Source organism: Perissodus microlepis, chromosome 5 (assembly GCF_051167445.1).
Source record: "Perissodus microlepis isolate ML-2025 ecotype Zambia chromosome 5, ASM5116744v1, whole genome shotgun sequence".
Lineage (NCBI taxonomy): Eukaryota > Metazoa > Chordata > Actinopteri > Cichliformes > Cichlidae > Perissodus > Perissodus microlepis.
Genome location: NC_140465.1, coordinates 28857112 through 29087745, shown reverse-complemented (window position 1 = coordinate 29087745; position 230634 = coordinate 28857112). Strand labels below are relative to the sequence as shown.

Below are 230634 nucleotides of genomic sequence, written 5' to 3'. Positions count from 1 at the left end.
CCACTGAAAGCCCTAATAAGCGTACCCGGCACCCGCCACGAGGAAGATCTGCAATATCAACCATCCGATCAGCAGGTCAGATGGGATTTGTATTCTGAGCCTTGTCTGATGAATGAATCATTTCCTCTCATCTGTCTCTCAAAACACACTGTGTCTAAAGGCTGGATTGTGGAGCACATCAAATACAGACATGGATGTGAAGGGAGGGGAAAACACAGGCACAGGGCTGCCGTGAATATATGAGAAAAGTCTTCAGGGAGAAACATGTGGAGGGAAAGAAAAATGTATTTACATCGGATGTCTTCAGAGATATTTTCTTGGAGTTGTTGCAAGTCTACAGGCATTATTTCAAGTAAAATGGCAATTTAACTTCATAACTTCATTTCCTCTCCCTCTGTGTCCTTTTCTGTCTCTCTTTAAAGCTCATTTATCTTAATTAGTGTCTTAAAGCAATTATTCTTTGCAAGCTGAGTGATTGTATTTTTGCCTGTCACAGTAGCTTCTTGTTAGTGTTTGGCTGTATTTCAAGCAGGATTTGTTGTATTGCTCAGTGGGACATATTATTAGACAAGCCCCTCTCCGCTATATCCCAGATCTTCAGGATATAGAGATTGTTTAGACGCTGTTTTTTTTCCTGAAGAGAAATCCACACAACTATTTATTTCCATTGCATTTTATGAACATTTCACATAAATTCTACTTTCTTTAAAGAAATACCACAACATTTTTGAAAATATATTTTTTAGAAGAACTAGATGAGAGGAATGATCCAAGGCGAGCCTTTGTATATATTCATGTCAGGATTTGCAGGTTAAGGACCCAAATTCAGGGGTCAAAACACAGGCAGAAATAACAAAAAGAAAACCTTTTATCCACCCAGGCAACAGAAACTCAAAAGGCATCAGAGGAACATGGAACAATGAAGGCTAGAAACACAGATGCTCAGACAAAGTATAATAATACCTCTTGCAATCTCTTGATCACAAGAGTTAATCAAGGGATTGCAAACACGCGGGAGTGTAAGGAGGCATGCCTGAAAATAATCCAGACAATAACTTAGCAAATTTTTTTTTTTTTAAGAACAAGAGTGAGAGCACAAAATAAAGCAGGCATTAACTAAAACAGAGACGAGCGAAATTAACAAGGTACAAGGGGACTTGAATGATCCTCTGAAAGATTTCTAAAGTAAAAAGGCAAAACCTGAACTAACATAATTAAAATAAATGAACAGAAGACTCCTAATAATATGAGTTTCCCAAAAATTCTTGAAATATAGCAAAACTTGCAGGCGTAACAGTTGGTTCACTTATCTCAGCACAAAGTCTCGAAGTGATTTGAGATTTCTACCATGGCTATGTTCGAATTCATAAAATCTTTGCAGTTTTGTAAGGATTAAACCAAGCAACAACCACCAGGACTGAAAAATTAAACCCAGGCAAGTGTCGAAGACTGCAGTTTCAGGAATAGCCAAAGATGAGTCAGTTCTACTATAAAAAAGGCGGTATGTGAAGGTGATTTTCTTTTTTCTTTTCTTTTGTAAAACTCAGCTGCTTAAACTGCATTTTTAGAGGCAGAGCTGCTTTGTATTAGGTTCGGGATGTCAAGTAGACCACAAACTTCCTGTTAGTGTCACCTCAGCTATCTGAATAACTGATCTGTATCTGCTGAGTATGTTTAAAGGTCTTAATGCAGTTTTCTAACAAAAGGCAGAAGACGTTTGTGCACAAGTCTGGATGGGTGACATTTCAGTTCACATTTGCATGTTGGTTTGGCACTAAATAACAAGTATCTCTGTCTATGTATTTTGCTAACTACAGGGAGTGCAGAATTATTAGGCAAGTTGTATTTTTGAAGAATAATTTTATTATTGAACAACAACCATGTTCTCAATGAACCCAAAAAACTCATTAATATCAAAGCTGAATGTTTTTGGAAGTAGTTTTTAGTTTGTTTTTAGTTTTAGCTATTTTAGGGGGATATCTGTGTGTGCAGGTGACTATTACTGTGCATAATTATTAGGCAACTTAACAAAAAACAAATATATACCCATTTCAATTATGTATTTTTACCAGTGAAACCAATATAACATCTCCACATTCACAAATATACATTTCTGACATTCAAAAACAAAACAAAAACAAATCAGCGACCAATATAGCCACTTTTCTTTGCAAGGACACTCAAAAGCCTGCCATCCATGGATTCAGTCAGTGTTTTGATCTGTTCACCATCAACATTGCGTGCAGCAGCAACCACAGCCTCCCAGACACTGTTCAGAGAGGTGTACTGTTTTCCCTCCTCGTAAATCTCACATTTGATGATGGACCACAGGTTCTCAATGGGGTTCAGATCAGGTGAACAAGGAGGCCATGTCATTAGTTTTTCTTCTTTTATACCCTTCCTTGCCAGCCACGCTGTGGAGTACTTGGACGCGTGTGATGGAGCATTGTCCTGCATGAAAATCATGTTTTTCTTGAAGGATGCAGACTTCTTCCTGTACCACTGCTTGAAGAAGGTGTCTTCCAGAAACTGGCAGTAGGACTGGGAGTTGAGCTTGACTCCATCCTCAACCCGAAAAGGCCCCACAAGCTCATCTTTGATGATACCAGCCCAAACCAGTACTCCACCTCCACCTTGCTGGCGTCTGAGTCGGACTGGAGCTCTCTGCCCTTTACCAATCCAGCCACGGGCCCATCCATCTGGCCCATCAAGACTCACTCTCATTTCATCAGTCCATAAAACCTTAGAAAAATCAGTCTTGAGATATTTCTTGGCCCAGTCTTGACGTTTCAGCTTGTGTGTCTTGTTCAGTGGTGGTCGTCTTTCAGCCTTTCTTACCTTGGCCATGTCTCTGAGTATTGCACACCTTGTGCTTTTGGGCACTCCAGTGATGTTGCAGCTCTGAAATATGGCCAAACTGGTGGCAAGTGGCATCTTGGCAGCTGCACGCTTGACTTTTGTCAGTTCATGGGCAGTTATTTTGCGCCTTGGTTTTTCCACATGCTTCTTGCGACCCTGTTGACTATTTTGAATGAAACGCTTGATTGTTCGATGATCACGCTTCAGAAGCTTTGCAATTTTGAGACTGCTGCATCCCTCTGCAAGATATCTCACTATTTTTGACTTTTCCGAGCCCGTCAAGTCCTTCTTTTGACCCATTTTGCCAAAGGAAAGGACGTTGCCTAATAATTATGCACACCTGATATAGGGTGTTGATGTCATTAGACCACACCCCTTCTCATTACAGAGATGCACATCACCTAATATGCTTAATTGGTAGTAGGCTTTCGAGCCTATACAGCTTGGAGTAAGACAACATGCATGAAGAGGATGAAGTGGACAAAATACTCATTTGCCTAATAATTCTGCACTCCCTGTATGCTTGCTAGCATATAACTTCGCACTCCACCCACTTGTCTAAATATGGTCACTACTCAAACAAAAAAAACAGTCAATGAGGTCACAGTGCCGCTTAAAATCTATTGATTAAGATACAAGATGGAAATTGTGCTTTAAAGGTGCTTCTCAGCAAATTTTGGCAAACTTTAACCTTCTGAACTGAGCCAGAGTAGCCATTTTCAGTCACTGCTCTAATCAAAGTGGCTTCTTGTCATAACTTCATATGTATGGGCTCAAAATGTGGTCATAAATATTTTGTACTTGTAAATCGGTTTTGTACTTGTAAAAAAGATTTGTATGTGTAAAAAAAATTTGTGCGTGCGTAAAAAAGATTTGTATGTGTAAAAAAAATTTGTGTGTGCGTAAAAAAGATTTGTATGTGTAAAAAAGATTTGTGCGTGCGTAAAAAAGATTTGTATGTGTAAAAAAGATTTGTGCGTGTGTAAAAAAGATTTGTGTGTGGACTTAGCCAAAAAAAAACCCTGCAAGTTACAAGTACGAATTTTGACCCTATTTTTCTTCCTTTAAGCTGATTGGTCAATGTCATGTCAATCACAAATTAAACAATCCAATCAGAGAACAAATGGGTTTGGCTGTCGGAGGGGCACTTTTTTGAACTGCAGGTCCTTGAAGGGCAATCTCTATATAAATATCCGATAGCAGTTAGGTCCCCTTACTTTCAGCAGCTGTTTAAAGGATAAAGTTGTGGTATGTCAGTGGTTAGAAATATCATTATTACTTTAGGATTAGTTTAACACAAAGTCAGGGCTGACCCGGGACCATTGCTGTGAGTCACAGTGCGCAGCATAAAAGTCCATTCACATCGGACGCTAATGCTAATTGCTAACTAAAAGCAAAGGATCCAGAATTTGTTGTGCTGGCTGCTGGGCTCTGTGGGTTTTTGCAGCAGCTCTACCTGTACTAGATGCACCTACTCCTTGTCGTTTTTATCTCTGACTTTATGTCCTCTACAAGAGTTTCTGGGTTTTTTTGCTAGTTCTTCAAATGTTCAATAAAAACATGTATGCTAATTCATAACGAAGAAAGCTTTGTAATGAAGACTGTCATTTCCAAAACACATTTTTTTTACACATACAAATCTTTTTTACACACACACAAATCTTTTTTACACACACACAAATCTTTTTTACGCACGCACAAATCTTTTTTACACACACAAATCTTTTTTACACATACAAATCTTTTTTACACACACACAAATTCTTTTTACACATACAAATCCTGATTTACAAGTACAAAACTGATTTACAAGTACAAAATATTTATGACCACATTTTGAGCCCATACATATGTACCACAAAAACTATGATGGCTAAATTAGGCAGTGATTTCAAGCCCACTGGGATGGCATAAAAGGTGAATGTGAAGTGGCAGGAATGAAATTAGCATTTCCAAATCCGAGGCCATTCTCAGCCAGTGAGGGATGACAAAATTAAGGACTTTAAATATCTCATTCTCATCTGTCTTGGTCTTATTCACAAGTCAGTGGCGAATGGAGTGTAAGATTGACAGATGGATTGTTGAAGCGTTAGCAATAATGTAGACGCTGTATGGGTCTGTTGTGCAGAGAGAGGGGTGAGTGTGAAAGCAGGGCTGTCAGCTTACCAGTCGATTTATGTTCCTACCCTCACCTATGGTCACAAGCTTTGGGTAACAACTGAAAGAATAAGATTATGGATACAAACAGTAGAAATGAGGTTCCTCCAAAGGCTGCCTGAACTCTTCCTTAGAGATAGTTGAGACGGTCAGTCAGAGTAGAGCTGCTACTTCATATCGAAAAGAGCAAATTGAGAGGGTTGCAGGATGTTCTACTAGAAAGAGGCCCCAGGGCAGACCCATGACACACTGGAGAAATTATAACTCTTGACTGGCTTGGATGAGCTGAAGGAGGCGGCAGGAGAGAGGGAGATCTGGGCCCTTTTGCCTAGACTGAGGCCCAGATTGGCTTCAGAAAATGGTTGGATGGAGGGATTTATTTTTAATTCTGATTTTTCATTTAGTTGTACAGCTTCCACAACTGTGACAAAAGAATTTCTCTTAGAGGATTATTAAAGTCATTCTAATTCTTATTCATACTTGAGCAGCAATTCGAATGCAGCAGTGAGGTTTGAAAAAATTGAGAGTTGGACACAGTTATGGTTTTGGTCTTTTCATGGGATTTATTTAAAAAAATGGGGGACAGCACTAGATTTATCCTTTAAAGCAAATTTGATATGCCTGGTTTGAAATAGCAGGTACATCGCAGTGACTCATCAGCATATAAACACATGCTGCAGTTCTACAATTAACATAGGATTACATGCCTTAATCACAGGATTTCGAGCTTTGACTAGCCCTAAACGATGATCAACTTCTGATGCTGCTTTTCTCCCACAATAGCTTCTACGATTCGACTAATCCCTCGTTTTCTCTGCTAAGTTGTGCCAACATATTATCAAAGGTTAAGCCACATTGCAGACACATGAAGCCTGTAGAATTTAAATTGTATTTGAGGTTGTGTGGGGGAGCTAACGAGAAGTGAGAGATTACCACAGTTAATGGCCATGATCGGGTCAACTGGAAGGTAGCTTGGCTGAGTTAAGCCATGATGTTTGCCAGTGAAAGACAGAGGATGAGGTTAAACCAGCACCAGAAGCTCCTACATGTCTCTGTGACAAGCAGACATGCTTTGGGTCATACACGGTGGTAATTCCCAGAAAGGTCACACAAAATGACACCTACCAGCAATAAGCCTGGCCCTGCTTTCTCCTCAGAGCTGTAATCTGTCTGATTCGTCTCTCTAGCACTGCTTGTGTCATCGCTCACACTGCTTTCATCCTCACTAATGCCACCTCTGACAACAAGAGGGCAAGAAGGGCAAGCTCTGTCACATTCCTCAGACGTAATGTTTCTCCAGCTGTATCGTATCCGACTCGGAGGCAGAATCTCACGCTGTGTGTAACGCCAGGGAAATCGATGAGAATGGATTTCACAGCGAACGTGTGTAACTTTCTATTATTTTCTTTTATTACCTGAGGAGGAACAGTATGTCAAGGATTTATTATGGCGTTAGCATTACAATGCTAAAGCAATTTAGTCAAGTCCAGCAGTAAATTGGCTTGTCACATAAGATAGCGTCGCCAAAATGAACGAAAAATGCCAGGGAGCACATTAAATTATGAATGATGGGACTTATATTAACATTTAAATGAGATGGTCATGGTCCAGTGGGATCACAAGTTTTGCGTGTTTATGGTGTGGAATGATGTATTGCGAGGAAATCAGAAATGAATTTCAGTGTGGTATTACATCCCTATGGTTGTTCTTTACACAGCAGCGGTTTCCTTCTAAATCGTATCGTGATGAAACTGATGTGATCACTAATCATCATGATAGGCCCATTAACAACTGCTGGAGTGCAGTATATAAACAAGAGGAAAGCAGCAGCAGATAGACTTCTGTTTTTCATCTCTGTGTTCTCCATACACATACACATACGCTGCTTGTATGAGAAATGCTGTCATTGTGTGTGTGTGTGAGAGAGAGAGAGAGAGAGAGAGAGTATTTCGCTAAAATCAGAGCTCCCAATTTTTCCTTCTGCAGCTCCACCAGGCTATAAGCAATCACAGCAAACACGTCCAAAGGGGACAGGGAAGGAAAATGAAAGCAGCACATACAGGCAATGACCTTTGCAGACTCCTAGCATGATAAATGTCAAAGGTTTTCTGTTTTTAATTTGTCAGAGTTTCCAAAGGAGCCTGACCTATGCCTACTTTCAGCCACGTTGTTCCCATCACAGCAGGCGCTGAAGCGGCACCTCAAAACCTATTACTGCCCGCCTTTGCTGAGGCTGGCACTGTCAAAGCTGCAAATTAGCCCATTTGCAACCTTTCATAATGCACTGTAGCAAGGAACAGCATGTTTTTCTCAGGGAGGGCTAATGCTGAACAATGTAATGTACTGCAAATGTGACATATTGCAGACAGACCACAGAATATACATTTAGATTTGTCAGGTGTCACTTTTGTGCTGTTCTGCAATCCATTATGCTTTCTTAGCAGGTTTTGACCTTTTTACGTTTCACTGTTGATACAGAAAAACAGCTTTGGTGTTCATAAATGTACACACATCTATAAATTCCATCATCAATAAGAATTTAAAGCTGATATCTGACAACTCTTTCACAGCATCCTTAAATCAATAAGAATACGCTATTGTTTATATCCAGTCAAAACAAGTTTCTGCTGGAATGTCTTTGCCTTGATCTCACTTCTGGGAAACAAAAAAATACTAAAATTATTTCTGTTATTTTCCTGCTGCTTGTCTTCTTTTCAAAGTGTGATTCCATTATTTTGAAAGAGTAATTGTGCAGCAACAAAGCAACAAGAGATTCAGAGGTCAAAACTAAGGACACACTGGCAGATAAACTCAGGAGGATATAACTTTTGTACAACAGACCGGGCAGAAATCCAGGAGACTCATATGTTTGAATCAATAGCTGTCGTCTCCGTGCTGTACTCCACTAATATGTTTTTGTGAAAATGGGAACCTGGTGAAAAAATTTTTTTTCCTTGATGATGTGACTTGTGCATTATCTGGCCATATTGCTGGAACAATAACATAATTATACAGAGCCCCTACGGCTCGCGATGGGAAATGTTTTCTTAACTACTTCTGCGATGCTGCACAATATGGTTTGCATTTCCCCTACCCATATGCACAGTTGGCAGGTTGTTACAGTCCAGTTTTAATACACTGCGAGTTTGCGGAAATGCTTTTGAAATACTACAGAAAATAGAGATGATCCAGTGATGCAATTATTGCATGAGCTGCCCAGCCCAGCCGCTGTGGTTGAAGCTGTAAACGTGGTTACTGCTCAGATAACCGCTGCCTCTGTGCCCGTTTCAAACAACCTCAACATCAGCTGGTGAGAGAGCTGGGTAAACCAGCCCCTAGAGTTATATTCCAAACTGCAGTGGTACAGATTGGAGCTTTTAGTAGTCACAGCTGATGGTGCACCAAACTCGCACCATGGTTTTGTCCATTATTGCATTTCGGTTTGTTGAAGCCACATGGCAGCTTTATAGAATTTAGATATATTTTATGAGTAGCAAACCAGATCAACAATTAATGATGGGGTGAAAACCGACCTTGTTTAAAATCTGTAAATTTTTCACAGATATAACAATAGTCTGGAAAATTGTCTTTGGAATATAGTAAGTGGTCACTGCAAAACATTTCATAACATTTCCTTACTGAAAAAATGTTTAGCAGGTTTTATGTCAAGAATTCAAGTTCAAAACAAAGAAGTTTTGAGCTTGATGGAGGCACAAAAAAGGCCTTAATATTCCTCTGCTCAGAATTACATTTGAGCCATTAAATCCATTCATCCTAGAGTCATGCCCCTAGCATGGGTGAAATACTTAATCTCTAAGAGATTGAACTACTATGAATGCACAGTATGTTAACGATGAAATGCTTCAAAGTACTGATATTTGTTAATAGACTACAATTTAGTTTAACAGAAGAAAAAAAAAAATATATAAAATATATATACAAGTAAATTGTTATTCAAAGATTAATTACTAAGATCTGTATTTAATATATGATTGTATTTATTTTTTGAAGAACAGAGCTCTACAGCTAAGAGACGTGATGACTGATTTTTGAAGTGGAAGCAGAGCCAAGGAGTCGTTCCCCTCAAAGCTTTCTTTGTTCCTGTCTTGCAGTGCGTGATCAATGAATGGCTAGTGATCGTTAAAAGACCTACTGGTCGATTCCGCATTAGACTCCATCTTCCTTATTAATGGACTTTTCTGTTTCTGCCTCCGCCTACCCTATTTCTAAAAAGCAGGATTGTATTTTCACATGAAAGCGTTGGTGAGTGGTGATCTCGCTTTATGTGAATGCCGCTCAGATGTCGGCTTTAGCTGCCAGATGGAGTTTCAAAGGTGTTGGAAAACAACAACACGAAGCCACGTTGCATTTCTGATCATGTATTATGAAGGCCTGATCAGTGCAGTGCAGCTTAGCAGTTGGGTTCAGAGTGTAAAAACATCTATGGAGTTTTAGTCCAGCATCACCAAATGATAAAAAAGATGAAACCATGAAAACTCACCTTCTGTCTAAAGTAGCAGATCTCGTCAGCATGCAACAAGGCTGCAGTATGCTGACCTTCATCGTGCAACCTGAACTCCTCTCCCCTTCTGAGGCTTGATGTGCTGCTGGCTTGGACATTTTCCAAGGTCAGGTGGAGGGCCTTGGTCCTGTAGGGAGGTGATGAGGTGATGTTTCCAATGCCCTCTACTGTTAATGAGTGCATCTAGAGGGAACGCAGGAGGGTATAGCTAAGGTGGAGAAGTTCAAGTAAAAGAGCCTCGTGTGTGCGTGACTATTTGTGTGCAAGTTGAGAGGTTGATGGTAGAAGGGACGTAGAGCATATGAGTACATAGAGGGAACCATAACTTTAAATGATAGAGATAAAAATCAATAATTTATAGTTTTATTATTTTACGTTATTGCCAAGGTAATGTTTTTAAAATCCTCTAAAAAATTTAGCATCATGGAAAATTGAGTTTTTCAAACATATATTGCCTTGGTGAAGATTAAGACTCGTTGCTTATGACCATCCATCACAAACTGTGCTAATCTACAGTGACATCTTATTTTCTTTAAAGGGTGTTTTGCATGTTGTTTATAGGGGTGTGAAGTGCCATGTGTGGCATGGGAGGAGCAGTTTGTTGTCACTAGTGTATCTTTTTGCTGGTTTATTGTTTCTGGTTGATGTCTTTACTTATATAAAAAATAAAATATATATATTTTGTTGGGAAAAAAGCAAACATATTCATAACAGATTATGTTTATTAGGAACAGCGCTGCTTTCCAGAATGGAGAAACCACTCCTGACTAGCACTGCCCATCAACTATGTTCCAGGACACAAATTTAGAAATTAACATCAGAATAGTTTTCAAATACAAGGATGAACACAGCTGTGCAGTTGGGAGAAAAAAGCTGGCAGTTCTTTAAAAGCTAATCTGGCACTGCTGCTGTGCCATTGATTGTCTGGCTTACTGTGGCGCTCCTCCAGACAAATGAGTCAATACATTATTCAGTGCATTGAGACTCCTACAAAACCTGTGACACTGGAAAAAACTAGTGTCCTCAGCTGCCTATTTTCCTCGAGTATCGTTACAATCATGAATGGAGCCACTGATTTGCACTTCAAATTGCCTCTTTTCTGTGTGTGTTTGTGTGTTTTAAATGATGCGGGCTTCAGTGATAAGTAATCTTATGTTATGCTGCATAAATACAGTCCAATAAATGATTCAACACTGCTGGTTAGGAGGCAGGTATTATATGGTGACAGCACATATAAAGACATAAATATAATAATCATCATGAGACACATTGTTTTTGCTTTTGTAGTGAAATTGCTCAAACAGCTCTTAGACCCTCCAGTCTCCTTATTATATGTAAGCGCCTTGTGTTTTTATTGTTTTTGGGCTTTGTGGTCTTCTTTGCCTGGACAATTTTGTTACTCAACTGTTTCTGAAGTGTGATGTGAAAGTGCTGGAAGAATTGTTTCCGTGCAAGCATTTCACCATTTGTTTTGTTGAGATACACCAATTAGGATAATATAAGGCGAGTCGTGACTAGAGCTGTGCTGATATGATGCCTGTCAAAATATGTGGATTTTTTTTTCAGGTTCCTTAGACCTGTTCTGTAAATGTATCGCTGCTTCACGCTACCGATCATCACTATGAACACGTACCTTTTATGCAGAACCAAGGACACTTAAAGCGAGGCTGGAGTACCAAACATTTAATGTGGGCAAAGCGTGCACAGTTGGTATAAACAACAGCAGTTCTGCATGTTTATGTAAAGCTGGATCACATGGTGCTTTTATTAAGATTTGTTTATCCAGGTAACAGCAAATTATAAAGTAGCCGGCTGGTTTCTGGGTTGAGATGCAAAATGTAATGAATCTGCCATCCAGTGTGTTGTGTATTCTCCTACGTACTGCTGGGAAATATAGCAATATAACATAGAGCATCATGGTTGCATGAAGCTCTACACTGGCATTGTTCAAGCTGCCCCTTTATTTCAAATACTTTAAAAAAATCAACAGGTGGCGCCCTCTCCTTCCCCTGGGGGTACACTGTTTGTCCTTATACCAAACAGCAGCTCAAAATTCAGAACTCATGGCAAATGTTCTGAACACAAAACACAAAATTAAGCTGGCTGAACTTTTTGGGGGATTTAGGGTCTCAACGGGGCAACCACAACAGAACCAGCAAGTCTGCCTTTAATTTGTGAGGTTGTTCACATCAGCAGACCATGGAAAGCAGACTTATTGTAGTCTCTGGGCTACAGTGTGCTCCTGCGATACTGTGATACTCTCAACTCATATAAACTCTGATATGGCTGTGTGAGTGTTCCACTCGTGTCTTTTGTAATTACTCTGACAGCAGCTGCATGATACACAGAGGATTCATCAGATCTATTATTCAGCTTTAAGTGGGTGGAGTGACACCACTTATTCTGAAAAAGCTCAAGGAAGCTAAATTTTTTCATAATATGTTGCAGGAATACTCCTTATTATCACATACCAGTAACTCCCCACTCAATGGGCAATTTGTCATCCCATATACTGTATGTATGTATGTATATCAAAGGACCATGAGATGCATTCGAGTACTATGTAAAAACATATAAAGTGTACAGAAATATGACTGCCTGAGATTTTGTACGGTTACATTCAGTATGATGCCAAAGATGCATGATGTTCTTGTCATTTTCCTCAAATGTGATTTTCCTCTTCCACTACGTGTGCAAAGGGGGCTAGTGGAGAGATGAGATACGTGTGGCTGTTATGTCAGCACATGCCCCACATTGTGCAACTTTACAAGGTCTGTTGCTCTAAGGCACCGATAGCAATCTAAGGCTGTTTAAAAGAGCAGTCGTAAATGTCTCGTACAGCTTTGAATTTAGAGTTGAGTTAGAACATCCTCCTTCTTTTAGGGCCTTTGTGAAATCTACTCAGATGAACAAACATATTGAAAGATGGATTGAGGCTTACTGCATAAAACTAGCGACGTGAAATAAACAACAATATTCAACCAGAATGAGTCATAGAATTCAGACTGCGGAAATGAGTGACTCTACGGTGGCCCTCTGCAGGAACCTCGCAGCAACAGTAGCAACTACAGAACAGCGCTACAATTTGAGTAATAGCTCAACAAAACCCCCTGAAGGGAGAATTAAGGAGGTGGGCATGATGTGCACAAGCTAAGTACCTCAACATACTGTTACTGCTGAGATGTCGTTCTCTGCAGGCTTGCTCCATCTTGTCTGCATTCCACAGCAAACTCAGGGTAGTGGCTTGTGGAAAATTCCACCTTTCTGGCATTTAGTGGGAAAGATGAGAAAGATAAGGGCAAAATCCTAACGTCTACTACAGTGTAACATTTGAAAGGAACACTTTACCATCTAAGGAAAGCATCCCTTTTGTCACTGCTAACCCAGCTGTTCAGTACTACCGGCTAATTAGCTTATAAAACCACAAAGAGTGGAAATAAAGGCGAAAGTTAGTCTCTTGTCTAGCGGTAAGAAAATCAGCAAGTCAGCACCCTGAATTAACACATTATTTCTCATTTGTATAATATAAATCAAAACTGAAGTGTATGCTGTATTCATCCAAGAAATACAGCATATAATCCCTTTAAAACCACAACATGTGGTTTTCACACTTTGGATTGGATTGGCACAGATTAAATAAGCAAGATATAACACGTTCACGTGTAACAGAATATTTACCCACCATTAATTACCACAGAGATATAGTTTTAAAGTCTAATTTAACTCTGGGAAAAAAGCAAATAAGAAGAATGTTTTCTTCCAAAATATTAGTAACTTGATTCATATTGTACATCCATCAATTCAAATTTTAAAAAGAGACACACAGTACTCAACTGCATCTTCATTGCATGGGCACTAGTGATAATGGTAGCAATAGCATTAGCTGTCTTCAGCGTGGAAAAATGGAATAATGATCAATATTGGATCCGTTTTTGTGTGCTTTAAAAATACTATGGCAGATTGTAAAGCTCTAAAAGGATTATGGTTACATCAAAGTTATCCATAACACCATATGGACTGGACAGGCAACCAGCTTTGACAGGGGACATTTGACTCTCATTTATCTTAATAAAATACATTTAAAAAATGAGGAGAGAGTTCATTAATGTTGTCATTTACATGCACAGTTGAGGTCACACACAGGATCTGTGTCTCATTCTTTTTTTTAAGCTGGTAAAATGAACAGAGTTTAAAACCAGTGACTGATTTGGCAGGTCTGACACCTTCTCGGTTAAAAGCTTTGGTTGTACAGGCAGTGTATTTGGGGTCATTCTTATGTTGTTGGGTGAAGGTAAGCAATGAGATTGGTGGAGCTACTTTGTACATACAGTGGTTTAAAAAATGCGCACACTCTGGATTCTATTCTGCTGCTGCTTAGATCTATTGCAATGTCATAAAAGGCAAGAAAGCCTGTTCCTGAAATGTTCATACATGCAAGCCATGATATGACCACCCCTATGTTTATGATTGCGAGTTGTTATCTTGCTACACAATGAATTTGAGGCCATTATACATGCCACACGTAAATACATAAGTCTAATTATGCAAAGTGCCTCAGGTTTTTCACAATACTAAACAATTCAAAGTCAACATTTAAGCCAACTAATTTTTATATGCCTTATTAGGCTATATTTAAGATGTTTTTGGTTAGTTCGTGGTGTATGTATCTGATGTCAGTTTTTCAAGTTGCGTAAGATCCTGCATGTCACAGGGTTTTCCTTTATTTTTTGTTTATTTGTGTGTTTGTTTTTTAATTAAGTAGACTTGTCTATGTTACATTAGCTTCAATATTCAGGCATTTTAATCAAAATAACAAAATAGTGTATTTAGCAAGTAGTTTGCAGATACAGATATACTATTTTCCTGGAGTTTCATTCAACTTTCAAGCCCCCAGTTTTGAACCCCTACTGTGTTAGCTGCTTTTTAACCACAGTCATTTAAAGAGATTAAAATCTGGGCGCTGGGCTTATGCTTTCACACAGCATTCAGCATGAATCAGTGTGCCTCAGGGACACGGGATTGGCTCATCAAAGGATAAATCTTTGCAAACTGACATGCCAATGAAGCCTGTTCCTGCCTGATATACATTTATTTCTCTCTCTTACTTTAAAAAGATATCTTGATCTCCGTGAGACTACCTGTATGAAGATAAAACAAAAACTAATTCACCCATGAGTAATAAATTATGAGCCACATACGTATTGAGAGAATTCTTACATAGCCTACGCTGGAACTTCAGTTCATGTCAGAACAGGTTTCAGCTTTCATTTCAGCCAATCCAGCGGCTCTATCTTTCTGGAGAAAGATTATTAATATTCTGTTATTGTTCAGAAGCTGAAATAAAAACACTCTATTACACTATATTTCTCCTTTTCCTTATGGTAAGAGACACTGTTAGATAAGGAGCAAGGCATCCTAAATGTTTATTTCATGTATCAGTACAGTGGTGCATTTTTTACCTGAGCATGGTGGAGTTGCAGCAGGCTACTGCCCCCAGGCTTGTGAACCAAACCCCACCCAATCTTCCATACTGGACTGAACCTGAAGCTTTACTCTGTGGAGGTTGCACGTTCCCCATGTGCCTGTTTCCTGACATGCTCAAAGGGCATACACATATGGGTAACTGGTGACTCTGAACTGGCCTTAGGCGTTGAAGTGGGGTGTTTGAAATGCATATAATAAAGTGCTGTATGAATGTCTCTGTGAATGGTGAGCGGTTAGTATGGGCTCTACATAAATACCCTTCAAATTCTATTTACCGTGTCATAGATTATACTTTAAGTACTGTGGTATTCTAGTAGTTTCATTTATTATGCCAATTTGGTCAGTCATACAGATTCAGCTCTTGTCTTCACATTGTTTATTTTGAGCAGACAACTGAATACTAAATTAAAAGAGACTTGGTCTACTATTTCTTTTAACTCTACTCAGACTTGCATGAATATTATTAATGCCAGCAGAGAGAGAGTATTGATTAGCACAGTCCAGAAACAGAATAACAGTCCACCCGATACTGTCCAAACCAACAAGCCTTTATTTCTTTTTTGCTTTATTTTATTTTTACACCGCTCTTTTGTGCAGCTCAAACACAAAAGTATAGCATTTTAATTAGTGAGCTTTAAAGGTGCTATTTGCTGTCTTTGGTTAGAATGAGCCAGCTCGGTGTTTCTCCATATATCCTGCTCATGCCTGTAGTTAGTGCCGAAACACCAGAATGACATCAATCTGCTTATCCAACCCTCAAAAAATAAATAAAAAAATAAGCCTAATTTCCTTTCGCAAACTATTCCCTCACTAACATGTTTCTGTTAGAGTGTCAATAAAATCAGAACTGCCAGAACTTTATGTTTTTGTTTATATTAACCTTGTATTTCATATTTCAGTCTCTGCAACAAAAAGGGGAGTTAAAGAGTATAAAATGAAAACGTTTTGCTGTGTTTGCTGAGACTGAACAGGGCTAACTTTTACCTCAGCTGTCTAAATGTTCTTCTTTTGAGTTCCTTGCTTAGGTGCAATGCAGCATTCCAGACAAGTCGAAACATGACGGTGTGTGCGCTCTGTCTCAAAGAATCAGTTAAACTGGCTGGATGCAAGGAAATGGGTCACACACATCTAGCTCTGTAACTTAAGATTGAAAAAAAAAATTAATAAAGATTGTGTTAAACTCGGGTCACCTCCTGTCAGCTATTCTGAGGTAAGGTACAATTCAGCGATTCGAACCCAGATGAACCCCAGATGAACACTGCACTGAATTAAAGCTACTTCCGAGATGGCTTTTTTGTTTTTTTTAAACCATCAGCCCTGCATTAAAAAAAATACCAAATGAGTTTACGTAAAAGTACAGTTTTCTGTGGCATTCTCCATCAGTAGCTTCACTCAGATTCTCTAAACAAGACAGCTGAAAAAATGTCCTTTTGAAGGAAAGGCAAAGACAACATCAGCAAGCTTGAAAAGAGCTTATTACGTCTGTCATTTCTTCAAAATTTAGGTTTTTTAAGCATAACTTTTTAAGGATTATTTTATTACTGATACTTTTTCATTAGAGTAATAAGCCCCAGTTGCTATATTCGGAGAAAGATTTTCATGGGATTACCAACTAAGATGTATTTTAATCCACAAAATAACATTTAAGGTTACAGGATTTAATAAAGAGGTTGGCAGGTTGATGGTGCTCTCAAATGAACTTCATTTATGATCATCATTATCAAACTATTGATATTAGGAGGTTGTTATACATTTGTGCTTTTTGCCACTTTTTGCACATAGTGGTTTCTATGATTAACATTTGGATGTTTGTGTAATTCATAAACGTTTCTGTGGGGGAGGGGACAGTTCTGGTTTAACATTTAGTTCCTGGGTAAAAGAAAAGGAAAAAAAAAGAAGAAGCTGTTTTTGGGGTGTGGACTTGCTTCAAGGCAGAAAAGGGGGAGGTTTAACCCTCTTGCTGCTTTTCCATTGGTGGACACAGGGACAAATATGCCTGTACCTGGTGCAGGTAAACAGACTGAAATCAGGCACAGCAGAAGAGGATCACCTGGCGTGACTTAATGCAACACTTCGGTTTCATTTAAATCCACCACCCCGGAAAACTTGACAGCTTTTTCGTTTGTGGCTTTGCACAGGTTTGTGTCGTATACCTTGCCTAACTACACACAAGGAAAGAGAAGAGTTAGCATTTGTAGATTTTTTAAATTCTTTTTTTTTTTTTTTGGGGGGGGGGGTAAATATCAATTAGTTGTGCCTTGTTGTGTTTTCTAGGTGGCAAGTGCATTGCCTTGTCATACAGGTGAAATGAGACTTCAGACTGAAAAGTGTGCATAGACAGGCAGGTTTTTTTGTAAAGTGAATAATTAAGTGTTAGGAGTAAATGCTTGAGCTGAAGGCTGTGAGATGCTGTAATAGATGGTTACAATTGTGTGGGTTTGGACTGTACGTGTTAATCAGCACCCTGCATTCATCAAGCTGAAAAGACTGCAAAAGGATGGAAAACATCGAAAACAGGTCCTTACTTGTGCAGGGAGAGGCCTCGCCTGGCACGCCCTTCACACAACCTGTACAGAAGGAAACTTGAGCATACACTCCAATGGAACCTGTCTTTCATGTATTTGTTCTCTTTAATTAATCAACCTCTTCTTCCCTGACAGAAACAGAAAGAATGACATCACTGAAATCGGTGTCAACGTTCCCAGTGATTCACCACCTGAAGGGAGGCTTCAGCGTGCTCACTTCACTTGTGAAACCATCCATGTATTCTATCCTTCATTCCACCGGAGTCTGTGTAAAGTGCTAATCAGATTTCAGTGGTTTGAAGAGTAAGACACATGGAATTTTTCATCCTCAGAGAAGCTTAAGTCATATAATCACATTATCAAGGGTTTTAATGGTTGCAACTTTTACAATAAATTTTAACAGGGCTTTGTTTTTTAGATAAAAGATATGGCCTTTAATGCCCTTTGAAGGCAATGTGATGGTGAAAGCAACAGTTCTGCACAAGCACTGAAAGAGGACTTGTCCTCCTCATTCATACCTGCAATGCGACAGTAGTTGAATACCGCTGCACTGATTGCACTTTAGAGTTATTGCAGGATCACAGAGTGCTGGCAGCCCCACTTTATGTCTTTTTGACTGTCACTCACAGAGGTTGCTGTGTCCTCACCCTGTGTGTCTCTCTCTCTCTCTTTACACTTACTTCTCCGAGACATAGTAATTACATAATGACTCCTAAACTCCCACTTTCACAGCAAGCTCATCTGAGCTTTTGCCAAGATGTATTTTTGTGTCCTTAAAGTCTTATAACTGTACCCAAGAAGCCTAGACATACAATATAACATGTGCACGGAACGGAGTAACTCATTGTTGATTAATGAACATCGCTTTTTTCCCTCCAAAGAATATAGTTTTTTCCATAAGGTTTTAAACAATTCTCTGTGGGACAATTAGCCTGGCTCATTAGCACAGGACACTTCCCAGATTACATTCAAAGCCTTAATTATAGCTAAATAGGCAGCTACATTGAGCCCATGTCAACCAACTATAATTCTTCCTCCCAATTAATATAGAGGGAATATAAACTAACAAAAGAACATAGTGCCAGATCAGCAGAGATCTGTACAGACTTGTACTCAGTAACAGGGTTGTTCTGATTGATAGTGACATAATAAATAAGGAACTATTAGGTATTTGAATTAAAACACATCTGAAAGGTCTTTTTAACAAAGAAAAGGGCATCATGTTGTGAATTAATAACTACCAAAGCCATTACATGGGAAAAAAGACAGTGCAATTCCCAAATTTTAAGCAAAATCAGGAAACTGTGGAAAATAGTGTACTCAGTATATTTCAAAGACAGAATAACCCATGCATGACCCAGAGTTTCAAAAATTCTGTCTGAGGTTAATCTCAGCCCAGTGATCAACTGATCCCAGCAGGCCTCACATGCTAGAAAGATTTTTGATTTTCTCCACAGCAGACTTCTCATGTGCTACACACCCCAGCCTGCTGTTCACCTTCCTGTTTGATGCAATTATAACCAGAGGGCTTAGTGCTGCATATAGCGAGCCAAAGAATAAACGCAGGTCAGAGATCAGTGAGGAACTCATGGTTTTCTTCACAGTGAGGGTGTACACCCAAAGCCCATTATCTGCCCCATAGAAGACAACATACAAGGTCACAAGTGCCACCACAGCTTTGGCAGCTCGTTGTTCAGCTCCACTATTTCCAGCACCACCGCCACCACTACTGCGGAGTCCCTTCACCTTCTGGCTGTGCTTGTAAAGGAATACCAGGATAATCAGACTTGCGAGTGTCATGAGGGCCATGGGCACAACATCCCTGCCAACCTGGATTGCCCCGTTGGCATCTCTGGACAGCTTTGAAGGAAAGTTCAAATAGCAGAATTGTATATTAATGCCATTGTCTATCGGGCTAGTTTCATTCTTGGTACTGAAAGAAAACAGTATGGCTGCTGTCGTCATGCAGGCATTGAGAACCCAAAGGAAGAGGAACACAAAGGCCAAATAGTGACCTAACAAGGCACGAACAGAAGCCCAGCTTGATCCTGGAGGGGCAATGCTCAAGCACTGATAGGTACTCAGCAGGAAAGTGAGCCAGATTGAGAGGCCACGTGTTGCTCTATAGATAAAGATCACTGATTTACAGCCTGTGTCTCCAAAGATGTCGGCCAGACGGAAGGAGGCCAGGGTCTCCGTCAAAGCACGTACAACCACCACCAGCAGGTTGACACAGGCCAGGTGCAGGACAATAGCATCAGCTGCTAAAAGTCGCTTCTCCTGGTACAGCAAGAGGAGGAATGCCACAATTACAGTGGCATTACCTGGAATTCCCACAATGGTCAGGGAGAGAAAGAGCATCCCACGGACAAACACTTCTGATGCCATTCCTACAGGAAGTTGAAAATCAATAAAATCACATTATCAATATGTTATTTGTCATGCACTTCTAAATGTCAAATGGTGCCTAGCATTTAAATGGTTTCAGGAAAAAATCGTTTCGAAGGTTAAACTCCTACCTGAGAACCGTCGAAGCTAAAGAGGTCTAAAGTGGACCTTGTGCCTGTCACGCTGTGATCCTTCTCTCCTGATGTAGTCAGGGTGTTTGTGTTCTTATACTGGCAGACAGGTAAGATCTGTTTTGCATGGTCCATTGACTTCTCTTCCCTCAGCCTCCAATTACTTGAGATCAATTCAGATGACTGCTTCTGTACCTGTATTGGGTTTCAGACAGGATAACACAGTGGAAGCTGTGTGTGTCCTCGTACAAAGAGCTTACCAGTGGATGAGAGATAAGACATTAATGAAAGCACAATATCTATCAGTCCCATGTTTATTGTCAAAAAAGAGAGATTACAATCATTCCTCCATGTCACTGTTTCACTGAGTGGAGAGAATTAAATCAATTTTCTAATTATTGAACCTATATGCAGATCTCTGTGTAAAACCCTCAACAATACTTTTGCATTTTTCATATCTTCAATCTTTTTTTTAAAGCCACTGCAAATCAGAAACCCTCCCTGTGTTGGTTAGACGCATATCAACACCACAGTGTCCTCCAGTGGAGGAAGAGGAAACAAAGGAAAAATTCAAAGGACATTCGACTCACTCTTCACGGTAGATCACCTGCAATTTTCATTTGGAGTGTGATCCGATTTATGATTTATGATTGTGTAATTCATCCACAGCAATAAAAATTCTCAATAGAATTTAACCTAAACTGTGAGGATGCTGTAAGGACAATATGATTTAACATCGAGGAACTGCTAGAGAACATTAAGCTTAATTCCTGTAAGAACACACAAGACACGTCCTACTTTGAAAATTATAGAGTACTTTAAATAGTGTGGCCACATTCAGGAAACCCTGATTAAATATTTATTCATGAATATAATGTATGTGTTGGCACTAATGGTGGTTTGATACATTTTCTCCTTGAAAATTCTTGTTCTGTTTTGTTAATTGAAATACTTTTTCTCTGTCATTGAAAACCAACTGGGTAAAACTGAAAATGCAAATGCACAAAATATTTAGATTTGTTAATTACAGTTTAATTTTTTCATATTTCTTGTTTTCCAGGATTTTCATCTAGTCTAGTATGTTTCCCTCTATATTTATATGTTCACGTTTTTAATGAGTCTGGATATGTATCATTTAGTGCGGATGTTCTGTGTTAGTCCAGCTTTTATGAAAATAGGAATTAAATTAAAAGCCAGTCATGTTATGTTTTTGATTGAACATTACATGAAAATCAGCTGTGTTTATGTATAGAAAAAAATCAAATGTGAGCTCCCGAAGAATTTAGAGTGAATGAGTTTTAGATGATGAAGACAAATGAAATGTAAAATGCTGGGAGGTCAGCTGTCCCCATCTCCTTGTGAGGCTGTTAAGTCAAAATCTTCTGAAAGTGCATTTTTCTTTCTATTGGAAAGATTAAAAGGTGCAGTGAGAAATACAATGAATAACCCCTCTGCCAGTTCAGAGATTTTGCCTTCATCAGCACACACAAAGGAACAAAAGAGTGTAAAGTGATATTTCTCTTAACTAAACTGAGCTGAACATCTAAGAATGGACCTGATTTTTTAAAAATGCATTAACATAAACCGCAATGGGTTTTATCAATTTCACATGACGATACGCGAGGCTCTGCAAGGGTCTGTTTGTGTCCTAGTAACATAAATTTCATCATTACAGGGTATGCATGATATTTGCATGCTCCAATTCTGTGGGCTTTTCTAGAAGCCACTACACAACTGTGCACTTGAGCTGAAAGCATTTTTTACACATATAGAATATGTATGTATAGCATGGATAATAATAAATCTCTGCTGTCTGCAGCTTCAAGGGAATATAATATTATATAACAAGAATAGTTTTTTGACACACACACTCATATTCACCTGTTGTTCTGACAAACAACAAAATTATAATAGGAGAATAGGAGCAATGCTAAAAACAGATTACATCAGCGAGAACATATCTCCTGTCAAGAGAAAAAAAAGAAATCTTTAACTCGCAATGAAGCATACTGTTGCAATCCCCTGAGAAGGACATGCTTGAACTTGCCATTTTAATTAGCTCTCAGAACATTTAAACATGTTACAAAAACACACAGGGAAGCAAATAACACATCTAGTGATTATCTATTCCAAGTCTCAAACAACACTATTTTAGCACAAAAATAAACTTGTGCAGCTGACCAGGTTAAAGTCCTTATAAAGACACATTTGCCATTTACAGGTTAGCTGGTTAGAAAACGGGAATACTTATAACAAATTTCCGTTGTCGGTGCTAAGTATTAAAACATAAATGAATAATGTCTAGTTGTCCCTGTGCCCCCAATTAGTGCAGACATGCATTGTTATATGGCTAATTGTTTTGCTTCTCTGTGTCTTTAACATGCTCCCAGGACATGATGGAGAAAAGGACCGCACGCTGAAGCACCAGCTGTGCGTGTAAAGGCCTCTTGATGGCTCATTCAAAGCATCATCAGGCTGCTTTTGCGTAAACAGTAACCACTCACGGCTGTCTCCACATGGTCAATCAACCGTATTTTTTAAAACTCTGCAGGGAAATAGCTTTATGATATTTCAAAGTGCAGGAAAATAACACTTAAGAATTTACATAAGGAACTGATTTTCCCAGACTGCAACCAACAACTAAAATCTCTTGACCTTCTCTTGAATCTTTGAAAGAAAGCAAATTTCCACGTTTCAAAGTTGTGTCCGTTGAAATGACTCTTCGGCATTCTTAACATTATTTCAAAGTAACCTTATAATTTCCTAAGGGATTAATAAAGTCTTCTAACTCTGATTAATATGATCATAAGTTAAAACTCAGATTGAGCTAGAAAATAATCCTCATACAAAATTCTGCCATCACTACTATTATTATGTTTTTGGGCAGTATTTTTAAAAAGAATATTTTTACCCCATTACATTGAGAACATGTTAATCATGGATCTGTTATAAGCCATGTAGTGGTCAATATAGCAAGCCAAAAAAAGTGTATCAACATCCATGGGGACGCTGTCTCCTTTGTGGGTCTTGTCCTCTGAGACCATGAGTCATATTTAGTTTGTTGCACTAATATCTTGGCCGATCCTTAGGGGCATCTAGGATTATATATTGAACTTACAAAGGCCCTTCAACATTTAAAGCACTAAATACTTTACTTTTTCTCTGCAACTTCAGGTGAGCATCATTTTCACTACAGGTGACACAATTGGTGTTATCTGGTTTTATCAAAACTCATGTAGCCATCTTGAAAGATTAAGGTTATGTGTATAGTATTTATAACAGTTTTGGTTTTCTGCTTTGTTAATCACGACAGCTGCAGGTCTTGGTGGCATGGATCTGTGTGTGACCATCAAAGGTGTCTCCTTCCTCTTGCAAACAGGTATGGGCATTTTAGGAAACACTGTGGTACTTTTGGCGTACACCCATATCGTTTGCACTGGATCGAAGCTCCTTCCTGTGGACATGATCCTGTGCCACCTGGCCTTTACCAACCTGTTGCTGCTGCTGACCCGCTGTGTCCCCCAGACAATGACGGTGTTCGGGCTGAAGGCCCTATTGAATGATCCGGGCTGTAAGGTGGTGATCTATGCTTACCGCATTGGCCGGGCTTTGTCAGTCTGCATCACCTGCATGCTAAGTGTGTTTCAGGCAGTGACCATCACCCCTACTGGGCCTTGCTTGTCCAGGCTGAAGCCTTCACTTCCATCCCTGGTTATTCCCACCTTTGCAGGGCTGTGGCTCTTCAATATGGCCATATGCATAGCAGCTCCATTATTCTCCATGGCTCCACGAAATGGCACTGTCCCTGCCTTTACCCTAAACCTGGGCTTCTGCCATGTGGACTTCAGAGACAACTTGTCCTATGTGATTAACGGGGTGGCTGTCTCTGGGAGGGATTTTGCATTTGTTGCCCTGATGGTGGGCTCCAGCTGTTACATCCTGCTGCTGCTCCACCGCCACAGCCACCAAGTGAAAGGGATTCGTCGCTCTCAGGGTGGAGGGGCAGAGACCAGAGCAGCCAAAACAGTGCTAACCCTGGTAGTTCTCTATGTGGTCTTCTTTGGGATTGATAATGTGATCTGGATCTACATGCTGACGGTGGCAAAAGTGTCACCGGTGGTGGCTGATATGAGGGTGTTTTTCTCTTCATGCTATGCCTCTCTCAGCCCCTACTTTATCATTTCCTCAAACAAAAAGGTCAAAGCAAAGATCGTGTGCACAGCTGAGCATGAGCAGCCATCAGCGGACACTGAAGATTCGAATGACAAATGACTCTGTCTCTATCTTAACAGCCTGCTGACTCACCTGCTAGACAGCAGAGTTGTTCTATCAGACCCTATCATTTTCAGGATACTCTTATTTAGCTATTATTTAAACAGTAGAACTAGAGAGTAGTGTTGTACAGCTGTATGTATTCTTAATATTTTCATCTGAATTCTAATTAAATGTTAATTACAATCATATGTACCTGTAATATAGTTTGTGCTAATTGAGAGAGAACATTCTCTTAAGTCATATATGCCAGAAATCCCCTCTTCCTCCTCGCCTCCTTATCCTCATCATTGGATTGATACAAAAGAAATTAAAAGTTGAGCTAGAAGCATTTTTACACAGAAAAATTCTTTCAGGAATTTTCAATGAGTCTACTCCCTAAAACCAGGAATACTGGGATTTACAACATGTCTTGGAAAAATTTTTTTAAAAGGTTTCTTGTAGAGCTTAGATGATTAAGAAGTTAAATAAATATGTAAAAATAATTCAGAGGGACCTTTTTTGCATTAAAGTACGGTTATGGTATTATATAAGGGACAAGCTTAAACGTGAGCGTGATTGATACTACCGTTCCTACAGCAGCTGCGCTGTCAGTGGCCGAAATGTTATGGAGACATTGGGTATTCTGTTTCCACGGATTAGCCTTTCAGGTAGCATTTGCCCTCTGAAGATGTATGCGTTTCATCACTGAAGTACGTATACTGACATATATGTAGCATATTTTTTGTCTATAATTTTAGTTCATGCTTATTACTTAATGTTGACAATTGCATACGTCTTTGAAAGGAGTTTCTCTTTTGAATAACCTGAAATTTTCACCTGATAGACAAACCTCAGGGAATACTTTGATCCAACTTAAGAAAAACAACAAACCCAGGAAAAGGGAAGCGGAAGAATGGGCTAAAAAGTGTAAAATAGCTTAAATAAACAAGTAGACATATGTGTGAAAGCAGAAGAGCTGTTAAAATGTAGTATTTTCAGAAATTATCCGCGTCGAAGCTTACCGGAAGAGGTAAAGTAAGCTGTAATCGGCGCTAGTAGTTAGCTCAGTTGCACAAAAAGACTCTGCAGCGTGCAGCGACCCGAAACTGATGACAAGAAAGTGTTAACGAGCAGTTTGTAATGATCAGAAAGGGTTTCTTCCAGTTTGTGCCAAACTTACCGTGCTGTTTAATTCCAGGTAAAAATAATTTCAGATAATTACTTTGGCTCTTTTAGCTAACCCTTAGCGCACCTGTGTATACACAGGTGCTTGTTTCACACCAAAGCGAGTTCATTTTATCTCTGCTTTCCCTTGCGGGCCTCTCGTTTAAGTTCTGCTTTTTCCAAGCTTCAGCATTGTGTCCGTGCACCATATCTGATTAGGGAACACATCTGGATTTCTCCACACTCCTCCTCTCTTTACCGTGAAATGACCTGATCCGAGTTGACCGGTTCCCCTGTCTAATAACAATGGCAACAATAGCCTGGTACCAAGAAAAGGTAAGCGCAACACATCCAGTACAGTTAGTGTCATTTAGGAAAGTCTTAAAAACTCATCACTTGTTACAAACCTATACTATATACTTTACTAGTAAAGTCTAGTAATATAACGTAAGATATGTAATGAGCCTTGTTTGTGGTTGTTTACTTACTTGTTTACTACTTTGTACATTAAAAACTCTGCTAAACCATAGACATCTACCAAATTACTGTTACTATTAATCTGATTTATTTTGAAGTGGCTGTTATTACAATTGTAATAATTTAATTCATAGTCATTCAATCTTGAATCCATATGCTCTGATTTACATCCTTATATCTCACAATTTATTAAATCATTTCCTTTACCTCTTTGTTCCCTTGCTCCTTACAGAAATTGATTTAAATAAAAACATCTCTAGCTTAAGACTTTCTTTTATAATAGAGCAAAAGTGTGGTTATATCACACAAGCTTTCCATAGATTTAACTGGACATGGTTTTGTTTGATCATTTAGTTGTTATTATCACCTTTTGTGTTTTCTTTGAAGGAAGATAATTAGAAGAATTATATTTTGTTACAGATCGGGGCATATGATCAACAAATCTGGGAGAAATCTCTTGAGAAAGCCGATCTAAATGTAAGATACTCATTTTTCTCTTTAATGGAATAAATGTTTGTGTATTTTTAGTGCATTTGACCTCTAAGTTGAGTAAGAAGCCCTTTCTATTTATATAGGGTTTGGACAGCAAACCAAAGAAGACGGGGCACATCAAGCCAGACCTTATTGATGTTGATTTAGTAAGAGGTGAGTGTGAATAAGGAGCATTACCGGTAATTGTTTTGAAATGTGTTTGAGACATTTCTCCAGGTTTCTTGTCAATTCATGCACAAAGCAGATAAACTATGAATTGTATATATGTATGTGCAGTGCTTTATTTGCCTCTGTTTAATCTCTTCTTTACTTCAACCTTGCTCCATCACTTAAAGTAAATGTAGTTTTAACAGACCACCCCTTTCATCCCATCAGGATCTACATTTAGCAAAGCCAAACCAGAGAGTCCATGGACAGCGCTGACTCGAAAGGGTCTGGTCAGAGTGCTGCTGTTCCCGTTCTTCTTCCAGTGGTGGATCCAGGTGACCTCCATGTCCATCTCCTCATGTATCCTCATGCTCTACATTATGCAAGGTTAGCTCACCACCACTTCTCATCTTGCAACTATAGCCTTAAAACAAGACTGACCTCAACTCAAACATCAGTGTAGATATTCAACCTAGACCAGGTTCCATGCATCAGAACAGTTTTTAATTTACTGGATAAATAACTTTGTATCTGCTTAGAGAAGAGTTTCAGTGAAGAATAGAAAACTCTTCTTTAACAGCATAAGTCAGCATTCATGTGCTGGAAGAGCTAACCAAACCGAATGACTGAATGCGTCTTTGTGTTTATTTCTTTAATCAAAATACACAGAATCAGAAAAAACGTTAATAATTTCCCAAGGGCAAATTGCTTTATGTCAATGACTGAAATATGTGTTAGTTGCAGATCTATGCAAGAATAGACTATTTTGTTATATTTTATAACTTTTTAATATTATTTGATTTAGTTTAGTTAGTTACTGATCTCACTGTCTTGGAACAACCGTGACCAACTGTGGGATTCAAGTATTCCGATTCTGCTTCTAATACTGATAATAGAAACACAAGAAAGCTCTGGTTTAAATGTTGTGGAGCCTTACCGTCACACAGCAGCTGCCACACATAAAAACTCTTCAGTTGTGTCATTTGGATTGTCGCCCCCTTGGCCAACAGTTCAAAATCTGGGCTGCAGAAATGCACTAACCACCGCCAAAAAAGCAGCATGCCCTCTCTCACAACCACTCACTGATTAATTCCAGTCCACCTTAACTCCCTGAAAGCAATTGGTGGAAACAGCAGGAGTACTTTCCTGTGACCGTGTCTTCAAATTGTTGCCTGCAAGCACCCAGACACATGCACACTCCTTTCCAAATAAGGTTGATTTTTGTTGGTTTTGTTTAGGTTGTTTGATTACGTATATTTAATTGAAGAAAGTACACAGGTCTCGATATGCTCTGTTTGTGGTTCATGAAGTTAGATCTATTGCTGCAGGCTCAATTCGCCAGCTATTCAACACAGCTTACATTCATTTATATGCAACACTAAACTTGTTACCCATCACACCTGAGGAGCACAGAAGAGACCTCATTAGTAAGCATGAATTCTGTTATAATGTCTCCCCTAAGAGACTGTTTTGTTTGCTGTTGCAAAATGTTTTGCTCCCCTCAGTGGCAGCGGTGCTGCTGTACTTCGAGGTCCCTAGGGCGACTGCCAGCGAGGTGTTTGGACCCATGTGTCTGATGCTGCTGCTGGGTACGGTGCACTGCCAGATTGTGTCGACTGAGTCCAGCCGGTGGCCCTCAGGCAGTCCAGCTGCCAGCAACACCACCAGCCCCACGCGCAGAAGGAGGTAGTTTCCTCATTGTTAGGCGCTGCACGCATTTAGTGGTTAGACTAACACAGAAAAACACTCACACTCCTTGTGGCTCATGCATAAAGTTCCATGTTAAACATGCAGATAGACCTGAAACACTACTCCTAAACATGCACCTGTACCATGAAGTCAAGTCCCTCAGAGGTTGTCACGTGCCTTATCATTGTTAACTTATTTAATGTTACATAACTATTATGAACAACATCTCCATATAAAAAACTGTAATGTTCAGTATGACTTCTCATGACACTGATCGTTTGCTACATTTTCTTTAATTTGCTTTTGAGAGAGTTACTGTATTAACTGAATATCTGCTTTTCTTCGTATTTCATGTACAATATGTGATGTGGCTCTCACATCCCAGGTTATGCTGTACATGAAAACAGATCTCACATGAAAATCCCTTTGTTGTGCATGTTAAATATAAGCTAATTATAATGTCATTATTTAATATACTAATATAAATAATAAAAATGTCAAAAGACGGTAATTAACATCATTTACCTTTGACTTGTCTTTTGACTTTCTCTCCTTTAGGCCAAGAAAGAACAGAGGGATGAAGAAATCTGAAGAAAAGAACAACAGTGGGGAGGCGGAGCTGCTGGGCTGCTGGCAGTTTGAAGAAAACCAGCATTTATACAGAAAAGAGGAGAGAATGGTACAATTTCTCATCTCTACTCAATCTTTAGAGTCAAAAAATGTCAGTCAGATGTGGTGGATAGGTTATGGATGGATGGATGGATGTATAAGTGCCAAACTAGTCTGAAATTTCCCTTAAAAAGTATTTTTAATTGCTGTGTCTAAATGACTGAACTGTAAATATGGTCTGCTTGCTTGATATAGATTTACCATCCTGTTAATGCTTTTAGGTGTAAGTCTACCTCCTCTGGCCTTGTGCTGTTGTAAGAATTTATTCATATAAATAATACATGCATATTAGTAGTCAGTGTTTGTAAAATTCACGTGCATGCTTTAAAAAATTAAATATATATATATATTTGTGATGATGTTTTACAGAACAAAGGAAAGTCAGGATTTAGGGATTCTGATGAGCTCTCCAGTGAGGAAGAGGAAGGAATACAACCGCTGGAAGTAACGCAAATACCATTTCACAATGAAAGAAACCCCACTACAGCTCCTGCATCAATATCGTCTATTCGGAAAAGAAACCAAAAGTCTGACCCCGTAATTATACCGAGGCCTCAGGTAAACTTCACTGTATACCATCAAAGTTGCTTAATGGATTTTTAATGTACAGCAAGCTTCTGGGGAATTTAAGAAGCACATACATTAATAAAGCCTGATGTGGAAGATGCAAATTACAATTCTAGGCTTTGCTTCAGAGATGGCAGTGAATTAGCAGTTTATTTAATAGTAATTTGTCTAGTTTTGTTTTAGAGATTTGATGTGAAGTAACTTCAATGTCGCATACAGAACACTGCCTCTGGTTTAATTTGCTCAGGACGGGAGTGAAGCCTTTATCAAGGTGAAGCCCCGTGAGGTGGAGCGTCTCAGGCCGAGTGTGGGCTCTCGTCCTGCCTCCGACACCGATGACACAATGTGGGAGGAGCTTCTCCAAGGCCCTCCCTCCACAGGGAGCAGTGACAGTGACGATAGTGGGAGGTGCAACGCCAGCATGAGCCTCCCACAAAACGACACTCTGACCAGCGATGACGAGGATGAAAGCCTACAACAAGCAATCACTGGAGTAAATGCAAACACATCTTAAATACTACACATTATTCTGGACATTGTGACTAAATATGTTGTTTTATAAAATTATGAGCAGTCTCAAAAGTCTTGGAAGTTTTGACATGTGGTTAAGCTTCAACTTCAAAGGCCTGTTGCCGATTAGATTACACACTAAACATGCATGAATTGTGAACAGGATGTTGTCTGTGGTGTTTCCTTTCAGAGCCAGCTGTCTTGGCTGCAGGCGTGTCACCCATCCAAGGATCGTGTCAGTGCCATCATTTGGGAGCAGGGCGAGTGTAAGAAAGCAGAAATGTCAGTACTGGAGATCAGTGGGATCATCCTCACACGGGTACACACTTTCCTCTTTATATTATTAACAGCCAGTCCAGCATAATGCATATTTGAAAACAAACAATTTCCTAATAATTACAGTTACGGTCAGATCTTTAGTGGCGAAATACCACCTTGAAATAATTTCAAATTCTATCGATAGAGCAAAAAATAAAGTGCCAGGCAAAAATTAAGAGCCAAATTTTACCTCATTACTGAGCCAGAATTTGTTATTCTGACTCTTTTGAACATCTAGCTGTCAAATGTGGCAAACTGACAAACACAGATAATGGAAGAAATATTCAAAGTCTGAGGTAAATGTGTAAAATATGTTGTCAAGAGAGTCCAAGAAAGACTGTAGCTTTCATTGCATAAAAATATTCCAGCACATGTCTCTGGTCTTAAACACCTCCCTTCTTGTGTTTGTTATTACCAGGTGAAGTTAGTAGAGCAGGGAATGGGCTATCTCGTTCTTGGCGGGCTCATCACTGTCACTCTGGCACTGCTGCCCTTTGCCTTCCGCTTGGCTCAGCGTCTGGACATGTCGGGCCTCAGCTCCCTGCCTCCGTCAGAGCTGATAGAAATAGCAGTGGGGCCGTTAAATACACAAGCTCATGCCTTTTTCTTCATCACAACAGTGCAAAGAATCTGCCTCACGGGGCTGTTCTTCTTCATGATGTGCGTGGCTGAGAGAACATACAAACAGGTGAATGGTGATTCAGGAAATGCACATCACAAAAATGTACTGTCCCAGGTTCTCAAAATGTGAAAGATTTTTAGGTTTTTGGTTGTTTGTTTGTTTGTTTTTTACTGTTGACTGGACAAATTGTTTATGCTTAATGTGCTCTTAATTGTTTGAGCCATTCTGTCTCTCTGCTACCTTGTCATCATTTATATATATAAGTTGTGTTTTTACTAGAAGATGTTTTCAGTGCTGCATCCTAAATGTGATCAGTTTTAGCTCTGCTGCAGTGCATCACAGTATTTTTTTATGTCTGCCCAACAGAGACTTTTATTTGCTAAGTTCTTCAGCCACCTAACTTCAGCTCGCAAAGCCAAGAAATCTGAGATTCCCCATTTCAGGCTGAAGAAAGTTCAGAATATAAAGATGTGGTTGTCGCTTCGATCTTTTCTCCGGGTTTGTATTTTCCTGCCAAAACACTCCCAATCTCAATGTATTTCGACATTTTGCTCGGTGTAGACTTGTCTTTTTAACCATGCGTCATTGATTTGTTTGTGCTTCGCAGAGACGAGGACCGCAGCGCTCCGTTGACGTCATTGTCTCCACTATTTTTCTTTTAGCACTTTCCATTTCATTCATCATTTGTGCTCAGGTCAGTCGTATGGGAGACCATTGATTTGATAATTTTGTGCAAATATTGCGAGTCTAGCACGGAGATCAAATAGCAAGGAGACTGCCTCAAAACATGCAACCATTTAATCATATTACCCTACTAAAGATAAGCCATGAAGCTAAGATGGAAAGTAGTTTATATGCTCTGTTAGGTGCAAAGAAATCCAATTTTCACAACAAAGCAGGGGTCAATAAATGTAAGCAGTGTTGCTTTCTTTTTTCAGCTTCTGCAAAGCCACAAGACATTCCTAGAGTCTCTAATGAACTGGGAGCTCATGGTGTGGTGCGCCTCTCTCGTCCTCTTTCTGTTAAGGCTCGCCACGCTGGGTTCAGAGACCAACTCCAAGTACAGTAACTCTTCTGTGCTGCTCACTGAGCAGGTAAAGCTCCCCCCCAGGCTGGAAAAGACACAAGATTCCAGGCTATTTCTCTGGCTGATTAGTCCATTGATTTAATGTAGGTTTAAATACATTATTTGGCCTTCACTGTAACATTAACGCGGTGTAAAACTGTTTTTGTTTCCAGATCAATTTGTATCTCAGGATGGAGAAAAAGCCCAATAAGAAAGAAGAACTCAGTATTGTGAATAATGTTTTGAAGCTAGCTACAAAACTAATGAAGGTAAGCCCAAATTTTCACTGAAACTAAATGCAGTTCCCAGTGAAGGTTGTTATCCAGTGCGTGTAGAGAATGCAATTATAATATTATAACTTTGCAGTGAGCTGGGGATTTTTCTTTCTTTTTCTTTTTTCTTTCCTCAGTCCCTGTCATGTCTCTGTTGGTACTCTCTAACATCCATCAGCTTAATCACTCTTTCTTCCTCACTACTGATCTCCTTGGGACAGCCCTAATAACTTTGTGCTGAAGGATATGCTATAAATTTGATTGTATTGCAATATGTAATTGTTATATTTCTCATGAAGGCCAAGTGGAGTCCCCTTTGTCAGTGGTTTTTCATCCTTAATAAATTCTGGCTTTGATCATTTTTAGCCTCAGGGTATGGGTACCCATGTCATAAATCTTAGATAACATTTTCTTCCTCCTTACATCTTCTAGGAGCTCGATACTCCTTTCAGACTGCTGGGTCTCACAGTGAACCCTCTGATCTATAACATCACCAAAGTTGTCATTCTCTCTGCTGTGTCTGCCGTAGTCAGTGACCTGCTTGGCTTCAACATCAGAGTGAGTAAAGTTATAATGAAAAATGTTGAAATTTTCCTAAAAAGACAGGAAAAATAGATTTAAGATGCACATCCTTAATCACTCTGGGCTCCATGTTTTGTTTTGTTTTTATCTCTCAAGAAAAAAAATAAACTTTATCAGTGCAACTTGATTGTTGTTGCTCATATAAGCCTCAACTACTCTAATTTGAACCATTTAAATAGTGTCTGTGTTTAAAATTGAATATAATGACTACAACTATAAATATTTGCTATAATAAATCACCAGAGGAGCAACTAAAAGTACAGGCTGTACATTTAGTTCTAGTACAGCTGCATGTTGCCCTCTAGCTGTTGGAGCTGTTAGTAGCCTACAGAGTTGACCTGGAAACCTTGCTTTGGTTGAAGCCATCTGGCAGACAAGCTGGAAATGTGCATTATGAGATTTCAAAATATTTAGCATGTGAATGATAAGAGGAAAAACATGAAATAAAGCTGCACAGTGACAAACTCCCATGAGTAGCTTAACCACATGAGAAATATATATTTATTTGGTTGCTTGAAGACAGCAGTATTAACAAATCTTTACTACACTTAATACTTACTTGATTAGTATGTAGCTAGAGCATATGATGTGCAAAAACTACTGTAAATTCCTGTTTATATGTGAATTACGCAATTGAGAAACCTTATGTTAATGTGTTCTATTTACAACTGTAGAAAAGTGTGACATTGTCTTTATGCAATGCAATTCCAAGCTAAACAAAGCTATTATCCTCACGTGTCTGGCTCTATTCTTAATGCAGAAACATGATACATACAGAGTATATACATAAATACATACAGAGTAAATAGGGCTTCTTTGAAAACAGAATAAAAGGTTTCTGGCACAATAAGAGTCTAAAGAGGCCGAAGCTCTAGCAACACTTGTAGTAAAGTCAACAACTTTTAACAACTATTACTTGACCAACTCGTTTCAGTCTGTGGCCTTCATCAGGGTCATGAAGAATTGTATACTGCATACAGCACTTTAAATAACATATGTGTTAGCATGAGTCCAGTATACTTACCCACCATTCCACTTAATTTTGTGATTACGTAGAAAAAGAATGTTACAAAAATTTAAACAGCCAGTCATCTACATAGAGTATATGTATCCACCAATGAGGCAGCAGCAAGGGCGGGCTGGGGTAAATATGGAGTTTCCCAAAGTATTGAACTGATAGTTTAACCAGCATGTGAAGAGTCTACTTCAGTTTTGCTAGCTATAGATTATAATCATTGCTGAGGTCAGGCCTGTGCCCACCAATAACAACACTAAACATCCTACACACACCCTCATTTCCTGCCACAATTTTTACAATTCCTTGTATACATGGTTAAATGAGCTGGTGCAAAATACAAGCACTCATTTAAGGGAACACATCACTCCAGTCCTGGCAGGATGACACTGGCGTCTCTTTCATTCAGATTTATTGATTGCTTTTAAAATACTACATGGTTTGGCTCGACTTTAAATTTCACAAGTCTTAACTCCTTATTTTGCATGTGCTGGCTACTGGTTCCACAGTCCATGATTGAGGCAATTGGAGACTGTGATTTTAAATGTCTTTTAAATGCTTTCTCTTCACATCTGTTTTTAAATGGATTATTTTGCACAGTAAGATGACTAACCTTTTCTTTTTAATTGTTTTGTTTCGTCTCTGCTTAATTTCCAGCTGTGGAAAATCAAGCCTTAAAGGTGAAAACTACAAACCACTAACAGTCAGACACTGGAGACTGCGGACATCTTCTCATCGCCGAAAAGTGTGCAAACCTACTGACACTAAACTCTGTTATCGGTGCCTTCCAACTGAGCTTCATCAGTCCTTCACAAGCCTGAGATGCTCTGAAAGTCTCTCACACGCCACAGCGCTGGCTGCTCAGCTGACCTGGCATCACATTTTCCATCAGCGTTGCCACAAACTCAGTGCCTCACCTCTGACTTCTGAATGTTCTCTAAATGGTTAAAAATAGCAGCAAGCTGAGGTCTGAGCTCTTTCCAGGCTCCTGTGACAGATTTACACGTGTTTCTTGTACATATATGTGGGCATGTGAATGATCAGATAATGTGTAAAGGTTGCTTAGTCTTATTCACTGTTATTTCTTTTAAATATAGTAAAAGTAAGTGTGCCAGTAAATCAAAATAGATGGCCAGATGTGTAATTTTTTTTCCCCATAGGACTGAACTTTTATTTCAACCTTTTGTATTATTTAAGGGAACACTGTGATTCTGGGTTGGTTTTATTTATTTGGGGGTTTTAGCAATTGTTATGTTAAACCATTGTCTTTTGACCACTATCTGCATTTTATAATGAGGTCTGTAATGCTGAATAAAATAACTATGCAAAGAAGCTAGTTGTGCTTATTGTAAAAAAAAAAAAAAATAAATCTTCGCTTTATGGTGAAAAAATAAAAGGATTTTCACCCTTCAGTCTTTGTGTAGCGCTTTTTCTTTTCTTGCTCTTGCGCCTGATCCTCTGCAGGGCCCTTGTGGTTAGGGGGTGTGTGCTTTGGCGTAGGCTGACGTGGATCTATTCTTGACGTTACGGTAGAGGAACGTCGACACGCACCTCCAGCTTGGAACGATACCAGCCGGCTGAGGAGGCACTTCAGCACCAAGGACAGGCCGACCAGACTGGCTCCTCCAACCGAACCGGCGGACGCAAACTCTGTGTCCGGTAGATCACGAGATCCCCGGTCCTGCGGTGCATGACTGCGTCTTTCAGAGGCGGTCCCGAATAGCAGGTCTCTTCGTATTTACCTCCTTACCAGGTAAAACACTGACTCTTGTATGTTCGTCTTGTGTGGATTGTGGTATAAATTATGTTAGAGTGAACTCGGTCACCCCAGCGAGTGAGAGAGGAAACCACCGCATGCTTCGCTCATGTGCGGCTTTGTAAATATAGTGCTTTTAAGCCTAGTATTTTTTCCTGTGCACAGATGATGTGGCAGTACTTCTCGTCTTCATTCACAGCTCCCCTGCTGCTTGCTCTGCAGTCGATGTTGCCGGGGATACATTAAGCCATAATACATCGATAGGAAAACCTTGCATACAAAGCTCTGGTTCTCTTCTGTCTGAGGCTAATCCTTCGCATGCATGTTGCAGACCAACTTGGACTATGTCCCTCTGAGGGAGAGAGAGAGCTGATCTGAATTGCGCTTAAAGAAGATTCCAATATGTCAAGCACTCAGAGAGACAATGGCTCTGCAAACTCCACAGAAGCCAAGAAAACAGATCCCAGAGTCAACGAGAAAAAATGCTGTAAGTAAACGCCAATTAGATTTTAGTAGGTTTTAATTCATGCATCGCTGGTTATAGAGTGTGCAGGTGCACTTGTAATATAAAACCTTGTTTTGTTGCTCTGACCAAATCACAATCACCTCAGTGAGAGGAAAGCTGCTTCATTTAGTCTCCAACCTACCAGGGAATGAATTTCTCTGGATTGGCAAAAAAAGGAAAAAGAATATAAATCATGACCAGTGATAAAAATACTTTGAAACCTTCAGTGGTTTCTGGTATTCTTGAGAAAATTACTTCTCTCTCCCAGGATGTTTCTCCTTCTGATTTCTTCAGATGACACCTCTGAACCCACTCCATAGATATTTGTGTCCAAAGAGACTTTTTATTTTTTGTGTATACACATGACCTAGTTATATAAGACTGGCTGTTCACGAGTGTGTGCAGCACTGGCATGCCTGTTTAAAATATGTTTTTCTCTATTGTAATGCTGGTTATGAGTCAGATATGATTTGCATTTAACTTTGACTTTCAGTACTTTGCATCTCTTTCCTGCACAGCATGGGCTTCTTACATGACAAACTCTCCAACGGTGATCGTGATGATCGGATTGCCCGCTAGAGGAAAGACCTACATCTCCAAGAAACTCACACGTTACCTCAATTGGATAGGAGTCCCAACCAAAGGTAGAACATAACATTTCTTTCTCATTATGTTTCAGTTAATGCCATTTGCAAATTGAAAAAATTTCATAGTGTGTTTTATTGAACTTTCATATGCTTTCAATCCTTCTTTGTATTTCTTTTTACTTCTTTGTAGAAGTTAAACCAGGATAGTTAATTAGTTAATGTTGGAAAGCAACTCTAAAGATCATGAAAAACAGCATCAGTGTTATCTCTTCTCCAGCACTTAGGCATGCATTATATATGTCACAAAAACGAGTAGCAGTGACATTAGAAAGACAGCAAAATGTTTAAATGCAAAAGCTGAATTTTTAAACCTCCCCCCACTGACATTGTGCGTGCATAATAAATATTTAAATGTAACTATTCTAAAATGATCCCACAAAGAGAAGCTAAATTTAGCCACTTAAATTCTTGTGGTTTTAGTTGTTCACTAGAACAAAAGTATATCCAAGTGTATCCAAAATGAGTGGCGACAGCACAGCCAGGGCAGATTTATAACATCCTTTGTTAATTTTTCAGTGTTTAACTTGGGCGTATACCGCAGAGAGGCTGTCAGAGCTTATAAGTCCTATGATTTCTTCCGCCACGACAATGAAGAAGCCATGAAAATAAGGAAGTAAGATTCACTTTTACACATGTGCCCACAATACGTTTTTATAATGTACATTGCATTTTATCTAGCACTAAGAAAACTGTCATATCTTCACTGGCTGTGTCACATTTCTTGCATTCAACCTTAGTCGGTTTCATAGTTTGCAGATTTCCCTGCTGCATCAGTGACTAAGCTGTTTTTTTTTGGCCAGCAGTCAGTATTCAGCCACAGTCAGCCTAAACTGATATACACATACACACAAGCAGCAAAGTGTGCCCTACAAATGGTTGTGATTAGTGACTGTAAATCAGTGTTTCAACAGAAAGATTAACAAAGAACAAAACAAAATGCCTCTTTTCCTCCTGGTCTAATCTGGTAGTAGTGGTTGAAATGGGCTGTGTTATGCATGGCTATCATGAAAATGTGACAGGCTCTTGACAGCATCCTAGTGCTGACTTTGACCCAGATATTAAACAAGCTGCCGCTGTCACTCTGAAGCTGACACAAGCCCTCTGTGGACCTGCATGGATATCCAGCCTGGGTCAAACATAAGCTGCACTTATTTCTTATTTCTTATTGTTCAGCTGCGTGGTGTATTGGCAACTTTAGAAATAAAGTTTTAAAATACTGATTTGTACTTGAACTAATAATTGTGTCCTTCAGACTTCTCCTTTTGTATAAAGAGTTATCCATTGGCAGTAATCACAGGTTTGCACACCTTTTGTATTCAAGCTGTTAATTAATCTGGAGAAATTTCACCCCATGCTTCCTGAATTTCCTCCCACGAGTTAGATAAATGTTTGCACTGCACAATCAACCTGTTCCCACAACAGCTCAAAAGAGTTAAGATCCTTTGACTGTTCTGGCCACTCTATTACACGCAGATTGCCAGCTCACTGCTTCTTCTAGGAATAGCTTTTCCATAGTTTGGAGCTCTGGGTCATTGTCCTGCTGTAAAAAAGAAGCTCACTCCAATCAAGTAGCAATCAGAAGAATTGCTTTTATTGTTTAAGATGCCTGTCTGCCAATAGAAAGTCTCCCATTGTAGCAACCAAAGCACCTCAAAACCTTTGCACTGTTCAATTAAGGAAATGTGAGTAATTTTTTCTGTCAACCCTCTGCGTTCCCTCTGGGAATAGCCTGTTTTTTAATCAAACAAAGAAACCTCTCCGAAATTTCTGTTTTTGGTGCCATTTTTTTTTTTTGCCATTCATCCATCAGTTTCTTAACTGCTTATCCAATTCTGTGCTGGATACCAGTCTGTCACTTTGCTAATACGGAAAGACAGACAACCGTTCAGGCTCACATCCGAACATAAAATCAATCTACAATCACAGAGTAACCTAAGATGTATGTCTTTGGACTGTGGGAGGAAGTTGGAGCACCCTGAGGAAAGGCCAGTTTAATTTTTTGGATTTCAACACAGGACCTTCTTGCTGTGAGGCAAAGGATTCAGATATGTTAATTAGAAAACTTTTTTCTGCTGATAATTTAGCCTTAACCAGTGAACCTTATCAATATGTGCTGTTTAAATACTACATTAAAATGTTATCCTCCTGATTCATGCTAATTGTAATTTGCAATATAATTTCATGTTATTTTACCTATTGTTATTATTAATATTAGTATTATTATTTAGATTATTATTATAATTATATATATATATTGCAGTATAGTGTTTAAAGCTACCACCAGCAGTCCCTTAGCTTCAACTCTTAATGTGACAAGACTAGAAGCTCTGGCTAAATGACAAACATTTTGATTTAACACTCAACAAGAACACCAACAAATGTATTTTTAAAATCATTTATGGTAATCAATGCTGTTTTGTTTTGTGCCTTCCAACATTCCTCCCACCAAATAGATAAAATCCACCTCCAAATTGTATTGTTTGAGGAAAGACACATTGCAGCTGATTTTTTTTTTGTCAGCCTTCAAGCAGAACAAATTAAACTCTATATGCCTGCATTTTATTGGAGGAGAAATCTACCACTGTGTACCTCATAACTCTTGCACATGATGCAATGATAATTGAACTGGGTCAGTGACTAAACCCTTCTGCCAACAGATGGGAAACATTTTTTTGTGATTTTAAAAATGTGTGTTTTTCATGTCTTGTAATTGTTGGGGTTTTTCAGGTTACCATTATATTTGATGCACAGAAGAAAGCTGTAATCCAAAACTTGGGGGGGGCTACAAAGAATCTTTTTTATGAAATCTACAATGTATTACTGTAACATTTTCAGATTTCTGACACTGACACTAGAATGTAAGCTTTGATGATGGTGGATTTCAGTAAATCTGGTTTTTATAGTTGGCTGCTGCTATGTTTGCTTTCTCTGCTGCAGGCAGTGTGCTCTGGTAGCGCTGCAAGATGTGAAGGCGTACTTGACAGAGGAGGGAGGTCAGATCGCAGTGAGTCTCTCAGTCTTTATGTGCATGCTTCTCTGTCGACATGGCGTGTCGATGTTGGCTCGTTTCCTTTAAATACCCAGAACAGAAACACATCTGGCATTAGGATAGTCTTAATCCTACGCTGTCCTACAAACATTTCACAGAGAGGAAATAAATATTGTCTTTGTTTTTGCCCTTTTTTTTTTCAGGTTTTTGATGCAACAAACACAACAAGAGAACGACGAGACCTTATTCAAGATTTTGTGAAGGAGAATGCTTTTAAGGTGAAATTATTTGCTATTTTTACACATTTATATCCCAGTGGGGACTTTTAAAATGTATTGTGCAGATTGGAGTTATTACCTGAAGCCATGGAAAAGTCTTTACATTTATCACATTTATTTTGCTGAACAGCGCGATGGCCATGGGGGGAAATTACCAAACAGCATTATTGAACCGACCTTTATTTCCCAAGATCCTGTTGAATCACCATCTTTAATTAATCCTTGTGGGTTTCTGTTCAGTATACGTGCTATCAATCAGAGGTTACATGAGCTCAATTTAAACATTAACGGAAAAGAGTTTTAATGCACAACCCCAATTTTGAAAAAGTCAAAGTTAAATTAAAAACTGAATTGCAAAACATATCAAGCATTTAAACATTTATTATTTCACAGAAAATATGAGCTCATTTTGAATTTGATGGGAGCAACACATTTATAAAAAAGTAAGAAACAGCTAGAAGAGTAAAAGAAAAGAGGCTAATGAACTGCAAAAAAACAATATCTACAAATTGTGTAAAATTTTCAGAATAATTTTAATAAAATCACCTTTCAAACATTTAGCATATTTATTATTAGATGTCAAAAATTCACAAAATTTAAACTGTGAGGCTTTCAAACTTCACAGGGTGCTGTTAACTGAATAGATAACATTTGGGAAAATAAAGCTATCCAGGATCGCTCTCCCTCTCCCTCTCTTCTCTGTAGATTTGAAGCTACCAGTTCTACCAGTCTGTGTTTAAGACTGGAAAAAGTCAAGCTCAGTGAGCTAAATTTGCCTTTCTGCATCTGCAAAGCTCACTAATTCATAACCTATGTGTCGTGTTTTTTGTTGATGCTAATTACCCTGTATTTGTGTAAGTTCTTGTCTAGCTTCATGGCAAAGTAAAATTTGTTGTTATAAAAAAACTGATTGTCAGTTTCAGGAATGTTTAGCGTACGTTGACTCTGAGTTTCCATCTTTCTGACAGGTGTTCTTTGTGGAGTCGGTGTGTGATGACCCCGAAGTCATTGCTGCTAATATCCTGGTATGATCTCACCTAAATGAATTTAACCTTTGACTGTGACTTTGTCTGGGTCAAACTCCATTACCTATTAATATTCACACCATCTGCAGCGTTATGTAAGAACTGAACTGGATACTAATATTGTTTGAATGTGTTAACCATAATAGGAAGTGAAGGTTTCGAGTCCAGACTACCCTGAGAGACACAGAGAGAGAGTTATGGATGACTTCCTGAAGCGGATTGAGTGCTACAAGGTCACTTACCAACCTTTAGATCCTGATGACTATGACAAGTATGAACTGCTTTTCATTATTTTAATCTTTACCATTTATTGTTCCTCCAAAGTATTCTTATTAATCCAAACAGTAAAGTTGTTATATTGAATTAGACCTTGTAAATTAGTAAATAAACACTAGATGGCGACAGTAAATCACTGGCGTGTTGCATTGGCATTTGCAGGGACCTTTCTTTTATCAAGGTTATAAACGTGGGCCAGCGTTTTCTGGTGAACCGGGTGCAGGACTACATCCAGAGCAAGATCGTCTACTACCTCATGAACATCCATGTGCACTCTCACTCCATCTACCTGTGTCGACACGGAGAAAGCAAACACAATGTTGAAGGACGCATCGGAGGAGATTCTGAACTTTCCCCTCGTGGGAAACAGGTAGGATTTTTGCACGTTCACTCTGTTAATGCTCATTTAATGAACTGTCGAGCCAGTTTCTGAAGAGAAGATAGCTACTGGGATAAGATGTTCTTAAACTGCAATATCATGCACTCCAGAGTTGCGACCTTTATTGGATTTAATCCTCTCCATTTCCTATTTTCTTCACTCTCACTGGTGAATATCTGTCTAATAAAGCAAGAAATGCCCTTAATGAGGGATAAATCTAAGCCTCTCCCTTTCTCTCACCTCCCAGTTCGCCCACGCTCTGCGTGGTTTCATTGATGAACACAAGCTGTCGGATTTGAAGGTGTGGACGAGCCAACTGAGAAGGACGATCCAGACAGCGGAAGAGCTTGGCGTGCCTTATGAACAGTGGAAAATCCTCAATGAGATTGATGCTGTCAGTACCCTCCACAGCTATAGCAATTTTTACAGCTAGACCTCTGGTTTGTAATAATAGAAACTTTATGCTGTTATTTCCAAGACACTTATAAAATATGTTTGCATAGAGGTAAGAGCCAAAGACAAACGAAATTTTCAGCCCTTTTGATCACATTTAATGCCAAAGCAGCATCCGGAGGAGAATAAAAAGGGTTATAACGCTTTGAAAAGATCTAGGTCACATGAAATAAGTCATTATTTATTCACAGTATGAAATCAAAGGATTAAATGATGACTGTTTTCTGAGGATGAAATCGGTCTCCATTTTTCACTAACCTTCAAGATCACCTTATGTTTCCTGGGCTTTATTATATTTGAAACTGGCTTAGCTCTTTGGAGACATTTATATATTTTATCAAGGGAAATTATCCAGTTATGTTTTTTTAGATTTCAAATTGTGCTGAAACATTTCTTTTCATCTTGGGCTGTGACGTGAGGATAAATGATTTGTTTTCCTTTTCCAGGGTGTTTGTGAGGAGATGACCTACGAGATGATCCAGGAGACATTCCCAGAGGAGTTTGCATTGAGGGATCAAGACAAATATCATTATCGCTACCCAGGAGGAGAGGTAACCTGAACTACTACTCACAATAAAGCGTCTGATCAGCAGCCACAGCGGCAGTAGTTTTATTCTGCTTTGTTATTCAGCTTTCTTTCTCTACCAGTGTTGTTCAAGCTGTGAAGGTTAATTTCCTTTCAAGTGTTAGCAATTGAGCCCAGAATGATCTTTTGTTGCTCATTAGTCCTACCAAGATCTGGTTCAGCGCTTGGAGCCGGTTATTATGGAATTAGAGAGACAAGGCAATGTGCTGGTCATCTGCCATCAGGCTGTGATGCGCTGTCTCCTGGCTTACTTCCTGGACAAGGGTGCAGGTGAGATAAAAACAAACATACACACATGCTACAGACAACATAAGCAGACAATGATGAATGCTGTTTATTTCATTTCACAGAGGATCTTCCATACATGAAATGTCCACTGCACACAATTCTCAAGCTCACCCCTGTTGCATACGGTAAGTCTTTACCTGATGATCGTTACACTGTAACAACATAAGGCAACGTGAGAAGATAATGTAAATGTATTGTTTTTTATCTTGTAGGTTGCAAAGTGGAAATGTTTTATCTGAATGTGGAGGCAGTAAACACGCACCGAGACCGGCCTCTTGTAAGTTGCTCTGAAATGAGCGGAAAAGAAAATCACATAGCTGCACAAGTAGGCGAACATCACTGTTCCATTGAATGTTTAAAGTTGATCATTTGTAAAATATGCATATTGTTTACTCGCACTAAATTGGTCACTGAATCTCAGCATATAATTTTAAGATGCGCTGTTGTTTGTTGTGTCTGTTCATTTGGCACAATCACACCTTACCCCCTGTATATATTAGGCTTTGCTTCCTTGCCTCCTTTCCTTATATCCTTGTCTTGTAACCACTTTTACCTTTAGCCTTAATTCCTCAGCTTGGCTTGCTCTATGAGCCTGTGAATGTTAAGTGATATTTTACCTTGAAGGAAGACATTGCTGAGCATGCTTATTTTGCTTGGATGATCTAATCTTTGTCATTACTCTACTGTCTGTCCTCATATTAAGATTATGAATTTTCTGTGAAGGCAGTTTTATCTGACTTGTTTAGGTCCAGTGTTGTCATGGTTTTGGTTGAAGCAGGTGGGGTTTTTTGTCCTGTGCAATCAGGGCTGTGCTTTTGCTGTTGACTGATGTTTTGTGGGTGGAAGCAGTTCCTTACCTTTTGCTTTGGATCAGTTTGGCAAGTGCAGCAATTTTTTAATTAATTTTTTGGGCTGTTCCTCGTCAGGTGCCCCCTGGTGTTGTTTTCTTAAAGACCTTTTTTGTTTAATACCTGCGGTATCTCATTTTCTACCAGGGTAAAATCCCGAAGGACTCTACTCTCATACATCGCCGGAATAGTTACACTCCCCTGTCCAGTCATGACCAGGTCAAGCGGCCCAGGCTCTACAGCGCAGGCAACCAGCCCTGGCTACCGCTTGCCCCCACCCCATCCGCTTTGATGCCAGAGGAACGGCAAAGCCAAGTTAGTGAGATAGTTAAAGGATCCCCCTCTAAATCACACCGTGTTTCCGTAATTGGTCCCGCCACAGTTGTAATCATGTGTTTGGCATTTTCTCACCTCAGTTTTGGATCCTCTTGATAATTTTGGTGTCTGTGTTGCAATCAGCATACATGACATCCACCCCCACCATCTATCTTTTCCTCTCAGGGCATGTTTTGGGTCTTGAATGGATTGCTCCTTTCTTCAAATGTTGTTTCTGTCATATGTTTGTGCTGCATGATGTCTGCCTCACCGCCAGGCTGTTGACAGCTTGAATATGCAGAACAGCATGTCTACTCTTTACTAAGGAAAGCTCCTTGTGGAGTTAAGAAAAAGACACACAAACATCAGAAAGACAGACGCACATCCTAATCATCTCATAACTGAAAAAAACCCAAAGTGATGATTCAGTTTGATTAAAACCCCAAAATAATCTGTGAAATGTCAGCTTTCTGCAAAAAAATATAATTTATTCCCCCAAATACATTAACCACTTCAGTTTGAAAATGTTAACATTTTAAAATGCATATTCATATTTGTATGTGTTGTGTACTTGTTGGCCTTGCGTTGTGGGTGTAGTGCTTCAGTCCCTCTCCACATTTCTATCTGTCTTTCTCTCTCTCCCTTCCTTCTCGTGTTCCAACCCTGTCTTTACAGACTCGGATAGGAGGCAGGTGTCTGTAAGTATTTTTGGAAACTTGTTGTCAACCTTTGATTGCCGTATTTCAACTCATTTCATTGTAACCCATATCAGTATATGTTGCCGCAGTGGTCTATTCTTTGTGGTTATCAGTCTTTGGGTTCTCTAATTTTCCATTACCTTTGCACAGTGAAAGTTGATATCAGCTTTGTTTCATCACAGCGACCTTATCAGAAACACTTTGTCATAAACTGATTCTTTGGTATTTTAATAGATGCAGTCAATTTTATTAAAACTAATGATAGACGACTATTCAACATGTATTTATATCATGAAAATCCAGTGGTGTTTGTTGAGTATATAAGATTATATTTTAGAAACGCACTATATAATTAAACCTTAATTAGATATTCATAACATACTAATGGAGCTGTCTCGAAACACAACTTCTGGACTATGTCGCTGTTAGTGGCTTGTTAGTTGAGAATGTGCTGCTGCAGAAAACTGACTTGTGAATGTCACTGAGGGTTTTTTTTCTTTTCGTTTCTTGAAGGAGTCCCTGTGCGAAGGAAGCGACTTTGACAGCTCAGAAGAAACTAGTGGCTGTGTCCGCTTCTGAGTGAAGATCACATCTTCTTTCCTCTTTTACTCTTGCCACAGTGTGGACAACTTCTGAATCCAGTCACGAGTCAATCGAGTGTTTCTTTTGAAAAGCGGGCCGCTTCTGCATGAGGTAACATAGTTCTAGTTATCTCAAGGTCTCCGTCTCGTCTCTGCATGCCGAGGCTTTGAACAGGAAGCCTTATCATTGGTGTCATAAATACTTCTGCATGTGCACATAAAGAAACCAGTAAACGCACACAACATACTATATCGCAGGAATGACAAAAAACTCAATATAAATGCTGCAATGCCTTACTAAACTTTAGATATACTGATAGAATTAGATCATTCATATGTCACTGAATGTAATAGGAACAAGTTATCCATTGGAATGATGGAAATCAATTTACACAGTTAGATTTAGAAAAAATAGATTCTGTTATATTTTGTATGCATATCAAACACTAATATGCTATAAATAAACAATCTATAGTTGGGAATCTTGTCAAATTTGTTCCTAAGCCATAATTTATGTCTTAATTTGACAGAATGTGCTAGTTATGGTCTCTAGAAAATAAAAGTAGTTTATTTAGATCTGCCTGTTCTGAAAGCAGTGAAAATACACTAAATTGCTGGATTTACCAGCACTATATACCAGCAGTAGGTACCTTATCTGTTAAGCAGGTGTTATCAATCACATTTAACACTACAACCTAAATGTTTCTTTGTTTTTTTTTCATCATGCCAATATATTCTGTTGAAGGATTTTATGTAGTAAAACTAAACAGCCAAACTTTAAGCTGACTCCCTATTTGTGTTCATGTCATTATACCGGCTGTGAATGTGTTTTATTTGTTTTATGCAAATGTATTTTGTTCCTCCAGCAAAATTTTATAGATTTTATATGATAGATCAAAGTTTTAGTTTATGACTCTGTAATGTTTGTTGTTAAATTGTTGTCCTGCTCAAAGCTGCCTACTGTGCCTTTTAAGCAGACATTAAAAGTACATTTTGAAGTGGCTTGCATTTTGCTTTTTTTATTGATGCTTTGAAAAAGGGAAAGAATTAAACATTAAACTTTACAGCTTATGTCGTCTTTCAGGAGACGTTATTCAAGTTTCTCCCAAGATGTGTCTTATGTTTTTTTATGATCATGTTTAATATAAATTATTTAAACATATTAGGCCTAAGATGCATCCAGGATATCAATTGCGAAGGCTGATTTTAGCCTCACAGTACAATCTTTTTTTTTTCTTTTTTTTTTTTGTGTATATACTTTAGCTACCCTGGTTTCTAAATTCTTATATCTAATATCTACAGTACTGTACAAAAGTCCTGAGCTGCCCCAGAGTTTATTTTTATTTTGTAATAAACTCTGGGGCGACTCAGATTTGTGTTTAAAGTGGTCTTGAGCAGTCATTCTCCAGGTTTTCTGAGGGTCCTTCAAAGCTTTTCTTTGGACACTGGCTGATTTTTTACTCCTTTTCAGTCCAGTCTTCTTTTTTTTTTTTTAACCTAGCCATTTTTTGTCAACCTTTTTTTCTTATATATTATTATATAATTTATACATGAAAAAAGAAACATAAATCAAGGGATGAACCACTGTTGTGTGTACACATATTAGGTTTATCAAAGAAAACATGTATGTTTAGGCACTTTGTTAGTAGCAGCGTGTCATAAAAACATAATTTGTTCTCATTTCTTTAGCTGAAGTTACAAAAGTTGCTAGTTTCACACGCACAAAGCAGTATTTTTGCACCAACAAGCTGAATCCCAGAATGCAATTAGCTAAAAAAGTTGCATATCTCAGCACTGTTTGCGATGCAATTTGAGAAAACTGGACAAGTAGAGGAGAAAAGAAGAAGTGGCAGGCTCACAAAAATATAGAATAGAATGCCTTTATTGTCACTATACAGTTGTACAATGAGATACAGAGCATCTCCTACTCAGTGTAAACATGCTGGGGGGGGTACAGTTCTGCAGCGCTATGTACATATGGACAGTATTAACATAGGGAAAAACATATATATATATATATATATAAAATGTACAATATACAAGCCGTAAGTAATATGTAATAAATAGTGTTATGTATATACAGTTGAGTTATTGCACATGGAATTGGTATAAATAGTGTTATGTATATACAGTTGAGTTATTGCACATAGAATTGGTATAAATAGTGTTATGTATATACAGTTGAGTTGTTGCACATAGAATTGGTATTGCACAGTGGTGGTCCATAGAGGAAGTGGGAAGTGGGGGGGCTGTGTTATCTGTGCATGTGTGAGTTCAGGGTGGTTATCGCTTTGGGGAAGAAACTGTTTTTTAGTCTGTGGGTATCTGGAGTAAATGAACAGTACCTGAAAGATAGGTCATTAAGAAATTGGAGGTGGGTGTCCAGCAATGGTTTGACACAGGACCTGAGAGGTCTATCTGTCCCTTCACTTGATGCATCTACTGTTCGCTGAAGCCTCATCAGAAATGGTCTCAGTGGTAGCTGTCAAGATACCAACATGAAAAAAGGGTGAGGTATGTGAAATTACACTAAAACCAGCATCCATAGAAGAGCTTTAGAATGTCCTTTAACGGTCTTGGAGAACTATTCCTGCAGACAACTTGAAGTAATTACATTAAATCTGCCTAAATTCAAACTGTGTTGAAGAATAAAGGTGCTCATACCAAATATTCACTTTCAAGCTCGTTAGAATTGTACAAACCATAATATACAACACTAAAAACCTTGTGTTATATACTCTATTTCTATATATGTTTGCACATATCGATATATGACTACACAATTTTTCCTAGCAAATGATAAAGAAATGTGGAGTGGCTCAGTACACTTGTGGATTAGGATAAAATAACTACAGCCTTTAAGACTTAATCCAAGAAGATCGGCGGTTCAAAATCTAATCTGAGTCAAACTGTAAGAAGCTACACTGCGCAGTCATAGGCTGCACTGGTTTTAAAATCAAATGATTGTTGATTAAATGTCAATACAGAAAAGGAGCTTAATGACAAAATGTGTTTTCGAAATAACCGTCTTCTCTAGCGTACGCCAGGCAGACGCACGTAAACCGTGCCACTAGTGCGTGATCGCGTCATTTACACGTGCTTTGACGTGCTATACGTCCCACTGTGGCGAGCAGGGAGTGAAGTAAGACGGTAAGACAGCAAAATAATTTGTCTCGCTGTCGTATCATTTTGTACTCCTTGTCGTCGTTAGACTTGTCACCGGAAAGCAACAGATTTTCTAAATGGTTAAGCTAAATTCCTGGAAAAACGGTTCAATTAAGACCAATTTAACGCGCAGATTAGCATGCTAACGTTAGCAGACAGTACACGGTACGGTTAGCTAGCAGAAATGAATTGAACTCCTTTCATACAGTCTCAGAGTAATTATCGCTGACAACCCGACTGTTTTTGATGGATAATAAGAGGCGGATTTCTTACATTTTCAAAAACTGGACTCTCTTTATGTTTTGGGGGTTTTTTTTACCCTGCGTTTGTGTTGCTGTTGAGTGATGTGTTAACTGCCAGAACAAAGACACCAAAACAAAGCAATGTCGCTGTCAGGTGTTTTTACTCTGTTCATCAGCACTTCAGTTGTTATGCGTGGCCCGTTTAGTTGGCAGCATTATGATGTAACTACGAGCACAATGTAGGTTATCCAGTCCTAAAGTCTTATCTGTAGCATTGCCCAACAAATATATTACGTTTTCAACTTAATATAGCTTACAGCTGCAGTATCAATCAAAACACGTCCCTTCCTCATTAGCCATTAAATTGGCGAACAACATGAGTGCAGGATTTCGATGTTAAAATCAGTTAAAGAGCCAACATTGACACACTTGTAGCCCCATCGGGGAAATGGCTTCGAAGTCACAGATTCAGATTGGGGAAAACTACTTATCCCACAGTGAGCATTTGAGTTTGGAATTTCCCACTCGTAATAAATGGACGCTTTTGATAGTTTGAGGGTATATTTGCAGCAGCTGGACCTCACATGGCACCTACCTACTTTTTGTTTTTTTGTTGGCAGTAAGCTTCACTACCTTGTAGTTTGTGTCAGTCACCCTGTTAGTGAGACACTCCAACAAACGGTCCTGCTTTCTGAAGAGGACTGTTTATGTCCCCCAGTTAAATTTGTATGTTTAAAAATGCTAAATGGACTGGTTCTTATAACACTTTTCTACTCTATACAACATGCCTCATTCACACAAGCACTTATTTCTGTCCCTAAGTGGTTTCTAACTAAATTAATACTCTGATGGATGAAACTGAGAGGAACTTGGGGGTCAGTATCTTGCCCAAGAATACTTTAACATGCAGGCTGGACTAGCCAAGGATTCGAACCACCAACCTTGCAATTGGTGGATGACCTGCTCTACATCCTGAGCTTGCTCCCTGGTTACTCGGGCGAGAAGCAGGGTACACCCTGGACTAGGGCTGTTCGATATAACGATATATATCGGATGACGATATAAAAAAGTCTATCGTTTCATTTTACGCTATCGTTTGTTTCATGGTGTCGCAAAATAAACTGTTTACGGCAATATTTTTTCATCGCTTTGATGGTCACTGTAGTGGCTATATTAATTTCTTAAAGTTCTCTCTTTCTCTTATATTTTATATAACCACACTACAGACGGACAAGCGCCTGTTTTTATGCGTTGTGGTTAGCAACAACGACGGTAACACCATCGCGTGTCCGCTTGTTTATGTTCCACATAAACCTTTCACAATCAAGATCCTGTTGAGACTTTTCAAAATAAACTGAATCACGTGAAAGAGCAGATTATTTACGGATGAGAAGTAAAAAAGAGCCGCTAGGTGCTAAAAAATAAACCTTAGACTCAAACATTAGAACAGGCTTTTCCCCGCAGCACGCCGTGTAATAAATACTCACAAAGAAAACGGCGGCCGTTACAACTTATGTCTAAAAATATATAGTTTCATGCATCTGTTAAAACACTGGACTCCAGCTACATGACGCACAGCTGGAAACACTTCCCGCAAGTCGAGTTGCCCGAGATTCACAGAATTTACAGAAAATGTTACATTTTTGTGATTTATATCGTTATCGGACGATAGAATTCTTATATCGGGATATGAGATTTTGGTCATATCGCACAGCCCTACCCTGGACAGGATGCCAGAATTCGCAGGTTTAACACTGTATGCAGCAGTCTAGCACTCCAACATGTTAGAAATGGTCTTCATCTGTAACATACATGTGGAATATATCTAACGCTCTCTACACAACCATTGTGGATTAACAAAGTTCTTACCTGGTACTTGCAGTGTCACTAATGTGATATCACGTTTTTTGCAGGCAGGATGTTGCGGCTTCGCTGTAAGACCAAAAATGGGAGCCACTTGATGCATGGCTTGACTCATCAGTCCTGCGTGCAGGAGCTGAAGCGCAAGGTGGAGGAGCTGACTGGTATCCCCTGTGATGTGCAGAAAATAATGGTCGGATACCCACCCTCCAGCCTTGATCTTCGGAACGGAGAGGCTCACCTCAAGGACTACCCTATCAAATCAGGTATGCTGGCAGGCATCCACCATGTTCAGAAAACATGGACCAAATTAAAAACTTTTAATTACATGCTCTAGTGCAGAGGTGTCAAACTCATTTTACATCACGGCCCACTTTGATCGTAAGCAGGCCAGACCAGTGAAACTGCTCCTTTCTGTCAATGTAAAGAAGTTACATATTTAAAGGTTTTTCTTGTTGAAATTTCTTTGGAAGTGCGATTTCGGGTGAATGTGGGGATCCATGCTCTGCATTTCTTTTTGCAGAATCAGTTTACCTGCTGTTTTAGCTGTTCAGTGGTTGTTGAGTTGTATGTTACTTTTCCTATGAATAGCCATAAGGGAGGTTTTTGATCAGTAGAAAAAGCTGTAAAATTTATGGAAATACAGTTAAATGGCCTGCATTTGTATAGCGCTTTTCTAGTCCATAGGACCCCAAAGCGCTTTACACTACATTCACCCATTCACACACACATTCACACACTGGCGATAGCAAGCTACATTGTAGCCACAGCTGCCCTGGGGCGCACTGACAGAGGCGAGGCTGCCGGACACCACCACCAGTAGGCAAACATGGGGTTAGTATCTTGCCCAAGGATATTTGGCATGCAGCCAGGAGGCAGCCTGGGATCGAACCACCGACCTTCTGATTAGTGGCTGACCTGCTCTGCCACCTGAGCTACAGCCACCCCAGTAAAAGTCCAAAATGTATGCTTATGCTTGTTTGTGGTGAGCAGCAGATCAAACATATTAACAATTATAAATGGCTTCAAGCGCACATTCAGGCCTGTGAGGCTTTATATAGAGTTTATTTTATGTAATATTCATCACTGTACTGTAAATTTAGTCTTTTTCAAGGAAGCAATTTTTCCTAAAAGCCTTATTTTTATGCATTTGCTACTACTAGGGAGAAAACACACAAGCTTTAAGCCCTGGGCAAGTTTGAAACTTTTTGTCCTCCACAGTGGAAAATGACTGAAAATAAAAACGGGTATCACTTTAGGCTTCCCCGAATCTTATAAATTCTGCACTCAGCTTTGAAGTCTCCAATATCATTGAAATGTACCTCTACGCTACACTTGCTGTCTTTGGAAGGTTTGCCCCCCTTCCTTATTTCACACAATGGTATGATCCCAGTCTGTCTTTGCATGTGATTGGCCGCATGGTGTGCCCATCAAAATAGTCCCACCCCTGCCTGCATGGATTCTCAGCAGGGTTGAAGATTCAACTCCCACATACCAAGGGGACTTTTAATAATTGACATATGAAATTATCTCACGGGCCGGATATAATTGTATTGTATGGAGGCTGCACATTTGGCACCCCGGGTATATACAAGAATTTATATACCTGTGAGGACAGGTTAAAATTTAAGTATGATTTTAGAATAAGCAGTCTTTATAACTTCAACTTTTAATTGCTTTTTTAATAAAAGGAATGTTTTGGGATGTGGTCAGAAATATTAGAAGCAGAACTTTTTGAGTTACTGAGTCTTTGATTTATTTGCATGCAATAGACATTTTAGGGACATCTGTGCAAAATAATCAGGTACCATTCAGACAGATATACATAAGGCAATGTGTTTTCTTCTTCCTTTTCTAAACCAAAGTCTGACTGGGATGAAAAGTGTTGTCATTGGTGTGTCGTCCTCTACAGGAGACACACTCATCGTTGAGGAGGAAAAAAACAAGCCAAAGCCTCAGGATCGTCCCGCTGTAACGAAAGGACCTAACCTCGAAGGTTCACCTATGCTGGCACGCCGAGTGGTCCCAGCTGATAACTCCTGCCTCTTCACCAGTGTTTATTATGTGGTGGAAGGCGGCGTATACGACCCCGCCTGTGCCCCTGAAATGAGAGGTCTCATTGCCCAGATAGTCTCGAGTGACCCCACAGCTTACTCTGAAGCGGTGCTGGGGAAAACCAATGAGGAGTACTGCACCTGGATAAGACGTGATGACACTTGGGGAGGAGCCATCGAGGTATCCATCATGTCTAAGTTCTACCAGTGTGAGATCTGCGTAGTGGATACTCAGACAGTGCGAGTAGACAGATTTGGGGAGGATGCTGGCTACCACAAACGCGTGTTGCTGATCTATGATGGCATCCACTACGACCCGCTGCAGAAAGAGATCCCCGGATCCGACACCCCGCCCCAGACTATCTTCTCGACTACAGACGACGTAATCCTGGCCCAGGCCCTCGAGCTGGCAGACGAGGCTCGCCGCAAGCGCCAGTTCACAGACGTTAACCGCTTTGCCTTGCGCTGCATGGTGTGTCAGACAGGCTTGGTGGGACAAAAGGAAGCTCGTGAGCATGCCAAGGAGACAGGCCACGCTAATTTTGGTGAAGTGTGAAAGTCTTGCTGTCTTTTTCCTCTCTCACAAATACAACAACCACCAACCCCCATGCCCTGCGTCTGGCAACTCTGTGGGTCTGTCTGCTTTTGTGATCCTCTACCTCACATTATCTGGCAACATCTTTGGAGATTCTGCAGGTACTGTGTTCCACCTCTTACCTGTTCAGTATTACTTTTTAACTACTGTCAGTTCTTACAGTCAGAAATGCTACTGCAGTGCTCCAGTGTTAGAAACCATAATATTCAGATCTCTTTAAACTGGGTCAGGATGCAAAAAATTCTTAGGAGTTGTTTCGATCTGTTAAGATTACTCATGGACAAGTTCATAAACCAAACAGTTTAGGATGTGTTATCGATGCAGCAAATTGGCAGAACTTAACCTTGACGAAACAAAGATGTGCGAACAAAGAATTTTAAAACGGTCACTAAGAATTATTTGCACAGTTATGTGATCACATTCACTTTTGTCTTAAACACAGCACAGCAAGCTTGACTGTTATTTATCATGTTGGTTATGTAGCATGTTTTTCTTATTACTTTGGGGGCAGATGTAAGTAATTCTTCCACTAATTTCCTTAAATTTAAACATCTGAACTGTTCAATATAGACGGCCTGAGTTAGTGCTAAGCAGGATTCTTCTAAAGGATTACTTGATGAAAAATCAATCAGACACACCTAACCTCCTCAGTATCCATTGTTTTTGTTTGTTTGTTTGTTTGTTTGTTTGTTTGTTTGGTTTGTACAATAACTTTAGCATAATTATGGATCATTCATATTGTCAATATTTTCTGAGTTGCATGCTCTGAATCTGCACTGGGGTGACTCAAAATTTGGCCATTTGCTTAATCCAGAAGGATATGACGACTAAAAGAAGATCCAGGTATCAAAATGTAGGTAAAAAAATTTGAGCTTTCATAGGCCACAGCTTGTTCTGATTAAAAACAAACAAATAACTCATTGCAGACACCAATGCATCTCTCTGTTACTCTGCGTCCATCGTAGACATTAAATGCAATGATTTGTCCCTTGATTATTAAGCTCAAAGTTACACTGTTTTGTTTTGTTTTTTGTTTTTTTTGGGGGGGGGGTGAATTTGAGCTGTGGTCGACAAGATCAATGGTGGTATGAATTTTGAATACAGTATCATACTGCAAAATTGGCCTTTATTTTGTTGGGGGGGTCTTTTGGGGGGGGGTTGCAACATTGATTGTGAGTGGGATTGACTAAATAAGGCAAAAAAAAGTTATGGTGCTGTAAACAAAACGCGTTACAAAATCTGTAGCTCATTTTTCTATATTTGTGCCGCAGGTTTTGATGATTGTTTTTCTTGTCTTTGTTTTTTTTGTAGTGCACAAGTTTGAAATGCTGTAAGAACTGTTTTTTGTTGTTTAAATTAGACTGCATACTTTGAAAAACCATTCAAGCATTATATTTGTAACAAATCAAGGTAAGGCATACAGTATTTTAAGATCTTTTTTTTTTTTTAAAGGCTGCTCATAATGTCCTTTGCTAATCAACATCAAATATTTCCATCTTACATTTATAGCTCTGGGTGGATGTATTACAAGTAAAGGTACATTTAGTTTACTGTGTTTTGTATGTTTTATAAAAACTGCCACTCCTGTTTCACTGTATGAATTATTTTCTTCCCCCACAACAGGAGTCTGTTCTCACATTTTAAGCTAATCATCCATTATCTCTTTGCTAATTTCTTTGACATACACTGGCTATAAGGATGAAGAAAGCACTTGTATTTAACTTAAAGTCAAAGATTTGAGATTGATAACTGTGGTTAGTTCTCATTGTGGCAAAACATGGTGTTTGACGGGTCTTTGATTGCAGAATTGTTGCCAACAGCTTCACAGTGGAGCCTTGACTGGACTTTGACTTTGGTTCAGATTCGGATGGTGACGGTAATCAATTAAAGAAAGCAAAAAAAAACCAAAACTTTTTTTGTATGATTTTTTTTTTCCCCCTTTTTATCCCACCTCATCATCTACCTTAGGTATTTTAAACGCTGGTAAAAACTGAATAATCAACTTGATAAAACCATGAAATGGCTTTGTTGCATTTTGTATTTGCCATGTTCTCATGATTAATAATAACAGTGAATGTTGCACACAAAGCACTACAGAATAAACTGGATTTACTTGATTGTTTTGTTTTTTTCAGTGTTGTCAATTAAAAAAATATAGCAAATAGGATGTGTAAAAGTTGTTTTGTGTTAACTATACTGGGTTTACTCATGGCTAAATGAGTTAAAATTCTGCAGTGCTTGAAGAACAACAAGGTAAAACAAACTAACAAAGAGTTAAATAGTTTTCAGTTTCCCTTGTGAGAAAAGTCAAGCTGAGACGATACTTTGTTGCTGCCATGCTTTAATGGGTTTTAAATAAATCTTTATGCTATTTTCCTTTAAATGGTTTGATGCAGGGGGACAAAGAAGCAGTGTGAAATTTAAAGGTTAGAATCTTTTTGTACATAAATACAAATGGGAAGTAACATAGATAATGCTAATTAATAATTATTGTGATATTACTGTGACAACTCTATTATCTTATGACTTTATCTAGTGCATTGCTACTAAAAATAAATCCCAACTGGCAAATTTACCCTAGTCCTGTGCCATCATTGTCGGATTACACTACCCGCATGTTATTTTAGGGAACATCTACCCTTTCATAATAGGATTTAGGATTAATTTACTTACCGTTTGACCAACAGTAGCAGCTACCTCTGCTACAAAACACAAAGCTCACACACAGCCTAGGAATTAGTTTTTGTGTTTTTCTTTTAAATAATGTGATATTTTAATGTTTCATAAAACACTACAAACCTCTTTAACCCTACAAATATTTCATATACAACACCCCATTTACAGCTTTGCAGTTTCTTATTTTGGTTTATGTGAGTTTCAAGACTCGCATAAAGGATGCAATTCATGCCCGTTTCAGGAATCAGAAATGTACTGGTTCAGTGTAGCACTTTTTTCCCCCCTGAAACAACAGCTACCAAAAAAAGAAGGGGAAAAAAAATCACTCCACTTACGGAAGGTAACACCAGCTATAATCCTAACTTCAGTTTGCAGTGAGATTTTGGCTGTGTCCCACATCTGAGCTTTTTTTTAGCAAATAAGGTAACTAATGTGCGTTAGCACTTGCATAAATAGACTTTTTTTATTTGTTAAACTAATTGGCAACAGTTTTTGATTACACTTAAATTGTTCACTCCCCAGTTTCTACATGCTCAATTTGCAACTTTTTCTTAATTAGGAAGTGAACTGAATGAATTGGGCTCGGAAGTATTTGCGTATTTGGTTTGACAGATTTTAACCTGGTTGTGTCTCGTCCAGGATCGAACCGTGGGTTTTAACCAGGAAGCCCCTTTAGGATGCCTTTAATGTGGTATAGCCTCTGAGCTAAACGCTGTGGCGACCCTTTGTAAAGCTTGAAGGCGGTGTACTGCTGCATGAACAAGTAATGATTAACTGCATCACTTAATTACTTAAAATCACGTAGTCCCCCCCCCCCCGACACACACCCACCAAAATCACTCGTGCAGTATCAGTGAAATGTAACTTTCTAGCTATGCATCGTCTGCGCTGTTTGAATCAGCACTGTAGTAAACGGCACCTGTTCTCTTTTCAAATAAATACATTAATAATAATTAATGAGAAGAACGACAATAGTAATAACAATAATAAAGTTAACTGAAAAAATATGTGAAGCGCTATCTTTTTAGTCAACACTTTTTAGAGGATATTTCCTAAATGCTCACCCAAAGCCTGACGCCCAAAAAATAAAAACATAAAGAATACTTTAATACATATATACATGGAGGAAGAGCATTAAATGTTTGAATTACTTCCAGTAACGAGCCGTCCTGGCAGCATACGTCTGACAGACAGAGACAGCAATGGTTTACATTTGTTTGTTTAAAAAAAATGAAAACGAGGACTCGCGGGGCTTAAGGAGGATGTGGCTTCTGATTGGCTAGAAGCTTAAGGGACAAAGTCCCTCTTCCAGGTGTCTCTGAGTTGCGCGCTCACCTTGTCTTCAGTTGCACGCGGAGCAGGATATGAGAGACGACCGTGCACGGACAGGTACGCCTATATTTACTTAAAAACTAAAGCTCTGTTGTAAATAGGGTAAGGAACAGTTAGCATATTTTTCATTTATTGGATGCTATTTAAATAATTTAGTGCTCTTGGCAGTTATTTTATGTTTTGTTTGTCAAGTCTTAGACTTAAACTTAACCAGTATTTAAACACTTTTCGATGAAGGGGTTTTATGGCGGTTTGGGGCTAATAATGTTAGTTACAAAAGACAGACTTGGATTCAGTAAGTAATGTGAAGCAAGTGGGTTGAAGCCTGGGTACAGTGGAGAAAATGATAATAACCCCTATTTACACAACATCCTGCACAGAATTCATCGAAGGTAATAAAAACTTAGCCAGATGCTCTTTTACAGCCACAATGAAAACAACAGTAACGCTGTGATTGCACCACATTTTCCAAAGAATCTGACACAGCAGTTTATTGCTTTGACTTGTGCATCATAGTCTTGTGATAGCTAAACTCGCCCAGTTTTTGTTTTTGCCTACTGTGTTGATAGGATAGGTGTAACTCACTTAAAGAGATAACACTTTGTTAAATGTTCTTCGGGTTCATATCTATCTACAGTCTGATTTGTTTTGTTTTTTTCAGAGTTAGGGTTATAGCAGAGTGACTGGGACCTAATAAGCAGATAAAAACGACAAATGTGAAAAAGTTTTTCAAGCTGGTCAAAAATCACAATAAACGTTAACACTGAGCTTACATTGTTCAGATTCATATCCTGACCTGGGACTTTGCGTACTGATCTGGCCATAGGGATTTTTACAATTTTAAAGGGATGGCATGGCATGGCAAAGCACGAACAGTGGACAGGAGCGCTTTTGTGCCTCCACTGCCCTATTTGGCAGACCTTGCGTCTCAGGTGTTGACACTTATCCAAAAGTGAATTTCTTTTCACCAGGTCCAAACAGGACTTCCTTTATTCTCAAATTGCAGCTACGCTACAATACCCATATAAACGAAACATTGAACAAAATTTCCAAATACAAAGCTGAAACTGCTTTTTTAAAACAGGTGTCATATAGCCTTCAGGAGACTGATTGCTTCTGCTTTCCACTCCCTCTGAAATTGATCCGGTAAAGAGAGATTAGGAGTGGCATGCAGGTTGTAATCCAAGTCACATGTAGTAAGAGGACTAGTTAGATATCTGCTAGAAGCTCACCGAGCTATGATAACCTGCATTTGTCAATTTCAGTGCTTACAATAAAGCTGTGCCCTTGCTGTTCTTTAGCTGCATGATCAGGTATGAAGTCCACAGTTATGCAGGTCATAATTGGATATTATAAAGTTTATATACATTTTCTGTGCGCAATGTTATGTATCAGTTTTGACTCAAATACCTAACATCACACAACTCAACCATAGTGTACACACAGGATTACAGTTATACTGTTATAAGACCAATATCATTCAAATAACTACAGACTAACTACAGACTGAGCACATAGAAATTACATGAAACATGGTCCGACCCAATGGTCAATGCCGTGCTATTTGCGTATAAAATGGCTTGACTTCTATATATTTCCTGATTTTATTTGTTTTGCAGGAAAAAAAAGTTTTAGCTGTACCTATGATTGTCATTAGCATTGATGTATCATTATCACAGCGTCGAATATGACCTATTTTTCTTTCTATTTAACAATTTGGTTGGTTTTTTATGAATTATAAAACAAAAGATATCGAAAAACATCCTTACTCATTTGTCAAATGATACCTTTATACGCTGTTAAGAAATTCCCACAAAAGGTTAAAACTAGGTAACACAAATGCATTTATGGGGTAAAACCTTGTAAGGGAGATACTTATGAAGGACAGTGTTTTCTATGGTGCTGTTGAAAATGGTCTACAGGGCCATAAAGAATTAATAGCAGGGAAAAAATGTGGAGAATAATTAATTTATCCCTTTTTTTTAAAAAGAAATCTTTTACTTTGCTAAGAACAGTTTTAATAGTAATTTTACTCTGTATTTCAGATTGAAACAACAGGGTGTGTCACTAACTGTGGATAAGTAGGGCACTAAGATGCCCATAAGTGATACCTGGCCAGGTGACACCGGAATGGAGACAATGAATGGCATGGAGAGTGCTGGCAGCTGTGACAGTGTGGTCAGTGTTAATTCTGGCTTCGTAAGTAACCAAGTTTACCCTCTTCAATCTAAGAATATGCACACTAGTAATAGCACAAAACATATACGAAACAACTTGAAGTAGTGAGGCAAAACAATACTTGTAACAGAGCTGTAACATAAAAGTTAAAAGTTTATTTCTTTTCTTAGAGAGGATTTCTATCTCTCATTGTGGATTTCTTTTCTAAATGAAAGCCCTGTTTTAATGCGTTTCAGAGTGATGATAGTCTGGAGCACTTGTCTGCTGAGGAGAGGGCCTGTCTCATGTTTTTGGAGGAGACTATTGAGTCTTTGGATACTGAGGAGGACAGTGGAGTCTCCAATGACGAGCCTGAACAACTGCCCAGCTCCAGCAACCTTGCTACTAAAGTGGCTAATCTGTCAGCTTCCATGAACAAAAGCAACCTTGATGGTGAGTTAATCTCTGGGAACAGATGCAGAATTAGTGACACATTATTTAGTGAAATGCTCTAGGTAGGTGTACAGAATTTCTAGTGATAAATGTGTACTTGTTTGACTTCCAGATTCACAGACATCAACCAATCACCAGAAACCAATCAACAAAAATTTTGATGCCAGGCCCATGCACAGCTACCTGGTTCCCACCCCTCTTCTTGTTGCAAGCAGTACTTCCTGTTCTGTACTCGGTACTAAACCAGGCACTCCTGCAGTCAAAACCGCCTCCTCTAAGCCTCAGTTTACATCTAAAAACAACAAACCAGGATACAAAGACAACCAGAAAGCAGTTGTTCGCCCAACATCTTCAGAGGCTAATGTTATACCTCCTTCCACAAAACCCTCCGTGAGGACAGCTGAGGGTCCTTTACCTAGAGGACCTCTCTCCTACGACGCACTTGTACATTTGCGGAGGAGTGCCTCCACAAAGAAGACCCCTTTATGCCCAACAGTTGATCATACTATAGACTCAGAAAAACGCCATTCTGCCCCGGTGGAAGGCCCGACACTTGGAAATCTCCAAAGATCAGACAAATCCCAGTCAGAGGTTCCCAAGTGTAAGAAAGGTCCTCCAGTTGTTCCCCCAAAACCCAAAAAGTTTCCCACCAACATATCTGCAAAAACTCAAAATGAAGAATCTATAATATCAGATTCTTCATACAGTGTCAAGAATGCAGCTGATCCCCAGGTGGTGAGAGTGGAAGCTTTGCAGAAGCTGGGCCTCCTGAAAGGCCAAGAGGCAGAAAATGATAAAGTAACCCCACTGCCTACACCCAAACCTAACTCCTCCTTGGGTGTAACAGCTGACAAGTTTACAAGAGGTCCAGCTAATAGTAATCCATCAAGGAGCCAATCATTTTGTAATGCTCAAGTGCCAAAAGAGTCCAATAACAGGCCTCTGCAGACCAGTGCCAATTTGCATCAGTACACCAAACATGACCAGCGGCCTGGGTCTGCATCACATCCTGCTCAATCCAAGGGGAAGAGGACGGCTAATCTGGAGCAGTCTGCCACCCTGGACAACTGTAGAAGTAGTGGAAACACCTCTGAACCGCAAAGCATCAAATCAGCCAAACCAGTGACAACCACCAGGACCACCACAACAGCTCCCCCAGTACCCCAGAAAACCTCAAACTCAGTAGGCTACACCGTGATGGTGGTGCCTGGGATGGGAGGTGATCGAAAAGAGGCTCTCAAAAAGCTTGGACTGCTAAAAGACTGAAAGAGCAGATGCCTGCTGGCATAAATGCAATGCTCAGAAAGAAGCACAAGCACACGATCAGCTTAAAGAGAGTTAAAGCGTTAAGTGGAAATCTGGCACACGGCACTTTGTCAAATAAAAGCAGGAGAGGAAGCGTTTAAAGGGCCATACACTTATGTTCTGCACTTAAAAGATACAACACAGTCATCTAAAGACATTTTTTATTAAAAATACAATTAAAAATGCACTCAAAAGTAACAGAAACTGCACCTTAAATATTCTAAATCCAGAGCATCAGTGTATGAAAATAGTATCTTAATGTATTGCAAACCTAACAAAATTCTGTTATATAAAATTTAAACCCTATTGGCTATTGGCACAGGTACTAAATCAAAGACACAGATAAGGGTGTGCCAGAACTGATATCTTACTCATTGTTTTATAAATCACAAATGTGCCTGCATGTTGATTTTTCTTAGAGCAAATCCTCAAAGCACCAGATCAGTTCATGCAGTCTTTTAATATTCTGACATTTTGTTTTCAAGTTTTGGGGGATAATTTTCAATACTTATGTCCAACACAAGATCTCATGCACCAGTCGTTCTTCAGTTTCTTTCTACTACTGTTTTTTTTTTTTACTGTGTACAGTAGATTAAAGAGTGTTACACAAACTTCATTGGGTAACACTGAAAATATGAAACGAAAAACAACCATTTAATTATTTGTGTCTATTCCACCATTGATATAAATGTCACTGAAAATAAAGTTTTTATCTAATATACTGTATTTTAAGCCATCGTTTTTTTCCTTATTGGAAGTCGGGCCGTGTTAGCAGCACTCCAGACTACATTGCAGATCGAGGTCACAGAGTGCTAGGGCAGGTTGCGTGCAAACATCACCAATGAGCTTCAAACCTCCTCCATGAGTTTCCTTTGCCAAGTACCTCCTGTATGTGTGTGTTTTACACTCACATTATGCATCTTCTCAGTGCTACGTTCCTTTGCTCACGGCAAGCCATTTGGTACTGATGGAGATCGCCAGCACTGGTCGTCATAGATACGCACTACCATTATGCACTATCAGTTATAGTGGCCCCGTACTTTTGTCCATATAGTGTATATAATTTCTCCAGTGAGCTCTGCGTCTTCCACAGGGTTTCTTCCCAGTTGGATATGTCCAGAAAACCTCCAAAACAAGGGGTCCAGGAGGCATCTTAATGTCTGAATGATCTCAACTGGCTCACCTCACTCCCTCAACCTGTATCTAAGGCTGAGCATAACTAACCTTCATGGGAAAAGTCATTTTGGCCACTTGCATTCATTTACTAATTCTTTCTCCTCTTTAAATAATAAAATCTTAATATTTGCAGATAAACATTCCAGATTACACCAGTCCATTTGGCTCTGTTCAAAAAGCAAAAACAACCAACACTATACATGAGGTTGGTTTGGAGTGTTAACCCTACTGTTACTCTTCATTCACATCAGTGATGGCAGAGTCTTGCCCAAGGACATTTCAGCACATGGGAATCCAAGCTGTGGTTGTCTATATTCAGCCTGAATGTCTTGATTAATAAGCGAACCCACAGTCCCCCGAGGCAAAGCTTTATGACTGTATCCCTGCAGTCTTTACCTCTCTCCTGTTACAGAAAGGCTATCAGCCATACTGCTCATCTTACACGCCACTCAGATGATGGAAAAGCCTGCTCAGCCGTTCGTCCATAATCCTATTATCTCTAGCTCCACCTCTGTGCAAACTTAGTAGCCCAGCACTTCCCTGTCTCTATTTTCTTGTAACACTCACATGTCACACTTCTAATTTCTCCTGATGGATTATTTGAACGGCATGATATCTGTTATGCAACGGTCCTGAAGAGCCAAGATTAGCTCGTGGTTAATTATTGCAGAAGGATATTAGAGTTGTGTTATCGCTCAGTAAAGCAGCAGGTCTGCCAAAAGGTATCGGTGTCTATGTCTATTGTGTCGCCGCAAGAAATGATGTCAGACTCTGAAACGGACACAGTTGTCTGCTAGTCGAGCAACATTAAGCAACAGACAAAGAAATCAGGCCAGTGTCAAAATGGGAAATAAGATAGTCACAGCTGCAGGAAGGATCAAGTTAAACAGCATTTTTTTCTGCATGTCCTGCAACCTTAAGAGGACTGACATCATAATAAACTTTTCAATATTTAATTCTTATGATTAAAAACTGCGACAACAACCTTCTGTCTCACATATGTTATTTGCATTTAGCTAAAGAATCTCCTAATTAACATCACACCAAAACCCGCACTGGTGACCACAGATGATGTGTAATATGAGATAACCATATCCTAGCATACTGCTGCCTTGACAACAGCTTTCCTGACCCATTTGTGACAGCAGAGTACTACAGTTTGACATGCAGGCTGATATTATTTTATATATTATTATTTACTACTGTTTATAATACACTGGAGTCAAGTTTTAATGGCTTTTTTGTAAAGTAATTGAAATTAAGCAAATGAGACATCAGTTAATTTGATGTCATCTGTTCTTGACAAGTATTTTAAATGCTGGGTAAAAAAAAAAGGAAATCAGCAACATTACAATGCAAATATTTTAATATTAAAGAACCTAACTCAAACAAACATTAAATTATGTCTTGTGCAAAAAAGAAAAGAAAAATCGAGGAAGCATCATACAGTAGGTAGCAATGAGTTAAAAATTAACATTAATAATATAATTAAAAACTCATGACGCAAATGGACTTGTAACATCGGCAATAAATGGGTCCTGTGTAAATCTAGATAGCAGCCGTCATAAAAACATACACTGATTCACAGTCAGATATACATATACAACACTTATTTTTTGATGAGTCATCAAAAGTGTCATTGTAGAAAACTGCAAATATGTTGGTCACAGTCCGTTTAAGTCGCCTCATTATGGATGTGAGATTTGCTTTTTTTGCGCTTCACTTTACCGTTGGACACTGGGACATCCAGCGACTCCAGACGGAAGGGGCGAGGCAGGATGGCGTCTGAGCTCACAGACAGATTCATGTTAGAGCCGCTCACGGAGAGGTGGCCTGCCACATTAACTAGCGGAGGAGAGGGGACGGCAGCAGGAGAAAAGACAGACAACAGTAAAAACTAAGCAAAAGTAAGAAAGTGAAAAAGAAGAAAAATCTAACTAATCTAAAATTAAATGGTCTCAATAAGTAAAAATATAAAATATACAAAAAAGGTAAAAAAGAAGCCAAAACTTAAAATGCTCAGAGAGATAACCCAATGAAAAGGCTTCCCAAATGCAATACAAAGGTTTACTGTAACAGTATTAAGTGTAGTATGTGATTATTTTTTGTTCCTGCCAGTCAGGATCTAATGAAAAGCAGAAACACAAGATCACAGCATACAAATTTGTTGCTAAATAAAAATGAAATAGCATTCAACAGCAGAGCTAATTCACTAATTTAACTGGTAATATGTACTAATTAGAAGTCCGCAGTTTCTTTTCTCACCGTGGGCTTTTGCGGTGTCACTTCCGAGGAGCTGGCTCGCCCTCTTTGACTTGAAGTAGCTGCTGGCAATATTCTCACTGTCACTTCTGTCCAGCATTTGCTTGTACCTGTCCTCCTCCACCTGCTAAAACAGAAATGACCTCTAATCCTGCTAGAATGTGTGTATGTCAAGTAAAAGCCTATGCATGAAATGCAAACACACCATAAATGCCTCTCCAGCATCAGAACCTGAGCCTCTGCGAGCTGAAGCTTTTGGAGTCACTGCTAAGAAAAAGAATGTGATTAATAAACATTTAAGAAAAGTAATTTGCAAAACAAACAAGATTTACTTGTCAAAAAAAAAAAAAGCTTTCTTTTTTTCTTTTTTTTTTTACATATTATACCCCACCTGAAGGCAGTGTTGTTTTCTGCACCATCACATCTGGCAGTCTCCAGGTGGCGCTGTCCTCGTCCCAGACAGCATCCTTCTTCAAGCGGTCCAGGTTGCTGTAGTTGCAGTCACGCCGCACCAGAGGCACCATACGCTCCAGCAGGCTGTGCAGGAGCTGCCCTTCCTTCTCCAGCCTGCGTATAGTCGCCAGGTAGTCATTCCTCTCCACCTCAAACTCTGCCTGCAGGTCACGGATCTCCAGTTTGGCTGCTTTCAGCTGTTGCAGCAGTGACGAAGCATGTTATTCATGAGAAAACTAGCTAAAACCCACTTGTTAAAAACGTGTCATATGTAGGGTTTGACATTCAAAGAGAGAACCGTTTTAACACACCAAATTAGTAAATCCCTGAAGAGATAACCTAATTTTTCAGGTTAAAAAAGTTAATAAATTACCCAATTTAAATTTAGTCAAAGTCACCTAATACATCTCCAGACCGCTGCTGTTATTTTGGTATCACTATTTTGGAAGTTCATTGTACTTGTGCCTCTACAATGAGTGTTGGATCTTACCCAGTGTTTCCAAACAGGGAGTATAATACTTTAACTTGATTTTGGAGAATTGTACAACGTCGTAGGAAAGATGGTGAGCAAAGACTGGGTTTTTGTGGCCGAAAAACTGTTGCCTTTTCAATGTGTGGTGATGCTGTTGTTAAGGCTCTTTCCACTGGACGTTCTCCCACAGATGCCCCAGGATGTTAACGCACAAGTCTGCATTTATAGTCTGAAAGTGTGGTATGAATTCACAATGTACAATCCCACTCTGGTGAAATTGCGCTGTTGTCAAAATTTGACTTTTAAGGAGTAAAATTTGTCAAGAGCAGGGGTGCATGAAAAGGAGATCTTAGGGAGGAGAAATTGATTCCTGTGGGTGGATAACCCAAACTTTCTGATCGCTCCTTGAAATTTACAGAAAACCCTTAACACATATGCTTTCTCCCAACAGAAAGATTGCATTTTGTATCTGCTGTCAGCTCCTTCGAACTGCTTCCACTCACCTTGCCCTGAACTTTGACTAGCATGTGGTTTTTGGCATGGACTTCTTCCTGGATAGAGTTGTAGACATTCAGCAGCACATTTTCGCTCTCCTCGCTGTTCTCTGACAGAGCATGGACAAGCTGAGCTTTTCTCTGGTCAGCAAGTTTTTTTCTCTGCCGCTGTCTTTGTTGCAGCTCTTTGTTCCTGGCCTGCTCCCCTCCTACCACCTCCTGTTCCAGCTGCTGCAGTCTGAGGAAAGATTGAACACCAAGGACACCGCATAGATGCGTGCTTAGTATAATTCTTGCTATATTATTCTAGTGTAACCATCAATGTATGATATGTTAAACATAACTGTTCTGCTATTACCGGATTATGGTAATAACACAGAAGAATGCAATGATGTAAAAGAATGCAAGGGTAAGCACATACAGAAAAATATACAGCTGGAATCTGATTATCCACTCCATTTGTAGCCAAAAGCATAAGTATGACACATTCATCATGGAGTGTGATAAGAAGATTGTAGATACCATCATAACAATATGTTCAGTATCCTGTGAACAGTGTTGAAAATGCTCACAACCCAGACCCATAAGGAGTAGAAATTAGATGAATTGGCTGATTAAGACATATCATATATAATAATAAAATCATAGCTATGAATCTGAGGAAGTGTTCATGTTAAGGAAAGTTTCCATGATTAGAACAGAAGCCTACAAACCTTTCCAGGACGTGTTTCTGGTCTAGAGGCCCCGGTGCAGTTGCATCAGAAGACTCCAAGAGTCCAGCTCTATCTGGATCTTTTTCGGAAAGCTTGCTCGCCAACATGAGGGAATACAATTCAACATTTTGCCTACATAAGATTGCCTTGTTACCTTGTTTCAGGATACGAATATGATTTGAAGAGGAGTGATCTTTATGGAAAGTGGGGCTGGACACTACCTTAGTCTGGGAGGTTTCCTCAACTGTACTGTGGCACATGGGATCAGTGCTCATGCAGAGTTCTTCCAAACCAACCTGGGATATACAGCTGGCGCCCACTAATGTAGAGAAGCGGCACAATACAAAGAAGCATACATGGGGAGAATCCAACAGCGGAAAAGTTTTGTTCTGTTGTTGGTACATGATGTTCTGTTACCATTCTTGGGGACAGAGCTCCCCCTGCTGACTTGGGCCTTCTCCAGACTGGACAGCTTTGATTCATAGGAGGAACGCAGAGCAGCGATGTCCTCCTGCAGCTTCGCCTTGGATTCCTGCTCTGCATTGTATTCAGCCTGCAACTTGGCCAGCCTCTCCTCGTACTCCTGCAGAGACAGCAGAACACAGATCATAAATCACAGGGTCTTTATACAATGCATGCTTAAAGTTGAAGTGATAAATTGTTGTGTGGGATTGGTCCATGTTTGCCTCTTTAATCTTTTCCTTCCTTTCTTCAGTGGGGGTGGACTGTGGCCTTGAGGGCACAGCAGGGGATGACTCAGAAAACTGACCAGCCAGCAGAGCTGCATTTCAAATAAAAGTGTTTTTTTTATAGCACTGGTAATTAAAGAAAGACAACATGCAAGAAAATAAAATATTTCTCTGCATCTAAAAGAGGCTATGTGTAGATTTAGGAATATTAAGCTAAAAAAGCATGCTGTTTTTCTATAAAAATTTACTTGAAAGGTCAGCAGTGCTCAGCTGGCCTGTGAGGAGCGCCCGCAGCTTCTTGATTTCCTCCTGATACTCTCGGAGCAGAGCATCCTTGGGGTCCTCGTTGATGCGAGGCCTGTTCTGGATGCTCTTGGCCCGGTTTGCATATCGCAGTGTACTTAGGCTTTCCTCATAATTGTTGTCTGCGGGCGAAAGACAGGCGATCATCAGGGTGCGGGTGTTTCCTCCCAAAGAGTCCTGCAGCAGCCTGGTCAGCTTGGAGTCTCTGTAGGGGATGTATCTGGAGCGTCCATCTACCAGGGCGGAGATGACGTTTCCCAGGGCCGAGAGGGAAAGATTGATCTTTGTGGCTTCGCGGAGTCGCTCGCCGGTAGCACCAGTTTTAGACTGACGCTCACTTCCTGCCAGGTCCACAAGGTTGAGTTTTCCTGCCCGTAGATGGTCCTGGTCAGATGAATCTGAGAATTTGAGTTGACACAGGAAACACAAGCAACATTCAACACTGTTACAAAGCCTTATTATTTACCTTTATTAACCTGGTATGTTTTATTCAATGGTTTGAAAACTACATGCAAGCACAGGCAGAATATGCAAACTATTAACAAGGAGATTCATATACTATCAAATTTAAAGATATAGCGCCACAGAACAAAAATAACTGATGGTAAAGTGCTGATGACATTAGGAGATATAAGAGGATCACATTCAAAAGAAGAATATCAGCACAGACTGAACAGATATAGTGAAGGCAAAGATATTATAAGTTCACCAGTGCTGCAGATCTCCAGGTGGATGGTGAAGATTGAGTGGGAGCGTGAGGAGTCTTTGTTCATCAGCGTGTAGCCCACTGCCCGGTTCCTCCAGCCTTTCTCTATGATTCTTTCACACTCTCCCACACTGTGCACAGTGTGCATGGAAAGGTCCCGTACATATACCCCACGCTCTGGGTGCTCTTTCAGCTAGGCATTCATCAGCCACACAAAGCACACACATACGCACAAATCAGCTAGTCTGTCACCCTGTTACAACACCTTGACCTTTAAGGAATCAACTGTGCGTTTAAATCACCATGGCAACAGGTACAGTACTGTGCAGAAAACAGCACACTCACCTTGCTGTACTAACCAAAGAACAATAATCCATTTGGCTTCTTCTGATACAGTGTAGCCTGTTTAGTTTATCTAAAAAGCAGGGACTCACCTCCAATCTCTGCTTGGCATCGCTTCCCAAAAGATCTCGGATTTCTTCATTGTAAATCTCCAAGTAGGAGGCCCTCACCAGGAATTTCGTATTTTCTGCACACTAGCTTGCACACACGAGATAAAACATAATTATTCTATCAGTGCTGAGACAAGCCTAGACAAAAACTAAGAGCATAATATTACGTATGCATGTTGCAAGCTACAAGATCACTGTGGTCAACAGACATACCTGAATGCTCTCAAAGATGTGTTCAAAGGCCCGTGGGATGACACCCTTCTGGGTTGCAGGTTCAGACACCCCTTGCATGGTGAAAGACTTTCCACTTCCAGTTTGTCCATAGGCAAAAATTGTCCCATTGTATCCCTCAGTCACACCCTGTAAAAGTGACATTTTTTATTTATTTTTTACCATGAGGCTGTGATAAACTTTGAGGTGACCAAAGGGTATTCACAATGACGTCTGCATTCATTAGGAATTAGATATAGGCTACTGATGTTGGGCTGAAGGTGTCCAGTGACAAGCGTGCTTCTTTTATAGAGCCCAGCTCTGCAGGCTGGTAATAAAATCAAGCTTACCTCAACCAAAGGATAAGCAATCTCGTTGTACATCTGCTCAGTTGGTTGATCAATATAGTAGGTCCCATCAAAGGTGAACTGTTTAGGTGGCTCATCCACTGCACCTGGCTTTTCTATGAAGCACTGGCAGCGCTGCAGGTCCATGGACAGCACCATCTTACAGCTGAGCGCCTTCTCCCTGTCATTCAGGGGCCTGCACCTGACCACCACCTTCACCGACTCTGACCCCATGTCTCAATAATCACTACCGAGCAGCTGGCAGGTATAAGAGATAAAACTAATGTAAAATACAAAGCCGCTCCGGTCTCCTTCGCAAACACTCAACGTTTACTTACCTCGATGGCTAACCTCACCTTAATAACAGGATGACAGCAGCAGTTGACTAACGGCCCACATCTCCAGTGAGGTTCAGTAAGAAGCGATCAGCAGAAATATCTCCAGGTACAGTGTGGACGGATCTCGTCAGGTATCGCTTCAGGTCCTGTCCCATTCTATTCCTCTCCCCGAGGCGTTTGAGGTTGCTTAGCAACCATAAGTAACCATTGAGGAATGTAACAGGCCCAGACCCGCGGCCATTTCAGTGAGGACGGAGTGAGGTCAAAGGGCGAAAAACAGTCTACTTTATGCTTCATGTGTTACTGTCAAGAAACTAAAAGTGAAAACATATTTTAAATAAAGCAAACTGAGACGTTTAAAGAGAAAAAGACTACGGATGCACGTTATGTTCGGTTGTTATTTAATGTTTTGCTAATAATCACAATCTTCTGTTGTGAAGCTAATGTAGGGGGTGCAGGTAGATGGTGTGCAAGCTATGAACAAATCAACTATAGTCAAGACGACACAACATTTTAACCACAATCCCAGAGAATGATTGAAATCATTTTGTACCATTTATACTCGACCAATGAAAACTCTGAACAGAAATTTAGTCATATTAACAGATACGACATTATCAGCTAAACAAACTGCATACAAAAATATGAGTAAAAAGGAGTAAAAGTTTTATATTTCAGTAACATTGTTACTAGACAAGGAAACAAGAAGAAAAAGTGTGGCTTTGCCATCAGGTGTCGTAATCAGTGATTAATTCCCCTTTACAGATTCAGGTTCTTAGTTTCATGTCTAAAAAAAAAAAGAAAAGGGAAAACCTCCTCTATTGTTTTATAGGCACAAATAAAAAAATATATTTTTTAAAAGCTTATGTTGAAATAAAAATGATAAAAATCAGAAACCACAAAATACCTTTAACACACAAGCACCCTCTTAAGAAGTGGATACTGTTCACATTAAGTGCCAACACTATTAAACAGTGACTTTGTTTTACAGTTAAACCTTCCCGCACCAAAACACAGATAAAAGATAAATGTGCAAAAGAAATGATCAGTGTCGCTTATTTTGTGCCCTCTGAGGTTGGCAGTCCACATGTTCCAGTGTCCAGGGTTTACACCCATTCGTTTCTGTGGGTACTTTTAATTTTGGCTTCCTTTGGGCTGAAGCTTTACAGGCTGCTGTTTGCTGACGTTTTCCTCCCACTCATAGCAGTGGTTCACCCGAGCATAGCTCAGCAGACATGGCAGCTCGTCCTCAGTCTCTGTGTAGTGCTCAATCAGCTCAGCCATGGAATTGAATTCAGTCTTGCATTTCTACATTTATAAAAATAAATAAATTAAAAAGGACACCAGTTACACATGATTATAAATCAACTATGACATTTCTAATCAAATACAAACAATTATTATGGTTTTCGAGAATAATATTGTCAATTAAGGTGGTTGCCAAGTGGAAACCTCCAGTGCAGTTCCCCAAAAAGCCACTTGAGGGCTCTAGTTAAAAACACAGACTGTATAAAATTTGGAAGTCACCCACTATAAAGTCCTGATGTACAGGATAGCCTCAAGCTTAATGTTTTTGACCATAACATTTTAACACCACACGGAAACAAACACCCCTTGCTCTCCACCGCACTCCTAATATCAACATTTCATAAAAAGTAAAAAAAATAATAATCCATGTTTCAGTAAATGTGAACTGAACCTACCAACTGAGCCCCAAATCTTCTTACTGACATCAGAGTGAAAGAGCTGAGGGCAATTTTATCCACAGACCTCAATTTAATTGGAAGTCTCCGCAACCAGAGCTGCCGCCCTCTGCTGGCCATTATAGGGAATGCGTATTTAAAGCACTTCCACGTTAAATCAGATATTTCAATATTCCCCCCACGACCCCCTTCCTTTTCTATCATTTATGAAAAATAGAACAGCTTGTGAAAATAAAGTAACCAGTGAAAGAGATCAGATTTAATCATAATCTGGTTTTCACATCATGTATATGAGCCAACAAAAGAATTACCTCCAGCACGAATTTCCCTTTACGGGTGTTTTCAATAAGGTGGGTGATCGGGCCAGAGGAGAAGCGAATGATTAGAGAGCCACATTTAGGGGTTTTTGGATGTTGGCACAAAAGGTAGGATCCCAGAACATCATCTGCAAGCAGTGAATAGCTGCTCTCACTGCAATATCAAGAAGGAAAATCACAGATGTAGTAACAGGAAAGTGACACTTATGAATGTAAAGATGTATTTGATGTGCGATATACTAACGTTGCGATACCAGCCCAACACCACACTGCCTGAGCTAGTGCCTCTTCTGTTTCAGACAAGCTTGGAGCCTGGGATCGCCTCGCTGGCAACTTGTCTAGATCCTTTTCTGGTTTTGATATGATAAGAAAAATAATGTAAAGTTAGATTTTATAAAGGTGGAATATTGCATCACCATGTGACGGGGAAGAAGCATCCCAGATGATCTCAACTCAGTGGACGCTATGCAGTGATGATGATGAAATAACCCCTCAAAAACAAAGAAACATATTCAACTTTAAAAAGGAACATTAGTAACAGAAATAAAATGTAAGCGCTGTAGAAATGCACAATTACCCATATGAGATGAAATCACTTCATCATGCAGACTAAAATTTAAAAAAAACAAACAAACAAACAAACAAACAAACAAACAAACAAACAAAAAAAACCCTGACACCACAGCAGTGACTGCCCTTCACCAAATACTGATGAAGTCGCTTTACCTAATCAATTCTTTGAACCTCGTTAGCGCTCTGTGAACACTCGGCCCACCTTGAGTTACACTCAGTTGATCCTGAATGGTGCGCTGTTTGCGTGGCGTGAAAGTGAAGGAGCGGTAAGCACCAGAGCGCAGCACTTTGGTGCGTATGACTTTCTTGCGCATCAGGGAGGGAGAGGAGATGGGAAAGACCTCATCTTGGCTGCTTTGTTGGTCATCTGAAGACTTTGGAGTTTTCTGTAGAGAAAACATCACATAGTTTGTACAGATAATTTAAATTTTGAGGCATACATTTTGAAACTGCAGTGCTGTGCAAAAACTTGGGTGCGGTAATTTTTGAAGACATGGGAAAAAATACATTGAAATACAATATATAAAAAGGCAAAACCATTGCAACATTTACTAACAAACTAATATTTAAATTAGTCCATGAGATTTTGGGTGAAGTTAAAAAAAGAAAAAAAGAATAGCCAAACCTTAGTGCCAGGTAATAATCCACCAAAAGGAGCTCTTCTGAATGAAACCAGGGCGCTGACACTAAGAGGAAAGCCGTGATTGAGCAGTGAAGGCTTGCGATGAGGCAGTGAGCCAGCAGAGTCTATCTGGGCCTCTTCTGGATGCTTCTCCAAGTACGACAGCTGGAAGCAGCGGCACAGCAGCAGGTTCAGGAACTGGGCCTAAAGGAGGAAGGGTGCATACAGAAAACCTAGCAGTTAAACTGAAACGGTGTTATTCTGTGTCATATTGCAGTAATTCATCAAGTAAATTATTAACAGTACAACGGCACTGATAAAAGCTTAGCGCTTCAACACCACAGCTGACAACGTTTAGTCAAGCACAGGCATCTCGCAGAGATGAGGCAACTGCACTGTCATAGTATTGCCGACCTCTCCATGTTGGAATAAGTCTCGCTGCTAACTACAATGCGGTGAGACTGGCTCAAAACAATTGAATGCTACCAGATCCACCAGTAGAGGCACCTATTATTGTGTCACACAGGAAGCATGGCTTCAAGGGTGACTTCTGAAGATACAACAGTCGGTTGGGATCAGATCTGAGTTTAGCACAGAAAGGAATTTGTTATCATAAGATCAATAAGCACATTTCCATACATATCACTCTCTAGTCCAAACCTGTGTGACACTGGAGGGTTTTATTTGGAGTTACCATGGCAAACTGTTCAGTACTGACGACATTTATTGGATTTAATTTCCTCTAATGTGTCAAAAGCTTCTGATAACAACAGAAATGTTAGCTTTATATTATATCGGCATTACTTCCCTACTCTGGGCTGCTCTAAAATAGTTTGCCTATCAAGATAACGAGAACGGAAATATGGAGACTCAGTTTCAGTGACACCATTAACGCAAACCTCTAATGTCAACTTTAAAAGGTTGTTCTCATTCTCACGTCATTTAAACACATGACCATTTTAATCCTTTTAAAGCATCGCTGTCAAAACCCCGCAACTATTTCAGGCACTGACCAAAACTATGCAAACATATAGCTTGGAAACTTTCTATGATAACAGACTTGAAAAACAGAGAATAGAAAGAAGACAAAGTAAACTGCTAAGTGCGACACAAGTAAAAAAAAAATAAAAATAAAAATCACAATGCTGCTAACTCTTTTTAGATCGCTTGATGGAAGTTCTGTTTTAACCACTTGCACGTGTGCCTTTGCTGTGCTCCACTGAGATAAAACAATGCTCCTTCAAGTTGACTTCTGTTTCAGGGAAGAGGGTGAAGTCCCAGCGAGCCAAATCTGGCAAGTAGAGCAAAAACGTGTGTGTTGGTCTGGCCTCAAACCTCCGGTCAGTGCACCATGAGTGGACACACAATGTCAAATTTTCTTCCTCTGTCTGGAGAAGTTACATATTATGCATTTTGAAAAAAGAAAGAAAAAAAAAAAAAAAACACAAACTCTTGCATTGTCTGTGAAGGTTCTCAGTCATCCAGGTCATCGTAGTCAAAGGAGCTTGTCAGCAAAGAGACACAGAAAAGAAGATCAGACACCAGCGAGGGAGGATAAGAAGGACAGACGCAACAACATTGTCATCCCCTATGTAGCCGGTGTATCAGAAAAACTCAGGAGAGTTTTCTCCAAGCATGACATCCCGGGGCATTTCAGACCCAGCAACACGCTCAGACAAAAACTGGTTCACCCGAAAGACAAAACTCCAAAACACGGACTTAACAATGTGGTGTATGCTGTGCAGTGCAGCGAGGAATGCCCAGACCTCTACATTGGAGAGACCAAACAGCCACTTCACAAGCGCATGGCACAACACAGAAGAGCCACCTCCACAGGACAAGACTCAGCAGTCCATCTGCATCTTAAGGATAAAGGACACTCTTTAGAGGATGCCAATGTCCACATTTTGGACAGAGAGGACAGATGGTTTGAAAGAGGAGTGAAAGAAGCCATCTATGTCCACTGTGAGCGACCATCTTTGAACATAGGCGGTGGTTTACGACACAAACTCTCTGCCAGTTATAATCCAGTTTTGAGTTCCCTCCCCAGACGCCTTAACGCCCACTCACATCCTGGGCCATCTGACCTCAGGAATTCGCATGATAAGGTGGGGCCAGGTTTCACAATGAACTCACCCGAAACTCTGGCTGATTGGGACCCACACCCAGTTTCACACCTTGGCTCAGGCGATTAGAGGATCATCAGGGGGTCCTTTTGTCCCTCTGTGGTGGGATAGGTTTATATCTGGGACTCTCCACCATTTGACCTTAGAAGTGAAGAAGCTTCTCGGATGAGAGGTGAAACGTCTTCAAGTAACTTAAAGAAGTCCAGACGCTTTTCTTTGCAAGCTCCTTTGAAAACTCTTGCATTGTTTGATTTCTGGGTCGCAGCCCATCATCACCTCTGGTAATGATTCGGCATATAATAGTTTGAAATGTCTGGTAAGCAACATGGTGATATCACAAAACACACATGTTCAAGCAGTCAGGACAGGCCTTCCACCAAGTGCAAGTAGTGCCAGAAGCAGCCCATAGGTGCACAAAGAGATAACCTTGAATGGGGTTGCAGCTAAAGTATAATCAGTCATTGTTTCTGCTTTTTGTGAGCAGAGTTAGAACACCTTTAATCACACACTTTAAAATATACTGGCTTGACAGAAGGACTTTCTGTCCAGCATGGGAAAGCGGCAGGGTTGTTATTTGTGAGTAAACAGAAAGCCTTAAATACATATTTACTGTGAGCTCTAACTATAACAGAACAATGGAGAATCCTTACTGCTCTGGCGTGCCTTGCTTTAAAGACATGGCAGTAGAGCTGGGTGTCTGGGCAGCCTGGGTTATGCGCGACAAAGGCAAACTGTGAATCGACGGGTCGGGCCGTGGAAAGAGAGATTCTGCGCAGAGCGTGGGCCATCAGGAGGATCTGCACACAGGGACAGGTCGCGAGCAATAAGGCACGAAAAGGAGAGCGACGTAAACAGGTCAAAACAAATTAACTGTCATTTTCTCTACTTACCGTTTCATCCTCATTATACATTTTCACACCTTTAATGGAAAACTTTAGGGACACTGGCCGTCTTGTCTTGCATGCCTAAATGAATACAGGACTGCATTAGGTACAGTCGTTATCATCACATTCGTAGGTTTAGATAGAAAGATAAAGACTCACTTTAAGGGACTTCAACTGTGTGTGCAGCTGCTTAATCTGGTCATCCAAACAGTTGTCATCCACAGGAAATGAGCCTACATACTTCACCAGTGAAGACAGGAGGTTAAGCAAACACTCACACAGACACACAAATGCAAAGTCATATTTCCAGACATACCTCTGCTGATCGTGTCACTGTACTATCTTCTCTGACCGGTGCCTCACCCATCGTGCCCTGTGGAAATACGAGATTTCAACACTTGAAGTCCCGAGAATTTAGGACTTCAAGCAGCAGAGTGAAGGAGATTTAAAAACAAGTTGAAAACATATGGACTAAAGTTAATGTGCGTTTATCTATCCTCTTGACACTCAGAGAAACATGAAAGATGAGTCGGTATTAAACATAAGCGTAGCAGTCGCAAGAGCCTTATTTTGAAGACGCTTCTTTGGGCGCATTAACGTCGCAGATAAACCTGCTGCTACGAGAGGCTCGATTGTTTTGTTGGGATTATCTGCCCCGAAAGAAACCCAGAAAGACACAAACGCGTGAAAAGACAAAACTTTTGAAGGGTTTCCGCCCTGTGGAGTCCAGCAGCAGCGGCAGGCAACACCGGGGCGTCTCCACCTGAGCGAACAGGTCACAACAACACCTTCATATCACAGAAACTCACCCTGAGAGTCGCAACTAAACCCTCCTCATCCACCTCCTCACCCTCGGACCGCTCCGCGTCTTCTTGGCACGCCGACCAAACGCACACCGAGGCCCCCCCACCGTCACACTTTTACCTGCAGCCGTTACCCCCAGGTGTGCAGCGGTATTCCGAGGCGGAGTTTAGCTGAAGAAAGGCGGAGAAAGAGGAGGAGGAAAAGAAAGAAAAGAGGGTGTACGTGAAAACTAAATCGACCAAAACACGGAACTTACGGAATGGCTCAATGAATCACATCACCCTCCCCCTGAAGCGGTTTCTGTCCACTCCGCCTGACATTCCCACACAGCGCGCAAGAATTCAAGCTCACGCAGCAAAACCACAAATAACAGCATGTGTCACTATATTAATTTATAGTTAAAAGCTGTGCACTGAAAGTCCACTGGGTAAAACCTGCGAGAAATAACTGGAGGCGTTACCAAGATGGCAGTCTGCATGGGAAAACTTGTGTCTAGATGAACTTTGGGTCTAAAAGTTAAATGTAGACTATTTTAAGCCCCACCACCACCACACACACACTTCCTCCCGATAGTACTCGTTTTTTACTTCAGAAACGATATTTGGGGTCATAACACTGTAATTTGTACGCCGTGACATTTTATTATTTTGCAGATTTTATCACATGTATCTGCACTTATGCTATGTTGTGTTATTAGATACAGATATAAAAATACAAAAAGTTAAGGTGCAGCAACATTACAACGATACACAATGAGTCAGTGTGATTCAGTAGTATTTTAAAACCTTTATAATGACACGTGGGAATATAAATGTTGCTGAAGTAAACGCTCAGAATACTTGTTTCCCCACTTTTCATCTATAGTTTATACCTCTGGTTATACATGTTAAAAGCTGACATACACCCATCGTGGGCCCGGTAACTTTTAATGTGGTTACTTTTAGTAGTTTCTCCTTAAAAAGGAGGATTTCTTTGACAGGATAATTGGACTGACCAACACTCAGAGCAATGGGAAAGCAATAACTCAGTGAAGATCTAAGAAGGAGAATTGTAAATTTATAGGATTTAGGAAGCTCTCTTGGAGCAAATTTGAAGCAACCGCAGATTACAAGATCATCAGTTCAAACTGCTGTACATGTGTATAAGTTATTTGGATGCATTGTCACACTGCCAAGGTCTGGAAGAAGACCCAAACTGTCCCCCTCAGATGAGAGGAAATTGGTTAGGATGTTGAGCAACAACCTGTAGCCACCAAGGCTCAAGCATGCCATGAAGTCAAAACTCCTGGAACCCCAGCATCACAGACAGAGAGTGTTGACCTAGAAAGAAGCCCCTGCTCCAAATTCAACAACGTGAAGCTTGACTTTAATTTACAGCTGCCCACATAGAAAAGCAAATGCCCTGTGGAGAAAAGTTTTGCATACATGCAAGAGGGGTATATGATGTAGCATTTCTTTATTAAAGATCTAAAAATAACTGGGAATTAAAGTAAGTGGAAAATATTTCAGTCTTGAAGATTTTTGCTTGATGTGTGCTAGCAATGGCCTGGTGTAATTACTTTAATTAAATGTACTGCATATGCTCTCTGAGCCCATCCCCACAGCTATGCTAACCATTTACATTTTTTTTAATGACAAAGACAATCAGGAGGAAAACCTGCTGAATTTTACAAGAAAGGACAGAGGGGGCTGTATCTGCTATAAAGACTAAGATCTTTTGGAGTTCAGATGGAGCTCCTGAAAACCTCTTCTGGTGGCAATCCGCCATCTTTTAAGTTGCGGTCTGCTGGGGCACCAGCATCTCTGCTGAGGACAGAAGCAGGCCGATTCAGATGTCCAGCTCCGTTCTGGGATGACCTCTTGACCCAGTGGAGGAGGTGAGTGACAGGATAATGGCAGCTAAACTGTCAGTCCTGTTGAAGAACACCTCCCACCCCGTGCAGCACACTCTGACAGCACTAATCATCAGCCCTTCAGTGACAGGCCACTGCATCCTTGAAGATGAGACATCAGAGCCCTTTCCTTTAAGCTGCTGTCAGACTCTACAAACAGGAGACCACATGCACACGCTGGGGACTGAAATCAAAGTGCAACACTGCTGCTATGCATCTAAAGATGGGAAAATATATCATATATACATAAATGTAAATTACATTTCTTCTACCGTATATAGAATATTGTTTTTCTGTTGCTGTAAAACATTAGTTATAAGTTTCATCTGTTTATTCTGAATTGTCTACCTTCCTGCTGTAATAATTAGATTTTCATCATCAATGGGACAAAGGCACTCTATGAGATGTGACATTTTCATTGCCCACTAAATAAAAATAAATAAATACTGCAACAGTCTACAAATATAGCCATTTTATTAATGACTTGGAAAAAAGCTTAACAACACAAGGGATACATGCATGCAGGGAAGTTATTATCCTATTATCCTCCTTTTTCCACAACACACATTTCTTACAGTTTGGTACTGAATACAGATGTGAAGCGATAAAATCAATTTGTGTATATGCTTGTTTACACCCACACACACACCCACACACACACACCTCAAAAAGACATTTTCCCCTCAGTGTGACTTGAATACTAACAGTATTTTATCCTCAACTTGGCACCTGCAGGTTTAATCTTTTTTTTCCCAGGGGGGCTATATCTGTTTAAATAACCAAATATAAATTATTGTTAATAATAATAATAATTAAGAAGGAAACTACATAAATGAGGAACACAGATTACAGTTCAGATTTGTATGCATTAGTTGCATGACCACATTTTGATTTAATCCCGGGACAAAACGCAGAAATTTCAAATTTCTGTCTTTTATAAAGTACTAACAACATTAGTAACTCTTTTGAACTTTTAAACCCACTTTTCAACATAAAACTGACGCCGTTTTCACCCTTCTAGAACACTGATCTTTGATTTGAGATTAGGAATGTGTGCTGCCAGCAACTACAGAGTACACGAGGAACATGTGTAAACAAAAACAAACCAAAAAACAAAAATCGAAAAAGAAAAACATAACAAAACCGAAGACGCTACGTGGCTCTAGTTTTAAAGTATGCTTGATGTTCCTACAGTCTCCCAAGACGGCAGCCTCGCCGATAACACTAACGGAGCTTTTCTACACACTGTGATTAAAAAATAAAATTCAGAAACTCTCAAAGTTCAATTAACTGGTAGGATAAGGTTCTTATTCTACAATCGAAATAAAAAAACAAAACCCTACTGCCCCATAAAGAGGGAGAAAACAATGATATAAAGAGAGAGAAAGCACTGAAACTAAAGCGGCAGACTGCTGGATATTCAGCCCAGTTTGTAGAAGACGCTCCTGGGTTCAGTATTTCCCTCTCTTAGACTTGCGAGCAGACTGCTTGCTGCTCTTGGCCCCCTTTTTCACTGCGGGCTCTGCAGGGGACGACTCTGCGGGTCGTTTGGATCCACTTCTGGCCGCCTGCTTTTTAGCTGCAGGCGCCTCAGGAGGCGACTCTTCGGCCTTGGAGCGCTTGGACCCGCTCCTTGTCGTCTCCTTCGTGGCTGTAGGCTCCTTGGGGGACGACTCCTTGGACACAGGTCGCTTGCCCCCCCTTTTGTTTAGCTTTTTAACAGCTGGTGTCTTGGGCTTTTTTGCAGGGGCGCCTCTCTTGACAGGTGTGGCTTTAGATGGCGATTCGGATTCCTTCTTAGGGGCTGGTTGTTTTTTTCCCGAGCTCTTGGACGAAGATGCTGCTTTCTTGGCTGGAGACTTCTTTGCGAGCGAACGTCCTCTGCCTTTAGCTTTTGACTGACTAGCGCTCGAAGATTTCTTGGTTGGAGGAGGACGACGAGCCTTTGGTGGAGGCCTCTTCAGAGGTTTCCTAAGAGTCGTTTTAACAAAAAGCAGTTGTTAAAAATAAATAAAAAAATCATTCTCCACTTGAATTGTTAATCATTGTGGGATGGATGGCTGCCATTACAAAAGAGTGGACTGATATATGGAGTAGGACCCATCTTTAAACGTTTAACTACAAGCATGTAATTAGGAGTCGAGCTGCAACAGGTATATGCACCTCTTACGGGCCGGGGCTTCATCCTCAGACTCTTCCTCTTCTTCTGATTCTTCCTCGTCTTCGTCTGAAGATTCAACTGTTCGCCTTCGCTTGGTCGGAGGTGCAGCATCTTTCTTTGGAATTTCTTTGAACTTGTCTGGGTACAGGATGGTGGGACTAAGGAGGGGACAAGGAAAAAAGGATCAGACATCAAGAAAAGAAAGAACAAAGAATTCCAGAAGCTGCACAGACAAAGCTCCTTTATTTATTTTTCTTTCTGTCTGATAAAGTATTAAAGGGTTGGGGATTTCCAGATGCAAGTGAAATACCTCGGGTAGAAAGGGAACGACAGCTGGTAGGTCCCGTTGAAGCCGTGACCAGTAATCTGCTCCATCCATCCGAGTACTTTACACTTTGTCAGGGTCCTCCGAAGATTGGCCACTAAAGAGAAGAGAGAAAAAAAAAAAGTTCTGTTAGTGACGCCATTGTTGATGCAAAAAAAGGTTTTAACTGAAACTTGTGCTATGTGTGTTTGAGCTGCTGGCTAGTTTTTTAATTAAAAAAAAAGAAAAAAGAAATTATAGTCCTAATCAGCTGCAGATATCAGATAGTCGTGCAGATCCTCCATCATCCTGAACAGCAGCTGGTGACGGTAGTCCTTGATATGCTTTGCAGATGGTGATGAACTCAGCTCAGTTCTCCACCGCCTGCAGGTTCTGAATGGGTCTCAGATAATATGGAAGAAAACATGAACTACCGTTTGCAGCTGCAGTTCATGGTGAAGGAGTTTAAGTCCACAAAACAGAGAGACCGCAGAATGACACTGAGAACCTCAACAGCAGCGACCCGTCAGTCTGCTGTTAATGAAACATGGCTAGGAGCAAATTTTTCAAAATAAGAGTGAGGGGATAGTTTACTAGCAAAAAACCAAAATCATTGCAGAAGGCTGAAGGGCTCAGTCATAAGAACCAGGTTTAAAGGGTTCACCTGCTGCATTTGTTGTGATTTGTTTAAAGAGAAAGCGAGTGTTGTGTCTAGTTGTAGTTTCAGATGGTGCAGCATGTGTAGATAAGGCACCCTTACTATGACCATGTAGTGCAATCGGCCTCAGGAATCCTGTTGAGCCACGTAGGATTACCTAACTTACCTAACTGGTACTCCTTTCTGTCCTTGTTGGCGTCTAAAAGGTATCGCCGTAGAGTTGTGGTGCTGCAGGTTTTCGGTTCATTCATGGCTGTGATAGCAGCTGTGATGGCGTCCTCCAAAGTGCCACCCTTGAGCAGGACCTTGTTGCCGGTACGCTTCAGCTGGTGGGTAGAAGCACTTTAGGAAACAAAGTCTGCAGCTCTCTCACGTACAAAGAAACAACCTGTCGTTTACCTCTATGCAAAAGTATAAAAGAACAATGAAGCCCGAGCTGGCACACTGACTGGCTCTGTGGTCCTGTCCTGTTTGTGACGTGGAAACAAAGCGGGTCCTGAAATGTTTAGGTGTTAGTAACTGGTGGCAACTGCTACATGACTATCTGAGATGGGTCCGACTTTAAAAAAAAAAAAAAAAAAGACATTATCTAGAACTGCTCTGCTATTTCATTTTCTGTTAACAGATGTCATTTTTTTGTCCAAGGAGGCCTTTTCTTAACCAAAAATTAAATGTTTGTTCCCCATTAAAAACAAACAAACAAATGCATCCCTCTTTTTTGAGCAAAACAAAGTGTTAAGAATGCTTACCTGGAAAGTCCCCCTTGCTCCTTTCCCAGTTATTTGCTCCAGTTGCCCTTTCTCAACAGCCCTCACCAGGGCGGACTTCAAGACTTCTGGCCTGAGGAGTAAATCATCTTCAGCTTACAGCTTTTAAACACAATACAGTTAAAGCAGTACTGGTACGTCAGGTCGAGGTGAAATTTATCAAGGGATGTTTAACTAAATATTATTTGGATGGGTCAGTTGGAGGCGCAGTCGAAAGATTGCAGCGGTCCCAGATCAGATGTACACACTGGAACTCTTTCCCATGTTGCTGTCTGTGTTTATTGTGCTATGGTGTGTTGATATCTGTGCATTCCTGTATTATCCTTCTGTGTTACACATTTCAATGTTTTTTTTTTCCTTGCTACCTAGCCTGACCTGTCTCTCCAATGTGATGTTTGTGTATTGTATGTACAGTCGGCAAGGTCTGTCATCTCGGTTGTGGGCAAAAGACCTGCAACTGACAAATAAAGGCTACCTCATCATCTCTCTCATTTGAAATTGTAATCATAATTTTGATGAGAGAAAATCCAAATAAAATAAAGATGTATGCTGTACAATCATTCCACCCTGGAAAAACAGTTTAAATATTTAAAAGCCCAAAATTACCATGACATTCCTGCCCATGATGAGTGTATGGCAACTTCTGACCACAATGGCACAACCATCTTTTATATACAGTCTATGCCTACGTCCCATTTTATATACGAATTAAACGAGTCAATGATAAAGAGCACCTTGCATCTTGAAACAACATCAGACAGAGAAGAATTATATGCTGCACCTGTTTTCGATGTTAAAGCTGGGAAAGTGCTGCTCCAGGTACTTCTTGATCAGGTTGTAGGAGGCCTCTTTGGGCTCACAGAGCCGAGTGATGATGAGAGGAAGAGCGTCTCCTAGAGACTCCTGCTTCTGAGCAGCTTTCTAAAACAACATCCATTTACAGACATGACAATTATAACCAAACATATCCCAGTCTCGGGGAAAAATGTCGAAAAGGAAAATGCTGACACTACACGTTAGGCCCATATCAAACACTTTACCTTAATTTAAAAAAAAAAAAAAAAGTTTAAATCTCCTGCAAGTGCGTCTCCTTGTGGACATCTAGACCACTTCCTTTGCAGTCACCAATTTCAAAATTGTACCCTGGAGGTCTCTGATGATTTGTATGTGCAAAATGACAATTTTCACTCTGCATTTCAGCAGAAGACCTTCTCCACATCTCAAGGTGACAAATCAGCTAACGCTCACACTTCATAGACATCCAGTCGCAAGTTACAGACCAAGAATTTGACCTTCTCAGAGTGTCAATCTGCTCTGGCTTTGTTGGGAGAATCCCTTCAACATTAATTGTGGCATATACAAGTGATGGAAGCTGATGATTAAAAACACTGGATCCCCCCCCCCCCCCTCGTTCTCTTACAGGGAGAATAAGAAAAATATGCATCAAAAATGAGGAAGTTGTCAGATCAGGGCTTCTAACAAGCATTTGTGATGCAGAAGAGTACCAGGAGATGATCGTTGGGTGTAGTCACCTTTGTTTTACCTACCAGCTGTAGTGCATATGAACTGGGCTTAGAGCAAATCTCACAACTGAAATGATTTATAGCATTCATATACATGCTACATCCAGATGCTTGGCTCGACTTTAGGACTTCAAACACGGGGAAACTGCTAACACTCAACCCTAAGAAATTCCCAACACCTATAAAGTATTAAGACTGAGAACTTGCAAGTTGTTGTGACGTACCTTAGACAGGGGAGTCTGCTTCCCAATGGCGAAAGTCCCTGAAAGACCTTTCCCCTTCAACTACGTGAGAGAGACAGATAAAGCACAAGTAAGCAGACTTAAAACCACAAATCCTTGAGAAAAACAGAGCACTTCTGACAGTTTCTTGGCTTCTTCACCTGTTTGATGGTTCCCTTCTCCAAATGTTTCTTCATGGACTTCTTGATGAGGAACTTCTTCCTGTCAAGCTCCATCCCTGGGTATTTTTTCACGATATATTTCATGACAGACTGGTATGAAACTCCAGACCTGTCATTGCAAGACTACAAAGGACACGGACAACAAATAAATAAATAATCGAGAGAGCGGCTGTGTGCCCGAGAGATTCATTTTACAGTGTTTGCACACACCGTGATGGCTTCAATGAGGATGTTATCCACTTTGTTCTGAGTGCCAGCAAAGTTGGTAACAGGGACCTTTTTGCTCGCAGTGACGCTAGCCCACGCCGGAATCGTCCGTTTCACCTTCTTGACTTTAGACTTCTCGTACTTGTAGCCATCCTTCAACCTGTTGCCAGAAGCAGCAAGACACAATTTCAGTCATGACGGTTGATTCTTTAAAAGCGATATTTCACTGTGATCGTTACCACCCTTATCTTTATCACATCCTCACCTTAGTAGGAGAACATAGCAGTGTGTTGCGCACTGTCCAGCCGCGCAGTCCTTGCATTTGTCACTTTGTCCGTTTGTCACCGACGGGAAAGACAAAATGAAATTTGAGAACATCTGTCTTAATGACCACCATGGTAATTTGACCCTCACTGAATTGCAGTGCTAATGATCAATGTGCAAAAAAAAAAAGAAAAAAAAAAAAGGTGAAGGTCTGTTTTGGCAAGGTCTGGGAGAAGAAGAGGAGGAGGCCAAAATTCTATGTTACGAAAGCTAAAGTTTATAGGGGGAGAAAAACAAAAACAAAAGAGTCCATAAAGGCTTGCGACCAGCCCAAAAACTGTGATCATCAGAGCTAAACTAAAGGGCTAGATTTTATTAGTGGGCAAAAATGTGAGTATATATCACTGATCACTTGGACTGGGGCGTTAGAAAATCCTCACACTGTTACGATGCCACTGTCCTCTCCTCCTGGACTCCTCCAAGACTGCGCACATCTGTCTGATGGCTATGATGCAGGGAATGAATGTGGATGTGACAACTCACATCTTTTAGAAATGCAACACTGCACGAGAGGAGCAGTCTGCAGTTATCCAGCAGAGGTAAGGATAATATAAACAGATAAAAGTGCTATCAAAGTGAAATATCGCACTGTTCACGCTTGCAGACTATCTTATGGTGAAACTCACTCTTTCTTCTCTTTCCCTTCTCCTCCCTTTTCCGCTGCAGCACCGTCGGCCTTTTCCCCGTTCTCTGCGGGCGCCGTCTTGCCCGCAGCGCTGCCCTCGTCGCCATCGGCTGCTGCGGCTGATGACGCGGCCTGCTCCTTTTCGGTAGCGGGCGACTCCTCCGAGGAGGCTTCAGGTTCTGAGAAAGCATTAAAAATAAAACCTTAAAAACACTATACCACCTTTATTTTTCTTCATAGTGTAAAGCTGATATTATTAAACTTTCATAAAAGTATGACTCGAGGTCTTTAAAGTTTTTAATGAAAAAATAAAACTGGAAGGGAAAATACTGCATTACATAAAATGCAACATTAGTGTATTTTTTTAAAATAAAAATAAATAAATAAAAATAAACAGGAACATAAACAACATTAAAGCATAATGAGGCTTTAGTGCAAATGTGTGATAAATCTGCAGGATTATGAGTCAAGTGACACAATTAAGATGATATATTTTGAATTACTTATGAGACAAAACTAATACTAAAACATTTTAAATAAAACACTAATCATTAAACAATCAAATCTATATGAAACTGTAACTATATAATATAAATGTGAATGTATAACTGCTATAAAGTATACAAGAAACCTAAAGTACTCTATTTTCCTAATAAATACTGCTGGGAAAAAAACTGGAGATGAGTTTTGTTCGTTGTGTGTTGAGAGAATGAATGATTGGTTGAAGTTGAACACTGCGACAGATGTGGCTGATGGCTGGCAGGGGGGCGGGGCCAGGGTTTGACAGGGTGCAGGTGAAGGACTACCTCACCCTTACCTTTCTCTGCTGCAGCGGAGGTGGTCTTCTCCTGGGTCGGAGTCGCTGCTGCTCGGCGAATCGGCATCACAGGAGATTTACCTGAAGAACCAGAAAAGATCATGAGCACAACCATTGTTTGGCTTTGTGAGTGAAATTTTTGATATGCAAAATTTAATCACTTAGCAAAAAAAACCCCAACTACATAAACAGTACTGTACCTGTGGATCAATGTCAGTAGCTGATATTTACCTGACAAATAGCTGTTTTTGTTTTTTAAGTTCTTTGAAGTTCGCATTTTATAAATTTGTGCATCCGTAGATTTTTTTTACAAGTAAATTATTAGGATTCAAGATGTGTTATTAACGGTATTAAAGGTGTATGTTTGAGTAGTTATATCACCAATTTCAGGCAATATCTTCATGTCCGTCAGGTAAACAAAACATGCTAAACTTAAATCTTCAGTATGAGTTCTGAGGAGTAAAAGATACAATAAAGATTTATAAATTTCACACTGCACATGTACAATTATTACAGCTCATAAATATCTGTTAATACTAGTTAGAAATTGAATAGGACTGTTGGTTTAACTGGCTTCACTGGTTTGAGGCCCATTTTGTGTATGCACAGGGTTAAAACTGCCGCTGGTGCCAAACCCCCTTCATTCATTGAGGCCTTTTATCCCCCAACTGAAGAAAAGGTGCTGTTTGCATTACGGAAAACGTTGAGCACCTACAAAACGGCGCAAAGCTTGCCCCGCTGATGGGTCAGTCTCTGCCAACAGATTTCCATCACGTCCACGGGAGCCAGAGGACGAGGTGCCAGGATTTTTCAGCAGTTTTCGCCATTTTGTCCGTCGGTTTATACACACAATAATGGCGTCTCACAAGGCAGATGAAATCCATTCCAGCTGCACAAAGTGAAAACCCCCGGCTGCTTCCCGAACCGTATCCGTGCAACTGCATGTTTAGCAAACAATTTATCAGCACGCGAGCCAAACTTACCTTTAACACGTCGGGGAAAACGGAAACACTTCGGGCTAAATTTCTGCACGATCCTTTATTTCGATTCCTCTGTTTACGAGCCCCGCCCCGTTAGGACTGCAACGTGCTGCGTCACGACGCACAGCGAAGGATTCCCACCGTCGAGGCTGACCCACCTCCACCTCTATCCCCCTTCTCCACCCACACAAAAAGCAAGAAGAAAAAAACCACACCAAAACAAAAGAAAAAATCTCAAAAGAACAAGATGAAACTACTTGATACAACCGTAGAAATAATAATAATAAAAACTACAAAAAAACCTAAAATAAATAAATAATTTAAAAAAATTATAATCAAAACCCCCAAAACGAAACAAAAATATCACGTTAAAAAAGGCTTTGTAATAGATTTCTATCTAATTCCCTTAAAAGAAATAAACAACACAAAAAAAGAAACTGTCTAAAACAAATACAAAAAATAAAAAAGGAAAGAATTTAACAAAAATAAACTACCAGCTTGTTAAGAAACACAAAACAAACAATTATAATCATTATAGTTTGAAAAGACAAAAGGCATAAACATCATTATGTCACTGTGGATTTGAGTTTTTATAATTTCTTAATTATTATTAAGTCAGAATGCTGTTTTTCCTGCTTTTTTGTGAATTTTCTTTGACATATCCTAATAAAAACTTCATGAAAGATGTTGCTTATTTCACAGCTGAGATATCCTGGAATTCAAGAGCAGTTTTGGCCACACTGGTAAATCCTGAAAAGTGAAATCAGAGAAAGTGTTGCTCACATGTGTGATGGGATAATGCCTGGATGGACAAAGCTATAATTTGTGGGATCTGTAGTTTTTGAAGGGAACAATGAAAATGGTTATCTTGATTAAAGCTCCAAGTTTACTCTCCATTAAAGTGGCAGACATCCAACTTTAATCAGAACAGTATTTGGATTTTGACGAGCCAGACAGATTAAAGAAACCCTTCAGGGGGAACAGCTAAAAACAAACACGTTCTATTACAGCTAATGGTTTCATGATGCTGCATTACAATGTGCTGCTGCTGTAAAATCCGCAGATCGTTTTCTTAATTGCTTGTTTTCTCTATATCAGTCAGTTTTACAACGCCCTGGGGTTTCTTTAAATTGTTTTGTCAAATAAGCTGAACATTTTCTAATTTAAGCTGCACCATTTTGCAAGAAAAAAAAAAGACAAACCTCAAGTGATAAACCATTCCCCAGAATAGCAGCCAATAAACTGTCATTGACGGATACAAAGAAAAATGGCTGTAATTCCTCCACAGTTAACGCAATACTTTTGTTAAACCCCTCACTTCAATCCCGTCTTAATTGTTTAAAATCCAGTACCGGTGCTCAACAACCTATGAAACCTGTAACAGTGACAAGAGAATCGACCTCATCGGTGAACGTGTGTCAGAGTCATTCATGCTAGGAGTGTCGCCTGCTGCTGTAAATCTAACCCAAGCCCTAAAAGCTCATGTGATGATGGGTGCGTGACGTAACAGACGTTAAATATGAACGTACGAATTTTTACATCGAATACGAGCATGTGAAGAAGCGCTGCAATGATTTCAACTTCCCGGTGGCTCCAGGCGATTCCAGCTCCTCCCTTCTGGATTTAAAACTGCTTTTCTTCAAACACTGGCTCAGTTTATTAGACACACACATATACACAGGCGTTAAAGAAATAATCTGGCAACCCACCTTTCCCCCCAAAAAGAAGAGACGAAAACACGAGAATAAGCACTTTTTTAAATACCTTTTTTTGTCTTTAATGTATTTACAAGCTTTAATCTGCTCTGTAGGTCTGAAGTGTTACAAGCATGTCATGTTCAGCGACTCTGGCCATTTGCTTTTTGAAGTTGCTCATTCCATCTGAATGAATCTGGTTTGTTCTACGTTTGTGTGACAGTTCGGACTTGCATCGCTTCTTGAATGCATACCTCTACCTCTCATGAGGTGTATGTACATATCAATGCAGAGCAAGCCAGGGCTCAAGGAGACACTTCTTGGTTATTACAAGATATCCTTTGACCTTGGACAATGTTAATAGTTCCTGTGCATTCAACTCCTCTTTTTTTTTTTTTTTTTTTAATCTTTGCTTCCCCTTCATCCCAAAATAATTTTGTTTTACTCTGTTTTAAACCAAACAGTGTGGAATCCGGGGAGGCTGTTTATTTCACAATTATTATTTTGTTATTATAATTAATTATATTGTTATTTCTGCCGTCTTGTTCTCATTGTGAGCATCTGCAAATGTTAAATAACTTTCATATTTGCAGTCCTTAAAAAAATAATAAATTAAAGAGTCCAGAACCTATGTATCTTTTAAGTCTCTTCTTAAAAAGTAACAAAAGAAAAGTAAATTAAAATTTAAAAAAAAAATATTTTCTATGTATAATACAGGTATTTAGTGCTTCCACCGTTGGGATCCAAACTCAAAATGGCGGCATGTTTCAGAACCGTACCGCAGAAAAAAATTCCAGCCGTAAACATGTCGTCCTGCCCACGCAGCCATTTTGAAAGTTTGTTCTGCTGCGAGGATACAGTTCTACTAGGTCGCGTCCCCGGGTGTCTCCCTCGTCAATTATCTTCAGACTCCTCCTCTGCCTCGCGCAGCCAGGTGAAGAAGGCCGTGACGGACTTCAGGGCCACGCCTTTGCCCTGCTCCTCGGCCGGGTCTTTGCTCGACTCCCACTTGTAGAAAGCGTCCTCCGAGATGACGTCCTCATCATACAGGCAGTCAAAGAACATCCTTAGGAGGTCTAGAAGACAGACGAAGAGATCAAATATTCAACTGTCACCTTGTTTGACAAGTTCTTTTCGAAATTAGGTTAAAGTTGAACCCTGTTCCTTTTCATTCTAAAGGAACTCGAAAATAAATTTAAAACCAGCCAAAAAGAAACAAGACTGATTGAAAAGTTACATTTACGCAGTGAAGCCTTCAGGCAGGCAGGCAACTTAAACTGGCTGTAGCTCAGGTGGTAGAGCAGGCCATCTACTGATCGGAAGGTTGGTAGTTCGATTCCTGGCTTCCCCTAGTCTGCATGCCAAATATCCTTGGGCAAGATACTAACCCCAAATTGCTCTCCGATGCATCCATCGGAGTATGAATGTGTGTGAATGTTAGCTATAAAACACTTAAAAAGATGTGCTTGTGCGAATGGGTGAATGCACAAGTTGTGTAAAGCGCTTTGAGTGCTCAGATGAGTAGAAAAGCGCTATATAAGAACCAGTCCATTTACCATTTGAACTACACACACACCTAGTTGAGGCTGTAGCCAATAAGTCTGTGAAGGTTCTCAGTCATCCAGGTCATCGTAGTCAAAGGAGCTTGCAAAGAAAAGCGTCTGGACTTCTTTAAGTTACTTGAAGACGTTTCACCTCTCATCCGAGAAGCTTCTTCAGTTCTAAGGTCAAATGGTGGAGAGTCCCAGATATAAACCTAGTGGGAGTATCCCCCCACAGAGGGACAAAAGGACCCCCTGATGATCCTCTAATCGCCTGAGCCAAGGTGTGAAACTGGGTGTGGGTCCCAATCAGAGTTTCGGGTGTGTTCATTGTGAAACCTGGCCCCACCTTATCATGCGAATTCCTGAGGTCAGATGGCCCAGGATGTGAGTGGGCGTTAAGGCGTCTGGGAAGGGATCTGAAAACTGGATTATAGATGGCAGAGAGTTGGTGTCGTAAACCCCCGCCTCTGTTCAAAGATGGTCGCTCACAGTGGACATAGATGGCTTCTTTCACTCCTCTTTCAAACCATCTGTCCTCTCTGTCCAAAATGTGGACATTGGCATCCTCTAAAGAGTGACCTTTATCCTCCAAAACACAGACTTAACAATGTGGTGTATGCTGTACAGTGCAGCGAGGAATGCCCAGACCTCTACATTGGAGAGACCAAACAGCCACTTCACAAGCGCATGGCACAACACAGAAGAGCCACCTCCACAGGACAAGACTCAGCAGTCCATCTGCATCTTAAGGATAAAGGTCACTCTTTAGAGGATGCCAGTGTCCACATTTTGGACAGAGAGGACAGATGGTTTGAAAGAGGAGTGAAAGAAGCCATCTATGTCCACTGTGAGCGACCATCTTTGAACAGAGGCGGGGGTTTACGACACAAACTCTCTGCCATCTATAATCCAGTTTTCAGATCCCTTCCCAGACGCCTTAACGCCCACTCACATCCTGGGCCATCTGACCTCAGGGATTCGCATGATAGGGTGGGGCCAGGTTTCACAATGAACACACCCGAAACTCTGGCTGATTGGGACCCACACCCAGTTTCACACCTTGGCTCAGGCGATTAGAGGATCATCAGGGGGTCCTTTTGTCCCTCTGTGGGGGGATACTCCCACTAGGTTTATATCTGGGACTCTCCACCATTTGACCTTAGAACTGAAGAAGCTTCTCGGATGAGAGGTGAAACGTCTTCAAGTAACTTAAAGAAGTCCAGACGCTTTTCTTTGCAAGCTCCTTTGACTGTAGCCAATAAGCTTGTCCGCCTTTGTGACCTAAAGAATAGGCGTATTTTGCTTAATTTAATTCGTTTTTTAGTCGTCAAGACTTGAAACCAGCAAATGAGCACAGAAATTAATCAGGAAACCGTTTACTGAGGTCACAAATACAGTCAGCTGAAGACCATTTTTACCCCATACACCTCTATATAATCCTGCCTTTTTGCAGCTAGAGAAGTTGCCCCCTGCTGGTCATTACAATGAATGCTTGTTAAGGCAATACCAACTTCACCACAGTTCCATTTTTCATGCTGTTTCAGACTTAATCAGAGTCTTATCTTCTGTCACTGCTGTTTAGGGTGTATGGAATGGTACAAGACCGTAGGCTTGCAGATAAAAATATAAAACAAGGTAGATGGAAATATTTTTTTAATGACCGTAGTAGAGTGCTACTGAAGTCTAGTGTTTTGTCTGTGAGTGTTTGTGCACCTGTGCATGTAGTTTACGAATGCAGCTTTATATGCTTTAGCTGACAAATTGACACTCTAACCTCTTGTCTAAATACAGTCACTACTAGTTTTCATAGATTTAACATAGAAGCAGCAAAAAATTGTGACCATCTTTTATATACAGTCTATTGCAAACCCTACCTAACCCATGTTGACATAACTGCAAGATATATTTCCTTGAAACACATTATATTCTTATACCTTGAGAACTAAACTGCAGTGAAGTTCTCATCAAGTTTATTTATGCAAATCCTCCACAGAGAAACACTGAGACTTTTAGTTCAATCATTCTTTAACTTGGAAACAAACACTAACTATTAAGAATTTACTTCTAAGAACTCTGTGGTGAGATCAAGTTCTTTAAATGAATAAAAAAAAAAAAATGTCTTAATCATTACATGTACAGCCGCTTGTAGCCAGTATTTGAGCTCTAATCAGCAATAACAAAAGAAAGGCGCTAGTAAGGAAAGCTAAGAGCAGCAGGTTTTATTAGTTTTATAAACTATGATGCAGAACTTACTTGGAGGCTGATCGAGGGCAACGATCAGCGCCTGAAGTGCATAAAGTGCTTGCAGCTGTCGCTCAGTGTCTGAGTTAAGGTACTTGAGTAATACAGGCAATCTCCTCTGGATCATGGCTGTGTCCACTCGACAATTGGTGTTATCATCTGTACAGCAAAGCAGGAGGCAGAGTGAGTGCATGCTGAGCCGGCCCGCTCGCAATTTGGCAGAGTGTAAATATTGCAATCAGCGGTGGGATTTAAGCAGAACAGAGAAGTGTCTTCTCCAGGTGGTGGAGTGGCTTACCTTTCACTGCTGCCTTACACACAGCTGTCATCAGAGCCCTCAGGAAGGGAGACGAGCTCATCTGTGTTTCATCTAGATTTGCCTGGGAAACGGAGCAGAACTAGCTGTCATTGTCACATGACTCGACTTAGCAGGTAAAAAATACACTGCAACCTCACATAACTTTGCAGCAGGACATGTTTTAACTATGTTTTCCCCTTCAAACCATGTTTGGATTGCGTCCTCTACTCAAACACTCAACTTCAACCACACCAGGATTATATTACACTTTGTATCAACACGTCACTTAACACCTACTTGTCCGCGAATGATCTGATACTCTGTTCTACTGTTCACCATATTTGCACAGTGTTTGAGTTATTTTCTGACATTTTTAGTAGTGAGTGTAGCTGTACAATGGTAAGTGGCAAATGGGTTGCATTTATGTGGTGCTTTTATCCAGAGAGCTTTGTAATTTCATACACACTGTTTGCTCAAAGCCAGGAGGCATGCTGCTGGTCTGACCATCATGAGTAACTGGGGTCAAGGAATCAAACCACAAACTCTGGTATTGGTGGACTTCTGAGCCCCAGCTGTCCACTTCTGTAGAGTCAGGTACTATAAGAGCAGGCTAAATTAAAACAGTTGGCATGGCTTCTGGTTCTATCGTCATTCGAGCTGGCTACCTCAAGCTTGGTCTCCTCAGACATCTTTAACACGTTGTCCTATTCATGTATTAACATAACAGGATAAAGATGAAAACAGGAAAAGTAAGAAAAAAAAATACAACTGAACAACAATGATGAAGCACCACGAGGTGCAGCGCTCAACATAAGAGAACAGAACAGAAAGACAGTGGAAGGCAGAAAAGTCACAAAAACGTTCAGTCCTTATATTTATGTCTCTTTTTAATTGCACCAAAGGCACTGAAAAAAGGCACATTTTCAGAATCCTATATCTAAAAACTTAAAGCGAAGGAAGAATAAAAAATGCAAACACCAAGTCTGTTCTCATTCCATACTTTTAATTTTAAAAAAAAAAAAAAAAGCAACACAGCAAACGACGGCCTGCCGCTCCTCCCTGCTTTTAGCCACTCGGTCACACAGTTTGTGTGATGTTTGAGCTCCTGAGTAACGTCGCTTGTCATACCTCCACCCAGTCAAAAATCTGCTCATCACTGGCCATATCCTCCAGGAGGAGTCTCTCCAGATGCTGGCTCATCTCCTCAGGAGACAAGATCCTTTCGGGCAGAGCTGCCTCAGGATTGGAGCTGTCTGACTGAAGAAACTGGAGTTTCTGTTGATGTGAAAATGACAGGAGAGGACAAGAAATGAAAAGGTGATGAAAAGGGGGGAAAAAAAGGTTTTCCTGTTGTCTGTTTACATAGTTTTCTATATCATTCCTAGGTAACACCTGATGACATCATGCAGATCTCGAAAAACAGCAACACATGAACGATGAGGAAGAAGTGTGTAATCAGACAATGAAAAAAGCTAAATTTTTGGACCCTAATGTTAACTTCTATCTGACCTAGTGACCAATGAAAGAAATAAAAATGTTGTCAAGTCTGAGCCTGACACTAACCAACCTGTTGTAAGATGAAGGCCTGGACATCCTCTCCCTCTGGAAGAATGTCGGTCCAGTTGAGGCCAGATTCCCTCCATAAAGAACCTACAGTCCTATGGCTCTGTGGAAACACAACAAGACAAAAGTTAAACCTCTCCCCTCACACACATCTTCTTGCATTTTCAACATTTTGAAGGCGAGGATAAGGAGCATAGATACTTACACCGATATATTATTCATTAGTCCCTAATCTTCATTGATTAAATGTTACTGAGGTCATTAGAACAGATTAAAAAAACAACAACAAAAAAGGTAAAAATAATCATAAAAAACAACAATATAACATCTAAGCATTGCTTACCATGTGTTTGCATAGTAAGTGCAGTATTTCAGATATAAGGATCCCAGCTCTTCCCACAGGAAGCAAGGGTTTGCTTAATTCACTGCAAACAGAGACGAAAGAAATTGAAGTATACATTTTTTTCCCCCTGTCACACACAGCTTTGTTTACAGCAAATGTGCAATCAGACCAATTATTTAAACACATGTGCAGATGTAACCCTCATGTTTTTTTTATGTCTGATGGAAGGTAATCTGAGACTAAAGTGTAGATAAATTGGTAGCAGAGGTGAATTTATTTGTGAATAAATGCAGCAAATCTTTCATTATTTTCAGTTATTTGTACCTAAAGAGCTCTTTCATAGAGAAGCCCCCCTCCTTCAACACAGGGCTGAGCAGCTCAGCCAGGTACAGCCAGATGTGAGGAATGTCGATGGCCATGTCGTCTGCTTGCTCCAGCGTGTCTGCAAACCTGAGAAAACAAAGACAAAGAGAAGACCAAGCAGTGATTAGATGCCATTTTTTCCCCAACTTGGGGGGGGGGGGGGGGGGGGTCCTCTTATTCTTAAGCCAAGTGGGCAATACAGTGGTAGAAACCCTGAAGATGACGATGAAGATGCCAGCCTTCTTCTTCAAAAGGTTTGAAAATATCAATTACTTCTGAAGTTGCTAGATCAGACTGGTGGAAAAGCACAACCCCCCCTAAAAAAAAGCACAGTGCTTCAAACTTTATTTCCAATTTAATAAACACACCTGGACAATGTTAAAAATACTGCAATGTGCTTTTTAAAGAATATACTTTCACTTTAATGTGTATTTCCATTGCAAGATTGGTCCAAAATTTCAGTGCCAAATAAATCAAATAATAAAAAATGGTTAAGAAGAAAGTAAATAGAAGAGTTCTAGTGATCGATTGATTATTGGCCACTAAGCAAGTGAACTGACCCTTTGTAGAACTGGGCCTTGGGCACGGTTCCCTGCTGCACCAGCTGGAAGAAGAGCTGGCCCATGTGGTCCCGTGTGATCTGACTGCGCTCTAGGGTCGACTCCACCCCAACGCGCACAAAGATGTGAAGCTGGGAGCCCAAGTCAAGCTCGTCCACACACTGGATAGCCTCCTGCAGAAAATGAAGATATATGGTCAAAACTGACTCAGCTGGAAATTATTGAAAAATTTAAATACTGAAATTTTCCATTCTAGCAATTATAAATCATAAAAATATCAAACACGGTTCATTATCTTACCCTGCTGGTGGATTTAAACTCAAACAAATCTTGGTTAAAGCTTACAACATATCTTAAAGTGGTATGAAAAATACAAAACGCATGCTTGCCTTAAAGAAAATAAATTATTTAATCATGAATGAATCTTCTGGAAAAAATCACTGTTAATATTCATGTAAAGCAGAAGCTTGCTGATGCGTATTAGAAGTTGTGCACCGTAAACTTCACCTACTGCTCGTGAATGTCATACCTTGTAATCGTTTATGTGTAGAAATTCGTCAATAATAGACTTGGACTTCCTCTCGATCTCCTCCTCAGACAGGGCTGGTCTGTCTGGGGTCTGGACCACTGGCTCAGGTTTCACTGTAAACATATAAACACAAGTCCCAACTTTGCCTTTTGGTGGAAAGAACCGATGGCTGCTCTAAAAAGTAAGTTCAACACACCCCACAAATCTTCTTCTTATCTGGATTGAGTTACATAAACACTGGCAATCAGGATAAACAGTCACACGAAGGTGGTTGGCAAATAGACAATTATACCCAGGGATTTCTAACCCTAAGCACCATATAGCAGTATAGTGTTAAAAAGTGCAGAATGAATATCTGTGTGTGCTTATAGTGTTTGAAGTTTTCATTCGAATTGAAAAAGTGCTTTATAAATAAAATCTATTTAAAGCCAGGAAGGAAAGCTGGCTGTGCAAGTTAATAGACTCATTAGTACTGACTGATCATTAAACCACAGGAAAATCTGACTACATTAGCCTACAACACCGTAAAGCACATCAAGAGGTGTTAGATGACCTTAGAAATATTGAAGTAAATAATTCAAACTGGTAAGTAGGTTTACTACTTTTATATAAAGTCAACAAGCGAGGTGTATATGGTAATACAACCCTAAAAATGTAAACAGGTTTCTTTTAATACAAAACTACAAATTTTCTATAAAATGCACCAAATCAGGTGTTCCCGAGAATTTAAATGTCCTACCGATGCTCATTTAAAAAAGGCAGAGACCTCAGACTCTCTCACTATCTGAGTACCAATGTCCAGGAATGATAGGTATTTGATTGATGGTGCTTTTTTTACATGAAATGTACCCTGGTAAGAAGTGGGCTACCTTGTTAACACCAAAAACTCAAGGGCGTCGCTTGTTTTCACCTGAAAACTGAATGAAATATGTAAACTGCAGAGACTGAGCAGTGTTCTCACCAGGCTCCCTGACTCTACTGCGCTCCATCTCCGTTTTGTCCTCAGTGACACTTGGTCTCCGGGGCTCGGCTCCCTCTCGCTCACGGTCTCTTCGCGGCTCCTCTGGGTTCGGACTTTCCAGCAGCTCTTTAGAACTTCCTCCCCTGATGAACGGTCCGGGCCGTGCTGATGGCGCTGCAGAGATTAGTGGCTTGTCACTGCGCTCTCTGCCTGTACTGGCACGACTTTTGTGAAGGGGGGAGAAAGAAAAATAAAAGTCAAACAGGATGTTGCTCAATAAAAGGATATTCAAGAAATCACCAGACAATCAGGAGGAACAAATAAGAGCTGGAGTTGTTTTGTACCTTCCCAGAGTTCTCCTGGAGTCATAGTCTGGGTTCTGGGGAGGTGTAGTGGAGGGCTGAGGTGAGAGTGTCGGCTGCAGTGCAGAGTAACGGTTCAGGCCAGTTGTCCGTGACAGGTCTGTAACAGGAAGAAGAAAAATGAGGAGTGATCACAGATCATTAGATTTGGTGTTATTAAATCTCAGTTCTTTGTATTCCCTACAGCAAAGAAAGACACGGCTCAAAGTGGTCTAACTTACAAAATGATCTTTTATTTTACATATTCTGGAATATGGAGACACGAACACACAAGCTCAGGTCTGAAGCACAAACAGGAAGCCTAGTTATTCATATAGACGTCACACAAACTTTAAGTTTCGATCAAACACTCTGCTTAGTTACACTTTCTGCCTGCAGTTACCATGCTCTGCAAAAACATGCAGTTTCCTGTCAGCCTGCGACCTAGTCTCAAAGCTGACCCTCTCTTATACATAATACAATATAATCAACAAAATAAGCATTAAAATATATATTTAAATCCCAACAGTGTCAAATCAGCCAGAGTGCTGCTTCGACTCAGTCACTATGCAGCATAATCTGTCCATAGCAGCTTTAAAAGTCCAGCAAACCCCCAAACTTATGAATGCCACAATCCACTTCGGCCCTGAAAAGCTTCTGTCACCCACCTATACTTATCATTTTATGGTTTTCATCTGCAGGTCCCACTCTTGTAAACTCCAGAGAGCCCGAGAGTTACTGCTCCATTACTCAGCAACTAATGAGCAGACCATTAACTTTAACTACCCAACAACCAAAAGAAATAAAACAGCAGTGGATCAAAAGCTATTCAGATACATAAAGGATATGACAAAATGTAAAATCAAAGCTTTCTTTTATTAGCTTTGAATACTTTTGATTGCAAGTAATTCATAAAAAAACATTTATGGTTATTTGAAAGACCTTTCCAGGTCAAACAGCAACACCTTCCCAATTTACCAGGGGAAAAAAGCAACACATTGGGAATCACAACTACACAGTTTTTCCTGCATACAGAAATGTTTGGCACTCCCCAAAGAGGTTTTATACAAAGAGGATAATACTGTCACTAAATCTAAACTAAACTAAAACTAGGCATTGCTACAGATGGTTACTGAGACATCTGTGTGAAAGTGAACTGATCATGCTGATGCACACTGTCACCCACCAAAGGCCTTGGAACTCACAAGCTGAACTTTTTTTAAATATAAATCTCAATTTATGGAGAGAAGTGTTTATTAAGCCTGCAAAGCAATGCTGCTCCAAAGGTTGAATTATTTTGAACTAAAAGTGCTGCGAGTGCATTGCACTGGGGGAGTTTTTGCCCTGAGGACTTTGAGCGCTGTCAACGCCGAGCTTCACAGGATTTGTATAGAAAATTGATGCTTCCTGTGGAGACGGAGCCTAACAGCCACAGGTCAGAGCGTGGAGAGTGTGGAAGAAAGCAGTCTTTGTTTTCAAAAATTTCACACAGTACCTGCTCTTCATGCATCCTGATGCTTTAACTGTGACACATCTGAGCCAGCTACAGCTACAATCTCACCATCAGACCTGATTTTCGACATTTTGGGGGGGCCAGTCACAAGGCACTGAAGATGTATTTCTTATAATTTCTAATGTTATTCCATCGAGTCTCACTGACAGCCATTTATTGTATTTGAAAGATGTTTGTAAATTGCCAAAATTGACTTAGTGACAATAAGTCAGCAGCTGAAAGCTGAGCGATGCTCCAAACTTTGCCATTTTGGTGTTTTAGTACAACTAATGAGCCTTTGAGACTCGAGATGAAAAGACTGTTATGACGACCACAGTTTGTACAGTGTGCTCGGTTCTGTTTTTCCAAGTTTTGCTAATGATGTCATAGCTTGTTGTGGCATCTTACCTGAGTCGCTGGCTTTGGCTCCTCCGCTGCTGCCCTTCACCCACGTGACTTGAGCCCGTGGGCCGAGCTGGATCTTCTCATCCATCTGAGGCTGCGGGAACACGATAATTCAGAAAAAAAGCTTCAGAATCTCTGCTTTTAAGCTGGAGAGGAGCAGTATTTTAAAAGTAAGGACAAGGAAGACTGACAGCTATAAGGCCAAAGGAAAAATGTAACGTGAGTGTAAGCATCAAGTTAAATGCGGCTGGAAATGACGATAGCACCTAAAATGCTGCCTCTATACCAGACAGCTTCTGGGATATTTGGTTCTCTCTTATCGACTAACAGTTAAAACTGCCAGAGTGCTTCCAGCAGAGGGCGCTCCAAAAATGAACTAATTTCTTTTACCCAGCAATAGTTATAGTTCCATCAGGATGTCAGTATATGCATAACTGAGCATGTAGAGTTATGTAGATGGGAACAGGGGACATTGATGTACTCGGCCCAGTTATGATTATCCTTAAGAGTCATCTTGAGTCTGCGTAAACAGTTATCTTCTGTGTACAAAAAAACACCAGCCAGCTGAAAAGGGGCTTTAACATGAAATGAAAAAAACAAACACATGTTGAATGGAAAACAAACTTGTCACAACATGAAAACCATCCCACAATTTGTTTATATTACAATGCAGAATTGAGAAAGTTCAGCCAAGTCTGAGAATCTGAGAGAACAAAGCAGCCGCACATTACCCACACACCATCAGACCCATTACACAACATGCTGCAACAAAACCCTGTCGCCGTCTGTGACAGGTTTCTAATTAGAGCCCATTTCTGATACCTCCACAATCACTGGTGCCTCCTGAATTGACGGATTCACTAACTCACAGGTTTTCAAACCTTTTCTAGCATGCCCTTTTTTTGAGGCCAATTTTTTTAAACCCATACCCTGCAATTTTGTTTAATAACTATTAACAAGAATCCAAATTTAATTTTAGTGAGAAACAAAAAGTCTGTACAACAATCTCGTCTATTCTGCCCTCCAAAATTACATTATTTTATCTTAGTTTTCCCACGGTGCTCCAAGCTCCTCAGTCTGAGAACAAGTGATTTTGCTAACTGTGAGGAGAAGAACTAATCAACATAATGATGCTTTTTCTTAAAAAAAAACCAAAAACTGTTTAGACAGTCTGCTATTTTTAGATCTCGCTCTGGAAGTTCTGACCACTTGTTCTGGGTGCTCAAACCTGTGCCGAGAGCAAACATCAATTCTGTTTCAAACTGACCCCAATTTCATGTGAGGGACAGTCATCACTGGTGCTGGCCGCTACACCTCCAGTTATGATTGAACAGTTTTCATTTGATGAGTTCAGGCCAAAGTCATGGTCTCAGGTGAGGAGTGAGACCTGGTGCATGTTCATTTTTAAGAAAAAAAAAAAGAAACATTCATCGTGTTGTTCACTTTGAATTTGTCCCTCGGGGTGAGACTGTCAGCCAGGAGTTCTAGTGTAATGTCCTGAGTGATCTGAGGGGGAGTATTCACAGGAAACAATATGAACTCGATTGTCATTGTATCGACTAAAAGTGCAAAGAAAATGGATGGATTTCATGCCCACATCAACAAAATCTTTGCTCACCGGCCAGAGGTGCCTTCCTGCAACACTGCCCACATGCCGAATATGTAAATTCAGTTGAAAGATCATTGTTTTGACATCACAGAGTTTACTAGTCACATAGTGAATTTTGCTGTGTGGGGGGGTAAGAAAACAAACCCCACTATTTATACGTAAAACCACCAAGGACTCTATTTCAACGCCACTAGAAATACTTAAATGAATAAAAAAAACAAACAGCAATGGCGGGATGCTGGGATGCTGGTCAGGTGACAGACAGATTTTGGAGCATGTGGAAAACCAGGTGGATTGCTGGCTGTGCAGAGCAATAGCTGAACTGAACAGAGAGTCCAGAGTGCAGAGCACTAATCTGAGAAAATAAAAAGTGAAATTGAGAGCAGAGCAGCCAAATTGAATATGTTTCTGTTGTGAGAAATAGAAGAGCTTCGGACTGAGGCCGTGCAATGTGCACAGAGGAGGAGGCTGATCTGTTCACTTTAAGTGAGCAAAACTCATTTTAACTTTCCAATTAGTTTCTTCTTCTTCTACCATAATTAAATATACACATACACACACACACACACACACACACATACATATATATATATATATATATATATATATATACACATATATATATATATATATATATATATATATATATATATATATATATATATATATATATATATATGATATTAGTTTTGTCATTGTACTTGTTAATACAATAATAAAATATTTAAAAATCTTTTTGTGTCAGCAGAGTTTGGAATTTGAGTATCCTGACAATCCTACAGGTTTTTCCACAGCTGCTCTGATTACTTGTTGCATGTTCAATAAAGACAGAAAGGTTTTGTGTTATTAGTTTAAGTTTTGTCTGTAATTCTGACTAAGGTGAAAATCAGACCACGCTATAAGTTTCTCTTTTTCACCTTTTTTTGAGAGCCATCTGAGCAAATAAACTATTGTAGGTAAAAAAAGCAGCAGCCTGGAGTTTCAAATGAAACAGCAAGTTGAAGGCAGTTTCTCTGTAGGGGTTTCTCTTCCAGTAGAAAAAGGGCACTTACAGCATATTGAACATTTTTAAGATTTATTAAAGGTTCTTCTTGTCTTTCCAGCTGGTGGCGCTCTAACTAATAGCTGAAGCTCATCTCAGGCTACGACCAGCATGGGCAGCATGTCTCACCTTGGAGATCTTTGGGATCTTGTTGGGGTCGATGGTCCTGCTGTTCTTCGTCATAGGCACAGTGTTCCAGGTCTCTTCTCTCTGCCCACGCTGATCTCTTTGATCTCGTGGATCTAAGGGGCATAAAGCAGGAAAAATATAGTTCCGTGGGAATTCAGCGACAATTCTGAACATTTTTCATCATTTCAGACACGCATTAAACACATGATGAAATATTATAGGTCAGCTGACAGATGGGAGGGGGTAGGGGGGCTTCCTTTCTGCTGCTGGGCACAATAGCATCTCTGCGGGCTATAGGAACAGGAAGTCTGCCTGTATACTTGCAGGCTTCCTGAGTCACTGTAGCTGTGCCGATATGACTCTAAGCCTTAAAGAGGATTTAGACTGCAGGCCTGACCTGACCGCCTCTTGCTGTCCTTGGAGAGGAGCTGCTGGTGCACTTTTCTCTGCTCTTCCTGCTCTTCAATCTTAGCCTCTTTGTGGATCTGCTCAATTGTTTTCGGGCCCTGGTCAGCTCTCCTGGAAACCCAGTTGTGCTGGAAAAGAGAGAAAAAAACACCAGATTCATAAAATACACCGAACAGTGTCAGTCAGATATAAACCAACTGAAACAACAGCCAGAGCAAATTACCGTATTTCCCTTGTTTTATCATGACACACAGATCAGATCACATATGAGAAGCTGTCAGTCACAAAAGAAAATCACTAATAATTTAATGAGTGACCACACCTGACAGAAAATGTGTTAACAAGGTTTTCAACTTGCGACAGCCCATCATTTGTTATTAATATCTATGTGTGCGTCTATGACGCTGAGCATGAAGGTTTTTGTTTTTAAACAAAGTACGTTCTTGCTCATTTCAATTTCAAATTTGACAGGAACGTAGCACAGCAGGGATTTGAATTTTTCCTCCTTTGCGTATGAGATGCTGACGCTGATTCAAACAACTTGTGTCAGGCTAGAGTTAAGGAGCAATCTCAGCTTAATCAATGCAGATGCATCTACAGGAAAAACACAATATCAACCTTAACAGCGACACCACAGATGAGGTTTGATATATGTATAAAGCTGAACTGACAATTCTGTCTCATTTTCATTAGGCTTTTAAACTCAGGCTACAACAGCTAAACACAAACACAAAAACCCATAAAAGCCAGTGTATAAATGGGAGCATGGATATGTGTGTACTGCAAATGACTGAGTGAGAACAGTTAAAATCTTTGTGTGGAGACAGCTGACTGTTCTCAAACTGGACTTTCATGTTAGCATAGATGGTTTTGGTGTCATGCATACAGATGAATGAAGCACCCGTCACTGAGATGCTGGTTGGGTCCAGAGACAGCAGCAAATAACAAGGGGAAAAATAAACCGCATACCCAAGCTCCACAGGTGGATTTATTACTTGTGAACCTCTTCTTATTTTTACTATGAAGGTGTTTTCCAATCAACAACTTCCAATTTCTAAACTAGACATGTTTATAGGTTTTTGACGTCTATATAATTAAACATCTCAATCTGATCAGTTTATAAAATAAAAGCAGTCGATGCACGCAGCTTCTGTACAAGTGTTAAGGATATATTTTTTAAAAAAATGTGTTGCACCTTGTTAGCAAGTCAGTATCACTGGGAATGGTTTATACCCCACTTCCTGTTAACTGATTTGGTAACTGACACTCACACCAGACTTCACATAAATTTCTTCAGAGGTTATTGCAAACAGTGATAAAATAATAACTGGGCATAGTGGCATAGTAAGTGGTGCTATATCTACAAAATTGAATGGAATATACACAGTAGTATTTATGGTAGCGTCTAATGTTTTTGTGCACTGCAGTGAATAAACATCAATGCTTATTTAGAAGACAACAAACACCAGCAGCTTTTTACTAAAGCTTCTCTTCTAGATTTCCCACAGCTTAAGACAACCTAGATTTAAGACTTATTACAACTTTTTTTTTTTTTTGCCACATTCGGAATTAAATTTAAAACAAACTTAATAACCAAGACTGAAGGAAAAACAAAAGCACATCAACTCCTCAGGGTTAGAGATGAAACTTGTTAGCTTTTTCGATATATTTGAGGTATTTTGTTAAAGAATTTTGTAGTAAAATTTCCCCATCTTGATTTTGCTGTTAGCCAACAATACATTTAACCTGAGCTAACTGGCCACCATATTTTAAGACTGAGATTTTAAATTGAAATAATGCAAATGCAGACAGAATGGACATTAGCTGGATTTGAATCTGCCAGTTCCAAAGTCTATGTGATATTTGATTGTGCAAATGTGTGAATAGCTCGTGTAATCTGATGCATTTATTGCCACTGAACATGTGACATGTGCACTGCATCTTACACTCTCTATACAGACTGCTTGCTCACCTGTAGTGGGAACATATTTGAAGCTGACTATTTTCTGCTGTGTGCAATATGTGAGTAAAATATCCTGACCGGATTTTTCTAAAGTTTTCATCAGTTCATTCGTAAAAACAGAAGTGTACAGCTAAAAAGTGATCAGCACATACAAGCTTAAACAAGGTCAGGTATTTAAATACTCCAGGGTCATGTTTGTTTGAGGTTTGTTACTGTTTACTGTGTATTTTACCAGAAGGTGTAAAGATTCAATGGTGGAATAGATATCATTTGAGCAATATTAGATCAAAACACTGATATCCCGCATGTTTCAGAGAAACATGTCGGAAAAATCAATGAAATAAACCTCCGTGGGGGGAAATGCATTATTAGTTCATCTAAACATGGGCTGGGTTCTCCACTGAAAACAATTATCAGAAATGCACACACTCACCAATCTCAGGTCTATAACGTCCTGTAGCATGAACCGTATCCGAGACGAAGTCTTCCTCTCCTTGACGATTTTCTCCATCTGATTGAAATATTGATCCATCCGGGGCTGATGAAAGAGACAGACAAGGTTCATTTGAGATACGAAGGTTAAATTTTCAATTTCTTTAATGGACAGCAGGTCTGAGTGATTCACATTATTTCATTCTACTGACTGATTGTTCAGTTTATTACGTGGAGCGGGACCTGCCTGACCAACCAACATTAAATGGGAACATTTTGGGACGCAGCAGAACAAAAACTCTAATAACCCAAGATGAATGGACTCAATTCGATGTAATAGCTCGCCATTGAACAGAAATGTTCTGAAAATAATGAGATTAAACAAGATAAAACTCATCTAAAAAGGGAACAATGGCTGATTTATGATCAAATTCTTTAGGATTTTATGGCTCTCAACATATTCCGGAAGCAAACAAAGCAGATTTAAGTGGTTACGCTGAGTTCATAAAATTTTTGTAAGGGTGCAGTCTTTGCACCAATTGGTTAGCTCTTTGGTAACTTTTTGGGGAATTTCTGCTTCTATCTACAGTAATAGCCCTGTAGTGCAGAGCTGATAGAAAAGAGGGGAGGAAGAGCGAAGGAGCATCCACAGCAAAGGGTGACAGGTTGGACTCAAACCCGGGCTGCTGCATTTAAGCTTTATGGCATATGCTCACTGCTCAACCAGTAGGCTGAAGCGGCACTGTGGGGCTGGTTATTGACAGCAGGAGGAAAACACTACATGTTAAAAAAAGACAAACAAAGACCCAAATATCACAACTGTGGACTCTGCTGTCATCAGTAGGTTTGTCTAACTAAGCCAATGTTCATATTTACTGAACTTTTGCTACAAATCAACTGAAACCATGTCAAAGAAAACCAAGCAGCAACTTCTGGAGCTGAAACATGAAGCCAAGGCTAAAGTGCCAAAAACAAAAATTCCTCTGTGTTGTTCACTGCTGACAACCCATGTTAAAATACCCAACTTCATAGTACTAAAAACATGTTAACAACCTAGCATAAATTGGTTGAGGCCTCTATAAAGACTTTCCCCCCTATATAACAACTTTACAGATGTTGATGTTTTAAATTAGGGATGTTAAACTCGTTTTACATTTGGGCCACATACAGCCCAGCTTGAGCTTATGTGTGCCAGACCAGTGAAACTCCCCTTTCTGTTAGTGTAAAGTTTAATTACACATTTAATCCTTGACATATCGCAACATAAGAAAAACAAGTGTGATTTCAACAGTACATCTCAGTTTTTCTTCGTGATAAAGAAATGCTGCTGCAGTAGTAAATGAAAGTCTTTAGGCTTAAATATGGAAATATGGAAAATTAGAGAAAAACTTCTGGTAAGTCATTGCAGAGACTGTTCTGTAATTACAAAACAGGAACTTTTTGTTAATTCAAAGAAATGGACAAAATGGCAAAACCAAAAAATAATCATGCAATCATCCTATTTTGATGGAATCAGGCAGAAGTTTAAGACTCATTGTTTGGGCTTCAGTTTTGTTGAGCAAAATCTTCTAATTTTAAAATCACAGCTCAGCTTTTATTAAGCTGAAACACAAGCTGTCTGTGCTCGAATGTTCCACCAGCTTCCTTGATTACCTCCTCAGGCTTTGTGAACATATCAGAACAGGCATATTTCAAATACGCTTAACCTAATAATAGTTTTGCAATGGCACAGGCATCCAGCCACAGCTTCACCAGCTCCAGCATCTGTTGTTGTAATTTCAGTTTAACATAGCGAAGTTTAAATGATTTAATACACTGCAAACACCAGTTTTATTTGTCTGTTTGTGACTCATAAAAAACACACAACCCCCTCCCCTGCAGTGAACAATCTTTTTGGTTAAAGAGTAGGTATGATGTCAGTCTGTTGAGATTTTCCTTGGTTGACTACAGTCCTAGATGTGTTCCCTGCTGGTCAGAGGACTTGTCTTTTGTAGGGTGACTGGTACATGACAAGGATCAAACCACACATCACAGTGCAGCAGAGAGCAGTATGGCCTTTAGGTCAGTTATGTCTCTCCAAGCATCTAAGGACTCTTTCTGTGACCAGCTGAGAGTCACTGATATCTACAGGAGAGCCAGTCAGACAGAACAAAGCAGAGCATCGACTGCAGAGACACTGTGGGGATATCCCCGTTTCCTCATAACCTATATAAACAGCTTCTCTGTTGCCTCTGGAACTGAATGTAGCCAAACTGTTGAAGGATCAAATCCCAACAGAACTTCTTTTTTTATGTCTCTCGAATTTGTGCTGCTGTAAACCAGAATCACCTCATCTCACCTCACCTCATCAGATTCACTTAACTGCTGCACAGCCAACGCTTACCTTGGTGGATATTAGCACAGGGATAATGATGTCAAAGTGCCATGCCTGTGTCATAAATATAAATTGATTCACCTTTGACTCTATCCATCCAAATATTGTCTGAACTCGTTCACTTTCATTTCCGAGTCTGGCTTTAAGTTTTTAACACAGCCTCAGATAAAAGGTTTGTTCAAGGTCTCGCTGCAATGTCAAATCACCTCTGAATATGTAATGAACAAGACTGCGTGTAGCACATTACACCAACAGCCTTCAGGTTTGTGCTAGTATGTACGAATCAGTGTAAATGTAACATTACTGTAAGTGTCAATCACATCTACCTTCACCGATTCACTTTCTTGCCCTGAGTCTGATACAACACGCAGCATAAATTCTGTACCAATTATCAGCAGAGGCTTATCTGATCTTGGCATAAATACTGGAAAACAGGAGACAGTTAACTGATTACGTCTATAAGTTAAATGTGCATACCACTATCTCTAAGCTAACTATTAATAAACTTGTATAACACCAAACTAAAATGCTTTGGGTTCAATGCTTGTCTCCAGGAACCCCCCCCCCCCCCCAAAAAAAAAAAAAACCCAAACCAAAAACAGTCTTGTCCTGCAGGTTTTAGATGTGTCCTTGATCCAACACAGCTGATTTAAATGGCTAAATTCATGTCTTGTCTAAAACCTGCAGGACACTGGCTCTCGAGGACTAATGTTCCCTACCCCTGGTCTAGTCTATATGACCATAAAACCACATTTTTACACCTTGGATGTAAATTTCTCTGCGAAACTTACACCGACAAGGTCAGACATTGTCAATTTGCAGATCCTGAGGTGTTTTATGCTAATTGTTTATCAATATTTGAGTGCAATTTCTCCCGTTTCAAGACTTAGCTTTTCATCTGAAGCCTCAGCAGGTAACTAAATACTTCCCCAAACACTGAAGACACTTAAACTTCACTATTAAACATAATAGTTAAACTATTAACTAAAACTATATATTAACAACTTAATAAAAGAACCTTCTCCGCCAGCTCACCTTTGCCTTTTCAAAGTCAAGGTCCTTGCCAATGGTGGTGAGTAGCCTGCACAGGCACTCCAAGGACTCCTCATCGTGGTTCTTGAGCAGCTTGACCACACAGTCATGCATAATGGCCTCTGTCAACATCTTGAGCTTGAAAAGCTCGCCGATGAACTTGATGTTGCCGATTGAACGCCGCCGGGCCTTGTCCTTTGCTTCCTCAAGCTCCTCCTGAAGCCGCTCACGCTCAGTCACCTAAAGAAAACAAGGAAACATCAAAGTTTAAAAATCTTATCTTGCCAGGAATGGAATATAGTCCAAATAAAATCCAAAGTAATACTTCTGAAGTCACAGATGACATACCGATGCAGCAGAGTCCAGCTCTTTCTGTTTCCTCTCAAACACCACATCGTCCACCTTGTCTTTCTCAAACTCCTTCTGGCAGCGATTTAGCAGCAGCTTGCGAAAGTTCACTGTGGTGTTGGGTTTGTCTGTCATCTGCACTCTGAGCTGTACGTGAACAAAGTTTGTAGTAAAGAGAAATTAGAGAAAAGACAACATCCCTAAGAATCTTTTAAGACCAAAACAACTGAAGTAGTTTTCATGTTATACTAAAGAAAAAAAAATTATACAAAAGCACACCAAAGCACACCCTTTTAGATGTAAAAAGTCATTTTAAACCCATTTTTATTTATATGCAATATTTACAATAATAACAATATAATAGCATAGTATAATAGTAACTTAGAATGAATATACCTACGGTATAATTTAAAGCATAACACAACCACAGCTCTGCGTCTTAATCGAGACAGCGATTGGCTTACCGTGGCGAGGCAGCGGCACATGTTTCCATAAGCCACGGAGAAGCTGGGCTCATCGATGGCCTTCTCGAAGACCAGGTCGATGACGCCTTTGAGTCTCTCCTCTGTGTCGATGGTCAGGTCTGTTACCTGCTTCATCAACTGGTTGAACTTCTGAGGCGTCAGCTTGTTCAAGATGCTCCGTACTTTCCTGAAGAGCTCCTGTAGGGAAGCCATCACGCAATCATAAATAGAACTTAATAACTCAGCTTATCAATCAGACACTGTATATTGAGTGAGTTCATTTAGTGGTAGGTTTAATTATTTAGGCGGCTAATTTTTGCTGTATTATTTTATGTGTTATTTTGTGTGTTTTGCTGGCTGTGTATGGTATATTTGGCCCTGCCTGTGTTTTCTGAATCTCTGGATCCTCTGCGAGGCTCTCTCTCTTCATGCCAGGCTTCCAGGCATTCTCTGCTTTTTTTAGCTGAACATCATCATTCACCACCACGTTCATGATGATCTTCCTGGGTGGAGGCCGTCGTTGCCCAATGCTCATTATCTGTGAATATAATGAAAGAAATCAAGAGAGAGTTAACATTGCTAATGACATGACTTAATTACATAAAAAATAATAAAAATAATAGGAAATAGGAAAAACAATAGGACACAAACAACACGACTACCAGGAGGCACTCATAGAAGTATAAATTATTCCAGCTCTGTTTAAATAGACTGCAGTGTGTCGGTGGCTACAAACCACCCAAGTATTTTCCGTGACTCTCTTTAGCATTTTTTTATTCATTTGATTGTGATTGACTTGCCAGTGGAAGTTCCTCCCATTGTTATTTTGAAAGTTCAAATGCACCTGACCAGCTAGCCCTACCACTTCCTGTCTCATGTTTTCCGTGCTGGCTAGCTTCTTGGCCAGGTTGCTATTGTGGCGATCCTCTGGATCATTCAGCTGCTTTTCCAGAGAGGATCTTATCCTGCAATCGGATGGACTCAAACACAACTAGTGACAGTTAATAGAAGACCCGCAGCAGGTGGAGAGCTGGTTCCTGCCAATTATATCTCAAGATAGTGAAGTTGGAGTGTATCGAGGAATGGGAGACTCATGGGAGACTCATGGGAGACTCATGGGAGAGGCATCTGATTATAATGCATACTGCACTGAATCCCCACAGTAGCGGCTGAGGTTTTGTTTGCATATATACTTGTGTGTTGGCATGTTAAGCTTATATTCCGCCATTGTCATGTATTAACTTGCTAAATCAAATTATAGTCTATTACACTTTGTTTCAGAGGTATTACCATTGTACTAATCAATAAATAGATATATCAATAAATCAATAAATAACACTGATTTAACACCGTACTATAATTACTAAATTTAATTACTATAATTTAAGAATGATTAATTTATCACAAAGTAATGGAGAAATAAAATATTTGCAACTAAGAAAATAAAAAACATTGTCAAATATATTATATAGATTCTAAAATATTGTATTCTTTTAACTTCTCAACATCCAGCTAACTGACAAACCACTCAATTAGGTTACATTTTAGCCACATGCTCAACATCCATAGTTTACTTGAAGATGTTAACCTTTCATATCGAGTCTCATATATTGATCTTGTAGTTATAGGTTTTCCGTTTTAAGATTTCCATTGTGGATACAAAACCCTGCCCTTAAGCAAATCTCTCATGGTGCAGTGAACGTTAACACAGAATGCAGACAAACGTGGGTGCAACCCAAACCTGTAAGAAACACTGTATTAACCCTATGGATTATTAATAGGGGCACACTTGATTAGGTTAATTCAGTCTTGACAAGTGTACAACTAACTGTGTTACACTGTACACTGGAGTAGAAGCAGTGTGAGTGGGATTTTATGAATGACTGTGGCAGCTTGTGCGAGTACATGTGTGACTCACCGCAGAGCTTCGTCCCCCAGACATCTGTCTCCCAAAATCTGCGAAAGCAGGTGTGAAATCAGGTCCTCTGGAAATCACCCTGGAATCCACCGCTCGAGACGGCAGCTTGTTTTGGTTCATCTGCATGAAACATAACATACAGAATATGTCATCAAACGCACACATAGACACACATAAACACACAAGGTAACCCTAACAGCAGGGGGAGCAGTGATACCCTGGTAATCTGGTAATATTGGCAACAGGGCAAGATGAGCCTAATAAGCGTGTGTGAGTGTGTTTGTGTGTGTGGAAGGATGAATTTCTAACCCGGTAGTCACTTTTAAAGGTGGCCTCTAATAAATGACAGTCATACTACATTATCAGTCTATGGTTTATATGTTCTTCTAGCACTGGTAATAAATTATGCTCAGCTTGTTCTGCGGGCCGCACAGTAAGAAAAGTCAGAACCAGATGTGGAAGGGGAGGACAGAAGAAAGGAACGCAGGAGAGAGCGAGATAGTTGTGGGGGAGGAGAGAAGAACAAATCCAGCTCTTTGTCTTTCAGCTGTCCTTGACTTCCTCTTGACTCTTTTCCAGTGAGATTTCACTTTCTCCCACAGAGAAAATGAGACTTTGGGATTGTACCAATCAACTGTTCGCCGGCCTGGTTGTTCTTTTTTGAGAGATGGGGGAGGGGCATGTGCTCTTGACACTGCCAAGTGTGACATAATAGCAATGTGATTTTAATCAAAACAGCATTTCTGCAGGCCATATGCTCCACCCATACATATGTGTGGATCGGAGCAACAAACCGAATTTGCATCTTTGATCCAACGCAGAAACTCACAAACTAAAACAACGTCTATTGTCGCCTGTTGACATGTGGTTAAAAAAATCCTTTTCATCCATTTCACAAAAAAAGGTTGATTTGAAACTAATGCTACAATTAATGATTGTTTTCAGCACCATTATTTTTTAAAGGCTGAAGGCTTTTAAAAACAATGGCATTATGAATAATGCCCAGAGCCTGCTGTGATTTCTGTGTTTTAGGTTTGTTCTTTTTTCCTCGACCAACAGTCTAAAACCCAAATGACAATAAATGCGCAATGCTTTGAACTTCACGTTTGAGAAGCTGAAACCACAAGTATTTTTCAGATCAATGAGATAGAGTTGACTGTTTGGAATTAGTCTACATCATGGAGAACATTTGTTAATACCTTCAGATCAGGGGTCAGCAGCACACCTCTTCCAGCCCCTGCTGTGAGTGCAACTGTGCTTATTTTCAAATACATGCTGCTGGAGACCATCAAGACTCGTCATTCACTGGTGTAAGCTATTTAAACTCCAGTCTTTTGGATTTTGCTGCAGTCATTTGGTCACTTTGAAGGGAGCAGAACCACATCATACTGCATTTATTTCCTTCGTACGGTTTAGGAGAGTTGCAGATCACCCAAAAGTCCATCGATAGCGAAAGGGACAGCTCTTGCTTCGAGCACTGCCAAAGCGAGATCTAAATTTAATACACCTCATGACCACCATGGGCCTCCAGCTACCACACTACAGCCTGCTTTAGGAGGAGAGAAGACCATCCACTCATTTTCTTAGCTCCTCATCCAAGCAGGGGGATATGACCTGGATAAGTTACCTGTCCATCACAGCGTTAACACAGACAACCACAAGCTAACATACGCACTTAATGCCAGTTTAGAAACACCAATCGACCAAGTATATTTATGGACTGTGTGGGAAGAAAAACCAACACAGGGACTTCATGCAGGCACAAATGCCACACAGCAATGCCCCAACCAACAAGGAGGCTCAAACCAAGAGCCTTCTTACTGTGAGGTGACAATACTAATAATTGCACCATCAAAGTCCTCCAACTAAAATGAGACACTGCTTTTGTTTTGTTTGCTTCTTACTGTTCTGAGGCCTGAAGACTCGCTGAGCACCTTTATAACGCACACATCAATATCCCCTCCTCAGACAAAGATGCCCAAAACCTATTATTTTTTTTGTCACTAAATGATTTAAGTGATAAGAGAGTGGTGATATGGGATTTTAGCTAAATGTCAGCTGAAGTCTGGTAACAAGAAGTCTGGCTCTGGGAATAAATAACAATAATGGAAAAAATAAAGGAGGGGTTAGCCCAAGATAACAGAGAAGGGCCTGTCAAGGCCACATATCTGCAAAAATAAAAAATAAATAATAATAAATAAAAACCTGACAACATTTTCAACAATCTATTTATCTACACAGATGTCAGGCTATTTAAAGCTTTATGAATTCTGCAAGACTGCTGGGATATCTGTAGCTTACCTTGTCCAGCACCACATCGCTGATCGGTGGGAGCCCTTCAGGCTTCTGTATGCAGGCAGGCATGAACTGGAAGCCCAACAGAAACTCTCTGTTATACTGACGTTTCCCACTGGGTTCAGACAGGTCTGGACAGCCAAGCAGGATTGAAGAGGAAAGTAAAGGGGGGAAAAAAAGGATAAACAGATATGAGAAACAGACAGAAGTGCTGAGCTTTTCATTTAGAGGCAGCTCTAAATATAGAAATATAAAGACAAATATTTTTATTTGTAAATGCAGAACTCCATCCTTTGCTCCCTGGATTTCAGTTTTGCCTTGGGTCATTTGAAAACACAGTTCACACAGACTGAGGTCCTTCTCACCTTCCATGTCTGGAGGAGCTCCGGTGGAGTTCTCCTTGTCTCCAGGGGTGGCTCCGCTGTCGCTGCTCTCCGTCTCCGAGGTGTGGCCTGCTCCGTTCCTGATTGGCTCCAACTCTGCTTCACCATTTTCCTCTGGAGCAGTGGGCTTTCCATCAGCTTCTGGACTGCTACCAGAAGCAGGAGCAGGGGTAGAGGTGAAGGCTGATGGTAGGGGTGCTGGGCTGCTGCTCAGAGGAGCTGACTGCACAGCCTGGTCTCCAGCAGGCTGATCTACTGGCTTAGACTCATCCTATGAGGAGGCAAGATTCCATTAAGGTCCGAGCGTGTTCAAAGGGTTAGGGTTACATTTAAACATATATTTTTAAGGTGTAATTATAACGTACTTGCAGGACACACTTGTACATGAAAGCTTAGCTTTGAAATGGGTATTCACTGATTAAATTAAGGTCTACCTGTTTATTTTCAGGATAGACCAGTATATTAAATCTGTTGAGAGAAGCCACTGTTCTGCAGCTCTCTCTGAAATTATTTTACAGGTTTTAACTGCCCCCACCCCCCCAAAAAAATACACATTTACTGTAAAATAAACATCTGGAAGTCCCTTACATATTACACACTAAAACGATAGTTCATAAAAAAAGAAAATGTAAAAACTGAAGCACAACATGCTGCTTTTAACAGACTGCAACAAATGGTGACAGAGTTCAAAGACATCCTGCTGGTATCATTTATTCCCCTTTACCCTGTCCCCACAGTCATTTAACTAGAATTTGAATAGCCCAGTGCTTTTAGCAGTCCTCATCGTGGAGACTCAAACGCCATCTATGCACATAAACAGCACAACAGGAAACACTGAACTTCCTCTGAGTAATACAGCAGAACAATTAAAATACAAATACAGTCTACCATCAACTCAACTATAATGCTTGTATTATAATATAAATTCCCATTGGTTATTATATAAGGATGTAACCTTTTTACTCTTGGCTGATGTATGGGAAAAGCTTGTTTAGTAAACAACCCGCTGTATTCTTCACCTTTCTTTTGGCTAGTTATGCAGTCTTAGGGAATAACAGCACATTTCACCCAGACAATATATCTCATTTCACTAGTGTGATTGCTGCATGCAGAACCCAAACAACATTAAGCGGTTCAGCTGAACTTGGCCAAGGTATGCATGCAGTGTGACTGCTATTCATGAGAATGGGACTCATATGCTTTAACAGCTACCTTCATCAAAGTTTACAAATCTAGAACAAGGTGTGTCACCAATTCTAAAAATTGTCTAAAATCAACCTCACCGTGCTCTTAAAAAACCTTGACCATGAAAGAAAAGGAGCAAGGGTGCCAGACAAAAGTTTAGATGTAGAAACAAACTGAAGCGTACTCAGACAGCTTAGTGCAGTGTGAGCACAGCCCAGCAGGTGGCATGGGAAGGGAAAACAATAATGCTAGGACATGGTACAAGACAGCTACACACAGGGTATAACCTTCATCAGAGACCTAAAAAAATTCAAATCAAACAATGCCAAAGGTGTGGAGATATTTTCTGAAACACCACTCTGAAACACCACAAAATTTTTAGTCAGTGTAAAGGGTTTCCTCTTTTTTTTTTTTCCTCTTTTACTCTTTGTGTTTGTCTCCTAGTGTGCTTTGTGTATACTATACTAATGTATCTGTTACTAAACCTTCTATTTCTACTTCTGGCTTCCAGCACTGAGATGAGCTGAGAACAGAAACAGATAATGAACTTTTTTAGGCTTACTTATTATCTACACTCCTAAGGTTTTATGTTTAAAACCTCTCTGTGTGACTTTTTGTTTTTTTGCATAAAACGGCTCATAAAACCTGTTCAGCATAGACTAAAAATAAGCTATTTAAAGCCCTTTATTTGTTGGCCAGTATTTGGTGGTGTTAGAACTCTGCCACAGCAACAAGCCTGTGCAAAACCATAAAAGAAAGGAAACGAGAGTGGAACGGAGATGGTTTTACATGCAGTGGACTGGCTGAGCAGTGGAGATGATGGATAACTCCTTGCTGACGATAACAACACCCCAAAGTCATTTATGTCTGCTTCCCTAACCACACATGTGGAAACATTTTCCACTTGAACTATTGCCCAAATTGTGCCTTTCCTCCTCTTTCCCTCTCACATTCCTGTAACACTTTGCAGGACTACTCCAAAATGAATTAAGACACGATAAAAACTATTTCGGAGAAAAAAAAATATGTCACAGTATCTCAAAAAATTATTGATTGTTTATTCGTCCACAGACTATAAGCCACTTCTCTCCAGAGGCTAATAAAAAATAATCTACAATTTGATGTCAAGCTCAATACCTAGGTTTTCTTTCCTCTCTTCATCCTAAATTATGAGTTAAGAGGCCAACTTCTTACCTCATCCACATTTTGAGGTGCATCTCCAGTAGAGGTCCCTTCATTTGGTTTTCTCCGGGTCTTTGGTATTGCAGAAGCAGTCTGATTAACTACAGGGAAACAGAAACGCAGGAACTTAAGATCACTTGCAGCCAGTCAGTAAACAAGCAAGTCATGAGGGATTTAAAAGGTAAATTTGATTTAGTAAGAATGATGGCAAGAAAAGCATCTTTTTACTCAAATTACAAACCCATTATGTTTTATCAAACTATCAATCAATGCTCCATTTCAGACAGTTTTTACTACTGTCTCTATGATTTCAAAGAGAGGAGCTGTCCTTAATATGGCTCTAACCTTTAGTTTGAACATTTTGACAACCAGAAGAAAACTGCGTTAAAGGGAGACGGGCTAAATTTGCTTATTTCAGCTAAAGGTCTGCATCCAGATCCACTTAAAACAAACAAAATTCATAGAGAGAAATGAAAATAAAAAGTCGACATTCAGTGGGCGCAATGCCGAGACGGTGTGACACGAACATGACCCTCAGTTTATTCAGCCACTCAAAATGAATGAAGATTTCATAAAAAGCCCGTGTTCGCTACCAAACAAGTAGAAACAAGAAAGTGTAAAAAATATTTCCTCTAATTTCCATGACTTGACTTCCTTTCCTTTTCCTGTGTTATGTTTTGTTTGATTGTGGACTACTGAGGATCAGCTATTGTAGCACAGTGTTTGAAAAGAGATTATCTGCAAAAACGTGCCTTATGGATGTGCCCAACAGGACCACTTAATTCAGCTATTTATGTATAACATCATAAAATAGTAATGGACTCATAAAACAGCCACTCATTGGCTTGTCACTGCCACTTAGTTTATAGCACGCTTTTAAAATGCCACATGCAATCAAGAACTTAAACGGACTCAGTACCCGTAATAGGACTCTTCCTGGTGAGTGCTTGTTGCTGGGACTCTGTTTTGCTGTCAGTAACACCAACATGTGCCTCTGCCCCTCCTCTAGAGATGAGGTCTTTAGTGTCTAAGGACTTGCTCAGCTCATCAGCCTCCGCTGTGGCCTGCACTAGAGGCGGAAGGCCAGGAGGGAGCATAACTGGCAGAGTTGGGACGGGGCTTGAGGTCAGGGTGACTGGCACCACAGCCACAGGTGCCATAGGGGAGAGCGTAGCAGCAATGGGCACCTCTGGCCTCACATCAGAGGGCAACGTTTGAGAGGAGGAGAGCTCTCTGTAAGCAGGAGCAGATGCCTGGGGCTGGAGAGAAGGCTCATGAGCTTGAGTGTCCAGCTCAGTCCCAGAGTCTGCAAGGCCGTTCAAAGCCTTGGGAGCCAGCGATGGAGAGGCAGCTAAAGTTCGTGGGGCATCTAAAAGAGGCTTGTCCGTGTCGGGCATCTGAGGTGGTGCCGAAGAGGGCTTGCTCTCCCCAGCAGAGGAGGAGGCGCTGTGAGAAGATGCTGAAGTAGTGGACTCCCTGGCTGAGGGACGTTCACTAGTGTTGGCGACTGCAACTGGGAGAGTGACGGGGCGTGCCAGAGAAGCAGGGAAGGGAAGTTCGGGCTCGGGAGCAGGAGAGGGATCAGATGCAGGAGTGTTGGCCTCCAGTCTCTCCAAGGGAGCGTCAGGCTGCACAAGCCCAGGTGAGGAAGACTTCTGGGCAACTGGCTCCAATTTTGGCAAGTCATCTAAGAGGAGGAAGGAAAATGATTTCAGAATGCAGTTAGCAAAGCTCAAGGTTTTTCCAATCAGAATCATGTATAAACATGCCTTTGTGTTAAAACATTACCAAATAAATAAATTAAAAAACAAGCCAGAGAGACCATAGTTCAACCATTTACACAAGATATTGTTAACAGAGAAATTCCCGTGAAAGCTTGTCAAATCTTACAGGTATTTACAGGAAGAGCAGGAGGCACTGTTGAGTCAATACTCATTTGAATGTGAAATGAAAGTGAAAGCACTCAATGTGCAATGCCTCAAAGTGATCTTTAAAATATCTGAAAATCACCAAAAGAAATACAGCTAGAGGGAAACACTGGTTGCTGTTATGCATGAAACAGTAAAATCATTGATTCATCAATTACATTACTTTAGTATTTTTTGAGCACCTAATGGCATGTTTTTACCATATGTACATACCTATAGTTACATATGCATGCATGTATTATGTCGTGTAATAGGATTGGGCCCCTATGTGTTGGGGAGTTTTAGATGACTTTTAAGGACAAAAGAAGCGTTTGGGGCAGACCTGGCCCTGGTTTGGTGTCTGAAGCCACAGCTGTCAACGGCTGCTGTGGCTGCTGGGGCTGTTGAGACTGTTGGGACTGCGGTGGTTGTGGTGACTCCAACGTGTAGCTTCCAGGATGGGTTTGCTGTTGCGGAGGAGGCTGAGGCTGCGACTGCTGCTGCTGCTGCTCCGGAGTCTGGCTGCTGCTCGGCTGCTGCGATTTGAGGTAGAAAATGTGAGGATAATGAGGGTGCGGCCATAAAAACTAGCAACACAGAAAACCAGAAAGAGAGGCACAAAGATGCAGGCAAGCACGCACACAAACAAATAAACAAGCCCAAATGCAGAATTAAGCAAAAATAAGGAGTCCAACGAGGTAGAATAAGAGGAGAGATGAAAGACAAGACAGGAGAAACAGAAAGACGGAGAATGAGGGATGCGAGAGGAATGGCAGGAGGAGAGGAGAAGATCAGGACGATGCGGAATTAAAGCACAGCGAAAAGGGGGTAGATGCATTAAAAATGAAATTGGGAGGGGGCACAAAAAGACAGAGAAAAAGAGGAAAGACACTGTTAACATCCACAGAAGGACACAGGGAGGAAGAAGTCCTAACATCCCTCTCAGAATTCAGAATCCAGGGAATCTGTCTCATTTGGGCTTTTCTTTTTACCAAAAATGTGTCAATAGAATTAGAACACTAGATTTTCCATATAAAACAAGGGCTACTTTTCGTTTTTTATAAAGCTGCAGTATGAGTAGTCGGCGATGGAAAGATCAGGAATGAGTACCAACACATTTCCATATTTATCTAAGCACGATGCCAAACAAATTCAATTTTTTATTTTGTTTGTTTGTGCAAGAATAGATTGAACAGAGTTAGTAGAATCTGCAACCTGAGTGGATTCTGAGGAAGGAGTAGGAGTATAAAGAAATTACATATGCAATCTACTGTAAAAGGTAGTGAATGAACAGAAACAGTGAAAGGAAGAAAAGCAGGTGTAAGATTAACAAGAGCTGTTAAACAAGATTACAACAAACTTACTTATTGCTATGAGACTATCACATGCAGAGTGATATTTACAAGTTATGAACCTCCTCCATATCTACACATACTGTATGTGGCATTTAATAATAATCTAACTTGGTTATTATCTTTATGTGAGCTTTTGAACTTTTATGCTCCCAGAAACAGGCTAAGAAACCAAGGGAATGAACATAATGAATGTGCAAAGATTTACTTTTAAATATTGGCCCTGATTAAAATACAACAGGCATGTAACATTCTAGGCTGAAAGCCCTCATTAATTTCTTATGATAGGGCAAGATGGCTGAATAAACTGATCCTGTCTGACACACACAGTGGCAGAGAGGAGATTAGAGCAGAGAGCTCACACTGCAACCAAGCAATATGAAACCTTCCACCTCTCTAAATACTTCTACGTAACTACTGCAGGTGAGAGGTGAGTGAGGGTATTCCAGAGTAAGCCATACCTGTGGTGGGGTTGGTGTAGAGGAGGGGGGGCCGACAGGAGGCGTTGAATTCCTGCTCCCTGAACCCCCTGCCATGATCTCCTCTGTGATATCCTTGCCACCCTGATTGGGGTCACGGATACGGATCTGGGAGGACAATGGCACAAAAGAAGAAGAAAAAAATCAGACCTTACTAAAGCACTCAAGTCTTACAGCAATCCAGCATCAGCAGTAGATGATGTATTTTATCAGCTAAGAAAGGAAGGAATCAGACTTGGAGGGAATCTCACACTCAAATTGGCTGTAAATGATGATATAATGACCAGCTTTTAATTCAACAAATACACGTATGTTGTACACGCTAGAAAAATTGTTATATCTGTAATATCTGGTACTTTTCAACATAATTCTCGCTGGACAAGTCAACCATCAAAAGTTGGGTGGACTTGTGTAGACTGAACACAAACACACCCAAGACGAGGGAAACTAAGGCTACGTTCACACTGCAGGTCTTAATGCTCAATTCCGATTTTTTGATCAAATACGATTTTTTGTCTGCTTGTTCACACTACAAATAAAATGTGACAGCAAACGCGCTCGAGTGTGAACCCTCAAAGCGGCCCGCATGCGCAAAAGAAGACGTCACACAATGTGCTCTGTTTAGACCCAGACCAAACAGTATTGTTTGACTGATGGTCTTAACATAAAGACTTGTTTTGGACTTTACGTTTCCCAATTTTGCTTTAAGTTATAAAGTTATTTTGTTATTTACATATGGCCTAATAATTATCCTTATTGCTGTTTTAGAGGAGCGGTGCTTCAAAGGATAGTTGCAGATTACTGTCAGAATCTGCAGATTATACAGTACAAATAAAATGTTCACGTTTCTCCAACGTTGTCTTCCCAACAGTTTCACTAACATCTACACGGGATGGCCAGGAAGCGTTCGCGATGTCTTATTGGGTGTTTCTCCGGCGCTGATAATTGGCATCTGTTTTGTGTCAGTGACGCAAAAGACGGATTTAATGCGACATGACCGTTCAAACAGCAGTCGCTTTCTGAAACATCAGATGTGTATCCGATTCAGTAACACATATGAAAGTGACCAAGATCGGATTTGAAAATATCGGATTTGTGCTGTTCACACTGTCGTACCATGATCGGGTATGGGTTGCATAGGGTCAAAAAAGTCGGATTTGATGCGCTTTCGCCTGCAGTGTGAACGTAGCCTAAGAAACAGTGAGGAGTTCCTTTCCAACTTTCCACCATGAAGAGAAAACACACCTTCTTTACATATAGGAATGAATGAATTACCTTAATTACCTTAAATTAAAACGCAATTAAGTAGGAACAGTAGACCAAAAGGACACAACTACTTGCTTAGGGATAGAAGTGTTTCCTTAATAAAAATAAATAAATAAATACCCAGGACCAGTGTGGAGTCAACCCTGAATCAGCGGGTTACCACTAAGTGGATTTTCAGGTAAATACGGAAAAAAACAGTCTTAGCTTCCTGAAAATCCAAGTCATATGGTATTTACAGTGCCACGAGAAAGTATCCAGCCTCTTTCAGATTCCTTACTCTTTTGCAAATGATGATTTAATTGATTAAGAGGAAAAAAGGTATGCAAATCTACCATTAGTTTTTCATGTAGGGCCAGGTAGGTTTGGACAGTTTTTCCCCTTAATGAATGAAATTATCATTTAAAAACAGCAACTTTCCAGCATGAAAAGGCACAAATTAAAAAGTCCCTTTAATGTGTGACTTCTTTTGTGTGGCTTCCTCTTGTTTTGTGTATATTCCTCTTGTTTTTATTTGTTCCTGTTGTCTTACTATTTGTATTTCCTGCACAGTTTGTGTGAGTCCCCACAATTTCACTGTACATGTAAAATGACATTAAAAGGCTATTTGATTCTATTCTATGAAGAGGAAGTATTTACTCTAGTTATCTTTGTCTAATATTAAAACTTGCTTGATGATCTGAAACCTTTAAGTGTGACATGTGCAAAAAACTAAGAAATCAGAAAGGGGGCAAATACTATTTCACAGCACTCTATCCTCGGGGTGCCTCCCTTCCGCTACTTTACAGGATACAACGCGAGCTAATGTCATAGCTAGGGGCCAGCCAACGTCAACAAATGACCAGTTTCCAGCCCCAGAGACAAAAAATGAAGCATATCCAGCTGACAAAGAGACAAATAAATGCCACTGTAAGCATACCTAAAGGAAACAGTGCTTAGTCAAACTACAGCCTTGTCACCAGAGTGTTTTGGCCAACGCCCACCTATACAAAAGTGCGCAACAGGATGCTGATTCCAGTTTACTTAAAAGTTATAGGTGTCATTACTAACAAAGGTTTTGTAAAAGTTATACAAAATATCTTTAATATTTAAGTAAAGGATGCCCACTGAATGATGTCAGATTATTGAAGTAGTCTGTCATCTCTTTATTTGTGATAGGCAATGTATCTTTCTGCAGATGAATCAAAATCTTCTTCAAAGGCTTTGAACGAAAATCATGCAGGTGAATAAAAAAAAAGAAAAACAATTTCAGCCTTGGCTGGAATAATTTTCACTGTGAAATCGTTGAAATTCTTATTTTTATGTTGTGTGAACTGACTTAGAGGTGAAATTTGTCCCAAAAAAAAGAAAAAGAAATAAGTATTGTGTCAACTTTTCCCTTTAAAAAATTACAGAATTATTAGGATACTCACTGTTTTCTTCTCACGCTTGGTTGGTGGAGGTTGCTGTGGTGTAGGCACTATGATAGGGGGTGACGGGGGGTAAACAGACTGTCCTGGGAAGTAGGGTGGACCAGCTGTGGGAACGGGAGCAGGGACAGAGGGTGAGACAGGTGGGTGGTACCTGAGGGGATCTGAATGAATTTGCAAGAAAAGACAAACAAGAACAGAAGAAAGGACATCTTAGTTAAACCTTACAGTCACAGCACTGTAGGCACACAAGAGAGTTAGTGAGTGTTTGTGCTACTCTGTCATTAACTGAGATTTTATGGGTACGGGACTACCACTGCATGTGTATGTGTTGCATTAGTGACTCACGATATGGGGCTGGGTACTCCCCTGGACCTGGCCCAGGATAGAAGGTGCCAGACCCTGGGGGCTGTACAGAATACTGTTGAGGAGGTCCCACGTAGGGTGTACTGGGGCGGTACTGTATAGAGGACAAAAGAGAGAGACAACCAATGAAAACAAGACATGTACTGACCAGTTTAGTCTTTTATTTTTTGGGTCCTTTTTCTTTTTTTTCTTTTTTTTTAGCATTTGTGGGAGTTTTTATGGGTTTTAATGGTCCTTTTGATGATCCTTTGAATAATCCACTGAATTCTGTCTAGACCAGTTTATTATGATCTTTTAGGAATCTTTAAGGGTTGTTCAGAGGACACGCAAAATATTTGTGCATAACACAAAGGGCAATGCTGCTGCTGGTGCGCAAACTTTATACATCTAATGTGGAGCTATGAGTATAGCTGATACTCTGCTAAAGACATAAAGACCTAGCATGTGGTTTTACTCTTAGATGCTAGTGGAATAATTCTGCATGAATTAAACTGCACAGTTCATAAATAATTCTCATTTATGTTACACCAGAGCGTGTAGTAATCCCCTTGTTCATTCTCTGTCTGAAATAAACTATTTTCCCTCCCTTTCGGATTACTTTTGGCCCACTTCTTTTCTGATTGGCTGCCATTTGCAAACAGAAGATTTCAACAGCAGGTGGGAGGGGCTTCTCTATTTTAAGCCAGAACTTTTTGGAACAGTTTGAAGCTTGGGCTTTTGGCTCTCATACCTGAAAATTTGCATTCACCGAACTTGTTATTTGAAACTTTGGGTACTTTTTATATAAGCACCCACTACTGTTGTAGTATAACCATCCATTGAGTTTTACACTTCTGACTCTGTGTCATGGGGGCAGCAGTCTAACCAGAAATGCCTTCAGGTGGATACAAAGGCATTCCCAAACTAGCTGACAAATACATTCTATCTCGTGTGCTCTCGGTCAGCTCAAAGATCTTCTCCTGCATGGATGTGCCAGAAAAACGCCCTGAAAACAACTTAAGCAGCTGCTTTCAATGCAAAGGAGTAACTGCCCTACTCTGTGGAAGAGACCACATACACTTGAGAGGAGGTCACTTCTATTCGAGAGATCTCTTTCTTAACCACTACAGACTAGCACAGCTCAATTTCTTGGTACATCACAGTGTAAATATATATGACAGAAAATAACAAAAAGCACACTAGGGCCACTTAAAGCAATTGTTAATGTAATCAAAAACTTTAATCTTAAATATGACCATTCGTTTTTATTGCTGGGTGCTGTCTAAAATGTTTTCCTGACACTTTAAGTTTGAATAATTAAATATACAGCCACCATATAACTGGATGAGGTTGGCACAAAGAATGGAAACAGCAGAAAAACAACTAGCCTAGCTGTTTCCAAAGGTAAAAACATTTTAACACCACCTCTGAAGTGCTCTAATTTACATATTATATATCATTTGAATTCTTATCGGAGCTTCAAATTAAAATAACACAGAAAAGTTGATTTTAATACTCTTGGTGGAAACTTTCCGATACATGTTTTTGCTGAAAAGTAAAAATAAATGTAAGGCCCAATCAGAGTTGAAGAATGGTATTGATAAATAGATAGAGCAACTATTTTAGTAGTCTTAATTGTACCTATAACGGTGACTTCTTTACCTGTGGGATGTAGTACTGTGCAGCCTGGGGGGAAGGGAAAGGCATGGGTGCCATGGTCATCATTATTGGTTGATTAGTGGGGTAGACGGCTGCCGTGGGAGCTTGTGAGCCAGGCCGTATCGAGGGCGTGTTTGTCGGGATGGTGGGCCTTGCAGGCTGCATTTGAGTCCTCTGAAAAAACTGAAGATAACAAGGCAGAAAAAAATAGAGAGAGAAACAGCAGAAGACATTGAATACTACCCCAGATACAAAGTCTCATTTCAGCAGGCTGTCATGCTTTTTCTAAACTACAAGCAAGTAGACTTTTAGACCTTTACTCCAGATTTGGTTTTTATCAGCAGCTTAAAAAAGGCCAATGACCACAACTTTCCCTGAAAGCAATGCTGCAGACAGTTCAGACTGTTTCATTAGACCTACTCTGAAAGTCAAAAACACTTTTATGTCACTTTTCCTCCAAAAATAACCAATAATCTCTTCCTTGAATTATTTACTAAACATCTCTCTGAAGTTTGGATTATATATTTTAGCTGGCAAGAAATGTGATGAATCAGATGAATATTTACGTAGTGGCACCAGTCTGAATTTAGCTCACTTTACACACTCAAGTCCTTAATGTTTCATCCTGCCACAAACATCTAACCAGCAGCCTTAAAAGCACGATTAAGTCATTCAAACAGAGATGACATTTGAGTAAAAAAAATGCCCACAGCACAGAACTGCAATCATCCGACTCGGTCAAACTTCATGTGTACATTGCTGTCGTGATCCCGGGGCAGCTTCACAATGTTTCTATTGTTAAAGTGTCCGACATGGTCACGATTGAGGTGGTGGATCATTTAGTTTAGGATTGTATTTCCAAGACCAGATCAGAATTGAGTCAAGAGACTGCTGTCATATCTTTCTCATTACAAAATTTTGTTCTAGCAAAACAGAGTGAAAAAAGTAATCAAGGCACAGATGCATTAAAAGAAATAAAGATTGTTTTCTCTGTGCTTTATTTCAGTTCTGTTGTGTATGCTACTGTCTTTACACCACTTCCATTCATGAATGTAACACAATCAGGGTTAAAATATAATTTTATCACAATTCTAGTGATTTTCCTGTTTGGGAATGATGGAACCTCTTTAAATCCATCAAGCAGCCATGATGTTTCTCCTGTCAATAATATATCCTGTTGCCATTTGCTACCAAGATGAATAGGATAGATTAAACTATTTACTATAAACACTGGTGTGTTAATACATTGTTTTGAGTCAAACTTCCGGATATTTTATCTGTCCCTTGTTGCCTTTTTTAATCACAGTTTTATTTGGGATTTATACACAGATGGAGATTTTCTGTGGTATGAATATTAGTAAGATCACGGTATAGCTGGGTAAGCAACCTGGAGGCGAGAGATAAAACTGTTCCTCTTTTGACTGCTCATATTACAGGTTTCCACAGTATATCATCTGCCTCCATCCCACCCCAAACCTTGCATCCTTTTCTATCTCATCAACCCACTACATCCAAAAACCTCTGTGGACTTGGTGGCAGCGCCACCATCTCCAAACCATACATCATAGCAGGTCTCAATACTGTCGTGTAAAACTTCACTTTCACTCTTGCTGCTATCCTCCTGCCAGAAATCACAAGACCGGAGATAGACCTGGTTATGGTTTCCTGGAGAAGGCCCTAAAAACTTTAAGGGAAAGCAAAAGTTTAAGTTTCCAGTTTTTTTTACCTGGAATGTACAACTAGAAAAAAGTAAAAGCTCAGACTTTTAAGAGCCCTTAACTATGGTTTTTGTTTTGGCCAATCTCGCAGCTGTACAGAATGTGCGACACAGGCCACTGACCTGCTCGTCATGCAGAAATATGGCCTTTTCTGGTATGTCAAAGAGAACAGAAAAACAAAACAAAAACATACAATACTCACAGTCACTCCAGCTACAGTGGCTTTTCAAATACATGTCACAATCACTTAAAAGTTAAACATCAGAGAGGGTCTGTATTTGATTAGCCCAATGAATTTAATATGCTGAAGCTTTGTGTGCCGGGCCTGAAGAAAGACCACCACCAACAGCTGTGACCGACTTCCAAATAAGCTGGACTCAAGCTGGGAATACCCAACCACAGTCACAGAGTGCCTCAGTGAAGAACAGAATGGAGAGCAGAATAAACAATACTGTAAAACAGTCTAAAAATATCCAGGAGGGAAATCACCTTTAACATAATAAATCAACTTCAATGGCTTTATTGTAAATAGCTCTGTGAAAATCTGGGAAATTACCGGAAAAGTCATTATCAGTCTCTGCTGGCAAAGCAAGAGAACGAGACAGAGACAAAAAAATTCAGAACATTATTAACACAAAGGAGCTTTGTCACTTAAAAACAGGCTTAAAACAATCACTAAAACAACTCCCCCAACAAGACTGAAACTATATATACATAAATTAGTCACCTATATAACATAAAACATATTTCCAAGGCAGCAAACACATTTCTTTTCACAAAGGACATAAAATTATCTAAAAGAACAAATACTTGGGAGGGAATATACAGTTTCTCTCTAATTGTGCATGCTGTTCATTTAACTGTGCAAGGTGATAAAGGATGAGTAATGAATGGGGAGAAAACTAAAAAATTATAAACTGAAAATTCCACTAATGATCCTACACGGGATAAAAGACAGGACATAGGGGAAAAATGATGATGAAAGTCCACTGTACTAAGAGTACACTGCAGTGAAGATGAAGGGGTGTATAGGGTAAAAAGTCAGGAGGGATGGGATTATTTGAGCATGATCCTCATCATGCCATGCAGGTCTGCAGAGACTTTAGACAAAGAGGTAAATTACCTGGATGGGCCTGAATCCTCCCTTGGGTATTGAAAGCAGGAAAAAAGAGAAAAGCCAATAGGAGACCATACTGGTGAGATTTAAGCGGCCACACACATCAACAGAAAACTGTCCCATTACTTCTATCTAAATGACACAGTACCTGGTTCGGAATCGCTTTGGCAATATATATAACTAATATATATAAAATAATCTCAGAAAATGTGATGGGTAATAATTGGGCAGTAGAGCAGGAAAGACTCAAAAGTCACAGTCAAAATGTCAGATCGATATTTCACGATATTTTCACTTGATATTTCACTTCCTCCTCAGCAAGAGGAGGGAGTGTTACGGGCTGCATGAACGATGAGTTTCAGACACATGTCTATATTATGGAGCAGATGGGCTTCATTTCAGTCCCCTGACCTTCATATGTTACTAGAATTGCCACCAGAGTTTAGGTGAAACCCAGGCAACAACCTCCTGGGATGAAATACGAAAACAAAGAAAAACTACCAAAAACAGCAGGCTTCACCTCAGCTAAATCAAATCACTAATCACATATATACATGTTAAACAATGACAACGATAATTATAACAGTTCTGGTGTTAATTATAGATGCAAAACAACACGTTTCACAGTTAAAAAATGTACTCATCCTTGCAGATGATTTGCCTCGCAGTGGTTTGGTCCATTTCCTACCATTCCTTAATTCATTTAGTTTGCAAAGAAATAAACATAAAGCACATGATGTGTATAACAATGTTATTTTCTTCTAGCCATTAATAATTTTTTTTTTTTTTGCATTTCATTAACTTCATGGTTTAATTTTTTTACTTCAATGCAGCTACCACATTGTTAAGTAGCAGCCACTCGAATTAGTCCCCTAATACGTATTTTTGACCAGTTTGTTTGGCATTTATTTCCAATATGGGTTGTATCAGTAATTGTGCTATTTAGCACTAATTAGCAGGTATCTGTGTCTGGAGAATGCATTCGTACATTCAATAGATTCACCTTGCTAACAAAGTCCTTCTAATAATAGCGTTTCTCGCCACTGCTGTCCCTCTGGAGAATTCTCCTACAGACTTTACTTCAGGAGTACTGCGTCTCTCTCTTAACAGAACTACTTTACTGTGATACTTCTATTTCTAACATATTGCTAAAACCAACTCCTCAAACTCAAAAGAAAATGCTGAAAGTGAGTATCTTTATACCATTTAGGGTCACTGGGTTATTTAAACTTACCTAACTTTAGTTTTTAGTCTATGACAAAATATTTGAGTTAACTGAAAAAACTGAAACATTTTTTCAAACTTAGAAAACGAACTAAATTAAAAATATAGAGGAAATGTCCTTAATTTTCATCTTTTGGATTTGGTTTGGTCAAATTTATCAACACAACGAGCCTGAGGAGACTTTGGTGCATGTTTAATGAGATTTAAGATATCTGCATGACAGTGAGTCAACTGCTTTCAAAAAGTGCTGTCATTATGTCGTATTATCTTTTCTGATTTTCCTAAATCTTGTCCCTGACAAAAAACCCCTGTATGATGATTTTAAAAAATATAACTAAAACTAATGAATTTTAAATGAAATCATACTAATAAAAACTAAGCTGAAATGATCAAATTAAATCTGGAGTGTAAGAGAAGCCACGCAGGCTCAGGGAGAACATAAAAACTCAAAAGTCCACACAGAAAGCTCCCAGGAGCCAGTGGATTTAAACTCAGGACCTTCTTGCTATGAGATCAACATGCTTCACAGCTCAAATCTAATAAATAAATAATACAAATAAAACCTTTGATTAGTGAATATAAAATACAGTAGCTCTGGGGTTGCAAATAGGACAAAGTCACACTTAAAATTCAGGTTTACAGAGTCATTTACAGTGAGAAACTCAAGCAAACAAATGTTTATTTTAGTGGTAACTAATCTCCAATAACTCTGCTCTTTTGGTTCTCACACATACAGACAGAAGTTGTGCTGAAAATCATAACAGCAAGTAAAAATCATGCTTACTTGTAGACAGACTTATCTTCTGACCAAATAAATGTTTGGATCTCTATGCTCACTTTACAGTGCATTGAGTGTGTTTCACTAAAACAATAGCTGTTTTCTCTGTTGGTATAAAAGGCCACTGTTTGTCTCTTTCTTCTTTCCGATTCCACTTCCGTGGTGGCACAAGAAATTTCAGCACCAATTTGTGACAGCCAGAGCATGCACTTGTTTATGTGTGCGTGCGTCTGTGTTTGTGCCAGTAAACACGCCGGTTCCACTTTGATACCATCCTATTAATAGACTATATGAAATTTGTCTACACTGAAGCAACCAGAAGGTGAGGATGTTACACAGCAAGTGACAGGGGGCACATCGTGTGGACCAGTGGGTGTGAATAACACATCAACCTCATAAACGGGCAGCTGCATGAATCATAGTGGTGTGAATCAACAAACACAAAGATAACAGCAGGCCACATGGATTGAATGTCAGGACCCAGATATGTCTAAGACTCTTAGCATCCACAAGGTAATACACAAACACCATCATAAATCCCAAACTGCAAGACATGAACACATCAACATGCCCTCCTATTGACTTTGGTTTCCACAGTGTCTACAGTCTAACAGGATCCACAGTGTTATTTACACAGGTATCAGCTATCACCACAGGAAGATGAGGCCAATCCACACACAATTTTTCTAGGCTCTTTTCTTGACTGCAGCCTACCTGACCACTACCTAGTCTTTAAAACAGCACCTTCTTTAACACTGAAAAAGAAGTTAAAAAAGCAATATCTTGGTATTTATAGTGGGAACGAATTCCAAAAATATGACAGATTTAGCCATATGAGCATGTAATGTTCCCATTTCTGTTTTTAGGAAATATATTCTATCCAAGAGCTTAGGTGGCATATCATAATTGTCCTGTTTGCATTAACAAAACTGGAGAAATGCCTTAAAACTAAGGCAAAGATTATCACAATAATTCTCTACTATGAAATTAGTAATTTGGTGTCAGATTGATGTCTGCTCCAAAGAAGAGCAAGAATTGACATGCACCTCGGATTACCTGTTTGATTAACAAATTGATTTTAAAAAGTAGGCCCATTCAATTTCGCTAATAAAACTAAAAGTCGTACAACTGCTGTTTAAGGGCACTTGAGTGGAAGAGTGAATACTTTAAACATAATGTGTACTGAATCCAAACTATAAGAACTAAAAAAAATTGTCTCCCATTCAATTAGAAATAAAATAATGGATACTGAAAGTGTCAAATGAAATGATTCAAAAGAGACACTTGGCTGCAGTCACACGGGCCCACACCCAATCATCTGGCCACCACAGGTCACTATGGAAAAATGTATATTTCCTGACCAATTGCTGAATGGTTGCTGGTGAAACTGGTTACAAAGAGGTATATAGTGCTGTACTGAAACCCCCCTTGCGGATGCTTTGGTTGCTGGCAGACTGCTGCAGCTGAGCATGGTTTACGTGGAAGACCCTGACTTGTCTGCAAAGACTCGCCTACTACAGTAAAGCGTAAAACTGAGAACATTTGCTTTCAAAGTCAAAGCTGAGCTTTCTGGAATGTTTTGACTCAGAACTTTTACCTTGAAGACCAACATTCTCCGTTTCCAGTTTTACTACCACTTATTGTTGCTTGGTTATCTAAGGAGCTTGGAAAGAAAGCAACTAGACTTTGTTAAGTTTCTTGAAGACGTTTCACCTCTCACCCCAGAAGCTTCTTCAGTTCTAAAAACAAATGGTGGAGAGTCCCAGGTATTTAAACCCTAGTGGGAGTTGTCCCTTAAGAGGGTCATTGACCTAGTATTGATCATTATCAGCAGAGGTTTCAGGTGAAACCACTGTCAGACCTTCCCTCACCCTGTCACGTGACTTATTGTGATCACCTGATGCAAGACATGAGTGGGCGTTAAGGCAAAACTGCATTGTAGGTGGCAGACAGTTGGTGTGGTAAGCCACCTCCTCTGTTCAAGGATGGTTTTTCACAGTAGACGGCTTCTTTCACTCCTCTTTCAACCAATCAGCCTTCGCTGTCTCTATTCTATTCAGTTCTCTTCTAAAATTTGAACATTAGGATTTCTCGAAAAAGTGACCTTTATCCTTTAGATGCGGATGTACAGCTGAGTCTTTTCCTATCGAGATGGCTCTTCCATGTTGTGCCATGGGTTTATAGAGTGGCTGTTTGGTTTCCCCAAGTAAGCCAAGAAGGATAACAGCAGCTCTATGATAAAATTGTATGAACCAACAAAACATCTCCATCAAAGTTATGAAAAAAGGAAAATGTAGAACTTATAAACCAAACCTTGCCAACGTGGTTATATATGGCTGCTAACAGCGCTCTCACACTGGCATTTATTGATGATTTCACTGCTGATGGAAGCAACCAGATGAACGCAGAGGTATACAAAAGCAGTCTGTGTTCTCAGACACAAAGCGTCTGATGACGACTATATGCCCGAGACTTCAAGCAGTCGTTGACTGAAAAGCATTTGCCGCAAACCGTTAAGTATGAGAATTTTGTCTGACTTGATGAGTTTCACTCTGATTACTTTTAAACAACTAAACTTTAATAACTGATTTAAAAGGTCTTCATCTACCACACAGTCCTTTCTGTACTGATATCAACCTAAACTGTAAATTTGAATGCAGTGTCCAATATTTCTATTTTAAATTGAAGGTGCTAAAACAAAGTGGCTAAACACAATTCCTAATTTAAAGCATAAGGTAAAACAAAAATTAATATACAGACAGAATCGTTTTCAAAACTGTCAATATAATGAATAACAGTGGTTGGTCTGTACTCTGCTGTAGACTGTGTGTTTCAGAAAATATGAAACTGAATAAACTAACCAAGTTATATAATTTAAAAAGCATTAAATGTCAATGTTTCTTGCAAAATCTTGTGCAAAACATCCTACTTTTTCCACTTAGAACCCAAAGGCATCGATAAATTAAAAGCTGACAAAGGCTAAATAACAGTTACTGGAAGGAACTAATTTCACCCTCAACATAAAAAAAAACATGAATAGTTCAAAAAAAGAATCAGGAAACAGCTCGGTGCACCTGACTGGATATCTTGATTAACTAGCAGCACGGAAACATCCCATGACAATTAAACCCTCTTTAACTGTTTCCAAGATTCTTGAAGGCTTTTAAATCTGAGACTATTTTTCTCCTAAGGAACAGCAGACGCCCCACAAACAGGCCATTGCCAACAGGGCCCAGCAAACTGCTTTGATGATGATGATGCAAGAGAGGGAGCAGGAGGGGCGTACAGCAGGGGTAAATTACCTGATGGTGGGTTGGTCGAGGGCCCGTAGCAAACTGGTGGGGGAGGGAGGAGAGGTCCAGCAAGGAGATTGAAGCAGTGATGGCAAAGCAGGGAGAAGAGAGAGCATAAGAGAGACACAGATACAGTATAAGATGAGCAATGGAAGCCGACGCTTGGAAGTACAACACAAAACCACAGAGCTACAAAGCTTTAGAGACACATGGCACATGATGCAACACTAGTTCTCAGTCACAGCATGCATTTGCAAATAATAGCTTGCAATTTTTACTTGTAACTACAACATTGAATATAACAGATTTTAAGGCCAGCGAAGACACTGTGAGTAAATGTCAAATGCAGAAAAAATAAATTTGATCGTATAAGGCATACTGCAGTGAAATAAAGTGTCTTAAGTGGCAGAATTTAAAACAAGGCTTACTGGACACTGACTTATTTCCTGTTAGCTATGCTCTTCTGATACAGAAAGACTTACAAAGTTAATGAGACAATATTATACTGAAATATTTTCTTCTAGGCTTTTTGTGGTAAGATTTTTTTTTTAAAGATCATTCCCGCTTTAAAGGTTTTCTTTCAACTACACTGAACATTTCAGGCATTTAAATTTTCAGGCAAAGAGAAGTAACACCACCAGGAAAACAAAAAAAACCCTGCTTGGTAGTTAATATCAAGCTTAAAGTGGACCTATGATGGTTTTCTGTTTTTTTCCCCCAATTCAAAAAAAGTTGGAACGATTTCTAGAATATAAAGAAAAATTGCAGTTACTTGCAAATAGAGATTGCAATCTAGAAGTTCAGTTCCTTGGAATTGTTCATCTGCCTGCCTAACGATCCTGGTTATCTGTTCTACTGGTGTCTGATGCATTTGCATTACGACGTCATGTACCCGCTCCATATTTTGGTTTGGAAAGTATCCAAGGTGGCATCAAGAGAAGCGCTCCAAAAAAAAAAAAAAGAAAAGAAAAGAAAAAGGGACGCGAGGGCCAGTTGCAACACAAGCAGAGCTTTGATCACAACAAAGGGGGAAATACCTCCAACATGCTCAAACATTTGACCACAAAGCTAAATTCATATCATGTCCCATTCCTACTTGAAAACCACATACACCTGTATTTTATTTACAATACAGAAAACATATCAAACGTTTAAGGTGGGAAAATTTAATTTTTAACAAGCAAATTTTAGCTTATTTTGAATTTGATGGCAGCAACACGTCTCAAAAATGTTGGGAATTGTTTTTACAAACACCTGTAAACGTCTGGAAACTGAGGAAAGTAGTTGCTAGAGTTTTGACAGGACAATGTCACCCTACTCTACAGAGTCTAGCTGCTCAACAGTTCTGGGTCTTCTTTGTCTTATTTTTTCATTTCATGATGCTCCAAATGTTTTCAGTTATTTAAAGGTCTAGACTGCATGGAGGGCAGTTCAGCAATCAGAGTCTTCTACTACAAAGCCTTGAGCACTGTCTTGCTGAAAAATGCAAGGGCTTTGCTGAAAAAGACATCATCTAGATGACAGCAGATATTTCGCTGATGCCTTTCCAAATGTGCGAGCTTCAAATTCTATAGGCACTAATGCATTCCCAAATCATCTGAGATGTAGACTTTAAAACTGAGTGCTGATAACAAGCCAGATGGTCCTTCTCTTTAATCTGATGGATGTAGCGTCAATGTTTTCCAAAAAAAAAGATTCAAATTTTGATTTCTGATTGCAAACAGTTTTCCGCTTTAGCTCTAGCGGTTTCTTTTATAATACCACTTGCTTTTTTAGCCAAGTTATTTGAAATGTGTTGCTGCTAAAATTTGTCATCAAACTCTAAAATCTCAGTTTAAACATTTGATATGATTTCTATTTTCTTTTGTAAATCAAATATGGGTGTTGAGATTTGCAAATCATTGTGCTCTGTAAGAATATATACACAAACTCCAATTCCAAAAAAGTTGGAATTTATTTACATTTAAAAACAGTGTTGGATGTTCACATTAAACATGTCATAGTTGTTAATGAGGTAAGCATATCCATAAGTAATCCCTATGAGAGAAAAACAGAACCCATATGCTTTTTAAATCTTCTGTCTGTGAGACGCAGCCAATCAGATGAAATTTAGCTTAAAAGGCGGTTGACCTTAAAGCGAAAGGAGGTGAAATCATTCATTTCAGTCAGAACTATGGGACCCAGTATAAGTCAAGTAATCGTTTTTATGCAAAGCCATTGTAGGAAAGTCAAAGAATAAAATAAACGGAACTAGAAATGAGCGCAACAGGTCCACTTTAAGCTTCCCTTAGAAAGTGCGTAAAGCTTAGATAAAGAATTGCCACTTTGGTGTAATTTACATTCCTTTATTCTGCACAAGAATTGTATTGAAAAGCCTGAATTTAACATGATGACACACCTGACAGCACCTGAACAGCTCTTACTTTCCAGCTACTCGCTAAGTGCAACATCTGAATTCTGATTATTCAAAACATGATAAAAAAAATACTGATCCCAGGACTGATCTGAATCATATTTCCGGTAGCTAAAAGTTAATTTCCTACTATTTCTCACTGTCAGTAACTGTATAAAGTACTAAATGCAGATGAAAGGCGGAAAAAAATACACCAAAAGGGACACATTTCCAATATGTTACCACCAACAACAAGCCCATAAACAGCCTCTATGGAGACAATGAGGGAGACCTTATTAAATAAATATAGCCTGTATCAAGGTACCTCAGTGCCACAATCAAGCTAAGATCAATCAACTTACGTGGATTTTCTTCGTAAAGCTATCAAACAGAGTTCCACTAAAACACAAAACTGTTTGGGTTCTTGGAGGCAGGTGTGCTGTAAATCCAGCACCAGAGTGGCACTCACCGGGCGACTCTGTGGCTGTGCATTCATTGGCTGCGTCTGGGGAGAGTACACTAAAGGTGCGGAGCCAGCATTTTGCCCAGGGTTGTATGGAGACTGTAAAAAGAAGAAATAGAAACAGAAAAAAAGAAGGCTTAATGTATACTGAGCAAAAAAATGTGCAGCAATCAGTCCCTAGTCATTTAAGAGAAAGTGCACTGCAAAGGACCTAAACTATAGACAACACACTAAAACACAGCACTAAATAATTTTGGGTGTAGCTGGGAGAAAGTGTTTTCAATCAGGGTTTATGTACTGTGCAAAGATAATTGGTACCCCCAAGGACTGCAAATCCTGTGTTCCTTTATTTTTCATCTAGTGTGCAGTGGAGCTAAGCAGAGGTGGGTTTAAGCAGATCTGCGTACTCTTCTTCATTGTGCTGCTGGTGCGATGGTGATAATTTAAGTTTGTGTTGGCTGACAAAACTATTTATAGAAAGGCTGGTGAGTGACTAGAGCTGCTTTAGGGTGAGGCTGTGGGCCATTAGTTTATCACGGTAAAAAGGAAGAACTGGATTCTTTGCAAGCATTGTCACATTCTTCCAGAGAAGCTCAGTCACAGAGTCAACATGCTTTAAAGTGAAAGCAGCAAGGCAGCAGCAGTGTCACTGTCTGATGTTGTTTATGTCTTTGTGATTAATAGACTGACCTTTCACAAAGTTACCTGTATACATCTAGGTGTTTTTCAAAATGAAAAGAGGAAGCACCTGGATGCAGTACCTAACTAAAAAGCGACAAGCGTGTGAATCTTCTCATAATGCTCAACTCTGATTTATTTCTGCTTTGCCCTTGTAAATTCTGTCATAGCCTCACCCAATCTCCATCAAACGGGTTAGGATTTTACTGTAGTTACAGGCAGAGAGGAAAACGTCCTTGCTGGATTTCTACCCAATATTTATTCCATGCCTAAACCCAACCATCTCAAATATAAAATCACTCACAGTATGTCTACTGTGATCATGGCATATATGGATTCATATACACATGCATATCTCGATTTAAAGGGGATCTATTTGCTTTTTGTTTTCCTTCCTGTCATACAAATAGAGTACTGACCAAAGTGTCAAACGATGCGATCCACATAAGGTATGCCCTTAATCTGGCCTCACCCACCAGCTTTTTAAACCTTTTGTTTGTGTTGGGCAGCCAATTAGAATACAGTTTGCTTCAAGGGGATGGAGCTAAAACTGCTTTCAAACAAAAGGTGAATTGAGGAGCTGAACTAAGGTTCGCCATAAGATAAATCCTGTCAAATAATGCATCTACTCTACAGATGGAGCTGGAAATTAGGACAATACATCCACTTTAACAAGCTCCCAACCCCAATCAAATACTTTATAGAACTGCTTTTTATACTGCTTACTTGACCAGTGGGACAAAATGTCAAATAACTAATATTTAAGCTTCTAAACATAATTATCAGTATAAAACTGTGAATTAATCCAACATAACTTAATAATACTCTCATAATAAGGTTGAGTTTGTGTTCTAATTCTCTCACAAAGTCTTACAGGTCAAGTAAACATTCTTTCTAAGTACGCACAAGCCCTATAGGAGACTGGAAAAATCAACAGGCTGGACTGTTTATCTCCCTTTTGCCAGATCCATGCTGAGGTTGCTAACTTTGGAACCCTTGTCAAGATTAAGCAGGTACTGTGTTTAGAAAACAGTGGATGGATGTTTTCCTATAGGCAGCAGTGCACAAGAACTGCTCTCTTAGATTTTGTGGCGGTGTTCATCATGTAATCATGTGAATTTCATTAAAAGAAGACACTCATGCACACATGACTTAGCGCTGCATTAGAAATGTTGTGAAATTAGAGAAGTGACAAACATGAAAATGAAGGCTGACGTAAGAAAGGAGAACAAAAGAACAAAGGGTAGGTGTAGGCAACATGACCAAAACTAATACAGGGTGTCTACAGGTACAAAAAAAATAAATAAATACAATTTAACACACATCAAATGTGGAAATATAGTTGTTCTATGTGGACACACTGAACCCGTTTCACAATGAACAACATGAAAATGCAGAGAGGATGACGGCGGTCACAGTGACAAACTCACCCCTCCGCCTGCCTCCCAGCCCTTAGGGTAGCGATATGGGGAAGCTGTGGGTACTGATACCTGAGAGAGCGCCGGGGAATGGGCATGACCAGGCGGGGTGCCCGGCAAATTAGTGTGTCCCTTTGTGATGTCGTGAGCAGGGTAAGAAGGACCATGCCTGGACACCTGTATGAAACGAAGCAGTAAAATTAAAGATTTAAACAAAATGATATATTATGCCAGGCTGGTGCAGAGGAGGAACAGCAGTGGCGGGGCTCCACAGGTCATTAGTCCTCCCTCCTGCTGAGGGATGTAAATTAAGCGCTCAAGCAGCAGGATTAGCCCCTGTATTTATGCAGAGAGGTGAAGACCTTCAACATGCATGGCTGCTGAAGGCTGCTGCACTTTGCTAAAAACTCGACTGCGGCCTCTTCTGTAGCCTGCTGTGCAAGTATGTCTGGGCCGCATATGGCAAAACTGGGTCAAATAATCTGTGATAAATAGAGAGTATCCTGTACAACAGATAGAAGTGAGTCATGTCAAACAGGCTTGAGCCACAGGGAAGGGTTCAGGGTGGGTACCGGCGGTGAGCAGTATCAGACAAAGCTGAGATTTTTTATTCAGCTCTCTGTGGTGTGGCAGGATGGGCCTTGGCAGCTGTAGCTATGGGCTGGCCCCACTGCAGGTGCTGCTTGTTGCTGCAGCAGGCCTGAAAACACCAGGGAATGAGACAGGATACTGCAGGAAGAAATCAGTAAGCAGACAAGGAGGGGAAATGGAAAGCTAGGCAAGCCTCCCTCTTCTCTTTTTTTCTCCTCTAACAAGGGCTGCTTTTCTATGTTGAGAGATTTAAAAACTCTGCTACTAAAATTACAAACTCTCAACTTCAAATGTTTGTAACCTTTATAGCCAATACTCTGCACAGTCTCTATAGTATCTCTGCATCTCCACTGTGTGGCCCACTTCCCTCAGATGACCTGGGATAAAGCAACTAATCTAGCTGCTGTTACCAGGGGAGGAGCCTGCATTGCTTCAGGCAAGTGACTGACTCTGAGGACATACAGTGTGATGGGATGGGGGAGGGGAGGTAAGCAACTGTATGGGGGCTGTACATGAGGGGGAAGAGAAGAAAGAGCGGCTGAGTAAACCCCACTACCACCATACAGAGCAACGGCTTCATGCAACGAGTGCCGTTTATTTCCACCAGTGTCATCATTGTTGCAGTTTTAAACCCCCCCCCCCCCCAAAAAAAACCCAAAAAAACCACAAACTTTCTTGAGAGCTTGAAAAATCTCATAAAGCCTCCAATGTTTTCAGTGTTGTTAGGTTGCAAAGAATAAACAAAGCTCACAGCTGAACAGCCCATCTCCAAGCACACAGCATTTTCTCGTCTAATGTGCAGCTACTTACTGTACTTTCCACAATTCAGAAATGTTATCAGGGCAGGAAACATCTTCAGTGTGAGTCAGAAAAAAAGGTCAATTCTAGCGTACTGTTAAATGCCAGACCCTGTAAAAATAGACACATTTTCCCCTAATAAATCAAAAGGTTAAAAAAAAACAACCCTTTTTTGTTATTTACCCTGTTTATGTGCCCTCCTTTCAATAAATATCAGTTAACGTCTATTTGAGGGCGTTGCGATTAATCAAATTTGATTTTCAGCGATCATTTCGGCTTTCAAAGTTTATGAAAACAAGATTGAGATGAAAGAATAATCGTGCCACATTTGTTTTTTACAGTGATTCTCTAATTGATGACACACTGTCTTGAGTTTTAAATTCAACGCATGTACCATTAGACTTAGCTGCCCCACCCAAAAAATCCTAAATTCACTCCCTGCCCGGCTGTGCCAAAGTTTGGTTCAGACCACTTTTTATTGATCCATTTTCTGTTGAATTATATTTACAATTCAAGAAAATCCAATGTTAAAAACTGCATGAGTGCATGATGTAAAAATCAATGATAAACTGAGTCTATGTGAGACATCAATATTTAGCTGAATTAATTACAGGAAAAAAAAGCATCACGTTTTATAATGGCTACTATCTTTGGCTACTATCTTTATAAATTGTTAAATCAATATCAGGCTGATTAATTGGTTTTGACATAACAGTCATGTGACTAGATCATGCGACAACATAGAAAAACATTCAAAACCCTGCAGCCTGCAGCAAGCGAACACTGCTGATTTTTATACATTAGTTCTTTGTCTATTTTCAGCCTAGCACTTGCTCCTGGATCTGCAGTATTTTTTAAGCATTTTCCAAAAAAAAAGAAGAAAAAAAAAGGAAAAAGAAAATTTTATTCTGTTTGTTCACAAGGTGTTGCACAACAGGCACAGGTGGTTTGGTTTTGCCTTGAATAGTTCAGAAAGCGCTCAAACAAATTTAATCACTGCTCGCCACATCTTGATTATATTTCTAGTAGAATCGAGCAGGGCTAGCAAAAATGCTTTTTGTTGATATATTTGTGGTCACGCTAATCTTCCTGGGTTTGCTCTCTGTTTCACTGAGTACGTGGGCGAGGGGGGCAAGAGGTGAGCGGACAGGTGAAAGTAAAATAAAATTGTACTGTAAGTACAATAAAGGTTGTTGACAGCAGGGCAGGTAGTCCTGGTCAGAGCACTGGCAACTCTGCTGCTCATAATGATATAATACACCTCCATCAAGTGCAAGAGGCCAAGTTTTGACCCAGTCCTCCATCTGGCTCAGCAAGAGCAATACTGGTAATGTTAAGCGCACAAGTGCACGCCATACAATCTTGTGGCATTCAGACTGTGATCATGTTCATCTTTCATGTTTGTAGAACATCCAAATTAAAAGAGAACTCAAAGAAAGAGCTCCAAAATCTGAAATCTGTGAAACAAATTATTATTTTCTTTTTCTGTGAAATAACCAACAGATCAAATATCTTGATATGAATGAAAGTTAGATTCCTCCACATTCTCCAGTAATCTACCCACAGAAGTGACTTTTAAGAACTTTTTAATACACAATGCTAGATGCAAGATAATATGATATTTTTTTTAATCTCAGATACCTAATGCATCAACTCTATCACTGATGTTGGTGTATTTTGGTGATTTGTGTTTCTGTTTAACATTTTACAAAAATTAAGCTGAAAAAAGAAACACAATGAAAAACAAAAAGGGAGACTGGGAAAATCACCATTCTTATCTAAGCTGAAAACCAAAAAAACTATTCCTATTCTGTTCATTCACAAGGTTTGTCACAACAGGCACGGGTGGTTTTGCCTTGAACAGTTTCTGTTCTTTCTGCTAACTGCTCGCCTCACAAAGATTGCTACGCTGGGCTTATTTTTGTCTTTAGAGAGGCACAGTAGGTGTGGCTGGTCACCGACTACCAGGCAATACGCAGCCTCTAAAGTTCAGGCAAATCTAATTGTCTACCAAATCCTCCTAACTCATATGTTTATGCTCCAGGCATATGACAACAGAAACGTACTTCAAATTATGTAAATATTATCATGACAAAGATATTATGAAGAAAATGTTAATTAATTCCTGAAGGAGTCAGTAAATGGCAGAGGTACCCTGAGGGAACCAATCTGCAGATCAGGCCTGCTGTGATCTGATCACAAAAGAATTTCCTTACACGTATGTGCTCTTTTAAATTACAAGCACACATGCATGTTTGCACAGTTTGTATTATTATTGCCCAGTTCCAAACAATCCTAATGTCAAACACTGGACTGACAGCAAACAGGATCTCCACCATTATAGTCTTTGGCACTCTTAACATCGAAAAGAGTAAAAAAGATTTCTGGTTAGAAAGTGTTCACAGTCACCATGCTGATGAAATTGCTGCTGCGTTTCAGCATAAAGCCTTCTCTTTGTTATTGCTACAAATAATGTTGTGCAATGTTGTAGCACCATCATTATAAAATGACAAACTGACAGGTAAATTAACCTACTGAACAGCTTTTGGTAACAACAAGCCAATCTTCTCAATTTAACTTTAAATTGTTTACTGTGCCACATAAAGCTGGGAGATAAATAGTATGAGGATGCTAACAGCAAAAGGCAGCAGTGTGGAGGTACTTCACGCCTGCAGCAGCAACAGATTTTCTTCATGTGTTTACAAAACTTTTCCACTTTTGTACTTAACTGCAAACTGAGGCCGTGTAAGTGGACATGACTGCAAAGCTCACACAACAAGGAGAGGAATGCTATCTCTGTCTGTCTTTCTGACTCTCATTCATGTTATGTCCATTTTGGAACGTTTTTAGTATGACATGTTCTTGTCAGTTCGACAGGAATTCAGCTCCATTCTGCACTCAAAGTGAAACAGAGTGAGATCAGGAAGAGGAAAAACGAGTACAACTGTAAGACAGGAGTATGAAGCAGCCTACTGCTCTTACATCGAGCTGAAAAAACTCCAACTAGTACAAATAACTTGAATAATGCGGTACTGGGCTGTGAATAACTCTGGTATTGAGCTGAGGCCATGATAACAACATTGTACAGCAACTGGAAAATTCTGGATCTGTCCATCCTTAATTTTAAGTATCTTTTTCCCCCTTTTTTGCTACCACACATATTAAATACTTTCACTTTAATTTCACAGGCAAAGAGGAGTGCTGAGTCAGCAGGACGTCTTTTTCTTCCTGTAATACATACCTGGAACATTTTACTAGTTTTCAGGGATACCTGTAAAGCTTCAGATTTAAACTCCCAACAACCCATACCAATGTTGGTGTCTAAACCTAGGAAAACAGCATTTTGGTAAAAACACACAGAGGGGCCAGGAGGTCAGCCATCAGTTTGCTTCTTCTAGCTCACTGGTTAAAGGCACCAAAATTTGGCAATAAATAACAAATACTGAATATTTTTTATGAAAACATACTGACATCAGCAGAATGGAATGATTATTTTCTCTTAACAACTATGATACATAATGGTATTTTCAGCTGTTCCTTTATTTCCCAAGCGGTCACAACAGCAGAGGCATCCACATGTTAATTTGGCACAATCCTAGTAGTGTAGCAGCTTGTGAGCTTTGAGGCCGGGTTTTGCGTTAACCACTACATCACAAAATTACAATGACATAATACATAACAAATAGAATGACATAATTCCATATTACAAAAATATTATTATATGTTTTCAGGTTTTACCTTCATGAATGAATGGTTGTACGCAACCTCATTAAATTCAGTAACCAAATTAAAATAAGCAATAATTTGTGTGACTTATGTGACCATAATAAAAGTGTGTGCAAAAGCATAAAGTCAGTACAACAAATCTGAGTCTTCAGTGTGTGTTTTTACTTAAAGTGTAACCTTCCTGCATATGCACTGCAGCATACAGTATATACAGGTGGATATGAATGTAACAGTGTCTGAAAAGAGGGGCTGCATGCAGTGACTCACGCTGTAGACTGCAGCGACTCCAGGCTGTGTAGGGAAGATTCGTTCGTCCAGTGATGGCTGAACCCGTGGGATTCTGGAAAGAGGATGTTAAGGGAAGTTCTTCAAGCAACAGGAGATAAAAACTGGCATCCTGCTAGGTCACAGACAGGTAAGATTCCTGTCATACTTTAGAAGAGGTGTTGCTGAGTCTAAATATGGCCGATTAAAGCATGCAAAGAGACCTGATCTGTTATGTTTAAGAGGTAAAAAAATAAAAAAAATAAACCACAAATCCACTGAAAAATGTTCTGCAGTTGTTTAATTTAATTAAATACATTCAGATCATCAGAGGGCTTCCCTCAGACCCCATGTCCTGTAGCTTAATTTCAAGGATCCCCCCCCCCCCTCCAACCATACAAACCCCGCCTAAAATGCCCCATCTCTGAGAGTACACTATGTACCTTCACCATTTTGCAAGAGTTAAAGGGAAAATCTGAAATGGATTTCTGTGCTACTTCAGGCTGGGGGGCAGCTGGAGCACAAGAGTGAGGACTGAAACAACTATTTGGCAGCACAGCGCAAAATACATCTAATATTAATTCCCTTCACCTTCAGCTGTGTGAAGAATAAGAGGTTAAACAAAAACTACAACATAGCACAAAAGAAAATCTATAACACTCGAGGGTTTAATAATTGTTTGCAGTGAAACCAGAGTATGTGATCACTTTCTTTAAAGCTTAAGACAGACATAATAAATCAAGACATCACTGAGATGTTAGAAGAGATAAAAGGGGGAATGTGTAAAAGCCATACAGAAAAGGGAAGGCCTGTGTTTAGTAACCTGCTCAGGCAGTTGTGTGCGACAGACAGGCTCACACACTGCTGATCACATGATTTAAGGGAAACCGAACGTCTGGCTTTCTTCCTTTCACCCAAATCACACCTCCCTTTGCCCTAAACTCCCTTCCTTAGTCCTGCTCTTGCCTGCAGGGCCCGTCATCTCTCTGGGACCCCTGCCAGCACTGCTACTCGTAACGAGATAAGACAGAGTGAAAAGAATTATTTAAAGAGAAGGCTGCGAATCAAAACACGGAAGCACAGCAGGAAGCATTATCAGTTTCATTACCGAGGAATTTGGAGAAGGAAGACAAAAAAAAGAAGAAAAAAACAAAAAAAACAAAAAAACACACACCCACCCACACTACACAGTACACACATACAAAGATGTTAGGAGTAATTAGAAGCTCGGTCCCATCACAATGATTTGACAGTCTATGTGAGGAAGAGTACAAAAACTACGTGGAAGATGGCATTTACAGTTTTCACCTTCTTTTTATAGGTGCTTTGAGAGCCAGACAGCAAACATTTCCCACATGACAGGTTTCTTCAATGATTTGCAGACTACACATGATAACTAGAAAAGCAACATCCAAGAAATGCAGCATTCGAAAGTAGGTGAAAAATATGAACTATACACAGAAAACGAAACAAAGCACTTTTAAGCAAATATGTCACGCTTCTCCCGTGAGAGGATTCTCTTCGTTTTATACCACCATACACAGAAACTGAATCTTTTGTCCTTACATTTTTAATGATATTACTCAGTGTTCTAGGAAATGTGACTAACATCAATATTTTCTAAGTTGCAATAGTAAAAAATTAGTTCAAAGTATTTCTGCTGGGCTCCAGACAGCCGTGGAGACCGTAAACAGAGGGTGGGGAGCAAAAGCAGAGTTCAACATACTAGGGCAACAGGTGCAAGCGGCTGTGTGATAAAGGCCATCCGAGATGTTTGTCTTTCAGTTGTGATAATTTAAATTTAAATGCTGTGCCAGACTGTTTTTATGTTTGTTTTTTTTAGTATTATTAGATAGAAGGTAGTGTATCTTTACATCATACCCATACAGTTCATGAATATAGGCTGGTAACCAAGCTTCCTAGTGTTAACTACTCCAACAAACACTTTTTTTTTTACAGTCTATGACTGACACAAATGCCATTTCTAAATCTTCAATCAACTGCATCTAAAGGACATCGCTATTTCAGCCATAAGGAAATTTGAAAACAGTGACGCCACATTTCTTACAACATTGTTTGCTTTCAGATTCAAGATTTCTGTCAGTGCAACTGTATGATTATCCAAGTCTGACCACAATGTAGAAAAGATTATGTGTGACTCAGGTGTGCAAAGGTTTGACGTTATCAGTTCATCTGCCAGTATTGCCATGCCAGCAGTGATAAAAGGAGTTGATGAGGTTGGAAACCACCAAGTCTGAGAGACAATTTGGAAGCAGCTTTTAATTCCAAACCCTTCTAAGGAGGGAGAAAAAGACAACTGGGGAAGACGAGGCAGATACACCTGGTAAGAAAAAAAACCAAAAAAAAAACCAAAAACTGGCAGGTCTAAGCTTTTGACCACAGTCGCCAAATTATAAGAATGAGTCACTATTTAAACGGCTCAAAGGCAGCATGCAGATTTCTGTTGTCTGAGAAGGAAATCACCTGCAGCCAAAAGTCAGTTCAAGATATACCTTTCTGTAACATGCTTTGTGCCACACAAGCTTTTATGAAATATATACTTTGGTCTTTTAATTCTGCTACTCTTAACCCTGTTACATGTTTGCTTCTGAATACGTTTAAAGTAAGTTTTCCATGGTATATTTCATTCTGCTTTTATTTTATACATTTTCTTTTAAGATAATATGCAAATTAAAAAAAATTGAATTGCTTTCTGCAAAGCTCTTCTTTCTGTGAAAGGCAACACATAAATAAATGCTGCTTTCCTGCTGCTGGGAAAACATGAGTCATTTCTTTAGCTCGATCACTTTTTAATTGTTATGTTTTGAGTAAATTTGAGCGTTTGATTATTATACTCCACTACACTTATTTAATCAGAGAACTGGACAAGTTTTTGGTTTTGCCAAATTCTATATCTGTAAATGGTAAAATGGTAAATGGCCTGTATTTGTATAGCGCTTTACTTAGTCCCTATGGACCCCAAAGCGCTTTACACTACATTCAGTCATCCACCCATTCACACACACATTCACACACTGGTGATGGCAAGCTACATTGTAGCCACAGCTGCCCTGGGGTGCACTGACAGAGGCGAGGCTGCCGGACACTGGCGCCACCGGGCCCTCTGACCACCACCAGTAGGCAACGGGTGAAGTGTCTTGCCCAAGGACCCAATGACCGAGACTGTCGGAGCCCGGGCTCGACCCGGCAACCTTCCGATTACAAGACGAACTGCCAACTCTTGAGCCACGACTGCCCTACAACTAGATCTGCAACTAGAAATGATGGTGGTTTCACATATTCTTAGTTTTCCTTCCATATTAAAAGTTCTTCCGGTTTATTTTAAGTTTATTGAGTCTGTAGAAGAAAATTAATACTGCGGTGGTATATCAAGGTGATCGTGCAGGGAAACCAAACTGTCCTCAGACAAAACATCATTCATGTCAAGCTCTCCATGCGGGTGGTCGAGCAACCAGATGGATGCAGACACTTTGCAGTCATGCTCTACTGCGTGCATCAGGCATAACCATATCAGTAGATGACTGCACTAATTAGACATTAGCCTTTTTTTTTAATCTCCATTAATTGTCTGCTTTGGGAAGGAGGCCAAGCACAATGTCAATCTAAAGGCTTACAGTTCAAAAATGAGAGTACCAGTGCTGCTGAAATATAACCTATAACATCAAGCTGATCAGAATTGCATCAATGGGGGGATTCACATTTGACCCATGGACCGATTCAAGAAATATTTGAAGATATATAATCACAAACCACCTGTATCTCAAGCAGCTGTAAGGACACTTGAAGATAGTGACCACATTTTTATAACTTTTTTTTTTTAACCATAACGAAATAGTAACATTTGCCGTAAAAATTGCTCATTCTGAAAAAGGAAAAAAGAAAGTGTAGTTTCTTATATTGGGAGGTACATTTTTGGTCTAAAACAGACAAACAGACACATCTTTCTTGTTGAGATCCCAAAGTAGCATCAAACACTACTCCCTGTCCTCGACCCCTCCAGTGACCTATAAGCTTCATTTAGGAAGGAAAAGCTGCAGCGGTCCCTGCTTCATCATTAGCTTACTGGAAAGCCACTTAAGTGCTGAATGTGCAAGAGGCAGAGAGGGGAAGACAGGAGGAGATACAGCTTTACGCATAGTAAACGTCTGATCAGGAGGATGATACAGGTCAATAAACTAATCCTGAATAAATGCCGTTCCTGAATAAATGAATGAATCAGAGCTATAAAGTTAACAACTTCAAGAAATCACGACAAGTATCCAAAACAAAGACGCAAGAGAGGGTCTAATGGAAATGAGAGTGGTGCAATGACTGATAAACATCATGGAAATTCTGCTGGGCAAAAATGTTAAATTACATGATAGTCCTACAGGCCCGTCTGAATGACGTAGACTACCTGCAAATTTCAGAGTACTTCCTGTACCTTCTCAAAGTGGACATACAGGAAGCGAGTGGAGACGACCCAGATGGTGCAGATACAAACCCTCCTCCCTGCTGGCACACTGGCCACACACACACACACACACACACACACACACACAGTTGGATAAAAGCGAAGCTCACAAAGCTCTCACTGCTGTTGCTGAGACTGCTCTTTCACTACAGTATGAACAATAGGTGGTAGGTTTTTGGATTCAACTGTAACAAACCATATCTTAAGCAGCTATGGTTGTGGATCTCTAAAACACAAATTGTATTTCTTTATAAAGATACGAATTTTAAATTAACGGGCAGGAAAGTTTCCACTTCTAGCCACAGACTGTAAAAAAAAAACAAAAAAAAAAACAAAAAAACACAACAACAACAACAACAAAAAAACCAGACGGACAAAGCATAACGTGCCTGGAAAGTGAAGCCAATGCAGATCTACCATTAAAACATGTATTCTTTTCCAATGGCCAGAAGCTCATCTAGTTTAAAAATAAAGTAAATAAGTCTATGAGAAAATGGCAGTTGGTTGCCTTTATTTGTGACCTCAATAAACATTTTAATTTTGCCTTTGTGCTTGTCAGCTAGTTTCAAGTTTTATTCAGCAAAACATCACATTTATGTGGTAGCAGGTAGCAAGCGAGGGAGGTAATGGGCATAAAGAGAAGGTGACTGACATTCAGTGACATGCATCAGCAACTACCAAATGCACATAAGGCAAAACTTTCTTTAACTTTAAAGAGACAACTAATTGGAGGTACTGATACCACTCACTGAACCATGAGTGAATGGTATATACAATAAAGGGCGATGCTTTTTACCAAGCTTAAAATGACCACTGGTGACCAACCACCAAATGAAAAGATGTCAAATCCAAATCCAGTTTATTTATATAGCACGTTTAAAAACAAAAAGTTTGCCCAAAGTGCTGTACAGAAACACAGGGTAAAACACAAGATACAACCACTGACACTCACATAAAACATAATAAAACACATAAAAACCATATCAACTCAAGCCAGTCTGAACGCTATCGAAAAACGGTGTGTTTTCAAAAGCATTTTAAAAACAGGAAACGAAGATGCCTGGAAACTGAAAAGGCTCGTTCTCCTCTACGTTTAAGCCTTGATTTTGGGACAACCAACAGCAGCTGGTCAGCTGATCTGAGGGTCCGTGAAGGAATATAAGGCTGAAGTAACTCAGAAAGGTATGGGGGAGCAAGACCATTAAGGCATTTATAAACCAGTGTTAGGACTTTGAAATTAATTCTGTGATGAACAGAATAGCTGTGGGTACCAGTTAAGAGGCGGGCAGCAGCATTTTGAATGAGCTGAAGACGAGCAAGAGATCGTTGGCTGACTCCAAAAAACAGTGCATTACAGTAGTCAAGCAAATTATTCTGTGATGCGGCTTTTAGGTGGGACTGCCATTGACAAATGGCTATCATGAGTGTGTAGCATCTCTCAGTAGCTCTAACTAGAGCAGGGCGATATGGCCAAAAATATTTATCACGATATATATTTGAAAATTTGCGATAACGATATAACTGACGATATAATTGATGCGAGACAAAATACAACTCCACAACATTACTAGCGCAAAAAGACAACCTTCCATTTATTTTCACTTAAACAAGAAGCTGGTTTTTATGTACATTAAAGCTTTATAAAAATGTAACAGTGCAAATGCAAATTCCTTGCTTAAAGTTTAACCAAAAGGCATTTCCAGTAGAAATGGGCTGACATATCCTGAGCATAACCATGTATAATATCCACTGAAGTTAAAAAGAGGTGCTTTGCAACATTAAACTGCAGTGTGCAGTACGTATTTTTCGGACCATAAGGTGCACGGGATTATAAGGCACATTAAGCGAAACAAAGCAGTCAGATAAATCAAACTTTATTAAACTCATTCTTCTTGCTTCCTCCACTTCTGTACCATTGATTCATTAATGTTGAATTCTCTGGCAGCTGCTCTATTCCCATGTTGTTGCAGTATATTAATGACTAACCTTGTATTGTGGATGGATTATCTCAGTTGTTTTCCTGACTGAAGTTTAGTCCATTTACAGCATCCTGCCATGCGATTGCATTTGTCTCTAACTATCAGGAACCTTAACGTTAACTTTTATAAGTGGAAAAGTGTTAGCGTTCATCCTTCAGCTTCACTGTTTATGTTATGCTAACATAGCTGTGTCGCTAGCGATCAGGTAGCACATCATTATATACCAGCTAGCCCAACTTCAGTAACCCTACAAACGTCACTGCTGTTTAGTTTCCTGTCTTCATTTGTGTTGGACGTGATAGCAGAGCTGTACGTTTGAATTTTTTCAGAAATCTCAGTCAGAACATGCAATATCATGCTTAGGTAACTAGCGAAACTAGCGAGCTAACTTCCGCTAGCTTCCTGCTAACTTCTAACTCCGTTAAATGTAATACATTTTGTTTTCATGGATGCCTGGAAGTTAAACTTCATAGTTACACCTGGTAAAGCAGCAATGCTGATCATTTTATTAAAGATGAAAAAAATGAAACAGTTTTTAACTCTCAGTGATGCTGCAGTGTTCGTTTGACCTGAAGCATACGGAGTTTAGGACCCAGATTACTCCCAGATTTAAGAGCATCTTAGTCCGACAAATACGACAATAACGACGGCCGCTTGCATGTTCTGCAAAAAAATGTGCTTTGTCGTGTATCTGACGGACAAACACCAAACCAGTTCCACATCACTGAAGTTGCACCATTTTTACAAACCAATTCTGGTTCATCTGTTTCACTCAACAATCGGCCATGTGCGTATGAAAACAAAGGCACTGCGCATGCGCGTTTTACTCATATTCTATCTCGATATTTCATTTTCCTATCGTTGCCTAACATTATACCGGTATTACCGTGAACGGTATAATATGGCCCAGCCCTAGCTCTAACCATCATTTATATAAAAGCTATGTTTCTAACAGAGTGCCTATATGAGAAATAATGTCTTTCAAAGACTTACATTAGGTAAGTTACAACTAACTATGAATTTGACCAACTAAAAGCACTTAGTTCTCATGACACTTTCTGAGGACTGACGTAATGCTGGTGGAGAAAGAGTTATTTATATTTACTGAAGAGTCAGTCATTACACAATGTACCTTAAAAAATGCAGTTCCTTGAATGGCCAGTTGGGGCAAAAATAAGCATGTTTACAACCTGGTATAAAAAATGGTTTTGGTCTCAAGGGTGAATTTTCATTAACTTGCTCTTAAAATTAAAGCTTTACATTATTCATTATTGGGGCTAGTGAACTCAAGGGTGAACTGCAAATATCTAACAAATAATATGGCCCAAGAAATGTGTTCTCCAATTTGGGTGAGTGCCTAATTAAAATTAAAATAGCAGGTATCTATACAATACACCCACAAAATCTGTGGATTCACTTTACAAACCAAGATCCCTAATATTAGCTGATAACTTAGCACTACATGATAGACTGAAAATAAAAGACAGATGTGGTTTTCTTGGCATGGCATTGGTTTATGCAGTCAGCATTTTAGTGTTTAAAACTGAATGTGAACACTGAGTAATGAGACAAAGCACACTAATATGATAACAACTTGTCAATGACATAAGCAGGAGGCCTGCCTCAGCTTTAATTACTTTTTAAAACTTTTGGAGGACAACAATTGACCCCAAGAAATATATTATTTTGTATTCAATGAGCCTTACAAGCTGCAACTGAGTACATACACTTATCAGTAAAGTCTGAGGCCATCAGATCAATTGAAGCAAAGGGCAGTTTTCCCATAGGCTTCCAAAAAGGTGCTTCTTTTTGAAACCACAATAGTCACTTCCTGCTAGCCAATGAAAAAAAATATACACTTCAGTTTGGCACTGGCTTCACTTTTGAGACATGGAAACTACATCCACCTTTTATATAGGTTATATGATCCTAACATAAAATCTGCAAAGGTCAAGGCTGTCATTCAAACTTTAAATAATAATTTTAAAGCTTAAGACATGGCTGTGTTTTAAGAGGAATTTTCAACAGTACGTCTACACTGTATATAAGCTGAAAGGAAGCTCTCTAAAATGCTGCCAAGGTAAAAACTACAGCCCTTACTTACTGTTACCAAGTAACCATTTATTTGCAGCAACACTTATTTTCTGTGAAAATTGAGGAAATGCGAATTTGTTTGATGTGATGTATTTTGATTAATTTTATTGTCAGTAATGAATTTTCATAAGAATCTGTGTGCAAGAAAGATAGAGAAGTAACCCATAAAAATTGGATGATTTGGGCTCTCAAAACAAAAAGTGCTACCAAAGTCCTCAAATACTCAATCTGCTTAGCACAAAATCAACAAAGTATGCAAACAACAATTTCCCAGATCTTACATGCTGAAAAAGCCCTTCTCAACTTCACACAAATTAAGCAATTATTTAGCTGTAGTGCACTGAATTTGTACAATTTTAGGGCAAAGTCTAAATTCTTGCACCTACACAAAAATCTAAATTTTAATGGAAAAAGTAATAGCACTACCTGCTGACAGGAGTACATAAACAACTTTATCACTGACCTTAGAACATCATCATGTGGGTGAGATGGCTCTCCAAGCACAGTATTATAAGAACAGCTGAAAGCAGTGTGTCCATGATAAGAAAATATCAGTTTTCCACTAATTCCAGGATGTGTCTGAAATGCTCTAGCAGAAGTAAATACAGAAGCAATATACACAATGATGTGGAAATGTCACTTCAGATAGTAATGCCGGGAGAGAACTGACAGGACGTCTTCTACAACAGGCCACGCCCTCTTTGGAAAGAACGGCCCTGAATGCTGGCTCATAACAACTCAGCAGTTTATTTATAACATCCCACAGTGAGTGAGCTCATGAGAATATCTTCTCATGCAGGCTGCACACACCTGTCCTGAAATACAGGACTCCTGTTCTGTGAGAACCACCAGCTGGGTACATACATTACATAGGTGCATAGCATTGAGTGTGACTGCATGCCTGGCCACATTAAGGGAGAGAGACATGCCACTCAAAGAATCCTTGGAAATTTATGGGTGGATTATGCAACAGCAAAGATGGTGACAGACGTGCAAATCCCAGGGGGGAAAACCTTGTTGGGGCAAAGTCCGCAAACCCTTTCAGCAGGTTTTTATCAAATTATACTACTGATTCTCTATATAAAGAGTGGGTCACTGAAATAATCACCCTCTGCACCACTTACTGCGATAGTTGATGCAAGTCCAAGTGTGCCTTAGAATTTTACATCAACCAAACACTATTACTCCAACTGCCTAAAAACCAGTTATTGAGGCATTGGTACACATCAAAGGATCTGATCTAATACAGAGGATGTAAGCAGATCGCTTCCCAGCGCAGAACAAATCGCAGATAGCTAAACTGTAGGTACCATGTTAGGTCGATATGCTGCAAAGGTGTTATCAAAAGACAACATATAACAAAAAAAAAAGCTAACGACACTCTAGCATATAGGCTGTTTTCTGCAATTATTGACAGATCTGCACCAGGAAATTTTGCCATAAAATCTTTCAACACCACTGAGTTACTGGGCACAGAAGCACCCTCTATTTCAACTACACTACACGACTACCTTACACCACATACCAGTATATATTTGTTTTGACTTATTTGAGTTGAGTTGTATTATTTTTACCTTTTTAAATGACCTCCTATAATTATTATTTTTTATTTACCCTGTGCTTCTTTCTTTTGTGTATTTATGAGCTTTGTAAATGTCATATTCCACTGTTCAGACTGCTGTAACATGTATTTCGCATCTTTGGGATAAATAAAGTAAATCTTGTATGCAGCCTTGATGCACGCTCAATCATCTTCATGTTCAATGTTCATCTCCTGCTGACCACTGAAATAACAGCTGATTTTAGATCCTGCTTCAAAATAACTAAGTAAATAAGTTCCCAGAGGCATATAAAGACAGCAGTCAAGTGGCTTCTACAGGAATTTTCAAGACACTTCTTTTTTTTAATATTAAGGGCACAACCACTATTTTAAAAACTATTAAAATTCTAAAGACAAAAAGGAGCAAGTCTAGAAATTGTGGAGTTAGATAGGGGAACCAACAAAAAAGATCAGGGGGCAAAAAAATAAGGAGAAACCCTCAGTTTTCTCAGCTGGCTCAGCAGTGGGGTGAGGTGAGCTGAGGGGGGATGGAAGGAAATGAGGGGGGGCTGAGGCAGGCTGGGTGACCTGGCCCTTTGTTGGCAGATGGTGGGAAGCGCCACCTTGGCCTCTCTCTCTCTGAATGCTAAGCAGCAGTGCCATTGTCTGGCAAGTGTAGCAGCAGACGCATGCGCTCGGGGCCTCTCTGGCAACCAGGAACAGACAAACTGCCCCCCCACTCCTCCATCACACACATGTTCCCCCACAGGAACCACAATGACACACAGCAACTTCGCCAAAGAAGAAATTCCCACACACAAGGCCAGACAGAGAGTAATATGATCCCACTCTCCTGACCTTAGAGGTCACAACAGAGTGAGAGGTCAGCCTAGTGGCGACACTCAGATGGTCTGTTTACATACAGACATAAAACTCAAACGCTGTACAGTCTAGTGTATTCACAGGAATCTGTGAAGTAACAGGGAAGGCCCAGAAGAAATTGGCTTAGTTTATTTTACTGTTAACTTCACTAATTTGATGCAGATACAGTTTAATTTAGACTGCTATTTCCTCGTGATAAAATTTAATACAAAACCACTGCAGAATGCAGACTCCAAAATAACTACCGAGGTGATCACCTCTTGAACCTACACCATCAACAAATACACACCCACATTCATCGGTCAAACATCGGAACCAACATTTACTCGTCTCCTTGAGTTTGTTTATCCTGCTGAATGACATCAGCCAGCATGACTTTGACACTTATATATTTCAAAAGAAATTCTATTTCCTGTCTGCAGCATATATGTTGAAAACAACAAGAAAACAGGGCTTTGAAGTGGCAACAGGTGTAAAATGATCTTTTTCTGAATATACCCAAGTTGTTTTTAGAGCCCAACACTAAACTGAGTGGTTTCAATAACAATAATAATAATGATAACGTATATAAAATACTACAAAAGAGTAATAAAAAACCTGTACCATGTGGGACCTTCCTGCTGTGTATGATGTATTTAAAAATAGTGCATTGTCAAAGTGAATTGACAATTGCATTTCTGCTCTCTGGATAGACTAAAGTGTATTTTATGCTTCACTAAATTAAATCAAAAATCAATAAAAATAATTGAAAATATTTGTTTATCATTGGTCTGATTATTTCTCTTTTGAAGAGAGCCCAAAGCGTCTTTTTTATTGCTTAAGAGCTGAAAAGAAGTTAACGTGCCATACCAGGCATTTTTTTTAATCAATCAATAACAAAAGAACAAGGAATGATCAGAATTTCAGTGAAAGTAATACTCATTGTGAACCCTATCCATTTTCTGACACTGATCTGGGTTATAGGGTCACAGTATAATAGTGTCCCTTATCAGTCACCTCTGCCAGTTCTTCCTAGGAGGACACCAAGGTAATCTCTCAAGAGTGTCCTGAGGTTGGCTCTGGGTCTCCTCCTAATATGGACAAACCCAAAACACCAAGATGCCAAGGACAGCCTCCTTGTCAGGTGCCTGAACCATCTCATTTGCCGCTCATCTATGTGAAGGGCTCTACCTTACCATGGTGCTGGGTCATGGGATATGTAGGGGAGTGCGGGTGGGGTCTCCATGCCCAAGTGGTCCCAGAAGCTTTGTTGTCATGAGTTATTTGCCCCTAGTAGGACCTCCCTAGACAAACTTATCTTAGGTGAGGGACCAGACTAAGTGTGATTCAGAAAACCCCGCTAAAGAAAAGGAATTCAGTGAAGCCATTTGCCCTGCCCAGGATTCCGGGGCCCCACGCAGGAATCAGGCCTATAAGAGGACCTTCGGTGGGCCCAGCCCGAAAGAGCCACATGAACCCACCCTTCTATGAGCCTTCCATCCAGAGGAGCCACTGGGGTTCAGTGCAAAGTGGACGCCACTCAGGGAGAGAGGTCCTGGCAGTTTAATCTTGTTGCCATAACTAGCTACAGGGACATTATAAAATCTTTTCCCTCTAAAAATCACATTAATTCAAGTCAGTTTTACCACAAATTTAATCTCAAATAATCTCATAAAGTAACCAGCAATAGCACATCATACCAAATAAGGCAGCATGGTTAAGCTAATTTTTAATAACCATAACTTACAGTTACACGCAAAAAGTGGATTCCTGTTATCTGTCTTTCTTAAACAAAGTTTAAAATGGATAAGTGGAGGTGGTGTATTTTTGTACTCAGTCAGTAGGCCCTCACTATCATGCACCTGAAAGTAGGTTAAGCAAATGTAGCACCAATTACAAAGAGCTTGAGAGTCAAAAGAGGCCATGGCACAGCAGATAAAGAGAATGTTAATCTTTTCTGTTGTGTCTGGTTTACTGACAGACAAATCAAAAAAATCACAACATGCAACAAATCAAGAGGGACCTTTATACTACCACCTGCTACAACCAGCAACCTGGTGCCCCTTACAGATGTCATAAACACAAGGCGGCTCTGACTGTGGGAGGCAGGAAATCAGGTTGAGCCATCACACCCCAAAGCCACAGCAGAAGCTGTCAGATCACAAAACAGATACATCTCTCTGCCACCGGCAGCCAGGAGACATCAACTTAATCCTCTCACACACACACTACTGACACCATGCTGTAAATAAAACACAAGCTGACATAACCACTATGACTTCACCAAATTGAGGGTAGAGATTAAAACTGGGCCATCCCCTAGTACACCCAAAGGAGAGTAAGAGCACAAGGCCGTAATAATTATTATTATAAACTTTTTATATATAATTACACAGTGCCTGTTAAATATTTGGAGACAGATTCTCAGGAGAACAAACAGAAATGGTTGTGAAGGAATTTTAAAGAGATTTCTCAGCTGACTGTAATCATACCAAACCAGACTTCATTATAAGAGTCAAGACGGTCATTAAAACAAGCGAGCATCTTTCTGACCGCTGTCACCATGACAGCTCAGCTCTGGCACTGACAGGCCTCTCCGGATGCACAAATAAACAAAACGTTAATGTAAAACTGGAAGCTGTGTCCATTTCCCACAAGCCGGGCCTAAATCTTAGGCAAGTACCATTAGCTCCGTTACATATAATAAAGCCACAGGAAGCTGCACTGCTTTGCGACCCTGCATTGACGGACTTGGGCACTTGCTAGCATTAACTAGCTGGCACCGTGCAATAACTGCACCTTGCTAGTCAACAACCAAAGCTGAACAAAGCCGGTAACCGGTGTTGAGATACGGTGATAAAGCTTTACTGTACCTAATAGTACCTCTATTTAACATTATCATGTACCACCACTTTTATTGGAACATGCCAGTTATATCTGATAATCAGTGGTGTGGCGTCAACTCCCCCCAAAATTAAACTCGCATCTCCGTTAGCTTTGACAACCGGCTTCGGGAGCTAACGTTAGCACAGTTAGCTAGCTAATTGTCCCTCCCCTCCCAGCTCCCTCCAAACGAAACCATCATCCCCACGTCCAACCTCTGCTATTAATCACTAATTAAACATCTGTATGTGCTACAGTCACAGGGGAAAATTATGCATGAAAACACAAGTAATGTCTGCGTTACCCACGTCAAAGGATACTGGGGTGGCTGAACAGCGCCGGGCTGAGGAGCAGTTGGGGCTCCCGGCGGCAGAGACACGGAGGTCAGGGTAGCCCGCAGTTGGCTCGACGGAGAGGGGCCACTTCCAGGTCCGCTAACTGCGACAGCGGCGGGTTTGGGGACCACTTTCGGTGGCAAACTCATCGCAAAAAAATCAATAACAAATAAAAACAATATCTTAATAAATACTGATGCAAACAGCGCCTAGCCTGCATACATAGAGCAAGCGTTGCGGATTCTTGAAGCAGGCCCCAAAATCCCTTTAACGAACTGGGATAACGAAGCTCGAATAGCAACACAAACGTCTTTTTTCATGGAAAGTCGCTGTTAGGATCAGCGGTGCTATTCATGGGGACGGTGGGAGGTTTAGCCTCCCTCACCCGTCCGGAACCTCTGCGGATCCGGCTCGGTTCGTTTCTGTTTAAAAAAAAAAACAATCGCCGCGATCTTCAACCTCCCTCGGCGATCTACCTTTTCTTCTCGGCAAGTGTGTTTTCTATCATTTTTTTCGCACATAGATGAGAGACTTCGCCAACATGGCGTTGCGGCCGCTTCCAGCAGTCCGGGCAGGACAGATGATTCGGCAATCCTCGGCCAGTTACGGAATCGCTCGGGTAATCAACTAACCTTCAATCAAAACACGAAAACGGCGTGGCTGATGCTCCCCAAATGTGTTCCAAATCAGTTTTTCACTATTTTAAAATCCAGTTTGAAATTAGAATTAATAACGGTCTCATCACGACTGTAACTGCTAACTGTAACAAACCCGGCTCCTTTTATTACTATTAAAATAAATTAATGAGATTGCACAGGTGTTTATAGTAAATTAGGTGTCTGTATGGACAAAAATAATCATCTTACGTATTCGGCTATTGAAGTACCAGCGCTGTGCGTTAACACTTGTGTGTTATCACTGCCATCTACCGTTCTCGCGTTTGCGTCGCAAGGCATTTCCCTTAGATCAAGAATGCTCAACTGATTTACTTCATAAGTCACATCCCAATGTGATCTCAAGTAGGCATGACCAGTGAATTTAATCACGAATTAAAAGATCCCAATTCATTGTTCCTAATTCACCCCTTTTAAGTGCACGAATATCAAACAAATTTGGGACTAAATGCAACCCAAATCGACCAAACTTGTGCATTATGACCTGGGAATACCAGCATTACAACACAGCACTGATTTTTTAAATATTTTATTTTATTTATTTTTTTATTAAAGTGAGCCAGTGAAAGACCCTTTACCCCACTTAAAAATCTGAGACATAAGAAAAACAATTTGAGATTGCCTTCCTTATTCATCTATTCATTTACAAAACAGATGCCCAAGATGTTTTAAGATAGTCCAAGGAGGAATCTACATCTTGCATCACCTTAAAAGGACTAGCAGTACATTTTATTGAAAAATTTCAGTAGTTAATGACTTGAGTGCAGTACCTTAAGTTGGGAGGTGGTGAAAATAGAATTAGAGGACTTAAGAAAAATTGATATATGCAGCAGCTGTACATCCTTTCATCCTCTAGTACCCTGCACGCATAGGCAGGGTAATGACCATGAAGGAGCCAGAACATTTAGAAAAAAAAACAAAAACCTCAAGCTGTGAGCCAATTTCCGCCCTCATACTGTTGTTAGTTTATCTAATCATATTTTGCAATAGTTTCTGACAAAAATCAAAACCGGTCTACATGAAATGTTCTGAATGCATAAAGGTTTTGAACATGTCTGAGCCATTAAAAATCTGGTTTATGATCAGGCAACATATGCATCTACACCTATAACCTACTACTGTAAAAGACAAAGTAACCCAATATCAGAAATTCAGATTACACCAAATCAAGGCAAACTGAAGATAACAGAAAGCCAGATTATCAAGTTTAGTCAACAGGGATAATGAACTTGAGGATTGTATTGCTAAAGAAAAAACAAAACAAAAAAACCCCACCAAAGTGGAAGAACCTTACAGCATTAACTTCTAGTCTATGAATTTGGCAGGTGTCACCTGTGCCCAACTCTTTTCATAGACATTTCAATGAAACTGATGCAGAAAATATTTCGCAAAAAGTCAAATGACACCCAAAATTAGCCCAGGGAAGACCACTGGACGCAAACAAAACCTATGCAGAATCTGAGCCTCTGGTCACCGTGTGTCAGGTCAGAATCTTGCCTGTGAATTAAAGTGATGCATGAATCAAATAAACTGAACAAGGGAAAATTTTCTAGATTTGTTTTAATGTACAAAATTTGTGACAAACTGTATAAATGGGTATGGCACATTGTGGCTTTGCTTACTCAAGTTCTGAATGACACTGACCAAACTGTACACATATTATTGGAATATTAAGTGTTAAAAGGCAAACACTTGCATCATTAAAACAGTATTTTTACCCCTTAACGGCTTTTAAAAAAACAAAAAGAACAAAACAGTGTTAACTGCACTTTCCTCAGGTTTAAAAAAAAAAAAAAAAAAAAAAAAAAAAAAAAAAAAAAAACCTTTTCATTCCTGGTTCACTTGTATAAAAGAACAAAAACTTTAAATATAACATTCAATAAAAGCAGCAGATAAAAGCTCAGTGGAAAGTAACAAAAAGTCCCATTAATCTGCTCATTTGAAAATATGAAGCCAGAAGAGTGGTTCCTCCATCGTAACTATCAGGTGGTTTTTCAAAGCGTTCAAACAAACCAAAAACAAAATAAAGCGACATTAAATCTCAATTTCGGGGAATGCAGTTTGCTAAAACGGTCTTTGCATAGAAGTAGTGAAGATTGCAATCCTTCCAACACAGCAGCCACATTTTGTCCCGATAAACAGCCTGATAAGCACTAAGTAGCAAAAGGGGACTTTCAGTGATACCTGCATCCCAGTCTCATGAGGCTTTGTCGGCATCTTAAACAACCCCCACCCCCAGTGTCAGTTTCACTCCTGTTAAACTCTGATCAATGAGGCATCACCAAAGCTCACACTTGTGATTTGGGTTCATGGGAGTATCTGCTTTGCATCCAAAGTGCTTAGAGAATTCACGTGAATTTGACACTGTGCCGATGACCCTGAATCTTGGAGGACTGTGAGGATCTGTCATAACGCCCTCATGCGAGCTCTCAGGTGTCTTGACAGAGCACCATACCTGTGAGAGGAACAGAGACGAGACAAAAAGGAGTTATGTCTACCTAATCCTTCAGAGTTATTCAAAAAGCTGTTGAGAATAATTTGCTTTGGTGCAAATTACCATGACAACAGGTACATTTGAGAGGCAACAACAAGACAAGCCCAAAAAGTTTGATTTGTCTCCCACTTTGATTTTTGGAGTGATTTTCAGTTCCACAGACTAGTATGTACTTTCCAACTTTCATATTTTATTCATCAAGATCCAGTGTGTGATTTAAGTGTTCCTTTAATTTTTGAGCAGCATATCTTGAGAGACTTTAAGATCAAAATCTCTCTATTCAAACCTGTCCCCTCCACCACCCATCTTATAGCATTGGTGTTTATTACAGAGTTTTACACTACAAAGCTTATAATAGGTCTTGTTGTCTTCCTACAGCCATGCTTTTGCATACAAGCATACAATCGAGATCTGTGACATACCAGCTTTCTTAGAGCCTGTCAGAAACAAACAAGAACAAGTGTGGCAAACTTGTGTATCCTTTGAGTGTGGTAAATGCAATGCCGAGAACCAAGCCAAGATGGTAACCACAAATTGTTATTCTGAACAGTTTACAGCTCAATACACATCTGGGGGTGTGCTTTAAGGCTTTAAAGCAGAAGCAGAAGCAGCGTTGGTTGGTACAAACCTGGGCAAACCCCACAAAAAACAGCTGATGGTTCGTCATTCCCAGCGCTGGCAGTGTGGCCTCCTCACCGTTCTTTTTAATCCAGTTTAAATAAGCCTTCAAAACAAAAAGAAGCACCTCAATTTACTTCTAGGGCATCACTTTTTCTTCTATAGCATTTGGTCATCTGCCTCACAGCTTATGACCTTTCATTACATGGAAAGAATGTGTGCATGTGAAGTAGTAACTAGAGGCTGACAAGGCCACTCATAGCCACCTGTTGCATTTCCAGGCTTCACTGTAAACTAGACAACCTTTTTCCAATACAGATTAATGGATATGACCCACAGCAGGCCTGTACAGGGGCTTAATGGCAAATCTGTGCACTGCTCTTCTGACCTTGTAAGCATGCAATGTGTCAAAACTTGGTTATAACCCAAATACAGTCTTATACCAGCATTGCTCACAGAAAGCCCCTTTCTGCACATTTAAATATTTCATGAGGTTTCAAGGTGAGCCGTGCTTCTTATCTGACAGACGTTGTAAGCAGCCTTGAGTCCACCGTTGTCAGCGATGTTTTCTCCCAGCGTTTGTCTTCCATTCAGAGACTCTTGGTTGATGCTGTAATTGCCATACTGCTCCACCATGCACTGGGTCTGCATCTTGAAAGCTTCAACAGAAGAGTTCTTCCACCAAGGGCGTAAGTTTCCATCTTTATCATACTCCCTGCCTTTGAATACAAATATTATTAGTTTTGGTCAAGTTTAAGTCACTCTGAAAATACAAATTAAGATTTGTACCTTGGTCATCAAATGCATGAGTCAGCTCATGGCCCATGACAACTCCAATTCCACCAAAATTGAGAGCGCTACACAAAGAAAATTTAGAGGGTTGTTAAACAGACTTGCTGAGTTTTAAGTCACCGACAATGATTTAAAGCCAAAACTGACATCTTGATCGCCTATGATATCATCACCCATGATGACTCAGACCTCAGAGGCTTAAACAGTGTAGGTGCTGGTCTCAAGTGTGAGAAAGTCATTTGTATTTCACGTTAATCTAAGTGGCTACTGGCTTCAAGTGAACACAAAGACTGAAAAGGTGGGAAATTGTGTTTGGGTGGAACAGCTGTTAGCACTGTTGCCTCAAAGCAGCAGTTCTGGATTTGAATCTCAGTAGTATATGAATGTGAGTAAATGTCACTGTCAGTTTGTCAGCCAAATATAAATGCCTTTCACAGCAGAATAAAGTTAGTGTTAATTACTTTATTTAGCAAACTCCGATAGAACATGGAGGACATACTTAGGCCAAGAGCGACTGTAGAATGGAACTTGCAGGATTCCTGCAGGCAGAACCATCTCATTTTTTGTTGGGTTGTAATAGGCATTTACTGTTGGAGGGGTCATGCTCCACCTGCAAAACAAGGCACAAGAATGCACCTCATGAGATCAACATCAAGTTCCTGTTCTTACACAGACTTCAGATCAGTTTGAAACTAATGGGAACGTTAATCTAACCCATCCTCCATAGCTCAATTAGAGACAAAGTTTGGTTCTGCTACATCAGTACAATGCAAACACACGCCAATAGAACTTCACTCCCATAACCGTGTGCTACCTCCCTGTGAGAAGGATGGTGGGAAAGAGGGTTAAAACTGAGGAACTCACTGGTTTCGGTTGGGAGGTTTCCTCAGCTGGTCTGCAGTCACTCTGCCTGAGAAGTTGTAGTACTGCATAACATTCTGGAAGTAAAGGCCTGACACCACAGCAAACTGAAAGAGGAATCAAAGTAACAGAAAATAAAATTCAGCATTTTAAGCAGGCAAAAGACCATGACAAACAAAAGTGAGAAGTTAAGACAGGTAATCCACTTTTGCATTTACCTACATCATTGAACACTTTATCCAGTTTCGTGCCATTCATGATGAATTCAGGATACCCGACCATGTTGTATATTGCATCTGCCTGTGAAAGACAACAATTTGTAAGAGACATATTTTCACAGCAGATGGCAGTGCTGCATTTCTCTGCCACTTCTACACAGAAAACAGTTCATGCACAGATGTCACCATATAGCATCAGGAGGATGCTTTATACCCACTTTTTCTTTTGCTGCCTTTTTTGTTTCTGTGTCCATCCAGCTCACATACTTCAATCCATCCTCAAATGCCTGCTTAATTTCTGTAACCATTTTCTCAGCCTGAAGCACAGGAAGACAAAGAGACGTCAATCGATCTCTCGCAGATGCTATTTTGAAGGAAGAACCTTGAAACACTTACAATGGCTTTGCTGTCCTCAGCAAAGGTGGCTTTGACAAACATCGCGCCAAGAGCAAAGCCCAAGGCACTGTCTGTGTCACTGACGCACAGCTTCCAGCGTGGAGTGCAGCTCTGCAAAAAACCCAAGACGCATTAAAGAAAACGATGCACCCTTCACTGGTTGTTAGGTGTCATTTGCCTTGTGGAGTGTTTTTTAGGCTGCCATATTTTGCTTGCTTCAGATTAGTCACCATCTCCTAGATTTCCTGGATTACACATGACTAATCCTCATAAGTTTTAACTCGCTGCATTTAAATCGCCTAGAACCCCGACTATGATAAACAGATCTAAATGGCTAGAAATAAATTCACCAATTTTGAAGTGGAGGTCTGCATCCTGCTTATTGCATTCCTGCTGTTACAATATATAATTAAGACGTAACACTATTTTTTTGGAACAATTTTATGAAGGATGCCAAGAGCTCTGATAGAAAGTGAACCATATACTTGATAAATTGCTTTGTCCATGACCTTTGTGCTGTTATTTTAAGCAAATTTTAAATGCCATCTCTCTAGGCTCAGCGATTGTATATAGCTCACAGCACTTTACATGCCACACCCAATTTTTGATGCTGCCCTGAGTCACAAGACACTGATACTAGAAACTCTTTCATTTGTTAAGTAGTTACATTTGTCATTTTCCCCTAAATCTAAAATACACTTTAAAACAAACCTTAGTTATTCAAATTAAATTTTGCAATTACAAAATAAATTTTTCTCATAACTGTTTTTAAAGATTTTCCTTGTATTTGCAAAGTCTAATTTTGCTACCTCTAGACTAACATAAGTTTATCTTCAGGTGAAAATGACAGAGCTGTAGGCAAAAAAAAGACGCAAGTGTTCAGAGCAAGAAAATGTTAAAATCCGCTCGGCATACAGATGGAAAATGAGATGTAGAACAGAAACAAAGACGCACGCAGAGTATTGGTTTGTTATTTCAGCTTGACCCCAGTGGGTAACGAGACAGGGAACAGATCTTCCTCCAATAAGGGATGAAGTCACTGGAGTATTCACAGTCAAACAGGAAGCACAACTTTAGAGATTGAGCTGACCTTTCACAAAATTTTATTTTGTTTGAAAAATAAAAAAAAATACAATCTGTAGTATCATTGTGTTTAGTAGAGCAAATCATTTGGGTTTTATTTACTGTAAAAATAACTCCATATCAACCTTTGCTCTCTAGAAAGTTGAAATCGTTAACTGCTCTTTGTATGTCAGCCATTTTTTTTATTATAGGAAAGTAGTGTGAATACTTTGCATTCACAAGACTGCAGATTATCTGTACTCTTTCTGGGGAGGTGTGACGTCATTTACTGCCACTGTATTTATGTAGCAGCCAACTCAAGACCTGGACAGTTTAACTCAGCTCTCTACAAAGTTCAACATAATGAGTGAGGTGAGCAAACTTGCTGTCATTTTTGTGAATGCACCCTTTGATCTGAATTTAAATGTCACAAGACTGTATGCTTACATTATGTCACTGAGCAAACTCTTAAAGCAGGAATTACTCAACAAGCTGTCATTTCTGAATCAACCCAGAAACTTTCAAATGCAAGTAAAAACAAAGAAGGATGCAGTTTGGAGTTGGAGTGTTTTCAGAACAGGAAACTGCAGATTCCTGTTACTGTGTCTGCATTTTATGAAGTGAACACTTTACATATTCATTTTATTCTTACTTCTGCCACTAGCTGTTACTGCCACTTGTTTCTGAGGAGGTGCATATTTAAGCCATCTATAATGCAAGTTTGAGCCTTCTGCTATTAGATACCTCTCCAGCTTGGAGTCTGAAGACAGACACCCTCTCTACTTTAAGATTAGATGCAAGGCTGTTTGATAAAGCTTACAGTTAGGGCTGGATCAGGTGACCTCAAACCATCTCCTAGTTATGCTGCTATAGGCTCACCACTGAGAGACTTCCCCTTATGCACTAAAGAGACCCCCCCCCCCCCATGCCTTTAACGTTTGTCTTCCTCTCCTGTAGTCTGGTGGCTGTTTAAGTTCTTCCTCCCCACTGCTGCCAAATGGTTGCACATATAAGGGCTGTCTAATTGCTAGAATTTGTAGAGTCTTTACAATATAAACTGCCTTCTGATTACTGATGTGAACTTAATTTACTTAGGATCACAAAAGGATAGAACCCATCCCTACAGAAGCAGTATTATAGAAATAAATACAAATTGATCTGGCAAAGATTTAACATTAACACCAGTTAAAGCTGGTTTGACATGTTTTTATATCCAATTTAACTGCCAGTGCCCAGATGCATTCCAATATGCCCATCGAGTGTTGAGATAACCAGGAAGACATTGATTATAGTGACAAGGCCTAAGGCTTCATCCCTTACCTTCTTGGTTCCATACATGACCTCAAGGAAATGCTGCTCTGCATCCTGGAACTTTTGGTCCAAAATTGAGGCCATCTTTCTCACTACTTTCATCATCATGTAGTTGTTGAGAAGGCTTACAAAAAGAAGATAAAAATATCTGTTAGAAGAAGGAGCAATTCACAATAATAAATCCAAGCAGTTGGGTCTTATCATGTAAATGTACAAGAGTTATTGTAGACGGTTGATCTCCTCTGCTCCATTTTATTTATTTGACTGCATAAATCTAAGGGAACAGATATTTACACAGCTGTGTTCACAGCGTTATGCAACCTGTCTTTGACACGTTAAAGAAAATGATTAAGAGTTTCTTTGCACCTCACCTTTTATTTGTTTTAGTTATGAGGTCAGACACTTTCTGGAGGTATTCTTTGGCATAAACCACCACTGGCTCCGATTCATTAAGTGACACAGAAGCAAACATTTCTCTGAGGTATGGCATCCAGTCCACTGCTGGAGCCAGAGTCTGCAACACACAAAACAAGCAACGGAGGAACGATGAGAAAAGTCTGGGCTTCTTTATAGTGATCTTAAAAACTTACATTCATGGTCATCACAGTGCAGCTGACATTTGAAGAAAGTTTAAATACTGCAAACATTTGTTCTTCCCTTTGCAGATACCATCAAAACTGAGGCCTACACTGGAAGTTCAGCATACTTTGCCTATCTGACTTCACTCACCCCAAAATCTCTAAATGGCAGTCACAAAGGCTCTCAGTAAACCACAGCATTTCCTGATCTAGCTACGAGGTATCACATGCAAACATACAGTGTGCAGCATAAAGCCAGCCACAAACAGAACAAAGACATAACTTAGACATAAGAAACCTATAATATTAGGAAAAACATGAAATGCTTACTCCAGCAACAGAATTGCTCTTACTAACCAGTACTGTTGTTACACAAGAGTTCTGTATAAATGTCTTGTAGCAATCCACATCTCATGATACTCAACTGGGAAAGACTTTACACAATCTTTAAGACATGCTCCAGGGCCTGTTAGGTCTGCAGTAGGAACTCAGACAGCTTTGGACCCCCAGAAACATGTGGTTAAACCTGAAGTTAGAAGAAGAGATCTCTGGAAACACTCACTGTCAGGTCCTTTGCCTCCATCTTATTGTAAATGAGCTCCTCATCTCTTCTCTCCTCCTGAGGGACTGTGATGTTGGCCAGGGTGGTTTCAAAATCTAAAACTTCCTCCATCATGGCCCGAGAACTTTCCTTTGTGCCACCCAGAAGAACTCCCAACTCCACTAGAAAGTTGAGGTATGCTGTCAGATACTATAAAGAAAGGCAGCACATTGAGACAGGGTTGTATGGAGAAAATGTTTGAATGCATTAAACTTAAATTAGGAAAGAATTCAAACTATGGAACCACATGCTACTATGCAGAGTTTATCCCCCGAGGCCAAAATAGGAATATTAAATATTTGACTTCCTTTTGTAACAAGGCAACGAGGCTCAGGGTGTGTTTAAATTACTGTGCACCCTTGCATGCAAATTGTCATAACTAAAACCAGTCTAACACTGTAGACAATACCTTTTCATTTGCAGTTTTGTTGAGGTAGTAATCACGTGAAGGTAGTCCCAGGCTGGTCTGATCCACCTAGTGTTAAGAGAAACAGCCTATGACTCCGTTCGGCCTCCGTATAAGCTCAAAATCAGCCCTTTTGTTTTCATTTGGCAAGTTTCTGCATTAGCCTGGCAACTCCAGCATGCAGGCTAATGCAGAAACTTGCCAGAGATCCCACTTTTTCCTTTTTGTCATAGTCTTGTGATGCCCTACAAAAGGAATGAATTCATTTGAAAGCAGATAGACTAATACTGTAGCAATAACAAAGGAATCGGTCCAAGAATAACAGATAAAACCTGTCCTCAAGGAAGCTGTTAAACCTTTAACTTCTGTTCTTCTCACCTGGATGATGTTAGTACTGGAGTTTTTGGAGTCTGTGCTGACAAACACAGTGAAGAAAGGAGAAGTACGCAAGTTGGCAGACACTGTTCGCAGAACTTTTTGGAAGTTGTCCTTGTCCCAAGGTTCAGTAAGACCCCATCCTCCGATCTGGAACAGACAGGAATAAACACACTTTCAGAAACTAACGGAGCCAAGAAAATCAATTCTTTTATTAAAATCGATAAAAATGATTTCTTTTAAAGGTGAATAACCATACCTGGTCAATTAGTTGCTGGAGTGGCTTAGCTCCCAGTTCCTCAATCTTGGTCTCATTCATGCAGGCCTCATAATATCGCTGGGCCTTTTCTTCAGCATCACTTAAACCTTTCATTGTTTTGTTTTCTGCCCAAATACAATGAAATCACACCAGTGAAAAACAAGCTAAAAATATGGGGGTAAAAGAAGCTTAAAAACACTGAACTGCATTCAAATAAAGGATCTTTACCTAATAACTGCTTCATTACAAGCATGTTGTGTTCCCACAGGTTGCTGAAAGAACCCCAGCGGGACTTGCCCTCATATAGTGGGTTGTTTTTTATCCAGCCCCCACAAGCAAAGTTATAGAAGTCCTGGCAGGGATCTACGGATCGGTCCATTGCTCCCAGAACCGCACTGGCCACAGTAATGCATGGCTCTGTTAGGCACAAGCCTGGGTGTGCTGTTGCACAAAAAAGCAAACAACAGTTTTAAAGCATTAAATTCATGGATAATTCACTTTCAGCATTATCAGCTAGTGGGAAACCACCAAAATGGATAATCTGAAAATAATTCATTGTGGGATCAGAAAACCAGGGTTTTCTGACCATCTGGAATCCATCATCTTAGAAGAACAAATATACAACCTGAAGGGACTGCGTATTGCAATATTCTTTAGAAATAATTAGCTGAAAAGTGATATTTGTAGGTCTTTTTGAGGAAGTGGCATGTTCCACTAATAAATAATTATTAATCAAAGTGTCTGATTAATAGATGAATATATTAAACAGAAAAGGGCAGAAGACTGAGGATTACTTCAGCAATCATTTCATTATTTCAACAGTCAAGTACAGTTTTTATACAAACACCACAAACATGTCTTTTGAGCTGTTTTAAATCTAAGATGACACTTTCCCATACAGTATATATGTGTTAGTTCTCTAGAACAATAAAGAGGAACCAAGCAGAGCACTGAGGCTTATAGATTCTCTGTTCTAAACATTAAAGCTGTTGAACAGAAACCTTTTAGCATTTACAGAAGTGTAAGCAGTGAATACCTCTACTACAAAACTTCCTGTAAGACCTTCAGCTTGTCCATATAAGGTATGAGTCAGAGACTGAGACATATGTGCTGTGATGATGTTAGTACCCTTAGGAGGTTTCATCCTTGTTCCTTTTATTATTTCAAAGTGTGATCTGACTTGTGGTGCTGAATTGGAGGAAGTGGTATTACGTTTCCCATGGTAAATTTAAGGAAGCTACCATTGATGAGACGCCACCAGGATGTCAATACAATTCCATAAACCCCTTTTTCCATAATGAACAAGGTCAAGAGAGAGATAGGGTTGTTTTTAAGCATCTAACAATCAAATTTCTACTTTAGACTTTTTTCCTTCCTCATCTCTCACATACAAGAAACTAATCACCACTAGCCAAAAATAATAAAATGAATAATTCGACAACACACAGCACTTTTGTGAAGGAATATTAGGACCACAATAATATACATTTAGGATTTTTGTAAAAATTTAGCATGGGATTCTACCTCAGTTGGCAATTTTACTTTATAATTACAAAACAAATTATATTTATAATTTTTTTTTTTTTTAAAAAAAAACATTGAATTGCATTATTGAAAATTCTCCTTTAAAGTATCTTTCATTATAGCAAAGTTGAGTTCCACTCTTGAGGTAAGATATCAGTACTGCCCATGTCTGGAGCTGGAACTACACTGAACAAAAATATAAATGCAACATTTTTGTTTTTGCTCCCATTTTATTAAATGAGCTGAACTCAAACATCTGTGTATGTAGAAAATTTTTTCAAAAGACCCATGATTCTCAAATATTGTTCTCAAATCTTTATAAATCTGTGTTAGTGTTACCAAGATAATCCATCCCACCTCACAGGTGTGGCATATCAAGGGACTGATTAGACAGCATGAATAATGTACAGGTGTACCTTAGACTGCCCACAATACAAGGCCACTCTGAAATGTGCACAGTTTTGCTTTATGGGGGGGGCAGAAAACCAGTCAGTATGTGGTGTGGCCACCATGTGCCTCACACAGGGCAACACATCTCCGTCGCATTGAGTTGATCAGGTTGTTGATCGTGGCCTGTGGAATGTTGGTCCACTCTTCAATAGCTGTGCAAAGTTGCTGAATATTGGGAGGAACTGGAACACGCTGACGTATATGCTGATCCAGAGCATCCCAAACATGCTCAATGGGTGACATGTCTGGTGAATATGCTGGCCATGCAAGAACTAGGATGTTTTCAGCTTCCAGGAATTGTGTACAGATCCTTGCAATATGGGGCCGTGCGTTATCATGCTGCAACATGAGGTGATAGTCGTGGACGAATGGCACAACAATGGGTCTAGGGATCTCGTCACGGTACCTCTGCATTCAAAATGCCAGCAATAAAATGCACCTGTGTTCGTTGTCCATAACATACGCCTGCCCATACCAGAACCCCACCATGGGCCACAACGTTGACATCAGCAAACCGCTCACCCACACAACGCCACGCACGCTGTCTGCCATCTGCCCTAAACAGTGAAAACCAGGACTCATCTGTGAACAGAACGCCTTTCCAACGTGCCAAACGCCATCGAATGAGAGCGTTTGCCCACTCTAGTCGGTTACGACGACGAACTGCAATCAGGTCCAGACCCCGATGAGGACGACGAGCATGCAGATGAGCTTCCCTGAGACAGTTTCTGACAGTTTGTGCAGAAATTCTTTGGTTATGCAAACCAATTGTTGCTGCAGCTGTCTGGGTGGCTGGTCTCAGGCGATCCTCTAGGTCAGCGGTTCCCAAACTTTTGCTGGGTCCCCTTTGTTTTACAAGAAAAATGTCATACCGCGCCCCCCCCCCCTCTGCTCTAGGTGAAGGTCCTGGGCTGGTGTGGTTACACGTGGTCTGCGGTTGTGAGGCCGGTTGGACGTACTGCCAGATTCTCTCAAACGCCTTTGGAGACTGCTTATGGTAGAGAAATTAACATTCATTTCACAGGCAACAGCTCTGGTAGACATTCCTGCAGTCAGCATGCCAGTTGCACGCTCCCTCAAAGGTTGCAACATCTGTGGCATTGTGCCGTTTGATCAAACTGCACATTTCAGAGTGGCCTTTTATTGTGGGCAGTCTAAGGCACACCTGTGCAATATTCATGCCGTCTAATCAGCCCCTTGATATGCCACACCTGTGAGGTGGGATGGATTATCTTGGTAAAGGAAAAGTGCTCACTAACACAGATTTATAAAGATCTATAAAGATTTATAAACATTTTTTTAAATGGATGCCAAGACAAAATGTAGATGTATAGAAAAAAAAGCTTAAAGTTTACAGACTTAGTTTTAATATAATTTCAAGTTTACTTGCCCACTCTTCATTTGGACCATTATACAATTCGGTCATATTTACTGTTTTTACAACATTGAGTGCCATGCCTCTCTCTTCTATAAGGTCTCTGGTTTAGACTTGAAGAAACTTAATCCAGACATTCTAGTAAGAATCTAATAAGTCTCGTAAGAACAAACTTTGCACAACTCCCTATTTAATAACCCCCCCCCCGCAAATTGCAGTCAGTCTTTCCTTGTGCAGAACAATGAAAGAAAAAAAGCACAGTAAGTAAGCTTTTTGCTATAGTTTCACATTTAGAAGTACAAATATAACCTTTAAACCCTGGAGGCAGGGATATTCAAAACAAAGCCTGGTGCCTTTTTTTTTTTTTTTTTTTTTAAGAAAAGAGTCATGTCTCTTTGATTAAGCAATGAGGCCAACTGGTACTACTGTAATTAAAACGGGTGTAGCATTCTTGTGCCTTTTCCATTTCATGTTTTGCAGAGGTGACTTTTCAAAACACTTAGGACAGCAGTGGTCAGCATTGTCACTTTAAAGCAAGAATATTCTGGGTTTGGGCCTTCTCTATGGAGTTTGCAAGTCTTCCCAGTGTCTGTTTTTTTGGCAGACACTCCAGCTTCTTCCCACAATTCAGAGGGTTAGGTGATTTTACAGTAAACTGGCTGAAGATTTAAATGTGAGCATGAACAATTGTCCATGTGTTAACCCTGTAATAGCCCAAGACCTGTCCAGGGGGATCTCCCAATCCCACTCACAACCCTGAATGGGATAAAGGGAAGAAAAATGCCTGAATGGGGTAGCGCTTGTCTGTTTTGCTAGATTTTCTTGAGTCTTGCTCTGGGTTTGTGGACACAAGGTCAACCTTTGCATTTCTACATTGCAAAAGAGTCTCTAATACATCAAGCACAAATTTGTTGATTGGCCTCAACTTTCAAGGGATCAAGCAGGGTCACCTTTGAGCCATCTATATATTTGTAAGTGTAGCTGTGACCGTTCTAAAATTTCTCCAACAATAATTTGTCTTCTTCACCTATAGCTTTCACAAGACATGGTTGATGTGGCGAGGAGAAAGTAAAGTTGTGTGGGGTCATTTATGACATTTGTAAATACAGGCACTGGGCTCCTTTCAATATAATTTATTTTTTAGAAATAAACTTATTTTGAAAATCCAAATATTTTGATTGTTTCTGCATCATGTTCTTAGTTACTGGAAGCAGCTGATTTTAAAACTCAAGTGTATAAGTTAATTACAGGCTAGGATTCTTTCATTCTTTTGTGGAGTTCAGAAAAAATAAATAAGATTAAAAATATAAAATCACTGAAAGATCAAAAATAATAGTTATACTGAGGTGTCAATAAAACTTTGAACTCACTCTGTTTGTAGAAAATCCCAGTTGTGATGAGAGTTACGAACAGGCCCACTGACAGAACGCACACCAAGCACATTAGCCTCCTCTCCATCCGTGTCCTGCTCGGCCAACATGAGGAACGGCCGCGCAGAAGACTCACCTACACACATACACAAATCCTTTAGATGGCTTTTTTAAATTCAAAGCCACAGACACTACTGCATGAATGACACACAATGAGTGTATTTACTTGTGAACAAAAACTGGAAAATATTGTGTCTAGACAAAGTTTCTCAGGGATTTGATGACAGGTATGGTTTCACAGCACAATGGCTTCTCCATTAGTCTCCTCAGCCCTCATACACGGAAAAAGGTCAAGCATTCTTTCATTGTTTCCTCACTAATAAAAGCAGTTTACTTTTGGCCTAATATAAGACAAGACAACGCTGAACTTTATCTGCTGCTTTTGGTGTTCAACCTTTAAATGATGAGTTTACCGATAACGATCTGCTGAAAAGTGGCTAAAAGACTGACTCCAAGAGTCACTCATATCCTTCAATGGACACATTACAAACTCTGGTCAGTCTGAACGAGATTCCTATAAATAAATGGTGGCTTTTGTTCATTCCACACACTACACTGTGTTGAAGCCAGGTATGCCCAAACTATAAATATAGGGATCAGATTTGCTGCTATTAGAAGACATTTTCACAAGTCAAATTAAAGTGTGATCGAAGCAAAGGCAGCTTCTTAATCCCAGAGCCTTAGTGAATTAAGCAGGTTTGGTGCAGAGCTGCATTTCTGAGCACAATTGAGATAATCACTGCCAAGTCTTTCTCACCTGTAGTCTGCCACAGTCTTAGGAAGCTACATTTCATTTCACAAAAATAAAAACCCACACGTACTTGAATCTAGGCACAGTTTGAACACTGTTTCAATCCTGGTTAAATAAAGCACCTAAAGAATGAACGAACTGAAGAATGAACTGCACAAAGCAGTGTCTGTCTGCACTGTATGGACATGAACTGTTTAACTTAAGGAATGAGGCCAAATGCTCTATCTGCAGTCTCAGTGAAATCCTTTATACATGTTGTGTTCTTTCATAAAGCAGAAAAAAATACAAAGGATTTCACACTTAAATGCTTCAGTGTCTGTGCACAACAACTTCCTTGTGTGAAAACCATAAAAAAATAAAGACAACTTCATCTCAATGGGGAGAAAAAAAAGCAACCAATTTCATTCGGTTTTAAAACTAAAGTCGATTTGTGGAATATTCTTGCGTTGGGAATTCTTTAATTTAGTTAGCTTTATTATTTTTTTTTTTTTTACTGTTGACATGGTTAATTTGTGCTTGATGCCACACTGAAAGCCAAGCAAAACAGTGGAGGCAAAGTTCAGATTTCAGTATTGTTTGAACTAGACTGTTTTCAGTTATAGCACTGACAATTTTATTTTACAGGCGTTTTATTTTGTCCCCACCATGAATAAAATAAATAAATAATAAGATGCAGCAATCTGCACCCAACATGTATGAAAATGATAAAAATGACAGCTATGCATTTATCCATCAATTCATTCCTTTTCTTAACTGCTTATCCAACCAGTTTCAGTGGACTGATACCAGCTGATGCTGGGTGAGAGTTGGGTGCACCCCGTCCATCACTGAGCAAAAACAAAATGCTGTCTCTGGACAGAACTGGAGGAAACCCACACAAGTGATGTGACCATAGTTTTCTTTTTCTGGTGACTTTTTCTGGAAGAGTTTAAAGCCTTTTTTTTTTTTTTTTAACTTATTCATTAACAGTATTCCAGTGGATCCAAATTTAGTTTGAGAACTACAGGCACTGGGGAGGATATGTCCCAGCTCACTAGCGGTTAGGCCATCTTTCGTTCAACTGTCATGCAAATATACTCACTAATCTTATAATCTTCTATTTCATACACAGGCTCAGTTCAGAATGAGGCCTCTATTTAGACGTTTTGGCCAATGCAACATTACATGAAGACTTCAAATTCCTTCATAAATCAGAATAGGAATACATTTCTAAGTACTAGATATCTTAAAGTTATGGATAGACATGTTAAACTAATACTACGGCTAGAGTGGCAGCTTTTATCGAACCACTAAATGAGGACAGCTTGGTTAAAAAGAAAAAAAATCTAATCATAAGCCTAAGCTGCTGTTGGTTCATCTGTAATTAAAATTTAGAAAATGTGCCGTCTTACACCAGGTGCAAAACCTCAACAGTTACACACTTACCCACATGTTTTATAATAATCCAGTACCAGCACCAACCTGTTTCTTATTTTTAGCCCAAGGTATTTGCATTCTTACCTGCATGGGAGCTGATGGGTAGATATCGTCACTGGTGGAGTCCACTATGTCCTCCTCGTCCAGGGTGGCTCGCCTGTATGCGGACATCTGAAAAGTCAAATTAAGAAAAGACTCTCTCAGAGCTTCCATGTTGCTTCAAGCATCTAATAACATCCCACTAACGTGTGTGAGAGTTTTTGCGTGCGGTGTCTGTTCTTCAGGAATTTAAGGCAGAGTAGGGTTTCCCTCTAAAATCCATCAGGAGAAAACAAAATTATCCGGTTTACTTCTTTCACTCACACAGCAAAACTGCTTGGGGGAAAAAAATGGAACATAAAAAAACAACACGTGTTGGTCTGCCTTTCAAAGCACTTTTCTGCTCCCTCCAGTTCTGTCAACACCTCTAAACGCCCCCATGGCTTCAGGCAGAGAGACCCTGCAGCAAACTTCACAACAGTAGGAAAACCTCCTCCTCCTCCTGAAAGTACGATCTCCTTGCGCTTCTCCTCTCCCTCTCTTCCTGAGCAAAGTTTCTGTAGACTTCCTTTTCAGCACGGTCTATGCAAACACGGCAACAGAGAAGCCGGAACTACTGAAAAACGGGAAGCAGCTCTGACTTTTACATGACTGAGACTGAGTGTATGGTACAGATTGTGTGAGCGTGCGAGTCTATGTGAGTGTGTGTGAAAGCACATACTCAAATGTGGTTTCACTTAGATTTGTGGAGGCAAGCGCGCAGTTGTAGTTCACGCCCTTTGTCTTTTCTATAGGACACAATGGACTGGGAGGAGGAGCGCAGAAAAAAAAAAAACAATCTTTCACATACATGCTCAGTTTCTTTTGCAATTGTTACCTGAAAGTCATAACAGCCACTTCTTCTCATGTTTAATTCCTCACCCAAAAAGGGGCACAAACATGAAAAAGCTGTTTTAAAAAAGAAGCCATCCGGAAGGGAAGCTGTGAGTATATATGCTGGGGAGAGTGATTGTCTGATTGGGGACAGGTGTGGTGGAAAATTGGAGGGAAACGTAAGAAGGACCAGAAGCAAAGCTAACAGGAATGAACATGGTCCAAGGATTACAAAATAAATCAGGAAGTGGCAGAACAGAAATCCTGTACCATGACGTGTCAGTGGAACCTGTCATCGGTATAACCTAAACACATAGTTATAAGACAAAGAATATCTACAGCTGACCATCAGCAGTAATTCCTTCTTTGGGAAGTATATGTAAAAAATAAAAGAAAATGTATCATGGCTCTATTTATTAAAGTATAATGTCTGGCTGATTTAAGCGGGTAAGCGACACAAACACCAATAATGCACAACCACACTAACTTTCCATTATAAAAAGAAAAATAACTTGAAAGGTAAGGTAATAGTAATAATATTTCATAATAATGAATAGAAATAGCACTTCAAAGTTTCCTTTATGAGCTGGAGTGGGAAGCTGGTCACCAAATGACAAAGAAGTTTAACCCTATTAGCTGAGGCTTGCACATGGATCCATTTATTAGACAACACATCATATTGCGAATCGTTTTAATCTGCTGAAGAAGCTATAAAGATTTTATAAAGCAGCCGCTTTATTTTTGACCTGTGATGATGGGAGGGATAAGCAATAAGCAATAAGGTTCTCATAGCATTGTGTCTAGCACTGTAGCCTATTTTGGAATCTGCTGCCCAGCTGGAACACGTTCTTCCTGTGGGTACTCTGGCCTCCTCCATGAGTCCAAACACATACATGCTAGCTTAACTGTTGATTCTAAGTTGGCCGTGGTTGCGAATGGCAGCGCGCATGATTGTCTGTCTCTCTAAATGACTGGCGACTAGCTAAGACCCTGAACTGAATAAGAAAAATTGGATGAATGGTGATGCTTTTATGACCAAAAGAATATGATCAGGAATGTGAGCAGGGGAAATTAGCTTTCTCTGAAGGGTGTCTCGGCTAAACCTCAGCATGATATAGTACTGCGCTGAATCCTCACTGAGGGGTGATGTCATTTTTTGCATTTATACATGTGCATTGATCTGTGTGTATTGCTCTACCAGCAGGTTTTGTTTGGATCTGGAGCTGACTAAACTTCAGGAATAGTTACTTTTACTAAAATGCAGGAAGGCTGAGTTGATACATGTGTTTTTATGACTGTGAAAATGAGAAAATGCCTACACATGCAGAAAACTAGCTATTTTATTAGCATAACTGTAAGCAAGAGACAGTTACAACTTTTGTTACACAGAGGTATCCTCCTGTGTTACTCAATATACTGAGGTTATACCATATAATGCTACCAAACAGCCCTATCACAGCTGTTGTGGTCTGTGTTGCAGAAACACGTAGTTATATTACTGTGAAGGTGCACGTCATTCTGTGGTGCAGGGTACAGATTTAAACCATAGCTGTCTATCCTTTTATTTTTCAGTGCGTATCTAGGTTGGGGTCACAGGGGTAGCAATTTAAGCAGAGATGGCCAGAACACCCTCTCCCCAGCCACCTCCTCTTCCAGGGGGACACCAATCAAGCCTGGTGGGTAGGGGTGGGACGGCTCCTCCAGGTAGAACGTGCACAAATGGGGACTTGGAATATCAGTTAAATCCTACAGTGTCAACGAAACTGGATACAGGATGGATGGACATAAAGAAACTTTCATGAATGACTTATATAGTGTTTAGGTTTTTATTTAGTTTTTAAGATTTATCTCGTTTATTTTCTTAAAAAGCACTACTTTTCATGTCTCCTGTATTTCCTTTTTCTTCACTCTGTGTCACTACCACTCACTTCCTCTTTTTCAGTGTCATATGTGTCTTTGTGTGTGTTACTCTGCCACTTTTGTGATTCCCCTGCCCCACCCTCATTAGGTTCACCTGTCATTTATTTTCACCTGTACCCATCAGCCCTGTGTGTATATACTCCTGTCTCGCCACGTGTCACTGGTTAGGCTGTCTGCTGTTCCACCTGGTGTCCCTCCTTGTGGTCTTGCGGATTACTGTCGTGTTTGCACAAGCCTTTTGGACTTTGTTTAGACTTGTAATTCTTTTTTGGGTGTCAATGTTGCAGCTAAACCTGCCTCTTGGGTTCTACATTTTTGACCTTTAATCACATTTAAACAACTAAAACACAAAAAAACTGTTAGTGATGGTGTTTAAATTAAGCAAAATTTAAAACCCATCTCAGTTTATGAATGTATTCATAGCAGCCTATTTCACAATAAATCTCAAATATTTGAATAATTGGACATGATTTTTGAGGAATGTCTGTGAAGGTTCTCAGTCATCCAGGTCATCGTAGTCAAAGGAGCTTGCAAAGAAAAGCGTCTGGACTTCTTTAAGTTTACTTGAAGACGTTTCACCTCTCATCCGAGAAGCTTCTTCAGTTCTAAGGTCAAATGGTGGAGAGTCCCAGATTGAGGAATATTAAACTACACACCACAATCTAGTTTCTTGCTTGCAATTCAAAGAGTCAATTTCCAAATGTTCCGATTATTCTCAAAGGCAATGTGCAATAACGCTACGTCCAGATGAACAGAATCAACTTTTGGAGAGTTACTTTCCTGGATGATTGAGAATGCATCAAGACGCAATGTGCAATCCATTTTTAAGAGCTAATTTGAAACTTCCAAACCTAAGGAGCTACTTCCTATCACTTACAATTCATAAACAGATCTTTTAGTACAGCGACTGACATTACACAACTTTGTTTTCTAATACTCCCCATAGCCTGTTGGCTCAGTAACGAGGACAGGTTAAAAAAAAACAAAAAAAGAAAAACTTTTGCAATAAATCTTGTGTGTACTGTTTCAGGGAGAGCTAGAGGAATTACTGGCTCCTATTGATACAGCTTTTCAGGCGTTTCTGGTAACAGGAAAAGATCAGAGTGGCAAGGAAAGCGTTGACTGGATTGCTGCTTTTATTAACAAACTGCGCCACCCAGGTCACTTTCAGCAGCTCTGACATTGAACTGCTAGCTGTGAGGTTACACACACATTACATGCTCTGGAAGTTTTTAAATGCCATCTTGGTTGTTGTTTCAATCTTAGTTTTTCCCCTTGTGGGCAGTTCACATGTTAGTCTTTTGACCAAAAACCAAACCAGCGACTGAAATAAATGTTTACTTGATTAAGACTTAATTAGATTGTCTCATAAGCACAGCCAGAAGGTCAGATCCTTTCTTTTAGTTCCCACTTGTCTCTCATAAACAAAAATTGATGTTCCTTCCACAAAAATCCTCGAGAATTCCATGCAAACCAGGAGCACAAATTCCTGTGATTCCTACTAAATCTTGGTTTCTATTAGATGAGATTTGTGAAATGAACCCCAATGGGAGGAGGGGAACAGCTGTCAGTTGAAGTTAAACTGAAAATTTGTTGAGAAAGAGTGTTGGATTTGTTGGTACTGCTGTTCTTGGTCGGCTGCTTGCTGCTTAAATAGTTGTACATAAATAAGCCGACTTAAAAAAAAAGAAATAGTTACTGAAGCAGAAGGAAACTGAAAAAAAAAAAAATTAAATTAAAAGGCTTTCATTCTGATCAGTAGTATAAAACTTACTAGGGAAGACACTGATACCAGCCAATAACTGTTTGGGGGCTTTTATTCGGAAAAAAACCTACTGCTTGTTGTTGTCCTCATGACTTCCTAGATCTAACTAGGGGCTTTATTAAAAAAAAAACATATCAGGCTTACATTAAGAAGGAAAGTGCTTTCTTTAAAAAAAAACCCCAAAAAACAATAACTCAGTGTAAAGCATCACTAACATCTGCTGACTAACTTTTTTAATTCTGAAAAGGTGACACTTTAAAGCTTTCTGGTAAATTCAACAGCTAAAGATATGGTCATACTGATACCTTTTTGTATTTAACCGGGGGCTTTTATTTTGGAAACTGGATATATTTTAAAGCACATTGAGCTTACATTAAGAAACTGAGGGCTTTTATTTTGAAATTCTGACACCAAGACCCACGCTGTAGCAGTTGTCAGAGTGTTTCTGCGACAAACACTGCATTTGGCGAGTTGCATGCCAAAAAACAAACAAGCAAAAAGGATGATTCTACATACTTTGCAAAAACCATCACTGTGTTGGTGTGTTTATGAACTCCAATAAAGGGCTGGCAGCTGGCCTGCTGGATCATACAATCAGCTTATGAAAAAATGGAAGGACTAAAATGATGAGGGGAAAGAGGTAGGGCAGAATATGAGGGCATAGATACACTTTCAATTATATAAATGGTTTCGAATGGCCTATAGCTCAAAGCAAAAGGTCTAATGGGGACATTGACGTTTGACTTTCTCGTTTGACACACATACATTTTGCTCCATCAATATTTGACCTATAACTCATTAAAGGATTACAGCTGTTCCATTTAACAAAAAAAGCGCCTCATGAATTAAACAAAGTGAGTGTAACTCAACAAAATTATATGCAAAAAAGAAAAACATCCCGGTTTAATCATGTAGTCTGCTTTGGATCACAGTGCAGGATAACAAAATGCAGTATTTACTGGCACTGACCACGTTGTTGCTGCACAGGCATTCCTGTGCACATTCACTGTTTCTGAACACTTTCCTGGCAGCTAGAGTCTGTGCAGATGTGTACGCACAGATTGCCACACAGATTGAGCTGAATCACTACGTAGTCACAATACCACTTCCCCTTTCCTGTTAATATTTTGTGACCAATAAAGGCCTCTTTTATTTTCAGGAAATGTGAATTTTAATACTTGATGCAATACTAATATACACTCATCCACACAGACCTGAAAGAAAGAGTTATAAATTATAAATATGAACCTTAGGTCTCTCCTGCTCACAAGTTCCTGTTGATGCCCTTTCTTAAAGGAAGTCACGCTAAGTGACAAGTGGGAGGCATATGAAAACATAAAATGATGCAAATCTTACACTAACAGTCTGTGGTCAAGGTCAGTTGTGGACACTTTTGTAGGAAATCCCTAATGGTGTCCCACAGGGCCCAAAGATGTCTTCCCAAAGTAAAGCCGACAGTATGCGAGGTAAGTATCCTCTAATTCTTGGAAATGACGGGAGACTGTGGCCTTTGAGGGAGACTGTAAACCCCAACCATGCGTCAGTAATTCGTCACTGATCCTGCAAACCAGACGATTATTTGTAGCACTCGGGCATTCTTCCAATAATAACTTCAGTGTGTTTGTGTTTAGAATTGTGTGCTGCATGCGCTATGGCGTGCAGAGTTTGACAGTTTATTAGCAAAGAAACAAATGCGAGTAGGACGAGAGGAAAAAGAAAATGTGTAAAAAATGTCGGCGGAAGGAGGGAGATGATTTAAAGTTTGTCTGACATGAGCTGGCAGTGCACCCATTCGGCACGGGAAGAAGTGTGCCCTGGTTAACCACTGTGGTAAGCCAGCGAGACGCTAGGTCTGAATGCAGCTGCAGACCACATAAGATCAGTAATTAATGACTACATGCTAGAAACAAGTTACAATATAAGCCTAGTATCCTGCGCAAGAGACACGTGTCTGTTGACTTCTGTTTATCAGATCTGAATCATGCTGCGCTGTCATGCAGAGATGAATCTCAGAAGACTTTCAGCAAGAAGCAGAGAAAAAAACAGGCTTCTTTCCAAGCCTAAAGCTCTTTGTTAACCCATTGGTGTGAATCCAAAGTTCAGGAAAAACATTCCAGGAATACCACCCAGTCGAACATAAACATGACTAAACATCCTACTATAACAAGTACAAACTTTTTGATCCAGTCCAACATATTACCTGATGAGAAACTGGCTGAACACACTGCAGCTGCCTCTGGCTGTGTTTACTGGAATACTGCAATTCAGTGCTCGCCGCTTCAACTTGTTAGCTGAGTTTTCGACCTGTGCCTAATGTTCGCATGTTTACGTAGCAAATGAAGCAAAGAAATTAAACTAGGAATAATGCCTGGTGCAGTTGTTCCTAAAAGGATCCACCAACCACTTAATCTTTTGTGTCCAGGCTCCTGTTTCTGCCTGAAGGCCGCTGATAAGACAAAGTCATCTCAGGCTGCAACTCTTGATCCCTGATGTCAAAACAGCAGTGGAAATTTCTTTTTTGTCACAGTGCAGAGACGATGTTTCCTTTGGGGAAAACACCCTGATAATGACCCCCCCCCCTCCACAAAAAAAGAAAAAAGAAAAAAAGAAAAGAAATAAAGCTACTTTCCCAGGCTTTCCCAGCTCTGATTGTTAAACTAAGCTGAAGAGCTTTATGAGAATCATAACACTTCAGGCCTATTTTTAGTGTTCTGTGTATGCCTCCTTTGACAAAATAAAGAGCTTGCATTTTCTCTCACATGGTTTTTAATATGCAGGTTTCAGCTCTGAAATTCTTCAGATTCCTGGTTAGTGTACAACTCCAACTCATTATTCTGTGTACTTTTCAGGTACTCTGACGTATGTACAGTGATCAAATATCAGTGAGCCAGCTCTTGTTTCGCCATCATGCTGTGTGTCTGCTGCAAGTAACCAAAGTATTAAGTTCAGTCATCCTGACCCTGCATGCACACAAGTTAAACGTGGTAGAATAATATTTGCTCTGATACATATAATATGGCATATTGCTATATTTCAATATAGTTCTCATATATGATTAAAGCGCTCCAAGCAGGACCTTTTTAGCATAAGGTCAGGGTTAAAAGGAGTGGCACACGGAGGCTTGCACCAGCACAAACAGATAACAGCAGATTACCTGTTCCTGCTGTTGTTATGGCATCCTGCAGCACACTCCTGATCACACCTAGGTAATGAATAACTGAGTGAACCAAGCTCCCCAAGTGCAGCACCTCCAGAGCCTTGTAAACATCTTTAAACCAATCAATCACCCAGATCACCCAGGCATGAAACTGTACAAATAGTTGCCTTCTGTGCCAGCAATCAACAGAGCAGTATTTCAAACAACCTAGATATTGATTTTAACTTGAGTTTGGACTGGTTAATTGCTTCATAAATTAAAAAGAAAAAGCAGTGAAAAGCAGAAGTAGCTCTCAACAGAGAGGAAAAGGAAGTGGCAAAAGGACATGAAAATCAGGAAATCCAATTCCTCCTAAAGCTGAGGTTAAGGTGAAGCAATCTATTTTAGGAAGAATTTGCATTAAATTTGATGTAATAACTTGAAACTTTTATTATGGTTGCGTTGGTCCCTAAACACCAGCAGAAAACATTCTGGATAGTCTTTTAAAGAAAGTTTTCACTATTTAGTTCTTTACAGTACACAAAGAGGGGGGCAGAGGCACAAAACAATCAATTTTTTGCCTCTGTATATATAATAAATTCTTACAAATGTAATCTCAAATACGCTGGTTGTAGAAGTTGTGGTGACTAAAATGTCACATATGCACAGGTCAGTGCAGACGGTTGAGCATGTTAAATGGTACATGGAACGATAGGAGGTTGAGGTTGACTCACTAAACGCACCCCTGGGTATTTATGAACACAACTTTGATGACTCAAACGTGATGTGTGTCAAAGTTAGTAGTGAAAACCTGAGAGGCTGCAAACAAGACTATTAATGCAACATATTTGAATATGGCAGCAAAGCCCCAAATCTCTACTGGATAGTTACTGTCAAATTAAAACCCACAGCATGAAGCTAACCTAGAATAAGGCCACTAAACTCCATGCAAGGCTCTGTATACAGCCTGCTCTTTAGTTATATAGGAAGCACAACCACACATTTGCATTAACATTTCCTTTAAAAACAGGGTTTCTTCCTTTAATGACCACAACTTCGCAGTAGTTTGTAATAATCAGTCTCTCTTAATGCGTTACTGCGCACAGTCCAATTGTGTAATTACACTTTTAATCAGTATCGCTTGTAGCCAGAGGACGTCTTACCGTGCTCTCTGTTGATCTGCCGCCACCGCCGTGACTCTGGTGCGCTTTCTGACCGTGGGACAGTGAGCGATCTTCAGCTAAAACAGCCAAAGAGCCTGCGCTTCATTGTCAAGATAGTTCACGTCCCTCTGAAACTTTCCTCCACTACGCCTCTACCCCGGAAATCAGCACATCCACGCCTAGAGGTTTCCGATAGAAGCACTCAAACTGAAATGAGAGGCGTCGGCAAGAAGCTGCTCTCTCAGCATAAAAACATCAAATTGGTTTTTAATGGTAAGGTTTAATAGTGACCTCTCTCTTTTTCCCCGTATCCGAGTTGTCACAGTAGCCTACATAGATTAGTAAAAGATAAACACTAAGGAGTATTAGCCTGTATTACTAAGTTAACCCAACATTAACTAAGCATTTTGGTTATGCTGAACTTGCCAGAGCAATGATATCAATATAACTGGTGATAAATTAACTGAGCTCGTGTAACAATGTATCAAAAGTTCAAACAACCACCAAAATGTATGCTTGTTCTTCTAACGTCATAAACTTTAAAATCCCAATTCAAAAGTTTGAATTTTTAAAATGTAATTATTATTATTATTATTATTAAGTACTCTTTATATCAGCTTTACTCACCTTGAAACACTTTGGTGTAACAACTAGAACAGTTCCAGCATTTTTTCCTCCCAGTAGTCCTCATATTGTATTTTACTTCAGTGATACATGTACATCATGTTGTATCAATTGTTAACATGCAGAGTTAAAATTTCGCATTCGTACAACATTGAACTTCTGAATATATGACCTTTGACTGTTAACCGATATCTCTGTTCATTTTGAAGCCTTGACAAACTGAAAAAATACTCTAAAAATACACCAAGCACCCCCAAAACAAATGCTATTTAAGATAGGAAAGGGTATGAACTACATTAGGCTCTATGGATGTTTATCTTTTATTTTATTTTATTTATTTTTTTAGCCTGACAGACCAGATACAAACCAGAAATTTGTATAAAGAATGTAGCTGCATATGATGATTGAGAAAGCAGGTCTAACAGCGACACCCAAAGGAGGTCACAGTAAACAGCAAGAAGCATACATCCAAAATAAAACCACACAAGCTGAAACTGCAATACTCCTTACCAACGACTTTAAACAGCAAAAGAAAGTTTCTGAGTTAGACTCCATCATCTGTGTGGAGTTTCCATATTCTCTCTGTGTGGGCTCTCTTCAGGTACTTTGGCTTCCTCCCACAGTCCAAAGACAGGCAGTTAGTGGGGTTAGGTTAATTTGTGACTCTAAATTGAATGGTTGTCTATTTGTTGTTTGTTTGTTTTTAAGCTTTGTGGCATTCATGTCATAAATGATAAGTGTGAGTGATACTCCCTGAGCAGTTATTCCACTTTATGTGGGTCTCCACAGCATTTGCACCTCATCACCCGTCCCTATGTTCAACAGAGAAAGTCTCCATGAAGTCTCACATATGGAGAGTTCTTTGGAATATAATTAAACAAAAGGAAGTGCATATACAATATAATAAAAATAATTATGTGCCTTTATTATGATGATATTACTATAATACCTCAATTTTTAAGAATAATAATTACATGAAGTGGCGGGTGAAGTGGCACACACAAGAGCCCAAAAAGAAACACGACTCAAAAAGAAATGTGCTCATATACAGATGCGTAACTGCTTAAACCAAAATATTACCAAACAGAAAAGCAGCCGAAATAACGGAGAACGCTCTTAGTTCATAAGAGCTGTCATACTTGTTTTTCACATGCTAAAAATATACCCTGCACAGTACATGTTTCTTAAAAAATTAAGACCACATCTCAGCATATGTAACCCACAGTGTCCCACACAAACACACTCTTTGTCCCACATGTACTTCTTTAGGGATGTGGTCACTCTAGACTTAAAATAATTGCCCAGAACCGCTGGATGAGTGTATGGCTCAGTGATGAAATCTGTACTTTACTAAAATCCCTTTTTAAATATTTAAATACACATGTATTTTGGTATCAAGTGTTGTAATTTGAACTCCATACCATGTATTATTTAGCAAGTTTCAAAATAAATATAAATATGTAATATAAGATTAACAGCATGCAACACTAAAGTGATAAACACAGGAGTGAATCAGTAATTCTGACAAAGGCTGTTCTCAAGTTTGAGTACTTGAGATTACATTTAAACATATTATATGTATTAACATATCATATAGATGTATCTGTATTAGGAAAGGGCCATGAGCTCTTTTTCAGTACCACTTTTCACATGATGGAACTGTATTAGTACTGCACACAGCCTGAAAATTGTGCCCATTGTCTTTTTTTTTTTTACGAAAGTTATCGATATTCAATTTATTTATGATTAAATTTTCAGATTTCCTGTGGACTGCTTTGTTGTTTGTCTCCCTGGAAACGCCCCTGATTGCTGCAGAAGTATGAATATTGAACGCTGCAATGGTGCCACTGTGCTCTGTTCTCGAAGCAACTCCAGGGTTGTCCGGCAGGCGGAGCTCTCGGTCCATTTACTCCCATGGCAGCAGCAGGGCATCGTTATTTCTAAGGTTTTTTTTTTTTTCTTCTCCCCCCTTCGTGGGATACAGACCGCTATTCTCAGATCCTGGAGCCTCAACCGAACAAGTGTGGCCCTCTGATAAGCACCGTGGAAGCAGCGACCAGGACACGCACTTCAAGAGGGAGGACTGAGTGGACTGCAAGAACATTTTGATGTAATTTTTGCCCACGGAAGCCAACTCAGTAAGTAAAACTGCAATGAACTTTTTTGGGTTTTTTTGGTCGTGTTTTCTACACATAACAGGTTGCTTTCGGAGAAACCACGTTGTCGGAGTACAAGCAGCAATGTGGGTGTTCAGCTCGTTTCCCCCTCCTTTATTTAATTGTGTTTTCCCTCTCTCCATCTGCTGTGGCATTGCTGCCAGCTAATGCTTGCTGTAAAGCCGTGTAAAATGATTTGTGCTGGATTATAAAAAATGTTTTTGGTCATCTGTTGCAGAGACACTGGCTCCGTATTCTATCATTTTCACTGAGATTAGGTACTTCATTTATGAATAAAGGATTTGATGTAGCAAAATCCTTAAAGCCCCGAAAGTTACATATTGTAAAAGTTCATGTTGTGGATGTCTGAGTATTTCAAGTATAGAGATTGCAATCAAATGCTTTCCACCACATTTGTGTGTAGTGCAGCGGAAGTGTTAGTTATTCTGTGTGCATAGAAGAGGTTGCATGAGGCAGCTTGGTGTCAGACGCAAAACAAGTTGCCTTTTTAAAATTGACAGAAACAGAGAAGACAGCACAATCTCTGCTGTCTGAAAACCTGCCACCACATCGATCCCCTTATTTTGATGTAATATTTTGAAGGTAATAGCTTCTATCTGTCAGCCGTTCAATTCTGAGCAGAATTAAAAACCTAATCCATGCTTTGGTGCTGCTGCCTGCTGGAATTACACATTTAAGTGCCCCCGTGACCTGCCTCAAGCTTCAATAGGAGCTTGGGAAGGCTGAGAGGTGTGAAGCTGTTTGGTGCTGGGACACCTCGCTCTAGCTGACACCGGTCCGGACACACTGGAGCATCTGAATGTCTGGTGACACCATGACTGAAATGGAAGCCAATGCGCTACTGACCACTGCGCTGACAGGAATCCTGCTGGTGGCAGTTATGGCACTGCTCTGCTACTTTACCTGCAGACTGGCTGGTTCAGTGCCACTGGGTGGACCTGGCAGATTTTGAGGCTGTTAATGACCACTGGCCTGCAGCATCTGGGAAATGGTAAAATTAACTGGCATTAATGCTACATTATTATATCCACGATTTCTTGCCCGGTTGGTGTTGACATTTCTTTTTAGTTAACCTGGTATGTTCAGACTTACTTCTTATTTGGAGCCTGGGACAGATTCAATTTTAAGCTTATTTTTGGAGGTGATGAAATAATTGTAACTGAAGTAATTAGCCTCAGGTAAAGATTTTTGTGTCAAGAAATATTAATGTTGAGGTTTTCATTCAAGGGTGGACATGTGCAGTCAATCATTTGGTGTTAATCGGCTTTGTCATGGCTCTTAAACCTCTCAGTGCCATTGAGTGCAATCCCATTAAAATGACCTTGACTATAAGCGCAGAGAAGAAAGAAGAGGGTGTGTATAATTATAGTTGAAAGCCTGACTGGCCAGGACCCATAAGGGCCCCTGTTGTGACTACTTACATTCACAGCGAGGCCTGAAGCTTAACTTCTCCAAGCTCTTCTTTTGTTTTGCCTACAAAGTGTTCAGCGGCTGAAAGCTCCACTTTTGAGCAAGTCATATCAATAATGCAAAGACATATCATTTAAGTGGCTTAGATGAAATGAACACAGATGGTTGTATTCCTCTTGTGTCACCCCCACCCCCTCGCAGCCTCCTTTTTGCCTGTTTCTTTATTTGGGGAAACTTCTGTGACAGAAAGGACTTTTATCTCCACACTTTCTTGCTATAGAAGGGTGACCAAATGTTGAAAAGACTTGGCTTCATATCAGCTTGTCTTTATTGTAAAGATCAAGTAAAATAAGCAAATTCTGAGGTTCGGTTGAAAAATTAACGTGAGATTTTTTCTCTTGCTTAATGTCTGTATTCATTGCCTATAACTCCAGTCTCCACATAACACAGAAGAAAGACAAGTGTAGCTTGCAATTAACAACTCCACTTGGTCACATTATCATGGAGTAAATAAATATTAAAGCAGTATGTCAGAGTCAGTGTATGATGAAATGACACATGCAAAATTACTAGTTTGCGCCCTTGTTCTCTTGTAGCTGTGAGACGACTGCGGCCAGGCCTCTCCAGCTTCTCAAAGTGGCATGTGGTGACTGTCTAGAGTAACGTGTCACCTGCACACACTCGACAACAGGAAGATGACAGCCCTGCTAATCATTTGCTTTTGTCTGATTTTGGGGAGCTTGGGGAAACCACAATTCCCGGGTAAGTCACTGTGTTTGTAGTCAGCTGCTAAAAAAAACCCAACAAATAGAACAACAGAAACAGTCTAATGGTTTATAGTTTGACAGTAGGTGTCCAACACACACTAGGAAGGTTGAAAATCCTAAAAAGAAGCTTTTATATCAAGCTGTGTTTGGTTCAGTGTTGCCACAAAAACAAGTAATTTTCTGGCTTTAATATTGCTTGAAAGTGTTTTCATCTTAAATCCGATGATTATTGTTTTAAATAATGGATTGATAACTAGATAAAGATATTTGGTTGATCTTGAAAGAATAAAGAAATCCCCAAATATTTAAGCTGGAGAAGCTGGAACCAATGCACCTTTGGCATTTTGTACAGTGTCAATGTAAAATTTCAGCAGACCTGCATCTGGTGATTCCTAGGACTATCCAAATATAACCTGATTTGTTTATTGCAATACACAGAGCAAGAGAAAGATCCAAAGTTTTGGAACGCATGGGCTCAGCGAACTTTGAAGAATGCTTTGACGCTGCAAGAGCTCAATAAAAACAAAGCAAAGAATCTCATCCTCTTCCTTGGAGATGGTAAGCGACACGTCATTACAGATTTGTGGCAAGATGTTAATAAAGTTACATCAATGCCTGCAGATGAAAGGTGAAATGCAACTGCGGCTACCAAAGCATTCAATAGGCTCATCACCAAAGACTTGTGGTCAGCGCAGAGCCTTGACACTTTGATAGGGTAAAAGTAATTCCATGTTGTAATTAGACTTGAACGATATTACAGAGGATTCAGTTGATCAGTAGAAGATGACTGAGATTTTTAACATTTTTTCCAATGAGTGAGGTGAATGAATGGGAGCAAACAAAGCAAGCGTGCTGCCACTGGATCACTGGGGTTCTGTTTGTGCTGGATTCCTCGCTGGTTGAACAAAAACTTTTATCCTCCATGGGGGCCTCTGCTTTCAGCCTCTCTGTTTGCTCTATGCGCACACCATGACATTCTTGCATGCTGCTGCATTCACAGTTATGTTTGCCGTTTTATAGAATAACAGAAAAATTAATAAAATGAAAAAAAAAAGTGTGTGCAATTGTTTAACTATTTAATGTTTCCCAAGAATTGAGATTAATGATTACTCTTTACCAGGAATATTACAGGATTCTGTTAAGTAACAACACTCAGCACCAAAGTCAGCTGTTTCCTCTGTGGACCTCTAAGCTAAGCTACATGCAGGGCAACCTTCGACATGAATCTGACTAATAAAACCAGACCTAAGGCTAAAGCATAATAATTAGTTTTGCTCTCTATGTACAAAACTATAAATGTGAGTTTTATGACAATGGTCTCGTATGTTGGAGTGTTTGAAATGATCAATTAAGTGTTTTGAGTTCAGTTTTCTAACTGAAAATGTAAAAGATTCATCAAAATGCATTAGGAGTTATTCATTGAATTCAACACTGGCATGCTATTTAGTATGTGAAACAGCATAAGAAACTTGTTAATGTGTTAAAACTTAGTATGCACCCAACAGCTTGCTTTGTGCTTACTATTCCCAGGGGAATATTAAGACTTGCATGTACTGGACTGTGCTGAAATTAGTGTCCCAAAAGGCACTGCAGTGCTGAGCATGTTTAAGTACATGGTGCCACTGCGCAACTCTCTCGATTTGATGTGAATGCATAAAGAAATGTGTCTGGAAAGGTGTTTAGTGTCTATTTGCACAAAGCTACGCTGGACCATAGCACATATATTGAGTATGTAGGACACATTATTATTTCTCTCTATTGTAACTACAAAAGACTCCTTCATCTCTGTGACCTAAAAAGTATCTGCTGCAAGTGTAGTTGTTTTCTTTTACCTTCTTTTTCTTTTGGTATCTGCTTTTGAAGTAATATGAATCCAGAAGAAATGTTTTGCCTATCAGCAGTCATTTTGTTCTAGGATGTCAACTTCAACAAAAAAATGTCCATGTGCAGCAAATGAAGTACAATGAACTCTTTAATCTTTGATTTTCACAGGGTTTTCCTTTCTGTCCCTGCTGTGTCAAAATCTGTCATAAAACACGGTGCTTTTTGCGGTTTAGGGATGGGTGTTCCCACGGTGACAGCTGCTCGCATACTGAAGGGTCAGCTGAATGGACAGAGCGGAGAAGAGACGCAGTTGGAAATGGACAAGTTCCCTTTTGTATCTTTATCCAAGGTCTGACTAAAGTGCACTATGACACAATGTATTGATCGTGCTTTGGCTATTAATGGCTTCCAGAAAAGGCCTGTGACCGGAAACAAGGCTGTTTAGTGTTTATCATACTGGATGTGTGTAAGTTATAGATAAAAAAAAATTAAAATACAAAAATAGGTTGATTATCTCATTGAATCATCAACAACAATTCACTAAACTATTCATTTTAGATTCTAGAAAATGTAAAAGGATGTATTTCTTTTAGTATTCAATTCAAAAATACCTTTATTATGCTAACCTGATAAAAGTTGCTCTTCTAGTGCTGTGTTTGTGAAATGCATGCTTGAAAAAAATCAGATAAGAAAGAAATGGCAATGACTGCAATGATTCTTAAAAAAATATTTTTCTTACAGTAACATTCTCTAAAAACGGCAGGACATAGAAATTCTCAAGCAATTTTCTAAAGATCTGACTATATATTTTTAACCTGTTTAGATGTAAGAGCCACAGAACTCCCAAAGGGAAGTTAGACAATGCTGAATTATACCAATGAATTACTGGTTCTGTTCTTTTTTTGATATGATGACAGTAAGAAAAATGAAAACCTTTTGCTCTAACTTTTTAAACTTCAAGTGTCCAAGAAGGGTCATTTATGACCCTGAATAACATTTAATGAGCCGTTATGATCGTTTTAATTACCAAGTTGTTTCCTACTTTATATTTTACATAATGTTTTGACAATATTGTCTTTGATATTTTTCATTTTCCAGCTCTAAGCATTACATTGGAAACCATAATTATTTATCTTAGAACATTTTAGAATATTTTTCACAGATAAAGAAAGAGTATTGATGTGATGAATATAATGAGAAGCCTTCAAAATTACATTAAAATGTAACCAATAGAATCATTTGTCACCCCAATAAAGTAGCTAAAATAGTTTGGTTGCTTGAGGGTTAAAAGTGTAAAAGTCTTGAGAACCACACCACAATTACTATATGTTTTCTTTCCTGTGAGCCAAGATTTCTTGTAATTTTTAAAGTGGTCATTAGAGATCTTTCTCCTGGCTTTCTCAAGAAAGATGTTTTTCCTTTGGCTGCTTTTCCACATATTTACAGTCCAGTCCTTGCACTTGACCGTGGCAACATTTAGGCAGAAAAAACGGCATCTAGCTCAAGAAATGTGCCTACGAATGACTATTTAACGAAAAACAACTTAAAATGGTATCTTTAAACAATTTAGTACTGGCAGGCTATCACAAAAACACATGATTTGTTCACATTTCTATAGTTGAATCTATGAAAAATACCAAAGAACAACAAGATGATTACCAAAGACCTGTTAACTACAAGAAATTTGAGGAATCTGAAGTGAAGGAGAGTGGGAGACCTAAAACAATATTTATAGCAAATGAACAAGATGTGCGATTAAAAAGTCTTGTTCTTAAGAACTGGAACAAAAATCCAGCATAGACCTGACACATATCCTGACAGATGCAGTGGGCCTTTCCGTCTGTACTGTTCACTGAAGATAGAAACGATCTCAGCGGGATGTAGCTGTCAAGAAGCCATTCTTAAGGAAGGAAAAGGCTGGGGGGAAAGGCTAAGGTATGCCAGATTACAGAAGAGCTGGACTGATAATCAGTGGCAGCAGGTCTGATGGCGTGAAGAATCAAATTTGACACTTTTGGTTCAAATAGTCTTCAGTATTTACAGAGAGGGGTGCAATAGTGAGTGTCTACAGCTACTTGTAAAGTTTGGTGGAGGCTCTGTCGTGGTTCTGGGCTGCATTACAGCTTGGGGATCTTGCTAAAATTGAAAGAATTGTGAGAGCAGAAAAGTACAATCAGATTTTGATGCACCGTGCAACACTATTTTTTTAGCATGACAATGATACCATTAATACTGACAGTGCAGTAAAACCATAACAGTGGAACATTATCAGTCAACGATTGGCCACCTCAGAGCCCGCACCTCAACATTATTGAATCAGTGTGGGATCATCTTAACGGAGAACGGAAAAAAAAAAGTCAACATCAAAAGAAGAGCTTTAAATGTCCTTCAAGAAGCCTGGAGAGCTATTCCTGAAGATTACTTAAAAAAATTACAAGACAGCAGCCCAAGACAAGAGACCTTCAAGCTCATTAGAATTGTAGACACTCTGGTTTACTTTTATTTGTTTTTTTTTTTTTTAAATAGAGCTGTCAGTGCTCATAGTTAATGCTCAAGTTTAAACAAGTCAGATCATATTAACACAAACTCTCCTGCACTGTGTCCCTGCAGACCTACAACACCAATGCACAGGTGCCAGACAGTGCTGGGACAGCCACAGCTTACCTATGCGGGGTTAAGGCCAATGAGGGCACTGTGGGCGTGAGTGCAGCAGCTGTCCGCTCCCAGTGTAACACCACACAGGGCAATGAGGTCACCTCGATCCTTAAATGGGCAAAAGACGCAGGTAGAGTGACTTTTCAAAAATGCAGATCTTGTTACTAAGTTCATCCAGCCGTGTTAAGTACAAGGGTCAGTGGGGATTGTGTTAGGCTCGCATGTGTATTTTTTGGGGGATGATTGAAAACCATGGAGCACCACAAGGCTAACATAAAGAACTTTTGCACTTCAAACACTCAACACTCACACTAGCAAACAAACAAAAAAAGGCACCAAGGAAGAGGAGCCAGATGTGTGGTGTGAATGAGTGCTACAGTATGGTGGGGATAAGTTTAAAGCTCTTACTCAGTCTATGGTGTATGCTTAGGTTGGCTGGTCTGCTTGGTCATGTCATAGACTCAGCCACTAGTAAAGTCTTATTTATAATGCTGTTCTTGACTTAATCCCATTTTACTTACTGACTTATGTTCATCAGCGAAGTGTGGGAAGTTACTGTCCTGTAGGTCTCAGGGTTCATTATTTCTGTCTGTGAACAATAGTTCACACTGAACCAGTTGCAGAATCAGCTAAAACTTTATAAGCTGGTCTAATTTAATGAAGTTAAGGTGATTTTAAATGGCTTGGATGCAGTTGCTGTTCATCAGGCTGCAAACGTTTTGCCTTAATATTATTACCTTTGTTTCTGGCATTACAATATATACTTGTTCTGTATTGACATTGATTTCTGTGTTTTACTTTAATCACCTATACTTTACTGGTTTATGGATGGTTCACAGGTCACAGACAATAAGAGAGCCAATCATTCATCTGGGAACATGACAGGCAGTATTTGACACCCTGTTTCCAGTAGATCTCCATGACTTTTTATACCATAATTAATAATTAAGGTGTAAATTGTGTAATTTGTTTACCACTGATTTCCCCCCTCCCCATACAGTGGCATCCAATTTTTACCAATGCAGATACAAAACAACTGACCCATGAATTTATTCCACTGCTGCACTGAAAGGACTCACCGAACACATAGATGGAAACGTATCCTTAAAAGGTTATTTACATATCTGAGGGGTTTCTCAATATCCATGTTTGTTTACAGGAAAGTCAGTGGGCATAGTGACAACAACACGTGTCAACCATGCGACTCCTAGTGCTGCGTACGCGCACTGTGTGGACAGAGACTGGTACTCTGACAATGAGATGCCAGTAGAAGCACTGCAAGCTGGCTGCAAGGATATCGCCAGACAACTGTTTGAAAACATTCCCAACATTGATGTAAGTGAAAAGTAGAGATTCAGATTAAACCTGAAGATTAATTGATCGACTATCTGTGGACGTTATTAGCAGCTCCAGTATCCAGACTGTGGTTCGTTGGTTTATCACTTCATTCCACTCTGAAATTCATTTTTTCTAACAACTGAATGATTGTCATGAAACATATTACAGACATTCACTGTCCAGAGATAACTAAGTCTAGTGAAGGTCACATTTATTGCTTATAGCTGAATATCCTTATAAACTTTTGATTTGATTGCCATAAACTAGTGCAGACATCATTGATCCTCTAATATCACTGATGTTTGCACTGTTCTATGATATTTCAAAAATATTCTTTATCTGTTTTTACTGTGACCAAAGAGCTGCAACACAAATGACATGCACACCAAATGAAGGAACTGAGCCTAAAACTGATAGAAATAACACTTATTATTTGAATAAATGCCTATGAAGTGCCAGTGAGGTAACACGATGGTGGTTGAGTCGCTTCTCTCTGTTTGTTGCAAAACTTTGTCTCTGTCAAAGTTTTGCAATATTTATACGATCTGCACGAATAAAAGCTAAGCGTCTTTTGTGACATTCCCGGATAAAATGAAAACATGTGCTACAGCTGTAGACTGTCAGTTGCACTTTCATGTGCTACCTCATGTGAAAAGCAAAATACTAAGTGGCGAAATACTTTTGTTATTGCGGGAAATACACTGTTTGTCAATGAGCAAGTACACAAATGTACACATCTACACGAAGATATTTAAAACTTTTGGAACTTGTTTAGCGTAATCTCGTACTAGTGCTTGACATGCTTGCAAAAGACATTCTTAATCTCGCACATTTCCCTTCCTGGTTAAATAAAGTTCTGTGTTTTGAAGATTCAGATTTGCATGGATGTTAGCAATGAGCTAGAAATGTGCTTTAATATTCTCATAGAGCTTCCTCCCCTGTTTGCTGCTTAATTTGAAGTTCTGGTCAGACAAAGGAAGTTACAAATTGATAGAGTCATTGAACATTAGCACTGTGTTTACGAGCCAACAGTAAATGTTTGATATGATGGTTTCTTACACAGGACATGTTTTTATTTGGTCCCCAAAAAAACTGTGATTAAGATTATCTATGTTTTTTTTTAAATCAGGTGATTATGGGTGGAGGAAGGAAATATATGTTTCCCAAAAACATGTCGGATGTAGAGTATCCTAATATTTTGAAGCACAGTGGCACACGGAAAGATGGAAGAAACCTGGTGCAGGAGTGGGTTGACAGAATGAAGGACAAAGTAATTTTTCCTCTTTTGTTTCTCTTTGCTCTTCTTGTTTCCTCGTTTCCTCTTTATCTACCTAATTGCATTTTCATATTCTGAAATTCAAAGTGACTCCATTTGTACCACCAAAACTGTTCTGTACCTTTTTTTTCTTTTTTTTTGTTGCAGAAAAACCATTATGTATGGAACAAGACGCAGCTCTTATCCCTAAACCCCAACAACGTGGATTACTTACTGGGTGAGTCTCAGTCTCATTATGACAGTTTCATTGAAGTTTTAATAAAGAGCCATATGCGTTTGCTTTTACTGCAGGCTTATTTTCTGTGTGTAATACCTTGTTACACATTGAGCTGTGCCCTCTGGTATTCCAGGTCTCTTTGAACCTGGGGATATGACATATGACTTGGAGAGGAACACTGAGAGTGATCCTTCACTGACAGATATGGTGGATGTGGCTATCAAGATCCTAAAAAAGAACCCCAGTGGATTTTACCTGCTTGTTGAGGGTGCGTTTGAAGCCTCTGTTATGGTACAATTACACAGTTGTTGTTTTTTTTGTTCTTGTGCTGATTTCACCAAGACTTAGCAGACTTCTGTACGTAGTTAAGACCTCCCATTCACTCCCTTTTAACTATAAAAGTTGTTATAGTTAAAAGGGAGTGCTTTTATAGTTAAAAGCACTCCCTTTGAACTATAAAAGCACTCCCTTTTATAGTTAAAAGGGAGTGCTTTTATAGTTAAATTTGGTCTTCATAACCAGTGTTTGGGTCATTATTTACAAAAACTAATGTTTCACACATTTCTAGTTACTTTTCTTTATAGTAATGAAGTATGTTCATTAATTACTTACTGGGAAAAGTAAATTTTACTCTTACCTTATTCCATAACATAACTTGAAATGCATTTTCATATAATTGCCAGGTAACAAAAATGTTACCTGGTGAAGTTCAGAGTTTGGCTGCTGGGCTGGCGTTAACAGACACTGGACATTAACACACTAGCTAGCTCAACTTTACCGTTGTAGCCTTACCAAGTTGTCCTTTTGCGCAATAAAAGCAAACGTAATGTCTGTATCTCCACACCTCAAATCTCCGATTGCACCACCCTTTTCTTCCTCCTTGTATAATAACTAACATCAGCTGATTGTAGCACAAGTGCACAAGAAGAAAAAGATATGTTTGATGTGTTTTTCTGCCTATTGTGCAGAACATTTGTAATGCAAGTACATAATTGTATCTGCAGTGCGGTTACTGAATTTAGTACGGTAACGCATTAATAACTTTTACTGAAAGACATAATGTGATTACAGTGACGCATTACCGTACCTGTTTCCTCATCAGGAAAACATAGTTTTGTTTGTGGTTTGCTTTTGAATCCATGGAGCATGAAAATCAAATCCTGGAGAGGAAAATTCTAGCTGCATCAAACGTACAAGCTACTATTTAGTAAACTGAAACAGTATTTTTAACATTTCCAAATCTTATTATGTACTTAAATACTGGCTGTTTCCCTTTGCCAGGCATATATTATATTTTAGAATCTTATTAGTATGTAGCTCATATCAATTGAGGTCAGGTCACTTTGCAAATGTTATCCATCTTTAACCATCTGGAAGTGTAGAAGCTAGTAATGAATTCATAAATGCTGAACAATAACATATATATTGAGTACACAGAGTATACTAAGAGATTTCAGAAGCAGAGTCAGTCTCTTATTAGCTCCTTGTAAAACATTCTTCAAACCATTCATTTTACAAAGTGAAACAGGAAGAACTGAATTTGGGGGGTTAGGTCTGTTTTTCTGCTTTGTTGCCCTGTGCTAGCTTTGATTTGTTCACTTGTGCTGGATCGCCATTTGTAGTTCTTGGAGAACACTTCAGTGAGCCAGAGTTTTCTATAATGGAGAATTGAAACTCATGGTTATCTTAAACTCTACAAGGGGCCTTACATATTTGATCTACTGGCTTTCTTTGTGAAGCCATGACCTGGCTGTGTTGTGGTCATGTAGACCCTGTATCAACCTGGAAAAGTGTGAATAACAGTTGACAATAAGGGCAGGGTGTTTTGTGTTTAGCAAAACTGTTCCTTAGCCAGAGGTCTTTCTTTTTTTTTAATCACCCAGCATACTGATATGTTGTGTTCCCATGGAAACAGCATTTCACCATTTCCTATTAAAAGTCACAAACTATTCAAGTCTCTTCTTAATACAATTGGAACCTGACCTTAAAAATTCACCACAGAGCACCGAATTTCATTAACAGGTCAAAAGGAGCAATTTACTGACCTAAGCAGTATATATATACATCATATATATACTGTAGTGATATAGTTTTCTCACTTTTAATAACATAATTTGGTAACATAATTAAAAAAACTAAAACTATAGTAAAAAACCAAAATTATAAATTATATTATAACATAAGCCATCTTACAACTGAAGACAAACCAATCAATCAAAATCCTGTTCCAACAATTTTCTGCAGTATTTTGGTCTTCTCATCATCATCTTTGTGTTTGCTGTGTAGTACTGAGAATATATTCTGAGGACAATATTAAAACAGATTGTATGGAATCTATAGCCTACATGATATTGTAACTTTGAATGTAATCTGATTATGCTGCATAAATACTTTGTAGGGGGTGTAAATCAGCCATGATAGCGCATCTGACATCTTGTAGCATCTTCTTAAATTCAGTTGTGTAAATCCACCAAGAGAAGCAGCACAGGTCAGTGGATCACAACCTGTAGAAAAAAAAACTACAAGCAATCTTTTGAAGCCTGTACTATGCTGGAATTATTTATATAAGCATTTATATAAGAATTTTCTTTAAGTAGAGTGTTTATTGAGCCTTCTGAATCCCAAAAAGTTGAGTCTGTTCATCTGGCCGTAGTGTTTTCAGTGGGAGAAACGTTTTGTCACTCATCCAAGTGACTGCTTCAGTCTCAACTGACTGCAGGTTTCCCCAACCTTATAAACAGCACATTTGCACAATGGCTGAACCTAGCCCACTGAATGAACAATGGGCTGTGAGGTCAGTTCCTTGATCATTAATATGCAAATTGTCATGACCATTGATCAATAACCACTGATCAATGGCCATGAGTACCATTCACAGAGAGTTGGGGAATGGCTGCAATCACAGCATTGTAAGATGGTGAAAGATGTACCCTTAGGCCCTGTCCTCGATTCAGAGATGGTCTTTCCCTTTTCACATAAATGGCCTCCTTGACTGCCCGCTCAGACCAGCGATCCTCCCTGTCCAGGATGTGTACATCCTCATCACTCAAAGAGTGTCCACTGGCCCGTAGGTGTGAATAGACTGCGGAGTCCTGACCTGACGAGTTGGCTCTTCTGTGTTGCATCATCCGCTTCGCCAGAGGTTGTTTGGTTTCCCCGATGTATAAATCCTGGCACTTACCAGCGTACAATACATTACTCTGTTTGTGTCTGGGGACCCGATCCTTGGGGTGGACCGATTTTTGGCGCAGCATTTTTTGGGGGGTTTAAAAGCCACAGAAGAGCAGTGTTTAGAAAAAATGCATCTCAACTCTTCCGGTACTCCTGACACGTACGGGATCACTACGGGTTTTCGCTTAGGCGGCAGTTGTCTTTCTCTCCTGGATCGGCTGGAGCTTTCTTAGGATCCTTCCCAGCTTTGACAAATGTCCAGCTGGGATAACCACATTTACTCAGGGCCTTCTGAATCAGTACTTAAACTGAGTATTTTTAACACAAGTATTTGCACTACTTAAGTGAAGAATGTGTATACTTTCGTCACCTCTGGTTAGCTTGCATTAAGAGAGGTTTTTGTTAGATACCAGACCATCTGAAATGGCTTCCTCCACATCTTTATTGAGATAGCAATACTGGGGAGTGATTTGACAGTTTTAGCCAGTTTTTTCAACTTTATGGAGCAACTGGCCAAGTTTACAAAACAGAGAAAATAAGCAGGGCTTCAAAGTCTTTCCCAAGATGCCCTTTGTCATTCCTAAAGCAGCTGCATTTGCATTTTTTGGGACACACAAATCTGGCTCAATTACATGTTATACAAACCACTCTGAGGTCATGTTAGCCTAACTGTAAATATTTACACCAGGAGGACGTATTGACCACGGACACCATGAAGGCAAGGCCAAGCAGGCTCTTCATGAAGCTGTGGAAATGGACCGGGCTATTGGCCGGGCAGGTCTTTTGACCAGCGACCATGAAACGCTGACCATAGTTACTGCTGACCATTCTCACGTATTCAGCTTTGGAGGCTACACACCCAGAGGAAATACAATATTTGGTATGTAATGACAAGCATATGTTAGATACTGTACAGCTGAAGTGGAGAACTTGCAGTTCTTTACATTACGTCTGGTTCATCCACAGGTCTGGCTCCCATGCTGAGTGATGTTGATCAGAAGCCCTTCACCTCGATTTTGTATGGAAACGGACCAGGTTACAAAGTTGTCAATGGCGCGAGGGAGAACGTCTCTGCTGTTGACTATAGTAAGTAAAAACATTTTATTCACATTGATTCAGAATAATGATAAGATAGCGCTTGTTATTTGGGCAGTGGTCAAAGGCAGAGACCATGGTGGTTCAATACCCGGCTGCTTAAACTGACTTGCAGTTCTACCTGGTGATGAAGAGACCCTGAGATATAGTTGGCTAGATATAGTTGGGCTTACCTCAGTGCTTGTGGAACTAGTCTACTGGAGGATGGCTAGACTTTATTCCACTGTAGAATCACCCACGGTGTGAGGCACTGAGCAGGGTGGGTGTACTTGGAGCGTGTGTGGTGTGCTTTTTCCTGGTAAGCAAAATAGGGGTGTTTAACTAGGGTTTCAGGTTTGTTAACACTTAGACATTGAGCATATGCTCAGAGAACCTGAGCTTCTTGGTGTCCTTGCAGGACACTGAAACATGGAGGGATATCACTGGGAGTTAGTCCCTATCATCCCCCTGCGAGTTAAAAATAATAATGACTGCCTGCATCTTTTGTCTCTGTCTCTTCCTTTCAGAGGGAAACAACTACCAGGCCCAGGCAGCCGTACCGCTGAACGCGGAGACTCATGGAGGAGAGGATGTGGCTGTGTTTGCGAAAGGTCCCTTGGCTCACCTCCTACATGGGGTCCACGAACAAAACTACATTCCCCATGTAATGGCATATGCAGCCTGTATCGGGCAGAACAGGGAGCACTGTATGTCACCCAGCGGGTCAGCTGGATTACGGCCAGCCTTCTCCATTGTTGCAGTCATTCTCTCAGCTGCGCGACTTTTGTGCTGACCTTTCCCAGACACCCAACGCTGTTAATGCACTCACTTTAACCACTCATTTTAAGATTTTAATTTGATTATGTTGCTTTATTATTTTTTAATTTGTCTCTCCACTATTTTAAATATGGGACCACTTTTAGACACGTTTATTTTTACGATGATTAACTGACAAAAGTGTAGTGGATAACTAAACAAAGTAATCAACCCAATGTGATGCACTGATTTTTTTTTTTTAAAGGGTGCTGTGGCAGAGATCATTGTGAATTGTGAGATTTCAATTGTGATTTTTCTATTAACTAAGGATTTTCAGACTCGTTTGTCATCCTTTTTTAATGCAGCCCGTCTCTGTTTAAATAGACCGAATTTGCAAATGTCTGAATTTGTTTCATATTTTAAATGTGCATTTAACAGTCTACCTCACAAGCTTTCAAAGATATGTTCACAATTTGAAGAATTATTATAATTTGTTTTTGTTTTTTTGCCAAAAGAGGCAAATGAATGTATAATTGACGATACATTAAGATCATTTTTTGTCATGCATGTTTTTTTTTTTGCATAATTGCAAAAAAAAAAAAAAAAAGAAAAGGAAAAAAGAAAAATCCCACCGATGGTTCTGTCCAAATACAAGTTTTTAAATCTCAAATTCAATGAATGAAATGTGTCTGTTTTTCTGTTAATCTTGTTAACAGTTTTGGTGGAACAAACATGGTTTTGGTGGAACAAACAAGTTTTCTCCTTTTGCCCCCATTCTCTGCCCTTCAGTTATATTTTTCCTCCAAATTTTCATTACAGCGCTCTTTTCACTGACCGCTTCAAGCATTTCAGCAGAACAATACTAAAGTCAGATTTATTTACATGTAACCATTTTTACAAAACAAAAAATGAAAAGCAGGCAACAGTGACATATGAGAAAAATTATGTTTTAGGATGAAAAGGGACAAATTTTCATAAAATGTAATATATCAACACAAAGTAAAAACATTAAAAAATTTCAAACATTTTGTCTCACATCTGTCCAAAAAAAACCTTTCGGCCAGCATCCTTTTTAGGTCATGTCATGCATGTGTGTTGTACTTTTCCATCTGCTTTGTTGTGACTTGTGTGGAATGTGGGTGTATTGAAGCCATTAATTTCTTGGCATCGTGTGGTCACTGGGAAAACAGGGGAATCATGTTGACTGAAGCATGAAAAAGGAGGTTTAGTCTAAGCAGGTATGAAATGAAGTCCTCATGTTGTTAGCAGTACTTTCTTAATATCAGGACTGAAAATGGCTCATTTAGGCCCTCAGGAAACATGTCATGATTTCAAGTTAACTTTCTCTACTGGTTTATCTTCTTTTCCTCTTCCCAGCTACACATCATTCTGCCATCCCACTTTATCGTTTCTGTTCTCCAGAGAGATAGCGTCAGACTGTATATTATGAATATCAAAAAGCCCAGAGTATGCAACTTAACTCACTGATTTTGATGAAATGGTTTTTCAAATACAAAGCACTTGGGGGTGTCTCGTGCATTTGATTCCAGTTGTCTTGTCAGATTTTTTCCATTCAGTCAATGAGCAACAAAGCAAGCAGTAAAAGTGAAAGAAAGTAGTCAGTGTCATGTCTCAGCTTGAATTTCCATGGAAATGCTCGGATCTTAATAGATGTGCAGTTTTCTCAGGCAAGTCATCACCTCTGCTGAGTTCATATTACAACACCACGTTTAAATTCATAAAACTTTCAGTTACACTGTAATTTTCAGTGTCATGCCTCTTCTCATGGGGCCTCTCCCTTTGGCACAACCAATAAGTGTCTACTTTTAGTGTATGTCAGTTTACATTTGCCTGACCAAAGGTTTTATATAGTCTGTAGACATGGTTAAGATGCCCTGCTGAAGCTGAAACGGAGCATCAAAATGGGGAAGAACGATGATTTATGGGCTGGTCTGAGTATTTCAGAAACTGCATACCTCCTGGGATATTCCCCCTCAACCGCCTCTAGGGTTTACAAAGAAAAAGTGAAAATATCCAGTGAACGGCAGTTCTTTGGGGGAAAATGCCTTGCTGACGCCAAAGGTCTGAATGGTGTGACTGCTATGAGCTGACGGGAAGCCAACAGTAACTCAAATAACCACTCACTGCAATCAAGGTGTGCTAAAGACCATGTACTAAAGATGCCAGGAAACCAAGGCTACAATTCACATGCACTCAACAGAATTGGAAGATTTAAAAAAAAAAAACGTTGTAAATGAACTGGTTGTTAAATAGTGCTTTATACAACTTGCTTAATTCACCCATCTACACAGGCACTTTTTTCTATGGTTTTTCCATATAAATGCGTTCTATCTAACATTTACACACATTCCTGCTCTCACGGATGGATCAGTGAGCAACTTGGGGATAGTATCTTGCCCAGGGATATTTGACATGCAGACCAGGGATCGAACCACTAGCCTTCTGATTAGTAGATGACCTGCTCTGTCTGGTCTGATGAGTCTCAAGTTCTGCTGCAACATTCAAATGGTATGGTCAGAATCTGGGGTAAACGACAAGAAAGCATGGGCCCATCATGCTTTGTTTCAAGAGTCCAAGTGGATGGTAATGGTGTAGTGGCGGAGGGGTTATTTTCTTGGCACACTTTGGTTTGCCTAAATACCAACTGAGCATAATATAAAGGCCGTAGCCTGTCTGAATTTTGTTGCTGATAACAGTGTTGCTAATGGCTACTTCTAGCAGGATAATGCACCATGTCACAAAGCTCTAATCATCTCAACCTGAAGACAGTGAGTTCATTGTACTCAGTCCAGTAGAGCACCTTTGTACAGTGGTGAAACAGGAGATTTGCACCATGGATGTTCAGTTGACAAATCTTCATCAACTGTATCAGTATGGACCAAAATCATGAAGCAATGTTTTCAGCACCCTTTGGGAATCTTTAGCACAAAAAAATTAAATCAGTTCTGAGAGCAAAAAGGGGCTCCAACACCGTACTAGCAAGATGTACCTAAAGTAATCGTCTATAAGTGACATTCCTCAGGCACCCTACACAACCTTCCACTAATCATGAAGTACCATGGACATTTTTTTCTAAAATAAATAAATAAAATAGGAAATAAGAACTAGATCGAATTTTAGGAATTACTATACAGCCATTCATTGGCCTGTTAAAAACACTTTATTTACTGATTGCCTGGAGTTCACCATGAGTAAATGAGCAACTGAAACATCCAAGCAGCTGGGATCAAGAAAGCATATAGTTCTGCTCAACTAGCCAGTGTTTTCAATAAAACTTCAATTATAGCCTAATGACTGTTTGCCTCAACCAATCAGCCCACTTGTAGTTCACACCAATATCTTGTCAGGATTATAAAAGGGGTGTAATGAAAAGGGAGAAATGTAACGTATCACTATGATGAGTAGAATGTATGATGGGACTGAATGGAGGATAGAGAAGACTAATAGAAAGCTTCGTTAAATGGTGCAACAAGCACCTAAAATAAAATCCCTGTGGAGAATCAGCAAAACCAAGGAGCTTGAGGTGAAACCACCAGAAGTACAGAAGCCTCCCCTTGTCCTGGTTATTACTTTGGTATAGGAAGTGAAGAATGTGGTCTCCTGCAAGTACTGAAATAAAAGTGCCGTCCTCTTTAATGAGGAACAGAACAAACTGTTTTTTTTTTTCTTGTGGAGACACAATCATGGTGATTAATGAATATCACAATGTGGGCTTCTGGACCTTTTGGCTATAAAATATGATTAATTATACCTGAAAAATTCTTTGTGAGGTGGCCTCGACCTTTAACTAACACATTTGAATTAGCTTCCTGGAATCAAGTTTAATGTTTGTGCCAAATTTTAATTCCTTTAAGAAAGTTGAAAAAAAGAGACTACTGTTACGGATTCAAATATTGGGGATGGATACAAGAGGAAAAACCACAATAACAGCACTGGTCCGGCCGGGTTGAGTCAAACGATGATTTTAATGATCACACGCGTGGGAGATCTCAAAATGGTGGAGCATTGATCAAACTCTTATAGCCTCTAGTGGCCCCCACCTAATCATAAAAGCCTAAACATTCACATTCTTTCTCTCACACAGTGCCTAAGCTACGACCTTGGCTCCCTGTTTATCTGCTCCCGCTGAGATGGGGCAGAAAACTCCAGTATGTTCTGTTCTCTTCTAATCAGACAAATAAGGCGATGACTTTCTGCAAACAGTATTTCTCATAACTCAGCAGTATAATGCATCATAAAACAATATCATTCATTCACAATAAACCAGCAGTCTAATGTAATGCAACTCAGCTTAACAAATGCAATAGTTATCACCTTCTTCTAATTCAGGAGAATAATGCAAACTAAAACTACATAATAATTCACCATCTTTAATTAAGGGTCTAACATGGCATAAAATAATATTATAATCTGACACTACACAAAAAATATACATATAATATAAAGTGTGAATCAAAAAAAGTGATATACAACTCTTAAATCAGTAGACGTCTGTTACGGACCCTGGCCTCATGTGGGCCCGCCTTCCTCTATGGAAATTCAAGTGTTCCAGGACTCACAGGTGATTGGCTGGCCAGGGACCTATGCCCGCCCGCCTTCATGCAGATCAGAGTGTGCCAGTCCACACACACCATTGGCTGTTGCAGGATCCTTGAACACAGCGGACCAATGACGTGGCTGCCTGCATTTACCAGGAAGCATAAAAGGCTGAGGATTCTTCATTCGTGGGGACTTGTTGATGTGAAAACACTGTGTTGGCTGTCCCTCCTGCCTTTGCACTGCTGCCTTTTGAACCTTTGTTTTGAGTAACCGCCTGTGAGATGTTTAGATGATTAGTGTTATTAGTGCTATTTGAATATATGAGTTGTTTGTTGTGTTTGTTTAAATCATCCCATTGCCTAGTGAGTTGTTTCAGTAATGGTTTTCAGTTGTGGTAATAAACCTTCTGTTTTTCTCTCCCCCGCCCCGCCCCAGGAACAAAGACTCCCTATGAGGCATCCTGGATGAGCCCCCACTTATGTTACGACCCGGCTCTGCTAGGCGACAGGGGATGTAACATAAATGAGCCCAGAGGCAGGAGGGTTAGATAAAAAGAAAAACAGAAGGTTTATTTTGCCAGTTTGCAGTGAGACCGAGCCTCAGCTCCACCTGACCGCTCTCCTCAGACCCAGAATCATTCAGTTGCCTTCTCTCATTTGTTATCCCCTGTCGCCTAGCAGAGCCGGGTCGTAACAACGTCTTTCATTATTGTGAGAAACATTACAGTTTCAGTACAGTTATGTTTTACAATGGTAAATTATGTGCTCGATTCATTTTGTTGTTGATGCACTTTTATTGCCACCAATTCTATGTAGGCAATAGAAAGACAATAATGTTTATAATATTAATGGAGAACAAAGTGTCAGTAGATCTACATCCTTAGTTATTGCAAATGCTAATGTTGGGTCATGTTTCCTCTTAATATGTGTAACGGAGTTAAAAATACTTCTGGAAAAACACTTGTACTTACCTGGTCTTACCATTTTAATTGTGAATTTTATCATTTTTGTTGTATTTTATTTTGAAAACCCAGAAACCGGATCTCACTCTAGCGTTTAGAGGCTGCTAAGGCTTCCGTTCCTCACAAAGCGTTTGCACTGTGAGGGTAAGTTCTGTAATGAAAGGCTCTAGCATTTTTATGGTTTCTGGTGTGAATGTTGTTACACAAGTTGTACATGTCGATGTATATAGGTTTATATTGATGTTAGAATGTTACTGTGTAACCGAAACAAAGGCTGGTTGCTGTTAAACAGTGTTTCTGCCGTATTTATGCTCTTTGGCAGTAAGCTTTCGTCGGCCCCCTAGTGGTTGCTGCGCATAGCAGGAAATGTGTTTGGACTTACTGTTTTTCTGTGCTTTTTGTGACGTTGTTTTACATTGTAGGAGCTACAATTGCGGGAACCACCAGAAGACACATGTTAAATGTTTTCTGTCTTCTGCAGGTACGTGCGCTTGTTAACGGTCATTTTGTCTGTAAAGCACAAGCAAGTGAAAATGTAGTGCGCTACCGTTAATTTGTCCACTAGAGGGCAATGTTTAGCCGGTGATACTGTTTGCTGAGACCTCTGTACCCTGTTATTTTGTTTTATACAATTGTGAAATGTATTTTTATAAGTCATAAGATTTATCTTTGTGTACAAGTTCAGTGTGACAGACAGTAAAATTGAAGAAATGATTATTTTCCATCTTTTCTTTATTAAGAAGTAGATTATAAGTCTGTCAACACAAGTTGCGTTTGCACTGTGAGGGAGCTACAATTGCGGGTACCACCAGAAGACACATGTTAAGTGTTTTCCATGTCTTCTGCAGAATAAACCGTGAAAAGCCAACCTTTCTGAGCGTCTGTGATTTATGAAGAGCTGGAAGCGTTACATATGCAAAGAGGAAACTTTGTCATATCTGGCTGATAGCGTATTGTTTTTCCAGTTTATTCCCATCCTTCCCCAAGCACGTTATCTCTTAAGGAGTGCCAGTTAAAATTAGACAAGAAGGTCACATGCTGTACTCTAATGATAACTCAAAGGAAATGTAATAATAACAGAGCATCATGTACTTCAAAAATAAACTCATGGTGTCTTGAAAGCTGACTAAACTGTCTAATAAGACAACTGACAGTTGTCTGAGTGATGTTAGATTATTGCAACAATATGGTTAGCATGTTGCCTCACAAATCAAGTCAAGAAAGCCTTTATTTGTCACATGCAAGGGCGGGACAGCATGAGAACAGAAAACAAAAAAAAACTCCTCTGCACAAAGAGCACATAAATGTCCACATCACAACATCATGAAGCACGTGACAAGCAACAGGGGTGGGTAAGGGGTGAGAAGTAAGCCGATCCAGACACTGCCATCCTGCCCTGCAGCTATTCATCCAGTGCTGGGCCCAGACCCGCTGTCCGACTCGGCCTTGGAGATAAGCGTACAACACTGAGATGTTATCCAGTTTGCTCATAGAGCATGAGTGTTCACGACAGCTGTGAGCCTCTCCAAGATGTTGTCCGATGTTGTCAGAGTCTCAGCACTCACAGCAGCCGCAAGCTTCTCCAAGATGTCATCCGTGCTGCGTCTAATGAGCCCATTCTGAGAAGCCATGGCTCGCTCCATCGTTCCAATCAACATAGCGGGCAGCCTTGTGTTGATTTGAACAGCTCTTTCGGCTTTCTTTATTTTTCGATAAGCCAGGGCCAAGCCAGGGCCAAGCCAGGGCCAAGCCAGGGCCAAGCCAGGGCCGATCAGCAAGAACCCTGTTATCATGGTTCCAAAAAGATAGATGTCTTCAATAGGCTCTCCTGAACCCAGGCTTCTCATCGAGAAGAGGGTGTCAATTGGATTCAGGGACCAGTTGATCAAATCCATAATTCCTCTTTTAGGTTTTAGAGAACGGACTGTGAGACTCTTCAAGGGTAGAGGGAGAGAAGCAGACAAGACTAGACAGAGACATGAGAAAGCCAAGCAGGAAAGATAAGGGAAGGGAGAGGGAGAAAGTGCGACCGCCTTCGTCAAGAGCCAGAGAGATGCACAGGTCCTGGGTTTGAATCTACCACCCTGCTGGGGCCTTTTTGTGTGGCCTTTGCATGTTCTTCCTATGTCTGAGTGGCGTTCCCTTCAGGTACTCCGGCTTCCTCCCACAGTCCAAAGACATGCAGTGAGTGGGCTTCAGTTAACCGGTGATTTAAAATTGCCAGTAGGTGTGAATGTGAGTGTGATTGGTTTTCAGTCTCTCTGTTAGTCCTGCGACAGACTGGCGACCTGAAAAGGGTGTACCCCCCCTCTCATCCTGTGGCTGCTGTGATAAACTCCAACCCCACTGTGACTCTGAATTGGATAAGTGGAAGAAAATGGATGGATGGACATCCAGTGTGAAGCTTACTCAGGCAAGAAATGTAAAGGTCTTTCATACTGTAGCAGAAGAAAACACCCAAACAACAATTAAAACTGCACATATACTGCATTAAAAACATTTTTTCCCTGTACAGCCATAAATAGTTAAAAAAAAAAAATCACAGAATTTTTCAAAAAACAGATAAGAAGGACACTAAATATAAGAAATATGTTCGGCTCAAGTGTGAATAAAATGTGCATAAATGTAGCTGAAGAAAAGAGCTAGAACTGTTGCCTTATAGCAATATAAACTCAATTTATTATTTAAATCAAAGAAGCTCTAATCTTTTCTAAAGATTTAGTTTTTCAGATAGAAGTGTGATCTTTCTTCATGCTAATGTTCCGCTTTAATTAAAGATGGAAAAAATGGTTGGGTATAGCCGAAGAGATGTCACTGAAAGCTCGGATGTAATGGAAAAACTGAACAGATATAGATCTAAAATGTTATGACTGTGTCATCAAAGTGTCACTCGCCCTGAAACGGCTGATATGAAATCGCTCATCAAAAACTTCACCTCAATCAGCCTGAACAGAGTGCTGTGACAGCTCGATGTTTTCCATTTCGCCCCCTCTACGTGTCTCCCTCCCTTTGATTGGGTCACTTTTACTTTTATGTTATGACATTTTATATTAATAGTCTTTTGTCTCTGTATCAGAGACCCACTCTACAATCTGTGTCATGATCTCCAGACCCCTGATTCACAGTGGACATGGCTGAATAATAGGGGAAAAAAAAGAGAGATGGAAAAAAGGAGAGGGCTGGGATTCAGAGGCTCAGACAGATCAAACTGAGAAAGGAAGGCAAGGCTGACAGCTGCAGGGCTGCGGTATAAAAGGAGCAGTGAGGCTGCAAGAAGATGCTAATTCTCTCCCTTTTCAAAGCAGAGATTTTTCTTGGGGCAAAAATAAAATTAACAACCCACTCGATAATCTAGTTCATTTGAGCACATTTAAAAATCGAGATTGTTTATAGTTTTAACTGCTATCACAATTTTAAAGAAATAAGTTAAATCAATAATGATTCACTGCATTATTCAGTATGCAAAATATTTGCTTTTGCATACAAGAGGAAAGCAATATTTACTCTCTCACCTAGCTGTGATGAAGTTTGATCTAATGTGTTGCATTTATACTGATTTCTACAGAGTTACTATTACACTTGGTAATTCTTTTAGATGCTGCATTAAGTACATTTGCCATTGTATCTTGCACATTTCTGGAACTGTTTATAGTCTCAATATTATATATTTCCTTTTAGTAGGAGGTTAAATACCCTAATGGTCTCTCTCCACACCCCCCACAGCCTCATTTCACAGAGGGAGGCACCCATGAAGGCCAGTCCCTGTGCACCTAATGAGGGCATGAAGACTCAGGTCTGTGCCCTGACTTCTGCATTCACTTTCTCCATTTCTCCTCCGTGCAGCCTCATAGTCATGAATATAACGGCCTAAACTGTCCTCCCAAATGTGCAGGGAATGAAGACTGCGGCAAATGAATGAACTTTAGAGTGACACCATCCGCTGTGGCCAAATTTATGGAAGGAAAAATCTGCAATAAAGTCAGGGAGGGATATGCTCAGCAAATTTACATGCTAACTAGAAGCACATGAAGCCAAGCTTTTAACTTCACAAAAAAGAGTGCACCTTATCTACAATTGCCTCAGTGCAAAAAAAGAAAAGAAAGTTTGAATTCTTTTGAAGTAATGACACAAAGAATAATGACTAACATTAACAATTAGACACATACGTCAGTGTTGGTAGCTGGTCTCTGTGCTCTTGAGGCATTTAATGAAACAAAGCTACACTTCGTTGGCTTGTTGGCAGGCTGTGACACAGGTTACTGAACAAGCTGCCATGTCAGTGGTTATAATGTGAATTTTCACTTTTAAAATGTTGAAATTATGCTATTTGTGTGTCACTTGCTGCATTCACGCACTGTAAGCCATTGATAAGCTGACACTTATTTTCTGCTCTGGTGCCTCTTATTATACTGTCACAGGATGTGCAGTCATTCTTTCATCCAGTGGCCTCAGAGACAGCCGATTGATGGCAGTCTCGATCACTGTCTGAGAACTCTGACCGACCTCTGCATGTGTATCTAAATTCCAGGTGTGAAGAAAAGTATTCGCACTGGATTCACTTTGTAGGTACACCTTGCTAGTACCAGCTCACAACTTGCTTAAGCATTTGTAGCATTCGTAGATTCCTATTGAATAGAGCATTGAAGTGGTTTTTACTGCAGATGTGTCAGCTGCATATCCATGACGAGAACCTCCATGGGAACAGGAGTAAACTGTGGTCATAAAGGGAGGGGTATAGTCTGCAATCATACTCAGGTAGGCTGTGGCATTTTAAGGATGCTCAGTTGGTATTAAGGGTCCCAAAGTGTGCCAAGAAAATATCTTCTGCTGCCGTACCCCATCTGCTTTATGCTTCAACGTGCTGTGCATTCAGAGATGCTCTTCAGCATGCCTTGGTTGTAATGAGTGGTTTAGTTACTGTTGCCATCCTATCAGCTCGAAGCATTCTGGGCAGTTTCCTCTGGTCTCTGGCATCAACAAGGCATATTCTGCCATGGTGCTGGGTCACCCAGCACCATGGCAGAATATGTGTTTATTATTATTATTGTTATTATTATCTGATGATTTGATGTTTATTTTGATTATGTACTGTAGTCAAAGGAGCTTGCAAAGAAAAGCGTCTGGACTTCTTTAAGTTACTTGAAGACGTTTCACCTCTCATCCGAGAAGCTTCTTCAGTTCTAAGGTCAAATGGTGGAGAGTCCCAGATATAAACCTAGTGGGAGTATCCCCCCACAGAGGGACAAAAGGACCCCCTGATGATCCTCTAATCGCCTGAGCCAAGGTGTGAAACTGGGTGTGGGTCCCAATCAGCCAGAGTTTCGGGTGTGTTCATTGTGAAACCTGGCCCCACCTTATCATGCGAATTCCTGAGGTCAGATGGCCCAGGATGTGAGTGGGCGTTAAGGCGTCTGGGAAGGGATCTCAAAACTGGATTATAGATGGCAGAGAGTTGGTGTCGTAAACCCCCGCCTCTGTTCAAAGATGGTCGCTCACAGTGGACATAGATGGCTTCTTTCACTCCTCTTTCAAACCATCTGTCCTCTCTGTCCAAAATGTGAACATTGGCATCCTCGAAAGAGTGTCCTTTATCCTTAAGATGCAGATGCAGAATCCTTCACTGCGCACATTAACGCTGTGGATAAAAACATCAAGTTCACCAGGGAAGACACAAAGGACAACTGTTTGCCTTTCCTGGACTGCGCTGTGCACATTGAAGAGAACGGCAAACTCAACATCGAAGTTTACCGGAAGCCCACACACACGGACCAGTACCTCCTCTTCGACTCCCATCACCCTTTGGAACACAAACTTGGAGTAATTAGGACCCTACACCACCGGGCAGAACATGTTCCCTCTAAGCCTGAAGGAAAAAAGAAGGAACACACACATATAAAGGAAGCACTCAAAACGTGCGGCTATCCTAAATGGGCGTTCTTAAAGTCAGCAAAGAGGCACAGAAAAGAAGACCAGACACCAGCGAGGGAGGATAAGAAGGACAGACGCAACAACATTGTCATCCCCTATGTAGCCGGTGTATCAGAAAAACTTAGGAGAGTTTTCTCCAAGCATGACATCCCGGTGCATTTCAGACCCAGCAACACGCTCAGACAAAAACTGGTTCACCCGAAAGACAAAACGCCAAAACACAGACTTAACAATGTGGTGTATGCTGTACAGTGCAGCGAGGAATGCCCAGACCTCTACATTGGAGAGACCAAACAGCCACTTCACAAGCGCATGGCACAACACAGAAGAGCCACCTCCACAGGACAAGACTCAGCAGTCCATCTGCATCTTAAGGATAAAGGACACTCTTTCGAGGATGCCAATGTTCACATTTTGGACAGAGAGGACAGATGGTTTGAAAGAGGAGTGAAAGAAGCCATCTATGTCCACTGTGAGCGACCATCTTTGAACAGAGGCGGGGGTTTACGACACCAACTCTCTGCCATCTATAATCCAGTTTTGAGATCCCTTCCCAGACGCCTTAACGCCCACTCACATCCTGGGCCATCTGACCTCAGGAATTCGCATGATAAGGTGGGGCCAGGTTTCACAATGAACACACCCGAAACTCTGGCTGATTGGGACCCACACCCAGTTTCACACCTTGGCTCAGGCGATTAGAGGATCATCAGGGGGTCCTTTTGTCCCTCTGTGGGGGGATACTCCCACTAGGTTTATATCTGGGACTCTCCACCATTTGACCTTAGAACTGAAGAAGCTTCTCGGATGAGAGGTGAAACGTCTTCAAGTAACTTAAAGAAGTCCAGACGCTTTTCTTTGCAAGCTCCTTTGACTACGATGACCTGGATGACTGAGAACCTTCACAGACATTATGTACTGTAGTTGAGAGTTTCTTCCTGTGCCTCCTTTGTTGTGTGCCAGGTTATTCCTGTCTGTGTGCTCTCTCTGTGCTCTGAGTCAGTGTCGGTAGTTCAGTCTGTGGGTTCCGGTTTTACTTTGAAGGCCTGCGTCTCTTGCCTCGTCATGTTAATTAGGATCAGCTGTGCCTCCCTGCGGTTTGCCATTCCGTGTTCCCTCTGTGTGTGTGTATATATATATAGTGTGTGGTTGCCTGTGCTCATTGTTGGTCTGTCTGCATTAGTTGGTGTGTCACTGTATCTCTCTGCTCACCATCCCATGTTTCTCCTTGCTACATGTTTTAGGTTAGTTCATTAGTTTTTTCCAGCTCAGGTCATTCCTTAGTTCTGTCCTTACCACCCTCGCTTTTTGTTTGTACTTCACTCATTGTAAATAAACGCTCACTCGCATCACAGCCTTTGCCTGCATTTTGGCTCCTTTATTCACAAACACCACCACTTGCCCCGCAAACCGTGACATTTTCTCCGTAAACACGAGAGATGATTGTGTGGGAAAATTCACCAACCACCATACCACATTCAAAGCCACTTAAATCACCCTTGTTCCCCATTCTGATGGTCAATTTGTACATCAGGAGGTGATCTGGAACATGTCTACAGGTTTACATGGACTGAGTTGCTCCAGTATGATTGGCTGATTAAATATTTGTGTTAATGAGCAATTGTACCTAACAAAGTTGGTGAGTCCTCTGCTCTGAAATGTCAGAAAAGTCAGACTGGGTGTGTGTTATCAATTTTACTTTGATTTATTTTTCATTTATTTTGTTTGGATCTGGAGTGGTCTGGAGATCACAGCCCTGCGACAGAGCAGAGACCTGTCCAGGGTCCCCTGGACGGATGGATGGATTATTAATGAATTGCACGAAACACAGTGATACAAAACCATGTGTGACTTTCTCAAAATAAGTGCAAATTTTAATTTGGATGACTCTCGGAGGACATGTCATACATGTGTGGAGCCTTGTAAAACATCACATGCAAAAGATTTCCTCAAAAAAGTGCCAGCCCCCCCCCCCCAAAAAAAGTAAAAGTTTAATAAAGTGTGAACCAATCCCCGATGCCAGCCTAATTTTTGGCAGTGATAAAATTAAACTGAAGGAGTGTTTTGAAAGTTTAACATTAGGCTTTAGTTTTAAAATGTTTATGATGAAAATGATTATTAAGCTCGAAACTGATATAGATAGATACTGTCCAGTGCCTGCCAATATTTTGTCCTTCCAGGAGAACATGAATGATAAAACTCCCCCAAACAAACAGGAAGTACAGACTTCCTGTGGGCTTTACTGTAACAATTAAAGCAGTATTCTTCTGGGAGAAAACACATTAACCAAACAAAGTTAGACATGACTGCCTGTACCTTGGTCTACAAGCTGTGTACGGCTTTATAGGCAGACTTACGAATAAATTAATGCCTCCTTCAGATATTGCTGAGAAGCTAAGGTGAGGTGTGACTGTCTGAGTCTCTATCAGGTGTTATGGCCATGAATATCTCCTGTGAAACATTTTTCAAGCATAAGACGGTTACGATAGAGGCATACCATTTACATTAGAGTTTGCATGGTCGTTTGATTATGCAACTACAGGCTTTGATGCTGGAAAAGAATAGAAGAAAGAGGGGTGGGTGGGGGGGTTTAGACAGGGAAAGGGTGAGCTTAGCGGAATACATCTTGAAGTAGAAATGAAATGTATGAAGAAAACTGTAATAACCTACACAACAAAATGACTCACAAAGCATAAAATAACCAGGATGTGACTAATAGCAAACAAATGTTTGGGAGAATTGTATGAGTCAACTGATTGAAGTGAATTCCACTGAATCTGTGCTGGAAAGGTATTGTGTAAAGTTGAAACTGATGACTCAAGCTTTATCCAGTAGCAGTTACGTAAGTATTACATTTTTATATCTGTCCAACATGCTCATAATGTGACTCAAGATCATCAAATTTCAGAAAATTGTTAGAAAAAAAGGTTTGGGAGCACACTCTGTCTTTTAAACTCTAACCAGTGTGGTAAGACCCAACCCCAGATGTGGAGTAAAAACTTAAAGACATCAAATAAAAGCTTTAAAACTTTAGGCTAAGTTGTTAAAATAACTCTATATTGAAAAGCTGAATGCTCCTGTCATTATTTTAGATAGGGTATTGATTTACTTTCATAAGCCAAGACTATTGTATTTTTCAAGCACCTTCCAACAACAGAATACAAAGTGCTTCATGTAAGACATCAAGAAAAAATATGAAAGAAATGGAAGTGAATATAAAAAAGGCAATTAAAAAAGACACATCACTGTTTTTCCCCCATATTGAACTTTTGGTTTGTATGCTTCATCTCTGCTCTGTTCTTTTCTCGTACATTTCCTCAGAGCACAGCTTTCAAGTGAAGGAGAGTTGATCTCTTTTGTAGTCTCCTGGCTCCACCCCACCCCCCCCGCCCCCTCGCCCTCTCCTTTTAGTCCTCCGTCACCTCCCCCACCCACTGTCTTGACTCTCCTACACAGCTGCATGCATAAGTTGATCCAAACAGTGAATGTAGTGCTATTCCCCTCCCCAGACCTTAAAAACGGTGGGAGAGAGGACGCCAAGCCGAGCCTTAATGAGCTTCTTATGCCAGGAAACAGTCACTGCAATAGATTAACCAGGGCAATTCAGAAATCTGAGACACATGTATCTGAGGTCTTCCAGCACTTACTTTTACAGATGGAAACAGTTAACAAACCTCTAAAAACGCACAAAAAGAGCAGATGTCACATGTCTTCCAGTACACCAAGCCTACATGACAAGCCAAGTGATCATGAGTCAAAACTTGCCTGAACTAAAACTGTCATGACTCACCTTGTCTGACTGAAAAACAGCCAAGCCTTAGTAGTTTCATTATTAGATAAGCTAACCTTTTGGTCAGCTCCAGATTTATATTAACAATCCTTTGGATTTTCTACACGGGATTAAGTAAAACAGGGCAGTTTCCTTTTAATCTTTCACATGACAATTTATGCACACTTGTCAGATGGAAGTACCAGATGTGTCTTTAACCAGCAAACTGAAGTCAGCAAGGTGGTTTTACCTGTTTTTTAATAAGGACTCAGCATTGATCTGTTCTGTTAGATGAGAAACTCACAGGAGATTCTTAAGGCAGGAAAATCAATCATCCAGCTCTCGCTCTACCACAGTTCTCCTATTGAGTAATGACACGTTTTGATAACAATCTGGAATGTTAGCTTTTAGATTTGTTGCTGTGGAGATGGCTTTTACTGCACGTCATACTTTGCCTGACCTCCTTAAACTCTCGTATTCATCTGAAAATTACTTGCCAAGTAGAGTTAGTATCCAATTAACCTGATTGGTGCATCCAAATGGTTTCTCCCACAGGCTTCTCCTGTTGATAATGCTCCCAATTAAAATAGAATTTGAAGCCTTTTCCTTGTTACATGGAAATGAACAGAAGGTCCCATTAGTCTTCAATTACAGATGGCTCCTAGTTGTTTATTCAGTACAGCAGCACATGAGTGGCTGCTTCAAACAGAGGGCTCTTTGATGGATGTTAATGAGAGACAGTTGGCATCCACGTATTTCTGACCAAACCTTGAGGGTTAATCATTATATATACAATCTTCCTTTCACTGGGTGGAAGCCACAGCAAAGCAAACCTGGTCTATAGCTTTCTGTTGATTAAACTCTAAAAGATGTCCGCTTCTATTTAACCTTTAGACCAAAGACATTTCTGGTGGATACTGACAGATTATGACAAATCTTTACTCATTCGCATCAGTCCCATTCCTAAAACCCACGGTTTGTTCAGCTTCTTCTCATCCAGCTCATAGAAGGACACAAATGTGCTGCTCATTCAAGTGTAATCCCATACTACTAAAGCCAAACCTCCTATTAGTCCATCTGGCTATAAAATGAGATTAATTGGGAGAGAGAGAGAGAGGTTGGATTGGCAGATTTTCTTTCTCTAAATTGTATTTTCATGTTTTCCCTCAAGGATAACATACAGTATGATAAATCTGACAAGATAAAAAGACATATTTTGAGGGCATTAACAAGAAACAGAAAGGTACATAAACAAATCGTCACTCTAATTTCTAATAAGTAATTTTCTCATTGCTCTAAATGGCGTTTTAACCAGTGTAGACTGTTACATGTACATTTTGTAGTACACTATCATCATGCCCACCTCAGAGGTTGTGTGAAAATGATCACTTTGCATGAATAGTTACATATTAAAATTAAGTTTATGTGTGAATTCAATAAGGCTGATCTGTAATCAGTCATCTGCCTGCTTTCCTGGGTGTTAGGCTGCTTTTCTGTTCTCTAAACGCTATCGCTGTCAATCTCAGTATTGTCATCATTACTCCATTAGTCCAATCATCTTCTTGCCCGCCTTCTTTGGGCCAATTAGCCTCCACTTTGCATAGTTTAGATCTGTGATCACCATCACGCTCCCTTTCAGGCTGTCATTTGTATAACCCTACTCCTCCCCATCTCCACCTCACAGGCATCTCAGTCAGAGCTTGATCCTGGCCTCAGTCTTCATCTTCACCGCCAGTGTCTAGTCTATGGGGGTGGGGGGGGATTCTGTTTTGCCATGATGGGTCATCGAAGTCTAATCGACAAATACATTAATTTCTCTATCTCAGTAAATCATGTTCGATTGTTCCGAGTGATCTCTCGTTATTGGACTGTGATTGTGAATAGTTTTATACACTTAACAGTGATCAGTTACTAAAACATGAACCGATAAAGACAAAAACATCAGTGATGGCAGCGTTCAGCTTTAAGCTGGCATTTCAACAGCTCATTTGGTGAAATTTTATAGGTTCCTGTTTTACACATAGTTGCCAGATAGTATAAATTAATTTCCATCCCTCCATTTTCTTAACCCTCTGGGGTCCAGGGTATAATTGGCCATTTTTAACTACTTTTGATTTTCCCTCCACATTTTCCCTTTAAAAACGATTTACTTTGCCTTGTTTGGTATCATCCTTTTCAGCACAACCTCACGTGTCTGAATTTACAGTTATGTTTTCATTTTGACATACTGTATTAACACAATTGATCTAAAATCAGAAAAAAAAACATAAAATCAGAGTAGAAAAAGTTATATTTTTTACTATAACAACCACAAACATGTTTAATGAATCATATTTCATAACTTTAAATGCAAATATAAACTGTCAATTTTAAAATCCTATGCACAAGTTTTGCAAACAACAAAGTTATTTGGATCCATTTACCTTGATTTTTTAAATAACCATTTCAAACTATTTACAGAACAATCAGCTGTTCTGCATTCAATAAGATGCCACACAAATTATTTGTGCCACTCCAAAAACATAATTTCTGTCCACTATAAAGGAGAACATCACAGCCTGATACCTGCAGGTCTGACAGCAGCAGGTGTATCACTCCTTTTTCTACCTGGAGACAGCAGTCGCCTCATTGTTCTGACACACAACACAAAACTATCCACAACACTACACACTAACTACACAAGACAACACATTAACTACACACCCCAAAAACGCTAAACGTCACAAATCTCTCACATCTCAAAACTCGCTCTCTCTCTTTTTCTGCTCTCTCTCTCTCTTTCGCCATCACTCCTAAAACTTCCCCTGGTTTTTTTTGCTCATAAGCAGAGAGTGTTTGCTAGCGCTGTCCTTAGACAGTAAACGTGACGAAACGATTGGGGAAAAAACGCCGGGTATATATTGTTTATCATGACTCTGGTTTTACGTGGCCTATCAACACTATTTAAAAACTGGTATATATCACCTTGTTGCTTTGTCTTTAAGTGGTCATGTGATTGGCTTACCACTACTACTTTATTCTTCCTCAGTCAAACAGCAGCACTCATGCGATTGTTTTGCCCCCTTAGCTCCAGGTGTTGTGCTAGAAAGTGATCGTGATTACCGTCCGCGGGAGCGCGCGCAGCTGCTTAAAGCTGTAGCGTCCAGATTACTTGCGTAGTCAGCTACTTCCGTGCAACTGACATAAGATGCGGTAAGCTGAACACAGCTTCAACCGTCTGTTTGTTGAAAAATAGTAACGGACCGCATTTTCTTGTTAGTAACTGTAACGGCGTTGTAACGATAGGAATAGTAATTAGTTAGTTAGTTAGATTACTCGTTACTGGAAAAAAGTAACGCCGTTACTTGTAACGCCGTTATTCCCATCACTGATAATCACCCACCTGTGCAAGTAATTTTTAAATGTTTTTTTTTAAACAATATCAACCATATGGTGGTTTTCGATGAAATAGTCAGTTAACTTCACTCTGTTATGACTGTAAATGTATATAATTTCAAAGCTTTCTGGCTCTAAAGGAAGATTTTGGTGTTTATTTGATTTGCGGTTTGCATAAGTTTGAACACAACAAACCTCTGTCTCAGTTTTCTGGATGTGTGTATGTTCCTATCTCAGATCTATATACAGTCACGAGAGAATGAAAAAAACCCTTTAATCACTGAAAAGTCTGCAGGAAAGGACTGTTTGCGTTGGTGGGTCAAATGTCTATCAGTGCATGCTAAAACTTATGTTTTTCTTTCTGTGTGTGTTTGTGTGTTATGGCTGTGAAATTTAGCAGACCAAAAGTAAAAAAGATTGAACGGTTGTTCAGTACATTCACTGGCTAAAATTTGTTTGTCCTTTCAGTTGCCTGAGCAAAATATTGGTGTAAAAATCACAAAAGAAAAATGTTTCCAAAATAAAGGCGCTTATTGTTTTAATCTAACGCAAAATTACATTAGGAAATGTGTTTTTGGTTTAGTGCTGCCAGCGCTGTGTTTGGAAAAAGTAGACTTAGTTTTATGCTCTTGTCTTAGAAAGACAACATAATGAATATTGCGCGTTCTTTAAGCTCTGTTTCAGTGAAAACAAGCGTAAGATTCTCTAACCCTCATCGATTCTGGATGTCCCAGTGCTGGGATCGCTTCAAATCTTTCATAATATTGCAAAAAAAAATAACATTTTGAAAATGTTGCCAAAAGATGGCACATTCACCGAATACCTAATAACAGTAATGAACGTTGGCAGGGGCTTTAATTGCCGTTTAGAATTTGTTTTTTATAGGATGGAAGTAAAAATATCTATTTTCACCAGGGCTTTTCATATCTGACTATGGTTTAATTTTCTGTATATCAAAAGTATCTCTTTTCATTGAGCCATGATTGTTTCTTTTGGCCTTAAATTTTAATAGAAGAACATAAACATAAAAGCTATACTCTGAGGTCTGTTGTCATCTCTGTATTGTAAAAGAAACATACTTTTGTTCATTATAATATTTATTCACTAACAAATAAAATTATCTGGTGTTTTAGCATGCGAAAACCCCCAAATACAAAATGTGCTTGATTACAATACCTCAAATATTTGTGAATCAAACTGCTCTTGTTTGCTTGCCTACTGACATGTAATTAGATAAACAGATCCTCAGTCCATAGGTTTGACTGAAGCTGAAAGAGGCTGAAATGACAGTAGATTCAATGTATGTGGAAAAACTGAGATATATCTTTGTAATTGCAACCCTTTTATAGGCAGATCTGCTCTTACCTTGTTTTGAAAGTCGATTGACGTGTAAATAATAAATAACCTGAGGGTATTAGTACTTTCAATACAACAAACAAACAGTCTGGTGTTGTCTGGAGTTGTTTTTTTCTCCCATTTTTTAGAATGATATGTAGGTTGACTTTTAAACAAGCAAGACTCGTTTATCAGATCAGAGGTAAAATATTAGTGCAGTATTCTTGAAATTATGTGTACTTAAGTCATTCTTTATTCCAACTGATTGTTTCATCCAAGATCAAATGGTCAAACATTAAACTGTGATATATTAAACTAAATATTTATCAGGCTACGGATGCTGTGACTCTACGGTCACGCTTCTCTCATAATTTGTAGACAGCTAGGTCTACAAATGTTTGGATAATGGCAACGTTTTTGGGGATTTTGGCTCTGTACAGACGTTCCACTCTTTTTCGGAGAGTTTAACAAACAAATTGAATGAACTGTTTTGGAATTTTTGAAAATTTGATTCCCCATTTTCAAAGAGTCAAATGTAAGAGCAGTTTCACGGTCAGGTCAGTCTCTCATTATTTCATGACAAGTGTGGCAGATAAAAGATCTGAAGGTGATTCCAACTGTTCAACTTGCATTTTGTAGCTGTTCAGTTCAACTCTTAATATAAGGTCAAAAGAAATGTTGATTCAAGCGAAGGAAGCCATCATTGGCCTCAAAAAGCAAAATAAACCCAATATAGAGAAAACAACGACTTCAGGGGTGGTCACATCAACACTCTGGTACATTCTCAAAAACAAGGAATGTACTGGCCAAACATCCTGGAAGATGACAGAAGACAACTAAAACAACTTCATAACATTTAACCAAGTCAAATAAACTTGGCAAAGTAGCCGTATCATGGTCAAAGTCTCCAATCAAGAAACATTTTCATTAATAGAAATACAGAGTGCTTACAACAAGATGGAAACCACTTTCTACACTCAACAACACAAAGGCCAGATTAGACTTTGCTAAAAAGCATCTAAGAAAATCTTTGGTGAGATGAAAGCAAGATTAAATTGTACCAGCATGATGGGAAGAGTATGGGAAAGGAGAAACACAGGTCATGCTCTGAAGAATACCACATCTTTTAATCACGATATGGGGAATGTTATGGCATGGGCATGTATGGACGGGCATGTATGGACGCGAGTGGAACCAGGTCACTATAGTTGTTTTTGATAATGTGTGCTGATAGGAGTAGCAGGATGATACAGGGCTATGCGTGTTATATATGCATAGATTCAGCCAAATACTGCAAAGCTGTAATGGTGCAAATGGATTATGATGCAAAGCATACTGTTGGTATCAAAATATCTACAATTCCTGCATTACATGGAACCCTATCACAATTGACTGCACAATATCATGACGTGCAATAAGAGCAATAAGATAATGCAGCTTTCCTCTGTTTTTTTTTTTGTTTTGTTTTTAAACCTTTATTTAACCAGGAAAAGTCCCATTGAGATTAAAAACCTCTTTTTCAAGGGAGTCCTGGCCAAGAGGCGACAACATGTTGAAATTACAAAGTTACATACATATTATAAGTAACAATTACATTTTAAAAACATTTTTCTCTGGCTCTCTCAATCTGGACTTAAAAGCATTTAATGAAATAAGATTCTGCTATCTTCCAGTCTTTTTGCATCATGTTCCATGTGAAAGGGGCAGCATAAATAAAAGCCCTCTTTCCCAGTTCAGTTCTGACAAATGGAACATTGAGCAAAAAAAGATCGCTTGAACGCAGGCTGTAAGAAACAGTACTTCTCCGTGTGAGCAGATCGCAAATGTAGGTGGGCATTTGTCCAAGCAGGGCCTTATAAATAAAGATGCACCAGTGAACAAACCTCCTGGAGGACAACGAAGGCCATCCCACTCGAGCGTACAGATCACTACAATGGGTCAAGGCCCTACAGTTTGTAATAAACCGTAAAGAGGCATGATATACTGAGTCAATCTTATGAAGACACTGGGCGGAAGCATTCATGTACAGCAGATCACCATAATCTAAAACAGATAAAAATGTGGCATTTACAAGACGCTTTTTTGTCTCAAAAGAAAAGCAAAATTTGTTACAAACAGTACTCCTGTTTGAGTACTGCGATGTTATCAAATTTATGATACAGAGTGACTGCACACTCATCTGAAGCCCTTCACTGCCTTTAGGTTAAATATCTGATAGCAGGAAAAACTTCAAACATGCAAAATGTCCCAGAATTTTGCCTTTCAGCATAAATAGACTCGGAACACTAAAAGAACTAAAAGTCTTCTGCACAGCTGATAAAGAGATTTAGTTTTATGGGGGAAAGTTAGAAACATACTTTGATTTGACATAATGAGATGGCATGTTGAATATTGATCAAAGCGTGTTAGCAATTACTTCTTTTATTTTGAAAAATCTTACGCTGGTGTCATATAGAGACAAAGACCTGATGTTGCGGAATGTTGACGTAACATTTGATGCTTCAGGCAGCATTCAAGTCAGGACTCACAAAATTCCACAACCACGCACTTTCTTTTATGTGCTCATCTCATGGTACACAGATTTAATCCAGAAAACATCCAATTCTAAATAAATTAAAGATGGCTCAGTCGTATACATGCTGTATCAAAGGAAACTATGTGCTGAGCACGTAGGGTGATTTAGCAATGACATGCCCTGTGATTCTGACACTGAGCATAAAGCCCTTCACCAAAGAAGTCATAGCTTGCCGACCCTCACTATGCTGAGCACGTAGCATGCATCTATTGAGAGCAATAGTCAGCTCAGAGTGCTCAGAGCTTGGTGGTGTTTTCAACCTCAAAAATAAAGCTGTAAGGAATGGATTAAACTCCTTTCACATGCAGCTGCAATTGTTATCATAATCTCGTGTTCATGAAAGTGCAATGCTAGTCCTCATCCTCCTCTAGTACTTGCTTGCTTTTATCCGCTTCTCTTGGGAATCAACTCTATGTGTGGATGAATGCTAAACTTGCCCATCAGGTGTAGAGGAGTATGGTTTGAGGAGGCTGAGGAGGAGGAGGCTTGCTTTAGTGCTACCAGATACCTGCTGAAATTATGAAATTTAGCGTTGGAGCAAAAAAACAACAACAACAACAAAAAAATTGGGACGTGTAAAAGTTCGATTTATCTGTTCAGACCAACATAAATGTTGAAAACAAGACTGATCTTCACCTTTTGGAATGCTGGGTTTGGTTCAAACTGGTGACTTAATTCATGATTTAGGGTACCGGTCCTTCAAAGAGGACACCTGATTGGAGGTGGGGATTCAGAGTTGTGAAAATCCAAAATGCAACTCTCACAAATTCCTCACAAGAGACAATTGGCTCAAACGGGACCCACTGGCTGTGGGGGCCTCGCCTGTGTTGACTGTGCATGTTCTCTCACAGTCCAAACACGTGTCAATATTTAGCAACTATAAATTTGCGATTTGAAGCTTTCCGTATCTGTGTTGACCCCGACAAAGACTGTCAACATCCCCTTTCTGTGTAAGTTTGTAGTGGAATGAGCTCCAGCAGCTCAACCATGAACAGGATAAGAAATACGGGTGTGGGATAGACTGTTTCTTTCATCCATGTACAGTGTTGAGAAGGTTACTTTTAAAATGTATTCCACTACAGATTACAGAATACATGCCCCAAAATGTATTTTGTAACATATTCCGTTAAGTTACTCAATGAGAGTAACGTATTCTGAATACTTTGGATTACTTAATATATTATCATGCTTTTTACAACTACATGAATGTACTATTGCTGTGTGATTTATTACTATTACGGCTCCGAACCATAGTAAAGGGACCTCTGGCTAATACGTCGGGTTCTGTGTCGGGCTCGTAGCCGAAAAATAGCTTTACTTTGCTGTCTGGGTCTACTTTGCTAGCGAGAGACAAAGAGAGGCGTTGAAAGGCTGCTGCAACGGAACTTATTGTTTCGGAGGAAAACACGAACACAGTGTACAGTCGAGTCTTAATAGCTTACTTACAACTGGGCTGGTCAGGCACTCTTCTTGGCTGCAGTGGTTATTATTATATTTACATGCTTCCAGCTCCCATTTCTGCTCGATGACAACTCATACTTTTCCACTCTCCTTTTTCTCCCTCCTCGCACTCACAGACACATAACGGGTATGGCAGTCCATTCTCCCAGCAGCACGGACTACACTGCCCATGAGGCTACATTCTTTAGGGCTATCCCTGTAGCATTCTGCCGATTAGCTTAGCACAACAACAACAACAAAAAGGCGCTCTCTCACCCAGGAAACACACAGTCGCAGAGAGAGCGCGTCACAAAACCCAAACAGTCCTGACCCGCCACAATATGAAACAGGAAAATACCGCTGTGTAATCCATTTATTTCAACAAAGTAACTGTATTCTAAATACCACCTTTTTAAACGGTAACTGTAATGGAATACAGTTACTCATATTTTGTATTTTAAATACGTAACGGCGGTACATGTATTCCGTTACTCCCCAACACTGTCCATGTAAAACAAACTGTGAAAGTGAAACAAAACTCCCGCAGAGATAGAAAAAAGTTCCAGGAAATATTTATTTGTTTTTCTTAAAAGAAGCACACTTGAGGTTACTTTGGCACTGTGAACCATGCAATGTAAAGGCAGGCACATCCTTGTGCACACTGGATGTGTTTTTTTAAAGTCTTTTAAGTAGGTTTAAGAGTTTGTTGCTATGGAGACTATTACAACATGCTCTTACCTTGGATTGTGTTTATTAGCTCATAATTAATTGGTATTTTATATATATTTTGAGGCATTATTTCACAATGACAGTTTGCAAAAGATGCTGGCCATCCTATCTCTGTGGACTAGAAGATCTTAGTCAGAACTTTTTCCAACTTCAAATTACTGTTATTATTTGTAATTAAAGATATGGTTAGCTCTTGTGCTGAACAAATTATAATATTTGCAGGACTCACCTCCTCCAGGTTGCCTGCTCAGCAGGACGGACAACAAAAGAGGTCAGACCATCTTTCTGTTTTCTTTGCAGTTTGTCTTTGAGAAGCTATTTACTTTTTCTTATCTAAATAGATTTTACAATATAGTTGCTTATAGGTTTGGTTGGTTTTGATGTGTGCTGGCATTGATTTCTGTTTCATAAAGCCCTTTCAGAGGTCTACTTGTCACCATGTAAAGCAGGAAACTGCATGGGCTTGAAGGATGGCCTGATAGCTGGTGTACTTTAAACTAGCTGCAGTGGCAATGAGCAAAGTTTGAGAGAGAGCTGATTTCTGTGATGTGTACTCAGCTTGGAGCTTAGTAAAGCTAGCAGGCTGAAAGAATGCAGAAGGTGCAATACTGACACTTGCTGGAAAATAAATCTATGCATGGAATATGCTAACAGGTCAGCAGCATAAGGTAAAAATAGTTTGCTAATGTGTGCCCTCTGGTGGACGTTGAGTGGATTATTTAGATTATTTATCATTTAGAGCTGCTGCTTTAGGTGAACTGCATTATATTCAGTCCTCAGCAGTGTTGGTCAAGTTACTTGAAAAAAGTAATCAGTAACTAATTACTGAATACTTCTCCCAAAAAAGTAACCCCGTTACTTTACTGATTACTTATTTTCAAAAGTAATTAATTACTTAGTTACTTTTTAAAAACATGATTTACAACCTGAATAGGTAATAAAGCGATAGATCTTTCAGCCCAATTCTACTTTTTCTGCATAATCCATCATACAAAATGTAATCAAATGGAAAAGTCTCTTTTTAAAACTTGTTTTTATCAGTTTTAATCTTTTAACTTTATGCATGAAGCAACAAGTTAATTACATGCAACATTCTCTGACTGGAAGAAATTTGTTTAACATTTAAACCTATTTTCTGCACATTCCAGCACATAAAATAAAATATTTTTTGTGTTTACATTCACTCTTTCAAATAGATGCAAGTGAAACACAGCAGAAAATAAATAAAGTCAAAGACTAGCGGTCCTGTTGCTCTATTTTCACCTGTAAAGCAGGAGTGGGGTAGGCGGAGGTTTGCCCTGGTGCAGGTGTGCCGCAGCGGTCAGTGGAAGAATCCGCGAGTTTCTCTGTGAATTTCCCATTACGTCATAGCGCACTCGGCGCTTGCTTGGAAGTTTAGGGGTTTTTTTCGCTGTAAAAAGACGTTTTCTTCCCACGCACAACGGACACTAATGTTTTTGTCACTTTTTATGGTATCAAACTCAAAGTAAGATCAGTACTTCCACGCTTTAAACGCTGCACGCTCATACTCTCTCCGCACTTGATATATTATCCATTGTTGATCTGCACACAGCTGGTGTCACGAACGTCGCACTCGCTTACGTCACTGTCATGAGACATTCTCGCAAAAACATCAAGGTTTTAGTAACGCAGTAACGCAGCGTTCCTACGGGAAAGTAACGGTAATCTAATTACCGTTTTTGCAATAGTAATCCCTTACTTACTTGAAAAAAAAAGTAATCGGATAACGCGTTACTGCCCATCTCTGGTCCTCAGTTAAACAATTCACTGATAAACTCTCGAAATTTAGTATAAAACTGTCATAAAACAGTGAAAGGAAAATGAACAGATGGATAGGAGAAGCGTTATTAACTGAAACGCTAATTTTCAAGTTTAAGCCTCAAACAACCAGGCTATTCTTTAGAAAGTAAAATGGTATAATTATGCATAAAATATGAATATTTTAATATTCTGATGTAATTAATTGTGTTTCTTAATAATTGGCATGCAAAAAAGCATGAACTGTTTTTATCAGCCTTTGGGCTTTCTTTATCTGCCTTGAGGCTTCTGCAGCAGCCATGGTTGACTTCTAAACATAACAATGTAATGTTTGTAACATGTCTGAATGCACAACATGTAAAACCTTGAAGGAGATGGGCCACAGAAGCACAAGGCCACATTTGTAAGTTAAGAACAGAAAACTGAGGCACAGGCTCACTAGATTTGGACAACAGATATTTGGAAAAAATGTTGCATTCTCTGAAGAGTCCCAATATGTGCTGAAACATTTGGATTATAGTGTCAGAGTTTGGCGTAAGTAACATGAAAACATGGATTCCTCCAGCCTTGTATCAACGGTTTAAACTGTTGGTGGAGTTTTATGGTGTAGGAGATATTTTTGGCACTCTTTGGGGCCCACAGAGTATTGTTGTGTACTGTACAGTGTACTGCTGATCTGTGGGACCATGTCTTCTCCGGCAGAATGAAACACCATGTCACAAAGCTCAAACCATCTCAAACTGGTTTCTTGAGTATGACAGTGAGTTCCTTGCACTCAAATGCCCTCCACAGTCACCAGATCTCAATCTAATAGAGCACCTTTGTATTGTGGAACAACTGTGTGATGCTATCCTGGTACTAACAAGTCATCAGCTTTAGACATTTGGGATGTTTTTGACTAAACCTTTTTATAGGCTCGTCTACTTTTACCTTGTTTTTAAAATGTAGACAGATATGTGCACACAAACTGCACAAACCAATGAATAGCTGGGTTATACATGACTCAGTAAAGATAAAATCAAAGTTTTAGCTTTTTCATTTAATAAATGTTAGGGCTCTGGTAACCTTAGTAAATGAGTAATCACCTTTGATAGGCAGGTTAACACTGCTGAAAAAGTTAATTCTTCATTTGCTTTAGCCTGGTGTTACTTCCAGCAGACAATATGGAAATATAGTTCACATACAGCCTCAACACATCTCAGTTTTCCTTCTCTTCCCTGTCATGCATTCATAGATGTCAAAGTGGCATAACTGGTAATTCAACATCTATCTAGTGCTGCTGTAGTTATCCTTATAGTGGAAAAAGAAGTGTGACAAAACGCGCTTAGAAAAATAAACCTGAGGGACTTAGACATTAAAGCCTATGAAAGACGAACGCAAAAAGACGAGGGCTCGTCCGGGATTTGAACCCGGGACCTCTCGCACCCTAAGCGAGAATCATACCCCTAGACCAACGAGCCACGTGATTTCCATGCAAACGGACACCAAATGAAACACGAGGGTTTAACAGCTGGTCAACGTTGCCAGAGTACAGCTGACCTACACTGAATTCTTACGGATGTGTAAAACAACCGAACAGAAACGCGTCTTTTTTTAAAATAACGCAATCCTGCCTGATACAGAATATATTTCTATGTGAAAAATCAGCCTGTTTCTACGACACTTCCAAGGTTTCGTTCACTGGCGGCTGTTTTCAAAGTTAAATGATTTGTTTTTCTCCTTAAAGACATAAATACGGAGCTATAGGGTGAGATGAACACCAGCTTTCTCTTTAGCCTTATGAATAATTCGTGTTTTAACGTTCAATGACACTTATTCGTCGGATTCGCGTTGGTTTATTGTTTAAGTCAGTTATTTGATCACAAACCGCTCGTTGTAATGTTAGTGAAACACCGCGAGAGGGCGCCAAATGTTGTCAAAAAGAAGAAGGAGCAGAAGAGCCGAACGAGACAAGAGCATTCACTCCTTTTTATTTCCTTTTTCGCTTAGATCCCGTTGAACAGGTGAGACTTCCTTAACAAGTGAAGGTCTGTCATTGTTTCGCTTTTAAAATAATACGTATTTAAATTAACGATTTTTGTGATGATCTTTCATTTTCTTGTTATTAGCGAGGATATGCTCTTAACTTCCTCTAATTATAATTTCATATAATTTTCCCAGATTTCATATCAATTCTGCATCTGCAGCAAGTTTATATATCCTCATCCTGAACATGAATGTCATGGTAATTTTAATGATTTCTTTGAATTGCTCTTTTCTGAGCGTGCTGAAAGATTGTGCTGCATACATATTATTTTACTTTTAAAAACAATAATTGGATTTGAATTTATTTTGCATTGTTTCTAATACACACAGCCAAAAGGATACATATAGGCTCAAATGTATATACTTTTCACTTAAATCTTTTGATAAGTGGTACTAATGGCTCTACAATATCTTTCAACCTGACAAGGCCAAGGCCTGAATTCCAACGCGGTGCCGTGACAGGATGTCACCTGTGCAGCAAGCCCAGTCACTAGTTATCTTGATCTCAACTGGTAGTTTCCCTTTGCCAGCATAAAAACAATTTGTTTGACATGACTCACTGGTTTC

General features: G+C 39.8%; 12 protein-coding genes, 1 non-coding gene and 1 pseudogene across 44 annotated transcripts; 7 read left to right on the top strand and 7 right to left on the bottom strand.

Annotated features, from left to right (window-relative positions):
- Positions 1–18546: 18546 nt before the first annotated feature.
- ora2 (olfactory receptor class A related 2) lies at positions 18547–20380 on the bottom strand. The gene has a single exon (XM_084929235.1). The coding sequence runs from the start codon at positions 19933–19935 to the stop codon at positions 18970–18972; it is 966 nt and encodes a 321-aa protein (XP_084785361.1). The 5' UTR covers positions 19936–20380; the 3' UTR covers positions 18547–18969.
- Positions 20381–22687: 2307 nt separating this feature from the next.
- Positions 22688–25062, top strand: ora1 (olfactory receptor class A related 1). The gene has a single exon (XM_084929234.1). It carries the CDS (start codon positions 23397–23399, stop codon positions 24336–24338), a length of 942 nt encoding a protein of 313 aa, XP_084785360.1. The 5' UTR covers positions 22688–23396; the 3' UTR covers positions 24339–25062.
- Positions 25063–25206: 144 nt separating this feature from the next.
- On the top strand, positions 25207–35322 carry phtf1 (putative homeodomain transcription factor 1). Of its 2 annotated transcripts, none has more exons than XM_084929228.1 (17): positions 25207–25518; positions 25704–25820; positions 26382–26438; positions 26537–26606; positions 26829–26987; positions 28106–28286; positions 28848–28968; positions 29328–29516; positions 29773–30018; positions 30226–30354; positions 30772–31041; positions 31342–31473; positions 31583–31669; positions 31914–32069; positions 32215–32310; positions 32746–32871; positions 34568–35322. In XM_084929228.1, exons 2-17 carry the CDS (start codon positions 25791–25793, stop codon positions 34586–34588), a joined length of 2070 nt encoding a protein of 689 aa, XP_084785354.1. In that variant the 5' UTR covers positions 25207–25518; positions 25704–25790; the 3' UTR covers positions 34589–35322. The 2 variants fall into 2 exon arrangements, with proteins under 2 accessions (XP_084785354.1, XP_084785353.1); XM_084929227.1 differs by having other exon boundaries at positions 25669–25820.
- An 84-nt stretch (positions 35323–35406) lies between these two features.
- pfkfb2b (6-phosphofructo-2-kinase/fructose-2,6-biphosphatase 2b) lies at positions 35407–46535 on the top strand. Of its 5 annotated transcripts, XM_084929231.1 has the most exons (17): positions 35407–35663; positions 35998–36153; positions 36690–36815; positions 37335–37431; positions 39756–39822; positions 40011–40085; positions 41054–41110; positions 41257–41381; positions 41549–41756; positions 42013–42159; positions 42665–42769; positions 42945–43074; positions 43155–43217; positions 43305–43369; positions 44088–44255; positions 44931–44953; positions 45467–46535. In XM_084929231.1, the coding sequence occupies exons 2-17, from the start codon at positions 36069–36071 to the stop codon at positions 45534–45536; spliced, it is 1611 nt and encodes a 536-aa protein (XP_084785357.1). In that variant the 5' UTR covers positions 35407–35663; positions 35998–36068; the 3' UTR covers positions 45537–46535. The 5 variants fall into 5 exon arrangements, 4 of the variants coding, with proteins under 4 accessions (XP_084785357.1, XP_084785359.1, XP_084785358.1 ...); XR_014800293.1 differs by having other exon boundaries at positions 44088–44953; XM_084929233.1 differs by lacking the exon at positions 44088–44255.
- Positions 46536–48574: 2039 nt separating this feature from the next.
- yod1 (YOD1 deubiquitinase) lies at positions 48575–55568 on the top strand. Its single transcript, XM_084929226.1, has 3 exons — positions 48575–48684; positions 50855–51067; positions 52714–55568. The coding sequence occupies exons 2-3, from the start codon at positions 50860–50862 to the stop codon at positions 53409–53411; spliced, it is 906 nt and encodes a 301-aa protein (XP_084785352.1). The 5' UTR covers positions 48575–48684; positions 50855–50859; the 3' UTR covers positions 53412–55568.
- A 552-nt stretch (positions 55569–56120) lies between these two features.
- On the top strand, positions 56121–62439 carry LOC146387550 (specifically androgen-regulated gene protein). The gene is made up of 4 exons (XM_084929225.1): positions 56121–57515; positions 59504–59657; positions 59873–60068; positions 60181–62439. Exons 2-4 carry the CDS (start codon positions 59553–59555, stop codon positions 61332–61334), a joined length of 1455 nt encoding a protein of 484 aa, XP_084785351.1. The 5' UTR covers positions 56121–57515; positions 59504–59552; the 3' UTR covers positions 61335–62439.
- Positions 62440–63932: 1493 nt separating this feature from the next.
- On the bottom strand, positions 63933–70256 carry kif17 (kinesin family member 17). Of its 6 annotated transcripts, XM_084929222.1 has the most exons (15): positions 70007–70256; positions 69654–69908; positions 69307–69453; positions 69076–69177; positions 68645–68834; positions 67881–68333; positions 67630–67724; positions 67361–67526; positions 67165–67262; positions 66944–67035; positions 66240–66468; positions 65203–65461; positions 65017–65078; positions 64815–64938; positions 63933–64394 (listed from the first exon to the last, which is right to left on the bottom strand). In XM_084929222.1, the coding sequence occupies exons 2-15, from the start codon at positions 69882–69884 to the stop codon at positions 64225–64227; spliced, it is 2418 nt and encodes an 805-aa protein (XP_084785348.1). In that variant the 5' UTR covers positions 69885–69908; positions 70007–70256; the 3' UTR covers positions 63933–64224. The 6 variants fall into 6 exon arrangements, with proteins under 6 accessions (XP_084785348.1, XP_084785343.1, XP_084785345.1 ...); XM_084929217.1 differs by having other exon boundaries at positions 66944–67262; XM_084929219.1 differs by having other exon boundaries at positions 64815–64935; positions 66944–67262.
- A 116-nt stretch (positions 70257–70372) lies between these two features.
- Positions 70373–77130, bottom strand: sh2d5 (SH2 domain containing 5). The gene is given in 11 exon segments (XM_084929224.1): positions 70373–71146; positions 71148–71296; positions 72003–72162; positions 72253–72358; positions 72784–72967; positions 73207–73407; positions 75980–76126; positions 76220–76294; positions 76373–76453; positions 76530–76586; positions 77023–77130. Coding segments are annotated over 10 exon segments (1206 nt in total). The 5' UTR covers positions 76581–76586; positions 77023–77130; the 3' UTR covers positions 70373–71094.
- A 2235-nt stretch (positions 77131–79365) lies between these two features.
- Positions 79366–87787, bottom strand: hp1bp3 (heterochromatin protein 1, binding protein 3). 2 transcript variants are annotated; one of them, XM_084929213.1, is made up of 13 exons: positions 87681–87787; positions 86698–86778; positions 85882–86059; positions 85197–85259; positions 84935–85091; positions 84704–84847; positions 84546–84605; positions 83580–83719; positions 82781–82871; positions 82198–82357; positions 81380–81491; positions 81072–81227; positions 79366–80879 (listed from the first exon to the last, which is right to left on the bottom strand). In XM_084929213.1, the coding sequence occupies exons 2-13, from the start codon at positions 86762–86764 to the stop codon at positions 80360–80362; spliced, it is 1848 nt and encodes a 615-aa protein (XP_084785339.1). In that variant the 5' UTR covers positions 86765–86778; positions 87681–87787; the 3' UTR covers positions 79366–80359. The 2 variants fall into 2 exon arrangements, with proteins under 2 accessions (XP_084785339.1, XP_084785340.1); XM_084929214.1 differs by lacking the exon at positions 85197–85259.
- Positions 87788–89426: 1639 nt separating this feature from the next.
- Positions 89427–158422, bottom strand: eif4g3a (eukaryotic translation initiation factor 4 gamma, 3a). 18 transcript variants are annotated; one of them, XM_084929190.1, is made up of 36 exons: positions 157789–158422; positions 143653–143725; positions 138283–138447; positions 136181–136273; positions 133329–133361; positions 128031–128051; positions 127464–127487; positions 125193–125372; positions 123534–123645; positions 123189–123349; positions 120496–120621; positions 119026–119269; positions 117695–118462; positions 116788–116876; positions 114391–114679; positions 114032–114156; positions 111731–111850; positions 110195–110350; positions 109813–110010; positions 109349–109495; positions 109004–109240; positions 105596–105700; positions 103189–103327; positions 102792–102904; positions 100015–100105; positions 98118–98235; positions 97774–97997; positions 96813–96925; positions 96284–96456; positions 95685–95810; positions 95361–95442; positions 95022–95120; positions 94583–94729; positions 93455–93536; positions 93169–93315; positions 89427–90447 (listed from the first exon to the last, which is right to left on the bottom strand). In XM_084929190.1, the coding sequence occupies exons 1-36, from the start codon at positions 157962–157964 to the stop codon at positions 90266–90268; spliced, it is 5478 nt and encodes a 1825-aa protein (XP_084785316.1). In that variant the 5' UTR covers positions 157965–158422; the 3' UTR covers positions 89427–90265. The 18 variants fall into 18 exon arrangements, with proteins under 18 accessions (XP_084785316.1, XP_084785326.1, XP_084785328.1 ...); XM_084929200.1 differs by having other exon boundaries at positions 119026–119215; XM_084929202.1 differs by having other exon boundaries at positions 123189–123292.
- A 1610-nt stretch (positions 158423–160032) lies between these two features.
- On the bottom strand, positions 160033–184424 carry ece1 (endothelin converting enzyme 1). 3 transcript variants are annotated; one of them, XM_084929212.1, is made up of 19 exons: positions 184303–184424; positions 175491–175577; positions 173180–173315; positions 168689–168901; positions 168461–168585; positions 168205–168351; positions 167830–167895; positions 167382–167570; positions 166613–166755; positions 166251–166365; positions 163869–163979; positions 163691–163789; positions 163477–163554; positions 163258–163361; positions 162893–163003; positions 162391–162458; positions 162130–162320; positions 161612–161707; positions 160033–160944 (listed from the first exon to the last, which is right to left on the bottom strand). In XM_084929212.1, the coding sequence occupies exons 2-19, from the start codon at positions 175575–175577 to the stop codon at positions 160768–160770; spliced, it is 2256 nt and encodes a 751-aa protein (XP_084785338.1). In that variant the 5' UTR covers positions 184303–184424; the 3' UTR covers positions 160033–160767. The 3 variants fall into 3 exon arrangements, with proteins under 3 accessions (XP_084785338.1, XP_084785336.1, XP_084785335.1); XM_084929210.1 differs by lacking the exon at positions 184303–184424 and adding an exon at positions 176323–176420; XM_084929209.1 differs by lacking the exon at positions 184303–184424 and having other exon boundaries at positions 175491–176164.
- LOC146387545 (uncharacterized) lies at positions 170565–171435 on the top strand (annotated as a pseudogene).
- A 2468-nt stretch (positions 184425–186892) lies between the features above and the next one.
- alpl (alkaline phosphatase, biomineralization associated) lies at positions 186893–202614 on the top strand. Of its 2 annotated transcripts, none has more exons than XM_084929215.1 (12): positions 186893–187064; positions 189110–189275; positions 189719–189838; positions 191338–191453; positions 193715–193889; positions 194919–195094; positions 196227–196367; positions 196521–196590; positions 196724–196858; positions 200450–200641; positions 200728–200847; positions 201363–202614. In XM_084929215.1, exons 2-12 carry the CDS (start codon positions 189209–189211, stop codon positions 201626–201628), a joined length of 1578 nt encoding a protein of 525 aa, XP_084785341.1. In that variant the 5' UTR covers positions 186893–187064; positions 189110–189208; the 3' UTR covers positions 201629–202614. The 2 variants fall into 2 exon arrangements, with proteins under 2 accessions (XP_084785341.1, XP_084785342.1); XM_084929216.1 differs by lacking the exon at positions 186893–187064 and adding an exon at positions 187666–188094.
- Positions 202615–229430: 26816 nt separating this feature from the next.
- Positions 229431–229502, bottom strand: trnap-agg (transfer RNA proline (anticodon AGG)). The gene has a single exon. It is a non-coding gene; the product is annotated as a tRNA-Pro (tRNA).
- Positions 229503–230634: the final 1132 nt, after the last annotated feature.

Coding starts and splice junctions, on each gene's coding strand:
- ora2 (XM_084929235.1), bottom strand. CDS start 19,935: ATGGCATCAGAAGTGTTTGTCCGTGGGATGCTCTTTCTCTCCCTGACC.
- hp1bp3 (XM_084929213.1), bottom strand. CDS start 86,764: ATGCCGATTCGCCGAGCAGCAGCGACTCCGACCCAGGAGAAGACCACC. Junction 84,848..84,934: donor TCCTCATTGAAGCCATCACG/GTGTGTGCAAAC, acceptor TGTCCTTTGTAG/TCTTGCAATGACAGGTCTGG. Junction 81,228..81,379: donor TCGTTCCCTTTCTACCCGAG/GTATTTCACTTG, acceptor TCCCCTCCTTAG/TCCCACCATCCTGTACCCAG.
- alpl (XM_084929215.1), top strand. CDS start 189,209: ATGACAGCCCTGCTAATCATTTGCTTTTGTCTGATTTTGGGGAGCTTG. Junction 191,454..193,714: donor CTTTTGTATCTTTATCCAAG/GTCTGACTAAAG, acceptor GTGTCCCTGCAG/ACCTACAACACCAATGCACA. Junction 196,591..196,723: donor CAACGTGGATTACTTACTGG/GTGAGTCTCAGT, acceptor CTGGTATTCCAG/GTCTCTTTGAACCTGGGGAT.
- ora1 (XM_084929234.1), top strand. CDS start 23,397: ATGGATCTGTGTGTGACCATCAAAGGTGTCTCCTTCCTCTTGCAAACA.
- ece1 (XM_084929209.1), bottom strand. CDS start 175,619: ATGGAAGCTCTGAGAGAGTCTTTTCTTAATTTGACTTTTCAGATGTCC. Junction 168,586..168,688: donor TGTAATGAAGCAGTTATTAG/GTAAAGATCCTT, acceptor GTATTTGGGCAG/AAAACAAAACAATGAAAGGT. Junction 163,980..166,250: donor TCATGTATGGAACCAAGAAG/GTAAGGGATGAA, acceptor GGTTTTTTGCAG/AGCTGCACTCCACGCTGGAA.
- yod1 (XM_084929226.1), top strand. CDS start 50,860: ATGTTGCGGCTTCGCTGTAAGACCAAAAATGGGAGCCACTTGATGCAT. Junction 51,068..52,713: donor GGACTACCCTATCAAATCAG/GTATGCTGGCAG, acceptor CGTCCTCTACAG/GAGACACACTCATCGTTGAG.
- eif4g3a (XM_084929190.1), bottom strand. CDS start 157,964: ATGAGTTTGCCACCGAAAGTGGTCCCCAAACCCGCCGCTGTCGCAGTT. Junction 94,730..95,021: donor AGGCCTTCATCTTACAACAG/GTTGGTTAGTGT, acceptor TCACATCAACAG/AAACTCCAGTTTCTTCAGTC. Junction 90,448..93,168: donor TGCCCTCGATCAGCCTCCAA/GTAAGTTCTGCA, acceptor TCTGTCTTCTAG/ACCTCCTAAGGATGTTCTTT.
- kif17 (XM_084929217.1), bottom strand. CDS start 69,884: ATGGGGTCAGAGTCGGTGAAGGTGGTGGTCAGGTGCAGGCCCCTGAAT. Junction 67,263..67,360: donor GAGCTCTGTCCCCAAGAATG/GTAACAGAACAT, acceptor TCTCTACATTAG/TGGGCGCCAGCTGTATATCC. Junction 64,939..65,016: donor ATGCTGGAGAGGCATTTATG/GTGTGTTTGCAT, acceptor TTTCTGTTTTAG/CAGGTGGAGGAGGACAGGTA.
- LOC146387550 (XM_084929225.1), top strand. CDS start 59,553: ATGCCCATAAGTGATACCTGGCCAGGTGACACCGGAATGGAGACAATG. Junction 59,658..59,872: donor TCAGTGTTAATTCTGGCTTC/GTAAGTAACCAA, acceptor AATGCGTTTCAG/AGTGATGATAGTCTGGAGCA. Junction 60,069..60,180: donor GAACAAAAGCAACCTTGATG/GTGAGTTAATCT, acceptor TTTGACTTCCAG/ATTCACAGACATCAACCAAT.
- pfkfb2b (XM_084929230.1), top strand. CDS start 36,069: ATGTCAAGCACTCAGAGAGACAATGGCTCTGCAAACTCCACAGAAGCC. Junction 40,086..41,053: donor TGAAGGAGAATGCTTTTAAG/GTGAAATTATTT, acceptor TCTTTCTGACAG/GTGTTCTTTGTGGAGTCGGT. Junction 43,075..43,154: donor CTTCCTGGACAAGGGTGCAG/GTGAGATAAAAA, acceptor TTCATTTCACAG/AGGATCTTCCATACATGAAA.
- phtf1 (XM_084929228.1), top strand. CDS start 25,791: ATGGCAACAATAGCCTGGTACCAAGAAAAG. Junction 25,821..26,381: donor TAGCCTGGTACCAAGAAAAG/GTAAGCGCAACA, acceptor ATTTTGTTACAG/ATCGGGGCATATGATCAACA. Junction 31,670..31,913: donor CATTCATCATTTGTGCTCAG/GTCAGTCGTATG, acceptor TTCTTTTTTCAG/CTTCTGCAAAGCCACAAGAC.